The sequence below is a fragment of the Leptodactylus fuscus genome, chromosome 1, assembly GCF_031893055.1.
Source record: "Leptodactylus fuscus isolate aLepFus1 chromosome 1, aLepFus1.hap2, whole genome shotgun sequence".
NCBI classification, from domain to species: Eukaryota; Metazoa; Chordata; class Amphibia; order Anura; family Leptodactylidae; genus Leptodactylus; species Leptodactylus fuscus.
In genome coordinates this window covers 16,633,855-16,922,212 of record NC_134265.1, presented here as the reverse complement: position 1 = coordinate 16,922,212, position 288,358 = coordinate 16,633,855, and the positions used below count along the sequence as shown (strand labels likewise).

General features: G+C 46.2%; 4 protein-coding genes and 2 non-coding genes across 6 annotated transcripts; 1 reads left to right on the top strand and 5 right to left on the bottom strand.

The window, feature by feature from the left end:
* Nucleotides 1-85,957: 85,957 nt before the first annotated feature.
* Nucleotides 85,958-99,489, top strand: PTGER4 (prostaglandin E receptor 4). The gene is made up of 3 exons (XM_075267442.1): nt 85,958-86,802; nt 96,759-99,158; nt 99,384-99,489. Exons 1-2 carry the CDS (start codon nt 86,008-86,010, stop codon nt 97,353-97,355), a joined length of 1,392 nt encoding a protein of 463 aa, XP_075123543.1. The 5' UTR covers nt 85,958-86,007; the 3' UTR covers nt 97,356-99,158; nt 99,384-99,489.
* A 12,611-nt stretch (nt 99,490-112,100) lies between these two features.
* On the bottom strand, nt 112,101-238,021 carry TTC33 (tetratricopeptide repeat domain 33). The gene is made up of 5 exons (XM_075267477.1): nt 237,883-238,021; nt 235,748-235,970; nt 167,972-168,053; nt 134,916-135,047; nt 112,101-114,239 (listed from the first exon to the last, which is right to left on the bottom strand). The coding sequence occupies exons 2-5, from the start codon at nt 235,966-235,968 to the stop codon at nt 113,883-113,885; spliced, it is 792 nt and encodes a 263-aa protein (XP_075123578.1). The 5' UTR covers nt 235,969-235,970; nt 237,883-238,021; the 3' UTR covers nt 112,101-113,882.
* A 1,790-nt stretch (nt 238,022-239,811) lies between these two features.
* On the bottom strand, nt 239,812-255,275 carry PRKAA1 (protein kinase AMP-activated catalytic subunit alpha 1). The gene is made up of 9 exons (XM_075267454.1): nt 255,163-255,275; nt 250,473-250,614; nt 249,715-249,808; nt 249,403-249,547; nt 247,996-248,083; nt 247,543-247,767; nt 245,926-246,415; nt 244,943-245,069; nt 239,812-242,765 (listed from the first exon to the last, which is right to left on the bottom strand). Exons 1-9 carry the CDS (start codon nt 255,260-255,262, stop codon nt 242,518-242,520), a joined length of 1,659 nt encoding a protein of 552 aa, XP_075123555.1. The 5' UTR covers nt 255,263-255,275; the 3' UTR covers nt 239,812-242,517.
* An 11,121-nt stretch (nt 255,276-266,396) lies between these two features.
* Nucleotides 266,397-271,344, bottom strand: RPL37 (ribosomal protein L37). The gene is made up of 4 exons (XM_075262355.1): nt 271,299-271,344; nt 270,275-270,410; nt 269,804-269,888; nt 266,397-266,561 (listed from the first exon to the last, which is right to left on the bottom strand). The coding sequence occupies exons 1-4, from the start codon at nt 271,299-271,301 to the stop codon at nt 266,492-266,494; spliced, it is 294 nt and encodes a 97-aa protein (XP_075118456.1). The 5' UTR covers nt 271,302-271,344; the 3' UTR covers nt 266,397-266,491.
* LOC142190998 (small nucleolar RNA SNORD72) lies at nt 266,637-266,715 on the bottom strand. The gene has a single exon (XR_012714618.1). It is a non-coding gene; the product is annotated as a small nucleolar RNA SNORD72 (small nucleolar RNA).
* LOC142190999 (small nucleolar RNA SNORD72) lies at nt 270,489-270,565 on the bottom strand. Its single transcript, XR_012714619.1, has one exon. It is a non-coding gene; the product is annotated as a small nucleolar RNA SNORD72 (small nucleolar RNA).
* Nucleotides 271,345-288,358: the final 17,014 nt, after the last annotated feature.

The window sequence follows — 288,358 nt, the reverse complement described above, 5'->3', positions numbered from 1 at the left end:
GCAGTGCAGCAACAAAAGGAAACAATACAAAAATAATTCCCTGCCCGGCTAGACTCTAACTAAACATAGAATAGGTTACCTCACCTAGAATAACAGAAATCAAAAGCCAGTAGAATCATTCAGGACACAGCTCCAAAAATATGACCTCTCTGTCAGCTCTCCAGCCAAGCTCTGCCAAAGTGTTGCTGCTGGAGCTGACTTCTTAAGCCTCCTTGACAAGGAGACTCTCTGCAGCTGAGTCGCTGCTGGAACATCCCCAAAGTGTGGACTGGAGGGGGGTGGAATGACAGGTCCCACTACCAACCTACCTGCCATTCCTAAAAATCCAGCCCAAACATTCCTGGAGTTTTCTCATCTCACCCACCTGAGTAGTCTGTGTGATATGTACACCCCCTCCATTACCTGACCAGCCATCGGCTTACACAATAAAGTTCCAAGATTGCTAGATCCTGTGTGTTATCTGCCTCTATACTGTATTTCAGCACCATGCACAAGGATCCCTCAGCCCAGCTTGGTCATCACTACTAAACTGACACTACTGCCACAGATAGTAACCTGGTGGATCCCTGCAGTGAAGACCAGATTCCTGCTTAGATTACCATATAGACTCGGTGCCAGCTGACCTAACCTGTTCTGCATTACTCTGTTGACTCGATGCCACTTGCCCTGACCTCTGCTTGGTTTACTGTATTGACATCGTGCCACTGGCCCTGACCTATGCTGGATTACTGCATTAACACTGTGCCACCTGTCCTAACCTCTTCCTGGATTATCACATTGACTTTGTGCCGTCTGCCATGACCACTTCTTGGATTACGGTATTGACTCTGTGCCGCCTGCCCTGACCTCTGCTTGAATTATTGCATTGACTCTGTGTCACCTGCCCTGACCTCTGCTTGAATTATTGCATTGACTCTGTGTCACCTGCCCTGACCTCTGCTTGGATTATTGCATTGACTCTGTTCTTCCTACCCTGACCTCTACTTGAGTTACTGCATTGACTCTGTTCTGCCTACGCTGACTTCTGCTTGGATTATCACATTAACTCTGTTCTGCCTACCCTAACCTCTACTTGGGTTACTGCATTGACTCTGCCGCCTGCCCTGACCTCTGCTTGGATTATCACATTAACTCTGTTCTGCCTACCCTAACCTCTACTTGGGTTACTGCATTGACTCTGCCGCCTGCCCTGACCTCTGCTTGGATTATCACATTAACTCTGTTCTGCCTACCCTAACCTCTACTTGGGTTACTGCATTGACTCTGCCGCCTGCCCTGACCTCTGCTTGGGTTATCACATTGACTCTGCCGCCTGCCCTGACCTCTGCTTGGGTTATCACATTGACTCTGTTCTGCCTACGCTGACCTCTGCTTGGATTATCGCATTCACTCTGTTCTGCCTGCCCTGACCTCTGCTTGGCTTACTGCATTCACTCTGTTCTGCCAACTCTGACCTCTGCTTGGGTTATCGCATTGACTCTGTTCTTCCTACCCTGACCTCTGCTTGGGTTATCACATTGACTCTGCCGCCTGCCCTGACCTTATTCTTATTCTTATGGTAGAGTTGGAAGGGACCTCAAGGGCCATCGGGTCCAACCCCCTGCGAGTGCAGGTTTTCCTAAATCATCCCAGCTATATGTTTATCCAGATTCCGCTTGAAGATTTCCATTGATGGAGCGCCCACCACCTCCCGTGGCAGCCTATTCCACTCTCTCACTCCCCTCACTGTCAGAAAGTTTTTCCTAATGTCTAATCTGTATCTCTTTCCCTTTAGTTTCATCCCATTGCTTCTTGTACTTCCTTGTGCTAATGAGAATAGGGGAGATCCCTCTGCACTGTGACTACCTTTCAGATATTTGTAGACTGCTATTAAATCTCCCCTCAGCCTTCTCTTCTGCAAACTAAACAATCCCAGTTCTTTTAGCCGCTCCTCATAGGACTTGGTTTGCAGACCTTCCACCATTTTGGTTGCTCTTCTCTGGACTTGCTCCAATATATCGATGTCTTTCTTGAATTGAGGCGCCCAGAACTGTACACAGTATTCCAGGTGTGGTCTGACCAGGGAAGAGTACAGCGGAATAATGACCTCTCTTCATCTAGATTCAATGCTTGTCTTAATACATCCCAGAATTTTATTAGCCTTTTTTGCAGCAGCACTGCACTGTCGGCTCATGTTGAATTTGTGATCTACTATTATGCCCAAGTCCTTTTCCCCTATGCTATCACTTATGCTATCACAATGCTATAACCTCTGCTTGGGTTATAGCATTGACTCTGTTCTGCCTACCCTGAGCTCTGCTTGGATTATCACATTGACTCTGTTCTGCCTTCCCTGACCTCTGCTTGGGTTACTGCATTCACTCTGTTCTTTCTACCCTGACCTCTGCTTGGGTTATCACATTGACTCTGTTGTGCTTACCCTGACCTCTGCTTGGGTTACTGCATTCACTCTGCTGCCTACCCTGACCTCTGCTTGGGCTTAATGCATTGACTCTGTTCTGCCTTCCCTGACCTCTGCTTGGGTTACTGCATTCACTCTGTTCTTTCTACCCTGACCTCTGCTTGGGTTATCACATTGACTCTGTTGTGCTTACCCTGACCTCTGCTTGGGTTACTGCATTCACTCTGCTGCCTACCCAGACCTCTGCTTGGGCTTAATGCATTGACTCTGTTCTTCCTACCCTGACCTCTGCTTGGGTTATCACAATGACTCTGCCGCCTGCCCTGACCTCAGCTTGGGTTATCACATTGACTCTGCCGCCTGCCCTGACCTCAGCTTGGGTTATCACATTGACTCTGCCGCCTGCCCTGACCTCTGCTTGGGCTTAATGCATTGACTCTGTTCTGCCTTCCCTGACCTCTGCTTGGGTTACTGCATTCACTCTGTTCTTTCTACCCTGACCTCTGCTTGGGTTATCACATTGACTCTGTTGTGCTTACCCTGACCTCTGCTTGGGTTACTGCATTCACTCTGCTGCCTACCCAGACCTCTGCTTGGGCTTAATGCATTGACTCTGTTCTTCCTACCCTGACCTCTGCTTGGGTTATCACAATGACTCTGCCGCCTGCCCTGACCTCAGCTTGGGTTATCACATTGACTCTGCCGCCTGCCCTGACCTCTGCTTGGGTTATCGCATTGACTCTGCCGCCTGCCCTGACCTCTGCTTGGGTTATCGCATTGACTCTGTGCCATCTGATCCCTTTGATGCTACACAAGCAGAACAGCTCCTACAAATAGCAATAGAAAGATAAAATATCTGTACAAGCGTTAAAAGGTGAAAACCAGGAGACCACTTAGACAACGCCATGGTCACCGTTATATATTATGGAGGTGGCGATGACACTTATTTATTCCTTTGGGGTCTCTCGACATCTGGGTCACTTATTCCACCTTCCCCCGATTCCTCCCCCGCATTTTGCAGCAGACTGTCTCACTTATCTGACAATTATGTTCTCAGGTTTATGAGCGTCCGGAACTTCTGCTGTCAGGTCTTCGCTTATCAGCGACTTATCAAAAAATGGAATTTTAGATTAAAAGTCGAGTATCAGTAAGTCTATGGTTTCCGGAAAGTGTCACCAGGATTGTCTGCGTCCCCGGGGAGGAAGCCGAATCCTCCGAGCTAAGATGGATTATGAGGCTATGTACTGTAGTAGAAGTCATTGAATGAATGGACATATAGCGCTCGTGTTTATTCACCACCATTTCATCACCCACCATACCCGGAAACTGGCACAACGAGTTCTGCGCCATCAGTATATGGGCAATCGAGTGGATACGATGGACAGAAGAGTGAATGTGACCGCACCGGACCCCGCGAACCCTAAGGAAAAAAGGAATTAGTTAATAAGTCACGATTTGTGTATTTTTAGCGCTGACCCGTAGAGGGAGCCGCCATTTATTGCTCATCAGCGAGGCGCTGTATTTATAGGCTCAGGAATGTTATGGATTTCCATATGTCTATGTTAGAAGGGACACGTGGATCGGATTGGAATTTATATGGATTTCCCATTGTCTCTATAGATATACATTTTATATAAGCTTTGCCGATATGGGGCAGTCGGAGAGCGGTTTCCAGGGGTCTGCCAAAAATAACATGGCTGTCCTGTCCAATTCCAAAAATTCTTAGATCCGCGGTGTGACCGCTTTATGGTTCTGTCTAGTACTATACAACATGGCGCCCAAAGAAAACTGCCTGCATCGGTATACAGCTATAAATAACAACGCTATATAGCAGAGGTGTCAATTGAAGCCCTTGTAATAGGACCCCTACCTACCTTGTGCCACTTAAAATAACTACACCGCCATACTCTGCAAAAATAATATACTGTAGTGTGCCTAAGAAGATGCACAATACTAAATTAAATACACCATACAGTGCTCAGACAAACATAGAGTAATCTAATAATGGCGCTATACAATGCCGAAATAATAGCACAATACACTGCTCAGATAACACAAACATACCACAAACTAATAATAGTGCTATACAATGCTTCAATAGTACCGCCATACAGTGATCAACTAACACAAACATACAGTAATATAACCATAGTGTTATACAATGCTTGAATAGTACCGCCATACAGAGATCAACTAACACAAACATACAGTAATATAACCATAGTGTTATACAATGTCTAAGTAATACCGCCATACAGTGATCCAATGACAGTTCTATACAAAGTTGAAATTACACCATAAAGACATACTGATAGGGCAATTAGATGGTGTACCATACTTAGGACAATGTTGATAATATCTCGCTGCAGAATATATTTGATATATAAGTAAGCAAAATAAATTAAAAAAAAATACCGCCATACAGTTAAAATTAAAGATGCTCTCCTTCTATACAGTTTTTTAACCTTCACTTTGCACTTATTTTACCTATAAACTTTTTTTTTCTTTCTATACCTAATTTTCATGTTTTTATAGAGTTATCTGTTTGGTTACAATGGTAGTCCCGATTCCTCCTCATTCCTAAAGATCATATAGAGAGAACTGTGCAACTATAACTGTGTGGCTGAACAGTTCTATCTTTGATCGGTGCAGGGAGTGTAGAGACAGAACTCTGCAGCATTAACTGTTTGTCTGCATAGTTCTCTATATAATCAGTGCAGGGAGTGTTTATAGAGAACTGTGCATTTGCAGCTGTATGGCTGCATAGTTCTCTGTATGATCAGTGCAGGGAGTGCATAGAGAGAAATATGGGGCTATACCTACTTTTCTGCATAGTTCTCTATATTATCTGTACAGGGAGTATATAGAGAGAACTTTGCAGCTATAACTGTATGGATGAACTGATCTACCTATGTTCAGTGCAGTGAGTGTATAGAAAGAACTCTGAAGTAATAACTGTTTGGCTGCAGGGAGTTTATAGAGAGAACTGTGCAGCTGAAACTGTATTGCTGAACAGTTCTATCTATGATCAGTGCAGCAGTGTTTAGAGAGCGAACTCTGCAGCATTAACTGCTTGGCTGCATAGTTCTCTATATAATCAATGCAGGGAGTGTATAGAGGGAACTGTGCAGCTGTAACTGTATGGCTACATAGTTCGCTGTATGATCAGTGCAGGGAGTGTTTAGAGAGAATTGTGCAGCTTTAACTGTATGGCTACATAGTTCTCTGTATGATCAGTGCAGGGAGTGTTTATAGAGAACTGTGCAGCTGTAACTGTATGGCTGCATAGTTCTCTGTATGATCAGTGCAAGGAGTGTTTATAGAGAACTGTGCAGCTGTAACTGTATGGCTATATAGTTCTCTGTATGATCAGTGCAGGGAGTGTTTATAGAAAACTGTGCAGCTGTAACTGTATGGCTGCATAGTTCTCTGTATGATCAGTGCAGGGAGTGTTTATAGAGAACTGTGCAGCTGTAACTATGGCTGCATAGTTCTCTGTATGATCACTGCAGGGAGTGTTTAGAAAGAACTGTGCAGCTGTAACTGTATGGCTACATAGTTCTCTGTTTGATCATTGAAGGGAGTGTTTAGAGAGAACTGTGCAGCTGTAACTGTATGGCTACATAGTTCTCTGTATGATCAGTGCAGGGAGTGTTTAGAGAGAACTATGTATCTGTATCTGTATGGCTACATAGTTCTCTGTATGATCATTGAAGGGAGTGTTTAGAGAGAACTGTGCAGCTGTAACTGTATGGCCGAACAGTTGTATCTATGATCAGTACAGAAGTGTATAGAGAGAACCATGTAGTTATAATTATATGGATGAACAGTTCTCTGTATGATTGGAGGTTCACGAAAATGGAGAAACCACAATGCTGAAAACAAGGAACAGATGATCATATGCCGCAAATGTCAGGTCATCCTTTGTGCCCCCTTTATCAGGGACTGCAGAGGTAATACCCCCTTCTATTACATGATACATATGTAACAGTCATCGTTTAACCAAAAAGTTCTTCACCCCCTACAGAAGAAACAACATGTATTGTCACTTTTACATGTTATTTAGAGAGCAGATGCCTGAGATACAGAAGATGTCCTGACTGATAGCTGAGAGCAAGGTGTTCGCTACTTGTCTTATCTGATGGTGCAGGGTTACCAGGAGGATTGTCATCTGCGTGTTTACTGATAATAGATGATCAGGCGGAAAGATACAGTAACATGAGTCAGAGAGTCTCAGGCCGTCCATGTGGAGAACATTATGTGCAGCATTAGATATCTATCCTTAGCTTCTATATACCTTATATACCTTATATATACTATGCAGATCTGTTACAGTGTCCTGATTAAAGGGTCTCGGTCAATGGCGGACACAGAACACTCCTCGCGTCTCTAGTCGGGGTATACAGCGTCTTCTGTTACTACGGGATAAGCTTTTATATTCATGAAGTATTGATCCGAGGCTTCATCTATACGGCGACTTATTATTACGCCTTTACGGTTCTGTATTACTTATTTTATAGAAAGGACCCCATGCTGAGAAAGAATAATGAAAATGTAAGAAGCAAAAAAAAAATCTAAATATATTTTATTCTAAATAAATTAACAAGAAAAAACGAGAACTGGAAAGAAATCAATTTAGTAATAAAAACTGATCCTGGAGCTCAAAGACCTCAAAAGCTAAGAAGACAAAGAAGATGCGATAATAGAAATCAATCTATAGGTGAAAGTTCAGATCAATAATCCCTAATGAATAGTAAAGGATATCCCGTAGACAGCTGTTTACTCGGAGATAAGGATCCTGACTGGTCAAGCCCAATTCACACTACACATAATATCTGACTAAATGGGTATCGCAGATAGAAGGAGGACAAAGGAGGCTGTAATGTATACGGCAGATACAATGTCTGTACAATGGAATACAGTCTATACAGTCTCTGTCTATATAATGTAACAAGCTCATTACAATGTAACAGTCTCTTTCTATATAATGTCATAAATTCATTACAATGTAACAGTCTCTGTCTATATAATGTAACAGGCTCAATACAATGTAACAGTCTTTGTCTATATAATGTAACAAGCTCATTACAATGTAACAGTCTCTGTCTATATAATGTAACAGGCTCATTACAATGTAACAGTCTCTGTCTATATAATGTAACAAGCTCATTACACTATAACAGTCTCTGTCTATATAATGTAACAAGCTCATTACAATGTAACAGTCCTCTGTCTATATAATGTAACAAGCTCAATACTATGTAACAGTCTCTGTCTATATAATGTAACAAGCTCATTACAATGAAACAGTCTCTGTCTATATAATGTAAGAAGCTCAATACAATGTAACAGTCTCTGTCTATATAATGTAACAAGCTCATTACACTATAACAGTCTCTGTCTATATAATGTAACAAGCTCAATACTATGTAACAGTCTCTGTCTATATAATGTAACAAGCTCATTACAATGAAACAGTCTCTGTCTATATAATGTAAGAAGCTCAATACAATGTAACAGTCTCTGTCTATATAATGTAACAAGCTCATTACAATGTAACAGTCTCTGTCTATATAATGTGACAAGCTCATTACAATGTAACAGTCTCTGTCTATATAATGTGACAAGCTCAATACAATGTAACAGTCTCTGTCTATATAATGTAACAAGTTCATTACAATGTAACAGTCTCTGCCTATATAATGTAACAAGCTCATTACAATGTAACAGTCTCTGTCTATATAATGTAACAGGCTCATTACAATGTAACAGTCTCTGTCTATATAATGTAACAAGCTCATTACAATGTAACAGTCTCTGTCTATATAATGTAACAAGCTCATTACAATGTAACAGTCTCTGTCTATATAATGTAACAAGCTCATTACACTGTAACAGTCTCTGTCTATATAATGTAACAGGCTCATTACAATGTAACAGTCTCTGTCTATATAATGTAACAAGCTCATTACACTGTAACAGTCTCTGTCTATATAATGTAACAAGCTCATTACACTGTAACAGTCTCTGTCTATATAACTTAACAAGTTCATTACAATGTAACAGTCTCTGTCTATATAATGTAACAAGCTCATTACAATGTAACAGTCTCTGTCTATATAATGTAACAAGCTCATTACACTGTAACAGTCTCTGTCTATATTATGTAACAAGCTAATTACAATGTAACAGTCTCTGTCTATATAATGTAACAGTCTCTGTTATATAATGTCACAAGTTCATTACAATGTAACAGTCTCTCTATACAGTGTATATAATGTAACAAGCTCATTACAACGTAACAGTCTCTTTCTATATAATGTAACAAGTTCATTACAATGTAACAACCTCTGGCCTGGTTGAGAAAATGTCAATCTACCCAATACCAAGAAAACAGAGCCCAAGGCTAGAGATGGGCGAAGTAACTCGCCAGGCTCGCCCCAAATATTCCAAATAGTTGGGTTATTTATGAAACTGAACAAATGTAGATTTGCTCCTTGTGAGAGAACGAGAGGGAGACTCCCCTTGCACAGGCCCGGCGTCTGAAGGCCGGGGACCTAGTTTTAATGTGCTGAGTTTTCTTCCTTTTTCTCAAACTGTCCAACTATATTAAGAACTTCAGTAAAATCCCTTAAATCAGTGGCCCGGTTGTCCTTCTTGTGTCTGAGCCCGCACGTGTTACACCGGTATAGTTTGTTGTCTGCATTATTGGAGGCCTTGGGCAGTGAAGAGGTTAATATCAGCATCCCTGGAGGTCTATAGCAGGAAAGTGTCAGCAATCCTGGTGGTCTAGGTCAGTGAGGGGGTAACATGAGTATCTGTCATACCTGGGCCACATCCGAGGACATCAGTACTATAAAGGGCCCTGGTATGGCTTTTGTATTGGGGGCCAGAGCTTCAGCTTAACCTTCTGACATCAGGACATGTACAGCGATGTAACTACCGCCATAGCAGCCAAAGGAGCACCTAGGGTGCCCGGGACCTTACAGGGCCCCTTGGGTCCCTACTGTATTTTTATTTTTATAATAGGCCTGTACCTGCTGGAGTAACCCTAGTGGGTAACGGGCCCAATTTACTTACCAATCCAGGTTCTTGCTCATGGCCTCCTCTGCTTCTGCCCTCTAGGGGGCCCTGTGAGTCCCATATCATGTCACTGAAATGAGATGCATGGGGCCCCCTGGAGGGCTGAAAGGGAAGTGGAGATGGTTGTGAGCAGGACCGGGGAGAGATAAATAAATGAGGCCCATTACCTGCAGCCCCAAGGTAAGGTTATTTATTGGGCAATCCCTGCGAGGTTTGTCTGGCAGTTCCGTTCAGACCAAATACATCCAAACTGAAGGGAGCGTTATGCTGTGGGGGGTGGGGAGACCCAAGTCAAAAGTTTGTTATGGGGCCCAGTCTTTGCTAGTACATGTTGTATATCCTTACAAGACACTTTTGCCACCTCATGCCCACTTGTCCGTTTCTGCTGACCTCGCTCGCACTTTGCACGACTTTCTCCAATTTCACAACTATAACTCATCGCCGCCCTAAATATCAGTAATACCAGACAGGGACAAAAGGGAAACGAGATTTTCTATTCCTCTTTAAGTCACGCACGTAAAGAGGGGCATGAAGCAATTGTACAGATGTAGCAGAGACGAGTGTGCTGATGTAGTACACTTGAGTTTGGCATATGTTACAATGGGACACCTTGATATTTGGTTTACAGCACAGTCATGGCCTTAGGGACCAATAGTCTGGGCCGACTCATTGAGGTCTATGGGAGAGTTTTCTAGACATGCTCTGTGCAGGGAGGGGGAGGAGCTAAACTGTGACATCATCTATTGTCAGTAGTGATGTAATGAGGGCTCAGTGGTGTTATCTATAGAAGTGTTATCTTCTATTGTAATACTGAATTTGATGTAAATGAGGTGACTGCTGCAAACAAATTATAGAATATATCAGGGCTTGTTCCTTGTGAGATGAGCTGTAGTGACAGCAGCAGTTGCACAAATCTCTCAGCTAGTTTGCTACAATGTATCCGTCCAGGCTGTTGAGCTCACAGAGCATTGCCTAGACTGGATACAATGTATCAGGCTGTTGAGCTCACAGAGCGTTGCCTAGACTGGATACAATGTATCAGTGTACAGTTCAGGCTCCTAAGCTCACAGAGCATTGTCTACACCAGATACACATCACTGCTAGCCTGTTACCATTTAGTTGAATTTTTTGGCCTGTTGTTGAGAATTTTTGGCCTGCTCAGTCTCCTGTTCCATCTGATGTGTATACTATGTGGGAAAGTAGATGAAGATAAGATCTGTATAGTAAGACTGTTTAGATCTTGCCAAATACCAATATCTTCACACCCTGCCCAACTGATGGCAAATAGACTCTATGACCTTGCGAAACTCAACACGCCCAAGCCACAAGTTAAAAATAAAACTTTATACACATTTAGACGGGTTTGTATACTATACATTGTACCTTTATATACAGGAGACCCATCTACAGATCAGACCTAGATTAAGGCCAAGATGGCGGCCGCCACCCCTAAAACTACAAAGCAGAATACGGAGTTAGTCAGGAGTGTTCCCATCTCCACAGCGTATGCCGTACATGTCACATAGATGACCCCACCTTTGGGCTCGGCCCCTCCATTGCCAGTTTTGCAGTTCCTGTGGCCGCACATCCGCCATTCCCGTCTATGGGAGAGAGGAATAACCCTTTAAGTAAATGCAAAGGTGCAAATCTCCCAAGACTGGAGAACATAAGCAAATAAATACAAAAATACAGCGCCAAGATACCTTCAAATATTGACTATGTGATTAGCACCCTTACACATTAGCACATTGTCAGGAGGTGCCGAGAAACGTCTTCATATAATAACATGGATGGAGAGTCTAATACGAAGAGTCATTTTTATTCATCTAAAGGCTCCTGTATCAGACACGGCTCCTATCTGGGCCCCTGAATCAGACACAACTCCTATCTGGGCCCCTATATCAGACACGGCTCCTATCTGGGCCCCTACATCAGACACGGTTCCTACCTGGGCCCCTATATCAGACACATCTCCTATCTGGGCCCCTATATCAGACACAGCTCCTATATCAGACACATCTCCTATCTGGGCCCCTATATCAGACACAGCTCCTATATCAGACACATCTCCTATCTGGGCCCCTATATCAGATACAGCTCCTATCTGGGCCCCTGTATCAGACACATCTCCTATCTGGGCCCCTATATCAGACACGGCTCCTATCTGGGCTCCTATATCAGACACGGCTCCTATCTGGGCCCCTGTATCAGACACATCTCCTATCTGGTCCCCTATATCAGACACAGCTCCTATATCAGACACATCTCCTATCTGGGCCCCTATATCAGACACAGCTCCTATATCAGATACAGCTCCTATCTGGGCCCCTGTATCAGACACATCTCCTATCTGGGCCCCTATATCAGACACGGCTCCTATCTGGGCTCCTATATCAGACACGGCTCCTATCTGGGCCCCTATATCAGACACGGCTCCTATCTGGGTCCCTATATCAGACACGGCTCCTATCTGGGCCCCTATATCAGACACGGCTCCTATCTGGGCCCCTGTATCATACACATCTCCTATCTGGGCTCCTGTATCATACACATATCTCCTATCTAGGCCCCTGTATCAGACACAGCTCCTATCTAGGCCCCTATATCATACACATCTCCTATCTGGGCCCCTGTATCAGACACAACTCCTATCTGGTCCCTGTATCATACACATCTCCTATCTGGGCCCCTATATCAGACACATATCCTATCTGGGCCCCTATATCAGACACATCTCCTATCTGGTCCCTGTATCAGACACGGCTCCTATCTGGGCCCCTGTATCAGACACATCTCCTATCTGGTCCCTGTATCATACATAGCTCCTATCTGGGCCCCTATATCAGACATGGCTCCTATCTGGGCCCCTATATCAGACACAGCTCCTATCTGGGCCCCTGTATCAGACACAACTCCTATCTGGGCCCCTATATCAGACACATCTCCTATCTGGGCCCCTATATCAGACACATCTCCTATCTGGTCCCTGTATCATACACAGCTCCTATCTGGGCCCCCATATCAGACACATCTCCTATCTGGGCCCCTATATCAGACACATCTCCTATCTGGGCCCCTGTATCAGACACAACTCCTATCTGGGCCCCTATATCAGACACATCTCCTATCTGGGCCCCTATATCAGACACAGCTCCTATCTGGGCCCCTATATCAGACACAGCTCCTATCTGGGCCCCTATATCATACACATCTCCTATCTGGGCCCCTATATCAGACACAGCTCCTATCTGGGCCCCTATATCAGACACATCTCCTGTCTGGGCCCCTATATCAGACACAACTCCTATCTGGGCTCCTATATCATACACATCTCCTATCTGGACCCCTATATCATACACATCTCCTATCTGGGCCCCTATATCATACACATCTCCTATCTGGGCCCCTATATCATACACATCTCCTATCTGGGCCCCTATATCAGACACAGCTCCTATCTGGTCCCCTATATCATACACATCTCCTATCTGGGCCCCTATATCAGACACAGCTCCTATCTGGTCCCCTATATCATACACATCTCCTATCTGGGTCCCTATATCAGACACGGCTCCTATCTGGGCCCCTATATCAGATACATCTCCTATCTGGGCCCCTATATCATACACATCTCCTATCTGGTCTCCTATATCAGACACATCTCCTATCTGGGCCCCTATATCATACACATCTCCTATCTGGTCTCCTATATCAGACACATCTCCTATCTGGACCCCTATATCATACACATCTCCTATCTGGGCCCCTATATCATACACATCTCCTATCTGGGCCCCTATATCATACACATCTCCTATCTGGGCCCCTATATCAGACACGGCTCCTATCTGGGCCCCTATATCATACACATCTCCTATCTGGGCCCCCATATCAGACACGTCTCCTATCTCGTCCCCTATATCAGACACGGCTCCTATCTGGTCCCTGTATCAGACACATCTCCTATCTGGGTCCCTATATCAGACACATCTCCTATCTGGGCCCCTGTATCAGACACAACTCCTATCTGGGCCCCTATATCAGACACATCTCCTATCTGGGCCCCTATATCAGACACAGCTCCTATCTGGTCCCCTATATCATACACATCTCCTATCTGGGTCCCTATATCAGACACGGCTCCTATCTGGGCCCCTATATCAGACACATCTCCTATCTGGGCCCCTATATCATACACATCTCCTATCTGGTCTCCTATATCAGACACATCTCCTATCTGGGCCCCTATATCATACACATCTCCTATCTGGTCTCCTATATCAGACACATCTCCTATCTGGACCCCTATATCATACACATCTCCTATCTGGGCCCCTATATCATACACATCTCCTATCTGGGCCCCTATATCATACACATCTCCTATCTGGGTCCCTATATCAGACACGGCTCCTATCTGGTCCCCTATATCATACACATCTCCTATCTGGGTCCCTATATCAGACACGGCTCCTATCTGGGCCCCTATATCATACACATCTCCTATCTGGTCTCCTATATCAGACACATCTCCTATCTGGGCCCCTATATCATACACATCTCCTATCTGGGTCCCTATATCAGACACGGCTCCTATCTGGGCCCCTATATCATACACATCTCCTATCTGGGTCCCTATATCAGACACGGCTCCTATCTGGGCCCCTATATCATACACATCTCCTATCTGGTCTCCTATATCAGACACATCTCCTATCTGGGCCCCTATATCATACACATCTCCTATCTGGTCTCCTATATCAGACACATCTCCTATCTGGACCCCTATATCATACACATCTCCTATCTGGGCCCCTATATCATACACATCTCCTATCTGGGCCCCTATATCAGACACAGCTCCTATCTGGTCCCCTATATCATACACATCTCCTATTTGGGTCCCTATATCAGACACGGCTCCTATCTGGGCCCCTATATCATACACATCTCCTATCTGGGCCCCCATATCAGACACGTCTCCTATCTGGTCCCCTATATCAGACACGGCTCCTATCTGGTCCCTGTATCAGACACATCTCCTATCTGGGTCCCTTGGTTTGCAGTGTGCCCCCCAATACCAGTATATTCGGCCCCCTTATACCCGCCGTGCTGATCCAGTCCTTACATATAATATTTGCTGCTTATCTGTAGAATTTCTAATTATTAACCTCATATTTGCTGGGACTATCAGTCATTGCTGTACAAATAGTAAATCCGTCTCGTTCCTTAAAGTGAAACATCTCGGTGACATTTCCTTGTACAATCTTCTATTCCAGGACTTGATAGACGGGAGAGTTACTTTGGCTGTTTACAGAAGTGTCTTGTTCGACTGACCCCGTAACCTTTGTCTGTTTATTGGCAGGTCAGGGCATTTCACGTGGACACCCCCGGCTACTAAACATCTCATTCACCTGAATGGCGCCGTGCTGTAGTTCTCTAAGTGGTAGGCTGCCAGTGTGCAAGGGTTAAGTTGGAAAACTGGTCTGACCCCCCCCCATACACACACTCATGACAATTACCATATTGTCCTATATCCTAGTGATAGGACTGTATAACATGACTGATTTCTTCCATGGTCAGCGCTACCCTCGCCCATATGGAATACCACACATGGCCTGTGGACTAGAGAGGCGCTATTACTGGAAGAAAGCAGTCAGGATTTTTGTAGTCTTATAGAACCCCCTTTAGCGTGGGATAAAGGCAGCTGTCAGGAGGTATATATATCTATATACCTGCCCTTCTACTTCTCCACCCAGCCTAGTCGTCATTCTCTTCTGATGCATTTTCAACATGACTGTTGCTTTAAGATTTCTATGCCTACCAGTCAGACTTTGGCTGGGTCTGCTCAGACAATCATACGTTCTAGATACAAGACCAATCAGGGCTGTACTTCAGCGTCCAATCACAGGCTGAAGAGAGGTATTGTCACCTGACACTTCCCTTGCTCCAGTGCCTGTGATTACATTAGTTTTCAGGCTCTATGTTCTCAGTTTACTTATTTTAGCTTAGTACCCTTGCACATGATCTAGATCCACCCATAGAAAATGGTCCATGTGTTGGCCATAGTACTGTAGCCATCAGGCCATTCTGAGCTCACAGGCCAGTTCAGTTCAGGTCCTACTGCTCACACATGGACTGTTTCCCATGGACAGGACTCGGTCATTTGCAAGGGCCCTTACTCTCTTGGTTTTCCCTTCTCTTGCTAATTCAGCTTCACCCGTGACCCCCTGGACTTGTCCTTGGCCTCAAGTTCTGATCTTCCTCTGCTTTCATTTCGGCACTTACCATACTCTCCTGGTTTTTGACCCTGGCTTATGTTCACCCTAGTGTTCATCTTCTGATGGGGTCCATTGGGTGTCTGTCGTATTAAAACTAAAACTATTGCAGGATTAGATCTCGAAGTCCTCATACACATCAATAATTCCCACATGCAACATCTATAGATCCTATACATTATAATGCAGAAGTCCTGGGAGGTGAACGATCCAAGTGCATGTTCCACCCCGGGGCCCTAAACTATAAGCTGCAGCTCAGCATTTGTCATAGTAACACAATGTTGTGAGGCAATAAAGAGAAAGAGTGAAATATCTAAACATTCCCCAGCAGATCATCAGAAATGCAGCGTCATCATGGCGGCCGTGCCTGGAGCCTGGAGATAGTGAGGCGCTATAGTGCACCGAGCCACACCGAGCTATACATAGTATATACCTCACAGTGCGATAGACCAGGCACTATCTGTAGTACGCAGGCCTGGGGTAATAATAGCCTGCGCATATCTATAGAAGGGGGGTTAATGTACAAGTCTACACACAGAAGTCTGTGCAACCCCCCCCCCCCCCCCCAGTATACATGTAAGACATACCCCAAATATTCATAGTACATATGGCCACTAGGACAAATATACAGACCCCTAAACTAATACAGACCCCAGACCAGACCTCTAATCTAATACAGACCCCAGACCAGACCTCTAAACTAATACAGACCCCAGACCAGACCCCTAAACTAATACAGATCCCAGACCAGACCCCTAAACTAATACAGACCCCAGACCAGACCCCTAAACTAATACAGACCCCAGACCAGACCTCTAATCTAATACAGACCCCAGACCAGACCTCTAAACTAATACAGACCCCAGACCAGACCCCTAAACTAATACAGACCCCAGACCAGACCCCTAAACTAATACAGACCCCAGACCACACCCCTAAACTAATACAGACCCCAGACCAGACCTCTAAACTAATACAGACCCCAGACCAGACCCCTAAACTAATACAGACCCCAGACCAGACCTCTAAACTAATACAGACCCCAGACCAGACCCCTAAACTAATACAGACCCCAGACCAGACCTCTAAACTAATACAGACCCCAGACCCCTAAACTAATACAGATCCCCAGACCAGACCCCTAAACTAATACAGATCCCCAGACCAGACCCCTAAACTAATACAGACCCCAGACCAGACCCCTAAACTAATACAGACCCCAGACCAGACCCCTAAACTAATACAGACCCAAGACCAGACCCCTAAACTAACACAGACCTCAGACCAGAGCCCTAAACTAATACAGACCCCAGACCAGACCCCTAAACTAATACAGACCCAAGACCAGACCCCTAAACTAATACAGACCTCAGACCAGACCCCTAAACTAATACAGACCCCAGACCAGACCTCTAAACTAATACAGACCCCAGACCAGACCTCTAAACTAATACAGACCCCAGACCAGACCCCTAAACTAATACAGACCCCAGACCAGACCTCTAAACTAATACAGACCCCAGACCCCTAAACTAATACAGATCCCCAGACCAGACCCCTAAACTAATACAGACCCCAGACCAGACCCCTAAACTAATACAGACCCCAGACCAGACCCCTAAACTAATACAAACCCCAGACCAGACCCCTAAACTAATACAGACCCAAGACCAGACCCCTAAACTAATACAGACCTCAGACCAGACCCCTAAACTAATACAGACCCCAGACCAGACCTCTAAACTAATACAGACCCCAGATCAGACCCCTAAACTAATACAGACCTCAGACCAGACCCCTAAACTAATACAGACCCCAGACCAGACCCCTAAACTAATACAGACCTCAGACCAGACCCCTAAACTAATACAGACCTCAGACCAGACCCCTAAACTAATACAGACCCCAGACCAGACCTCTAAACTAATACAGACCTCAGACCAGACCCCTAAACTAATACAGACCTCAGACCAGACCCCTAAACTAATACAGACCTCAGACCAGACCCCTAAACTAATACAGACCCCAGACCAGACCCCTCAACTAATACAGACCCCAGACCAGACCCCTAAACTAATACAGACCCCAGACCAGACTCCTAAACTAATACAGACCCCAGACCAGACCCCTAAACTAATACAGACCCCACACCAGACCCCTAAACTAATACAGACCCCAGACCAGACCCCTCAACTAATACAGACCCCACACCAGACCTCTAAACTAATACAGACCCCAGACCAGACCCCTAAACTAATACAGACCCCAGACCAGACCCCTAAACTAATACAGACCCCAGACCAGACCCCTAAACTAATACAGACCCCAGACCAGACCTCTAAACTAATACAGACCCCAGACCAGACCTCTAAACTAATACAGACCCCAGACCAGACCCCTAAACTAATACAGACCCCAGACCAGACCCCTAAACTAATACAGACCCCAGACCAGACCCCTAAACTAATACAGACCCCAGACCAGACCCCTAAACTAATACAGACCCCAGACCAGACCCCTAAACTAATACAGACCTCAGACCAGACCCCTAAACTAATACAGACCTCAGACCAGACCCCTAAACTAATACAGACCCCAGACCAGACCCCTCAACTAATACAGACCCCAGACCAGACCCCTAAACTAATACAGACCCCAGACCAGACTCCTAAACTAATACAGACCCCAGACCAGACCCCTAAACTAATACAGACCCCAGACCAGACCCCTAAACTAATACAGACCCCAGACCAGACCCCTCAACTAATACAGACCCCACACCAGACCTCTAAACTAATACAGACCCCAGACCAGACCCCTAAACTAATACAGACCCCAGACCAGACCTCTAAACTAATACAGACCCCAGACCAGACCTCTAAACTAATACAGACCCCAGACCAGACCCCTAAACTAATACAGACCCCAGCTCAGGCTTCAGTTCAGGAACATCTGGTACTTGTATCTCCTGGACCATCCATTTGATGGCCACCTTAACCCCTAAACTTCCCCTTTACAAACCTTAGACCAGACCAACAGATAAACCTGTGACATGACTGATGAAACAATGTATCAGTAAGATATCGATAACATATTAGTAATGTATCAGTATGTAACACGTACAGACACGGCCACCTCTCCACTGACATAAAGGCTGGCAGCGGAGGGTCCCGGTGGTGGGATAAGCCCCTGTCAGGTACTCAGGCGGATATGGCGATATTTATCCACTTTATTCTCTTCCATTTGGTTACACCTTAATCAACTTAGGGGTATAACGTCTTCTTGGGCTATTTAGACAACTCCTAGGTAGTGAAAGGGTTACCCTCATATATATATATATATATATATATATATATATATATATATATATATATCCGATTATGTGACACGAGGTCGCACTCTCCATAGACCCCTCCAAATTAAATTGTCCATTGATACTTCAGCATACGCACAGGAATTACCGAGCAATGGGTAGAGGGTCGTAAATCATCCGGACTAATAAACCTGCCAGTGGCTGAGATTGGGCGCTGGCATGACGGACCCTGCACATGTCACATGAGTCACGTGTGACGCCAGCCATGAGATGGGTCATTAGGCAGCTGGCTATAGATCTCCAATATTCAGGAACCTCATTGTAATGTCATGTCATGAAGCAAATTTCTTATGGGAGCTTAATCTTATTACTGGGAGAGTCATCAGTGAGCGAGCGATGCTGCGGAGCGCGCCCGATACTGCGATCAATCCCTCCATGCTACATTACAGCCATGTGATATTTGTGATACATGACATAGACACAAATCTATCCATTACCCGAGCAGGGCGCCCATGAGAGGGATCCTACATTTCCTATTTCAGATCCACATTTTCACCCATAGGGAGCAGTACTATGACATTTAGTGCTGATTGCCCAAAGGTCTTCAGATTAGTTTGTTAGTACGATATGGCAATGGGCCTGACAACTAACATCTTCTCTGACACAGATATGGGTACCGAGTAGTTGTCGAGCCCCTTCCCCCATTGCTTGCGTCTTGCATCTCGACTCTCTGTGTCCTCTGACCTCAGCCCCGATACCTTACCATACAGGATAGTAGGCATGGAATATCCCTTTAAGACATTAAAAACTCATGATGTCACTGATGTTTGCCTATGTCACCCCATGATGTTGGACTTGGGACTTTGCACTAGATAGATGAGGGGTGTAGAAGACTTCAGCTGTGGAAGCAGGAAATGCAAATCTTTATAACTTCTTATCAGAGATTATAAATCCTAAGTGATCGATCCCGAAGTGTAAGGAGATATTATATTACATGAACCTCAGACATACGGTATCGCTACTGCTTATAGCGCCGCCATCTCCTCACTGACTGCTAATATGTAACCTAAGAAGGTTTATCTCCTGTATATTCCTCTCCTGCAGCCACTTGTCTATGCCCCAGGGCCGAGATATTAATATCCTAAGAAGCTCATGTGAGGAAACCTCTCCGAGTACTGCGAGCGGCGATTATTATATCCGAGGAGATTATACCAGGAATAGCGAAAGCTGCACTGAGATACATGAGATACACTGATACACTATATATATATATCACAGTGATGTCACAGTACAGGATAATACACACAGTGATGTCACAGTACAGGATAATACACACAGTGATGTCACAGTACAGGGATAATACACACAGTGATGTCACAGTACAGGGATAATACACACAGTGATGTCACAGTACAGGATAATACACACAGTGATGTCACAGTACAGGATAATACACACAGTGATGTCACAGTACAGGGATAATACACACAGTGATGTCACAGTACAGAGATAATACACACAGTGATGTCACAGTACAGAGATAATACACACAGTGATGTCACAGTACAGAGATAATACACACAGTGATGTCACAGTACAGGATAATACACACAGTGATGTCACAGTACAGAGATAATACACACAGTGATGTCACAGTACAGGATAATACACACAGTGATGTCACAGTACAGGATAATACACACAGTGATGTCACAGTACAGGATAATACACACAGTGATGTCACAGTACAGGATAATACACACAGTGATGTCACAGTACAGGGATAATACACACAGTGATGTCACAGTACAGAGATAATACACACAGTGATGTCACAGTACAGGATAATACACACAGTGATGTCACAGTACAGGATAATACACACAGTGATGTCACAGTACAGAGATAATACACACAGTGATGTCACAGTACAGAGATAATACACACAGTGATGTCACAGTACAGGGATAATACACACAGTGATGTCACAGTACAGGATAATACACACAGTGATGTCACAGTACAGAGATAATACACACAGTGATGTCACAGTACAGGATAATACACACAGTGATGTCACAGTACAGGGATAATACACACAGTGATGTCACAGTACAGGATAATACACACAGTGATGTCACAGTACAGGGATAATACACACAGTGATGTCACAGTACAGGATAATACACACAGTGATGTCACAGTACAGGATAATACACACAGTGATGTCACAGTACAGGGATAATACACACAGTGATGTCACAGTACAGGATAATACACACAGTGATGTCACAGTACAGGGATAATACACACAGTGATGTCACAGTACAAGGATAATACACACAGTGATGTCACAGTACAGGATAATACACACAGTGATGTCACAGTACAGAGATAATACACACAGTGATGTCACAGTACAGGGATAATACACACAGTGATGTCACAGTACAGAGATAATACACACAGTGATGTCACAGTACAGGATAATACACACAGTGATGTCACAGTACAGAGATAATACACACAGTGATGTCACAGTACAGAGATAATACACACAGTGATCTCACAGTACAGGATAATACACACAGTGATGTCACAGTACAGAGATAATACACACAGTGATGTCACAGTACAGGATAATACACACAGTGATGTCACAGTACAGGGATAATACACACAGTGATGTCACAGTACAGAGATAATACACACAGTGATGTCACAGTACAGGATAATACACACAGTGATGTCACAGTACAGGGATAATACACACAGTGATGTCACAGTACAGAGATAATACACACAGTGATGTCACAGTACAGGGATAATACACACAGTGATGTCACAGTACAGAGATAATACACACAGTGATGTCACAGTACAGGATAACACACACAGTGATGTCACAGTACAGGGATAATACACACAGTGATGTCACAGTACAGAGATAATACACACAGTGATGTCACAGTACAGGATAATACACACAGTGATGTCACAGTACAGGGGTAATACACACAGTGATGTCACAGTACAGGGGTAATACACACAGTGATGTCACAGTACAGGATAATACACACAGTGATGTCACAGTACAGAGATAATACACACAGTGATGTCACAGTACAGAGATAATACACACAGTGATGTCACAGTACAGAGATAATACACACAGTGATGTCACAGTACAGAGATAATACACACAGTGATCTCACAGTACAGGATAATACACACAGTGATGTCACAGTACAGAGATAATACACACAGTGATGTCACAGTACAGGATAATACACACAGTGATGTCACAGTACAGGGATAATACACACAGTGATGTCACAGTACAGAGATAATACACACAGTGATGTCACAGTACAGAGATAATACACACAGTGATGTCACAGTACAGGGATAATACACACAGTGATGTCACAGTACAGAGATAATACACACAGTGATGTCACAGTACAGGGATAATACACACAGTGATGTCACAGTACAGAGATAATACACACAGTGATGTCACAGTACAGGATAACACACACAGTGATGTCACAGTACAGGGATAATACACACAGTGATGTCACAGTACAGAGATAATACACACAGTGATGTCACAGTACAGGATAATACACACAGTGATGTCACAGTACAGGGGTAATACACACAGTGATGTCACAGTACAGGATAATACACACAGTGATGTCACAGTACAGAGATAATACACACAGTGATGTCACAGTACAGAGATAATACACACAGTGATGTCACAGTACAGGGATAATACACACAGTGATGTCACAGTACAGGGATAATACACACAGTGATGTCACAGTACAGGATAATACACACAGTGATGTCACAGTACAGGGATAATACACAGTGATGTCACAGTACAGGGATAATACACAGTGATGTCACAGTAGAGATAATACACACAGTGATGTCACAGTACAGAGATAATACACACAGTGATGTCACAGTACAGGATAATACACACAGTGATGTCACAGTACAGGATAATACACACAGTGATGTCACAGTACAGGAATAATACACACAGTGATGTCACAGTACAGGGATAATACACACAGTGATGTCACAGTACAGAGATAATACACACAGTGATGTCACAGTACAGGAATAATACACACAGTGATGTCACAGTACAGGGATAATACACACAGTGATGTCACAGTACAGAGATAATACACACAGTGATGTCACAGTACAGAGATAATACACACAGTGATGTCACAGTACAGGGATAATACACACAGTGATGTCACAGTATAGAGATAATACACACAGTGATGTCACAGTACAGGGATAATACACACAGTGATGTCACAGTACAGGATAATACACACAGTGATGTCACAGTACAGGGATAATACACACAGTGATGTCACAGTACAGAGATAATATACACAGTGATGTCACAGTACAGAGATAATACACACAGTGATGTCACAGTACAGAGATAATACACACAGTGATGTCACAGTACAGGATAATACACACAGTGATGTCACAGTACAGGGATAATACACACAGTGATGTCACAGTACAGGGATAATACACACAGTGATGTCACAGTACAGAGATAATACACACAGTGATGTCACAGTACAGAGATAATACACACAGTGATGTCACAGTACAGGATAATACACACAGTGATGTCACAGTACAGGATAATACACACAGTGATGCCACAGTACAGGGATAATACACACAGTGATGTCACAGTACAGGATAATATACACAGTGATGTCACAGTACAGGATAATACATACAGTGATGTCACAGTACAGGATAATACACACAGTGATGTCACAGTATAGAGATAATACACACAGTGATGTCACAGTACAGGATAATACATACAGTGATGTCACAGTACAGGATAATACACACAGTGATGTCACAGTACAGAGATAATACACACAGTGATGTCACAGTACAGGATAATACACACAGTGATGTCACAGTACAGGATAATACACACAGTGATGTCACAGTACAGAGATAATACACACAGTGATGTCACAGTACAGGATAATACACACAGTGATGTCACAGTACAGGATAATACACACAGTGATGTCACAGTACAGGATAATACACACAGTGATGTCACAGTACAGAGATAATACACACAGTGATGTCACAGTACAGGATAATACACACAGTGATGTCACAGTACAGGATAATACACACAGTGATGTCACAGTACAGGGATAATACACACAGTGATGTCACAGTACAGAGATAATACACACAGTGATGTCACAGTACAGGGATAATACACACAGTGATGTCACAGTACAGAGATAATACACACAGTGATGTCACAGTACAGAGATAATACACACAGTGATGTCACAGTACAGGATAATACACACAGTGATGTCACAGTACAGAGATAATACACACAGTGATGTCACAGTACAGAGATAATACACACAGTGATGTCACAGTACAGAGATAATACACACAGTGATGTCACAGTACAGGATAATACACACAGTGATGTCACAGTACAGAGATAATACACACAGTGATGTCACAGTACAGGATAATACACACAGTGATGTCACAGTACAGGATAATACACACAGTGATGTCACAGTACAGGATAATACACACAGTGATGTCACAGTACAGGATAATACACACAGTGATGTCACAGTACAGGGATAATACACACAGTGATGTCACAGTACAGAGATAATACACACAGTGATGTCACAGTACAGGATAATACACACAGTGATGTCACAGTACAGGATAATACACACAGTGATGTCACAGTACAGAGATAATACACACAGTGATGTCACAGTACAGAGATAATACACACAGTGATGTCACAGTACAGGGATAATACACACAGTGATGTCACAGTACAGGATAATACACACAGTGATGTCACAGTACAGAGATAATACACACAGTGATGTCACAGTACAGGATAATACACACAGTGATGTCACAGTACAGGGATAATACACACAGTGATGTCACAGTACAGGATAATACACACAGTGATGTCACAGTACAGGGATAATACACACAGTGATGTCACAGTACAGGATAATACACACAGTGATGTCACAGTACAGGATAATACACACAGTGATGTCACAGTACAGGGATAATACACACAGTGATGTCACAGTACAGGATAATACACACAGTGATGTCACAGTACAGGGATAATACACACAGTGATGTCACAGTACAAGGATAATACACACAGTGATGTCACAGTACAGGATAATACACACAGTGATGTCACAGTACAGAGATAATACACACAGTGATGTCACAGTACAGGGATAATACACACAGTGATGTCACAGTACAGAGATAATACACACAGTGATGTCACAGTACAGGATAATACACACAGTGATGTCACAGTACAGAGATAATACACACAGTGATGTCACAGTACAGAGATAATACACACAGTGATCTCACAGTACAGGATAATACACACAGTGATGTCACAGTACAGAGATAATACACACAGTGATGTCACAGTACAGGATAATACACACAGTGATGTCACAGTACAGGGATAATACACACAGTGATGTCACAGTACAGAGATAATACACACAGTGATGTCACAGTACAGGATAATACACACAGTGATGTCACAGTACAGGGATAATACACACAGTGATGTCACAGTACAGAGATAATACACACAGTGATGTCACAGTACAGGGATAATACACACAGTGATGTCACAGTACAGAGATAATACACACAGTGATGTCACAGTACAGGATAACACACACAGTGATGTCACAGTACAGGGATAATACACACAGTGATGTCACAGTACAGAGATAATACACACAGTGATGTCACAGTACAGGATAATACACACAGTGATGTCACAGTACAGGGGTAATACACACAGTGATGTCACAGTACAGGGGTAATACACACAGTGATGTCACAGTACAGGATAATACACACAGTGATGTCACAGTACAGAGATAATACACACAGTGATGTCACAGTACAGAGATAATACACACAGTGATGTCACAGTACAGAGATAATACACACAGTGATGTCACAGTACAGAGATAATACACACAGTGATCTCACAGTACAGGATAATACACACAGTGATGTCACAGTACAGAGATAATACACACAGTGATGTCACAGTACAGGATAATACACACAGTGATGTCACAGTACAGGGATAATACACACAGTGATGTCACAGTACAGAGATAATACACACAGTGATGTCACAGTACAGAGATAATACACACAGTGATGTCACAGTACAGGGATAATACACACAGTGATGTCACAGTACAGAGATAATACACACAGTGATGTCACAGTACAGGGATAATACACACAGTGATGTCACAGTACAGAGATAATACACACAGTGATGTCACAGTACAGGATAACACACACAGTGATGTCACAGTACAGGGATAATACACACAGTGATGTCACAGTACAGAGATAATACACACAGTGATGTCACAGTACAGGATAATACACACAGTGATGTCACAGTACAGGGGTAATACACACAGTGATGTCACAGTACAGGATAATACACACAGTGATGTCACAGTACAGAGATAATACACACAGTGATGTCACAGTACAGAGATAATACACACAGTGATGTCACAGTACAGGGATAATACACACAGTGATGTCACAGTACAGGGATAATACACACAGTGATGTCACAGTACAGGATAATACACACAGTGATGTCACAGTACAGGGATAATACACAGTGATGTCACAGTACAGGGATAATACACAGTGATGTCACAGTAGAGATAATACACACAGTGATGTCACAGTACAGAGATAATACACACAGTGATGTCACAGTACAGGATAATACACACAGTGATGTCACAGTACAGGATAATACACACAGTGATGTCACAGTACAGGAATAATACACACAGTGATGTCACAGTACAGGGATAATACACACAGTGATGTCACAGTACAGAGATAATACACACAGTGATGTCACAGTACAGGAATAATACACACAGTGATGTCACAGTACAGGGATAATACACACAGTGATGTCACAGTACAGAGATAATACACACAGTGATGTCACAGTACAGAGATAATACACACAGTGATGTCACAGTACAGGGATAATACACACAGTGATGTCACAGTATAGAGATAATACACACAGTGATGTCACAGTACAGAGATAATACACACAGTGATGTCACAGTACAGGATAATACACACAGTGATGTCACAGTACAGGGATAATACACACAGTGATGTCACAGTACAGAGATAATATACACAGTGATGTCACAGTACAGAGATAATACACACAGTGATGTCACAGTACAGAGATAATACACACAGTGATGTCACAGTACAGGATAATACACACAGTGATGTCACAGTACAGGGATAATACACACAGTGATGTCACAGTACAGGGATAATACACACAGTGATGTCACAGTACAGAGATAATACACACAGTGATGTCACAGTACAGAGATAATACACACAGTGATGTCACAGTACAGGATAATACACACAGTGATGTCACAGTACAGGATAATACACACAGTGATGCCACAGTACAGGGATAATACACACAGTGATGTCACAGTACAGGATAATATACACAGTGATGTCACAGTACAGGATAATACATACAGTGATGTCACAGTACAGGATAATACACACAGTGATGTCACAGTATAGAGATAATACACACAGTGATGTCACAGTACAGGATAATACATACAGTGATGTCACAGTACAGGATAATACACACAGTGATGTCACAGTACAGAGATAATACACACAGTGATGTCACAGTACAGGATAATACACACAGTGATGTCACAGTACAGGATAATACACACAGTGATGTCACAGTACAGAGATAATACACACAGTGATGTCACAGTACAGGATAATACACACAGTGATGTCACAGTACAGGATAATACACACAGTGATGTCACAGTACAGGATAATACACACAGTGATGTCACAGTACAGAGATAATACACACAGTGATGTCACAGTACAGGATAATACACACAGTGATGTCACAGTACAGGATAATACACACAGTGATGTCACAGTACAGGGATAATACACACAGTGATGTCACAGTACAGAGATAATACACACAGTGATGTCACAGTACAGGGATAATACACACAGTGATGTCACAGTACAGAGATAATACACACAGTGATGTCACAGTACAGAGATAATACACACAGTGATGTCACAGTACAGGATAATACACACAGTGATGTCACAGTACAGAGATAATACACACAGTGATGTCACAGTACAGAGATAATACACACAGTGATGTCACAGTACAGAGATAATACACACAGTGATGTCACAGTACAGGATAATACACACAGTGATGTCACAGTACAGAGATAATACACACAGTGATGTCACAGTACTGGGATAATACACACAGTGATGTCACAGTACAGGGATAATACACACAGTGATGTCACAGTACAGAGATAATACACACAGTGATGTCACAGTACAGAGATAATACACACAGTGATGTCACAGTACAGAGATAATACACACAGTGATGTCACAGTACAGAGATAATACACACAGTGATGTCACAGTACAGGATAATACACACAGTGATGTCACAGTACAGGATAATACACACAGTGATGTCACAGTACTGGGATAATACACACAGTGATGTCACAGTACAGGGATAATACACACAGTGATGTCACAGTACAGGGATAATACACACAGTGATGTCACAGTACAGGATAATAGACACAGTGATGTCACAGTACAGGGATAATACACACAGTGATGTCACAGTACAGGGATAATACACACAGTGATGTCACAGTACAGGATAATACATACAGTGATGTCACAGTACAGGATAATACACACAGTGATGTCACAGTACAGGATAATACACACAGTGATGTCACAGTACAGAGATAATACACACAGTGATGTCACAGTACAGGATAATACATACAGTGATGTCACAGTACAGGATAATACACACAGTGATGTCACAGTACAGAGATAATACACACAGTGATGTCACAGTACAGGGATAATACACACAGTGATGTCACAGTACAGGATAATAGACACAGTGATGTCACAGTACAGGGATAATACACACAGTGATGTCACAGTACAGAGATAATACACACAGTGATGTCACAGTACAGGATAATACACACAGTGATGTCACAGTACAGAGATAATACACACAGTGATGTCACAGTACAGAGATAATACACACAGTGATGTCACAGTACAGAGATAATACACACAGTGATGTCACAGTACAGAGATAATACACACAGTGATGTCACAGTACAGGATAATACATACAGTGATGTCACAGTACAGGATAATACACACAGTGATGTCACAGTACAGAGATAATACACACAGTGATGTCACAGTACAGGGATAATACACACAGTGATGTCACAGTACAGGATAATAGACACAGTGATGTCACAGTACAGGGATAATACACACAGTGATGTCACAGTACAGGGGTAAGGTTGTGCTTGTTCTGGTTTGGGTATCTGATCTTCTTTGCTTCCTTCCCTACATGTTCCTGTTGCCTCCTCCTTCTGCTCCATCTTCAGGTATTGGAGTCTTCTTCAGTCTTTGGTACATGTACACACAGGATACTCTTAGGACAGGACTGCTTGTTCTTATTGCTGCTTCTAAGAACTTCCTGCTTTCTAGCAGCAGCCTCAGGAGGACGTGTGAAGTCTTGTACAGGGATCAGTCTGCTTAAGCGTCTCTACTGTATAGAGCGACACTGGATCTCCTGCCAAGAAAATCAGGCCCGAGGAGAAAGTGCAAACCCTCCAATTAATCTGCAGATTGTCTTCTTCTCCTTGAGCGGTTGCAGGGTGTGTTATCTCACAATCTTACAGACGTTTCCACATCTACTGACACATTGTGTTTTCTTTTCTTTCATGGCTTCAGTATTTATTTTACGGATTTTCGTTCTGGTTACACCATAAAAGTCACGCACAGCAAATGTCAGATATGTAGCAGAGTCCATTGTGTCTGTATTGTCTGCAGTTGTGTAATAACATATTATGGACTGTACGTACCGTCAGAAGAAAAACAACGTCCACCCTCTCTGAATTCCGAGGTTTTATGTATCAGGACATAATAAAAAAAAAACATCTGGTTCTTTGAAAGTCTTAAAAGTGGATAAATAAAACCTCAGATGAGGAACAACACATGAGAAATAACCCTCAAACATAAGCACGAAGCACGTGCGTGGGAAAAACTAAGTGCACCCTTACAGATTCCATAAGAATAAGGAAGATAAGTAGTGGCTAAGATGAACTGACCGTGGACAATTGTGACTATTTCTATAAAAGCAGAAGTTTGGGCAGTTTTCTGGTCTGGATCATTAATGTATGTGTTAACACAATGCTGAGGAGGAAAGATATCAGCAATGATCTAAGAGAAGCGATTGTTGTGTAGAAGGGTTGTCAGGAGAAAGTGTCTTCTTTCTAACAAGAACATGGCACAAGGTTTGTCTGCAAAGCGGCATCACATGACATCACAAAGAACCCTTAAACATAAACCGGGCCAAAGCGCACAAAGCACGTGAGTATGAAAACTAAGTGCACCCTTACAGCTTCCATAAGAATTAAGAGGGTAAGTAGTGGCTAAGATGAACTGACCAGGGACAATTGTGACTACTTCTATAAAAGCAGAAGTTTTGGCAGTTTGCTTGTCTGGAGTATTCAGGTTTGTATTAACACAATGCCGAGGAGAAAAGATATCGGCAATGATCTAAGAGAAGCGATTGTTGTGTGGAAGGGTTGTCAGGAGAAAGTGTCTTCTTTCTAACAAGAACATGGCACAAAGTTTGTCTGCAAAGCGGCATCACATGACAAATAACCCTTAAACATAAACCAGGCCAAATCGCACGAAGCGCGTGAGTGTGAAAAACTAAGTGCACCCTTACAGCTTCCATAAGAATTAAGAGAGTAAGTAGTGGCTAAGATGAACTGACCATGGACAATTGTGACTACTTCTATAAAAGCAGAAGTTTTGGCAGTTTGCTTGTCTGGAGCATTCAGGTTTGTATTAACACAAGGCCGAGGAGGAAAGGTATCAGTAATGATCTAAAAGAAGCAATTGTTGTGTGGAAGGGTTGTCAAGAGGAAAGGCTGAAAAAGTATTGCTTGTGTGGAAGGGTTGTCAGGAGAAAGTGTCTTCTTTCTAACAAGAACATGGCATAAGGTTTGTCTGCAAAGCAGCATCACATGACAAATAACCCTTAAACATAAACCGGGCCAAAGCGCATGAAGCACATGAGTGTGAAAAACTAAGTGCACCCTTACAGCTTCCATAAGAATTAAGAGGGTAAGTAGTGGCTAAGATGAACTGACCAGGGACAATTGTGACTACTTCTATAAAAGCAGAAGTTTTGGCCGTTTGCTTGTCTGGAGTATTCAGGTTTGTATTAACACAATGCCGAGGAGAAAAGATATCGGCAATGATCTAAGAGAAGCGATTGTTGTGTGGAAGGGTTGTCAGGAGAAAGTGTCTTCTTTCTAACAAGAACATGGCACAAGGTTTGTCTGGAAAGGAGCCTCACATGACAAATAACCCTTAAACATAAACCGGGCCAAAGCACACGAAGCACGTGAGTGTGAAAAACTAAGTGAACCCTTACAGCTTCAATAAGAATTAAGAGGGTAAGTAGTGGCCAGGTGGTGCCCAAGATGAACTGAGCATGGACAATTGTGACTACTTCTGTAAAAGCAGAAGTTTTGGCAGTTTGCTTGTCTGGAGCATTCAGGTTTGTATTAACACAATGCTGAGGAGGAAAAATATCAGCAATGATCTAAGAGAAGCAATTGTTGTGAGGAAGGGTTGTCAAGAGAGAGGCTGAAAAAGTATCGCTTGTGTGGAAGGGTTGTCAGGAGAAAGTGTCTTCTTTCTAACAAGAACATGGCACAAGGTTTGTCTGCAAGACTCTTGGAACAATGTCCTTTGGACACAGAACACCAAAGTGGAGATAGGTGCAGTTTGTCCTTTCCAAATATATCAATGCCGATACTGTCAAGTGGGTGGTCCTCCAGAGCCCCGTGATGCTACTAAGATGTGGAAGCCGCCCACTTGACACTACACTTATATTGGTAACCAAAGGTCATGGCTCTGATATCTTTAGAACCCTCTTAGCTATCCAAAAACTAACAACAGTAGATTCAGAACAAGTCTAGGGGTCTATAATACTCAACATGGTGTACAAGATTTACTGCCAGACCAGTTGTTGAGGCCGCATGAATCGGAAGAATGAGGCAAGAAGGGGTCCTCTACTGTAAACAATCCCTAATTTTGAAAAGAGTCCCTTGACAATAAGCTGATCACAAAGTATCCTGCTGCCAGGACTGCCAATGATCAGCTGTGAGCTGTGGGAAAACCTGCTAGCAAGTATTCCATTTCCCTGCAGCACCCCCGCAGGGCAAATGAAGTATTACACATTGTATGGAAACGGGTTACATAATCTACACACCCTAGAAGCTCCTCATTAGAGTCACACTGACAAATTTTGACAGCCCCTGGTGACCTTTGTGGGATGTTTCTGCTCAAGGCCGCCAGACATAATATATCAGGGCCATAAATCTATATATAGACCAGCGTCAGTCGGTTTGTTTGAGAGTCAATTAAAAAGGTTGTGGTTGACGTGGTCAAGGATCTTCTTATTTGTCTCGCTTGTCATTCATAGTATTCTGTCTCTGTAGTGGATATTGGAAATGGCTACAGCATTTGGAAGTAGCCCCTATCCCCAGGCAAAAGGTTGAATTTCGACAACTAGTAGAAGGTTCCCCATTTAGGACCCTCAGAGACAGATCAACCACTTAGAGAGTCTCTCTCTTTCTGGAGGACCAAACAAGTCTGTGCATTACATGGACAATACATTAATTTTAATTAGTAGCATGTAATACTTCATTCCTCCTGCGGGGGTGCTATAGAAAAATTGAACAGGTTCTTCTCAGACATTAGAGGGCGACAAAGTCAAACGGTGGTGAGAATTGGGTCTAATTTCTTACAGCCAAAATAATTTTTCTATTTTCGAGTGAGAAAGTTGCAAATTTGTGCGCAAATTTTTTCAATTTTAGATGTGACATTGTAGTCTTTATAGGACAATTTGTTCCGCTATTTGCGGGTCACCATTGTATCATGGAAATTTTTCCCTAGCAACTACTTTGTTGTATTATAGAGCATGTTCTATATCCCGCCTTACGTATATACAGCACATAAAACCTCAGCATTTAGGTGAAAGTTCCAGATGACGCTCGGGCAGGTGACGGGCTGTGACTCAGAACTATTGGAAATGTCCTAAGAATAGTAACGTGTAAGAAATTCTTAGAGAATGTGAACGACCTGCTGATCTAGAAAAAGAACAGGAACAGGAAGCCAGGCGTGTCGGGTGAACCTGATCGTAATGAGCTAGGTTCATTAAGAATTGCCCAAAAATTGTGGGAGAACCTGAAATTATTGGGTGTCACCTCGCACGAATCAAGCAAAATGGTGGCCATCATAGTTGTGTGTCGGTGTCATCCTACTTTAACCCTACAGCATACGGTATATAGTCAATGCATGATGACATCAACGCCCACCGCCATGACCACTGAGGACCAATCACAGGCCACAGCACAAACCAGGGGGCTAAAGAAGATGGCGGATGGCTTGGTAAGAAAACTGGAAGTTCAGGTTGTACTGAACCCAAAATTTTTGGAGCTCATCTTGAATGAATAAGGCAAATTGGTGGTCATTCAAGTCAACACACTTTGACCCATAACATCCACACCCATTCATCACGGGTCAAAGCTTGATGACATTCACGACCCTGACCTACCCACATACTTGACCACCGAGGCCCAATCACAAAGTCAAATAAAATGGCAGACAGTCCGGTAAGGAGATTAGAATTTCAGGTTCTATTGAACCTAAAATTTTTAGGGTTTGCCTCGCACGAATCCAGCAAAATGGCATCCATCTGGTGGACATTGGTGCAACGCCTTGGCATCAAATATCAAATTGTGATGACATCGATGCCCCCCACGTGACTTCTGAGGCCCAATCACAGATCCCAGCATAAACCAGGGGGTCAAAGGAGATGGTGGAAATCTTGGTAAGACAAATGGAAGTTCAGATTCTAATGAACCCAAAACTTTTGTAGCTCATCTCCCATGAATCCAGCAAATTGGTGGCCATCTGGTCATCGAAGTCATCACACTTTGACCAATCACGTATACTATAGTGTCAAAGCTTAATGACATTGATGACCCCCCTGGGGACAAATAAAATGGCAGACAGCCTCGGATAAGGAGATTGGAATTTCAGGTTCTATTGATCCTAAAATTTTTAGGGCTTGCCTTGCACGAATCCAGCAAAATGGCATCCATCTGGTGGACATTGGTGCAAAGCCTTGGCATCAAATATCAAATTGCCATTGATGCCCCCCACATGACTTCTGAGGCCCAATCACAGATCCCAGCACAAACCAGGGGAGCAAAGGAGATGGTGGACATCTTGGTAAGAAAAATGGAAGTTCAGATTCTAATGAACCCAAACCTTTTGGAGCTCATCTCACATGAATCCAGCAAATTGGTGGCCATCTGGTCATCGAAGTCATCACACTTTGACCAATCACGTATACTATAGTGTCAAAGCTTAATGACATTGACGACCCTCCCACATACTTGACCACGGAGGCCCACTCACAAGCCCCAATGCTAACCTTGGGGTCAAACAAAATGGCAGACAGCCTGGTAAGGAGATTGGAATTTCAGGTTCTATTGAACCTAAAATTTTTAGGGCTTGCCTCGCACGAATCCAGCAAAATGACATCCATCTGATGGACATTGGTGCAACGCCTTGGCATCAAATTGTCATCAATGCCCCCACGTGACTTCTGAGGCCCAATCACAGATTCCAGCACTAACCAGGGGGCCAAAGGAGATGGTGGACATCTTGGTAAGAAAAATGGCTCATCTCACATGAATCCAGGAAATTGGTGGCCATCTGGTCAATGAAGTCATCACACGTGGACCCTACAGTATCTTTACGTACTCTGTAATGTCAAAACTTGATGACATTGTTGACCCACCACACACTTGACCACTGAGGCCCAATCACAAGCCCCAGCGGTAACGTTGGGGGTCAAATAAAATGGTAGACGATTGGAATGTCAGATTCTATTGAACCTAAAATTTGTAGGGTTTGCCTTGCATGAATCCAGCAAAGTGGCATCCATCTGAAGGATGTTGTGGCAACGCCTTGGCATCCCATATCAAAGTCTATTGTTAGGGGGCGGATAGAGAGACAGAAATCCATGGAGCTACAATTCACTGGGGTCCATGACTTAAAGGGACAATCCCATGTCCATGTGCCCGTGCCGTGGCTTTATAAGCCATAGCTAAAAAAAATAATCATGGACCAATCCTATAATAGATGGCAAGTCTGTCATGTAGGACCTCTATCAATGGAGAGCAGCCATAAAGAGCGTCTCTCTCTCTGGAGGACCCGGCACCTCCAAACATTACATGGACATCCCATTCATTACAGTGGACGCCATGCTATACTTAACTTCTCCTGAGGTGGCGCTGCAGTAGAACCAAAGACTTCCTGCCAAGTCACCGATCCAAGGATCCCAGTGATCGCAGCCTCATTATAAGACTACATTCTTGTCGTAGTCACAATAACTCCAGAAACTTGTGCCGGGCCCAATTACCTCCGTGATTCACCTCATTTATCACCTTATTATTCTCGGTATTCTATAGATACGGAAAGATTCCTCACAGAAGGTTCGTTACATAACAGGAATAAGAAGGTAATTGGCCTGGAGTCTTGTAGGGCGCCATATCTATAGTAACCACCTGAGTAGGACATAGTTGTCATTCTTCACCCTGACGTGATGAGGTCATATTTCTGAGTAGCTCCCGATGATGTCATCAGACACACGTATCCTCAGCCATACAATGATGTTCAAGGGCTACAGGTCAGGTCCTTCCATATAATGCGAGTGGCCGTGATGTCATCACTGGTGTATTCTAGACTACCTGTATACAGCTGTATAACACCGCACACTACCTGTATACAGCTGTATAACACCGCACACTACCTGTATACAGCTGTATAACACCGCACACTACCTGTATACAGCTGTATAACACCGCACACTACCTGTATACAGCTGTATAACACCGCACACTACCTGTATACAGCTGTATAACACCGCACGCTACATGTATACAGCTGTATAACACCGCACACTACCTGTATACAGCTGTATAACACCGCACACTACCTGTATACAGCTGTATAACACCGCAAACTACCTGTATACAGCTGTATAACACCGCACACTACCTGTATACAGCTGTATAACACCGCACACTACCTGTATACAGCTGTATAATACCGCACACTACCTGTATACAGCTGTATAACACCGCACACTACCTGTATACAGCTGTATAACACCGCACACTACCTGTATACAGCTGTATAACCCCGCACACTACCTGTACACAGCTGTATAACACCGCACACTACCTGTACGCAGCTGTATAACACCGCACACTACCTGTATACAGCTGTATAACACCGCACACTACCTGTATACAGCTGTATAACCCCGCACACTACCTGTACACAGCTGTATAACACCGCACACTACCTGTACACAGCTGTATAACACCGCACACTACCTGTATACAGCTGTATAACACCGCACACAACCTGTATACAGCTGTATAACACCGCACACTACCTGTACGCAGCTGTATAACACCGCACACTACCTGTACGCAGCTGTATAACACCGCACACTACCTGTACGCAGCTGTATAACACCGCACACTACCTGTATACAGCTGTATAACACCGCACACTACCTGTACGCAGCTGTATAACACCGCACACTACCTGTATACAGCTGTATAACACCGCACACTACCTGTATACAGCTGTATAACACCGCACACTACCTGTATACAGCTGTATAACACCGCACACTACCTGTATACAGCTGTATAATACCGCACACTACCTGTATACAGCTGTATAACACCGCACACTACCTGTATACAGCTGTATAACACCGCACACTACCTGTATACAGCTGTATAACACCACACACTACCTGTATACAGCGGTATAACACCGCACACTACCTGTATACAGCTGTATAACACCGCACACTACCTGTATACAGCTGTATAATACCGCACACTACCTGTATACAGCTGTATAACACCGCACGCTACCTGTATACAGCTGTATAACACCGCACACTACCTGTATACAGCTGTATAACACCGCAAACTACCTGTATACAGCTGTATAACACCGCACACTACCTGTGTACAGCTGTATAACACCGCACACTACCTGTATACAGCTGTATAACACCACACACTACCTGTATACAAATGTATAACACCGCACACTACCTGTATACAGATCTATAACACCGCACACAAGTAGTATACAGCTGTATAACACTGCACACTACCTGTATACGGCTGTATAACACCGCACACAAACTGTATACAGCTGTATAACACCGCACACTACCTGTATACAGCTGTATAACACCGCACACTACCTGTACACAGCTGTATAACACCGCACACTACCTGTATACAGCTGTATAACACCGCACACAACCTGTATACAGCTGTATAACACCACACACTACCTGTATACAGCTGTATAATACCGCACACTACCTGTATACAGCTGTATAACATCGCACACTACCTGTACACAGCTGTATAACACCGCACACTACCTGTATACGGCTGTATAACACCGCACACTACCTGTATACGGCTGTATAACACCGCACACAACCTGTATACAGCTGTATAACACCACACACTACCTGTATACAGCTGTATAATACCGCACACTACCTGTATACAGCTGTATAACACCGCACACTACCTGTATACAGCTGTATAACACTGCACACTACCTGTATACAGCTGTATAACACTGCACACTACCTGTATACGGCTGTATAACACCGCACACAACCTGTATACAGCTGTATAACACCGCACACTACCTGTATACAGCTGTATAACACCGCACACTACCTGTATACAGCTGTATAACACCGCACGCTACCTGTATACAGCTGTATAACACCGCACACTACCTGTATACAGCTGTATAACACCGCACGCTACCTGTATACAGCTGTATAACACCGCACACTACCTGTATACAGCTGTATAACACCGCACACTACCTGTATACAGCTGTATAACACCGCAAACTACCTGTATACAGCTGTATAACACCGCACACAACCTGTATACAGCTGTATAACACCGCACACTACCAGTATACAGCTGTATAATACCGCACACTACCTGTATACAGCTGTATAACACCGCACACTACCTGTATATAGCTGTATAACACCGCACACTACCTGTATACAGCTGTATAACCCCGCACACTACCTGTACACAGCTGTATAACACCGCACACTACCTGTATGCAGCTGTATAACACCACACACTACCTGTACACAGCTGTATAACACCACACACTACCTGTATACAGCTGTATAACACCGCACACTACCTGTACGCAGCTGTATAACACCGCACACTACCTGTATACAGCTGTATAACACCGCACACTACCTGTATACAGCTGTATAATACCGCACACTACCTGTATACAGCTGTATAACACCGCACACTACCTGTATACAGCTGTATAACACCGCACACTACCTGTGTACAGCTGTATAACACCGCACACTACCTGTATACAGCTGTCTCATTCATTCCTCTCCTTCCTGGCGTATAGCTAAGTCACCCGCTCTCCTGTCTGACAACACTGCGTATATTGTTATCAGCAACACGTCAGGACAATTGGCCAAAAGATACAAATCAAAGATCTTGATCTTCTTGGAAGGAACATACACCTTGTCCATTACCTAAGAGAATCCTGCATAATAACACAGATTATTGTATAACATATCATGGCCGTAGTTATCTCACCAACATCTATGCCTAAGGGCTCGTTCACACGGTGTAACGAGCCGCGAGATTTGGCACGTGTACGCCGCGTGACCCTTTGCGTGCCGTACACGCTCCCATTCATTTCAATGGGAACGGGGATCGTATGCGCCGCGCTAGTTTGCGGCCGTGAATAAATGCACGGCCGCAAACTAGCGCGGCGCATACGATCCCCGCTCCATTGAACTCAATAGGAGCGTGTACGGCACACAAAGGGTCACGCGGCGTACACGTGCCAAATCTCGCGGCATGTTACACCGTGTGAACGAGCCCTAAGAGCCCAAGAGGATTCAATTCTGAGGCCCTCAACCATGAAGGACATGGGACTTCCACCTACATGTGGTTAATGTTGTACATGTTGGACATATGGTCAATAAGATCTAATAAGTTATGACTGACTCATCCCATAAGAAGTAGAACCTAATGGGTAACCAAATGTACCATCACTTTAGGCCATTGCTAAAAATTGCAATGCGATGGAGTGCTGGAGACCTTCATACATGTCCTAGATAAGAGGAGACCCTCCATGTCCTAGATAAGAGAAGACCCTCCATGTCCTCAATAAGAGAAGACCCTCCATGTCCTCGATAAGAGGAGACCCTCCATGTCCTCAATAAGAGGAGACCCTCCATGTCCTCGATAAGAGGAGACCCTCCATGTCCTCGATAAGAGGAGACCCTCCATGTCCTCGATAAGAGGAGACCCTCCATGTCCTCGATAAGAGGAGACCCTCCATGTCCTCAATAAGAGGATACCCTCCATGTCCTCAATAAGAGGATACCCTCCATGTCCTTGATAAGAGAAGACCCTCCATGTCCTTGATAAGAGGAGACCCTCCATGTCCTCGATAAGAGGAGACCCTCCATGTCCTCAATAAGAGGAGACCCTCCATGTCCTCGATAAGAGGAGACCCTCCATGTCCTTGATAAGAGGAGACCCTCCAAGTCCTCGATAAGATAAGACAAGACAAGACAATCCATGTCCTTGATAAGAGGATACCCTCCATGTCCTCGATAAGAGGAGACCCTCCATGTCCTCAATAAGAGGAGACCTTCTATGTCCTCAATAAGAGGAGACCTTCCATGTCCTCGATAAGAGGAGACCCTCCATGTCCTCGATAAGAGGAGACCCTCCATGTCCTCGATAAGAAGAGACCCTCCATGTCCTCAATAAGAGGAGACCTTCCATGTCCTCGATAAGAGGAGACTTTCCATGTCCTCAATAAGAGGAGACCCTCCATGTTCTCGATAAGAGGAGACCCTCCATGTCCTCGATAAGAGGAGACCCTCCATGTCCTCAATAAGAGGATACCCTCCATGTCCTTGATAAGAGAAGACCCTCCATGTCCTCGATAAGAGGAGACCCTCCATGTCCTCGATAAGAGGAGACCCTCCATGTCCTCAATAAGAGGAGACCCTCCATGTCCTCGATAAGAGGAGACCCTCCATGTCCTCGATAAGAGGAGACCCTCCAAGTCCTCGATAAGATAAGACAAGACAATCCATGTCCTTGATAAGAGGATACCCTCCATGTCCTCGATAAGAGGAGACCCTCCATGTCCTCGATAAGAGGAGACCCTCCATGTCCTCAATAAGAGGAGACCTTCTATGTCCTCAATAAGAGGAGACCTTCCATGTCCTCGATAAGAGGAGACCCTCTATGTCCTCGATAAGAGGAGACCCTCCATGTCCTCGATAAGAAGAGACCCTCCATGTCCTCAATAAGAGGAGACCTTCCATGTCCTCGATAAGAGGAGACTTTCCATGTCCTCAATAAGAGGAGACCCTCCATGTTCTCGATAAGAGGAGACCCTCCATGTCCTCGATAAGAGGAGACCCTCCATGTCCTCGATAAGAGAAGACCCTCCATGTCCTCGATAAGAGGAGACCCTCCATGTCCTCGATAAGAGGAGACCCTCCATGTCCTCGATAAGAGGAGACCCTCCATGTTATCGATAAGAGAAGACCCTCCATGTCCTCGATAAGAGGAGACCCTCCATGTCCTCAATAAGAGAAAACCCTCCATGTCCTCAATAAGAGGATACCCTCCATGTCCTCGATAAGAGGAGACCTTCCATGTCCTCAATAAGAGAAAACCCTCCATGTCCTCAATAAGAGGAGACCCTCCATGTCCTCAATAAGAGGAGACCCTCCATGTCCTCAATAAGAGGATACCCTCCATGTCCTCAATAAGAGGAGACCTTCCATATCCTCAATAAGAGAAAACCCTCCATGTCCTCGATAAGAGGAGACCCTCCATGTCCTCGATAAGAGGAGACCCTCCATGTCCTCGATAAGAGGAGACCATCCATGTCCTCGATAAGAGAAGACCCTCCATGTCCTCGATAAGAGGATACCCTCCATGTCCTCGATGAGGATACCCTCCATGTCCTCGATAAGAGGAGACCCTCCATGTCCTCGATAAGAGGAGACCCTCCATGTCCTCAATAAGAGGAGACCTTCCATGTCCTCGATAAGAGGAGACCATCCATGTCCTCAATAAGAGGAGACCCTCCATGTCCTTGATAAGAGCATACCCTCCATGTCCTCGATAAGAGAAGACCCTCCATGTCCTCGATAAGAGGAGACCCTCCATGTCCTCGATAAGAGAAGACCCTCCATGTCCTCGATAAGAGGAGACCCTCCATGTCCTCGATAAGAGAAGACCCTCCATGTCCTCGATAAGAGGAGACCCTCCATGTCCTCGATAAGAGGAGACCATCCATGTCCTCGATAAGAGAAGACCCTCCATGTCCTCGATAAGAGGATACCCTCCATGTCCTCGATGAGGATACCCTCCATGTCCTCGATAAGAGGAGACCCTCCATGTCCTCAATAAGAGGAGACCCTCCATGTCCTCAATAAGAGGAGACCTTCCATGTCCTCGATAAGAGGAGACCATCCATGTCCTCAATAAGAGGAGACCCTCCATGTCCTTGATAAGAGCATACCCTCCATGTCCTCGATAAGAGAAGACCCTCCATGTCCTCGATAAGAGGAGACCCTCCATGTCCTCGATAAGAGAAGACCCTCCATGTCCTCGATAAGAGGAGACCATCCATGTCCTTAATAAGAGGAGACCCTCCATTGCCCTCCAAGGTCCTCATACTCTTATATCATTCTGGTTCCACTCATTGTCTGACTACCGCTCCCATATAAGTCTTCTACTCCTTATTTCTATATGGCATCTTTGCCGTTCTCCTCTTTGGTTACACACCAGGTAAACCCCTGACTACGACTACAGTGTTTCCGTTCTGTGTAATGAAGACTAAAGCCAAGTACATTAGGACATTGTTGGCTAAACCCAAACTGTCAGGAAGTGAATTATCTGAGAAGTCACAATGTTCTTGTCCTCCTTGGAGTTCAGCTCTTCTCTGGATTGTATATGTCCATGTCTCCATAGCACCGCACAGATAAGTTATATGAGGAGCTGTAGTCCTTACTCTTCTTATCTTTCGTTGACAGCGTCCTTATGGCAGATAAGACTCATTCAGGACATGGAACTATGAGATTCGGGTTCCAGGAACTGTCCGTTGGGTGTGAACCTGAAGAGCGGAGCAGTTTATAGCTTGTAACTTGTGAAACACCATGAAAACATGATCTGCTTTACATAACCACACTGACATTGTGCGGCCGACGCCATGACGCTTCCATTCCAGCTTTGCACATTGACTTCCTTGTTGTGTTTGCAGGTCATGGATCAGTTGGTTGCTTATTTTCCTCCTGAGATCAGATATTGGATGATGCTCCAGATTTTATGATCTCACACGGGGTCATAGTGAAAGGCTCAGTTTACCCAGGTCTAGTCCGGTTTGGGTGGCCTTTGACCCCTGGCCTTTGGTCACATAGGCCAGGTTACTGGTCCAGTGATCTTCTGCACAGCATGGCTAACCTGTCTAGATGTTTCTTGGACCTCATGAAGATGGTAAATTGGAACTGAAGGAACTTCAAGAAGAAATTCTTGGCTTGCAACACAACTGGAATACAATACAAGTCCAAATAAAAAAATTCATAACAGAAACTGGAGACAACCATTGGTGAAAATAAACGGGTCAAGCTCCAGTAGAACGTGCATGACAATACCCATGAACATGTCCATGAATGGAGAAGACATGATGGAGCACAGACACATCCTACTTCCATCTTAAACAACAACAAAGAAAAAAAACGTAATGTCATTGGGTTCCACCATGTAACACATCGGCTCTCCTCCAGAGAACTACAGATGGGGTGACCGGTGACTGTACCATACAGATAGATGGTACTCGCTGGTAGTCAGGACCGATTCAGCACAGATCCCACCATTGTCCCACGCATTTCTTGGTTGGTAGCTTTGTTCTTACCTTCTTATCAGGACAGATCAAGATGGTGTATACACCATCTTGAACTGGTCTGATAGGAAGTTAAGAATAAAGCTTCTGACCAAGAAACGCGTGAGATAAGAACAGAGCTACTGACCAAGAAACGCGTGAGCGCCAGCAGTGCCAAGGTGGTGTTCTACTCAGCCGATTAGTCAACAGTAGCCTTGTGGGTGTCCTAAGTGACCAAGGAGACTTTAAGTATAATCACGAGCTGAAGGTTAAGTGCACATAACCCCATCATTACCGCATGGTGTGCCAAGTATTCAGGTAATGTTATAAAGCCAAAGACTGTGTAATATATGGCAAACCATTATAAAGAACACCAATAAATAAATCAATACATTGCACCATTCAGAGACATTCTGAGATGCCAAGGTTGCCCCAGGATCTGTGTGCGGGAGGAGAAGGAGACTCCATCCCCACGGGTGGGCTGCCAAATATGGGGTGAAATTACATAGTTGCTGTTATGCTCAGGTCCCACAGTAAGACGTCATACACAAGGAAGATGCCATCTTGTCCTGGTCTTGGAGGAAAGTTAGAAGGCAGCTACTGGTCGGGGAACCAGGGTGACCAGGATGGTGCACTACTCAGCAGCGGCAGGTAAAGGTTTCCTTGTTATTGTCCAAGTGCAGAGACTTAAGTATGACAGTTGCGAGTTACACAGTAATATTGCTGAATTGTGTGCTATGTTGTCATATATTATTGTTGTGAAACCAAAGACTGTAAAATTTAGTCCAAGGACTTCTGTAGCATACCAATGAGAGATAAAATATGACACGTTGTACCTTTCAGAGACATTCTGCCATATATGCTATCTACCATGAGATGACAAGGTCGCCCCTGACCATGAAGTGCTTCGGTGATGTTGTAAATGCCCAGGTTCTATAGTAAAGCCTTATACATGTAGGAGCGGCCATATTACCCCAGGCTGGAGGGAACAGTTTGAAGGCATCTAACACTATATCATATATATACTATCTGCACCGAGCTGCCAAGGTTCCCCCAGGAGATCCTGAGCAGACTTATACAGTTGCCAAGTCGCCCCATGGAACTATGTGCATAAGGAGTGGGAGACTCCCTCCCCGTAGGCCTCCCCTTATAGACGGGGGCTTCAGAGACGTTCACAACTGTGTGTTCTGTGTTCCTTCAAATAAAGTTTATTTGTCCTCCGACAAATAAAGTTTGGTTCTCTTCCCCGTTAGAGCGCTCGATGGCGACATCTTATTTATATTACTAGAGAGAGCGAGACTGCCGCTACGTGGTCACGGTCGGTCTGCGGCCGCCATCGTGTAGCCTGACCCGTCTTGTCCATCTGTCACTTATTATGAATGACTTTCCAAGTATTGCCAGCGACTGAATCCGACAGCGAGCGAAAACCCTCCAGTGCGGCAGATCAGCGTCCTCTCTGTCACCGGCGTCTGCCATGGTCGGGCGCGTCTCATAAAATTGCTGGCAGTCTGCAAAAAAATAGTGTGAAAGTCTATGACCCTTGTATATGGCGTATAGCTACTGCCGGGGCCCAGGACAAACCGCAGGGGTGGGAAATACTCCGACGCCACCGGATTAACCCCTCAGATGCCGTGATCAATAGGATTCAGGGTATCGGAGTAGTCAGGGGTCTGAGGCCCTGCTCACATATACTGTAGCGAGGTGAGACTGTCACGCACTGACAGCTGCGATATGTCCGGGCAGGTGAGTGACTGTCAGCACATTCCTATGGCAGTCACATGTGAGCGCTGACTCAGACCGCGATATGTGATATCAGATCATTCATCTGCACCACAACCGAGAAAATGGCGTAAATCCATCAAATAAGGAACTAAAGGGCTCAGGAAAAGTGACTTTCAGTATCGGGAAAAGTTCACACCTCAGCTGCTGCAGAACATCATAATACACACCTGAGCTGCTGCAGAACCTCATCATACACACCTCAGCTGCTGCAGAACATCATAATACACACCACAGCTGCTGCAGAACATCATAATACACACCTGAGCTGCTGCAGAACCTCATAATACACACCTCAGCTGCTGCAGAACCTCATAATACACACCTCAGCTGCTGCAGAACCTCATAATACACACCTCAGCTGCTGCAGAACATCATAATACACACCTCAGCTGCTGCAGAACATCATTATACACACCTCAGCTGCTGCAGAACATCATAATACACCCCTCAGCTGCTGCAGAACATCATAATACACCTCAGCTGCTGCAGAACCTCATAATACACACCTCAGCTGCTGCAGAACATCATAATACACACCTCAGCTGCTGCAGAACATCATAATACACACCTCAGCTGCTGCAGCACATCATAATACACACCTCAGCTGCTGCAGAACCTCATATTACACATCTCAGCTGCTGCAGAACCTCATAATACACACCTCAGCTGCTGCAGAACCTCATAATACACACCTTAGCTGCTGCAGAACATCATAATACACACCTCAGCTGCTGCAGAACCTCATAATACACATCTCAGCTGCTGCAGAACCTCATAATACACACCTCAGCTGCTGCAGAACCTCATAATACACATCTCAGCTGCTGCAGAACCTCATATTACACATCTCAGCTGCTGCAGAACCTCATAATACAAACCTCAGCTGCTGCAGAACCTCATAATACACACCTCAGCTGCTGCAGAACCTCATAATACACACCTTAGCTGCTGCAGAACATCATAATACACACCTCAGCTGCTGCAGAACCTCATAATACACATCTCAGCTGCTGCAGAACCTCATAATACACACCTCAGCTGCTGCAGAACCTCATAATACACACCTCAGCTGCTGCAGAACCTCATAATACACACCTCAGCTGCTGCAGAACATCATAATACACACCACAGCTGCTGCAGAACCTCATAATACACACCTCAGCTGCTGCAGAACCTCATAATACACACCTCAGCTGCTGCAGAACCTCATAATACACACCACAGCTGCTGCAGAACCTCATAATACACACCACAGCTGCTGCAGAACCTCATAATACATACCTCAGCTGCTGCAGAACCTCATAATACACACCTCAGCTGCTGCAGAACATCATAATACCTCAGCTGCTGCAGAACCTCATAATACACACCACAGCTGCTGCAGAACCTCATAATACACACCTCAGCTGCTGCAGAACCTCATAATACACACCACAGCTGCTGCAGAACCTCATAATACACACCTCAGCTGCTGCAGAACCTCATAATACACACCTCAGCTGCTGCAGAACCTCATAATACACACCTCAGCTGCTGCAGAACCTCATAATACACACCTCAGCTGCTGCAGAACATCATAATACACACCACAGCTGCTGCAGAACCTCATAATACACACCTCAGCTGCTGCAGAACATCATAATACCTCAGCTGCTGCAGAACCTCATAATACACACCACAGCTGCTGCAGAACCTCATAATACACACCTCAGCTGCTGCAGAACATCATAATACACACCTCAGCTGCTGCAGAACCTCATAATACACACCTCAGCTGCTGCAGAACCTCATAATACACACCACAGCTGCTGCAGAACCTCATAATACACACCACAGCTGCTGCAGAACCTCATAATACATACCTCAGCTGCTGCAGAACCTCATAATACACACCTCAGCTGCTGCAGAACATCATAATACCTCAGCTGCTGCAGAACCTCATAATACACACCACAGCTGCTGCAGAACCTCATAATACACACCTCAGCTGCTGCAGAACCTCATAATACACACCACAGCTGCTGCAGAACCTCATAATACACACCTCAGCTGCTGCAGAACCTCATAATACACACCTCAGCTGCTGCAGAACCTCATAATACACACCACAGCTGCTGCAGAACCTCATAATACATACCTCAGCTGCTGCAGAACCTCATAATACACACCTCAGCTGCTGCAGAACATCATAATACACACCTCAGCTGCTGCAGAACCTCATAATACACACCTCAGCTGCTGCAGAACCTCATAATACACACCTCAGCTGCTGCAGAACCTCATAATCAGAAACATCCCTATTATTCTTCAGAAAGAGGTTCTGCAGCAGCTGAGCTGTGTCTTCCTACTATAGACTATGAGGTATATCAGGGATCATGTCCTTGCTATTATCTTATTACTAATATTCCCACTATTTCGAGGGGGGGTCTTGTCTTTCTATGTATCTCCCTCCTATGGCTCCTCGGCACCCGCAGAATTTCGCACCCCTCTATATTACAGACTCTTGACTTCTACTTCATGAAGAACAAAGGAGCAGGCGACGGCTCCAGCCCTCCAGCTGTGAGACATCCTTAAGTCCTCCAGCCCTGGCCGGCGTTCACACAGTGTATTGCCAACAATGCTCTTAACTCCTGCAGTCACCGAGCGCCATACATCACAGGGCGAGAGGAACCACGAAATTCTCCTCCACGTCATCAATGTATAATAAATCTCCAGGGCTGGGAGGATGAATGGGGACACGGCTCTAATAGAGACTGATGGGATATCTCTAGGATATGTGATTGTGCATACCCACTACCTGGGAGGACTAAAGGCCGACTTCAGCTATTCCTGGACACAGCGCCCCCTAGAGTTCTTTATAGTGTTTATGGTCCATGATTATGGGGGCGGCCATCTTGTCTGAGCTTCTCCTCTGCTCTGTTAACAGCATTTAGTGATCTGCTTTACGGCACAATAGAAATAAATTTCCTGCACTCAAATTAATGCTTCCAAAATATTGTGAACTTTTATTAACATCCGACAAAAACGTTTCGGTCTTATATAGACCTTCTTCAGTTTGTCTTAAAAATACAAAAGGAAATAACAAAATATAAGTGATTCCATCTCATAAATATAGTACAAATAATATACAAATAACATACAGACAATAGTACACAACAAGGTAATCAATGGTGTTAGATATATAGCCCAAAAGGTATAGGGTTTATAAGACATGTGCATATCTGGGTAACACCATAAAATGAGCAGACAATAGTAGAGCATGCATAAACAGGTGAAGTAGGTGTATTCAACAAGATGATATACTGCCAAACCGAATAGGATATGTCGCCGTGCTTCTACTGAGGAATGGTGCCCAGCTTACTAGACAAAATGTTATGTCCTATGAATACATTGGTATCACAAATCCTGTACAATCTTACTGGTGGGGTATAGTGGAAAGTGGAAGCTTCTGAAAGGGTCCAGGTCAGAGGGTGCAGTAGAGGTATGAGAGTGTGGGGTTAAAAGGGATTTTTGGCGCCAAGAGCCATCAGACCGGGAGCCCCGCCCCTAAAGGGGGCGTGGCCCCAAGCCAAAGGACCCTCGGCGCCCCCCCACAATGTCTAATCAGCTAAGGGGGAGAAGGAGGAGAAGGAGGATGGCGTTGGTAGTATAGAGGGCAGACACAGGTTTCCCTGTGTCCGCAGCGTTATTAGCCGCCCCGTGGAGTGTGGAAGTCGGGCACTTCCGGTTCGCGTGTGCCGCGACCGGAAGTTATGCGTTCCACTGTGGAACGCACAAGGAAGACGGGCACTTCCGGCTCGCATGTGCCGCGGCTGGAAGTTATGCGTTCCACAGTGGAACGCATTGGGGAAGTATGTTGTGCGGCTAAGATAGCCGATAATAGGAGAGTGCAGGCAAGTCTACATAGGAAGAACTAATGGAGTAAATCACAGGAAAGAAGAAAGGAAGGAGAAAATATAATAAAAATGGAAAATAAAGAATAAAAAATAAAAAACAAGGACAGGTGTATAATGGAATAACCATGCGTTCCAGGCTGGAACACATGGAGGAATTAAAGGGACATGTGTATATAAAAGGAAAAAGGAAAAAAAGGGGGAAAAAAGGGAAAAAAAAGGGGGAAAAAAATCTAAATAAGAAAAAAGGAGAAAAATGAGAAAAAAAGGAAGAAAAAAGTGAAGAAATAATGGGGAAAAAAAGGGGGAAAAATCAGAAGAGAGGGGGGGGGGGGAAAGGGGGGTACTAGGGGGAGGGGGGGGGAGAAGGAAAAAAGAAAAAAGAGGTGAGGGAGGGGAAAGGGGGAACGAAAGGAAAAAAGAAAAAAAGAAAAAAAGTGGGTAAGGGGCAGCGAACTACCCCTTGTAAGAAGACACCGGTAAGTATTGCCCGGGCACCATAATTTTCCTCCTAGGTCATAATCGATTCTGCAGAGAAAGAAAAATAGATTTTAGTAATCAAATAAAGAGTCTAAGCAAAGACTTAACAAAAACTCCTGATGTCATAATCGCGGTTCAGTCCGCGAGGTTCTAGTGTTTGGAATTTGTGAATCCAAAAAGCCTCTCTGAGTTTTAATGTTTTAATTCTGTCACCCCCTCGTCTGGCCTTGGGTATATGTTCTATGACCTGGAATTTTAACTGAGAAATGGTGTGTTTGGCTTGGTGGAAGTGGTAGGGTATTGGTAATAACTAGAGATGAGCGAACACTAAAATGTTCGAGGTTCGAAATTCGATTCGAACAGCCGCTCACTGTTCGAGTGTTCGAATGGGTTTCGAACCCCATTATAGTCTATGGGGAACATAAACTCGTTAAGGGGGAAACCCAAATTCGTGTCTGGAGGGTCACCAAGTCCACTATGACACCCCAGGAAATGATACCAACACCCTGGAATGACACTGGGACAGCAGGGGAAGCATGTCTGGGGGCATAAAAGTCACTTTATTTCATGGAAATCCCTGTCAGTTTGCGATTTTCGCAAGCTAACTTTTCCCCATAGAAATGCATTGGCCAGTGCTGATTGGCCAGAGTACGGAACTCGACCAATCAGCGCTGGCTCTGCTGGAGGAGGCGGAGTCTAAGATCGCTCCACACCAGTCTCCATTCAGATCCGACCTTAGACTCCGCCTCCTCCAGCAGAGCCAGCGCTGATTGGCCGAATTCCGTACTCTGGCCAATCAGCACTGGCTAATGCATTGTATTGGCGTGATGAAGCAGTGCTGAATGTGTGTGCTTAGCACACACATTCAGCTCTACTTCATCGGGCTAATAGAATGCATTGGCCAATCAGCGCTGGCCAATGCATTCTATTAGCGTGAACTGAGTTTGCACAGGGGTTCTAGTGCACCCTCGGCTCTGCTACATCAGATTGCTACATCTGATGTAGCAGTGCCGAGTGTGCATCAGATGTGTAGTTGAGCAAAACTGACTCAGCACTGCTAAGTCTCTGCATTCGCATAGGAATGCATTGGCCAGCCTTCGGCCAATCAGCGCTGGCTCTGCCGGAGGAGGCGGAGTCTAAGGTCGGACCTGAATGGAGACTGGTGTGGAGCGATCTTAGACTCCGCCTCCTCCAGCAGAGCCAGCGCTGATTGGTCGAGTTCCGTACTCTGGCCAATCAGCGCTGGCCAATGCATTCTATTAGCCCGATGAAGTAGAGCTGAATGTGTGTGCTTAGCACACACATTCAGCTCTACTTCATCAGGCTAATAGAATACATTGGCCAATCAGCGCTGGCCAATGCATTCTATTAGCTTGATGAAGCAGAGTGAGGGTTCAAGTGCACCCTCGGCTCTCCTACATCAGAGCCGAGGGTGCGCTTGAACCCTTGTGCAGCCTCGGCTCTGCTACATCAGAGCCGAGGGTGCGCTTGAACCCTTGTGCACACTCTGCTTCATCAAGCTAATAGAATGCATTGGCCAGCACTGATTGGCCAGAGTACGGAATTCGGCCAATCAGCGCTGGCCAATGCATCCCTATGGGAAAAAGTTTATCTCACAAAAATCACAATTACACACCCGATAGAGCCCCAAAAAGTTATTTTTAATAACATTCCCCCCTAAATAAAGGTTATCCCTAGCTATCCCTGCCTGTACAGCTATCCCTGTCTCATAGTCACAAAGTTCACATTCTCATATGACCCGGATTTGAAATCCACTATTCGTCTAAAATGGAGGTCACCTGATTTCGGCAGCCAATGACTTTTTCCAATTTTTTTCAATGCCCCCGGTGTCGTAGTTCCTGTCCCACCTCCCCTGCGCTGTTATTGGTGCAAAAAAGGCGCCAGGGAAGGTGGGAGGGGAATCGAATTTTGGCGCACTTTACCACGCGGTGTTCGATTCGATTCGAACATGGCGAACACCCTGATATCCGATCGAACATGTGTTCGATAGAACACTGTTCGCTCATCTCTAGTAATAACAAATTTTTAGTTCGTATGGTACTCTTATGTTGAGAGATACGGTCACGAATGGTCTGTGTCGTTTCTCCAATATACGCTAAACCACATGGGCATTTAATCATGTAGACTACAAAATTAGTGTCGCAACTAAAGTAGATTTTAATGGGGAACTTCCTACCTGTGTGTGGATGTGTAAGATGGTCACCTTTCTGAATGTTATTGCATTGTGGGCAATGTAAACAAGGAAATGTACCATTTTTGCGGGTATTGAGAAATGTTTGTCGTGGTTGTCTAGTACTTGAGCCTAAGTCTGCTTTGACTAATTTGTTGCGTAAATTGGCGGCTCTCCTGAAACATGGAAGGAAAGGTTGCGTGAAAGATGGAATATCAGGATAACCTTTTTGTAATAACGGCCAATGGGTACGGATAATTCTGTGGACCTTGTAAGTAAACGGATGAAATGTATGGATAAAGGGGATACGCTTTGAGTTGTCATAGTGTGTTCTGGGGGTATGATTTCTGTTCAAAGTAGTGATTTTTGATGGGTATCCTCTCTCGGTGAATTTAGATTGTGTTTCTAGTAACCTTTGTTCCCTGAGTGAGCTGTCAGACACAATGCGCGAGACCCTTTGGTATTGGGACCATGGAAGAGATCTTTTCGTTGCTGGGGGGTGGTAACTAGAATAGTGTAATAAACTATTACGGTCTGTAGCTTTAGTGAATAAGTCAGTTTGAAGAGAGCCATCAAATTGTTTAATCACTGTGGTGTCTAAGAAATCAATTTGCTGTGTATTATGGTGTATGGTGAACTGTAGTTCATCCCATACTGAGTTCAAAAAAGAGTGAAAGTGGAGGAGGGTGTCCAATGGGCCCTCCCATATGCAGAAAACGTCATTGATGAACCTTTTCCAACATAAACAATGTTGTTGAAACAAAATGTTGTTGTAAATGTATTTCTCTTCGAAGAATGACATATACGCGTTTGCATATGGGGGGGCCACATTGGACCCCATAGCGGTACCCTGTACCTGTAGGAAGAAATCATCACGGAACATAAAGAAATTGTTAGTCAAAACCAGTTCTAAAGCAGTCATGCAGAATTCTATTGTGGCTGGAGATTTATTGGAATTTTCTAGTAATGTACGAGTGGCCTCAATACCTTTCTGATGTATTATTGAAGTATATAGGCTGTTGACGTCGAACGTCACCAGCCAACAATCCTGTCCTAGTTTGGGTAGGGTCTTAATATGGTTTAGGAAGTCTCCTGTGTCTAATAAAAAAGATTTAGTTTTTTGACTAATGGAGTGAGTATTCTCTCCAATACAATGGCCAGGGGTGACAGGACCGAATCCGTTGAAGCTACGATTGGCCTCCCCGGGGGGTTTTCCAATCGTTTATGTATTTTGGGAAGTACATAAAAGACAGGAATGATGGGATATTTTTTAAGGAGAAATTCATGTGTCTTGGAATCAATGATCTTTCTTTCCAAAAACATGTCCATAATAGTCTTGATCTTATTCATAATGGATAGGGTAGGGTTACCTGGTAATGTCTGGTAGATTTTGGTATCAGTGAGCTGAGATTCAATCTCCTGAATATAAGCTCTTTTATCCCATATCACTATTGCCCCACCCTTATCTGCGGGTTTAATTATTACGTCCTTATCCTCCATAAGGGTTTTGAGGGATGTTTGTTCTTCTGGGGTCAGGTTGGGAGGATTGAACCAGGTACCTCTCTCTATATTAGTGCAAAGGGCCCTAATATCTTTCTTAACCAGGTCCACAAATGCTTCTAACGCATGTGAGCCTCTTGGGGGAATATAAGTACTCTTATTCCTCAATCCGAGGGTAGTGACGCTCACAGGAGTAGTATCCTGTGAGGTATCTGGAATAGAGGCTACTTCGTCCTTGTGAAAATGGGCTTTCAAGCGTATATTCCTAAAGAAACGCTCAAGATCCATTTCAAGTTGGAAGGAATTAAACTTGTAAGCAGGACAGAAGGACAAGCCTTTCTGAAGTAATTTAAGTTGGGAGGGTGATAAGTTCTTGGAGGAAATGTTCACTACAAGTGGTGTTGTATTACCTGTGAGCGGGTTGTCATCCGTGTTTGATCGTCCTCTCCTGCATTGGCCACCCCTCCTTGTCTTCTTCCTCTGGGTGGTCTTGAATTCCGTCCTAAAAAAGTGGACGGTCCGGAACGATTTCCAGATAGGTCGCTCTCCGAACCTGAGCCATGGAAACGGGGACCTCTTCTGTGGAATCTTGAGGAGTTGAGTGTATCCTGCCATTTGTAGACCCGGTTGGTGGTATAATCCTCGGCGTCCCGTAGAAATTTATTCCTTTTTTTCTTCTCCTGTTCCTGTCTGTAGGTAGATAGGGTAGAATCTACTTTATTTTTAAGTGTGGAGAAATCCGTTTCAGAGAGGGTGGATCTCAGTTGTGACTCAATACTTTTAATTTTTTCTTGTTGTTGAGTAATGGATTTTTGAAGGTAGTCAACTGTTAAGGTCATCAAGTCCAAAGAGCATTTGTTCAGAATTTGCTCAAACAATGAGCAATACTCCGTATTGTCGCTGAAAATGGTGGGTCGAAGATGTGACCGTAGGCCCCTAGGGATTCTCTGTGTCTTGAGGTATTCTATGAGGGTCACACAGTGTAACTCGTGATTTAAGAGGGCTTTAGAGGCCTTTTCATAATCCCTGGAGCGTAATTCAGTGGGAGCAATATGTAAAAATCCCCCTGATGTGGTTGTTCTGGATATGATATTTGCTGTGTCTTCAGGATTATAGGAAAATGTATTGATGGACATTATACCGGTGCTCGGTCAAGGAGAAATAATCCTTTAAAATCTGTGCTTTACGGCACAGTCATGGCCATAGTCAGCAATAGTCTGGAGCCGACTCTTTGAGGTCTATGGGAGAGATGGTTACTAGGGCAGCCAAGGACCTCGGACAGCTCCTCAAGCGTGTCATGTGATGAAGGTTCTCAATCTGACACAAATATAGAAAGCCCAAAAATAATCCAAAATTTAGGTAAAATATTGGACGTGTCACACGTTGTCAGTTCCTTTCTGGAGATCTACAGCTGGGAGTTAGGAGGACTCCATCTGTGATCCCAGGACTTGAAGGGTTGGAGTAAACCAGTAATAGCCATACAGCAGAATGGGATCCTCAGGAAGACCTCCGGGCAGGAACCCATAAATCTGGGCGTTACGAGAACACTAGAGCTTGTTTTAGCTTTGGGCTTCGAACAGCCCAAAAATACAAGGAGGAACCGCAAGGCTAAGGAGCAAGTGCAATAACCAATGGCCAAAGAGTTCCAACAAGATCGCCCCTGGGGCAGGTGACCTCCTTCCACACCCAAGATGTCGCCATCACCTTCTCTGTACTCTGCAAATTAGGTCAGTTTAGGTTTCTGCTGTAGTTTGTTACTCGATTTTGGGTTCACAACTAAATGTCTGGATTTTCCTCATCCCCCCAACATGAACATGAACATAGTTCATGAGTTATTTACCGCCATCCGTCACCAAAAATAGTGAAAACCTTGGCTCACCCATATAGATTGCGGCAGTACACTCAAAGCTTTCGGGCAGCTTACAGGCACTGAGGATACTAAGTACAGGCTGGTTACATTGACATGATAGGGTTAATATGACCGCCTGGAGTTATATGAGGACACAGGTTATTATATAATACCGCCTATAGTGAGGTACAGTATGCTGCGTCATGATGAACGGCAGGCGAAGGGTTATGTGATGTGATGTGATGTGACAGCAGGAATCTCTCCGAGACATCTGTCCACTGACTGTCCTCTCAGGCTAATAATAGACGGCGCGATGTGAAGGAAATCCTGCGGAATACAATGAGTAACAGCGACCTACTGAGAGACCAAACATGGGTAATACACACAGTGATGTCACAGTACAGAGATAATACACACAGTGATGTCACAGTACAGAGATAATACACACAGTGATGTCACAGTACAGAGATAATACACACAGTGATGTCACAGTACAGGATAATACACACAGTGATGTCACAGTACAGAGATAATACACACAGTGATGTCACAGTACAGAGATAATACACACAGTGATGTCACAGTACAGGATAATACACACAGTGATGTCACAGTAAAGAGATAATACACACAGTGATGTCACAGTACAGGATAATACACACAGTGATGTCACAGTACAGGATAATATACACAGTGATGTCACAGTACAGGGATAATACACACAGTGATGTCACAGTACAGGATAATATACACAGTGATGTCACAGTACAGGGATAATACACACAGTGATGTCACAGTACAGGATAATATACACAGTGATGTCACAGTACAGGGATAATACACACAGTGATGTCACAGTACAGAGATAATACACACAGTGATGTCACAGTACAGGATAATACACACAGTGATGTCACAGTACAGGATAATACACACAGTGATGTCACAGTACAGAGATAATACACACAGTGATGTCACAGTACAGAGATAATACACACAGTGATGTCACAGTACAGCGATAATACACACAGTGATGTCACAGTACAGGATAATACACACAGTGATGTCACAGTACAGAGATAATACACACAGTGATGTCACAGTACAGGATAATACACACAGTGATGTCACAGTACAGGATAATACACACAGTGATGTCAGCTCCTTGCTTCGCCGCTGAACGCCGCCTACTGGCTTGTAGACGCGATGTGATGATGTCACATCGCGTCTACAACTGTGCGCCAGTGAGAGAGAGAGGCACGCAGAGAGTAGCAGGGGAATGAAAGAGAAGGTAAGTGTAATGTGGAAGTGGAACGTGAAACTGATGGCAGATTAAGGAGAAGACGGCATGACACTGGGGGCAGAGATGGGGGACATGAATCTGGGGGGAGAGATGGGGGGACATGAATCTGGGGGCAGGGATGGAGGGGACATGAATCTGGGGGCAGAGATGGAGGGGACATGAATCTGGGGGCAGAGATGGGGGGACATGAATCTGGGGCAGAGATGGAGGGGGCATGAATCTGGGGCAGAGATGGGGGGGACATGAATCTGGGGGCAGAGATGGGGGGACATGAGTCTGGGAGCAGAGATGGAGGGCACATGAATCTGGGGACAGAGATGGAGGGGACATGAATCTGGGGCAGAGATGGGGGACATGAATCTGGGGCAGAGATGGGGGGACATGAATCTGGGGGCAGGGATGGAGGGGACATGAATCTGGGGGTAGAGATGGGGGGACATGAATCTGGGGCAGAGATGGAGGGACATGAATCTGGGGGCAGAGATGGAGGGGACATGAATCTGGGGGCAGAGATGGAGGACATGAATCTGGGGGCAGAGATGGGGGACATGAATCTGGGGCAGAGAAGGAGGGGGCATGAATCTGGGGGCAGAGATGGGCGGACATGAATCTGGGGGCAGAGATGGAGGGGGCATAAATCTGGGGGCAGAGATGGGGGGACATGAGTCTGGGAGCAGAGATGGAGGGCACATGAATCTGGGGACAGAGATGGAGGGGACATGAATCTGGGGCAGAGATGGGGGACATGAATCTGGGAGCAGAGATGGAGGGGACATGAATCTGGGGGCAGAGATGGAGGGGACATGAATCTGGGGGCAGAGATGGGGGGACATGAATCTGGGGGCAGAGATGGAGGGGGCATAAATCTGGGGGCAGAGATGGGGGGACATGAGTCTGGGAGCAGAGATGGAGGGCACATGAATCTGGGGACAGAGATGGAGGGGACATGAATCTGGGGCAGAGATGGGGGACATGAATCTGGGGGCAGAGATGGAGGGGACATGAATCTGGGGGCAGAGATGGGGGGACATGAATCTGGGGGCAGAGATGGGGGGACATGAATCTGGGGGCAGAGATGGGCGGACATGAATCTGGGGGCAGAGATGGAGGGGGCATAAATCTGGGGGCAGAGATGGGGGGACATGAGTCTGGGAGCAGAGATGGAGGGCGCATGAATCTGGGGACAGAGATGGAGGGGACATGAATCCGGGGCAGAGATGGGGGACATGAATCTGGGAGCAGAGATGGAGGGGACATGAATCTGGGGGCAGAGATGGAGGGGACATGAATCTGGGGGCAGAGATGGGGGGACATGAATCTGGGGGCAGAGATGGAGGGGGCATAAATCTGGGGGCAGAGATGGGGGGACATGAGTCTGGGAGCAGAGATGGAGGGCACATGAATCTGGGGACAGAGATGGAGGGGACATGAATCTGGGGCAGAGATGGGGGACATGAATCTGGGAGCAGAGATGGAGGGGACATGAATCTGGGGGCAGAGATGGAGGGGACATGAATCTGGGGGCAGAGATGGGGGGACATGAATCTGGGGGCAGAGATGGGGGGACATGAATCTGGGGGCAGAGATGGAGGGGGCATAAATCTGGGGGCAGAGATGGGGGGACATGAGTCTGGGAGCAGAGATGGGGGGACATGAATCTGGGAGCAGAGATGGAGGGGACATGAATCTGGGGGCAGAGATGGGGGAGAGATAGAGGGGGAACGTATAATTTACAGGTGACTGTAGGAGGATTATACTGTGTGTGGGCACATGAAAAATTAATGAGAATGGGCGGAGTCAACACAAAAGTGGGCGGGGCTAAATTTGCTACGCGCGCCGCACATTTTGTCCCTCTTTCGGTTCTTCAAAAGTTGGGAGGTATGCACAGTGATGTCACAGTACAGGATAATATATGGCGCCTCCACTCACTGTGGATAGTTATTACAGCCCCTTTGGTTTTTGGTCCCTGTCACTTGTTGCCCCCCACTGTTTGGCCGGGTGCAGTTCTCCTGCCCTGTACTAATAGCCTGTTTTGCACACGAGGACCCGCAGGCTGTTCTTTCAGTATAGGACCTATTGTATATTTTGCGGCCCGCTCAGGTGACTGTGTCATTCACAATCCTATGTATTGGGCCATAGATAGAATGGGTCAGTGACTATACAGATAGCGCCCTGAACACGGCCATGGTCTTCTGCAACCTAAGGGTCTGTTTGCACTGAATTTTTTGTAGGGGAATTTTGACACGGAATCCACCTCAAAATCCGCTTGCAAAATCCGCCCCCATTGACTTCAATGGGAGACACTCACTTTATTTTCCCACTATTTACTAGCAAAAAAAAAGAAGCGAGACACCCTATCCCTATCTCTCCACCGATTCCGGCGTCCGCGGCTCTAGACCCGCTCCAATGTAGACCCATTCATTCCGTGATGTCATGCTGATGCTTCCCGTTGCGGCTAGCGTGGAACATTCACATGGTGCAAAAAGGCTTCCATCTCCTTATAGGTACAACCGCTCCCCTGCTATTCACGCCGTGTTTCGGACGCAGTAACCGCCGTGCACTATCACCTGTATCATATAAATTCCTCAGGACGCTCCTACGTGTTTTCTACCTGTCGGATATTGCTCAACGGGGAAAACAAGAAAAATAAACAAGAAATAACTTGTAACTTCTTATAGGATGAACCTACAACACTCCAGACGTCTCCCAATATGGCGCTGCCTGGGGTCTCTGGTGCAGAGCGCGGACCCTCGCCCCGGTTATTACATGTACCATAGCAGACAACGTGCTGCAGCTTTATAGGGCGCCATAACATTGTAGGATACACAAGGGTCACAATGTGCTGGGATAGAAGGGTGTGATCGCTGCGAGGGCGTTCCGTCATGTGTACAGTGAGGACAGGACTGCCAGTGCTCTGTGCATTGTGTGCACTCACGTATAGTCAGACCTCATACAAGTCCCTGCACAGTCACTGCCTGTCGTCTGCTGCCTCACAATGTACCGTGTCATGGAACCAGCAGAGACGCAACGCTGTAGGGCTCATTCACTGAGCTTCGACCAGAAAGGGATTTTGTTTGTTTGAATAAAGTTTAGTTCTGCAACTTTTTGTGTCTCAGGTTCTCATTGTTATTGTTTAAGATTTGTGACAGCGAAAGGGAAAGTGTTGTTTTGAAAGAGGGAGTTTATCTAAAGTGTATCTAACCTAGATAATGCTCTGTGAGCTCAATCACTACATGGATTATTAGAGTTTGCTACAATGTATCAGTCTGGAGTCCAGGCTGTTGAGCTCACAGAGCATTGTCTAGACTGGATACATCAGCAGCAGCATCTCTCTGCTAGTTTGCTACAATGTATCAGAGTCCAGGCCGTTGAGCTCACAGAGCATTGTCTAGTCTGGATACATCAGCAGCAGCATCTCTCTGCTAGTTTGATACAATGTATCAGAGTCCAGGCCGTTGAGCTCACAGAGCATTGTCTAGTCTGCAGTCCAGGCTGTTGTATATCACCCCGATCAGATTTGCATTGTGTCGATCCTTTGCTCCCATCTTCTCCTGATCCCTCCAGTCCTGCTGTTTATTCCCTACATAATATAAGCAGTAGGACAAGTATGACATGTGTGACATTGCGATGACATCATAGCCGGGCAGAGGAGGACTATTAATATATAGGTCACTGCCATTCAATGTTTATGGGTCATCAATCTATCATAGTTGTCATTCCGCTGTCTGAACAGGTTCCTATCACAATAAGTTGCCTGTACAACTAACCCAACATCATACTCACCTGTACAAAACATCTTTCACAACACAGGGTCCCTACCTGTATATGGCGTCATACACATGGCCAAAAATAAACTACTGTTATAGAACTTGTCCAGGATTGGAAAGATGGGGCTGCTTTCTTGCAGAAACAGCGCCACGCCTGTCAATAGGTTGCACGCGGTATTACAGCTGAGCCCCATCCACTTCAATGAAGCTGAGCTGCAATGCAAGGGCCAACCTGCGGCTGCTGTGAATCAAATCTCTGCCCCAGGGCAAGATGGCCGCCCCCTAACAATGCTTCGTGCTTAGTCTTAAAAGTTTCTGAATTTCTCACGACTATAATATGGGAAAATCTGTTTTTCGGCGGAGTGATCCCTATAAGGCCAACGCTCGAAGGTGACTCTACCGTCATATAATACTGCAATAATAATAATAATAATACATTTTATTTATATAGCGCCAACATATTCCGCAGCGCTGTACAATTTATAGGGTTCAGATACAGACATACATAACAAAGAACGTCATTTCACACAATGGGACTGAGGGCCCTGCTCAAAAGAGCTTACAATCTATGAGGTAGAGAGGGTGACACAAGAGGTAGCAGGGACGGCATTGCTTATACAGTGTTCAGACAATTTTGTGCATTAGGAATTGTGATAGGCTTGTCTGAAAAGATGCGTCTTTAGTTTGCGTTTGAAACTGTAGAAATTGGGAGATAATCTGATTGTCCGGGGTAGAGCATTCCAGAGAAGTGGTGCAGCTCGGGAGAAGTCTTGTATACGAGCATGGGAGGTTCTGATAATAGAGGATGTAAGTGTTAGGTCATTGAGTGAGCGGAGAGCACGGGTTGGGCGGTAGACAGAGATGAGGGAAGAAATGTAGGGAGGTGCGGCATTATGGAGAGCCTTGTGGATGAGAGTGATAACTTTATATTTTATTCTATAATGAATAGGCAGCCAATGTAGTGACTGGCACAGACCGGAGGCATCGCTGTAGTGTCTAGCCTGATAGATGAGCCTGGCCGCTGCATTCAGAATAGATTGTAGAGGAGAGAGTTTAGTGAGGGGAAGACCGATTAGTAAGGAATTACAGTAGTCAAGGCGAGAATGAATCAGAGAGACAATAAGTGTCTTTAGTGTATCTCTGGTAAGGAAAGGGCGTATTCTGGAGATGTTTTTGAGGTGGAGGTGACATGAACGTGCGAGTGATTCAATATGAGGGGTGAAGGAAAGGTCTGCGTCAAATATGACCCCAAGGCAGCGGGCATGCTGCCTAGGAGTTATAGTAAGGCCTGAGACTGCAATGGATATATCAGAGACAGATCTGTTAGATGGTGGAAACAGTAGTAGTTCAGTCTTAGAGAGATTTAGTTTCAGATAGAGCGAGGACATGATATTAGAGACAGCAGAGAGACAGTCACTGGTGTTCTGAATGAGTGCAGGGGTGATGTCACGGGAAGATGTGTATAATTGGGTGTCATCAGCATAAAGATGGTACCTGAAGCCAAATCTGGCGATGGTTTGTCCAATGGGGGCTGTGTAGAGAGAAAAGAGCAGGGGGCCGAGGACCGAGCCCTGAGGAACCCCAACAGCAAGGGAAAGAGGGGAGGAAACAGATCCCGCAAATGATACACTGAAAGTGCGGCCTGAGAGATAAGAGGAGAACCAGGAGAGCGCAGTGTCATTGAGGCCAACTGAGCGGAGCATAGTGAGGAGAAGTTGATGGTCAACAGTGTCAAAAGCTGCAGAGAGGTCCAGAAGAATAAGAAGAGAGAAGTCACCATTGGATTTAGCCTTTAGTAGATCATTAGAGACTTTTGTGAGAGCTGTTTCAGTAGAGTGCAGAGCGCGGAAACCAGATTGTAAGGGGTCAAGCAGAGAGTTAGCAGAGAGATAACGGATTAACCGAGAATAAACCAGGCGTTCCAAAAGTTTAGAGATGAAGGGGAGGTTAGAGACGGGTCGATAGTTAGCAGCACAGGATGGGTCCAGGGAGGGTTTTTTCAGTAGCGGGATTATAACAGCATGCTTGAAGGAGGATGGGAAGATTCCAGAAGAGAGAGAGAGGTTAAATATTTTAGTAAGGTAAGTAGTGACAGCAGGGGACAGAGATTGGAGAAGGTGTGAGGAATCGGATGTGACTTTCCATGTGATGTAATATGATTTAGGGCTGCGGTAATATTATACCGCCATTACAGGGCAGGAGATTGTAATATATATGAATTATTGGGATTCTAATGGAATCTGCAACACGTAAGAGACGGTTTTGGCTGTGCCGCCATATGGTGTTACATGCCACCTGACATCTGCCATATTATCGCCAGGTATCGCCAATATCCACTGCGACCCACATCCAATCTGACATAAGTACGGCAGTGACGATCCCGGATCGCTACACAGATTACACCGCCATATTTAGTGCAAATAATTCTAAGAAAACAAGAAACATAAGGAGAAGTCGTTATCAGAATGATTCTATTCCCGCGGCAGCCGAGACTTTACAGAAGCCGAAGATAATCGGATATTATCCGGGGTAATAATGGTCATTGCAGGAGATTTGTGGATCTGATCGGCCCCAGCGGGCACCGCCATTATAATACACTTATAGTAATCCCCTCTGCTAATGAGCAATTACTGGTGGCCACAATATAGCCAGATAGTAGCCCAGACTATAGCTATACTGGTGGCCACTATATAACCAGATAGTAGCCCTGCCTGTCTATAATGGTGGCCATAATATAGCCAGATAGTAGCCCAGACTATGTCTATACTGGTGGCCACAATATAACCAGATAGTAGCCCTGCCTATCTATACTGGTGGCCACTATATAACCAGATAGTAGCCCACACTATGTCTATACTGGTGGCCACAATATAACCAGATAGTAGCCCTGCCTGTCTATACTGGTGGCCACTATATAACCAGATAGTAGCCCAGACTATGTCTATACTGGTGGCCACTATATAACCAGATAGTAGCCCAGACTATGTCTATACTGGTGGCCACAATATAACCAGATAGTAGCCCTGCCTGTCTATACTGGTGGCCACTATATAACCAGTCTGTCGCCCAGTCTGTCTATACTGGTGGCCTCTATATAACCAGATAGTAGCCCACACTATGTCTATACTGGTGGCCACTATATAACCAGATAGAAGCCCAGACTATGCCTATACTGGTGGCCACTATATAACCACATAGTAGCCCAGACTATGTCTATACTGGTGGCCACTATATAACCAGATAGTAGCCCAGACTATGTCTACACTGGTGGCCTCTATATAACCAGATAGTAGCCCTGCCTGTCTATACTGGTGGCCTCTATATAACCAGATAGTAGCCCAGACTATGTCTACACTGGTGGCCACATGAGATGGTGGAGCTTCTATAGAGGCTGGGGTCAATGCTGTGGGGGAGGGGCAGGACGTCTATCTGTTACTGCTGTATACCGGTTGCGTATACGTCTTGTACATCCAGCATGATGATGGCGCTCTTCATGTCGTTCTCCTTCTGTATCAGATATTGGTTTACAATCCACAATTATACGATTAATCCGCTGCCAGCTGTCACCCTGTGAATATTCCAGTCAATGGACGTCAGATCGGACCTTTATAGCCTTATAAATCACCCGCTTATATTGTATCATTAATGTGTAACTGACCGTGTTAAAGGGACGGTACCGTGAGATAGTGTGAGTGTCCTGGTAGATCACACCCTATAGTGTACGTGTCCTAGTAGATCACACAGTATAGTGTAAGTGTCCTGGTAGATCCCACAGCAGTATAGTGTAAGTGTCCTAGTAGATCCCACAGTATAGTGTAAGTGTCTTAGTAGATCACACAGTATAGTGTAAGTGTCCTGGTAGATGACACAGTATAGTGTAAGTGTCCTAGTAGATCACACAGTATAGTGTAAGTGTCCTGGTAGATGACACAGTATAGTGTAACAGTCCTAGTAGATCACATCCTATAGTGTAAGTGTCCTAGTAGATAACACCCTATAGTGTGTGTCCTGGTAGATCACACAGTATAGTGTAAGTGTCCTGGTAGATCCTACAGTATAATGTAAGTGTCCTAGTAGATCACACAGTATAGTGTAAGTGTCCTGGTAGATCACACCCTATAGTGTAAGTGTACTGGTAGATCACACAGTACAGTGTAAGTGTACTAGTAGATCACACAGTATAGTGTAAGTGTCCTAGTAGATCCCACAGTATAGTGTAAGTGTCCTGGTAGATCACACAGTATAGTGTAAGTGTCCTCGTAGATGAAACAGTATAGTGTAAGTGTCCTAGTAGATCCCACAGTATAGTGTAAGTGTCCTGGTAGATGAAACAGTATAGTGTAAGTGTCCTAGTAGATCACACCCTATAGTGTAACAGTCCTAGTAGATCACACCCTATAGTGTAAGTGTCCTAGTAGATAACACCCTATAGTGTAAGTGTCCTAGTAGATCACACTCTATAGTGTAAGTGTTTTAGTAGATCACACCCTATAGTGTAAGTGTCCTAGTAGATCACACAGTATAGTGTAATTGTCCTAGTAGATCACACTCTATAGTGTAAGTGTCCTAGTAGATCACACAGTATAGTGTAAGTGTCCTAGTAGATCACACAGTATAGTGTAAGTGTCCTAGTAGATCACACTCTATAGTGTAACTGTCCTAGTAGATCACACCCTATAGTGTAAGTGTCCTAGTAGATCACACCCTATAGTGTAATTGTACTAGTAGATCACACTCTATAGAGTAAGTGTCCTAGTAGATCACACCCTATAGTGTAACTGTCCTAGTAGATCACACAGTATAGTGTAAGTGTCCTGGTAGATGACACAGTATAGTGTAAGTGTCCTAGTAGATCACACCCTATAGTGTAAGTATCCTAGTAGATCACACACTATAGTGTAACTGTCCTCGTAGATCACACTCTATAGTGTAAGTGTCCTAGTAGATCACACCCTATAGTGTAAGTGTCCTAGTAGATCACACCCTGTAGTGTAAGTATCCTAGTAGATCACACCCTATAGTGTAAGTGTCCTAGTAGATAACACCCTATAGTGTAAGTGTCCTCGTAGATCACACTCTATAGTGTAAGTGTTCTAGTAGGTCACACAGTATAGTGTAAGTGTCCTAGTAGATCACACCCTATAGTGTAAGTATCCTAGTAGATCACACAGTATAGTGTAAGTGTCCTAGTAGATCACACAGTATAGTGTAATTGTCCTAGTAGATCACACTCTATAGTGTAAGTGTCCTAGTAGATCACACAGTATAGTGTAAGTGTCCTAGTAGATCACACAGTATAGTGTAAGTGTCCTAGTAGATCACACTCTATAGTGTAACTGTCCTAGTAGATCACACCCTATAGTGTAAGTGTCCTAGTAGATCACACCCTATAGTGTAATTGTACTAGTAGATCACACTCTATAGTGTAAGTGTCCTAGTAGATCACACCCTATAGTGTAACTGTCCTAGTAGATCACACAGTATAGTGTAAGTGTCCTGGTAGATGACACAGTATAGTGTAAGTGTCCTAGTAGATCACACCCTATAGTGTAAGTATCCTAGTAGATCACACACTATAGTGTAAGTGTCCTAGTAGATCACACCCTATAGTGTAAGTGTCCTAGTAGATCACACAGTATAGTGTAAGTGTCCTAGTAGATCACACCCTATAGTGTAAGTGTCCTGGTAGATCACACCCTGTAGTGTAAGTATCCTAGTAGATCACACACTATAGTGTAAGTGTTCTAGTAGATCACACCCTATAGTGTAATTGTCCTAGTAGATCACACCCTATAGTGTAAGTGTCCTAGTAGATCACACAGTATAGTGTAAGTGTCCTGGTAGATCCCACAGTATAGTGTAAGTGTCCTGGTAGATCCCACACTATAGTGTAAGTGTCCTAGTAGATCACACAGTATAGTGTAAGTGTCCTGGTAGATCCCACAGTATAGTGTAAGTGTCCTGGTAGATCCCACACTATAGTGTATGTGTCCTAGTAGATCACACAGTATAGTGTAAGTGTCCTAGTAGATCACAGAGTATAGTGTAAGTGTCCTGGTAGATCCCACACTATAGTGTAAGTGTCCTAGTAGATCACACAGTATAGTGTAAGTGTCCTAGTAGATCACACCCTATAGTGTAAGTGTCCTGGTAGATCACACCCTATAGTGTAAGTGTCCTAGTAGATAACACCCTATAGTGTAAGTATCCTAGTAGATCACACTCTATAGTGTAAGTGTCCTAGTAGATCACACAGTATAGTGTAAGTGTCCTGGTAGATGACACAGTATAGTGTAAGTGTCCTAGTAGATCACACAGTATAGTGTAAGTGTCCTGGTAGATGACACAGTATAGTGTAAGTGTCCTAGTAGATCACACCCTATAGTGTAAGTGTCCTGGTAGATCACACAGTACAGTGTAAGTGTACTAGTAGATCACACAGTATAGTGTAAGTGTCCTAGTAGATCCCACAGTATAGTGTAAGTGTCCTGGTAGATCACACAGTATAGTGTAAGTGTCCTGGTAGATGAAACAGTATAGTGTAAGTGTCCTAGTAGATTCCACAGTATACTGTAAGTGTCCTGGTAGATGAAACAGTATAGTGTAAGTGTCCTAGTAGATCACACCCTATAGTGTAACAGTCCTAGTAGATCACACCCTATAGTGTAAGTGTCCTAGTAGATAACACCCTATAGTGTAAGTGTCCTAGTAGATCACACTCTATAGTGTAACTGTCCTAGTAGGTCACACAGTATAGTGTAAGTGTCCTAGTAGATCACACCCTATAGTGTAAGTGTTTTAGTAGATCACACCCTATAGTGTAAGTGTCCTAGTAGATCACACAGTATAGTGTAATTGTCCTAGTAGATCACACTCTATAGTGTAACTGTCCTAGTAGATCACACCCTATAGTGTAACAGTCCTAGTAGATCACACCCTATAGTGTAAGTGTCCTAGTAGATCACACTCTATAGTGTAACTGTCCTAGTAGGTCACACAGTATAGTGTAAGTGTCCTAGTAGATCACACCCTATAGTGTAAGTGTTTTAGTAGATCACACCCTATAGTGTAAGTGTCCTAGTAGGTCACACAGTATAGTGTAAGTGTCCTAGTAGATCACACTCTATAGTGTAACTGTCCTAGTAGATCACACCCTATAGTGTAAGTGTCCTAGTAGATCACACCCTATAGTGTAATTGTACTAGTAGATCACACTCTATAGTGTAAGTGTCCTAGTAGATCACACCCTATAGTGTAACTGTCCTAGTAGATCACACAGTATAGTGTAAGTGTCCTGGTAGATGACACAGTATAGTGTAAGTGTCCTAGTAGATCACACCCTATAGTGTAAGTATCCTAGTAGATCACACACTATAGTGTAAGTGTCCTAGTAGATCACACCCTATAGTGTAAGTGTCCTAGTAGATCACACAGTATAGTGTAAGTGTCCTAGTAGATCACACCCTATAGTGTAAGTGTCCTAGTAGATCACACCCTGTAGTGTAAGTATCCTAGTAGATCACACACTATAGTGTAAGTGTTCTAGTAGATCACACCCTATAGTGTAATTGTCCTAGTAGATCACACCCTATAGTGTAAGTGTCCTAGTAGATCACACAGTATAGTGTACGTGTCCTGGTAGATCCCACAGTATAGTGTAAGTGTCCTAGTAGATCACACCCTATAGTGTAAGTGTCCTAGTAGATCACACCCTGTAGTGTAAGTATCCTAGTAGATCACACACTATAGTGTAAGTGTCCTAGTAGATAACACCCTATAGTGTAAGTGTCCTCGTAGATCACACTCTATAGTGTAAGTGTCCTAGTAGATCACACCCTATAGTGTAAGTGTCCTAGTAGATCACACCCTGTAGTGTAAGTATCCTAGTAGATCACACCCTATAGTGTAAGTGTCCTAGTAGATAACACCCTATAGTGTAAGTGTCCTCGTAGATCACACTCTATAGTGTAAGTGTCCTAATAGGTCACACAGTATAGTGTAAGTGTCCTAGTAGATCACACCCTATAGTGTAAGTGTCCTAGTAGATCACACAGTATAGTGTAAGTGTCCTGGTAGATCCCACAGTATAGTGTAAGTGTCCTAGTAGATCACACCCTATAGTGTAAGTGTCCTAGTAGATCACACAGTATAGTGTAAGTGTCCTAGTAGATCACATCCTATAGTGTAAGTGTCCTAGTAGATCACACCCTGTAGTGTAAGTATCCTAGTAGATCACACACTATAGTGTAAGTGTCCTAGTAGATCACACCCTATAGTGTAAGTGTCCTAGTAGATCACACCCTATAGTGTAAGTGTCCTAGTAGATCACACCCTATAGTGTAAGTGTCCTAGTAGATCACACCCTGTAGTGTAAGTATCCTAGTAGATCACACACTATAGTGTAAGTGTCCTAGTAGATCACACCCTATAGTGTAAGTGTCCTCGTAGATCACACTCTATAGTGTAACTGTCTTAGTAGGTCACACAGTATAGTTGTAACATCTCTGCCTGTTCGGGCCTCTGTGCCACCCTCTGCTCGCATGCTGCGGCGCTGGAGGCGTGTGCAGTTTGACAATTTGCTTAAGGTTTTTAGTTGCACTGTGTGAACACGGCTCTAGTCCTTAATTGGATTTGCACCACACCCGTCTTCTGCCAAGGTTGCCTCTGTTCATTAAGTGTATGATTTTGTCTTGCCTGTGATTGACAGCCTTTCTTCCTGTCAGGTTCTGGGCGGGTTCTTCCTTCCCTATTTAGTCTTGGCTCACAGTCACACTGGTGCCGGTTATTGCCTCTAGCTTTCTGGTTTTTCTTGCTGTTATTTACTTGTATGCTTATCCTTGACCTCTGGCTTTCCTACTGACTATTCTCTTGACTCCGATTTGGCACTGCATCGCTCTCCTGTTACCGAACCCTGGCTACCTGACCTCCCTTTGTTGTTGTACGTCTTGTCTGCGTTTTGTGTTTCACATATTCAGGGAGGGATTGTCCTCGTGGTTGTCGCCTATCACCTAGGATAGGGTCTGGCAATAGGAAGGGAAAGCGGGGGGCTTCAGTTTAGGGCTCACTGTCCCTTGTGCCCCTCCCTCCAGGGTTCACCAGCAGCTTCTGGGGAATTATCATCTGGCTATTCCCTAACAATAGTGTAAGTGTCCTAGTAGATCCCACAGTATAGTGTAAGTGTCCTAGTAGATCACATAGTATAGTGTAAGTGTCCTAGTAGATCCCACAGTATAGTGTAAGTGTCCTAGTAGATCACACCCTATAGTGTAAGTGTCCTGGTAGATCACACCCTATAGTGTAAGTGTCCTGGTAGATCACACAGTATAGTGTAAATGTCCTGGTAGATCCCACAGTATAATGTAAGTGTCCTAGTAGATCACACAGTATAGTGTAAGTGTCCTAGTAGATCACACCCTATAGTGTAAGTGTCCTGGTAGATCACACAGTATAGTGTAAGTGTCCTGGTAGATCCCACAGTATAGTGTAAGTGTCCTAGTAGATCACACAGTATAGTGTAAGTGTCCTGGTAGATCACACCCTATAGTGTAAGTGTCCTAGTAGATCACACCCTATAGTGTAAGTGTCCTGGTAGATCACACAGTATAGTGTAAATGTCCTGGTAGATCCCACAGTATAATGTAAGTGTCCTAGTAGATCACACCCTATAGTGTAAGTGTCCTGGTAGATCACACAGTACAGTGTAAGTGTACTAGTAGATCACACAGTATAGTGTAAGTGTCCTAGTAGATCCCACAGTATAGTGTAAGTGTCCTGGTAGATCACACCCTATAGTGTAAGTGTCCTGGTAGATCACACAGTATAGTGTAAGTGTCCTGGTAGATCACACCCTATAGTGTAAGTGTCCTGGTAGATCACACAGTATAATAAATGCACGGCCGCAAACTAGCGCGGCGCATACGATCCCCGCTCCCATTGAAATGAATGGGAGCGTGTACGGCACGCAAAGGGTCACGCGGCGTACACGTGCCAAATCTCGCGGGATGTAACTCCGTGTGAATGAGCCCTAAGTGTCCTAGTAGATCACACAGTATAGTGTAAGTGTCCTAGTAGATCCCACAGTATAGTGTGAGTGTCCTGGTAAATCCCACAGTATAGTGTAAGTGTCCTGGTAGATCACACAGTATAGTGTAAGTGTCCTGGTAGATCACACCCTATAGTGTAACTGTCCTGGTAGATCATACAGTATAGTGTAAGTGTCCTAGTAGATAACACCCTATAGTGTAAGTGTCCTAGTAGATCACACTCTATAGTGTAAGTGTCCTAGTAGATCACACCCTATAGTGTAAGTGTCCTAGTAGATCACACCCTATAGTGTAAGTGTCCTGGTAGATCACACAGTATAGTGTAAGTGTACTAGTAGATCACACAGTATAGTGTAAGTGTACTAGTAGATCACACAGTATAGTGTAAGTGTCCTGGTAGATCACACCCTATAGTGTAACTGTCCTAGTAGATCACACCGTATAGTGTAAGTGTCCTAGTAGATCACACCGTATAGTGTAAGTGTCCTAGTAGATCACACAGTATAGTGTAAGTGTCCTAGTAGATTCCACAGTATAGTGTAAGTGTCCTAGTAGATCCACCAGTATAGTGTAAGTGTCCTGGTAGATCACAAAGTATAGTGTAAATGTCCTGGTAGATCACACAGTATAGTGTAAGTGTCCTGGTAGATCACACCCTATAGTGTAAGTGTCCTAGTAGATCACACTCTATAGTGTAAGTGTCCTAGTAGATCACACAGTATAGTTTAAGTGTTCTAGTAGATCACACCCTATAGTGTAAGTGTCCTGGTAGATCGCACCCTATAGTGTAAGTGTTCTAGTAGATCACACCCTATAGTGTAAGTGTCCTGGTAGATCATACCCTATAGTGTAAGTGTCCTAGTAGATCACACTCTATAGTGTAACTGTCCTAGTAGATCACACCCTATAGTGTAAGTGTCCTAGTAGATCACACCCTATAGTGTAAGTGTCCTAGTAGATCACATAGTATAGTGTAAGTGTCCTAGTAGGTCACACAGTATAGTGTAAGTGTCCTAGTAGATCACACCCTATAGTGTAAGTGTTCTAGTAGATCACACCCTATAGTGTAAGTGTCCTGGTAGATCACACCCTATAGTATAACAGTCCTAGTAGATCACACCCTATAGTGTAAGTGTCCTAGTAGATCACACCCTATAGTGTAAGTATCCTAGTAGATCACACCCTATAGTGTAAGTGTCCTAGTAGATCACACCCTATAGTGTAAATGTCCTAGTAGATCACACAGTATAGTGTAAGTGTCCTAGTAGATCACACCCTGTAGTGTAAGTATCCTAGTAGATCACACACTATAGTGTAAGTGTTCTAATAGATCACACCCTATAGTGTAATTGTCCTAGTAGATCACACCCTATAGTGTAAGTGTCCTAGTAGATCACACAGTATAGTGTAAGTGTTCTAGTAGATCACACAGTATAGTGTAAGTGTCCTGGTAGATCCCACAGTATAGTGTAAGTGTCCTGGTAGATCCCACACTATAGTGTATGTGTCCTAGTAGATCACACAGTATAGTGTAAGTGTCCTGGTAGATCCCACACTATAGTGTGTGTCCTAGTAGATCACACAGTATAGTGTAAGTGTCCTAGTAGATCACACCCTATAGTGTAAGTGTCCTAGTAGATCACACAGTATAGTGTAAGTGTCCTAGTAGATCACACAGTATAGTGTAAGTGTCCTGGTAGATCACACCCTATAGTGTAAGTGTCCTAGTAAATCACACAGTATAGTGTAAGTGTCCTAGTAGATCACACCCTATAGTGTAAGTGTCCTAGTAGATCACACAGTATAGTGTAAGTGTCCTGGTAGATCACACCCTATAGTGTAAGTATCCTAGTAGATCACACAGTATAGTGTAAGTGTCCTAGTAGATCACACCCTATAGTGTAAGTGTCCTAGTAGATCACACCCTATATTTGCACGGCTGGACTGATCACTCACTAGACAGATGTGACATCTAGAATCTGGGTGACAGCCGCTGTGGGGGTTACAATGGCGGCCATGTTAGTCTCCTCCATGCAGACAATCCCATGATGCTCTGGGTGTGAGCTCCAGCCTGTTCCATAGACATGTTCGCATCTTGTCACACGGAAATAATAATTTTTTTATGTTTTATAAAATGTGTAGCCAATAAATTTCGCGCTCACGTTGCCGACAGACACGTAAGACGAGGGATAATTGAGCGGCAGGTCTGAGCAGGTGGCGGCTCCAGATGTTATATAAAGAGACGCCAAACTCCAAGGGGAACGGGAACATTGGCTGAGAGGCCTGGCACCAAATACTAGAAGTGAGCACCAATATACAGAGACAATGCAAAGTGGATTTATAGCCTATAAATAGAAGGAACACGGCCGCAGGGCCCCCCGCAGGGCTCCCCATGCATCAGGTTACCAGACAGGATGTACAGGGCTCACCACGGCCCCAGATGAGGGATCGGGGATTAACACCTCAAGGCCAAATTGTCCTCATAGCTGTAATATTTCTCTCTCTCGGGATTAGGGAATGATTTGTGTTTGCTTTTTGGCTTTTATTATTATGTAATTAAAACATTTCCAAAATGAGGCCGTAAAAATCAAGGCGGCGATTTTACTGGCGGTATAAAATATCAGGAACGGGGTGACACGGGGATTAAGGACAAGGAGATGGAGATAAGGCTGTAGGACACACTCGTAGTGTTAAGCGTCCATGTATGTAGACGTGTATCTGATGAACCTACCATCTTTGATGGATTCGGTAAACCCAATTCTCCGGGGACAGTAGGATCGGATCGTTGAGGTGTCCTCAGTCTGCTCCCCCGTAGAGGACACATACAGTCTCGCCCTGACTAACGTGGGGACAGGAGGAATACCTATTGGCCAAATGGACATGTACTCCATAGCTAATGAAGTGTATGAAAGGTGGGACCTACTGGGCTGGATCATGAACTCCAGATTCGGCATGACTCAACTTAGCTCCCCAAAAGTTTAAGGCTCCACTTTAAATTCCCTATCAGAATGTATTTGAAGTGTGGGAGGAAACTGGAGGACACCCATAAATCCATGGGGAGAACATACAAACTCCACGCAGATGTTGTCCTTGCTCAGATTTGAACCCAGACCCCCAGCACTGCGAGGCAAAAGTGCGACCATTGTGCGACCGAGGGCCTGAACACTTCTAGGAGGCTTAAAGGAATCACCAGACTGAATTATTTTCCAAAATTGGCCAATTCTGGTCACAAGTTGTCTTCAATGTCTAAGCCTAAGGTTTGGATTCTGCTCACATCTACAGGATGGATTCCTTTCGTAACACAAGCCAAGCCTTGGGAGATCCATTGTATGACAAACCCTACTGGTGCCCATCAGGCTTACAAGGTAGTTCTCCTTCATAGTGATACCATGTGGCACTCTTCTTTTTGTATAGGGAGATCTGCCAATGTAGATTCCACCAAACCAATTTTAAGCCAACAGTAAAAATGAGAAAATTTCTCAAAATTGGTTTCAGGTCTGACTCTACCGTCACTCAGAAGTGAAAGTGCCCTGATCGCCCTGAAAAGTTTTGCATGACATCTGAGGTCTTCTAGAACTATTCAGGGTCCTCTATGGTCACACAATGGTCACACAATGGTCACACAATGGTCACACAATGGTCACACAATGGTCACACAATGGTCACACAATGGTCACACAATGGTTAGTGGTGTTGCCTCGCAACGCTGGGGCCCTGGATTCGAATCTGAGCAAGGACAACAGAGGCATGGAGCTTGTATGTTCTCTCCATGTTTTTGTGGGTGTCCTCCAGTTTATTCCTATACTCCAAAGACATTCTGATATGGAATTTATATTTGAGCCCTAAACTTTTGGGAAATTTGTAGCTAATTTGAGTCACGCCAATGGGTTAGTCGCTATGGGAATCCATGAGACAAAAAAATTCCAACTTCTACGATCCTAACAGTGATATGAACTTCATCCACGTCATTCTACCACCCACAATGAGCACCTCCATCTAGAGATAACCAAAATGGTGACAGAATGAAACAATGGGTCGACCAAGCTTTTTGCTATGGCCCTTCTCAGGGCGGTTCCTCTGGTTCCTCCTTTGGTTTCCAGAAGATCTCATGACACTGGATTATCAGTGAAGATACAACCGATTCTAGTAGAGCCTCCAGTCGTAGAAGGTTCTCCTCATCATACTGGTCGAGTTGTGAACAGTTGGCCCCGGGACCTTGTTCATTCCTGCAACCAAATGATACAATTCTGGTTACCGAAAGTTTTTGTTCACTTTTCAACTCAAAGATGAATTTCTAAGTGAACATTTTTCTGTAGAGAACTCGGCGCCCACAACACAATCTGGTCATGACCTAATATGTGATGCTCTGAAAACGTAAAAATTGAACCCCCTTTAAGAAAATAACATTCTTATGAACGTGATCTGTACGGGAATGTCACTCATCACTCTGTAGGATCGCAGTTTATTCCAGCATTGTGTGGTTTCCGCACCAGTGGAGTCCGGGCTATGACTATGAAGGTCTTGTCTTCTCTCCCCTCTCTCAGTGGGAAATCCCAGCATGACCTCAATAACATCCAGACCATCAGCAGCTTGAAGCCAAATTCCTAACTCTCTTTCTGCGAAGCTGAAAAAAATTCCTTATTGAAAATCCTTGTCATCTTATTAAGATACATTCGACTGCCAAGAAACGCATCTCAGACAATCACATGCAAGGCAGAAATCTGGGCAAACATCCCTTACACGTCATGCAATAGACAGCAGCAGGGCTGTGGAGTAGGAGTCGGCTTTAGTTGAAGTGGGAGTTTGGTCTGACCATAGCTGGCCATGAAGGAGTCGGAGTCAGAGCAGTAGTCAGAGGAGTCAGACAGAGACTACGGTAAAGTAAAGGAGTCAATGATTGTGCTGTTTATCTTTTCATGACAATGGCTCCAAAAACATAAAAGACACTTATTGTCTCTCTGATTCATTCTCGCCTTGACTACTGTAACTCCTTACTAATCGGTCTTCCCCTCACTAAACTCTCCCCTCTACAATCTATTCTGAATGCAGCGGCCAGGCTCATCTATCAGGCTAGACGCTACAGCGATGCCTCTGGTCTGTGCCAGTCACTACATTGGCTGCCTATTCATTATAGAATAAAATATAAAGTTATCCCCCTCCCCCACAAGGCTCTCCATAATGCCGCACCTCCCTACATTTCCTCCCTCATCTCTGTCTACCGCCCAACCCGTGTTCTCCGCTCACTCAATGATCTAACACTTACATCCTCTATTATCAGAACCTCCAACGCTCGTATACAAGACTTCTCCTGAGCTGCACCACTTCTCTGGAATGCTCTACCCCGGACAATCAGATTAACTCCCAATTTCTACAGCTTCAAGCGCAAACTAAAGACACATCTTATCAGACAGGCCGATCACAATGTCTAACGTAAACCCTTAACCCTCCTCTGTCCCCGCTCCCACATTACCCCACATGATATGATGTCATCTCAGGATAACTTTATAGGTCCAAGCTCCATCCACATGTTACAGGACACGACTGGTGACGGCTCATAAAGTCTTATGTTTATGTAATGACAGTCACCTCTATTACACAATTGTCTGACCTCTGTATAAGCAATGCCGCCTCTGCTACCTCTTGTGTCACCCCCTCTACCTCATAGATTGTAAGCTCTGGCGAGCAGGGCCCTCAGTCCCATTGTGTGAAATGACTTTCTTTGTAATGTATCTTTCTGCCTGTACTGAACCCTATAAATTGTACAGCGCTGCGGAATATGTTGGCGCTATAGAAATACAATGTATTATTATTATATTGTAGGGTTAGTGAGCAGCTTCTCTGGATACATGAGTCTCCTCTATGACCTTATATAATGGCCCATGTCCTGCACAATGTTACACTTAATGGACGTGACAGATATAATAGATGCCTGGTAGGACATGAGGAGTAGACGTAATCACCGCCAGGTTGAATGCATCACTCCACTCACTCGATTCCTATGGGAGGTTACCCCGGGCCCCTCAGACCAGTGCAGACAGCCAGGACTAATGACCCCCACCCCCATGTGACCATCAATGAGGGCAGTTTTGGTTCAGTGTAAGAGTACACATAAGGTGAGCGTCTATTTATTCTGTACTATATCAATAAAATCAATGGCCGCCGGCTTCTGACTTGTCTGACATTCTGTTACAGCTGCAAGTCCAGAGCGATCCTGTCCGTGCACAGCAGACTACATGTCAGGGGGCGTTCAGTGTCCGATGCTAATGTCCGCGGAAGATTTTATCATTAGACACTAGCTGCGTCCGTTCACAATTTGCATTGTTTTAAATGGCACACCACGTAGTGTCCTTTAGTGTCCTGCATGTAGGATTTTGCTGTCCGCTAGAAAAATCGGACATCTTTGCAAACGGACACTAGAGGACACTACATGATGTCCCATTTAAAATCATGCAAATTGCAAACGGACACAGCAATTTGCACTTCGGTGTTTATTCGGACAGGGCAATCCAACCTTGTGCACCTGAACACGGCCCCCATAGACATTTACAGATTTAGTCACATGACCATTGCTTTCACGGATCCCTCAATTAGACTCATGTATATGAAGGATCCGCGAAAATGGATCACGCTCGGGTATACACTGGAAAGGTAGAGGACTGTCTTAAGGCCGATTTGCAAGGAGCATTTATTGGGTAACGGTATTGTAGGTAATATAATCGCTCCCGGATTGCCTGCAGCACATCGCATCTACCTGACCAGGGACAAGCGAGCAGCGGCCAGGAATGAGAAGACGTGAAAGGGGGTCTTAGGTAAATGTGAGCAGATAATAGAGAGTCTGGAGTGGAGAGGGGAGAACCGAAACAAACCAGAAGGAGAAGAGACATCTAAGGAGAGCCGGAAAAATCAGGATCAAGTGACCTGATGACCCCTGTAGGAGACCCCTGTACAGAGCGAGTCCTGCCCTCAGCTCATACCTTATGGACAACAACAAGTCTAGACAACGCTCTGTGAGCTCAACAGCCTGGACTGCACATTACAGATGGGAGAACCGCTTTGTCATGAACCAGATTTGCATACTGGCGAAAACCGGGATTTCTACGGAACGGCAACGCAGAGAAGACATCTAAAGGTAGGAGAAGAATAGGCTTTCTTAAAGCTATTCCTAAAAATGGTAGAATCCCTTTAACATAAGGGAGAAGTAACATACTGGATGTAGAGGAGGACACGGCGCTGAAACCAGAAGCTCCTGTGTCTCCAGAAGATTTCACAAGTGTCCACGACTTTCATAGAAAACACAGAGGAAGCGCCGTCAGATGTCGCCCACCGCAGTCATCGCACCGCTATGTCAGGTCCTCGCATCCCCCAACCCATAAACCAACACAACTTACCAGCAGGGCCTATAATGTGAGCCGTAATTGTGTCAGGTGTGTAAGAAGTGTCACCTCCTTACTATATAACGGTGGGATCCTTCCTCTCCTGTAGGGGGCGGCCTACAGTCTGTGAGGGTATTGGGTCTGGGGTCCGGAGTGGCCGCATCTCTGAAACAAGTCATGAAATGAGTCACAGAGGAGAGACATGACATCATGTAGGAAAGTACCCAGAGACAACGAAAATAGCCCCCCTAGAGACCCCCACCCCCACCCCGCTAACTGATGCATGACCTAAGGACACTCATCCACCTAAATGACAACAAACCCCATTACCCTAAGGAGATGAGTAAGGTCACATACATGACAATGCTGCCAGACTCCATACACATGCATGCTCGGCTTAGTGCCACTAAATAGGGGGAGGGGAGTATTCTGCTGATAGACCCCCCTGGAGAATGGAGGCAGCGGGTATGTGGAAAGCTAAGAAGCCTGATCGTACAGACCCCAGACCCTAGACCAGACCCCTAATCTAATACAGACCCCAGATCAGACCCCTATACTAATACAGACCCCAGACCAGACCCCTAAACTAATACAGACCCCAGACCAGACCTCTAAACTAATACAGACCCCAGACCAGACCCCTAAACTAATACAGACCCCAGACCAGACCCCTAAACTAATACAGACCCCAGACCAGACCCCTAAACTAATACAGACCCCAGACCAGACCCCTAAACTAATACAGACCCCAGACCAGACCCCTAAACTAATACAGACCCCAGACCAGACCCCTAAACTAATACAGACCCCAGACCAGACCCCTAAACTAATACAGACCCCAGACCAGACCCCTAAACTAATACAGACCCCAGACCAGACCCCTAAACTAATACAGACCCCAGACCCCTAAACTAATACAGATCCCAGACCAGACCTCTAAACTAATACAGACCCCAGACCAGACCCCTAAACTAATACAGACCCCAGACCCCTAAACTAATACAGACCCCAGATCAGACCCCTAAACTAATACAGACCCCAGACCAGACCTCTAAACTAATACAGACCCCAGACCAGACCCCTAAACTAATACAGACCCCAGACCAGACCTCTAAACTAATACAGACCCCAGACCAGACCCCCTAAACTAATACAGACCCCAGACCGGACCTCTAAACTAATACAGACCCCAGACCAGACCCCCTAAACTAATACAGACCCCAGACCAGACCCCTAATCTAATACAGACCACAGACCAGACCCCTAAACTAATACAGACCCCAGACCAGACCTCTAAACTAATACAGACCCCAGACCAGACCCCTAAACTAATACAGACCCCAGACCTGACCCCTAAACTAATACAGACCCCAGACCCCTAAACTAATACAGACCCCAGACCAGACCTCTAAACTAATACAGACCCCAGACCAGACCCCTAAACTAATACAGACCCCAGACCAGATCCCTAAACTAATACAGACCCCAGACCACACCCCTAAACTAATACAGACCCCAGACCAGACCCCTAAACTAATACAGACCCCAGACCAGACCCCTAAACTAATACAGACCCCAGACCACACCCCTAAACTAATACAGACCCCAGACCACACCCCTAAACTAATACAGACCCCAGACCAGACCCCTAAACTAATACAGACCCCAGACCAGACCCCTAAACTAATACAGACCCCAGACCAGACCTCTAATCTAATACAGACCCCAGACCAGACCCCTAAACTAATACAGACCCCAGACCAGACCCCTAAACTAATACAGACCCCAGACCAGACCTCTAATCTAATACAGACCCCAGACCAGACCCCTAAACTAATACAGACCCCAGACCAGACCTCTAATCTAATACAGACCCCAGACCAGACCTCTAATCTAATACAGACCCCAGACCAGACCCCTAAACTAATACAGACCCCAGACCAGACCTCTAATCTAATACAGACCCCAGACCAGACCCCTAAACTAATACAGACCCCAGACCAGACCTCTAATCTAATACAGACCCCAGACCAGACCCCTAAACTAATACAGACCCCAGACCAGACCCCTAAACTAATACAGACCCCAGACCAGACCCCTAAACTAATACAGACCCCAGACCAGACCCCTAAACTAATACAGACCCCAGACCGGACCCCTAAACTAATACAGACCTCAGACCAGACCCCTAAACTAATACAGATCCCAGACCAGACCCCTAAACTAATACAGACCCCAGACCAGACCCCTAAACTAATACAGACCCCAGACCAGACCCCTAAACTAATACAGACCCCAGACCAGACCCCTAAACTAATACAGACCCCAGACCTCTAAACTAATACAGACCCCAGACCAGACCCCTAAACTAATACAGACCCCAGACCAGACCCCTAAACTAATACAGACCCCAGACCAGACCCCTAAACTAATACAGACCCCAGACCAGACCCCTAAACTAATACAGACCCCAGACCAGACCCCTAAACTAATACAGACCCCAGATCAGACCCCTAAACTAATACAGACCCCAGACCAGACCTCTAAACTAATACAGACCCCAGACCAGACCCCTAAACTAATACAGACCCCAGACCAGACCTCTAAACTAATACAGACCCCAGACCAGACCCCCTAAACTAATACAGACCCCAGACCGGACCTCTAAACTAATACAGACCCCAGACCAGACCCCCTAAACTAATACAGACCCCAGACCAGACCCCTAATCTAATACAGACCACAGACCAGACCCCTAAACTAATACAGACCCCAGACCAGACCTCTAAACTAATACAGACCCCAGACCAGACCCCTAAACTAATACAGACCCCAGACCTGACCCCTAAACTAATACAGACCCCAGACCACACCCCTAAACTAATACAGACCCCAGACCAGACCCCTAAACTAATACAGACCCCAGACCAGACCCCTAAACTAATACAGACCCCAGACCCCTAAACTAATACAGACCCCAGACCAGACCTCTAAACTAATACAGACCCCAGACCAGACCCCTAAACTAATACAGACCCCAGACCAGACCCCTAAACTAATACAGACCCCAGACCAGACCCCTAAACTAATACAGACCCCAGACCAGACCCCTAAACTAATACAGACCCCAGACCAGACCTCTAATCTAATACAGACCCCAGACCAGACCCCTAAACTAATACAGACCCCAGACCAGACCCCTAAACTAATACAGACCCCAGACCAGACCTCTAATCTAATACAGACCCCAGACCAGACCTCTAATCTAATACAGACCCCAGACCAGACCCCTAAACTAATACAGACCCCAGACCAGACCTCTAATCTAATACAGACCCCAGACCAGACCCCTAAACTAATACAGACCCCAGACCAGACCTCTAATCTAATACAGACCCCAGACCAGACCCCTAAACTAATACAGACCCCAGACCAGACCCCTAAACTAATACAGACCCCAGACCAGACCCCTAAACTAATACAGACCCCAGACCAGACCCCTAAACTAATACAGACCCCAGACCGGACCCCTAAACTAATACAGACCTCAGACCAGACCCCTAAACTAATACAGACCCCAGACCAGACCCCTAAACTAATACAGACCCCAGACCAGACCCCTAAACTAATACAGACCCCAGACCAGACCCCTAAACTAATACAGACCCCAGACCAGACCCCTAAACTAATACAGACCCCAGACCCCTAAACTAATACAGATCCCAGACCAGACCTCTAAACTAATACAGACCCCAGACCAGACCCCTAAACTAATACAGACCCCAGACCCCTAAACTAATACAGACCCCAGATCAGACCCCTAAACTAATACAGACCCCAGACCAGACCTCTAAACTAATACAGACCCCAGACCAGACCCCTAAACTAATACAGACCCCAGACCAGACCCCCTAAACTAATACAGACCCCAGACCGGACCTCTAAACTAATACAGACCCCAGACCGGACCTCAGGTTCTGACATGGCGCCCTCTTCCTCGATGACTGTATATGTCGGGATCTTTTGCTGCGGTCGTGGTGTATTATGAGGTCAGATAAGATCACATCAGATTATAACTGTTATTATTACTGAGGTCATAGGAAACCTAGAAGAGCACGGCCCTAAGATGGAGCCACAAAAGCTGGGTGACTTGAGACGTACTCTAAGTATTAGAGAAGAAGAGAAGGATGTAGGGACTGCGGGTCTGGATGGAAAAGGGGACTCAGTGTGCACCTCCAGCTAGTACCATAGAGCGGCATGTAGTGGGGAGAAGAGAGCAGGGGCTATGAATCTGGATGAAGCCCGGGGTGACTGGGTGACAACATTACATCTCTATAGAGTCCTATATTGGCTGCTGTGACAAGTCCCGAATCCAGCAGGAATATAAATGTGATCTCCAGAACTCGACGCTGATCCGTTTTTCTGCTACAGACCTCCAAATGCCCTGCGTAGTCGGTTCATGATAAAATCTTGCTACTTTGCTTGATGAAGGCACCACTAGGGGGAGCTCCAGAGCTGACTGCATACTGTACATACATTGAACTCTATAATAACACTGTATACAGTAAGCTCCTGAGCTCCTTCTAGTGGTGGCTGCAGGAAGAAAAGTAACAGGATTTTATCATGAACCGCTTGTGTCCAGAAAATGGAGAACAAACGGCTATAAGAAATGACGGGGGTAGAATGTCGGATCCGAAAATGTTATAACAGACTTTCTATTTATATTACCGCTCAGTTTGGTGTGCCAAGTGTAGATGGCACCCACCGCCCCTCTGCCCAAGGCCTGGCATAGATCACACTTCATGTGCACAAATCTAGATTCATAAAGGAAGGAAATCGTGTTTCATGTTGCACATCTGCCCCTGCCCCCATACACAACGGCCATGACCAGACTTTCCGAATTATTACAGTATCAGTCGCAGCTGTCATTTACATATTTTACCTGGAATCTGCCCGGGGACTCGCTACGGGACAGCACCGAAAGTTCCTGGAAACTACCTGAAAACTAACTGTACTGGACCGACTACTAGAGAGGATCCTAAACCGCAGCTTCTGTGCCGCTCAGTGGTCTGGAAAGCTGGGTGGTAACCCCTGTGGGTGCAGAAATAGACTAACTACTATCATCATCATCAATCCCTCCATTTCATGCTGCAAAAAGGTCAATTCTCCGTAACAGCGCCACTTATATCCATGGCTGGGTCTGGTATTGCAGTTCTCCTCAATTAAGTGAATTCTGCTAAACTGCAATACCGTACACAGCCTGTGGTCTAGGGTGGCAGAATATCCCGTAATGCAACCTACAAAAATCTATAGCATAGTCAGGTTTAGATGTGTCCTGGGAAAGCTGAGTGACAACCAATACATGACCGGTAGAATAGTTGTCAGCCAGGAATACCAGACATATCCTTCAGTGCTGAGGCTTCTGTGCCACTCAGGTATCTGGAAAGCTGGGTGGCAATGGTATTAGTGCCATGGTGGTCATATTGGTGACGATCCAGCTTTGCCAGAGACGGCTATAGTAAGAAATGAGGATTTTTTAGAGGAGACAATGTGAGATATTCTGAGATATGAGCGAGCGTCACCCTATAAATCGTGGCCATGTCCCGCAGCCTCATTAAGCTGTCACCCTCTAATCCCACATGCCCTCTGTAGTTACGGCTGGCAGTCGTGTACGTTTCTTCCAGCCCCTGGTACAGAGCCATGACACACACACTGGCGTCACGCCGCGCTCACCCATGTCACCCGAGGCCAAGCACAGACTATTCTACTTGTTTTGGAAGCCATTAAACCCCAGTTATGCCACCTGGAGGTGTCCTTGTCACACAACGCCTTTAACCCTCCCCCTGCCGGCTATGATAAATTAACTCCTGCACCGCCAGACATTGAGGCTTCTTGCAGAGTTGAGTTTGTCTGGTGATTTCTTAAAGGGATCCTTTCATCATCTCCACCAACTCCGCTGATTTTGGTACAGTTGCCATTTGTTTCTCTAGCCCCCACCATTCCTGAGCAATCTCTCCGTAGTCTCAGGTGGGCGGTCCTTGGCTGCAGCAGGTAGTCTGGGACCGGCCCCCCTGATAGTCATTAGCCTAATTAGCATATTGCTCGGGAATGGTGGGGGCTAGAGAAAAAATTCCAACTGTTCCTGAACCAGGGGGAGGATGCAAAGAAGTGCAGTTGGTGGAGGTGACCAAAGGTCCTCTTTAAAGGGGTGATATCATGGCAGACAACCCCTTTAAGGCAGCAATCCTTGTAATACCTGGTCCATATACTAGTAAGCTTTGCTATGGCGACATCATGCGCCCCTGGCGGTGCCACCATATTGGTTGCCACTTTACCCTGGGGCGCACTGAGATAAGGTCGGGGCCCCTGGCGAGCAGGGACTGTGCAAACCCTCTGCAGAATATGGGGCTGAAAGGGTTAAGGGGAGAGCTAGTCCTTGCACTACAATCCCCATCATGCCCTGACAGGAGGAGTTGTAGGAAGGACCTGCTGGAATGATAGAGATGTAGCAGAGCTGGATGTGTGACCTCCCCCAATAACACCTGCTGATATCACTATCCATAGGCGGAGGACAAACCCAGCTCTGCTGCACCTCCAGTTACACAATCCGTCTCCTTCTCCTTCTGCTTTGTTACTTCCTTGCACTTTCTTGTGACTCCCCCTCCCCCCATACTGGACACAATTCACACAATCCTTTCCCCTCCACTAAACAGCAGAGACAGAAATTCTCACCGTCATTCATCTACTGGCGGATCCAATTCTGGAAAAGCTGGGTGGAAGCCAGTGCCGCTCCTACAGAGGTTGTCACCCAGCTTTCCTAGAGGCCTAGCCTACTGATACATGACAGTGAAATGGGAAAGCATCAGCTTGTAATTAGACAGCCACTCAGGAGCTTGGGAAAGCTGGGTGATCACCTGTGTGCAGTCAGTACCCAGCTATAACAATAGGGGACTGTACAAATCATCACATTTTATCAAGGAAGCTCTTCAGAATCCAGGGAAAGCTGAGTGATCATCACCTGTGTGCAACTATAAGAATGGTGAAATACATCACACCTTAACTAGACAGCCACTCAGGAGCCTGGGAAAGCTGGGTGACAAGCTTTGTGTATACTAGGAACTGCCACTGTAATGAGGCTGGAGGAGCTACTCAGGAGCCTGGGAAAGCTGGGTGACCATGAGTGTAGGACCTGTCACTCTGAGGAGGAGGCTGGGAGAGCTGGGTGACAGGCTTTGTGTATACTGGGACCTGCCATTGTAATGAGGAGCACCGCTCAGGAGACTGGGACAGCTGTGTGACCAGCTCTGTGTACACTAGGACCTGTCACTGTAATGAGAAGCCACTCAGGAGCCTGAGAGAGATGTGTGACCGGCTCTGTGCATAGGACCTGTCACTGTAATGAGGCTGGAGGAGCTTCTCAGTATCCCGGCACAGCTGTGTATAGCCCCTGTCCTTAGTAGCCGCTCAGGATCCTGGTACAGCTGAGTATAGTCCCTGCAGTTATTGCCGCTCAGGATCCCATCACAGCTGAGTATAGGTCCCTGTCCTTAGTAGCCGCTCAGGATCCCGGCACAGCTGAGTACAGTCCCTGTCCTTAGTAGCTGCTCAGGATCCCGGTACAGCTGAGTATAGTCCCCGTCCCTGTAGTTATTGCCGCTCAGGATCCCGGTACAGCTGAGTATAGTCCCTGTCCCTGTAGTTATTGCCGCTCAGGATCCCGGTACAGCTGTGTATAGTCCCTGTCCCTGTAGTTATTGCCGCTCAGGATCCCGGTACAGCTGTGTATAGTTCCTGTCCCTGTAGTTATTGCTGCTCAGGATCCCGGTACAGCTGAGTATAGGTCCTTGTCCCTGTAGTTATTGCCGCTCAGGATCCCGGTACAGCTGTGTATAGCCCCTGTCCCTGCAGTGAGTAGCCGCTCAGGATCCTGGCACAGCTGAGTATAGTCCCTGTCCCTGTAGTGAGTGCCGCTCAGGATCCCGGTACAGCTGAGTATAGGTCCCTGTCCCTGTATTGCCGCTCAGGATCCCGGCACAGCTGTGTATAGTCCCTGTCCCCGTAGTTAGTAGCCGCTCAGGATCCCGGCACAGCTGAGTACCCCGCGCCGCTCGGGAGGAGGTGACCGCCGCTGTCGGCTCCCGCACTGACGTCACGGCCACCAATCAGATCGGCAGGGAGGATCGCTCAGGCCTCTCCCTCTCAGTAACTTGGGGCTGACAAGTTGTGTCGGGCTCAGTATTGTGAGCCGGGCAGAGAGTATGAGAGCCTGAGTGCCTGCCATGCCAGCCTGTGCCCGCCTGTGCCATGTACACCGAGGAGAACACGACCACCCCCAGTGTCCCCCTGCAGGGCAGACCCCCCACCATCCCCGCCGTCATGTTCATCTTTGGGGTGGTGGGCAACCTGATCGCCATCATAGTCCTGTGTAAGTCCCGCAAGGAGCAGAAGGAGACGACCTTCTACACGCTGGTGTGTGGCCTGGCACTGACCGATCTGCTCGGCACCTGCCTGGTCAGCCCCGTCACTATCGCCACCTACATCCAGAACCGCTGGCCGGGCGGAGACGCGCTGTGTGAATACAGCTCCTTCATCCTGCTGTTCTTCGGGCTGTCGGGTCTGAGCATCATCTGTGCGATGTCCATCGAGCGATACCTGGCCATTAACCATGCCTATTTCTACAACCACTATGTGGACAAGAAGCTGGCGGGGCTGACCCTGTGCGCCATCTATGTGTCCAATGTGCTGTTCTGCGCCCTGCCGAGTATGGGACTGGGCAAGTCCACCCTGCAGTACCCGCGGACCTGGTGCTTCATAGACTGGCGGAGCAATGTCAGCAGCCAGGCCGCCTACTCGTACATGTACGCCGGCTTCAGCTCCTTCCTCATCCTGGTCACCGTGCTGTGTAACGTGCTGGTCTGCGCCGCGCTCATCTCCATGCACCGGCAGTTTGTGCGCCGGACCTCGCTGGGCACCGACAACCGCATGGCCGAGCTGAGGAGGCGGCGGAGCTTCAGGAGGATGGCGGGGGCCGAGATCCAGATGGTGATCGTACTGATCGGCACGTCTGTGGTCGTCCTGATCTGCTCCACCCCGCTGGTGGTAAGTACCTGTGCACACGGGAGCTGCGGTTAGCCGGTCACCTGTTTATCGTTCTCTTCTGTCACTTTGTATCTTTCTCTTCTTCTTCTCACCTTGTGTCTCTTCTCCTCTCTGACTTCTTCCTCTTCTATCTGTCACTTTGTATCTCTCTTCTTCTCTTCCTTCTGTTCTTCTTCTGTCACTTTGTATCTTTCTGGGTTTCCTTCCTCTTTCTATTACATTGTATCTCTCTCCATTACTATTACAGCAGGTTATTCCTTTACTTTGTATCTTTCTCTTCTTCTCCCCTCACCTTTGTGTCTTTCCTCTTCTCTTAGATCTTCTCTCTTCCTTCTGTTTTTCTTCTGTTACTTTGTATCTTTCTGTTTCCTTCATGTTTCTATCTCTTACATTGTATCTCTGCTCTTCTTCCTTCACTTGTGTCTTTCCTCTTCTCCTCTCTGACTTCTTTCCTTCTCTTCTTCTGTTACTTTGTAACTTTCTCTTCTATTAATTTTTATCTTTCTATTCTTCTCCTCTCACCTTGTGTCTTTCCTCTCCTCTCCTCTCTCACTGCTTCCCTTCCTTCTCTTCTTCTCTCACATTCTGTCTTTCTTGTCTTCTTCTCTTGTTACTTTGTATCTTTCTCTTCTCCCCTCACCTTGTGTCTTTCCTCTTCTCCTCTCTGACTTCTTTCTCTTCTTCTGTTTCTCTGTATCTTTCTGTTCTTCCTTCACCTTGCGTCTTTTCTCTTCTTTCTCCTCTCTTCCTTCTCTTCTTCTCTTACATTGTAGTTCTGTTCTTCTCCCCTCACTTTGTGTCTTTTCTCTTCTTTGTCCTCTCTTTCTTCTCTCACATTCTATCTTTCTGTTACTTTGTAACTTTCTCTTCTGTTACTTTGTATCTTCCTCTTCTCCCCTCACCTTGTGTCTTTCCTCTTCTCCTCCCTGACTTCTTTCTCTTCTTCTGTTTCTCTGTATCTTCCTCTTCTCCCCTCACTTTGTCTTTTTTCTTCTCTTCTTTCTCCTCTCTTCCTTCTCTTCTTCTCTCACATTCTATCTTTCTGTTACTTTCTATCTTTCTCTTCTCCCCTCACCTTGTGTCTTTCCTCTTCTCCTCTCTGACTTCTTCCTCTTCTTCTGTTACTTTCTATCTTTCTCTTCTCCCCTCACCTTGTGTCTTTCCTTTTGTTCTCCCTGACTTCTTCCTCTTCTTCTCTTACTTTCTATCTTTCTCTTCTCCCCTCACCTTGTGTCTTTCCTCTTCTCCTCCCTGACTTCTTCCTCTTCTTCTGTTACTTTCTATCTTTCTCTTCTCCCCTCACCTTTCCTCCTCGCTGTCCCTCCTGTATTACAGCAGCTCTTGGTCTCAGTTCACACAGTGTTAGTCACGCAGGTTCTCTCTGTAGTACCAGTATGGATTCTATACTGCTCCGGCTTCTCGGCACTTTCTTTGCGGTTTTTCTTTCCTTCCACCACAAGAAGGTCCGCACTGATCTGTAATGGGAGTCGCTGTCAGATGTGTCAGACATGGCTTGGCCACTGTACACACCACATCTGGACCATCTGACAGGGGGGCACACGGGGCGTACACCCAGCCCTGGACCCTCCGCTGCCTGGAGACCTGCACAGGCTCAGGTATATGGCGGTGACTCTTATACATCACTATATCCCGACTGCAGCCTCAGAATATAGAGAACTACAAGTCCCAGCAGGCACTGACAGACCAAACTCTATAGAACTCTCCGAGCACTCCCATCATTTATAGACCACACCCCCCAGTATATAGATACAAGCATCTATATACCCTGCAGAACTACAAGTCCCAGCATCTCTGCATAGCCAAGTACCCAAACACTAGCCCTCATCTGTCCTGTATCTGGGAAAGCTGGATGATAAATATATCCCAGCAGGGAGATTCCATCCAGCTTTCCTACACTCCTGAATGTCAGATATTTTATTCCCATATAAACAAGTATAAGGTAAATTTGCCGCTCTGTAATCCAGGAAAGCTGGGTGTTAGCTCGTTGATCTTTCCCTTCCATCCGTACACTGAGCTGCAGAGAAAATCCATAAATCTTCACCTAGGCTACAGTTCACACTAAATCCCTACAAACGTCACAGGAACTGTCATCACCCCGGAGAGCTGGCACTGAAGGCTGCTCCACCTGCCACGACCCTGCCACAAGGGGTTAAGAAGGTCAGGGGGTGGGATTGTTTCCCAGAAATAGCGCCCTCCCTTGTGTATAGGTGGTGTCTGGTATTGTAGCTTGGCCCCATTGATGTGACATGTGTATGACAAACTCGGCTCTGCTACATCTGTACGGCGCTGCGCTGGCTCAATGTTGTGTAGATGGAACTTGCCGTCCATCGTGGACCTGCAGCCCTTTGGCGCTGTCAGTGCGCAGCGAGTCCTTGAGCACAAGGCATGCAAAAGTTGCAAATTTTGCACAAAAAAATTGCAACTTTTTCCTCTTTTACGCCACTTTCCTGAAAAGACGCCAGTCTTGATCTATCTGCCCGGGTGCCCGCTGCTATACCCCACGGTGGGGCTACGGGGGTAAAGTGCAACTTTTTAAAAGTTAGGGATACATTTTTGAAATTTTTTGTTCACTTTTTACGTTGAAAATTAAAGAGCAAAGTGACCGAAATACCAGAAAATTGGTGCAAATTGTCGCCTGTAGGGTAGAAAGATTGAAAGTCTTGACTCATGTGCCCACTAATATACGCCATGGCAGGACTACGGGGGTGAATGCAACTTTTTGAAATATTTGCATCTGAATGCGTGAAAAATTTGCAAAGTTTTTGTCCACTTTTCACTTGTTACTGGAGGTGACAGAGTTTATCATAAAATTGGCACGAAATTGGTGCAATCGCCCCCTGTGCCCGCTAATAGACCATCTGGGGTAAAGGCTCATTGGCTTGCACCCACCCTGACAATACATGCCCCAATTGCCCCTGCAGGCTACTATACCCCAAGACGGGGCTACAGGCATCAATGCAAAAGTTGTTTCTGAACAAGGTCCAAATTTTTGGCCACTTTTCATGCGGCATTGTGGGCGGCATTTTGGAAATTTTTTAACCCAATGGTGCAAATTTTTCGTCACCAAGATTGTGAGAACATCTAGAGGTGAAGATGTTCCAGCTAAGGGGTCGTAGTCAATGTGGACAGGTGTGTAGTCCGGGGCTGGGGGGGGAGGGGGTTATCCCAGGGGAAAGGTCAAACTGGCTTCTCCTGTTGGGTCGGTGAAGGGCAATAATCCGCTGTGTTTTCCTGGTCCTGCCGGTTCGCCGGCGTCAGCTGGTTCTACCTCCGATCACAGGAGGGGGCAGGGAATTGGGGAAGCAGCCAAAAAGAAGAAAATCAGGAAGTTAATAACACTTAAAGGGTCCCTGAATGAAAGGCCAATCACTAAGTGTCCCCAGTAAGGACCCCAAATGATCGGCTGTAACCCACAGCACCCCTGCAGGAGAAATGAAGTATTGCACCATGTCCATTCACATCAGTGGTTTGCCTGGGTAATGCAGGACATTGCATCATTGATCAGTATACAGTAAGCTCCATGGCGCTCCCTAGTGGTGGCTATAGCCTGTCTGTTGTCAGCAACTTTTGGCCCTATGAAACTACAACTCCCAGCATGCTCCGGTGACTTCTTTTGGAAGAACAGCCGAGCACGTGCTGGGAGTTGTAGTTTGCAGCGCTGAGCTCTGCTATACCGTTACCTCGTATACCCCGGGATCCCTCTGTTTACCACGACTCGTGCCAGGTCTTTCGCCACGCAGCGTGCAGGGGTTTTACTCCGATGACATCATCATGGCAGGGCGTGGGGCAGTCTGGTTGACAAAACAGAAAGGTCAATGAAATTGGCATCGGGAAGTGATTGCAGCGATTCATTAAGGTCTGCGCTGACTTTGGGCAGGACCCCGGGGGGGGGGGGGTTGAGTCACCGCAGCATTTTTTGCCGTTGAGTCTCCGATTGAGAAAATAAACCACAAAAATATTTAAGAGCCATGACAACAATAAATGCAAAAATGTCAGAGCCCTGATGGTCGTGCACCGCACCCCGGCAGCTCTGCAGCGTACAGGACTGCTCCGGCCCTTTAAGTGGCTGTATATAATACCGTAACATCTCACTATAAGTACAACTCACATCCCTCATATCTGACAACCGCTTCTACTGACTCCTGGCGCTTACGATCCATCTGATCTGATACGATGAGGTGTGACCACGTCCTGACCAGTCAATCAGGCTGGATTAGCAAACGTGAGAAATATCCGACCGGCCGCAAAAGGGCAAAACATTTGTGTACAGATCAGGCCGTGGGGTCATCTGTCACTCCGCAGCCCCAGGGCACAGTGTCTTAGCACGCTACATTTTGTTGCATTTTTGTTGTAGTTTTAGTCTTTTGCCTTATTGTATGTCCAAACACTGGTGGTTTGTTATGAATCAATTGTATTTATAAATAATACCGTCATATAGTGCTGTAAATCAAAATAAGATACTTGCATAATACCGTCATACAGTGCTGAAATAGTACCATAATATGGGGCTTAAATATTACATATCACACTACGCACCGTAAGTATAAACCCCATACAATTCTTACATAATGCCGCCATACATGGCTGAATAAGGGGCTTAAATATTACGTGCCACACTATAGCTAAGTGTATACCCCTATACAATACTTGCATAATACTGTCGTGCACTGTTGAAATAATACCATAATGTGGGGCTTAAATATTACGTACCACACTACACACTATAAGTGTATACTTACATAATACCGCCATGCAGTGCTGAATACTAATGCCATAATATGGGCCTTAAATGTTGCCATGCATATAGTAATATAATAATTTATGCTACACTGTAGCTAAGTGCACACCCCAATACAATACTTACATAATACCGCCATACCGTGCTGAAATAATACCATAATATGGGGTTTAAATATTACGTACCGCACTATAGCTAAGTGTATACCCCCCTACTTACATAGTACCGCCATATAGTGCTGCAATACCACTATCATTCAGTGCTCATATACTATCTCCGTATAGTTCTAACATAATACCCCCATACATACAGTAATACACAAGTATATAAATATAGCACCATACAGTACTTACATAATACCGCAATACAGTACTGATAGATCACCGCTACATGGGCCCCATATAACTACACTTACTCCATGACTACCCTGTGACAGCTATGGGCTGTGAGTATATTACCGCCCTGTATGCCCCCTATATTTTTGCACGTTTTTGTACGTTCCGCTGTGAGGAGTCTTACATTCAGCACAATTCATCCAGCAGATCTTGTTTGCATCAACGATTTCACCAGTGCAGGCAAATATTAACCTTGCCCGGAGATAAGCGCCATGTTGCGGTGTGATTAACACAGAGTTGCAGTATTATGTTTACTATTGTACATGTTGTCATAGTCGTGTTTGCCCTGGAGTGAGGGCCCGGGCAGCTGTGTCAATTTGTTTTTGGCCAAAATTACTGTCATGTGATGCAACCCTTCGGGCCCTGGGGGACAGTCAGTGACCACAGCGCCCAGTAAAAGATGGCACTTAAAGGGACACTCCAGGAAAAACCGATGCACTGAGTGGTGCAAGGGGATGTTTGCAAAATCCTTGCTTTTCTTTCCTCCCATCGCCATTGCTTACTTGGCAGGGCGAGTTCATTTTCCAATTTCCCGGGATCCTCTCCACTTCCTGTCTGGGTGACCACCATCTCCCTACATGTGGCTGTGAGTCCTGAAGTGGTCACCGGAAGCTTTACATGCAGTAGAATAGATTAGGGGTGCAACTTTGGGGGGTGCAGAGGCTATACCTTCCCTCTGACCCTCACCCATAATATAAGGTCCAGATTTTGCAGTGGGGCCCCTGAGCTTGCAGTTACTGTAGCTGAGCCTTGACATTTAGCAGTATATGAGGCTACACATGTAGCGACTCGTCCCGGGACTGCAGGGGTGTTATTAGCAGCAGTTCCCAATGTTTGGGCCCTGGGGCCACACTGCTAGGCTACCGCTGCGACCTGCAGATTAGCACTGAGTACATGGAGATTATCGCTCGTTGGGGGGCCGAAATTTATGTAATTGGGGATTAAGTAGAAGAGGAGTGAAGGGTTGTAGAAAATCCCATATATAGTCCCGGGTGTCACAGATGTAGCAGAGCCGACTGTGTGTTTGTGCAGGATAATGCAGTCAGTGCACCTGCAGTCCTAGGTAAAGTCACATTGCAATAGTGCCAAAGGACAACCTCAGCTCTGCTACATCTGGTAAACCTGCCAGACACGTATTAAGACAGAAAGCAAACCAGATTGGAATTCTGCGCTTCCTGAGCTCCTGGAAATGAGGCCCTGGCATCTGGGAGCGTAACTCGATTAGTGCGAGATGTGTCTGCCCTGGTAACGTCTTTATCTCGTATTTTATACGTATCAGTAGAAGATTCTTCGTAGTGGAGGTTCAGTGTCTGGTGTCGGGCGGTTCATGGCGACACGGGGCGTGTAGCTTTAATTATCTGGATTGCTCATGGGTTTAATATATGTAGCAGAGCCGAATCGGTCGCTTTGTTCTTTGGGGGGTTGCGTTGTGTGTACATTGTGTTTACCTGCAGTCATTCTAAGTAATATCGCTATAAGTTGCGCCTTATGACAAACTCAGCTCTACTAGATCTGACATTTTGACTTATGCCTTCATTTTTCATTAGGGGGGGGTCTACAGGCCCAGGTTGTGCCAGGTTCTGAGCAGGAAATAAACATGTTTCTGGCCGGGGTCAGCAGGGGTCGTAGGGCAGCCCCTTGATGTCAAGTTGCAAACTCTTGAACTGTGATCTTTTGGTTTTTGGAGGAATCTCAAGGATGTGAGGGGGCCCCGACCTTTTACACCTAAAGGAGTCTACGTACCGTATACAGGGAGTATACAGGACTATGTAATCCATTACATAGGTCAGGGGACCTCTGTTCTTCAAAGAAGCTGGGGTCACACATTTGGGGTCTTTAAAGAAAATATCCCTTTAAATAAGATACTTTCGCCACCTCCATCCTCTACAACTCTTGTCTCTGTCAATAGGCGACGTTTCGCTGATTTCAGCGCAGTTGGAATTCTTTCTCTAGCCCTCACCATTCCCGAGCAATGAGTGATCTTAATTCAGCACCCAATAGGCTAATCAGGCTCCCTACTGTGAAGTGGGCGTGTCCTAGACTATCTTTTCCATCTCAGGACTGCCCACCAGACAGTAGGGAGCAAAATTAGCACATTGGATGCTGAAAATAAGAGCATCGATTGCTCGGGAATGGAGGGGGCTAGAGGAAAAATTCCAAATATGACAGAATCAGTGGAGGGGCGGCTATTAATGGGGGTAAAGAGATGGATTCGGTGGAGGTGGTGAAAGGTCCCCTTTAAGGTGAATATGATCCAGAGACACAGACATAATGGATCTCTATTTCCCAATAAATTATATTTCTAAGCATTGAATGGAATTACAGATGTAGCAGAGCTGAGGTTGTCACTTACTATAACTGATAGAATCACTGAATCTCTGAATAAAGTGGCATTATAGATGTAGCAGAGCTGAATTTGCAAGACCATAGGTTGTGCCAGATAACAAACTCAGCACCGCTACATGAGAATAACTTGCAGCTTTGTACCACCATATAGTGGATGATATTACATAACACCCCGCCATATATACTGCATGTGATATCAGTTACTGTAATGAATTGGGCGGAGGACGATAAGAGATTTCTGTTTGCTGAAGGCCGTGTGCACACACATCAGGATTCGCGGTTCAGATACTACACCCCCTGTAATACAAAGCCGCAAGTACAATTCACTGCCTCAGATATCACTGCACGTGCCAAAAAGAAGCAAAGATTTGCAGAAACTGCCACCTATTGGACACTGATATGCATTGCAGCTGTCACCCTGCTGGATTGTGCAAAACGATAGATGTCGAAGTAATGTGGATACTGGGAGTTGTAGGGGACAACTAGTCTCAGAAAGCAGTGACACAATATACCCATGGGATATGCCCTGGTGTATCCACCGCCAGGACTCTATGGGGGAATAGATTATGGCTGGCATTCTGTACTCCAGTCCTGATCCTAAACTATTAAGAGCCTTTGGCCCCCATAAAAAGTGGCGAGTGGGTCGTGGAAGGGACAATATGATGCGTAGATGGGTTATAAATGACCCTAAATCTTGTTTTTTGGAGATGCGGAATACTCTGAAAGACCTGCACATCCATACATTACAAGGACAGTCCTTGAAAGCTATGTTATGTTTCATTTTGCCAGTGGTGGTGCTAGAGGGAAATTGAAGTTGGGGTCTTCTGATCAACTCATGATCAAGGGACCATCCCCCATGAAATCTGGAATAAGATGGAGTAATATATCATATTGTCTTGCTTGCTCTGGAGTAGCTCAGTTATCGACCCCAGACTTCAATTTTGGAGAGTCAGTCCTACACAATGACCTGGTTGTCAGCAGGTCTAGTGACATCATATTATATATACACCCATCGAAAATTGGAGAAGCTCCATCTCAGGAGGTGTCAGGAGAAGAGGCTCAGCCAGATATATTGATTGTTTCTATTGTAGTGGTCCACTTAGCGCTTATCTTCTCTTACAAGGCTCTTCAAGATCCAGGATCAATAAGGTTGAGGCAATTAGGAAAGTGAGATCATGAGGAATCACTGCTGATCAACATCTTCTCATAAAAACATCCTCGGTGGACAAAGGAACCTAATCTCATGGGTAGGATGAGCCTAAAAACATGCGTTCCATCAGGTTCATCCAGAGATCCCTAGCCCGCCCATTGTTGACTTTAGATAAGATAATTCTGTCAGAGCAGATGTTCCCATTAGTTCTTCCTAAAAAGATGAAACAATCAGTAGGTCTCAAGGAATGTAGAGATAATAAACATGTGGTCAATGGTAAATGAGGAACCAGCACCTTCTAAGTCAACATGAACCTGAACGAAGTTCTTAAGGCTTCCAAGTTGACTTCAGAAGAACCAGCCAACTATCTCATGTGTATGGAGACTCATGACTCACCCCTGACTTGGCTGGTCCTTCCCAAGTCAACATGAAGACAAAAGACTTGTTGAATTTCCCAAACCTGTTCTCAGGGAAGATAAGCCACAACCAGATGTGTCTAGTTGCAACAGACTCCCGTGACAAGGCAAGCTCACTTGGCCAAAATTGGAAAGCATGTGTCTACTAAGGGTTTGAGAGATTGCTGTTGACCAAACAGTATGGACACCTTTTTGGTTGACAGATATTGGTCACCTTTAGATAATCATTGATGTCCATGGGCTTGATCTAGCATTCATTTCAACGGAGATAAGCTGCAATTCTAGGCACAACCAATGGTTACGAGGGGAGCTGTTTTTGGAAAAAAAAAAATCAGACCCAGGTTTCCATTTTCAGACAACCCTTTCGGGTTCTTGAGTTTTCTTCACGTGAGATATACATTGTTCTACTTGACTTCGAGACTCCACCACAAATGTAATTTATGGCTTGATTGTCTGGTATTCCTTAGCCCGCGGCCCATTCCATTCATCTATATTTAGATTTCAGACATAATTTCCACTTGGTTAAGAAGGTGATATTGTTCCAGCGCAGAAGAATCAATGCTATGTTTTGTCTATGGCAAATAAGCTCAGCCAAGCAGATGGTCATGCATCGTGCCAGTCAATATTCGGGAAGCATCCATGTAACGTCGTCAGGATGTAGACATGTCGTATGTTCTTTGCAATCTTACGTATGTCACGGTATAGCGTTGCTGATGTGACGATAAAGTGGTTTCATACCTAGCGGGCAAATATAAAAGCTCAGATCATCTTACGTGTTTCTTCCATTTCTGTTCCTTTTCTTCTGATCTCAGTAATCCAGAGCTGGAAATTTTCTACTTCAGTTTAGTTCCAGAAAGAACTAATTTTTGTTCTTCTTCTTTCTCATGCAGGTTCGGATTTTCATCAACCAGCTCTATCAACCACCGGTGGAGAAGGACATATCAAGCAACCTGGATCTGAAGGCCATCAGAATTGCATCGATCAACCCCATCTTGGATCCATGGATTTATATCCTCCTGAGGAAGACTGTGCTTAGTAAAGTCATTGAAAAGATTAAGTGTCTCTTCTGCAGGATCGGCAGCGGCAGGAGGCCCCACTCTGCAGGAAGCTTCAATTGCACCGACGGCCGAAGAGCTTCCTCGGTTTTCTCAAGCCATTCTCCGTCCTTTGTTTCTAGAGAGCTCCGAGAAGTTAGCTCGACGTCCCAGACTTTACTCTACCCTCTCGAGCTGAGCGATGGTAGCTTCAGGAGCCACACAGTTTTACCAGGGGCTACTATGGCCATAAACCTCCCAGGAGCTCCAGACAGGACGTTACGAGGTTCTGACCAGTCAGTTTCTTCTCAGGGTCCAGATTCTGAGCAAGTTCTGCTAGTAAATGAGACTCAGCTGAGACTTGTGACTCAGAATAGCACCTCACCCAAGGAAAACCCACTTCACGTCACTTTTCCTGATGAACCATTGAATGTATCGGAGAAATGTATATAGGAACTTCAGGTTGTCCACATTGCACTTTTAGATCTTGGTAGCTATGGAGAGACCTCAAGACGAGATTCCAGATCTTGTTGTAGGAACTTCTTCTCTCCATGATGTGGTACATGTCTATCAGAAATAGGATGGTTCTCGACAACCTGAAGATGGTGCGAAGGTGGTGGTCTTCACCATCATTCTGTGTTGACTTTTCCATTGGCACTTTGGATGATCAGTTCCACCATCGGTGGCTGCTCTCGAGGAGATAAGACGATCAATTCTAAGACTCCTGACACTTTCAACGACAAATCAAATTTGTCTCCTAGATGATGAATGTCTTTGTGTCCCGCTAAGCTTTAACAAATGTGAATTTTTATGGATGACTCTTATATGTATATCGGATTTTTAATGTATTTATTGTCTTCTCCGTGAGAAGGTTTTTAGATTTAAATGTCTAGATAAAAAGAAATATAAAAGGCAATATCTTCATTTTTTCAAGAATATTGCCGGAGAGATTTTATTCATGTCCTAAAAAAAGAAAGTTTTGCACTAAATCGTGACACTTTTTGGCATCCTTGATAGCTAAGGCCAGTGCTGGGGTTGGTGCACATCAACACTGTAAGACAATGTGGATGTCTCTTCCCACCAGAACGGGTGGGAATTTACGTAGGATTATTCGAAGGTAATCCAGTCTATAAAATTCATCCCCCAATTTAATCATTGTAGAATATTCCATGGGCTAGTAGTTGTGGTCCTTCCTGGTGGACCCAAGTAGTAGTAGACTCAATCACCAAATATTCGGAAGCGAGGAATCATTTCTAGGTTTACTTGGATTTTAACCTTATCGAGGAACCCAGTTGGGTTTTGCCCCAAATCAGGACCATCCCAAGCCCATGGTGACCCAAAACCCATAGGTAGCAAAGGAATTCACGGATTGTGCCATGTGATACTTCCCAGTAGTGGTCCCCTGTAGTTGAGGAATACAGTTGAGATGATATAATTCAAGGATGAGGATAATCCCATATAAAAAGTCATATATAGATTTAGCAGGGCTGAATTTGTCACACCAGTCTTTGAGGTTGCACTGGTATGTAGACCACATTGCGATCAGCGCTCTACTTTATAGTATACGTTACCAAAGTCCGATCCAGTCTTTTCATTTTTGCTGTTGATGACCGTTGTGCCTGTGTACCCAAAATGCCTCTATGTGATGTCAATGGGAATCTTGCTTACAATTGTGTTATGCACTGGCTCAGTCAGGAAATGTCCTGAGCCGCATTAGTCACCAACAGACGGACCATGGTGGCGTGTTAACATTCAACCAGCTTACTAAAGTGTACAGAAGTGGCCATACTAAGTACTGTCCGCTATACAAGGGACTCCCTCGCCATGAATGCACAGACTTGTTTAGGTCCCTCTTACTCAGGCAACAGAAAGCACAAAAATCAGGGGGGAACGTGCAAAAAAAGAAGAGTAGAGGACAAGACCGATTGACATCGTTGGAGCTTGTACCCAATATACCACCATTAGCGAAGTCAACTCTATGCACACCCCTTTGGCCAAGATCCTTCCATACATTCCCTGGCCATGTGCCATCCACGAAACAGATTTAGACCTCACATCCATTTCGAGTTCCCAGGACCCCAATGTATTCCTATAACCATGCCCAATGCCAAGTCTGGCCCAACGTTTATAGGCTGCTCAGCCGAATTAAGCACTTACCGAATTGACGCGTTTGATTAATCCTTTCCAGAAGATTCTGAAGGAAAGTCATCATGGAGCATGTTCTGTTGCTTTCCGTGGCCTTGTGAATCGCTTATTGTAATTGCATTCTGAGGGTGCATGCACACTGAGTAACGCCGGGCGTGTATGAGAGCTGTACACGCCGGCATTACAGCAGACTGCCGAACACTTCCCATTCACTTCAATGGGAGCGCTCGTAACAGCGGCGTTTACGAGCGCTCCCATTGAAGTGAATGGGAAGTGTTCGGCAGTCTGCTGTAACGCCGGCGTGTACGGCTCTCATACACGCCCGGCGTTACGTAGTGTGCATGCACCCTGAATCTGTATTCGTCAAACTGTTTTATCGACCAATAGTTTGTTTTATTGGGGGGGAGAGGGGATCACAATAAAATTACGTTGTTGAAGTCATCACTTTTTGTGCAATGGCTCTTTTTTTTTTCTGTTGGTGGAAGATAGAATGACCATCCGTGAGATGAGACAAGATCTTCTCCTTTCTTGGTTCCTCTTGCCTTGTTTAGTTTAGAGGGTATATTGGGGTAGATGATACAACCGACTGATTACCAATGGCTCTGACAATGTGACTGTATCGTGATGGCCTCAAAAAGTTGCAGACTACAACAGTGAGACAAAGTTAGTAAAAAAAAAACTTTTGAAAGTCGGTGGCTCTTGTTCACATGTGGTTCTGTCACCATATAGATGTAGAGTCCCCATCCAAATGTTAGTGTCTATGTTCTGGCCACCATACCTGGACCCTCCGTAACTCATGACTAAAAGGTTCTACAGAAGGGCCAAGTCTTGACTCTATGACGTGAATCTGAAACCAGAAGTAAGATTATTTACATAAAGTTTCTCATTTTCAATCCAAAAACTGGAAGTAAAAAGTGGAACATGGTTGTTTTCACAGCCTTAGAGCATGTGATGTAATGACCACGATCGTGAAGATCGATGAGAAGTAACAAACATTTCAGGGCGTAGCTAAAGGGGATGAAGCAGAAGTTGATCCCCAAGCCTGATGGGTCCAAAGACTTCTGTGCTCCATACCAAGCCACCAGTATTGGATTTCAGATGAAATACCCGCCATAGGGTAACCAGGAACTAACAGGTCAATTTATGGTATAGCATTAAAGGGGTTGCCCTCTGTAAAATATAGGAACCTCATAAGGACTCCACTAATATCAAATTGGTCCCCCAAGACTGAAAGACCAAGTGTTGCTTTCCATGGACATTGGGCCTCTCTCCAGCCCTCCGGTGGCCTAGTAATACATCTCCTCTAGCAAGGGAGGTCCTGCACAAGGTTTTGCTACTTTGGGGATAGGACTGTCCAAGACGGAGATCTTTCTCTCCCAGAGGTAGGATTGTGTAGGGGATAAAGGGTGCGAGTATGTGGGGTGAAATGTGAATGAAGCAGTACTAAGTGTGTAGAGTGAAATGTGGATGTAACAGAGCTGAGTGTGTGAGGTCGAAATATGGATGTGGTAGTGCTGAATGTGTGGGGGGAAATGTGGCTGTAGCCAACCTGAGTGTGTGTGGGTGGGAGATAGATAGATGTAGTGCTGAATGTGTGGGGGGAAATGTGGCTGTAGCCAACCTGAGTGTGTGTGGGTGGGAGATACATAGATGTAGTACTGAATGTGTAGGGTTGAAATGTGCAGGTATCAAAGCTAAGTGTATGGAGGGAAATGTAGAAGCACCAGAGCTGTGTGGGGAACATGAAAGCAGCATAATTGAGTGTTTGCAGGGAGGAAACGTGAAAGTAGCAGGGCTGTGGGTGTAAGGGGGAAGCCCGGTGGTAGCAGAGCTGTGTGTGCAGGAAGGAAAACATGGACAGCAGTGTTTGTGTATGCATAACAGAGGAAACCATGGAGGAAGGACAGCTAGTTGTAGGTGTGCAGAACATGGATGTAGCAGAGTTGTGTATATAGGGAAATTGGAAGTAGCAGAGGTGTGTGAGACATGGAAGTAGTAGAGCTGTGTGTGTGCAACAGGCATGCCTAACTAAACAATAAGCAGAACAGAGGTAGTCTACAGCTGAAAAGCAGAATAAAGGCCGAATATAGGGTTGGGTTTTTTTTCCAAATGGAAAGGGGTCCTGCTTTCAGAAAGTTTAGAAATCACAGCTCTAGAATATGAACACCTTTGGATGAGACGGCCAATGATTGATTGTAAGGGACACCATATAATGGTTGATGACATGATCAGGAGCTGAGCAGACCACCTTGCCTGGACCACCTGCTTACCTATACAGATATGGCACCCTGATTTGTGTACTGGATCTAAACGATGACCAAGAGACCCCAATGACTTAATATTGGGGTGCCGGAGGTCCACCAATATGAGCACCACATGTAGGGGGATATTCTCCTATAGAAGTGACACTCCCTATGTCTCCAGACACATGGCATCTGATGAGAAATGAGTAAGATTTGTAGACAATATGGCCGGAGAAACCTCTATATTCCTCCATATATTAGACCCATACAACGCTACCGTAGAAGCCCCATGCACCTGTATGGTGCCCCTAATACACACAGAGCCAGAGTACAACCACATGAGCCCTTTAGTTACATTCTTAAATTAAAATCGTGGTGGAAATATTCAAAAGAAAGTAAATTTCCTCCCTCTCAGGACCATCAGACCCTGCACATGGTTTTCAATAGAGAGGAAATGTTCTTTGCAAGAAAAAAATTGAAGGAAATGTGAAGTTCCACCATCATATCGGAAGTCACCTTGGGGGGTGGGAGTGTGACCGTGCCACCACTGAAGATATCATGACATCTGCATTCAAGGAGGTACATGGCACGAAGACAGACCATGGGGCCGTTGCAGACAGAGGGACTGGCCATGTTAAGGCCCACCACATTTTTCTACAGGGTCCATGGCTGGAACCAATGCAAGGCTCCCCTTTCCAGAAGAAGCGCAATACTGGAAAACAAGAGGGCTGACACTTGTCCCAAGGGTCAAGGAAAGGAAGTGGAGAGGAAAACAAGAACTAAGCCCTTCTGTCCCTGGTCCAAGATCCAACACCTTAATAAGGGGCCCATTTTATGTTTCGTCATGGCCCCACTGTCTTATGTAAACCAATGACTCTACCAGTAAGTCCTTTGAGAGATTTTCCACCTATGTTTTACGACAAACTTCTGCCCAAATACTTCTGCCTAAAAGGGGTTTGAGTTATGTAAATGCCTCAAGTCTGATCTAGAACGTCTTATTAGAGTTTATGTTTTTTTCCTTGCTTGCTGGACAATCACATGATCACAAATTGTTCCCCTGCCAGGAAGTGACCATCTTTCCTACAGCACCACCGCAGGAGAAATGAAGTATTACGCAATGTCCATTCACATCAATCCAAAAAGTGAGAGACTCTCGTAGAGTAATTGAGCTTACTCAACCACTCTTGTTGGGCAGGCCTCGTGATACCTGTACATAAATGGTATGGTCCAATGTCTTTGCTTTACATATGGAACCACCTGTTTATAGCAGAGGCGGAAAACGTATCTTGTTGCGGAGAATGTGTGATGATTCCTCCACGTCTATCAATGGTCTGTCCATAGGAGATAAAAGAAACGTTCCGTGTACAGAGATACACAAGCTCCATGACAACAGAAGACGAGCCGTCTCGTACAATAGTCTTTCTCCTCCACTTTCCCTCATTAATGCTATTTTTTTCTCTTCCAGCTCTTTACCATTATAAATTGGATTGACATATAAAAGACTTGTTCAAATACCCGGCCGGCCGCCATGAACGGGCCATCTGCTGGTCCCTGACAGATTTTCAATGCGTTCTGGTCATTGATCTGACACACAACGCGTTTCATTTCATTTGTATGGGACAGAAGACACCGCAGTGCAGGCAGTGGAGTCAATATCTCCATCGTATAAGGGACTGTCCACCTGGGGGATGTTTACTGATGTTATTATTACTATGTACTTAAGAATTTTCACACCATTCATGCCAAGGATTATTGGCAACGCCAACCTGCAATCCGCGCTGACGCGGTAACAGTCGCCATAAATATACAACGTTGTAAAGATAAAGCGGGCAGGTGCGGTCACCCCATTGTTCATTACACTACACTATTATAGGAAGAAATAGAGAAGTTGCGACATAGTTAAAAATATCAGTGATGGATATGTCTCTCCGTGGTCTACAATGAGGTCATTATTAACCCCTTCCTGCCACAGCTCCTGCCACAGACCTCCTAGGGGTTTTGAGCCCCAGGGAATCTGATCACTAGTACAATACATTGCATTGCTTATGCATTGCAATGTATTGTAAGTTCTATGGAATTCCGTATTAGATCTCTACTATTGAGAAGCTTGGGCGATTTCAGTAGGCGCTAGGCTCTCATAGTAGCAGACCACAGCCCTTGTTCTGGGGATGGGTGGGTGAGCCCATCTCAAACATGATCGCCAAGGTCACCACAAACATGGAAGAGCACATGGACCACTGGTAAGTAGATGCATCAGTCATATTTGTCCGAAGCATCAAAAGGATCATTGCCCATGATCAGAGACCCAGCACCCATTCAGTTCCTTAATAAAACACCCAACATCCACCATGAAAGTGCAACCGATGTTGGGAAAGGGTTAGTTATAAATTAAAGGGGTTGTGGGCTGTTCGTGGACATGAATGACGCAGTTTCTGGAACAAATCTGTTGGCTTTGTCTAGTTTCTAGCTATTTTCTCAGCCTGTAAGAGGGTCAGTAACTTGTCTGCTTGTTTCTAACTTCATACAAGTTGTAATGTACCATCACCGGGTTACTCAAACTTCCCCAATCTTGATGAAATAGACGGGGGGCTTCCTTAAAAACCACCATCATTATGTTACCCTGCAGTAGCTTTAATGGTGGACATATGGCTGGATATCATTCCTTAAGCCTAAGCTAGTTTATCAATGTTTTGATCTTGACTCTGAGCCTTGACCTTAGCCTTGTATCTGGAGTTACATTGTGTCCTTCCCAAATCCCATCAAATTTGATACCTGTTATTTGTAGTTTGTAGCCTCCTGGTTTTTCACCTCTGGCCCATCTTCTGGTTATGTTTCTTGTCTATTCCTATTGTTTATTGAATCTTGACTGATCCCCGAAGATGACCCCTAGCTTCATTTCACAGTGTGAATCCAAACCAGGCACTGATCTTGACTCTGACCCCCGACCTTAGCCTTATATCTGGGTTGATATTTAGTCTTTCCCAAATCCCTTCAGATTTGATGCCTGTTATTTGTAGTTTGTAGTCTTCTGGTCTTCATCACTGGCCCATCTTCTAGTTACGTCTTTGTCTCTTGCTCTGGTTTGTTGCATCTTGACTGATTCCTGATAATGACCTTTGGCTTCGCCTCCCACATTATGACCTTAGTGACTACTTTTGAGAACTGTTTCAGGTTCCCTGCTAGGACTCTGAATGAAGTAGAATACAGAAGCTGCCAGTCCTGTAACAGGACTTCACTTTATGGTGGAATGGCGGAGGTAAGTGGAATGAAAAAGAATTAGGGAAGAAAGAGGAAGCAAAGAATACTCAATGCAAGATACAAGGGTAGAGCATGGCGCCATATGGCTGGAGAAGAGCTGTGGGAACAATCAAATAATCTGAACTTCAAAACTCCAGCCAGCCAGTGGACAACAGTTTTCTAATCCTAGCCATCCCCAAAAATCAGCTATTTGCTGGTGTACTCGGGAGTAGTCTCTATCAGGAATCTAAATATACATTCTTCTTCGACATATTCTTCTGTACAGCATTGCTGTTAGGCATCTGCATTTGCCTTGTGGCTGTTGCTTTAAGGTTGCAATGCCTACCAGTCAAACTTTGGCTGGGCCTGTTTAGCCAGTCAGGGGTTTGAGATGCAGAACCAATCCCGGCTGTACTTCAGCATCCAATTATGGGTTGAGGTGGGGTATTGTAATGAGTTGAGGTATTGTTACCTGACACTTTCTTTACCCTGGTGCCTGTGATTACATTAGTTTTCTGGCTCTGTGTTCTCAGTATTTACTCCCAGGACCTCTTCCTGCTGATCTGTTTGTTTTCTGATTTTGCCTTACTCGTCTGGTTTTTCCCTCTCTTGCTGAATCGGCGTTGTCTGTGACCTCCTGGACTTGACCATGGCTTGAACTTCTTATAATTCATTATGGATATTCTCATACTCTCCTGGATTTTGATTCTGATTTGTGTATTACTCACTCTATCATAGTGTTTCTGGATTGGTCCTTAGCCTGAAAGTGCACCTATTTCTTGGCATCTTGTTCTGGGTCTTGAGCTGCGGCAGGCCCAGGTGAGCACTTTGGAGTGGTCTTAGACCCTGAGAACCAGAGCAGTGTAGGATTATAAGTATCTTGGTTGCTCGCTGTGGGCTGGTCCTGAGTTACTTGCTGTATATTAGAAAATTGCTTACAGTTCCCACATTAGGTTCCTCCTTATGGTGAGATCCCTTTAAATGGATTAACAAAAATTCCAGCACCCATATCTATTGGCACGGTCACTTCTTCAATATTTATAGCTGCATCGATCTTAAGAGGGACAGGAGGAAACGCTGAGTAAATCACTTATGCAATTCTCTGTCTTGAACAAACATAATTTGCCATTAATAAAGAAGATGGCGCTCTGCCTGTTTACCGGATCAATCTGGTGTGTATGAGAAAGTGAACTTAGAATATCTATGTAAACATTTACCTTATAGAATTTCCGTGTGTCAGCGAGATTTCTATGGAGTCATCTCCGCAGTGTATACATAAGAAGAGTGTTTGGTTTAGAATGCAATTCTGTATATGTTACAGATGTAGCAGAGCTAAACTTGTTATTTACGTGCGGGGCAGCATTGTTCCTGGATTAGTAGGAGTTGTGCCAATGACAAATTCCTCTTTGCTACATCCGTATAACTCATTTTCTATAGGGGGGGGGGCAATTTCAGAGAACTGAGGACAGAACCCACAGCCGTTCCAGTAGTCAGGTGGCGCGTTCATCAGCTATTGCGCCACCTGACAACAGAGAGAACTATCAAGCTGGTAAATCAAAGCTGTGCCCTGTGTAACCAGGGTGAGTACATCAGTCTGCGGGAGGGGTCAGCACTGAAACTCTAGATAATGACTTTCCAATTAACTCCTGAACTTCCCTGGACCTCAGGAAAATTACACTCACTGGCCACTTTATTAGGTACACCTGTCCAACTGCTCGTTAACACTTAATTTCTAATCAGCCAATCACATGGCGGCAACTCAGTGCATTTCGGCATGTAGACATGGTCAAGACAATCTCCTGCAGTTCAAACCAAGCATCAGTATAGGGAAGAAAGGTGATTTGAGTGCCTTTGAACGTGGCATGGTTGTTGGTGCCAGAAGGGCTGGTCTGAGTATTTCAGAAACTGCTGATCTACTGGGATTTTCACGCACAACCATCTCTAGGGTTTACAGAGAATGGTCCGAAAAAGAAAAAACATCCAGTGAGCGGCAGTTCTGTGGGCGGAAATGCGTTGTTGATGCCAGAGGTCAGAGGAGAATGGCCAGACTGGTTCGAGCTGATAGAAAGGCAACAGTGACTCAAATAGCCACCCGTTACAACCAAGGTAGCCAGAAGAGCATCTCTGAACGCCGCACAGTACGTCGAACTTTGAGGCTACAGATGGGCTACAGCAGCAGAAGACCACACCGGGTGCCACTCCTTTCAGCTAAGAACAGGAAACTGAGGCTACAATTTGCACAAGCTCATCAAAATTGGACAATTGAAGATTGGAAAAACGTTGCCTGGTCTGATGAGTCTCGATTTCTGCTGCGACATTCGGATGGTAGGGTCAGAATTTGGGGTCAACAACATGAAAGCATGGATCCATCCTGCCTTGTATCGGTAACGGTTCAGGCTGGTGGTGGTGGTGTCATGGTGTGGGGAATATTTTCTTGGCACTCTTTGGGCCCCTTGGTACCAATTGAGCATCGTTGCAACGCCAAAGCCTACCTGAGTATTGTTGCTGACCATGTCCATCCCTTTATGACCACAATGTACCCAACATCTGATGGCTACTTTCAGCAGGATAATGCAATGCCATGTCATAAAGCTGGAATCATCTCAGACTGGTTTCTTGAACATGACAATGAGTTCACTGTACTCCAATGGCCTCCACAGTCACCAGATCTCAATCCAATAGAGGAGCATCTTTGGGATGTGGTGGAACGGGAGATTCGCATCATGGATGTGCAGCCGACAAATCTGCGGCAACTGTGTGATGCCATCATGTCAATATGGACCAAAATCTCTGAGGAATGCTTCCAGCACCTTGTTGAATCTATGCCACGAAGAATTGAGGCAGTTCTGAAGGCAAAAGGGGGTCCAACCCGTTACTAGCATGGTGTACCTAATAAAGTGGCTGGTGAGTGTATATGACCCTTTACTGCCCTAGGCAACCAGGGATTGTAACCCCTTCACTGTCCTAGAACAAGGGATTTTATTATTATAACCCCTACACTGACCTAGATCATCAGTGATTTTAATATTATAACCTCCACACTGCCCTAGACCACCAGACATTTTAATAATATCTATTAATAATCTCTACGCTACCCCAGACCCAGGGTTTTTATTATTATTATAACCCCTATACTGCCCCAGACCACCAGAGATTTTACTATTATAACCCCTACATGGCCCCAAACTACCACGGATCTTAAAATCTGCACAGTGCCCTAGACCAAGGGGTTTATTATTACAACTCCTACTCTGCCCCAGGGATTTTATTATTATAACCCCTACATTGCCTCAGAGCACCAGGAAATTTATTATTAGAATCTCTATACTGGCCTGGATCACCAGGGATATTAATATTATGACCTCTACATTATCCTAGAGCAAGGGATTTTATTATTATAACCCCTACACTACCCTAGACCATCAGGGATTTTACTATTATAACCTCTACACTGCCCTAGACCAATGGTACGGTGTGTATGAGTTTCCAATTATACCAATGGTGCACTGCATAATGACCAAAAAATCCAACATGTCACATCCAATCTTCCATAATGTTCCTTTGGTCATGTCAGGAAAAGTTCAAAAAGTTGTCAGCCAATGGACTAGACGAGTATTCTCAGTCTCACTAACATTTGGGCAGCTGGACAAACTTAAAATTTCAACCAAAAACATGAAAAGTTGTCCTATATGAATGTCATTTTTGAAATATCTAGTTGTCTAGGAGCCAAGATGATCCACCTTTTACGTTGTTAATATAAAATGTAACATCAAAAGAGCAACATGGATTGTTCCAGCAAATATCCAAATGGTGGGGGCAGCAGCACTTTGATGAGGTTCAGTTCTGTCACTGGAAATATCCAACTATAGATGGAGCAGTCGCACGTCGATGACCTACAATTGTGACAAGAAATATTCAACAACAGGGAAACCTCGATAACGTTCAATTTGGTCCCTAGAAATGTCCGATGAACAATGAAGCAATGGCATACCAATGATCTTTGGTTCTGTCACTAGAAAATCCAACGGTAGCTGGAGTAATGACACATCGATGATGTTATGTTGCTAGAAATATCCAACGGTGGATGGAGTATAGGCTGCTAAGTTCTGTCACTAAAAATATCCTACAGAGAAACAACACATCAAAGACCTTCATCTGTCACTAGTAATATCTAATGATAGATCGAGCAGTGGTACGTCGATGACATTCAGTTCTGTCCCTAGAAATATCCAATGCTTAATGGAGCACCGGCACATCGATGACGTTCTGTCTTGTCGATAGAAATATCCAATGAGAGGCGGAGAACAACACATCGATGACGTTCAGGTCTGTCCTTAGAAATATCCATTGATAGATGCATCAATAGCACATTGATGACGTTCAGTCCTGTCCCTAGAAATATCCAATGATTAATGGAGCACAGTCTTGTCGCTAGAAATATCCAATGAGAGGCGGAGAACAACACATCGATGGCGTTCAGGTCTGTCCTTAGAAATACCCATTGATAGATGGAGCAAAGGCACATCGATGACGTTCAGTCTTGTCACTAGAAATATCCTATGAGAGGCGGAGAACAACACATCGATGACGTTCAGGTCTGTCCTTAGAAATATCCATTGATAGATGCATCAATAGCACATTGATGACGTTCAGTCCTGTCCCTAGAAATATCCAATGATTAATGGAGCACAGTCTTGTCGCTAGAAATATCCAATGAGAGGCGGAGAACAACACATCGAAGACATTCAGGTCTGTCCTTAGAAATATCCATTGCAAAGGCAGATCGATGACGTTCAGGTTTGTCCCTAGAAATATCCAATGATTAATGGAGCACAGTCTTGTCGCTAGAAATATCCAATGAGAGGCGGAGAACAACACATCGATGACGTTCAGGTCTGTCCTTAGAAATATCCATTGATAGATGGAACAAAGGCACATCGATGACGTTCAGTCTTGTCACTGGAAATATCCAATGAGAGGCAGAGAACAACACATTGATGAAGTTCAGGTTTGTCCCTAGAAATACCCATTGATAGATGGAGCAAAGGCATATCGATGACGTTCAGTCTTGTCGCTAGAAATATCCAATGAGAGGCGGAGAACAACACATCGAAGACATTCAGGTCTGTCCTTAGAAATATCCATTGCAAAGGCAGATCGATGACGTTCAGGTTTGTCCCTAGAAATATCCATTGATAAATGCATCAATAGCACATTGATGATGTTCAGTCCTGTCCCTAGAAATATCCAATGATTAATGGAGCACAGTCTTGTCGCTAGAAATATCCAATGAGAGGCGGAGAACAACACATCGATGACGTTCAGGTCTGTCCTTAGAAATATCCATTGATAGATGGAACAAAGGCACATCGATGACGTTCAGTCTTGTCACTGGAAATATCCAATGAGGGGCAGAGAACAACACATTGATGAAGTTCAGGTTTGTCCCTAGAAATACCCATTGATAGATGGAGCAAAGGCATATCGATGACGTTCAGTCTTGTCGCTAGAAATATCCAATGAGAGGAGGAGAACAACACATCGAAGACATTCAGGTCTGTCCTTAGAAATATCCATTGCAAAGGCAGATCGATGACGTTCAGGTTTGTCCCTAGAAATATCCAATGATTAATGGAGCACAGTCTTGTCGCTAGAAATATCCAATGAGAGGCGGAGAACAACACATCGATGACGTTCAGGTCTGTCCTTAGAAATATCCATTGATAGATGGAACAAAGGCACATCGATGACGTTCAGTCTTGTCACTGGAAATATCCAATGAGAGGCGGAGAACAACACATTGATGAAGTTCAGGTTTGTCCCTAGAAATATCCAATGATAGATGGAGCAATGGCCCATTGATGATGTTCAGTCCTGTTACTAGAGATATCCAATAGTAGAAATTACATAAAAGTTCATGATTGAGAACCAACTTTGTGACCGTTAAGGAAATTTCCAAGCAGCAGATCCTATGGAGTAATGGTGAAGGACTCTGTAGCATCTTCTGACTATGACAAGACACAACAACAATCACACGGATATTACAGGGTGAGTCTATAGAATCTGTAGTAATATAAGTCACAGAGGATGATGCATGGAAGGACTATACTTACCATGACGGGCAAGACAACAAATACCAGAGTCAGAGTAACAAGTGGTTTAATTAAACAAAAGGAAACACACGAGGGTCTTGAAGATGGTGGAGATGCTCATCATTCTTGGTCAGTAATTCCAACTGTATACAAAGGATACAGAGCAACACGGGTAGTCTATTAGGATAATCATCCATGGCATTTACTTCTACCTCATACCTTTAGCCTGTTGCATGATATGTAAATCTCTAGTTCCTGCTGACATCAAAGAGTGCGTCAGTGTAATTCCATACATACTATGTATCTCTAGGAGGGCACATTGTATCAATCACACGTGGACATCTTCAATACACTCAAGGCTTGGTAAAATGCATTATATGCTGCCATGGTGTGACTACAGAGGGGGTAGAGGTAGCGGTCAACCCGGGGGCTGAAGAGCAAAACTGCTCAGAACCTTAAAGCTAAGACCTTGCACATCATCTCCAGAACATTCACCCCAATACCTCCTCAGATGACGCGACTCTTCCGAACATGATATCCAAAATCAGAAGCTGTTCTATTCCCGAGGGCATGAAAATGTGCAAAAAAAATATCTATGTACAGTGTAGGTTGTCAGAAATACATGGGCGGATATTTAGTAATAAGAAAAGTCTGGCTTATATATTCATCGTTGCTACGGGTTCTAGGCCCCCCGGCACAAATATACAGATTTCCCATGGTGATATTTTCAGTGTCTATTATACATAAGCGCCGCTGTTCAGAACAGGCTGACGGTGGCTCAGTTTGTAGTATTTATTCTACTTGACTTCCTCTCTAGTACACTCCGGGGCAGTACAGACAGCGAATATATAATGACAGATGAAATGTTATCAGGGTCAGAGGAATGGCTGCTCTTAAACATTAATTTAGATTTTTCATGGTGGTATTTCCAATGCCTATCACACAATGTCCAAGAGGTGTAAAAGTATGACTTATTCTGCTTGGCTTTTTCTCTAGTACACTCCTGAGCATTGCAGAGAGGGGAATAGATAAAAACAGTCTAAATGTTTTTAGGGTCGGAGGAATGGCATCTCTTTGGCAGAGAGACACTAAATTCTCAGATTTTCTAAGGTGGCCTCTTCATTGTGTATCACGCAGTGTCCAAGAGATGTAAAAGTATCCCTTAATCTGCTTGGCTTCTTCTCTAGTACACTCCTGGGCAACACAGTTAGGGAAATTGATGAAAACAGCTGAAATGTTTTTGGGGTCGGAGGAATGGCATCTCTTTGGCCAGAGAGACACTAACTTCTCAAATTTTCTATGGTGGTTTCTTCCGCGTGTATCACACAGTGTCCAAGAGATGTAAAAGTATGACTTATTCTGCTTGGCTTCTTCTCTAGTACACTCCTGGGCAGTGCAGACAGGAAAATCGATAAAACAGCTGAAATGTTTTTGGGGTCGGAGGAAAGGCTACTTTTCTTGTTTTCTTTAGACCCTAATTTGTCTCTAAAGGAATATAAACATTTATCATCAATTACATTTCTTGAGAAGACCCAATTCTTGTGAAATTTAAAAGAAAAGATATAGACAAATCCACCGAGACCTTCAGCAGTTTATTGGATGACAAAGCAATTTATTTACTGTTTATTTTCTGCTGTCATAGCCACTTTTTATTGGCCCCGCCAATCCCTGGCAGCTGGCAGGCTACGGGAGTGTTTTTTTTTTATTATTGCAGGGGGACTCTTCAATGTTCATCCGCCAGTTATTGTGAAATCCTCCCAGCTGTAGAGTCTAGTGGTCTGTAACAGGCGGCTCCTCAGCAACGACAATCTCTGCCTGCCAAAAGAGCTGTAGCTACAGGTGGGAGACCACGGACATAGACCAGAACACATGAGCCGAAGCACTTTGTAGTCTGATATATATGGCGCCTGTCTATTAGGTTTAACTGGGAATATAAGGAGGTACCAAGGACTCCAAGTTACACCCAACTACATCTCCTGGATGTAGTTGGGTGTAACTGACAGATGGAGGATTGGCTTAGTGAGGGCAACGAGTAGGCCACCCTATATGCATTGCTTGTAAAGGGATGGAGGGGTCCTATGGATAGTGTAACATATACATTTTTATATAATGTTATTGGCTGCAGCAGTCACATAGGTGTACAGCACATGGCTATAGCAGGCACCGCTATAGTGGATTTATCAGAGGACTAATGGGTCTTGGTCTATTTCACGGCCAAAATTTTCACCAATCTTGGGAATCAATGAATATTAGCAAGACCAAAAGTCATTCACCTTTGGAGTCTTCGGAAAATAAACACGCAAGCCCATGGGCAATATCCCAACCCCAGTGCATATAATGATCGAGGAGGCTTTCATTTTATTGAGATGTTTGTCTTGGTCTTTATAGTAAAATTCCTTGCCAGGGCTGAGCTGGATATGATATCACTTTTATAGGAACCTTTGTCTTACAGTATATCTTAGACACCCAAAGGAAAACACGTAGTTGGGAGAAGAACACCCACTAGGACTAGTTGGTGAAATCCCGAACACTTAACCTATGCATGGACCACATGGCTATACCATAGGGTGGTCTTCCGATTGAGCTTATATATCATACAGATTACCTTCACAGGCATTTCCACTTTAGGTCTCATACACAATATCATGTAGTGGCTGCATGTAACGTCTTATAGCGCGGATGTTTATATGAATTCAACCGAACAGAACTTTTGGTATCAGAAGCCATGTCATGGAGGTGACTCTACTTAGGACTAATATTGGTGTGAATATCTCAGTAAGGCTTGGTGTATTTGTGTACAGCTCCAAATTGTCAAAGAAGTCTAAGTATAAGGAACACATGGGTGGGAATCTTGGAACTGGGACCTCACCCAACTTGCCTATCTACTCAAAATACGTTCAATGGGAGTCAAGAAAACCTCTAAAGTGAGAACCCACATGGCCATCTTTCCACGAAACGACTGCTGGAGCAGATTTTTGAGGACATCAAAGTTCAGTTTTACCATACAGGATCCCACCAAAGTGATCTTCTGAAATGGATGACTGGTTAGAAAATACTAAACATGAAAAGCTAGGAAGATCATCTGTGCAAGTGCCCCCGCAAGCGGCAAAGCCAAAAGGCAAAACTCACAATTGCATATCAATCCTTAGCCCAAACAGTGATATCTCTCTGTGCACAAATACATTTTTACAGTCCCTTTTCCTTCTAAAGCCTGAAGGACGCTTCAGTGTCACAGATGAAAAACCATGCGTCCAATGATCCAGTTATCGAGCCTTGATAAACAATTCCTGGTCACCAGAGGTCGAGGCATTGTCTTTCTTTGGCTCCTCATTTGTCACCGTTCCTGATGAAGAAACTACAATTTTTTTACCCCCGGCCGTAACAGCCTTCTGTATCCGTGATATCGCATCACAGGCCGCCACCACCTCATCACTCTCAAAGTCATAGTCTGGGATTAACGCCTGTTCTATACTGAAACCCGTCTGGTTCCTCTCGCGAGCTTCTGCAGCTTCTACTTCTTTCTTCTGTTGGAGAAGCTGTCGAGCCCACTTCAGATCTTCGTCCCATAACTCCATGTTAGAAGGGCACATGTGGATCCCAATCTGGAAGCTCCGAATGGCCTGTGAATGACATCAAACACGCTTTTAATAACGTAGCCCAAGTGCTAATTTTTTTAAATTTTTGAGTAAACCCCTTCCCAACATTTTTGCAAATCCCAGGCAGCTTCTTTAAAGGCAAGGTGCACTTATTTATTTCAGTACCTCTTCTGCACGGTCAGACTACGCATAAGGTTTGTTGTAGTCTGTTACCATAGAGAGAGACACAAAAAATATTTAATACAAGTCTAGAATTTTCAAAAGTTCTTTATTCTCATAGCTTAAAGGGATCCTATCATTCAGAAGGAGTTTTTTGTCCCTAACACGTCAGAATATCCTTAAGAAATGCTATTCATCTCCTACCTTTAGATGTCTTCTCCGCGCTGCTGTTCCGTAGAAATCCCAGATTTCGCCGATATACAAACGAGTTCTCTCGCAGCACTGGGGGCGGGCTCCATTGCTCAAACAGCACTGGGGGCGTCCCCAATGCTGCCAGAGAACTCTCCAGTGCCGCCTCTATCTTCTTCAGGAACCTCCTTTTCCTGTGTCTTCTTCTAGCGCAGACTTTGAAACTTGTAGGCTTCGGGCAGAGCCGACTGCACATGTCCACAGGCAACAAGAAAATGGCCGCTTACTTACTGTGTAAGTGGCCATTTTTTCTTGTGGCTGCTTACACAGAAGATGGAGGCGGAGCTGGAGAGTTCTCTCGTAGCATTGGGGACGCCCCCAGTGCTGATTAAGCGCTGAAGACCGCCCCCAGTGATGCGAGAGAACTCATTTGCATACCGGTGAAAACTGGGATTTCTACGGAACGGCGGTGCAGAGAAGACATCTAAAGGTAAGAAACGAATAGCCTTTCCTAAGGCTATTCCAACGTGTTAGGGACAACAAACTCCTTCTGAATGATAGGATCCCTTTAAAAAAGACACAGAGCTGTAAGTCCTTGGTTGGTCAGAGATCATTTGGACCCTTACCAATCCGGAAGTGAACACGGGAGGAATAACAGAAGATAAATGGTGCCCCCGCCTTGCGGATATGTAAGCTCATTTCTCTAGCAATTTAGGTAAAAACCCGTCTGTAAATCAATCATGTCTGTAACCTTAACAAACAGTGTCCTGCAGCAACGCTGAGCCTCTACAAGCAGATAATGAAAGCGGACCTGCAAACACCCTCATGATATTCTCAGCGAGATGACATTTACAGAACAATGCTCGCCGCCAGCGCTTTATTATCACCACCGCTTGCACAAGTAGAGAGCATGCCTATCTGACAAGTCGCAAAATTACTATGCAAACACCTAATAAACCAGTGTTTACCCTCCACTTAGCTTGTGAACATGGGTCAATCCGAATAATGGAGATGAGGAAACATCAAAGCTGGGAATAGTTGTAGAAAAACAGAACAGAGCTGCGTCCTGCGGGAGATGTATGTTCCCTATCTCAGCCGCACAAGTACAAGGGGTAATTCCAATGCCTGGGATCGGGAAGAGTCGGCAGATATCCTGGGGCATGAGGCCTGTCACAACTGCTGGTACATAATTCCTTACAAGCAGTGCTCCTATATACACTGTACAGAAGCCCCTGTGCCCCAGTGCATGTTACTCATATGCAAATGATATACTCCATATACTCAAAACATCTCAATTTATTCAGTATAGAGTATGAGGTCATACCACGTCTTGGTATGCTATCAATGAGGTTATTATTGGTGGTCTATAGAACGTTATGCCGTGTTGAATGCACTTCATCAGGATTGGCCGCTGGTAGATCTTTTTGCAATTGCCGACCAGTGACATATCAGATATGATCCACTGGAAACAAGTCCGGAGATATTGCAGACCACGCTGATACCATTTAGGCCACGCAGACTGCACACAGTAGTACAAGCTACATGTTGCTTGGAGTTGCTCTAATGAAAAACAACTCCTGGGACACCTGAAAAATTGGCCATACCAATGGTTCTACAAGCAAATCAATGTAACGCTGAGCTGTTAGTGTACCCAAAATGAAGACTAGAGGGGTCCAGTTATTGTAAATTATACCACCCCACACCATAATACTGAGAGTAGGACCAGAGTGACATTCCCTTGTGAAGCCGTCTTAATAGAGTTCCCCACATGAAATATGACAAATCTCCAGCTATCATTGCGTCTGAGACAAAAGCAAGTCTCATTACTATAGAAGATAGACCTCCATTCCGGGACTCATCTGATAGGATGGGCTGGGGCCTCCGCTGTGCTGCGCAGAGGCGCCCAACCCAACCCTTGTCCAGCGCCGGAATCACTGCTGGTTTTGGTGCAGGGGTAGGCTGGAGGACTCTGCTTGAGAGTGCGGAGATTCCAGGTTCCCCCTAGTGCCAGGACCAGCACTTCTAGGGTCAGGGGGGTCAGCGGCTGGCCTGAGGCTATTTAGGCCTCATTTTGATTCTGGCCCGCTACTGGTTATTCGTTTACCAACGGCATCAGCTCCCATAGCGACGAGTCCTCCTGTTTTCCTTCCTAGCTCCCTTTCACCTGTCTCCTGTCTCCTTCCTCCTGTCCCTGAACTTGAATTCCTGGAGGTGTATGACCCAGCTTGCTTTTCAGACCTCTCCTCCATGATCCTGATTTGGCATCTTCCTGACCTCCTGTGTATGACCTTTGGCTTCCACCTGACCTCCCTTTTGGATCCTGTTTTGGCTACTCCATTTACCTCCAGTTTATGACCCGGCTTTCCTGACTACACTTCTGCCTCTGCCTTCTGCTACCACATGACCTACAGTTATCGACTTGGCTTGTTTGACCACGTATTTGCTTCTTGGGTAACTGAATGACTCCCCTGGATTACCCTCCTGCTCATCTGCACTCCAGTCCATCCCCCTCTCTTGGACTTCACTCTCAGGTTAGTGTCTGGGTTCCTCTTGGTCCTCCTACTTAAGGTTCACTGGGTGTGTGTCGCTCTCTGGCCAGTTGCGGATCTGGGCTTCGGACTTTTACCAAGTCCAACTCCACCATCAGGAGCTCTTGTGAAGAACTCCAGGGCCTGGTTCCTCTCCGGTTGGGAAAGCGTAGCACACCCAGGACTGTTTTCGCCTCAGCACTTGGGGATTCTGGTTGCCCAGGACTTACTGAATTATTTGTTGCATCAGATTTCTAACATCATCACAATAGAGGATAGACCTCCATTCCAGGACTCCTCACTATAGAGGTCAATGGAACATCTGCAGCTGGATGTTTGACTCGTAGACCAATGTTGTGTAAACCCTTTCTAAGGATTCTGTTCCTCTCCGTGTGCACAATCATCTCACAAAACCGATTTTTGAGATTTCATATGGCTCTCGAGTAGAGTTAGTTTCTTCAGTTTCTCCATAGTCCCTTCCCCTCTGCTACAATTAACCATTTTCTCCACACACCCCTTTCTATGCAATACAATCAGGTCCATCAGCTTATCAAGACCCCTTTTCCCCTCTGGTAGCATCAGTTCCATTAATTTCTCCACACCACCTTCCTCTCTGGCAAAAGTAGCTCCATCATCTTCTCCACACCCGATTCCTCTCCAGTAGGATCTGTTCCATAATCTTCTCCACACCCCCTTCCTCTCCAGTAGGATCTGTTCCATAATCTTCTCCACACCTCCTTCCTCTCCAGTAGGATCAGCTCCATCATCTTCTCCACACCCCATTCCCTTCCTGTAGAAGTAGTTCCATCATCTTCTCCACACCCCCTTCCTCTCCAGTAGGATAAGTTCCATAATCTTCTCCACACCTCCTTCCTCTCCACTAAAAGTAATTCCATCATCTTCTCCACACCCCTTTCCTCTTCAGTAGGATAAGTTCCATCATCATCTTCACACGCCCTTCCTCTCCAGTAGTAGTAGTTCCATAATCTTCTCCACACCACCTTCCTCTCCTGTAGAAGTAGTTCCATCAACTTCTCCACACCCCCGTCCTCTCCTGTAGAAGCAGTTCCATCATCTTCTCTGCACCCCCTTCCTCTCCTGTAGAAGCAGTTCCATCAACTTCACCACACCCCCTTCCTCTTCAGTAGAACCATTCCATCATCTTCTCCACACCCCCTTCCTCTCCTGTAGGATCCGTTCCATCATCTTCTCCACACCCCTTTCTTCTCCAGTAGGAACCGTTCCATCATCTTCTCCACACCCCCTTCCTCTCCTGTAGGATCCGTTCCATCATCTTCTCCACACCCCTTTCTTCTCCAGTAGGAACCGTTCCATCATCTTCTCCACACCTACTTCCTCTCCTGTAGAACCAGGTGCATCGGAAGAAGGAAGGAACATGAGACCATGTAACGGGGTGAGGGCACAGCGTAAAATCACAAAAGCAAAAATGTCTTTGAATAATACTCTTGGTGCCGAGCCAGGATCTCCACGTTGATGTAACCTATGTAACCTTGACACGTACAACTGATCAGAACAGTAAACAGCTGGGAAAACACTTGTTCCTAAAATGAAGGTTAGTCAAACAGAGATACTTCCCATTGTAGGCTATGATACGGTGTGTAAATAATCCCAGAAAGGAAAATACAGGGGGCTGGTAGCGCTAGGCAACTGAAAGCCACAAATGAGGATTCATGAAGTCCTGAGCAGATGATTCACGGTCAGGCTGTCATCAGAAAACTATCCACAGATCATCACCATCAATGAATGTATGCCGGACCACCGCTCTTACCCCAGGGAAGGCGGGTCCGATGCTCCCATGTTTGATTAAGTCCTACAAATATTCCTGTAATAATCTCTCCGTAGGAGGCGCCGCTGGACCTGAGAGATAATTTCATGTTTTCTTGGCATTGGAAGGATTACACATCTGCTCTTTGTGTGCACAGAATATCCTACGCTTATATCTGGGAAATGTCAGTGCATTATTTTACCGAAAATCAAAGGATTATGGCCAAAATGTTAGGATCTGATGAGCTCATGCGGCATGGAGACCCTAACCCTATGTACCATCCCCATCTGGATTACCATTTACTACACATATAACATTCCTCACTTTCCATATGAGAGTGCATTTCAGGTTGAAGAAGTTAAAGAGAATTCTCAAGAAGTGCTTAAATCTTTATAGCAGATGAAGATCCATTTTACTGACACATTGGTCCAAATCTCCTGTATAGACATACATGATAAGGCTCTGTCTGCCTGCAGCCACCACTAGGGGGAGCTCAGGTTCTTACTGTATACTGCTATACATTGAGGTTATCTCACTCTTAACACTTGTTCACTATACAAAGGAGAAGGCATAAGTGCCTGAGATCAGAAGAACTGTATTCAGAATTATGCCAGCAGTTATATCAAATATTACACATACATTACTTATCCTGTGCTGATCCTGAGTTATATCCTGTATTATACTCCAGAGCTGCACTCGCTATTCTGCTAGTACAGTCACTGTGTACATACATTACATTACTTATCCTGTATTATACTCCAGAGCTGCGCTCACTATTCTGCTGGTACAGTCACTGTGTACATACATTACATTACTTATCCTGTATTATACTCCAGGGCTGCGCTCACTATTCTGCTGGTGCAGTCACTGTGTACATACATTACATTACTTATCCTGTATTATACTCCAGGGCTGCGCTCACTATTCTGCTGGTGCAGTCACTGTGTACATACATTACATTACTTACCCTGTATTATACTCCAGAGCTGCGCTCACTATTCTGCAGGTACAGTCACTGTGTACATACATTACATTACTTATCCTGTATTATACTCCAGAGCTGCACTCACTATTCTGCAGGTACAGTCACTGTGTACACACATTACATTACTTATCCTGTATTATACTCCAGAGCTGCACTCACTATTCTGCAGGTACAGTCACTGTGTACATACATTACATTACTTATCCTGTATTATACTCCAGAGCTGTGCTCGCTATTCTGCTGGTGCAGTCACTGTGTACATACATTACATTACTTATCCTGTATTATACTCCAGAGCTGCGCTCACTATTCTGCTAGCACAGTCACTGTGTACATACATTACATTACTTATCCTGTATTATACTCCAGAGCTGCGCTCACTATTCTGCTAGCACAGTCACTGTGTACATACATTACATTACTTATCCTGTATTATACTCCAGAGCTGCGCTCACTATTCTGCTCATGCAGTCACTGTGTACATACATTACATTACTTATCCTGTATTATACTCCAGAGCTGCGCTCACTATTCTGCTGGTACAGTCACTGTGTACATACATTACATTACTTATCCTGCATTATACTCCAGAGCTGCACTCACTATTCTGCTGGTGCAGTCACTGTGTACATGCATTACATTACTTATCCTGCATTATACTCCAGAGCTGCGCTCACTATTCTGCTGGTGCAGTCACTGTGTATATATATTGCATTACTTATCCTGTATTATACTCCAGAGCTGCGCTCACTATTCTGCTGGTACAGTCACTGTGTACATACATTACATTACTTATCCTGTATTATACTCCAGAGCTGCGCTCACTATTCTGCTGGTACTGTCACTGTGTACATACATTACATTACTTATCCTGTATTATACTCCAGAGCTGCGCTCACTATTCTGCTGGTACAGTTACTGTGTACATACATTACATTACTTATCCTGCATTATACTCCAGAGCTGCACTCACTATTCTGCTGGTACAGTCACTGTGTACATACATTACATTACTTATCCTGTATTATACTCCAGAGCTGCGCTCACTATTCTGCTGGTACTGTCACTGTGTACATACATTACATTACTTATCCTGTATTATACTCCAGAGCTGCGCTCACTATTCTGCTGGTGCAGTCACTGTGTACATACATTACATTACTTATCATGCATTATACTCCAGAGCTGCACTCACTATTCTGCTGGTGCAGTCACTGTGTACATACATTACATTACTTATCCTGTATTATACTACAGAGCTGCGCTCACTATTCTGCTGGTTATATAACGTGTTAGTAAGCTTTCAGGATTTTCACTGTTACATTCTCGCCCTCTCTCTTTTCTCGGATCACTTACACCTGCCTGTAAGATAGAGTTCCTTGTAAGAAACCTCAAAAGCTTCTAGGAAGATAAAAGCCTGGAGATGGGGCCGCACCATCCTGCTGCGGAGCTGTAAGACCACAATGTCTTCACTAAGTGTTCCCATCGGGAAGACCGCCAACAGGCATTAACAGGTCAGATAATACCGTTAGTAAATGTAGCAGGACTTGGCGTCTACGGCTTCTACTTTTGTTTCCGAAACAAAGCAAAATGTTCCCATATTAAATATAGATGAGGCGATAAAAGAGCGAGTTAACCCCTTACACATCGGATCATCATGCAGATCGTGCACTGTTCACACTGGTTTGGCAGGCGACGTGTTTACACAATGAGCCCTAGAGGCCGATGCAACAATACGAGGGTTAAAGGGATTGGACAAGGAATTACTCCAATATCTGACGTTGTATATTACATGTATGGCACAAAGTGCTTAGTCAGTGCAGGAAGGGGTCAAGGGGTCATATACTACTAAAGCCCCGGCCGGGGTGAAGGTTCCCCTCTGTGTCCGCTGTAATGAAGGAAATAGCCATTTATCAATATAGAAAGCGAGAAAGTATCCCCAGGGCGAGGCGCACGGACATGGATCCTGCTAATAGCCGGTGGTGGAAGCGCTAATTAATGTGAGATGAATAGACGCGCGTTCCGCTCTCCGCCACTTATGGCAGGAACATTTCCTAGAGAGCTCATGTGTTAGGAGCTTAGTCATGTAATAGTAATATAGTATACGGTATCCTATAGGACTAGAACCTTATACCCTCCATATGTAAGGAATAGGGGTGGATATATGGAAAGAAATTCAGGGGTTGTAAGTCAAATCCTGTGAAAGGGTTAACCAAGAATGTTGTATTATATATATACACCAATGTGGCCGGAGAAAAGTAAAATGTACCAATGTGGCCGGAGAAAAGTAGAATGTACCAATGTGGCTGGAGAAAAGCGGAATATACCAATGTGACCGGAGAAAAGTAGACTGCACCAATGTGGCCAGAGAAAAGTGGAATGTAACAATGTGGCTGGAGAAAAATAGAATGTGCCAATGTGACCGGAGAAAAGTACAATGTACCTATGTAACTGGAGAAAAGTAGAATGTACCAATGTGGCTGGAGAAAAGTAGAATGTACCAATGTGGCTGGAGAAAAGTAGAATATACCAATGTGGCTGGAGAAAAGTGGACTGCAACAATGTGGCTGGAGAAAAGGGGACTGCAACAATGTGGCTGGAGAAAAGGGGAATGTACCAATGTGGCCAGAGAAAAGTTGAATGCATCAATGTGGCAGAGAAAAGTGGACTGCACCAATGTGGCAAGAGAAAAGTAGAATGTAACAATGTGGCTGGAGAAAAGTAGACTGCACCGATGTGGCTGGAGAAAAGTGGAATATAACAATGTGGCTGGAGAAAAGTGGACTGCAACAATGTGGCTGGAGAAAAGGGGAATATAACAATGTGGCTGGAGAAAAGTGGACTGCAACAATGTGGCTGGAGAAAAGTAGAATATAACAACGTGGCCGGAGAAAAGTAGAATGTACCAATGTGGCTGGAGAAAAGTAGAATGTGCCAATGTGGCCGGAGAAAAGTAGAATGTGCCAATGTGGCCGGAGAAAAGTAGAATGTGCCAATGTGGCCGGAGAAAAGTGGAATGTACCAATGTGGCCGGAGAAAAGTGGAATGTAACAATGAGGCTGGAGAAAAGAGGACTGAACCAATGTGGCTGGAGAAAAGTGGAATGTAACAATGTGGCCGGAGAAAAGTTGAATGTAACAATGTGGCTGGAGAAAAGCGGACTGCACCAATGTGGCAGAGAAAAGTGGACTGCACCAATATGGCAGAGTAAAGTGGACTGCACCAATGTGGCCGGAGAAAAGTGGCTGCAATTGGTAGATGGTGCATCATGTCGTCTCTCCTGGCTTAGAAGAGGAGCTAGGAAGTGTGAAGTTAGGCAGCTAAAGCCCATCAACCACAATTCAGCCAAGTAACCACTAAGTGGCTGTTCACATGATGGAATACGGAGATGAATCTGCATCCGTCTTCACCTTCAGATTCATCTACAAATTCCGGCAGAGCTTTGGCTTTACGCCTTGTTGAACTGCAGTAAAGAAGCGTTAGTTACTTGTACCTTTACCTACTGTCCTACAATCACATAGTCCTCCATCTGACCATCAAGGGCACCACAACCATCATTACCACAGAGAGACGTTACCACCAACCAAGACACCAACCTGGCCACCAGGAGATAAACCATGACAGACTACTACTCCCAACCTCATGGAAACACCCTACCCTTCAGAGGTCGGAGACCTGTCCTCATGTCTTGTTAGAGTCTATCATAACCTCTTAGAACATGCCCTGCTCATGTGATGTACAAAGCCTCAACTTTTTGGGACGGGAGCATTTTCGTGTGACCAGCTACTTTGGACACAAACCTTCACATTAGACAAGACAATGGGACAAATACCCATAGGGACCAGATGGATGATTTCTTACATTTTCCAGAATGTTTTTTGCAGCCATCTGCACTTGTATGGTGCTTTGTGGTTTTGTCTGCAGTCTTTCGTAGATGGACCCGGTGATACTTGGTTCAGTTATGATGGAAATCAAGGACTCGGTGATGCAACATCCGCACATTTGCGAGATGGTTCAGACCACCAATAACATCATAAAGCCTTTATCTCCAGCTATAACAAGGCATTGAACATCCAAAAACTTCAAAAAAATTGGCTGCAGAGAATAAAACAAAGGGAACGAGCCCAAAGCAGCAAATGTGTTTTCTGTTTCTTGTGGTTTTTGTCCAGATATATAAATATTGGCATCGCCGTAGAATTGTGAAATCTCTCATCATTATATTTTATTTGGAGATTTTTTTGTAATTTGATTCGTGTAGAAATCTGTACTGAAAACTGTCCATGGACACTCAAGGGCCAAGTAGACACAGGAGCTATAGAGGTTGCCCCTAATCTGGTTGTCCCATGGTCCTCCAAGGCACCATGTCAATCCATGGCTATCATCGTCTTGAAATACTCTCACAAGTGGGGTATCCTTCCAACGGGCTTGTCTACCATTGGGTCCTGGAGTATAGGAATACGAGGATGGGGTCACCTTGTCTTGATTGGGAGGACGTATGAGCCAAGTCGATGAAATGCTGAATCGGAGACCTGAACGGACCTAAAGGACAATCCAAAAGAAAAACGGCCATGGGCAAAGGACAAGCCGACTATGACTACTGCATACAAGTTACCTAGTCCAACGTCAAAGATGAATAATGGAAGAGATTACAGAAGAGAATTTCTTGGTGGTGTCGACTGATGTTTCTGCCACTGGTGACAACATATGTAGTGCTGGCACAATGTGGTACCCTTCCACCTGCCGCGGATCGTACTCTATTACAAATCCTACTCTGTTCTGTGGGCATATGGTGCAACCTTGACATGCCTGTAACAAGTTCCGATACAAGGATTGGGTCAACATGGGCCATAATTGGTAAGAATTCGATGTTGTAGAAGTTGGTGGTGCCCGTTGCACCAAGGCCAATCTATAGTCTCCAAGACCCAAGTGATTTTCTACGGCTGCCAATTGGTGGGTCATCCGGTTTGCTGCCTTTTTGGCTGCCAATATAGCGCAGACTACAAGATCAGTTCTATACAACTTTCCAATAAAAATTCTTCAAAAAGTATAGAGAAAATCCCCAGGCTCAGCATCTACTGCAAGATATGGCTGTAATTCCCGCTCGCTGCAGAGCCGGGGACAGGATGCCATACATCACATCGGAGGACGCAGCCCTTTTATCAGGGTGATACACTGCAGAGGATCCATGCACACACATGCACATAAATCGCGCCAGCGGACCTGGACTTGATCGAAGTAACGGGGCTTCAGCGTCAATGGTATCTCGCGGGAATGTGTTACCAGGCTACCGAGCGTAAACAGAGCAACAATGACATTAAAGGTGCGTTCCGATTACTTATGGTGGCGCAATGAAATGATCTATATTCTCCCGGGAGTGAATTCATGGCTGTACATAGATGCTGTTATTCTGGTAACCATGGTCATGTACAAGTTACGAGAGCAAAAGGACATTAAACTGGTCTCCAGCACTTGGACAACACAAGGGGGCGATGATGAGGATTAGCAAATCCAAGCGGTGTGCCAATGATGCCAGCTGGAGGTTGGTGGCAGGTCGTAGGAGGTCAGTGGTATTCGCACTTCTACTTAGAGATGGACGATGAACAAGCCAAGTTTGTTGAGTTGTACAAAAATGTCGGGTTTGGCCAATCTTGAGACTTTTTGGGGTTCTCCATCCACAAATTACTGTAATACTTTGGGGTATTAAGAGCGTAAGGTCCATGGGAGGTGAAGGAAAATAATAAACAGCCATGCCCACCTTCTCTCACCTCTCCTGGTCCATCGTGGTTGTCTTCCTGGCCTTGGAGGTCCATCAGAACCTGTGAGATCTACAAGACTACCAAAGGAGAACAATGGAGAGCCAAGATGGTACAAGAGAGGCCAGAAGACGTGAGGGAACGTCATGAAAATTATAATAATGGGCGAACATCATGAATATTGGCAAGACAAATCTCGCAAAGGTTCAACCATCTCTACTTGTACTCCACCTGCAGTAAAGTAAACAAGAACTCTAGTTGTCCTCACTGCTCATCGGTCTGCAGAAGTTCCTGCACGATCCTGAAAAAAACTTGTAGAAATTCTGCAAAGAAAACAAGGGCTAATCTCCTGCTGATCTGCTTCAGTTTGGTTGGACACCAACAGGGCATGGGAGGAGAAAGGGCAGAAGATGGAGAAGCAGGGAGGGGAGGCTCCTGCTGCAGCCAGTTGTTTTACAGCTAGACACAGTACAAGGTGGAATGAGGACATGACTGATCTCCTGGGATCTAGAAAAGATTTCTTTTGCTCATTTTCAACATAAGAAAACACAAGGGCAATGATATGAAGATGAAGGCAATAAGCGTCCCTTTACAGGTCCCTAGTCATTGAGGTTCGATATTTCAAAGCCCGCGCTCAGTTTTAATTGACTGGAGTTATCGATCTGAACAGTCTCATGTTCTTACAGATGTTCTTGATGTAAGACAATCCGTTCCTGCTCTCGGCTTGAGAAGGAGAAGCCTGTACCCACAACAATGTGACCTAAATGTCAAAAACATAAACCTGGAATCTGGTCACACCATGATAATAACCAGGACCTTCTCTCTATAATCATGGTGGGGGAAGAGGGGACAGAATGTGACAGGCTTATAGATCAGATCAGTGCTTGTAGCTTCGGAGCTGTGTCCTTGCCGGTGTACCTTCCATGGAGACCTACCTACCTGGCTATCTGTGGCTCACCTACCGACCTCCTTCTACCGATCCCTGTCTTCCTCTGTGTATAGGTGCCAACTTCTCCACCACACCTGGCCTCGCGCTCTGTATCTTGCTGGTTGCATGCTACACAATGCTCTATTCTGTTTGCTTCACTTGGTTCTGTTTCTGTTGGACGCTCGCTCTCTTTTTGTCTCTATGTCTACACAATGTTCTAGTTTGTCTGCATTTTTATGTCATGGCTTTTTGTTTGGACTCAAATCTTTCTGTCTATTTGGCTGGAGCAGTGTTATTCTACTGTGGGTATGTCCGTGCTTGTCTGTATGTGCGTCTTCCTGAATGGACACGTATGTCCTTCTGCCATGTATGTACCTCTACTACTGTGTTAACATATATGTCCTTCTGCTATGTATTCCCATGTGAGCACATATGTCCTTCTGCTATGTATTCCCATGTGAGCACATATGTCCTAATGCTATGTATTCCCATGTGGACACATGTCCTTCTGCTACGTATTCCCATGTGGACATGTCCTTCTGCTATGTATTCCCATGTATAACATGTCCTTCTGCTACGTATTCCCATGTGGACACATGTCCTGATGCTATGTATTCCCATGTGGACACATATGTCCTGATGCTATGTATTCCCATGTGGACACATATGTCCTTCTGCTACGTATTCCCATGTGGACACGTCCTTCTGCTACGTATTCCCATGTGGACACATGTCCTTCTGCTACGTATTCCCATGTGGACACATGTCCTTCTGCTACGTATTCCCATGTGGACACATGTCCTTCTGCTATGTATTCCCATGTGGACACATGTCCTTCTGCTATGTATTCCCATGTGGACACATGTCCTTCTGCTACATATTCCCATGTGGACACATGTCCTTCTGCTATGTATTCCCATGTGGACACATGTCCTTCTGCTTTGTACTCCCATGTGGACACATTATGTCTTCCTGTAACGTATGTAGATGCAGAATCCCTTGTGTTAACTCCAGATTCCCCTACGCGGTTATAGACTGAATAGGGAGTTGCTTATACAAGGCTCTAGGAGGGGACCAGTCAAACCAGTCTGGGGACACACTGCATCCATTACCCTCTGCCCATTACTTTGCTCACCATTCAGCACCAAAAGACATCTTCTGTTGGATGACTTTGGGATGTTGCCCATAAATCCCAAGACACCAGGTTCGTTCAGCTAGCTCTTCTCCAGGATGCTAAGACTTCCAAACTATTACTTATTATTCTTTAGCTTCAGAAATTACAAAAAAGAAAAAAATCACTTGGATTCCACCAAAATTGGAGATGTTTATTTCCTGCTGTTTTTGGATCATCCTGTTGACCATCTCAAGTCTACAGGGAAAGTCCAATGGACGTATGTACGGTGGAGTCGGAAAGACTTGGCCGACAGATGTCCTATGCTTTGCATGACTTTTTTGTCCCATAAAAAAGTTGAGCTAAGAGCCAAGATAAATAGCAAATATGGTATCTTATTTCAGAATTTATTCCCTTCCTTGAAAGTTTTATGACTCGTCGAGCGATTATTCCACACGTACAAATAGAGGAAAGTGCTCATCTCCGAGAGACCGGCCTACAGCATGGGGCGTCATACATGGCAGGGATCATTACACCCTATAGACATGGGACATTGGGTACTCTATGGGCGGAGGGACGCTGTATGGGATGAGTTTTATCTATCATTTACATCCATGCTGATATTCCAAAGAAAAAGTCTCCAGATCTGCGTAAGGCCTGAGCTAGTCAGGGATGGAGGCCACTGAGTCGTATCTAGCACCGCTCCATGAGCTGAGACATCGTCATATGTATTCATATTCACCCACGCAGATTGGAGATGGGTCAGTGCAGAATTGGTACCATCATAATAAACTTCAGTCCATATTGAGCAAAGACAACTTTCTACCAACCCAAAGCGAGTACGAACACTGAATCCTGGATGGACCAAGGTACGACCACTGATAGGGACATCTGTGTATAATGGAGCGGCCGCCATCAGACAGCGTATATATAATGTAGATATAGTTAGTGTAGTTATCTCTAAGGCGAGCACTTGGTGCTAGGGCACTGCACAGCGTGAATGGTACAGGACACCATGTTATACTAGACGTAGCAGATGTCACAGCATATAAGATTCCTACTCTAGAGTCCTCTATTCTCCTCCAGACCCACTGGATCCAAGAATCAAAGAAGCTTTATTGGCATGTCCGAATAGATATTTGGCATTGCCAAAGCAAGAAAAATGGGGAGAAGGGGGGGAGTTGGGGTTGTAGGGGAGAATGGTGGGTATGGGTAGGTAATTTGGGGTATAATAGTCTTTGGGGTCTCATCTGCCCCTTAGTTGGTGGCAGGTGGACACATATTGGGCAGCATTGTCCCTTTCCACACCGCAGATCCCTCTATTTACTCCTCTGTCCCCCTTCAGACCAGTCTACTCAACACACCAATGTCCCCTTCATACTCCTCCTTCCCCCTACACAACCCTCTGTCCTCCTCCAAACTCCTTTGTCCTCTCCACATCGCTCTATCCATTCTAGGTCCTTCTGTTCTCCTCTAGACTTCTCAGTTTCCCTCCAGACCTCTTTCCCCATGCTCACCCCTCTTTCCCCTCCAGACCCCTCTCTTTGGTGGCTATACACCTTGGATAGCTGTCGACTAACTTGCTGTTCATTCCGCTATACACACGCCTGCTGAGCCAAGAAAACTCCTAGCAGACCCTTGTCTAATGTCCGACACCTTCTTCGGCTCCTTATTAGGGTTGAGCGATCGGGAAAGATCGGATCCCAATCAGTGATTGAGCAAATTTCACAATCGCCGATCGGCTGGAAAATGATCGGAAATCAGATTTTAAAATCGATCCTGAAATTTCAAGATCAGCTCAACCCTACTGTATATATAATATACAATTAAGGTTGAGCAATCGGGATCGGGAAAGATCAGATCCCAATCAGCGATCGAGCAAATTTCGCGATCGCGATGGGCTGGAAAATTATCCGAAATTGGATTTTAAAATCGATCCTAAAATCTCAAGAACGGCTCAACCCTACGCCTTATCTACTATGAGAACAAAGAACCATGCATGTTGGAACCCACCCTGTTGGTCTGCCATTCCCCTGAAATCCCTCAGCCTAATATCTAGGCACCCCAACCCTTTAAATAGTTTGCTAGTCCCACCGACACTGCAGGAATCGGACAATGTTCCTCTAGTGTGTATGGTCACCTTCAGACCCAAAAGCTATAGTGGTAGCATTCTGTACAGAGCCTATGTGGGTCCAAATGCCCCTTTGACAGATCCGAGGACACCAGGGTTCTATAGGTCACATGTTAGATGGGATCCTGGAATGAATTTCGTGTTATGACTTGACACATCTGGCAATACACAAAGTGGTTCCCGACTTGGGCGGTTATTATTAGTCCCTACACACTGAGCAGAGCAGACATGTTATCACATACAGGGTATTTCCAAATTGCCCGGGGATCTCCATAGCTCTCAGTCAACAAATACACTAACAAGGTGACGCGGCTGAGCCGCTCTGCACATGGCCTGCACATATTTGCACATAGGATATGAGAGGCCTGGCTCGATATTCCCAGTGCATGACCCCTATGTAGAGTTAATGAGTAACCGGATTCTATAGACGCCGCGGAGCAGCTGTCGGGGTCGGAGGGCGCTCTATAACACGGTCTGCTATAAATACAGGTGGAGCCTTGTCTATCAAAGGGCAGCAAGAAAAGCAAACATAACCCGAGGTTAATGGGCTCGCTCATACAGTAGTCTGCTACCATAATGGGCCAAAAATAGAAGAGGCGTTCACCGTGAACGAAGAGAGTCAACAGGAGGAAAAGCATAGTCCATAGAGAGAAATGTGTATGCGGTATACGGTATATAGTAATAATACAATTTATTTATAGAGCGCCAACATATTCCGAAGCACTTCACAAATTGTAGGATTTGAGTACAGACAAAAAGAGACATTACAGAGAAAGAGTCAATTCACATAGGGCTGAGGGCCTTGCTCACAAGAGCTTACAATCTATGGTATATACTCATTGTGTAGAGGCTTGTGCTCTGTTACAGTATGGTATGATAAAATATGGCGGCTACACTTTGCTAAAGTTGATGGACCCCACTGACTATGTGGTGTTGTTTATTCCAATGGGAAGAATATTGAGGAATAGTGTGACATAGTCTGAAATGCAAATGTGTAATAAGCCTTAAAGGGAGTGTATCGCCAGACCTGGCATATCACCCCGGCCCCACAGATAGATAGGTTAGGGTCTCCGGAATCAAACAGTGTTTATCCCTTGTAAATCGGGACCTCTGTTGGCAAGATATGGCCAAGCGAATGAGCTGATAAGGGCGCAGCCATTGCTTAAAAGAGCTCATTTGTATATCAATAAAACAGCAATATCTCAGCAACGGAGGCAGCGAATCACACGGGGAAGACGCCACCTGATTCAGGTGACCCTAACCTATCTATATGCAAAATTGGGTGATAGGCTGGGTTGCGCTGACAGACTCCCTTTAAAAGTGGAATTCTCATCACAGATCCCTTTAAGTGCAATACTTCTGGGGACCTGTCTAATATATCATCTGCTCCACCATGGACAGGCTTCTGTATTCTGCTGACAGACCTGCAGGAAGAAGACACAACATCCTCCTGCATGGCTCTGTTCACTTTCAGCCATAGTATATAAGTATATGACATGTTGTATATAAAATTCCCTGATACAAGAGTCTTCATCCTGCTTTTTGTGATTTATTGGGACCGTCGCCGGCCATCTTTCCATATATTACTACACCCATCATCCAATACTGACTGTCAGTTGACTAAAAACCATACCTTGTATTTGAGACTCTGCTGGTGGGGAAATACCCGACTCTGCTTCCTCTATACAAACCACCCTGATATCTGAAGACGAGACAAGAGGAAGCCGAAGAAGGAAACTTCACATTTAGAGCAACCACATGTGTGATATGTGCATGTAGCGGGATGGAAAGTGGCGGTATGAGTAACCGGGACGTAGTCTTAGGCTTTGGTTTGTCTTTGGTGCATTCGATGAACGAGGTCAACACAAATTTCACATACACAACGTGTACAGGATGAAATGCACAAAGTTGGCGTAGGGTTAGGTTATGTAACTGGTGCAGCATGCCAAAAAACTCAGTGTGCCCCACCAACAAGAAGAGAGCACGGCAAGCATGGGATCCATGTTTAGGTCCTGAGAGCTGACCACAGCGGAGAGGTCACCACCGCCTGTCTGACTTGTGACCCGTGTCCTTACCAACGTCTGTAAATTTTTGAAAATAATCCACATCCTATTAAAAAGTCCGTCCTCATCCCAAAGATCTCAAAATAGGAGAAACGCACATGATCAGTCCAGACCCCGAATCTCTGTGCAGACCCCAGATCCTGATATAAACCCTGTTCAGATCCCAACCACCCTACAAACCCTTTTTACACACCCGACCCCTCACACAAACACTGCTTAGATTCCAACCCTCCTACAAACCCTCCTCAGACCCCAACTGTCCTACAAACCCTCTTCAGACCCCAACTGTCCTACAAACCATGTTCAGACCCCAACTGTCCTACAAACCATGTTCAGACCCCAACTGTCCTACAAACCCTCTTCAGACCCCAACTGTCCTACAAACCCTCTTCAGACCCCAACTGTCCTACAAACCCTCTTCAGACCCCAACTGTCCTACAAACCATGTTCAGACCCCAACTGTCCTACAAACCCTCTTCAGACCCCAACTGTCCTACAAACCCTCTTCAGACCCCAACTGTCCTACAAACCCTCTTCAGACCCCAACTGTCCTACAAACCCTCTTCAGACCCCAACTGTCCTACAAACCCTCTTCAGACCCCAACTGTCCTACAAACCCTCTTCAGACCCCAACTGTCCTACAAACCATGTTCAGACCCCAACTGTCCTACAAACCCTCTTCAGACCCCAACTGTCCTACAAACCCTCTTCAGACCCCAACTGTCCTACAAACCCTCTTCAGACCCCAACTGTCCTACAAACCCTCTTCAGACCCCAACTGTCCTACAAACCCTCTTCAGACCCCAACTGTCCTACAAACCCTCTTCAGACCCCAACTGTCCTACAAACCCTCTTCAGACCCCAACTGTCCTACAAACCCTCTTCAGACCCCAACTGTCCTACAAACCATGTTCAGACTCCAACTGTCCTACAAACCATGTTCAGACCCCAGACCTCTTACAAACCTTAAGATTATAGATCTCCCCTACAGACCCCTACAATCCTAATGCAGACACCACTACAAACCCTCTTTACACTCCCGACCCCCGATACAAACCATGTTCAGACCCCAGACTCCCTCACAAATCTTCTTCAGATTATAGATCTCCCTAAAAAAAAGACTATAGACCCCCCGCAAATCCAGTTTAGATGCCAAGACCCCTTAAATAAACTCTTCAGTCCCCCGACCCCACTATAAACCATGTTCAGACCCCCTTAAAAACATTCTTCAGACTATAGATCTCCCTACAAACCCTTTTCAACCCCAGACCCCATTACAAACCCCATTTAGACCCCAGACTCACATACTGAAAGGATCCTGAGAACAGATTGGGTCTCTCTTTAGTACGTGAGATCTGTATCTGTGTTCTCGTGTGTCATCCCGACTCCGGGGTGGAGTACATGTGATCTGATGATGACGTCATCACGTGACATGTTGCAGAGGGTCTGGTACAGCTACATTTGCCCCTTGAACATCGCAACCCTGAGAACCCACATGAGCCATCTAACTGAAGGGGTTAGGACGCCCTTTCATCTCTCAGCCAGCGGAGTTGTGTTTTTTTCCATATAAACCTTCTATAAATTGCTAAATATACAAAGATCGTGAAGGCAATTACTGCGCTCGGGGAGAGTCAATGTGAGATATTCGGCTTGGCAGAAGAGGCGGCGGGCATGGAGTATACATTAAGTTCTGACAGGCCGCTCTACGAGCCATGAAAGGGACGGAAACACAGCCAGCCATTATAACACAATTCACACTGCGCAAAACGGATCATTTATCATTTAACAAAGTCTTGGACAATGAAGGTGACTACGGACATCGCACCTGTCGTATACTAGTACTAGGAGATACAACCAGGGCCGTGAAGGCTCGAGGGGAAACAAAATCATCTCTACGCTGGTACAATGACCCTTGATAACAGCAGTCCCTGCACTGATATAAGCAGTCAGTCCTTTGATTACAGCAGTCTCTGCACTGATTTAAGCAGTCAGTCCTTTGATTACAGCAGTCTCTGCACTGATATAAGCAGTCAGGCCTTTGATTACAGCAGTCTCTGCACTAACTTAAGCAGCAGTCCTTTGATTACAGCAGTCTCTGCACTGATTTAAGCAGCAGTCCTTTGATTACAGCAGTCTCTGCACTGATTTAAGCAGCAGTCCTTTGATTACAGCAGTCTCTGCACTAATATAAGCAGTCCTTTGATTACAGCAGTCTCTGCACTGATTTAAGCAGCAGTCCTTTGATTACAGCAGTCTCTGCACTAATATAAGCAGTCAGTCCTTTGATTACAGCAGTCTCTGCACTAATATAAGCAGTCCTTTGATTACAGCAGTCTCTGCACTGATTTAAGCAGCAGTCCTTTGATTACAGCAGTCTCTGCACTAATATAAGCAGTCAGTCCTTTGATTACAGCAGTCTCTGCACTAACTTAAGCAGTCAATCCCTTGGTTACAGCAGTCTCTGCACAGATTTGTGCAGCAGTCCTTTGATTACAGCAGTCTCTGCACTGATTTAAGCAGTCAGTCCTTTGATTACAGCAGTCTCTGCACTGATTTAAGCAGCAGTCCTTTGATTACAGCAGTCTCTGCATTGATTTAAGCAGCAGTCCTTTGATTACAGCAGTCTCTGCACTGATTTAAGCAGTCACTCCTTTGATTACAGCAGTCTCTGCACTGATTTAAGCAGTCAGTCCTTTGATTACAGCAGTCTCTGCACTGATATAAGCAGTCAGTCCTTTGATTACAGCAGTCTCTGCACTGATATAAGCAGCAGTCCTTTGATCACAGCAGCCTCTGCACTGATTTAAGCAGCAGTCCTTTGATTACAGCAGTCTCTGCACTGATTTAAGCAGTCAGTCCTTTGATTACAGCAGTCTCTGCACTGATTTAAGCAGTCAGTCCTTTGATTACAGCAGTCTCTGCACTGATTTAAGCAGCAGTCCTTTGATTACAGCAGTCTCTGCACTAACTTAAGAAGTCAATCCCTTGGTTACAGCAGTCTCTGCACTTATTTAAAGCAGCAACCTCTCCCTTTGCTGTGTTAGAGGGTTGTGACTCACGGACTCACCATTCCTATTTCTCCCAGTCCCAGCTGTGCCCGTCCCAAGGTCTGCCAGGCCTCAACAAACTGCGGGTTTCTGCTGACTGCAGTTTCGGCGGCTTGTACTGCTGGGAAGATTTCTTGAAGAGAAAGAAGAGACTGAAAAAAAAGAAGGAATAATAAAAATTTTATATTTCTTAGTACATTTTGCGGTTCCATACGTTTATGCAGCACATAGTTGCCACTAGGGGGAGAAAACAGAGACAGAGTTTTAGGGAGTTGCACTTGGCTGTATTCATACTGCTCCCCCTAGTGGCCAGTCTTATGGCAGAATTTCCTGCATTGTAGTCTGTTCATATAAATGGAATAATCTAAGACATTCATCTATGTAGAAAAAAACGTGACTGTGGTGATATTAACTTTCCAGAGCAGAGACGTCTGTGGCTTGATGTGCCCATATTTAACTATTTCAGTACTGATACAGATGAGTAACTGATAATATAATAAGGTGACACTTTATAGACGGCGCACAAGTTACATTATTGATCTTCTGGGAATTTCCAAGAACAGAAGACAAGAAGAGTCGCAAGCGCCGGCACATCCTCCGCCTGCCGTAAACCTCCTGTTTATGACACAGAAGATTTTATGAAGTTTATAAGCAAGAGGTTTAATGCTGGGAAGTGAGAAGTGACAGAAAACCATAAAGACTTTTATAGAGGATTGTGCTGGGGCATAGTCTGATAATACCACCGGTACCTGACAGAGAGAAAGCCCAATTTCAGATCCTGATGTGGCAGTAATCCTGTATATAGCGAGTTCGGCTCTCAGCTGATATATTGTATCCAGTCTAGACAATGCTCTGTAAGCTCAACAGCTTGGACACCACACTGATACATTGTATCCAGTGTAGACAATACTCTGTGAGCTCAACAGCCTGGACTCCACACTGATACATTGTATCCAGTGTAGACAATACTCTGTGAGCTCAACAGCCTGGACTGCAGACTGATACATTGTAACAAACTAGCAGGGAGATTTGTGCAGCTGCTTCTGATGTGTCCAGTGTAGACAATGCTCTGTGAGCTAAGTCACAGAGCTCCTCCTTGTCCTTTTCAGCTGTCTAAAGCCCCACAGGTTATGGTTTTGGGAGCTCTATGATGGGAGCAGTTTCCCCCCTTTTTATGGATGCACTCATGTAACAGATACATCCCCATCATTTCCCCAGAATGGGCCCATTATGTATGTGAATTGCCTGTATCATCCATCACTTGTGCTCGGAGGATTCTCATATTATTTCTTACTGCTCGAGTAGAAAAGATGAACAAAGTCAGTGTAGCATAAAGAAGTCATGAATAACACATATAACATGTATAACACATACAACACGTGACATAGCAAATGGCAGGCACTGAGAGAAGACAACAAGCTAGGAAACCAGAAGTAACATCCTCCAGAAAACAGGAGAAACTGCATATACATAAGGATATAAGCCTGTATAATATGTAATCTATACAATATATCATGTATGCTATGTAATGTGAGGTATGTGATATGTAATGTGAGGTATGTGATATGTAATGTGAGGTATGTGATATGTAATGTGAGGTGTGTTATATATAATGTAAGGTATGAGATATATAATGTAAGTTATGTGATATGTAATGTGAGGTGTGTGATCTGTAATGTGAGGTGTGTGATATGTAATGTGAGAAGTGTGATATATAATGTAAGGTATGTGATATGTAATATAAGGTATGTGATATGTAATGTGAGGTATGTGATATTTAATATAAGGTATGTGATATGTAATGTGAGGTGTGTGATCTGTAATATGAGGTGTGTGATCTGTAATATGAGGTGTGTGATATGCAATGTGAGGTATGTGATATGTAATATGTAATGTAAGGTATGTGATATGTAATGTAAGGTATGTGATATGTAATGTGAGGTATGTGATATGTAATGTGAGGTATGTGATATGTAATATGAGGTATGTGATATGTAATGTAAGGTATGTGATATGTAATGTGAGGTATGTGATATGTAATGTGAGGTATGTGATATGTAATGTGAGGTATGTGATATGTAATATGTAATGTAAGGTATGTAATATGTAATGTAAGGTATGTGATATGTAATGTGAGGTATGTGATATGTAATGTGAGGTATGTGATATGTAATATGAGGTATGTGATATGTAATGTGAGGTATGTGATATGTAATATGTAATGTAAGGTATGTGATATGTAATGTGAGGTATGTGATATGTAATGTGAGGTATGTGATATGTAATATGAGGTATGTGATATGTAATGTAAGGTATGTGATATGTAATGTGAGGTGTGTGATCTGTAATATGAGGTGTGTGATATGCAATGTGAGGTATGTGATATGTAATAAGTAATGTAAGGTATGTGATATGTAATGTAAGGTATGTGATATGTAATGTGAGGTATGTGATATGTAATGTGAGGTATGTGATATGTAATGTGAGGTGTGTGATATGTAATGTGAGGTATGTGATATGTAATGTGAGGTATGTGATATGTAATGTGAGGTATGTGATATGTAATGTGAGGCGTGTGATATGTAATGTGAGGTATGTGATATGTAATGTGAGGTGTGTGATATGTAATGTAAGGTATGTGATATGTAATGTGAGGTATGTGATATGTAATGTGAGGTATGTGATATGTAATGTGAGGTATGTGATATGTAATGTAAGGTATGTGATATGTAATGTGAGGTATGTGATATGTAATGTGAGGTATGTGATATGTAATGTGAGGTGTGTGATATGTAATGTGAGGTATGTGATATATAATGTAAGGCAACAGCCAGTAGAATCATTCAGGACACAGCTCCAAATATATGACCTCTCTGTCAGCTCTCCAGCCAAACTCTGCCAAAGTGTTGCTGCTGGAGCTGGCTTCTTAAGCCTCCTGGACGAGGAGACTCTCTGCAGCTGAGTCACTGCTGGAACATCCCCAAAGTCTGGACTGGAGGGGGGTGGAATGACAGGTCCCACTACCAATCCTACCTGCCATTCCTAAAAATCCAGCCCAGTACTGAGCATTTACCAAAATGCATATGACATAAATGCTCAGCAGACGAAAGTTGTCTGCTGAGAACAAACATTCCTGGAGGTTTCTCATCTCACTCACCTTAGTAGTCTGGGTGACATGTACACCCCCTCCATTACCTGACCAGTCATCGGCTTACAAGACATATATGTTTTTATAGGAGATGAGATGAGATTTTTACTCAAGTCCGTTCTAATTCCTGTATTATTTGATATACCGTATTTTTGGGGAAAAGAAGGGTGCATCTTATAGTCTGAAGGTGGCGCCTGGCATCCGCTGTAATAGAGAGGCGGAAGCCGGCAAGTGATAGACGCCATTACAGGTGCCGGGGCCTGAGACATCGCTGCGCTCCTCTGCCCTGCAGGGCAGGGCTTCATGCAGGGCAGAGGATCGTAGCGATGTCTCAGGCCCCGGTGTCTATCCCTCCCCGGCATCCGCCTCTCTAGTACAGCGGATGCCGGGTCAGTATCCGTGACCCTTCTCCCCCGGGGCCGGTCCCCACCGGCCCCGTACCTGTAGAGTTGCAGGCCGGCTCCTGCGCGGCGATATCGCAGGAGCCGACCTGTTCGGGTGACAGCCGGGAGCCTAATGAGGCTCCCCGGCCTGTCACGGCTATATTAGTATTGCGGCTGGGTCTATGACCAGCCGTAATACTAATAGACAGAATGTCCCATAGACGGCAATACAGTTGTATTGCCGTCTATGGGACTTGCGATCAAGTGACCGCAGGTTCAAGCCCCGGGGGGGGGGGGGGGGGGGGGGATAAAATAGTAAAAAAAAAAAAAAAAAAAAAAAAGCTTTAAAAATATGAAATAAATAAAAGTTCTAAATCACCTCCTGTTTTTTTTTCAATACAAGGTGATCTAAGCAATAGATATCCCCCAAAATGGTATAACTAAAAATTACAGCTGGCCCCGCAAAAAAAACGCTCTATGCATCCCCGTACAGCTGCAGGGTCACCTGTCAATGTGGCCTTGCAGCTGTTGCAAAACTACAACTCCTATATATTAAATATTTTACCAGTTTTTGCTTCAAAATTTTTTTGCCCTATTTTCCTCCTCTAAAACCTCCGAAAAATACGGTACATTGCAGCATCCAGGTCAAGTAATATCCTCACATCCGGAGCACAGGCAGATATTGTGTTCATGTCCACCATTTTGTATCTTTAGCAGAAACACCACATTGGCTCCCTACTAAGAATTTGACAACTTCATTAGAATCCAAATTTAGTTTAGTTGATGAACTTTTACTGTTGTGAGTCTCAATAGTTCAACATTCCCAAACTTGCTAGAAATCAGATAAAACCCACACAAGCCCCGGCCATATGGAAATGATCTGTTTTAGGGTTTTCCTCCCACTCTTTGCGCCTGGGGCTCACGTCTGACTGATTGAGTCCTCTCCGCACCCCTCACATCTCACGCATCCAGAGGTCTCCACATTCCTCTCAGATTGATTTTTTTGAAATTATGTTGCAATTAATTAAAAACATAAAAGAGAAATAAGAAAACTTCAAAACTTTACCAAGAACTACAAGAAAATGCGTCTGAAATAACACAAAGTGCTGAAAAGTCTTATTATTGACCTGACCGTGTGGTGGAAATAATCCATCCTAGGGAACTCACTGCAGGGGTGCCAGAGATATGGAAAATACTAACGAAAAAAGGATGTACAAAAAAATGGCATATAATTTTATTGTATTATTAGATTATATTGAATGCCAGCTTTTACACAATAGGTTGACATTTCCTTTTTGGGCAACTCCCTTGTCAGCTTTTTTGTATAGATTAGGACATGTTTAGCAGAGTCATCTCATTATCAGTAATATGGTAGGGACATCATGGCAAATAGATAAGGCAGGGTAGTTAATATACACACAATTAAGGCTCTGGATGCAGCTCCAATATCAGCTTTGCTGTATAGACTGGGGCATATGAGCAGAGTCATTTCACTTTCATTATAGGGGGGGGGGTTTACAGATAGATCTTTTGTACTGCAGGAGCCCCTAGATAAGGCAGAATAGTAATACTATACACACAGTTAAGGCTCTGGATGCAGCTCAAATGTCAGCTTTGCTGTATAGACTGGGGCATATGAGCAGAGTCATGTAATTTTCATTATGGGGGGTTATTGATAGATCTTTTGTACTGCAAGACCTATTACTATCCTGTATAAGGCAGGATAGTAATACTATACAGACAGTTAAGGCTCTGAATGCAGCTCCAATATCAGCTTTGTTGCATAGACTGGGACATATGAGCAGAGTCCTATCATTATAGGGGGGATTACTGGCAGCGCTACTGAAATTGGTGGAGGCCTAGATTAGGCAGGAGGGTATATACAGTATACTTACAGATGATGCTCTGTATGCAGCCCATTTGTCAGCTCTACTGTACAACCTGTGACATTGAGCAGAATCATCTCATCATCATTATAAGTGGAGTTACTGACAGCTCTATAGATAAGGCAGGATATTGATGCTATATATACAGCCCCTCTGTCACTCAAAGGTCTTTGGGAGACTCTTCTCTGTCCACTGACTCCCATTCATTGCAACAGTCATAAAGCACACACATCCTGCTGCACTGTCTACTACTATCCTCTACCACTTTTCAGATCACAGACATCCAGAAAAATTCTGGCTAGAACTAGATGGAGCTACAAATATAAATCCATTATCAGTAGGATCCTGAGCTACCCCTAGTGGTGGAGGCAGTCAGGATGTTATCTTGCAACTATGTCTATGCAGATAGACTGCTATAACGAGATGACAATTACAAGCCTATAATGATCAATTTATCTAGAAAAAAATAAAACCGCACAATGGCGTTCAGTGGACTTTCACATTTGCCCCCATCCAATATGGCAAAATAATGACCACGTGTGATAAACGATACAACACAACGCAGCCGAGGAGATGTCAGCCTCCAGATTTTCAGACAAATAATAATTGAATTAAAGAAAAGTGAATTGGGACAAGAAGGTGATAAAGTCAGCGAAGCAATAACAAGCCAGGGAAAATCTCATCGCTGGATTATGAGATCTGTAAATTTTGGTCGTCTTTGGCAATAACACAATAAATAGTATTTGCTAATGGCCCAAGAATAACAACATAATAAATCTCATCACCTTTATTTTCAGTAGGTCTATCGGTGTTAGCTTAGCCGCACAATGACCCGCGCAGCCTCGGCATCGTTACCGGTGGCATAATAAAAAAAAACACTAAAAAAGTAAAAACATAATAAAGCAGATGGCCTTGTACGGGCGATTGAGAGAAGTCTGCAGATAGACGCAAAGCTTATAACGCTAGGACATGGATATGGGAGACGTGCCGCACAGTTATATATCTTACAGAGAAGTATCTGCCTTAACTTCTAAGTTGGTTGGTGACCAGAAGACTTGGCTCTGCACCGCTTTACTGATTTTGGATCAGTGTCCTGTACCTAACTCTGTGCCACCTGTCCTGACCCATGCCTGTATACCAACTCTGAACCCATGCCACTTCCCTGACTCGCTGCCTGACTACTGTGCTGAATGTACTCTGCCTTCCCTGACCTGATGCCTGACCACGCTCTGTCTGCCCTAACCACTGTGCCATACTGAACACAATCTGCTCTCCCTGACATCGTGCCTGACTACTGTGCTGATTGTACTCTGCCTTCCCTGACCTGGTGCCTGACCACCATGCTTAACACGCTCTGTCTGCCCTAACCACTGTGCCATACTGAATACAATCTGCTCTCCCTGACATCGTGCCTGACTACTGTGCTGATTGTACTCTGCCTTCCCTGACCTGGTGCCTGACCACCATGCTTAACACGCTCTGTCTGCCCTAACCACTGTGCCATACTGAATACAATCTGCTCTCCCCGACATCGTGCCTGACTACTGTGCTGATTGTACTCTGCCTTCCCTGACCTGGTGCCTGACCACCATGCTTAACACGCTCTGTCTGCCCTAACCACTGTGCCATACTGAATACAATCTGCTCTCCCTGACATCGTGCCTGACTACTGTGCTGATTGTACTCTTCCTGCCCTGACCTTGTGCCTAACCTGAACACACACTGCCTGCCCCGACCTGGTACCTCATCACCGTGCTGAACACACTCTGCCTGCCCTGACCTCGGCCTGTCCTTTGACCTTGTCTTTTGTCTGTCCCTTTAGTGCCATGCATCGGTGTTTCTCAACCAGCCTAGGTTACCTGTTACTATGTAGAGACTACTCTGAGAGGCAGAAAAAAATATTCTAGGGGCACTCTCAAACAACTCCTACAAAATAGACCATAGTAGATAGTCTTCATGTTCTGTGCAATTTGTTGAACTATTACAACAGAGCAGGGCCCACTGGAGGATCTTCTGGTACTCTGGAGGACCAGTCTGACACTAGCTAGAGGTAGCGTTATGGTGGTTTCTTGCAGTGAAGACAAGATACCTGTATAAGTTTAAAGAGTGAATACCAGAGGATGATAATGTATATAGCCAGTCCAAGACAGTACACGAGCCCAAATAAAACCTGGCTTCCAATCATGGTAACCCATCATCCATAAACTAATCTAGCCTTGTGATGATCCAGAAGAAGAAGAACTCTGAAGGACTGAGTATAAGCAGGATAAAAAAGTGATGGTCGGGGGTTTGGAAATTCCATAATCCTATGGAAGGATTGGGACAAGAATTTGGGTTTCTGTAAAGGGGATGTCTTGTATTAAAATATTATATGTATTGTCAACAAGGGACGGCAAATAAAATACATATACACTTATACTTACATGTATCCTACTGTATACTGCAGTGTTTGCCTGCACCAGTCCTGTGGACAAGAGTCAACTCTGCTACATCAGATGGGCAGTGACGTTTTTTCCTTCCATAGATTCATGACCAGTGTCTCATCCAGTCAATAGGGATATAAATATAAAATAGACGCCATCCTAAAAACAAGTGCAGTGTGGGGGAGGTTTCTGATTAATTGCGAGGCGGAGGATTCATTGCCAAGGTCTTGGAGCTTATCAGTAACCCGGAGCGCACAGTCAGAGGTGCAGGTGAAAGACAAACTCCTTGCTGAAAATTTCCTAGGAATAAGATGTGCAGAGAATTACAGAAACTCCATTGTCTCAAAATCCATTAGAAAATTCCAATGTAATGGGGTTGTCCATCGTGTTCTTGTTTATAGCCTATCCTCCGGACAGGCCAAAACTATCTGATCATGGGGAAGGAGGGGGGAGGGTTGAGTCGACAGCCAGACCTTGCATTGATCAGCTCTTTAGGGGTGCATTCTTTGTACTATACAGTGCACAGAGCCGGAAGAAGATAGCTCCATGCCCTATATGGTCGCTTGGCGCCATTACTGCAGTTGTGCTCCCATTGACTTCAGGTACAGCACCAGCACCCAGCTGCTATATAGGAGGGCTCAGAACTTGCTACTGGCAAAATCCACTATACAGTACACAGATCAGAGACACCCAAGCAGCTGACCCATAGGATAAAGATAAAGAAATCATGGACAACTCCTTTAAATCAGGGGGTCTTACATTTAGAATCCTCATCTATTAACCAGAGTAAGCCCTAAATTCTCTCTCTTTTTGCAGGTGTCAGTAGTGGCAACTGATAAGACAGAGGTGATTCCTCAGGGGTGGGGTTAGTGACCTCACTCTGTATCTTTGCCCAAAGTGTGAATGATTCAACTCAATTGCTCCATGAAGCTACCTGCCCCCTTTTAGGGCCCCGCTCCTTTCCTTGTTTTCCTGGAAATTGGCTTGACTCAAGTGAATGGGAGCTGAGCTACAATAGTATGGCCCGGCCATTGCACAGTGTAATAAGTACCTTGGAGTTACAACAGGTGTGGGACGATGGAGGTAAAAGGTTATCGAGATAAGCAAGTCACTTGTTAGCTTTGCTGTGTATACTGGGGCAGAATGAGCAGAGTCATCTCATTATCATTAGAGGATGAGGGCATAAAAAGGATTGTCAAGTTCAGCAGGTCACCTGTCAGCTTTGCTATGTAAACTGGGGCAGAATGGGCAGAGTGATCTCATTACCATTAGAGGATGAGGGCGTAAAAAGGATTGTCAAGTCCAGCAGGTCACCTGTCAGCTTTGCTATGTAAACTGGGGCAGAATGGGCAGAGTGATCTCATTACCATTAGAGGATGAGGGCGTAAAAAGGATTGTCAAGTCCAGCAGGTCACCTGTCAGCTTTGCTGTGTAAACTGGGGAAGAATGGGCAGAGTCATCTCATTATCATTAGAGGATGAGGGTGTAAAAAGGGTTGTCAAGTCCAGCAGGTCACCTGTCAGCTTTGCTGTGTAAACTGGGGCAGAGTGACCTCATTACAATTAGAGGAGGAGGACGTAAAAAGGGTTGTCAAGTCCAGCAGGTCACCTGTCAGCTTTGCTGTGTAAACTGGGGCAGAAGGGGCAGAGTGACCTCATTACCATTAGATGAAGGACATAAAAAATTTTGTCAGATAAAAATCCCTGCCACTCTTGTACCAATGAGACCAGGGGAGTATTTCGGAAGTGTTAAAACGGAACGAGAGGGAACCAGCAAGGTGATTATTGTTTTTTTCAATTTTCAACCTATTTTGTAAAATTTTATAAACTTTTTTACCCTTCAGAAATCTCTTTAATGAAAGCTCTATTATACTGCTAAAGGCCTAGATAAGGCAGGATAGCAACACCACACACAGACAAGGCTTGTGTTGATCCTGGGTCTCCAGGGGGGCATGGAGGGCTGTATTCCATCACATCTCGGAGACTGTGATAATCTACGACATGTCTCTGTGTATTGACTTCCATTCATTGCAGCTGCCATAAAGCACACGACCTGCTGTACTGTCTATAATGTACAGGAAGGAAGATCGATACGAGTGGGCTCTACGCAGAACAAGACAAGTGGTCCTGATGCCACTAAGTGCAAAAAGATAAAGGTCACCCGGACTCCAAGTTTAGGCAATTATCTCCCAAACAACAACCCCGACGCATTTCATGTTTTGTACATTCTCATCTCAGACAAACAACACTGATATGTTTTTGTGATATATTTTGCCAGTTAGTAGCTTGGAACTGAAATTTTTGTATGAGTCACGGTCTGGAGTTATTAAAATTGGTGCCATCGTCAATTTCTGATGAAAAATAAAATCTCATCATCGCTGGTTTGACAATAACAGGACTAGCTCGGAACAAGCATTGACTGTGCTGCAAAATAACAGAAGAAAAGATTTCAGATGTCTCGAGTACGATCTACAATGTTCATTGACTTCAAGCACTGGGCAAAAAGAGGCCATAAAAGTTTGCAAAATCTTCTGCCCAAATAATGTCAGGAACGGCAAGAAGGAGGATAATGAGATATAGATGCGAGCAGATGCTTCCGCAGTCCCCTGCCGGCCGTTGTTTACAAACTCGGCGACAGCGGTAAGGAACGCCACGCCATCGCTGGCAGCTTGTAAACAAAGACTGGCGGGGGACAGAAGGGTTGGGTGGTGATTTTTGTATTTTTGTTTAGCACTTTATTTGCTTTAGAAAGCATCCACATGGCTTCAAACTGAATATCAGACCCCATTTTGTGCATTACGTTAGGCAAGCTGAGCCTTCGACGAAAACACATTTAGGCTGGGGCCCCACATTGCGGAAACGCAGCTTTTTTTTGTTGCAGTTTTTTGAACCAAAGCCAGAAGTGGATTGAGCAGAAGGGAGAAATATAAGAGCTTCCTATATATATTCCATTCCGTATGTAGCCATTCTTGGCTTTGGCTCAAAAAAACGCAACAAAATCTGCAACAAAAAAAGCTAGGTTTTCGCAATGTGGGGCCCCAGCCTTACTCTCAGAGCACCTTTGCACTTTTTCTGTGTGTATTGCACTCATATCCCTGCAGTTCAACCTCCTGTCTGCTCTGATCAGATACCATCTTACTTTGTAGATTTCTCCTTCGCTGTTCTCAGCATTGTAACAAATGGGCAGCTAGAGGCAGTACCATCTCTACCTGGTGGAAGGCAATATAATTACCGTATATACTCGAGTATAAGCCGACCCGAATATAAGCCGAGGCCCCTAATTTTACCACAAAAAACTGGGAAAACTTATTGACTTGAGTATAAGCCGAGGGGGGGAAATGCAGCAGCTACTGGAAAATTTCAAAAATGAAAATGGTCGGCGTTTTTGGGTGCAGTAATTGCTGGGTGCTGGGGAAGGGGAGGGGGTGTTTTGGTTGTCTGTCTGCCCCTTCCCTGAGCTTGAGGACTGGGTTTTTCCCCCCACTTGGAATTCAGGCTGGCTGAATATAGGGGATCTGCAGTGCTCCTGTTCCGTCGGGAAGGGGTTAATAGATACCCTATATTCAGTAGACACAGGGATACCTAATGTGTTTGTGTTTCACAGTAATTTTCTACTCTTGTATGTATTCTAGGGAAAGGAGGGATTTACAACTTTTATTTTTAAATTTTTTTTTAAAGCTTCATTTTTCCCCCCACTATTTTAAGGGAGATTCTATACATTGATATTGCCGCTGGCCATAGACCACACCCCCCCTCCTTTTTTTGCTGACTCAAGTATAAGCAGAGGGGGGCTTTTTCAGCACAAAAACTGTGCTGAAAAATTTGGCTTATACTCGAGTATATACGGTATTCTTCTCGCTATATTCTCCTAAATAATCTACAAGACCATAAGTAGACCGTCAGGGAGGCTGCACTTGTCATCTCCTTCAGGAACATGTCTAAACATCTGCGGTAACTGTGATAGGATATGGTGTCTGTCCAGTGAGTCCAGTAAGACCTTGCTGAGGGCAAAGGCATGTACTTCTCATCAGGTCACAAAGAGATCACATGACCCCACTGAAGAAAAGGGTCCTACCAATTTTTGGGTACAGATTTATTTACTGGATGAATAGGCATATAAATAAAGAAAAAAAAAATACTAGCGTCACAAAAATCAATGGAAACAAAACCCAAGTGCCCCTCGCTGGCCATCCAAAATGGAGAGACAGACTGATGTATTTGTAGATGGAAATCCTGTGATTACAGCAGCCTCTGCACTGCTTTATAAGATAAAGGGTCAGTGGCTCAGTGATTAGGACTGCAGTGCTGGGGTTCTGGGTTTCAATCTGAGCAAGATCAAAATCTGCAAAGAGTCTGTATGTTCTCTCAAAGTTTGCTTGGGTTTCCTCCAAGTAATCTGGTTTCCCCCAACACTCCAAAGACAAACTGATAGACAATTTAGACAGTAGGTCCCACTTGGAAAATGGAGTTATGACAATGTTAGCACCATAGAAGCAAGAGAAATAAATGGATTGGCAATGTCAGGTATTAGGATTTCAGACATAGTGACTGTGACCGGGCTCTGCAGCACAAATGGCTGAGCTCTGAAGGGAAACGCTCCACTAAGGTTCTGTAGTCCTGTATCTAAGAGCACGGGGGAGCTGGGGGTGTTATATTATTCCTTGAAGTACGCTTTATATCCACAAGCTCAGGGGTGTAACTTGGAAAGACCAGCTCAATAGCAAACGTTTGACTGCACCCCCGCCCAATCCAAGGTATAATGCCCCCCTTACTGACCCCCCTACACACCATATATTACCCCTTTGTTAGCCCCCATAGAGTATACTGTCCCTTTCACAGGCCCCCCATACAGAAAAAGCTCCATTCTCCATTACAGCTGCCAAGCAGTAGGTGCCCCCCCCCCCATACTGAGGTACTTTAGGCCACTACCTACTGGATCACTCCAATAGGTAACCGCCAACTGGCCATGGACAGGAGGGAGGACAAATAATTGAAAAATCGGCCATTATCTGTTGGAGTAATCCAGTAGGTAACGGCCTATAGAAAAATAAAAGCAGCAGTAGGCCGAGATGGGCCCCCTAATGTTGCGGGCCCCACAGCAGCTGCCACTATGGCAGTAGTTCTGCCCTTGCAAAAGCTCCAAAAAACACAGTTAAAAGTAAAATAAAGACCCAGGATTAAAAATCCTACCTGCCAACAAACTAACAAAGCCGACCGATCCCATTATGTACAGCTGCGCTACGTCCTCCGTTTAGTACGCGGAGCAATAAATGTCAGGATCCGCTCTCTAAATCTCACACTTTGGTTTTAATAAGGTCACCCGAGCACGTTCATAAATTTCCTGCCTCGTTGATGAAATATGAACTCTCATTTCTTCGTCCCGTGAGGCTCCTCACAAGTTCACTTGATTTCCAGGTGATAATATTAATTTTTTAAGAGAAAGATGGGATCAGGGGCCGAATTTTTTTTTTGCTTTGGGTCAAGCTGTGCGCAACAAATCAGATGTCCTTTGCATGTAAGGAAAGCCACAAGGCTGTAATTAAAGGAGAAGTGAAATGTGAGCAAATCTCCTGAGCTATGTAAACGGTAATAGGAAGTCGTGACACTGTAAGAAGCTAAATGAGGAAATGATAAGATGCTATTAAAAGATCAGAAGTGTCAGGACAAGGAGGAGCCGAGTCTTACATCAAGTATACAAGCAAAAAACGCTAGAGAATGTATGCTGAAAGTTTAAAAGAGGTTGAAAAAAGTTTAATGAAATCTAGAGCAGATCCTCAGGGGTGGGACCTGACTGTAATCATAGTCAAGCACCGCCCCCTCGGATCACAGCTAGGCATAACTTAGTGTATCGCTTTTTCCTGGAGAGTTTCCTAAATTCTACAGAAATATTTAAGGTATATGATGAATCAAAAGTAAAGTATTCACATAAGAAACATCCACCAAACCTGATCTACGGGGTCCCAAGTGTCGGACTACCTCTGATCACATATCAAAGAGCTAACCTAAGAATAGGTCCTCAATAGTGCCCGCTTTACTAACCAGGGCAGCAAAAAACAGTATGTGTCTGTCTGGAGGACTCAGCATGTCTACACAATGTAATACTTTATTTACCCTATGGAGGCGCTGCAAGTGATTTGAGTACTTTTCTTAGAGTACTAGCAGCAGGACTGTGATCTTCAGGGGACCCCTTAATGTGGCAATACCTTGGTTGGTCCCGCACACTACCTTATGGTACCTCTGTCTCTTTTCTACTTTTTGTGTGCATTTACTGTAGTTTTTGAGTATTATTTTTGAACACAAATCCTCAGACCTAGTATCCAACGATGTGTAGAGTCCGCGCCATTCCAGTCATTCTTCTATCTGTTTATGTATTAAGTGTTATGGTGATGTGTCACAGACAGGACTTATAATGGGAGGCAGGTGTGACCCCGGAGCCCGTGTATATACAGCATTCATACATTAGACTAATCTCATCATCCGTCATCAGTAATAGTTTATCAAGTTAATGGCTTATGTCGCCTCCATCTGACATCAGGCAGCTGGTCGAGATCCAGAAAAGCCAAACCCCTCAGAATATTAGTTGTCAGAGTAATTGTCAGTCCGCTACCGTGTGTCAGAACAGCTTAATGGTGATTGTTCCTTTTTTAAGAAAATATTCTGTCATTTCAGTATTTTGCATTCAAGACAGAGTGAAAGGGCGCAGTCTGCAGAAAGCTAAGGATTGGTGGTGATAGGGGTAAGGGCAAGAGTGGTTTATGATACTGCACTTTAGTGGTGGGGCTAATGACTTCCCTGCCCTGGTGTAACTCTGTCTGATTCAGTTGCCGGACTCCTCGCCCAGGTCGTGGGTGCTTCAGTGCCTGCTGGGTGCGTAAACTACAAACTCTGCTTTATGTTCTGGAGTAAGAGTCAGTAACTTTTTTTTTTTCAATGCCACCCAAAACTGGCTTCAACTCCGACTCCTCAGCACAGGCTCCTAACTTGCTGTTCCTCTAAAGGTGTGATTGACTTCTGTTACAATGATTGCCAGAGTTTTGAACTCCACCTGCCTACCTGACTCTAAGCCTGTTCTGCTTGCCATGACCTCTATTGTCTGATAACCAGGTTGACCCTCTGCCAACTACCCTGACCTCTGCCTGATAACTATGTTGTCTCTCTGCAACTTATCCTGACCTCTGCCTAGTGACAATGTTAACTCTTGTCACCTACCCTGACCTCTGCCTGATACCCATGTTGAATTTCTGCCACCTACCCTGACCTCTGCCTGATACCTATGTTGACTGTCTGCCACTTATCCTGACCTCTTCCTAGTAACAATGTTAACTGTCACCTACCCTGACCTCTGCCTGATAACCATGTGGAATCTCTGCCACCTACCCTGACCTGTTACCTGAATATTGTGACGAAAAAACTCTGCCTGCCCTGACCTTGACTTGTCCACTGACTCCTGACATCTCTTGACCCACCTGGGACAAGAGCCAATGAATTGAGACTAATTCTTGAGACAATCACCTGGTGGTTTCCTTTATTTGAAATCCAGATCCCTATTGGGGTTAAAGGGTTAAAACCAGGGGCTCACCAAAACAAAACCCTTAGGAGAAGCCCTAAGGGAAATCAATGGCAAAAAGTATACACACATTATGTTACTGGTTGCCACTAATAAAGCTTATTCTGCCCCTTTATTAAGGGTTCTCCCCCCTATACAGAAATATGGCTCATAGTCATCCATATCTACAACAGCGATTTACAAATGTTGCGTCCAGTCATATATTAATCACAAGATTTAACTCTAAAACTATTTGGGTACTTTCCTCCTGTGATTTCTTCCTCCTCCTTTCTGCCTTCTTGCTGATCCACCTCTTGGGATTGCTCTAATTTCTTTGCCCCGTCTGGCGTGCTCCTCATGCTGGAGTCTGCTGGTATCTGGCACCTTCTACACGACTACTCAAGGGCCTTCTCAGTCACAGTGTCACCACTTTCCCCTATCAAAGTTTTCATCGCATCTGATGCCTGAGCTGCTGTTGTGACACATGGCACAGAATGTTTCCAGATATCTGTCACCCTTTTCCCAGATCTGCCCTTCTGTTGCAAAACTGCTAGCAAAGCTACAAAATATCAGCACCCGTCGCCAGTGAATATCCTAAATGGAGAATCAAGCGCTGCTAAAAATTCCTGAAAGAAATCTAAAGGGAACTTCCAAAAGCCTTAGAAGTGCTTGGCTCTCTTCGAAGAACGGTGTCGTTTCAGCTTACGATCTCTGGATCTCCAAATTTGGTTGACGGTGCCAACCACAGGAATGAACTGTATGCTACGTAACACGTTACGGTCTTATTAATTTTTACGGAAATTATTAAGTTGTATGGAAGTAGGGACTCTCTAAAAAAGATTTACCTCCTGCACATCCCCTACAATTTCTTTATTCTGTCTATTCTGGTGATTCCTGATGTCCAGGTAGACTTAGGGCCCGTTCACACAGGCACAGTGGGGGGCGGATTATAGCGCGTAATCCATGTTATAATCCACTCCCTCACAATGGTGGTCTATGTAGACCGCTAGGCTACGGAAAAAAGAAGCTGGTTGCCTTTTTTTCAGGCAGTTTCCACGGCTCGTTGAGCCGCGACGTCCGCCTAGTGGCAGCAACCTCCGAAATCGGCCCATTCATTTAGCCGACTCCGGAGAGGGAGCCGCGACTGTCGGGAGCCAAATACAGTCGTGGCAGGCGGGTTTTGACCCGAGAGTGACGCGGGGAGTAAGAAAATCCGCCTGAACGCTCCCCGTGTGAACTTAGTAGATTCTGAAGAGACTCAGGGTCTCAAGGATCCCTGGTTGGGAAAGACTAAGGAACCAACCCTTTATTCTAGCAATGGGTGGGGGTACTAGCTCTCAAACATCATGGATTCAGTTAATGTAAGACATCTTTCGTAATCCTGCACCCAGGCGCCAAGTTTAGACTATTCCGGTCTTTTGGCACCTCTTTTCTGATCTTCATGCCATACCATGACAATTGACCCAACCCAATGCCATCAACTTAAACAGTATTGATATGGACACCCCTCGTAAGGTCTTGCTGAACCTCAGATTAGCGTTCTCTGTGTATTTTATGTCCTACTACTACTAAGACTAGACTCATAGCTTCCCCGTTACGATCCACACTTGGTAGCTTGTATTTCCCGTTATTGACCTTGGCTGACATTTCTTCTTCATCTTACCCATCCCTGCTACTTTTGACCTGTCTTCCCGTCACTGACCCTTGAGTCTCGACTCATCTCCAGCCTACCTAAACCTCTGCTTGGCACCCTTAAGGTGCACCTGCTGCCAAGTGGTGACTACTCTCTGAAGTGAGGCTTAGAATAATATCTGGGAAAGCCAACACCTTCGGAATGGAAAGATTCCTAAAACTGTGCTCCCTGATTAGTCAGCGTAAAAAGTTGTTGTGGCATAGAAGTTTCAGTGTCTCGGTGAGTTGCCCAACACATGTGGTACTGACGATCTCCAAGATAATCTGTCTGTAATCTTAATATCCACACTCCCACTTCTCTGCCGAGCAGTCGTCGTACTCTTCTGTGCAGCACTGTTGCGGGAGATTCTGTACGGCATCTGTATTTTCCGCCTGAATCTTACTTTAAAGGTGTTATGCCAACCTGTCAAACTTTGGCTGGGTCTGTTCAGCCACTCACAGGTTTGAGATGTAGAGCCATTCAGAGCTGTACTTCAGCATCCAGTCAAGGGCTGAGGCTGGGCATTGTAACCTGACGCTTTCCTTACTCCAGTGCCTGTGATTACATTAGTTTTCTGGCTCTATGTTCTGATAACTTACTCCCAGGATTTTTCCCTATTTTCTGCATGTTCCCTGATTTAGGCTTACTTTTCTGTTGAACCTCTTCCTTACTGATTTGGTTTTATTTGTGACCTCCTGGACTTGACCGCTTGCTTTTATTTTGGCTATTCACATACTCTCCTGGTTTTGACCCTGGTTTATGTGTTACTCTCTTTGCCCACCACACAGGTTATGATTTAGTCCTTAGTCTACAGGTGCACCTGGTTCCTGACACCTTGTTCTGGCATTGCAACCTCAGTTCCAAGCAGCCATCCTGACTTGTAGCGGTCTCGGCATAGCCTTAGACTCTGCAAACAAGGACAGTGTAGGATTATAGATAGCTTTTTTTTTACTTGCGGTCTGTTAGTCATCTCTGTTATCTGCTGCATATTAGGAAAATGCTTAAATGGCAATTCCATTACCTCCTGGAAATTGTAGCAATTTCATAACATTGCCTTTGAAAACTCAAGATCTGGAAATAGCACCAATTAATTTGTGGTCTTCTTGGGTCTAGCCTCACTTGTATAAATAGTCATATCCATTTTGAGATGCATAGACCCCCAATAAGTCGTATAAGTGCATCTGAACTGTTGTAACTTACATGGTTGTTATATGTACATTCATGTCCTGAGATGAATGAAAAGGTCGTCACATAATGTTCACATTTGCATTAGTCACGGTTCTGCTACTTTCTCTCTTCCATGCTATTTACTGACCACCTGAAAGGTCACATCCTGTTAGCCGTGCTCCGAGCCCTCTGTGGTCTACCGCATTATTTACATGCGTCCTTATTATCTGCTGATCACTGGTCAGAGTCCGACGTCATAGTCAGCTAACAACAAAACAACAACCTATTTATGTACCGAGCAGATCACTCCAGATACGAGAGTTATCACATACAACAACAAAAGTCAACTTGTGACCGTCTCTCGTTTTTAGGCAGAAAAATTCAAGCCCCCAAAGAGCAAAGCAATCGAAAGGTTATGATAAACCTTAGATAGTTGTCAGACGACCTCCATGCACCCATCAACACACACAGCACAGCTAAGTGGGCCTGTGTTCTTAAAGGGGATGTCTGAGACCCATGGAAAGCGGACGACCTATTCACAGGTCTGTAGAAGTAGTCCTTTAATGTCAGCTGACCTGGATGTGTGTCAGGGGACACCAATGCGTGGTACCGAAGGAATAGGCCAGTAAATAAAAAGAAGTCAGGGAAGGTGGAGTTCGTGCATAACAGTACATAGGCAATGGGTCCAGGCAGCAGGCACAGGGTCAATATGGTAATGAGGTAGAGGTCAGGACAGGTGGATCAGATACAATATGAAAGGAAGAACAGGTTTGGATGTCAAACAGGAAGGGGACAAAACTATGGTGAACACCTTTGCAGGACACTAGGTACCTCATTGCTCAGGCACTCTCCCGTGAGCAAGGGCGCCTAATATGCATGCACGTCAGCCCTTTAAGAAGCAAGGAGGTCCAGGTCCCCTTCTCTCTTATGTATGTCCCTGGAGAGGTACCAATTCCGTTAAAAATAATCTGATTGAAAAGTGTGTGAAGTAAAGCCTTTACGGGATGATAACACAAGATGCTGCTTGGTCTGGCCGTAAGACAATGACTTCAGAAGCCTGACAGTGAACAGACCCGTCATCGTCTCCAAAAACTGCTACTGCTTTCCTGTAACCCCGAGTACAAGATAATCATCAAGTTCATTGCTGTCACTTGCTACCGATGACATCATACGTGATCAAGAGTTCAGCTTCTATTATAAGAAGCTGCAGCCAAAAGTTGTCACCCTCCTTTGTTATAACGCAGTTGTTATTTACAGTGGTATACTGTCTACGTGCATGTCTCTACCACATATACCATGTCCACGTAAGATGTCATGTGTTCTAGTATTTCTTCTACCTGCACGTTTTGCACTGACCAGCGTCAGGGTTACTTCCCTTATGACGTGCACTGAGCTCTTGGTGGTTTACTATACTATGTTGTTTGTGGTTTGTAGTACTTGCACCGTTATCACCTTCTCATCACTTGTCACACTCAGATGCCACTTGTGTAACCTACGCAATACAGTAAAGTCCTGGGACCATTCCCTGGAGACTCTGGTCCATGTTGACATGATGGTATCAAGTGTTGAAGCCACCTGAGATGATGCATCTGCTGGACAATAAAAGATGGGTGGCCAGAAAGGAACAAGTGTGCAAGGCTTAGACAAGAAGGGAGTATGGCTTAATATGCACCAAAGCTTTGCCGTAAAATCTTGGCTCAGAAGTTATCCAACTAATATGTGCCCATTGATGGAAGGATTGGGTTGTGGGTTAAAATTCTCCATGAAGAAGGATGCAAATTTGCAAAGTAAGAATTCTGCCCTAGTCTATACAGTAAAGCTGGCTGCATAAAATGGAGTCAGCCTACAGTGTTCCCTAGTGACCAATATGGGCACTGCAAAGTTTGGGCGTAAAATTCTGGCTCAAAGTCATGGCATGTAAGGGCTAAAAAGCCCCAAAAAAGAGGATGCAAATGTTGTAAGATAAGCATTCTGTTCAAGTCTATACAGCAAAGCTGGCAAGTGAGCTGCAGAAAATGGGAAGAGTCAACCTAGTGACCAAAGTGGACACTGCAAAGTTTAGGCTTAAAATTCAGCCTCAAAGTCAGGGTATGTAAGGGCTAAAAAGCCCCAAAAAAGAGGATGCAAATGTTGTAAGATAAGCATTCTGTTCAAGTCTATACAGCAAAGCTGGCAAGTGAGCTGCAGAAAATGGGAAGAGTCAACCTAGTGACCAAAGTGGACACTGCAAAGTTTAGGCTTAAAATTCAGCCTCAAAGTCAGGGTATGTAAGGGCTAAAAAGCCCAACAAATGAGAATGTAAATGTTGTAACATAAGCATTCTGTTCAAGTCTATACAGCAAAGCTGGCAAGTGAGCTGCAGAAAATGGGAAGAGTCAGCCTACTGTGTTCCCTAGTGACCAAAGTGGACACTGCAAAGTTTAGGCTTAAAATTCAGCCTCAAAGTCAGGGCATGTAAGAGCTAAAAAGCCCAACAAATGAGAATGCAAATGTTGTAAGATAAGCATTCTGTTCAAGTCTATACAGCAAAGATGGCAAGTAGGTTGCAGAAAATAAGAAGGGTCAGCCTATTTTGATTTCTACTGCAGAATTGTGGCTTAAAGTAAGTCATGGACATTCATAGAAGGATTGGTGTGAGGGTTGAAATGCTCAGTAAGCAAGGACGCAAATATTTTAAAGTATTCTGTCCCAGTCTATACTGCAAAGCTGCATCCCAATTGTACCAAAATACTGGCGTAAAATCCTGGCTCAAAGTAAGCCAACAAATATATAAGCATTCATGGATGGATTGGGTTAGGGCTGAAATGCTACATAAAGATGCACATTTTCAAGGTAAGAATCTGTCCCAGTCTATACAGTAAAGCTATCAAGTGACCTATTGACAACAGGAAGTGTCAGCCTAAAGTGTGCTCTAGTGTCCAGTTAGGGAACTGCAATAGGTGAAGAAAAAGATGATATTTCACAAATTGCCAATGCAACTGAAATTCCATCTAGATTATGACTGGGAGGGAAATGGTGACCTGGAAATTGTAGGTAAACTCACAAAACCAGAAGATTTAGATTTAGACTCTGTCTTGATCATGGTTTCTATATGATACGTACATTCACATACACATACAATACATACACGCAACACGTGTACAGATACTAAAGCTCACAAAAAAACAACGGTGAGTAATTAGACAAGTCAGATCGCTGACCTAAGCTGCACCGGTGGGACATGCGGTCTTCTCATGACACCAGCAGAATAGGACTCACAAGCTTTCTCAGTCTTGCCTGAGTGGAAGTGATTTCCAGTAATACAAGTCTGTGATTTACAGAGAGGCAGTCCTGTCTACAGCAGGTATAATGTGAACTGTGACTGCTTCAGTACACAGAGCTAATGTGATCAAACTAGTCACCAAGACAGGAAGGAAAGGGCAGTATTACAATTCCCACACACACCTCTGTCCTCTCCAGTCTACTCTACCCTCTCCAGTCTCCTCTGTCCTCTCCAGACTCCTCTGCCCTCTCCAGACTCCTCTGCCCTCTCCAGTCTCCTCTGTCCTCTCCAGACTCCTCTGCCCTCTCCAGACTCCTCTGCCCTCTCCAGACTCCTCTGCCCTCTCCAGACTCCTCTGCCCTCTCCAGTCTCCCCGACCCTCTGCAGTCTTCTCTGCCCTCTCCAGTCTCCTCTAGCCGCTCCAGTCTCCCCGACCCTCTGCAGTCTTCTCTGCCCTCTTCAGTCACTCCAGGCCTCTTCAGACTTCGCTGTCCATTCCAATCTCCTCTGTTCCAATCCTCTATCCCCTCCAGAGCACTCTGCCTTTTTTCAAACTCATTCATCTCTTCCAATTTCCTCTGTATCCCCTCTCTGTCTCCTCCAAAACTTCCTGTCCTCCTCCAGACTCCTTTGTCCCACCCACAAACACTTCTGCCCTACCTCCATACTTCTCTCCCCCACCTCCGGAGTCTTTTACCCCACCACCATATTCCTCTGCTTCTCCAGACTCTTCTACCCCCCACAAACCACTGTCTCCCTCTAGACCCTTCTGTCTCCCCAAATCTCCTCCGTCATTGACAAAGGTATGGAAAGATTCAGAAGATCCCTTTATGAGGTGCAGAGTCTGCTCTGCCCAAGGCCCGAGGCCTAGAAGTTACAAGCTACCGCCAGAAGAGGCTGACGAAGATGGAGGCGGCGCTGGAGACAGTTCTCTGGCAGCATTGGGCCCGCCCCCAGTGCTGCAAGAGAGCTAATTTGCATACCGAGAAAAAACGGGATTGTAGGCGAACGGCGGCACGGAGAAGACGACGAAAGGTAGGAGAAGAATAACCTTTCTTAAGGCTATTCCGACGTGGTACTTAGAAAAAATTGTGTCTGAGTGATGGGATCCCTTTAAGGAACATTATACAGTAGTATATTATTAACGCTGTATGGCAGTATATATTGTACCAACGCACTGTACAGCACTGCTATTTGAGTACAGTATACAGTAGTATATTTTTAGCACTGCATGGCGGTATATACTGTACCTAGGCATTGTACAGCACTGCTATTTGAGTACAGTATACAGTAGTATATTTTTAGCACTGCATGGCGGTATATACTGTACCTAGGCATTGTACAGCACTGCTATTTAGGTACAGTATACAGTAGTATATCATTAGCACTGCATGGCGGTATATACTGTACCTAGGCATTGTACAGCACTGCTATTTGAGTACAGTATACAGTAGTATATTTTTAGCACTGCATGGCGGTATATACTGTACCTAGGCATTGTACAGCACTGCAATTTAGGTACAGTATACAGTAGTATATTAGCACTTCATGGCAGTATATGCTGTACCTAGGCATTGTTAAACACAACTACTTAGGTATAATATACTGTACTATATTATTTTTGCAGTATACGGCGGCGGTATATAGCATCAATATTTCAACATTTTTAAGCAAGTGTTATGTGTATGCCAGCCAGTGTTTGGCGCTGTTCTCTGGGCACTGTACTGTATGGCGATATTTATAATACAATGTATAATATGGTTATTTGTACATTGTATGGCAGTACACAAGGGGGGTGAAGAATGCTCACAAAAAAAGAAATCTTTAGCAAAAAAAAAAAAAATTTCCAAAAACATCAGATCCTTGTAAGATCCACACACACATAGTGAAAGCAGACGTAAGGTCTCATGAGTTTCTCCAAGACGACGATCACCTCTGTGTGACCCCGCGCCACGATAATAAACCTTAATACGTTCCTCGCAGGGAAGAAGACAGATCGGCGTACGGCTTCGATACGACGGAATACAATTTACGCTACGACTATATTTCACTCTTATGGAAATTCTAGAGCGGCGTCCTACCAAGATTAGATCAAAATCTAGAATTAGGATCCATGTTCCTCCTCCTCAGAATCGCGCCTGTCATGAACGCCTGCCAATACGGCTTACTCATAAGAGTCTCGTGTTCCTTCCCAAACCCCTGAGCCGGCAACGGGGCGGAAGCCAAAAAATTATGATTTTATGACACTTTACCCAACCCGTCGTGACCACAAATTCTTACTGTGCGGTGTTCGGCTCTCCCAAGGGTCGGGGCTGTAATATTTTAAGCGCTGCACGGATTTGCGATGAATAAGTTCCCATCATGTGCCGAGGAGAACACAATGGTAGTTGTGCCGCACCAGGGGGGTCGGGCTACGCACCGCTTACCGGAATTTTGACTCATGTTGTCATTTACTGGACCAGACCTAATATTTGCTTTACAAAAATAATAGTGTTAACCATCTCGAAATGCCCGCCGGACGTCTCTGAGGGGTGGGGGCATGTGGGGGGGGGGATATAATTGGTTCCAAAATGTTATCAAAGGAATGCTTTTAAGCGGCACCTCCGGTGATGTACAGCAGCGCTCTGTATACAAAGCCCCGCGCCGCTCGCACTTGACGTGTAAATGAACTGCCATATATCACCCCAGACAATGAGGTATAACAGCCGCACAGGTCGCCATTGTAACCGCGGGCCGTGTTTACATCAGGAGCACGCACGTGGTGTCACCCATACGAGACATTAACCCCCGACCACAAGTTATCAATATATGGGGAAAAAACCGTGCAAAAAAACCGTGCAAAAATTCTATAAACGCTCCACAGGTAGAAACATACGGAAGGCGAGATCTGACCGCCACGTGTTAACATGGTAGACAGGCGGCGGAGAGAAAGGGGAGGAGTCATCTCTGTCAGCATTAAAGGGGTCTGTATAGTGTGAGGTGACATTATTATAGGGGTCCTGTGAGGTGACATTATTATAGGGGTCCTGTGAGGTGACATTATTATAGGGGTCCTGTGAGGTGACATTATTATAGGGGTCCTGTGAGGTGACATTATTATAGGGAACCTGTGAGGTGACATTATTATAGGGATCCTGTGAGGTGACATTATTAGAGGGGTCCTGTGAGGTGACATTATTATAGGGGCCCTGTGAGGTGACATTATTATAGGGGCCCTGTGAGGTGACATTATTATAGGGGTCCTGTGAGGTGACATTATTATAGGGGTCCTGTGAGGTGACATTATTATAGGGGCCCTGTGAGGTGACATTATTATAGGGGCCCTGTGAGGTGACATTATTATAGGGGCCCTGTGAGGTGACATTATTATAGGGGCCCTGTGAGGTGACATTATTATAGGGGTCCTGTGAGGTGACATTATTATAGGGGTCCTGTGAGGTGACATTATTATAGGGGCCCTGTGACGGGACATTATTATAGGGGCCCTGTGACGTGACATTATTATAGGGGCCCTGTGAGGTGACATTATTATAGGGGCCCTGTGAGGTGACATTATTATAGGGGCCCTGTGAGGTGACATTATTATAGGGGTCCTGTGAGGTGACATTATTATAGGGGCCCTGTGAGGTGACATTATTATAGGGGTCCTGTGAGGTGACATTATTATAGGGGTCCTGTGAGGTGACATTATTATAGGGGTCCTGTGAGGTGACATTATTATAGGGAACCTGTGAGGTGACATTATTATAGGGGTCCTGTGAGGTGACATTATTATAGGGATCCTGTGAGGTGACATTATTATAGGGGTCCTGTGAGGTGACATTATTATAGGGGTCCTGTGAGGTGACATTATTATAGGGGTCCTGTGAGGTGACATTATTATAGGGATCCTGTGAGGTGACATTATTATAGGGGCCCTGTGAGGTGACATTATTATAGGGATCCTGTGAGGTGACATTATTATAGGGGTCCTGTGAGGTGACATTATTATAGGGGTCCTGTGAGGTGACATTATTATAGGGGCCCTGTGAGGTGACATTATTATAGGGGCCCTGTGAGGTGACATTATTATAGGGGCCCTGTGAGGTGACATTATTATAGGGGTCCTGTGAGGTGACATTATTATAGGGGCCCTGTGAGGTGACATTATTATAGGGGCCCTGTGAGGTGACATTATTATAGGGGTCCTGTGAGGTGACATTATTATAGGGGCCCTGTGAGGTGACATTATTATAGGGGCCCTGTGAGGTGACATTATTATAGGGGCCCTGTGACGGGACATTATTATAGGGGCCCTGTGACGGGACATTATTATAGGGGCCCTGTGACGGGACATTATTATAGGGGCCCTGTGACGGGACATTATTATAGGGGCCCTGTGACGGGACATTATTATAGGGGCCCTGTGAGGTGACATTATTATAGGGGCCCTGTGAGGTGACATTATTATAGGGGCCCTGTGAGGTGACATTATTATAGGGGCCCTGTGAGGTGACACTATTATAGGGGTCCTGTGAGGTGACACTATTAGAGGGGTCCTGTGAGGTGACACTATTATAGGGGTCCTGTGAGGTGACACTATTAGAGGGGTCCTGTGAGGTGACACTATTATAGGGGTCCTGTGAGGTGACATTATTATAGGGGTCCTGTGAGGTGACATTATTATAGGGGTCCTGTGAGGTGACACTATTAGAGGGGTCCTGTGAGGTGACATTATTATAGGGGCCCTGTGAGGTGACATTATTATAGGGGCCCTGTGAGGTGACATTATTATAGGGGTCCTGTGAGGTGACATTATTATAGGGGCCCTGTGAGGTGACATTATTATAGGGGCCCTGTGAGGTGACATTATTATAGGGGTCCTGTGAGGTGACATTATTATAGGGGCCCTGTGAGGTGACATTATTATAGGGGTCCTGTGAGGTGACATTATTATAGGGGCCCTGTGAGGTGACATTATTATAGGGGCCCTGTGAGGTGACATTATTATAGGGGCCCTGTGAGGTGACATTATTATAGGGGCCCTGTGAGGTGACATTATTATAGGGGCCCTGTGAGGTGACATTATTATAGGGGTCCTGTGAGGTGACATTATTATAGGGGTCCTGTGAGGTGACATTATTATAGGGGTCCTGTGACGGGACATTATTATAGGGGTCCTGTGACGGGACATTATTATAGGGGTCCTGTGAGGTGACATTATTATAGGGGTCCTGTGAGGTGACATTATTATAGGGGTCCTGTGAGGTGACATTATTATAGGGGCCCTGTGAGGTGACATTATTATAGGGGCCCTGTGAGGTGACATTATTATAGGGGTCCTGTGAGGTGACACTATTAGAGGGGTCCTGTGAGGTGACACTATTAGAGGGGTTCTGTGAGGTGACACTATTAGAGGAGTCCTGTGAGGTGACATTATTATAGGGGTCCTGTGAGGTGACATTATTATAGGGGTCCTGTGAGGTGACACTATTAGAGGGGTCCTGTGAGGTGACACTATTAGAGGGGTCCTGTGAGGTGACACTATTAGAGGGGTCCTGTGAGGTGACATTATTATAGGGGTCCTGTGAGGTGACATTATTATAGGGGTCCTGTGACGGGACATTATTATAGGGGCCCTGTGAGGTGACATTATTATAGGGGTCCTGTGAGGTGACATTATTATAGGGGTCCTGTGAGGTGACATTATTATAGGGGTCCTGTGAGGTGACATTATTATAGGGGTCCTGTGAGGTGACATTATTATAGGGGTCCTGTGAGGTGACATTATTATAGGGGTCCTGTGACGGGACATTATTATAGGGGTCCTGTGACGGGACATTATTATAGGGGCGCTGTGACATGACACTGACCATGTGACTAGGTTTGGTATCAGACAAGACTCTGTATACTCCCGTATACCCCACAGGACTATGGATATTGTATTCTCACACTGCGGAGTCATCACACCGAAGCATTTCATGTAAATGTTGCTGGCGAGGACTGGGGCGCTGGCAGCGGAGCGCTCCTTCCAGGAAGTTTCGAGACTGGCAGAAATGAAGGATTTATTCTTAATGGGCTGACAATGAATCCGGGATTAGTTCTCATATCCACAATATCAGCGGCAATGTCTCCAGGGCTATAAATAAGTGCCAGACCCCGAGAGATGTACAGGGAGAGGATTAGTGGAGAATCCCACAATCAATAGGATCCTGGGACGTCCGAAACTGGATCTGCCCTAACACCGAGATATGGACAAAATAAAGACGTCAGAGGGAACCTGGATATATAATACAGAGGATGTACAGGCTGCAGGGAGGGAACCTGGATATATAATACAGAGGATGTACAGGCTGCAGGGAGGGAACCTGGATATATAATACAGAGGATGTACAGGCTGCAGGGAGGGAACCTGGATATATAATACAGAGGATGTACAGGCTGCAGGGAGGGAACCTGGATATATAATACAGAGGATGTACAGGCTGCAGGGAGGGAACCTGGATATATAATACAGAGGATGTACAGACTGCAGGGAGGGAACCTGGATATATAATACACAGGATGTACAGGCTGCAGGGAGGGAACCTGGATATATAATACAGAGGATGTACAGGCTGCAGAGAGGGAACCTGGATATATAATACATAGGATATACAGGCTGCAGGGAGGGAACCTGGATATATAATACACAGGATGTACAGGCTGCAGAGAGGGAACCTGGATATATAATACAGAGGATGTACAGGCTGCAGGGAGGGAACCTGGATATATAATACATAGGATATACAGGCTGCAGAGAGGGAACCTGGATATATAATATAGAGGATGTACAGGCTGCAGGGAGGGAACCTGGATATATAATACAGAGGATGTACAGGCTGCAGAGAGGGAACCTGGATATATAATACAGAGGATGTACAGGCTGCAGGGAGGGAACCTGGATATATAATACAGAGGATGTACAGGGTGCAGAGAGGGAACCTGGATATATAATACAGAGGATGTACAGGCTGCAGGGAGGGAACCTGGATATATAATACAGAGGATGTACAGACTGCAGGGAGGGAACCTGGATATATAATACAGAGGATGTACAGGCTGCAGGGAGGGAACCTGGATATATAATACAGAGGATGTACAGGGTGCAGAGAGGGAACCTGGATATATAATACAGAGGATGTACAGGCTGCAGGGAGGGAACCTGGATATATAATACAGAGGATGCACAGGCTGCAGAGAGGGAACCTGGATATATAATACAGAGGATGCACAGGCTGCAGGGAGGGAACCTGGATATATAATACAGAGGATGTACAAGGTGCAGGGAGGGAACCTGGATATATAATACAGAGGATGTACAGACTGCAGAGAGGGAACCTGGATATATAATACAGAGGATGTACAGGCTGCAGGGAGGGAACCTAGATATATAATACAGAGGATGTACAGGCTGCAGGGAGGGAACCTGGATATATAATACAGAGGATGTACAGGCTGCAGGGAGGGAACCTGGATATATAATACAGAGGATGTACAGTCTGCAGGGAGGGAACCTGGATATATAATACAGAGGATGTACAGGCTGCAGGGAGGGAACCTGGATATATAATACAGAGGATGTGCAGGCTGCAGGGAGGGAACCTGGATATATAATACAGAGGATGTACAGGCTGCAGAGAGGGAACCTGGATATATAATACATAGGATGTACAGGCTGCAGAGAGGGAACCTGGGTATATAATACATAGGATGTACAGGCTGCAGAGAGGGAACCTGGATATATAATACAGAGGATGTACAGGCTGCAGGGAGGGAACCTGGATATAGAATACAGAGGATGTACAGGCTGCAGGGAGGGAACCTGGATATATAATACAGAGGATGTACAGGCTGCAGGGAGGGAACCTGGATATATAATATAGAGGATGTACAGGCTGCAGGGAGGGAACCTGGATATATAATACATAGGATGTACAGGCTGCAGGGAGGGAACCTGGATATATAATACATAGGATGTACAGGCTGCAGAGAGGGAACCTGGATATATAATACATAGGATGTACAGGCTGCAGAGAGGGAACCTGGATATATAATACAGAGGATGTACAGACTGCAGAGAGGGAACCTGGATATATAATATAGAGGATGTACAGGCTGCAGGGAGGGAACCTGGATATATAATACAGAGGATGTACAGACTGCAGAGAGGGAACCTGGATATATAATACAGAGGATGTACAGGCTGCAGGGAGGGAACCTGGATATATAATACATAGGATGTACAGGCTGCAGGGAGGGAACCTGGATATATAATACAGAGGATGTACAGACTGCAGAGAGGGAACCTGGATATATAATACAGAAGATGTACAGACTGCAGAGAGGGAACCTGGATATATAATACAGAGGATGTACAGGGTGCAGAGAGGGAACCTGGATATATAATACAGAGGATGTACAGGCTTCAGAGAGGGAACCTGGATATATAATACATAGGATATACAGGCTGCAGAGAGGGAACCTGGATATATAATACAGAGGATGTACAGGCTGCAGAGAGGGAACCTGGATATATAATACAGAGGATGTACAGGCTGCAGAGGGGGAACCTGGATATATAATACAGAGCATGTACAGGGTGCAGAGAGGGAACCTGGATATATAATATAGAGGATGTACAGGCTGCAGGGAGGGAACCTGGATATATAATACAGAGGATGCACAGGCTGCAGAGAGGGAACCTGGATATATAATACAGAGGATGTACAGGGTGCAGAGAGGGAACCTGGATATATAATACAGAGGATGTACAAGGTGCAGGGAGGGAACCTGGATATATAATACAGAGGATGTACAGACTGCAGAGAGGGAACCTGGATATATAATACAGAGGATGTACAGGCTGCAGGGAGGGAACCTAGATATATAATACAGAGGATGTACAGGCTGCAGGGAGGGAACCTGGATATATAATACAGAGGATGTACAGGCTGCAGGGAGGGAACCTGGATATATAATACAGAGGATGTACAGGCTGCAGGGAGGGAACCTGGATATATAATACAGAGGATGTACAGTCTGCAGGGAGGGAACCTGGATATATAATACAGAGGATGTACAGGCTGCAGGGAGGGAACCTGGATATATAATACAGAGGATGTACAGGCTGCAGGGAGGGAACCTGGATATATAATACAGAGGATGTACAGGCTGCAGGGAGGGAACCTGGATATATAATACAGAGGATGTACAGGCTGCAGAGAGGGAACCTGAATATATAATACAGAGGATGTACAGGCTGCAGAGAGGGAACCTGGGTATATAATACATAGGATGTACAGGCTGCAGAGAGGGAACCTGGATATATAATACAGAGGATGTACAGGCTGCAGGGAGGGAACCTGGATATATAATACAGAGGATGTACAGGCTGCAGGGAGGGAACCTGGATATATAATACAGAGGATGTACAGGCTGCAGAGAGGGAACCTGGATATATCATACAGAGGATGTACAGGCTGCAGGGAGGGAACCTGGATATATAATATAGAGGATGTACAGGCTGCAGGGAGGGAACCTGGATATATAATACAGAGGATGTACAGACTGCAGAGAGGGAACCTGGATATATAATACAGAGGATGTACAGGCTGCAGGGAGGGAACCTGGATATATAATATAGAGGATGTACAGGCTGCAGGGAGGGAACCTGGATATATAATACAGAGGATGTACAGGCTGCAGGGAGGGAACCTGGATATATAATACAGAGGATGTACAGTCTGCAGGGAGGGAACCTGGATATATAATACAGAGGATGTACAGGCTGCAGAGAGGGAACCTGGATATATAATACAGAGGATGTACAGGCTGCAGAGAGGGAACCTGGATATATCATACAGAGGATGTACAGGCTGCAGGGAGGGAACCTGGATATATAATATAGAGGATGTACAGGCTGCAGGGAGGGAACCTGGATATATAATACAGAGGATGTACAGACTGCAGAGAGGGAACCTGGATATATAATACAGAGGATGTACAGGCTGCAGGGAGGGAACCTGGATATATAATATAGAGGATGTACAGGCTGCAGGGAGGGAACCTGGATATATAATACAGAGGATGTACAGGCTGCAGGGAGGGAACCTGGATATATAATACAGAGGATGTACAGTCTGCAGGGAGGGAACCTGGATATATAATACAGAGGATGTACAGACTGCAGGGAGGGAACCTGGATATATAATATAGAGGATGTACAGGCTGCAGAGAGGGAACCTGGATATATAATACAGAGGATGTATAGGCTGCAGAGAGGGAACCTGGATATATAATACACAGGATGTACAGGCTGCAGAGAGGGAACCTGGATATATAATACAGAGGATGTACAGGCTGCAGAGAGGGAACCTGGATATATAATACAGAGGATGTACAGGCTGCAGAGAGGGAACCTGGATATATAATACACAGGATGTACAGGCTGCAGAGAGGGAACCTGGATATATAATACAGAGGATGTACAGGCTGCAGGGAGGGAACCTGGATATATAATACAGAGGATGTACAGGCTGCAGGGAGGGAACCTGGATATATAATACAGAGGATGTACAGGCTGCAGGGAGGGAACCTGGATATATAATACAGAGGATGTACAGGCTGCAGAGAGGGAACCTGGATATATAATACAGAGGATGTATAGGCTGCAGAGAGGGAACCTGGATATATAATACAGAGGATGTACAGGCTGCAGGGAGGGAACCTGGATATATAATACAGAGGATGTACAGTCTGCAGGGAGGGAACCTGGATATATAATACATAGGATGTACAGGCTGCAGGGAGGGAACCTGGATATATAATACAGAGGATGTACAGTCTGCAGGGAGGGAACCTGGATATATAATACAGAGGATGTACAGACTGCAGGGAGGGAACCTGGATATATAATACAGAGGATGTACAGGCTGCAGGGAGGGAACCTGGATATATAATACAGAGGATGTACAGGCTGCAGGGAGGGAACCTGGATATATAATACAGAGGATGTACAGGCTGCAGGGAGGGAACCTGGATATATAATACAGAGGATGTACAGGCTGCAGGGAGGGAACCTGGATATATAATACAGAGGATGTACAGGCTGCAGGGAGGGAACCTGGATATATAATACAGAGGATGTACAGGCTGCAGGGAGGGAACCTGGATATATAATACAGAGGATGTACAGGCTGCAGGGAGGGAACCTGGATATATAATACAGAGGATGTACAGGCTGCAGGGAGGGAACCTGGATATATAATACATAGGATGTACAGGCTGCTGGGAGGGAACCTGGATATATAATACATAGGATGTACAGGCTGCAGGGAGCACAGGCTGTAGATGTAGCAGAGCCAAATCTGTCATGTGATCTGCAGCCCTGTGCAAAACTGCAGGTAATGCAGCAAATGCCAGACTCAGCTCTGCTGCATCTGTATCGTGTGCTCATGTCCTGCAGGTCCGGTCACTTCTGGCCATGTCTATACGACTACGAGCCCCATCATGTGATCCCGAGCAGCAGCGCATCCTCCTAATATACTGGTAGTGACCGTACGGAGTGTACCTGAGCCTTCATCTCGTACAGCGCCGCGTCCTCTGGGGTCAGATTGATCCCCTCATCCCATTTCTTTATGGCCTCCCAGTGCCTGGAAACACAAAAGCGGCATTTATATACAGGAGGACACACAGTAAGCCCTATATACAGATACAAAGTAACGTATAGAATGTATATGCCATCATATAATATACATATACTGCACAGCCAATACTATAACGGATAGATCACTCTGACAATATAAAGGATTTCAGGGTCTCCCTACAGACTCAATGCAAAGAGGAAACCGTCAGCATTGCCATACACTGTCCTACTGTCCAGGCGTAGTATATACAGTATCGCTGCTATGGTTAGATACATTACAGAGACACCAAATTCCCGTCACCTCTACCGAATGGCCCCTATAGCTAGAATGTCAGATCCCAGTAATCGCTGCAGAGTCAAGACGCCGGCCCGAAACACCACATCACCAAACAAGACCCTCTGACCACACATCTCTACCCCCCTAGAGTCCTCTGTTCCCCTCCAGACTCCTACGTCTCTGTCTAGATCCCTTGTCCCCTCCAGACCCTTCTCCACCCCACCCCCACCCCCCACTCTGGATTCCTGTTTTCCTCCAGACCCCCCCCCCATCGAGTCCCCCGCCAGACCCCTCTGTCCCCCTCCAGACCCTCCCAAGTCACCCACCAGACCCCTCTGTCCCCCTCCAGACCCCCCCCCCCAGTCACCCACCAGACCCCTCTGTCCCCCTCCAGACCCCCCCCCAGTCACCCACCAGACCCCTCTGTCCCCCTCCAGACCCCCCCCAGTCACCCACCAGACCCCTCTGTCCCCCTCCAGACCCCCCCCCAGTCACCCACCAGACCCCTCTGTCCCCCTCCAGACCCTCCCAAGTCACCCACCAGACCCCTCTGTCCCCCTCCAGACCCCCCCCCCCATGTCACCCACCAGACCCCTCTGTCCCCCTCCAGACCCCCCCAAGTCACTCACCAGACCCCTCTGTCCCCCTCCAGAACCCCCCAAGTCACCCACCAGGCCCCTCTGTCCCCCTCCAGACCCCCCCCCCATGTCACCCACTAGACCCCTCTGTCCCCCTCCAGAACCCCCCAAGTCACCCACCAGGCCCCTCTGTCCCCCTCCAGACCCCCCATGTAACCCACTAGGCCCCTCTGTCCCCCTCCAGACCCCCCCAATTCCCCCACCAGGCCCCTCTGTCCCCCTCCAGACCCCCCCCCAAGTCACCCACCAGGCCCCTCTGTCCCCCTCCAGACCCCCCCCAAGTCACCCACCAGACCCCTCTGTTCCCCTCCGGACCCCCCCATGTCACCCACTAGGCCCCTCTGTCCCCCTCCAGACCCCCCCAATTCCCCCAACAGGCCTCTCTGTCCCCCTCCAGACCACATTTCCTTATTGGCTAGGAGGCAGCTTGCTGCAGCAGAAATCTTCTCCCTTTGCAGGTGTCTTCTAGTTAATCCCATATCTGGGGGCAGATCGTCCGCCGGTACCTGCGTAGACACATAGTGATAGGCCGGTGACCTGGGCCGAATGACCAACTCAGCTCTGCTGCATCTGTAATCCTGGATATGGAGACTCTTTCTGCTGTATTACCTTACTGTACCTCAGCGCAGGAGCGGACATTGCAGTGCGGGGGTCTCGCTCACAGCCTTTGGTAGTGCGCCCCCTACAGTGCAGAACACAGAGGTCGACACCACACACAGGACAGACTTACACTGAGGCCCAGAAAATGCTATTAAAGCTGAGATGCCGGATGGGTCAGTCTGGGCCCGCACCCCTCAGATTCACAGGAGTCTAATATGTCTGAAGATGGCGCCAGCGAGCGCAGAGTATTCCCTGGTGAGCGCAGCGCACATTCCTCATCCATAGTATCATCTGATTCCCAAATATTATCAGAGCTCGCAACAAACCTCAATGGAAAAGCTGAGGAGGTCACATATAGCAGAGCTGAGGAGGTCACATATAGCAGAGCTGAGGAGGTCACATATAGCAGAGCTCATGTTATATTATTAAATTATACGTAGATTTACATATAACATTCTAATAGACTGTATGTTACAATTCTGTTGATACATTGTATCCAGTCTAGACAATGCTCTGTGAGCTCAACAGCCTCTGTATACAGACCGCAAAACAGGACGCCGAAACAGAGAAGAATTCCTTAAAACGTAAAGAATTTCCCAAGGGACAGAATTCCCGCTCTTGTTTTGTCTCGTCAATGGATTTCAGGCGTCCAAAATAAGTTCTCAGTAATGTAAATACAATCACAGGGGTTATGTGAGGGGTGGGCGGGGGTCTCCAGATCAGGACTCTCATCCATAAGCCAGTGAAGATCATGTCTGAGAACCTGCGACATCCATGCCATAGAGAACAGATGATTTCACCAGGAGGTGTAATACTCTATGTATCCTGCGGGGGCGCTGCAGGGAAATAACACACATTTACACCAAGTGAAGAGCTGATCGCTGGAGATGACAAGAGCTGGGTGACTACCTATGAGAGCGCGGTTATTGAGGACATATTGGTTGTCCTTCCTACTGGGTTCCCTTTTAGCTCCTTGGTCCTCCGGTGCTAGACCCCTCCGTGTGCTGGGGGTTGTAGTTCTACAACATCTTCAGAGACTTAGACAAATCACCCGGAAAGAATGACGGTGTCCACAGTTTATGGGACGCTTTCCTGGACCTGTAGGCTTGGTGCTCACCGCCATCCTCCTCCCCATAGTTAAGGTCGGATCCCATGATGTATCGCCATAGACGGTTTCCTATGTCTGCACATTAAATACCGTACTTGAGATGTTTTTTAGGATAGAGGCGCGGTGTAGATTTCAGGGTCATGCTTGACGTCAGTCTGGGGGGCTCAGAGACCCTCTGTCTGCCTCATGAATCACACGGTGAGTCCCCGCCGGGCTGCACAAATGGAGGCTTGTCTAATGCAACTCAGTCCTCTTATCAACCCGGCAGGGTCATGTACGGAACCACTGGGGCGCCACCAAGTGCTCGGACACTGCCCAAAATATTCATGACCGGACCCAAAAGAAGTCTACAGGATAGTATGTAACCCTATAGACAGGTGTATGGTCTCCGGGGAGGGGGGACGGGCAGTGACTGATATATGATGTATGCACTATGGCCACCTACCATGGACAGGCTGAATGATGAGGAAGTTATAGGACTGCAGCCTGGTGCCATCTACAGGAGCCTATCACCTGGCCCTGCAGATAGATAGGTTACTGTCACCTGGCCCTGCAGATAGATAGGTTACTGTCACCAGACCCAGCATATCACCCCAGCCCTGCAGATAGATAGGTTACTGTCACCAGACCCAGCATATCACCCCAGCCCTGCAGATAGATAGGTTAGTGTCACCAGAACCAACATATCACCCCAGCCCTGCAGATAGATAGGTTACTGTCACCAGACCCAGCATATCACCCCAGCCCTGCAGATAGATAGGTTACTGTCACCAGAACCAGCATATCACCCCAGCCCTGCAGATAGATAGGTTAGTGTCACCAGAACCAGCATATCACCCCAGCCCTGCAGATAGATAGGTTACTGTCACCAGACCCAGCATATCACCCCAGCCCTGCAGATAGATAGGTTACTGTCACCAGAACCAGCATATCACCCCAGCCCTGCAGATAGATAGGTTAGTGTCACCAGACCCAGCATATCACCCCAGCCCTGCAGATAGATAGGTTACTGTCACCAGACCCAGCATATCACCCCAGCCCTGCAGATAGATAGGTTAGTGTCACCAGACCCAGCATATCACCCCAGCCCTGCAGATAGATAGGTTACTGTCACCAGACCCAGCATATCACCCCAGTCCTGCAGATAGATAGGTTACTGTCACCAGAACCAGTATATCACCCCAGCCCTGCAGATAGATAGGTTAGTGTCACCAGAACCAACATATCACCCCAGCCCTGCAGATAGATAGGTTACTGTCACCAGAACCAGTATATCACCCCAGCCCTGCAGATAGATAGGTTAGTGTCACCAGAACCAGCATATCACCCCAGCCCTGCAGATAGATAGGTTAGTGTCACCAGTACTAGTATATCACCCCAGCCCTGCAGATAGATAGGTTACTGTCACCAGACCCAGCATATCACCCCAGCCCTGCAGATAGATAGGTTACTGTCACCAGACCACAGCATATCACCCCAGCCCTGCTGCGGTAGCGGCTGTCGCCGGGCCCCTAATGTCCCGGGCCCTGTGGCAGCTGCTTCCCCGGTAGTTACGCCACTGATGATCTGGTCAGTGATGTCACAGGATTAGTATACACCATACCATTATAGCATGTAGATAATATGGTAGATATGGTGGGCGCTGGTATTTTGCACAGATGACAGTATAATGTAGTGATGTCACATTAATAATGAATCAGTCATGAATATTTCATTGTGTTTTACGCTCCCCCTCCCCCAGACATCACATCCACAAGCCCATGTATGTTTCCCTGACTCCTATGGTCGTGTTCCCCGTCACCGGCTTCCACAGCAAATATCCACAGACGTAATGGTAGTGTGCGGCTCGGGGCGTCATTGTCTTCCATTAGACGTCCGGATGACTCTGTGCACATCACACGCTCCGTATGGAAGGATAAATAGAAGGTCTGGTGTGCTGTCAGTGCCCAGCACCGGGCGACGGCCACTCGGCGTAACCAAACATTAGTGAGTGGCTTCCTGTCCTTAATGGAATGTTATCACACGACATGTTGGTTTTCCCTGTGTGGGATGTACATTAGATGGAAGCGGCTGATAAGACGGCGATCATAACACCGCAATATACTGTAAACCTAATAAGAGAGCGCCCCGAGCTGTATACTACCACCAAGTACTGCTCCAACCTGACCCAGGGACCAGACCGCAAGCGTGTATTCACATGGTGCAGTTATTGAGGGCTTTTAGGATCTTGGCAAAATGACAGCACCCTGTGAAGCTACTACAGCAGTCCTCCCATCTCAGCAACTTATCCCCCAATCACAAGAAAGTTCTAGAACATTCTAGTAGACTTTGTGCTTCTATTCTTCTCCATGTACAAGATCTCTGCTTGCTGTCAGTGACTGAGAAGACTCTGGTGTCCATTCAGAGGCAGTGACCCTGTACATAGCTAGTCCTGCTCTCAGCTGATACATTGTATCCAGTCTAGACAATGCTCTGTGAGCTCAACAGCCTGGACTACACACTGATACAATGTATCCAGTCTAGACAATGCTCTGTGAGCTCTACAGCCGGGACTCCACACTGATACATTGTATCCAGTCTAGACAATGCTCTGTGAGCTCAACAGCCTGGACTATACACTGATACATTGTATCCAGTCTAGACAATGCTCTGTGAGCTCAACGGCCTGGACTCCAGTCTAATACATTGTATCCAGTCTAGACAATGCTCTGTGAGCTCAACAACCTGGTCTCCACACTGATACATTGTATCCAGTCTAGACAATGCTCTGAGAGCTCAACAACCTGGTCTCCACACTGATACATTGTATCCAGTCTAGACAATGCTCTGTGAGCTCAACAGCCTGGACTGCACACTGATACATTGTATCCAGTCTAGACAATGCTCTGGGAGCTCAATGGCCTGGACTCCAGTCTAATACATTGTATCCAGTCTAGACAATGCTCTGTGAGCTCAACGGCCTGGACTACACACTGATATATTGTATCCAGCCTAGACAATGCTCTGTGAGCTCAACAGCCTGAACTACACACTGATATATTGTATCCAGTCTAGACAATGCTCTGGGAGCTCAACAGCCTGGACTCCACACCGATACATTGTAGCAAACTAGCAGAGAGATACTTGCTGTTGTATCCAGTCTAGACAATGCTCTGTGAGCTCAACAACCTGGACTCCAGACTTATAGATTGTATCCAGTCTAGACAATGCTCTGTGAGCTCAACAGCCTGGGACTCCAGACTTATACATTGTAGCAAACCAGCAGAGAGATTTGTACAGCTTAAAGAGCATTGTCTAGACTGGATACATCAGCAGCAGTTGCACAAATCTCTCTGCTCGTTTGCTACAAAGTATCAGTCTGTCGTCCAGGCTGTTGAGCTCACAGAGCATTGTCTAGACAGAATATTTCAGCCACAGATGCACAAGTTTCTCTGCTAGTTTGTTACAATGTATCAGTGTGGAGTCCAGGCTGTTGATCTCACAGAGCATTGTCTAGACTGGGTACAACTGACTCCACTTCTTAGCTGAGAGCAGGACTAGCTGAGTGTCCTCAGTGTGGTCACCACCATAGGGGATTAACCCCTCAGTCCCCGGTGGGCGCCGATCATCCATTACATTCTCTTACATTTCCAGCACATGCACTCCCGGCTTCCGATCCCATTCTCAGTGTAGGACACGGCTGTGCACATGGGATGGAGCCGGATTCTCAGACTCTGCCCTTAACTCATCTTCCGATGGGCAGAATATCAAACGCGACTCTTTCCAATAAATATGAGACATCTTAAAGTTCAGAGACGTCACCGCCAGTCCAGGTCGATACTGATAAGAGAGAAGCGGCGTCTGGGGAGGCCATTATTGGGATGACATCACTGGAGGGGATATCTATAGACGGCGATTGGACGTGAGCGTCTCCAAGGACATCAAGCAGATCACAGTACGAAATGTGCCGTGCCGTGAGTGAGCGCCGCGCTGAATCACCGCCATAGGAATAGGATTATACTCCTATTACCGATCCCTCCATGTGACTAACCGGCTGCCATGATGACTGTGCCATGGGAGAAGATGATGATGGACTGCTTAGTACAGCACCGCACATTTGTATAGTGGCTGAGCTTGGTATTGCAGCTCAGCCCTATTGGCTTGAATGGTGCCGAGCTGCGAACAGGTCACCTGACTGAAGACCTGTGAAGAAAAAGGGAGCACCAAAGCTAATCCGTGGGGGGTCCCAGGTGTCGGACCCCCCGCTAACCCTCCCAAGGCTGGGTCATCAATTGACAAAGTCTGCAAAGCCAATGTAATCGGAGCTGTCCGCTTCCAGCTCTATTCTCTGTGTATGTTTCGGCGGCACGAGCTACAGGGAACAGCTATCTAGATCCGAAGACCCATTTACCTATAGACCAGCCTGCAAAAAACAAGGCTGTTGTTGGAAAATGAAAAAAGTTACAGCTCCTGGAATGAGAATCGGACACTAGGGAGGTTAAAGGGTCAAGACTAACGCTATATGGTGTATATCACTAGGTAGACACCACCCCCGAGGTGGCCATGCTTTTGTTGGGGTCTATTGGTTTCTTCCCATATTGCACCAGTTAGAAAGGGAAAGGTCATAGCCTGATGGAGGACCCGGGGGAGACCCATTACTATAGCCCTGGACTACTACGTATTGTCGGGCCATGTATAGGACACCTGATAGCTATATACGGGCGCTCCTATATACTGCTAATGATGATTTATCCTGCAGCTAGGTCTGGACTTGTGGTCACGGCGGCCGCACGATGTATAGATTCTCTCTACATCTTATTCATTTATATCGATCCACTTAATGACATTACGAAGGTAAAGAAAGGTCGCGCTGTAAGTATAATGTATGGGAAAGACGTCCTGCGAGCGCCGGGAAAACCTCGCCAATGTGGGATGGATGATTCTAGATTAGACATGTATCAGCGGCTTATGGTCTGGTTACATTGTCTCCCACGATGCATCATCTCCAAATCCTTCTCTGGACCATGTGCCCTTCTTCAGGATCCTTTCTGGTCATACCGTATATATATACTGTATAGTAGAAAACCTTAATTGGCCTCACAATTACATAGAACAGTCACTTACAAGCACTGCACACCCTATAGGTGTAACATATACTACATGGACAGCCACCAGGCTACCATCACTATATACTGTGTAGTTCTCGCTCCACCGCTAGGCACGTGCACCCATGTTGGCGCTGCGGCTCGGTCTGCGCTCTCTTCCTGCTACCTAATGGGCCATGGCGCACACCAAAAATCTTTCCCATTTCAGCCTGTACGTATATATGTCTGCTTCACCAGCCATACCCAACTAGAGCTCCTGCAAATGCGTATCTGTATACAGTCTGTTTCTCCTGAGTTTGACCTCGGCTTGTTTCCTGACCTTGTCTCAGCCTGTGGCCGCCATTCTACTGGCAACCTGCCGCCAACCTCATCTTTTTGCCTGACTTTGTCCTGCCTATATCTTGATACAAACATCCACTATTTACCATTGAGCCTTTGCTGCCAGCCCTGAGCTCCTGCCTGCACAAACTCTCACTGCCTTGACTATACACCTGTCCTCTGAACTTGCACATATACCTCCAGCCCTGACCTCCTGCCTGCACAAACTCTCACTGCCCTTACTATACAGCTGACCTTGCACATATACCACCAGCCCTGACCTCCTGCCTGCGCAAACTCTCACTGCCCTGACTATACACCTGACCTTGCACATATACCACCAGCCCTGACCTCCTGCCTGCACAAACTCTCACTGCCCTGACTATACACCTGACTTTGCATGTATACCACCAGCCCTGACCTCCTGCCTGCACAAACTCTCACTGCCCTGACTATACACCTGACCTTGCAAGTATACCACCAGCCCTGACCTCCATATACATAATCTGCTACTACACAACCCCTTGTTGCTCTGCACCATAGTCCCTGAGCTGCTGTCCCCAACACCGAGACCAATCCAAGAGGTATTTACATGATGGTCTCCCTGCAGAGAAGTCCTGATCCTCATATGAGGGTTAGACCACTTCACTAGCAGTGAAGACCAGAGGATCACTTAGACAATGCTCTTAGGAGTGACCCAAAGCCAAACTGGTGTGGTGCCACAGTGGGTCCACGATCTCCGATAGTTACAATAGCCTAATGTAATTGTCCTTAACCCCTTCCCGCTCTCCACTCTACTGTACTATTACGTCATGCTCAGTTAACACTCAGCGCTGTAATAGTACGGCCCTGTAATGCTGCAGCCAACAGACCTGCGGCATTACCCAAAGTCAGAAGATACTCTGACCCTGGTGGGTTAACCCCATGGGTGCCGTGATCAATAGCAATCATGCCATCCAGGGGGCCCTGGGATCGGAAACCCTGCGATCTTATCAAAAAGTCATACAAACCAAATATTGGTATCAATAAAAAGTACGACTTGTCCTGCAAAGAGCCCTGACATATATCTGTCAACTAAAAAGTTATAGGTGTCAGAACACGGCGACCCCAGGAAAATCCTTCACTGTCGAAAGGTGACGTTTTAGTTGTAAAAGCGGTAAAATGTAATAAAACTGATATAAATGTGTTATTGGCGTAATCGAAATGTTTGTATGTATGGGATCTTCCCATGAACGCAGACACTTGTGTTCCGTCTTATTACAGTCCGATTTGCCGGTACATTATATACCGCGGTGCAGACATATCGCCTTCCTATTAAGCTGTAATGTCAGAGTATAAGCGTCAGAGAAGAGGACAAGAAATTCCAAGGTCCTCCTTTCATGTGTCTTACTAATGGATTGTGTCTAGTCTTGTAGGGTCCTCCGCCCAGACCACTGACTTGTGATCTGGATCCAAAGAAAACATGGAGAGACGATAAATAGGAAAGGTTAACCTGGGAACATATTCCTCATCTCTAAGGATAAGCAAATCCTTGTGTCACTGATTCTCCCACAGGTCTCTGTATACATCTATAGATCACTAGGAGAACACGCGACATACACAAGACAATTTCCCCATTAGTGTATCCTATAGAATGGAGAACATTACAGTCTCCGATGGCGAGTCCGTCTCAGAAACCGCCAATCAGTGGAGAGAAAAGTCCTGCATGGACGACTTTTTTTCTCCACCACTTTCAGTTTTGAAATTATATTGAAGGGGTCCACCAAGGGACCGTGTGTATCCGATATTATAGCAGTCCGGCTCTCCATCTTTCCCTAGCGGGCCCAAATGATTGATCCACGGCGCTAGTGTGAACCTAGCCTAAGACAAGGTAAGTGACTGTCCATATAATACATGGATAGATCAGGTCCCCCAGAGTAGCACCCAGGCAGTCAGAGATCACTCACAGTAAATAATTAGTAAAAAATGAAGATGAATATTTAAACTAATTATTTGCCTTTTCCCAAATTACAGAAAACGAGATAAACCCGAGGTTAATGATATTATGTAAAGTCTAGAACAGAAGCCGCGATCTAGAGAACAGTCAAATCCATGACCGGCCGCCTGGGAGAAAGGGTGACGGCGGCGACCTATAGAGTACATGGGATTACTTCTGAGAAAGCAGCGGGGGTCAGGAGTCGGCTACATAAAGAGCCGTAGACACACTGAGGAATATTTACTCATGGTCTCTCCGAAGGGCCGAGGAGGAAAAATCGGAGACGTGCGTCATATTCACCACTGGACTTTCCTCCCATAAACGCCGCTCTCATGTATGGATCCACTTTATCTAGATAAAATAGTAACACAACGTCACAAATAGTCGGAATAAGAAATCTACGACCGATTTGTGTCCACGGGTTCTAGGAAAACCTATGTGCCTCCCTCTTCCTGGGAGTGGGGTAGCACATGACTGCGGGATCAGACTACACAGGGTTTGTTTGTAGTCTTTTACCATGGAGATCCAAAGCGAACAGAGAATGACAGATTTTTTATCACAACTTTTTGCAACATTGTTTCAAAATCAGCTATCAATACAAGTAACCATATCTTATTATCACTGTGTTATCAGTAGGGAGGTTATGATGGATGACACGTCCCTGGCTATTGTCCCGGGGTGAATGGGTGCACAGGGAGGGGCTAGTACAATATACAGCTGCCCCAGGGAACACATATCATGTCAGATTCTAGAATGGTATGGCTGAAGAAGAGGAGAAGATCCAGTGAGGGGCAGGTGGAAGGCTGCAGAGGAGGAGGACACTCTGTGAAGGGCAAGGGGTAAGAGTGAAGAAGAGAAGAAGGAAAAGGAAAGCTGTAAAGGAGGACAGGGAGGGAGGAACAAAGAGAAAGCTGTAGAGGAGGCCACCTAGGATGAGATAAGCTGAGGGCTACAAAGGAGAAGGACACCCAAGCAGAAGGTTGTAGAGGAGGAGAAGACCCTGTGAGGTACAAGAGCAAGGCTGCAGAGAAGGAGCATACTCTGTGAAGGACAAGGGGAAAACTTCAGGTGAGAAGAACACCAAAGGATGGACAAGGAGAAGGCTGAAGAGGAGGGATAAAACCAGTGAGGGACAAAAGGGAAGGCTGAAGAGGAGAATTACCGCCAAGGAGGGATAAGAGGAAGGCTGCAGAAGAGAAGAACACCCAAGAAGGGATAAGAGGAAGGCTGCAGAGGAGAATTACCCCAAGGAGGGATAAGAGGAAGGCTGCAAAGGAGAAGAACACCCAAGGAGGGATAAGAGAAAGCTTCAGAGGAGAACAACACCCAAGGAGGGATAAGAGGAAGGCTGCAGAGGATAATTACCCCCAAGGAGGGATATGAGGAGGCTGCAAAGGAGAATTACCACCAAGGAGGGATAAGAGGAAGGCTGCAGAGGATAATTACCCCCAAGGAGGGATATGAGGAGGCTGCAAAGGAAAATTACCCCAAGGAGGGATAAGAGGAAGGCTGCAGAGGAGAATTACCCCCAAGGAGGGATAAGAAGAAGGCTGCAGAGGAGAATTACCCCCAAGGAGGGATAAGAGGAAGGCTTCAGAGGAGAAGAACACCCAAGGAGGGATAAGAGGAAGGCTTCAGAGGAGAAGAACACCCAAGGAGGGATAAGAGGAAGGCTGCAGAGGAGAATTACCCCCAAGGAGGGATAAGAGGAAGGCTTCAGAGGAGAAGAACACCCAAGGAGGGATAAGAGGAAGGCTGCAGAGGAGAATTACCCCCAAGGAGGGATAAGAGAAAGGCTTCAGAGGAGAAGAACACCCAAGGAGGGATAAGAGGAAGGCTGCAGAGGAGAATTACACCCAAGGAGGGATAAAAGGAAGGCTGCAGAGGAGTATTACCCCCAAGGTGGGATAAGAGGAAGGCTGCAGAGGAGAAGAACACCCAAGGAGGGATAAGAGGAAGGCTGCAGAGGAGATCACCCAGAAGGGACAAGGAGAAGGTTGCAGAGGAGTAGCAGACCCAGCAAAGGACAAGGAGAAGGATGCAGAGGTGTACATCCAGGGAAATACAGGAGCATGGTTGCGGAGGAGAACACCCATTTCATACAAGACTGTAGGTGTGTCATACTAGATGGGCAACATCAGATAACCTGTGCCAACAGGATGATGAAATATACTTATTATGGCTGCAAAAAAATACCTAAGATGTAAAAAAAAAAAACCCCTCCTCTTTTAAGAAGTTGGTATTTGCAAACTTATTTTCTCTATCAGTCCTCGGCTCACTTAAGTAGATTTACTTCTGTTCATCTTTTGTTGTTTGAGCTTCTGCCGTCACACAATATAGACATCCTTAATATGTTTAGTTCAACGTCTTCCAATTGGTGTTTACGGCCGAGATGAAGAGTCATCCATAAGGCGTTAAGGAGTCCCAAATCTCCTTGAAGATCCTTCCACCACGATTCCTGTGTAATCTTCTGGCTTCCCGCTGTGGAGAATGATGAAAGAAGCCGATGCTGGACTATATTAGTGTCCATAGCAGTAACTAAGCCAAATCAATCTAGGAAGTCAATGTAACCAACATCTAAGTGTTCAGCCCGATGAATAATGAGGACGCGTCTGACACAAGCACCGGACGGCCACGATACCGCAGGAACAAGACATTATGTGTAATGAGTTTATAATATTTATTGGATCGCTCATCGAGGAGCTCGAGGATCACAACACGTCTCCGGAGAAGGTCAAGATGGTCTCCAGCTAATATTCTAAGGAGATAAATGTGCCAAATTCTTCACCTTAACAATATTCTGTTTCTGGCGGTTTTATAGACCCAAGCGGATCCATAATCCGGCACTACCGTCCCTGCACCTGCCACCGACCTCATATGGAGGTATGGTGTATTCTCTATAGAAGCATTGATCCTAAATCGGGGTCAATATGGACCATTACAGAGGACCTTGTCCCCTCCGCCAACTCCAACTCTTTCATCCTTCAATAGATGCCGCTTTACTACGGTGGGTGCAATTCATCAGGTCTCAATTTACTGCAACTATGATTATTTAGGCCACACCCCTTTGAAACCACACCCCTTTTAGAGTAGGAGTATGAGGTTTGGTTCAGACCAAACACATCCAAACAGGAACTGCTATTCGTATACTCTTGGCCCCAGAGTATAATGATCAGAGGCCCAGGGGAGGTGAGTAAGCAGAATAAACTGTGTTACTCGCCTCTCCTATTCATTACTCAGCCCCACGCTTCACTAACACAGCACAGTTGGAATTTTTTCTGTACCTCCCACTGTTCCTGAGCAATCAGTATTGTTGCCATCACCACCAAATATGCTAATTAGGCTCCCTACTGTCAAGTGGGCAGTCCTGGGCAGAAGCAGAAGACGATTGTCTGGGTTGAAAGGTCCCAAACTCTCTTCTACAGAGAGCTGAGTTGGAGTGCTCATCCCATATGACGTAGCTTCCTTCTGGGAGGTGGCACTAGAGGAACGGTTCTCTGTTTTAGAAAGAAGTATTACTTGGCCTATAAGAATCCTTGTACCTACATGGGGCTCTCCAGTTACTCCTATAGCAAATAATGTAATTTATTGATCAATGGGGGGGAAATGACAGCGGGACCGCTCCGTTCTCACAATGCAGATGGACAACACTCCTGTAAATTGTAAAACTAAAAAGGAATCTTATATTGACTGTCCAGTGCCAGGTACCAGGGGCCATCTTCCCATGTTGAAAGACAGGAAGGGCAGTTCCCGCCCTCCTGGACAATAATCAGAGACCATAGGCTCATAGGAAATTGATACTCTGATACTCCATCATTCTAAATCTGCCAAGTAACTTCTACGCCTACAGAAATCATCCAGTAAAAGGACCTTTCACCACTTCAACCAACTAGAATTGTCCCAATAGCCGCCAATCCGCTGATTCCGGCACAACTGGAATTTTTTCTCTAGCCCTTACCATTCTTGAGCAATCGATGTTGTTAGCTTCAGCATCCAAATTGCTACTTTATTTTCAGGTGGGCGGTCCTGGGCTGGAACAGATAGTCTGGGACCCGCCCACCTAGTAGAGAGTTTAATTGCCCCATAAGGCATTAAAAGTAATATCACATGAATGGTAGGGGCTAGAGAAAAAATTCCAACTGTCCCAGAATCAGTGGAATGGCGGCTATAGAAGGATATGAAGAGTTGGAATTGATGGTGATGATGAATGTTAACCTTTAAAGGACTTGAATGAATAATCACAATAAGAAACTAATTTTTTTTCTCTTTTAATGTCTCCTTTAAGTTATTGTACTTGTTATACGTACAGTCGGAGCCTCTCTATGACTCCCAGTTAATTTCCAGTTAATTTCCCTTTAACAGGCGTCTATAGAGCGTCTTCCCGTAAATGCGTAATGTGGTTACTCCTACATTACCTCCTGCTGATATTACATCCACAATATTAAATATTTAGCACTAAACACATTTGTGTGTAATCTCAGGCAAAGATGATGTGATTTTTACCCAGAAGATGGAAATGGGAGAGAGTGCAGAGGATTACAGAGCCCGTTATGTCAACCGGAGCACAGAACGAACCGCGCCGACACTTAACACTGGACTGAAATAATCGATGCAGGACACTAAACGCCATTATATTCAGCATATACTAAATGCAGTAACCCACAAGTGTATGTATGGCACCTGTACACACCCTGCAATACTGGCAAGTCCTGGAATAGGCAGGATTAATGACCAGAGATGTAGAGATAGGGGGTGCAGAGGTAAGTAGCCCGGTATTATAATGAATATGGTAGGTGGGGGCCAGGTTATGGGCAAGCTGATGCTGGCAGGTGCAAGTCCAAAAAACATCAGGACATTACTGGGGTTGTCTGGGACTATGATACTGCAGCGTCTTCACTACTTACCAAGCACAGCGCCATACATTGCATTGTGGCTATGATTGGTAATGCAGATCAATTGAATGGGGCTGAGCTGCAGCATGGCCCTGAACGTGATGCCACTGGCCTCGGAAGCGGAAGTAGAGCTCATCCAGCTTTGCCAGCTCTCGTCAGAGGTCCTGGATGACTATCTATACCAAGTTAATACTCATGTGGCCTATGCCATAGTGCCATCACTATCATAGTCCTGAAAAATCACTCTAATGTTGATACAGTGGGAGCTTGTTGTAAATGTCCTAAAGAACATGGACTAGTAGGTCTTGAGGACCTTCTGCCTGGAGGATTGCTGGACTGTCACGTGAGGTCCTGTGGATATCTACAATGCATGGGATACATGGCTACATCCAGATGCAAGACCAACAGACATCTTGCTGGCGTTCGCCCAATCCAAGGAAACCTATAGATATGTCCATCGTATATGTCAGCACAATTGTATAACAAATGGGCAACCACGGTCCAACTAGAAGACCCCTTTTTATTGTTCACTGGGTATGGTACATGCGATAGTGGCCAGTCCAGAGCCGTGGAGTCAGAATCAGGAGTATTCTTGGGTGGAACTGGGGAAAAAAGTTACAAATTTCGACTTTGGCTCTGAAAATAAAATGATGATTATACAATTAATCGATATTATCGGATGTCATCTGATGGTCTTTACTGAATTTAGGGACATCAAAGTTTCTTCCTTGATTTTGTTTTCTTTTGGGGCGGGGGGTTGGTCTTTGTTCCTCTCTCGTGGGACTGTACAGCCATGGCCAAAAGTTTTGAGAATGATACAAATATTAATTTTTACAAAGTCTGCTGCTTCAGTTTTCCTAATGACAATTTGCATATACTCCAGAATGTTATAAAGAGTGATCAGCTTAACAGCAATTACTTGCAAAGTCAATATTTGCCTAGAAAATGAACTTTATCCCCCAAAACACATTTCAACATCATTGCAGCCCTGCCTTAAAAGGACCAGCTAACATCGTTTCAGTGATTGCTCCATTAACACAGGTGTGGGTGTTGATGAGGACAGGGCTGGAGATCAATCTGTCATGATTAAGTAAGAATGACACCACTGGACACTTTAAAAGGAGGCTGGTGCTTGGCATCATTGTTTCTCTTCTGTTAACCATGGTTATCTCTAAAGAAACACATGCAGTCATCATTGCACTGCACAAAAATGGCCTAACAGGGAAGAGTATCACAGCTAGAAAGTATCGCATCATCAAGAACTTCAAGGAGAGAGGTTCCATTGTTGGCAAGAAGGCTCCAGGGCGCCCAAGAAAGACCAGCAAGCGCCAGGACCGTCTCTTAAAAGTGTTTCAGCTGCGGGATTGGGCTACCAGCAGTGCAGAGCTTGCTCAGGAATAGCAGCAGGCAGGTGTGAGTGCATCTGCACGCACTGTGAGGCGGAGACTCTTGGAGCAAGGCCTGGTCTCAAGGAGGGCAGCAAAGAAGCCACTTCACTCCAGAAAAAACATCAGGGACAGACTGATATTCTGCAAAAGGTAGAGGGAGTGGACTGCTGAGGACTGGGGTAAAGTCATTTTCTCTGATGAATCCCCTTTTCGATTGTTTGGGACATCTGGAAAACAGCTTATTCGGAGAAGACGAGGTGAGCGCTACCACCAGTCTTATCTCATGCCAACTGTAAAGCATCCTGAAACCATTCATGTGGGGGGTTGCTTCTCAGCCAAGGGAATCGCCTCTCTCACAGTCTTGCCTAAAAACACAGCCATGAATAAAGAATGGTACCAGAATGTCCTCCAAGATCAACTTCTCCCAACCGTCCAAGAGCAGTTTGGCGATCAACAATGCCTTTTCCTGCATGATGGAGCACCTTGCCATAAAGCAAAGGTGATAACTAAATGGATCAGGGAACAAAACAGAGAGATTTTGGGTCCATGGCCTGGAAACTCCCCAGATCTTAATCCCATTGAGAACTTGTGGTCAATCATCAAGAGACGGGTGGACAAACAAAAACCTACAAATTCTGACAAAATGCAAGCATTGATTGTGCAAGAATGGACTGCTATCAGTCAGGATTTGGCCCAGAAGTTGATTGAGAGCATGCCAGGGAGAATTGCAGAGGTCCTGAAGAAGAAGGGTCAACACTGCAAATATTACAACGCTGCATTAACTCATTCTAACTGTCACTATAAGCTTTTGTTACTCATAATATGATTGCAATTCTATTTCTGTATGTGATAAAAACATCTGACAAACACACAGAAAAACCAGAGGCAGCAGATCATGTGACAATAGATTTGTGTCATTCTCAAAACTTTTGGCCATGACTGTAGGTGGAGTTGGAGTCAATGGTTTGGCCTTCTGACACCACATTCGTAGGTCAGTCTGATTCAGACCTGGTAAGCGAGGAACAAGACATGGCTTGCCAATGGGTCTCTTCAGAGAGCCAAATGGAGGTGTTGCCAGGTGCTGGACAGTAATGGTCATCAATATGAAAACCCCAGAACGCCCTCTAATATATCAGCCTCGTTCAGCAATATCATCGAGAAACAAAGAAAGTTACAAGAGAAACCGAACCATAAAACATGAACATCTCAAGTGAACCCCAGGTGACCAAGCCCCACCAGTTCGGTCCTACGGCTCCCATCACCGTGGCTTTATTTTCCCATTCGGAAGGAGTTTATCTGGAGGGATTTACATTGGTCACGAAATAAACAGCAATGACCTAAAACAAATATCCGTCTGGCGCATCTTCTAATGGACTCTTGTTTACATGTCTATTGTGGAAAAGCTACTTATTTCTGTAAACTGACCCCCAATCCCTCCGCGACCAGAAGTTAAGCAACAGATGCGGTCTCTCCTGGGTGACAGCTCATCCTTCTGACTGGAAAACAGTTCGCAACGAGGTCAACACATGGCGACCACCCGGGGGAGAAATCCATTCACAGGGTATAGAAGCGCCCGGGATTCCGATGTCCACACAGATATGGAGTTAGAGGCGTAACGTGTGGCGCAAGGGACTAGTATGGAGAGAATCACACGTGTAAGCCCACGATGACAGCGTCAGGTTTTCACCGCGAGTGCCACAGGGCCAATTTAATAGACAGATTTTAGGAAAAGAAAACTTTATTAAATTCCTCAAATTCTTCCATGTGAATATACCCTAAAGGGGGTCGATATGATGGACCATTACTAGGAACAAGCGTTGAAAGGAAACACCAAGGTAGCATTCATGTTACACCTCTACTAGCAAGTCTAATACAGATAGGTACAGCTCTGTATACAGCGCTATATACCTGGTGACTGTCTATGGAGATTTATCTGCCCTTTAAGTACCATTCATTGAAGCTGCCATAAAGCATAAACCCTACTGCACACTCTATATACAAAAAAGGAAGGAAGTGTGCTTTTCCAATATGGCCGCCCCTATAGAGACAATACAGGAAGGAAGTGTGTGTCTACAATATGGCCGCCCCTATACAGACAATACAGGAAGGAAGTGTGTGTCTACAATATGGCCGCCCTATACAGATGGCACAGGAAGGAAGTGTGTGTCTACAATATGGCCACCCTATACAGACAATACAGGAAGGAAGTGTGTGTCTACAATATGGCCGCCCCTATACAGACAATACAGGAAGGAAGTGTGTGTCTACAATATGGCCGCCCCAATACAGACAATACAGGAAGGAAGTGTGTGTCTACAATATGGCCACCCTATACAGACAATACAGGAAGGAAGTGTGTGTCCACAATATGGCCGCCTCTATACAGACAATACAGGAAGGAAGTGTGTGTCCACAATATGGCCGCCCTATACAGATGGCACAGGAAGGAAGTGCGTTTCTCCAATATGGCCACCCCACCTAGCAATGACATGTTTGATCTGATGGCCACTCTTGTAGATCACTAAATCCTTCTAGAGACAGGAGGAATGACACCAATGCTATCGTGTCAAGATGAGACAACGAAGAGACTGAGTGAAATGAGGGGGGTGGAGACAAATTAGGAAATTTTTGTCTTTCGGCAATAAGTTGTCCAATGATGACCATCTTCTGATGCCACCGCTCTTCTCTGACATTCATGAGACTTGCAGCTTACGTGCACAACAGGGTTCTTCAACTGGATTTATGGAACAGAGTTCGATCAGGTTAGGTTAGCTAAAATTAAACTTCTGAAAAGATTAAGAGGCCATGACCGCCGAGAGCTAATTATCTGATGTAAAGAGATTATCTTCAACGCGCATGGACAGGGACAATTATCTGCGACACGTACCAAGCAATTATAGGATTGGGGATGTTGAGCAAACTTGTTAATGGGCCATTCGGGTGAAGGACTAATCTGACGTAATCCTTTACGAGAGCGTCTTGAGTATAGAGGACGGGGTTAGGAGGTACACAATGGCCTCACACAATTCTGCTTGCCCCTTGGTATAATCAAATGATGGACCAAGGTCTCCAAACCAAGAAAACACCCTGGATACATCCATGAAGATTCTCTAGATCTCGGGGGAAGGAAGGATCGAGCATGCTGGATTTCGTCCAGTTCTATTTTTGCCGTCAAAGTGGCTGAGACCTTGAAGGAACCCATTATAAGTTAAGTGAGACCATTTGGAGATGCGTCTATTCTGGTGGACCTAATGCTTTACTTTCCATGTTCTCAAGGATGTGGAGCTGAAAATGTTTCTTCATGGCCATTCCCTTCCTACAGTAGGATGTACGACTAGTCTGATGTAAACCTTTAGTTGTGTGATCTCTTGGGTATAATGGAGCAAGTTAGGAGACACATAATGGCCCTCACAAAATTCTGACTGGCCCTTGTGAGGATCAAAAGATGGACCAAGGTCTTCAAAACGAGAAAACACCATGGATACATCCATAAATCATCTGGAAGACTCTCTAGAACTTGGTGAAGGATCAGACATGATGGATTTTGTGCAGCTCTATTCTTGCCATCAAAACGGCTCAGACCATCAAGGAACCCATTATAAGTTAAGTGAGACCACAGAGAATCATTTGGAGTTGCGTCTATTCTGGTGGACCTAATGCTTTACTTTCCATGTTCTCAAGGATGTGGAGCTGAAAATGTTTCTTCATGGCCATGCCCTTCCTACAGTAGGATGTACGACTAGTCTGATGAAAACTAGTCTGATGTATAAAGGAGCAAGTTAGGAGACACATCATGGCCCTCACAAAATTCTGACTGGCCCTTGTGAGGATCAAAAGATGGACCAAGGTCTTCAAAACGAGAAAACACCATGGATAGATCCATAAATCATCTGGAAGACTCTCTAGAACTTGGTGAAGGATCAGACATGATGGATTTTATGCAGCTCTAGTCTTGCCATCAAAGCGGCTGAGACCTTCAAGGAACCCATTATAAGTCAACTGGGACCACCTAGAGTCTACTCTCATGTACCTCCTGCGTCCATGCATTACACAGACGTTACATTTCATGTTCCAGTGCCGGTTTCTAAACTATCACCTTGTGGGACAATGTCCGTCCCCTCTAAGGGAAAGTGCTTGGTGCTTTAATTTCCACGTTCTCCAGGATGTGGAGCTGAAGATGTTTCTTCACGGCTGGAATTACAGAGTAATTGAGTGATTACGCTCCGGCAGTTACTGTGAATCATGTGACTCCGCTCAAAATCATCTCCATTAATCTTCTAGGATTTGGAAAGTGAACCCAAGCCCCCTGGGTGAGGCCAGATTAGCTGTAATCATTAATATTACACTCAGACCGAAGCCACAAAAAGCAGAAAATTACTGAAAACCGCTGAACAATCCTCAACTTATTTACTGAGCTGTGTCCAACATAGCGGAGCATCACAGGAATGGACAGATGTAGCAGTATCTAGAATGTAGCAGGGCTAAGTCATTTAGATGTAGCAGGGCTAAGTCATTTAGAGGTAGTGGGTCTAAGAAATAGGAGGACTTAAAGGGAATGTGTCACCAGCACCAAGCATATCTCCCCAGCCCCACGGACAGATGACACACCTCATGTGAATCGCTACCTCAATTCCTGAGATATTGCCATTTTGTCAATATGTAAATGATCTCTTTAGTGTAAAGGAACCATCTTAATTGCTCCAAAGAGTTTATTTGCATATTGAAAAAAAACAAACAGTGATATCTCAGCAATGGAAGCAGCAATTGACAAGGGGGAAACAATGTACAGTAGATGAAGGTGACACTAACCTATCTATCTGCAGGGCTGGGGTGATATGCTGGATCTGGTGACAGTAACCTATCTATCTGCAGGGCTGGGGTGATATGCTGGTTCTAGTGACACTAACCTATCTATCTGCAGGGCTGGGGTGATATGCTGGGTCTGGTGACACTAACCTATCTATCTGCAGGGCTGGGGTGATATGCTGGTTCTGGTGACAGTAACCTATCTATCTGCAGGGCTGGGGTGATATGCTGGTTCTGGTGTCACTAACCTATCTATCTGCAGGGCTGGGGTGATATGCTGGTTCTGGTGACAGTAACCTTTCTGCAGGGCTGGGGTGATATGTAACCTATCTATCTGCAGGGCTGGGGTGATATGCTGGGGTCTGGTGACAGTAACCTATCTATATGCAGGGCTGGGGTGATATGCTGGGTCTGGTGACACTAACCTATCTATCTGCAGGGCTGGGGTGATATGCTGGTTCTGGTGACAGTAACCTATCTATCTGCAGGGCTGGGGTGATATGCTGGTTCTGGTGTCACTAACCTATCTATCTGCAGGGCTGGGGTGATGTGCTGGTTCTGGTGACAGTAACCTATCTATCTGCAGGACTGGGGTGATATGCTGGTTCTGGTGACAGTAACCTATCTATCTGCAGGGCTGGTGTGATATGCTGGTTCTGGTGACACTAACCTATCTATCTGCAGGGCTGGGGTGATATACTGGGTCTGGTGACACTAATCTATCTATCTGCAGGGCTGGGGTGATATGCTGGTTCTGGTGACACTAATCTATCTATCTGCAGGGCTGGGGTGATGTGCTGGTTCTGGTGACAGTAACCTATCTATCTGCAGGACTGGGGTGATATTCTGGTTCTGGTGACAGTAACCTATCTATCTGCAGGGCTGGTGTGATATGCTGGTTCTGGTGACACTAATCTATCTATCTGCAGTGCTGGGGTGATATGCTGGGTCTGGTGACACTAATCTATCTATCTGCAGGGCTGGGGTGATATGCTGGTTCTGGTGACACTAATCTATCTATCTGCAGGGCTGGGGTGATGTGCTGGTTCTGGTGACAGTAACCTATCTATCTGCAGGACTGGGGTGATATGCTGGTTCTGGTGACAGTAACCTATCTATCTGCAGGGCTGGTGTGATATGCTGGTTCTGGTGACACTAATCTATCTATCTGCAGTGCTGGGGTGATATACTAGTACTGGTGACAGTAACCTATCTATCTGCAGGGCTGGGGTGATATGCTGGTTCTGGTGACACTAACCTATCTATCTGCAGGGCTGGGGTGATATGCTGGTTCTGATGACACTAACCTATCTATCTGCAGGGCTGGGGTGATATGCTGGTTCTGGTGACACTAACCTATCTATCTGCAGGGCTGGGGTGATATGCTGGTTCTGGTGACAGTAACCTTTCTGCAGGGCTGGGGTGATATGTAACCTATCTATCTGCATGACTGGGGTGATATACTGGGTCTGGTGATACTACAGGATATCAGACCCGCAGGACAGGTAACAGACAGTCTATTACTGTATTACATGCAGAGTATTATTGTATGTTTAGTATATGGGCCACAAGTTTGCCACGACCAAAGATACCAGGGATGTGTGGAAATCAGGACCTGGGCTGGTGACATAGACGTGGATATAGACTACTGTTGCCAGTATGGCCTACCAATGAACAGAAGGAGGTAAGGTAGGTCCTGTGGCACCAATACATTGATCTCCTCGAAGCTTTGCAGTGTAACAGGTAAGTTCTGTCCCAGGTACTGCCATAAAGTGAGCTGGTGCTGTAAATAATTTACCAATTATCTGCCTGGTGGCTAAAAATTGGGAACCTGGGACCCTGAGGAGCGAGAAAGTCCAGAATGAGATGTCTGTCCTGCACTTACAGACGGGAGAAGAACAACTGAGGACGAGCAGGAACATTACTAGATGGATATGAAGTAACCGGATAGCTCGCCGCGCGACTCCATCAGATGAATTACCGGCAGATCTCAATAAACAGGATAAGACTCACTTCGCTTCCTTTGAGTAGTTTTCGCTTTTTTTCCGCACATTTCCTACTTTGCGATTTCCGTAGAGACTTCAGACCTCGTCCTATTCAGCGCATTAGGACTAGGAGAAGATTTCCGGTGACCACTTTAGAGTCTGTATAGATGGTAGTCAATGATGGTCACCCTGACGGCAAGTGCCCTGGTGCATGGGCAACCTGAGCGGCCACAATTTGGAAATTTACAGTCACGGGATCAAAGCGTAATGGGAAAGGAAACCACATGGAGTTCTGGGTGACACCAAACATCACGTCATATCTCAGCTTCCTCGGCCCCCCGCGAGGACGACACTGGGGTGAAGGGAAGTATTCGGCCCTTGTCCCATCCAGAACGGGTATGTAGGGTTAAATACATGCTCTCGGCCGACATGGAAAATATCCTTGGCCCTATAGGGTTAAACAACACATGGAGCGTCTTTCGCCTACATAGTGCATTCTTATATATGGACCACAGGCATGTAAACAGCCCCCCACCCAACCGGCTGTGGTTTCGGACATCAGATCTTACAAAACCCAAGCAGACTATTGGCCCCTTCTATTAACCCTTTATTATGGCTTCTACCCAGTATCTGTCATACCAGTCACTAATTTCCATCACGGACAGGATTACAATAGAAGATAACACCTCTATAACACCACTGACGATAGAAGATGTTGCAACTTATCTTCTCCCCATTCCAGCACTAGAACACTCTCCCACAGACCTCAAGGAATGGCTCCAGACTACTGCGGCCTATGGCCATAAGACCACTAAGATGCTGAGAGAAGCTCAGGCAACATGGCCGCCCCCATAATCATGGACAGAAAATACAATAAAACGTATAACAAAAAAATTGGTGGTACATTAGCCATCCATATACCCTGTGCAGATCATCCGGACACCACAAAGTCCACCTCACCACTTTTTAGCAAGTGTTTTTGTAATACGGACATAACCGCTACTCTCACGTCAACCCAATGGCCCTATAAAGTCCCTACTAAGGCGTGACCTTTGTTTGGAAGACGCTACATGTATCTGAGCAACTTTCAAGACCATTAACGTAACCCAAGTCCGCATACTTCTGCACACATCCATCTCGTCCCCACTACGGTCATAAAAAGTCGCTTTACACAAATAGCCGGGCATAAATCATGCTGCATTTTAGTGTCATTTGTGGTTCCCTGGGGAGAAGCTGCCAAAAACATAAGCGTTCTGCTTCATATCTGTCACGTTTCCCATAGACGGCATCACTCGTAAGCCAGAAGAAATTGCGGGGCCGCAACAAAAAAATAAAAAAAGTCCATCCCCGAGGATTGAGGAACGAAGAATCAAACTGGTAACGTCCAATGGGTGGAAATGGACATCAATGGAAAATGCCGCGGAATTAGATTGGGAACTCAAGGGTTAAAAATCCACTTCTGACCTTTCCAAAGTAATCACAAGTGGTGAAATATATTGGCCTCATAAAGCATGGGAACCGGCGAGGCCCGGAGACACCACCTGACATTTACCATCAGTTATCCCGTAACATCACCGCCAAAGAGCTTTCCAGGTTTTACAGCTGAGTCATTGCAAGCGCCGAGCCTCCCGAGACCCGACCAGAAGGGGAAGTCCAAGGCGGAATTAAGACACGGTCGTCCTACTGTAACATTTACTCATTTTAGAAGTAAAAGTTCTTAAAAATGTCTGCAAGGAAGTCAAAAAACACTACGACTCCACAAAAACTCTGCAGATGTCCTGTGGTATCTGCACCAAGGTGCTAGCCGCAGATCCTTTGGGTCCCTGGAGGTGCTCGATGCCCCTCTGGGGATTGGATTTGTTAATCCAGCCCATCCTAAAGGTAATCGATTGGATTGAGATCTGAAAAATTTGGAGGTCAAGTGATCACCTTCATCTCTTAGTCAGGTTCCTCAATCCTGGACTGAGGAACATGTCAAAGGCCACTGCCATTAGGGGGAACTGCGACTTGGTCTTTACAATGTTTAAGTAGGTGGTATGTATCACACTAACATCCATATGATGCCAGAAGCCAAGTTTCCCAGCAGAGCATTGCACTTCATTCCATATTGCCTCCTAGTCCCATCTCTTCCCCGGGCAAGTGCCACACAACCAATCCATCCAGATGCCTTCTGCCATTGCTCCATGTTCCAGTTCTCATGCGCCCATTGTAATCACTTTCAACGGAAGCCAGGGGTCAGCAATGGCGACGTCCTATCAGCCACCAAGAACTTTTTCAGCAATTTGTGCTCCCTCTGCGGGATCGGCCCAGGTGGGCTAGTCTTCAATCCCCACATTTATCAATGAGTCTTGATGCCTATGACCCTTGCCAATTCACCAGTTGCTCTTCATTTGACAACTGATCCAGCCATTGCCGTCACAATTTGGCCCTTGTGATAGTCGCTCAGATCGTTGCTCTTCTCCATTTTCCTACATCAAACACATCAACTTCGAGAACCGCCGGTTCACTAGCTGCTCGTGGTATCCCAAGGACTGCTTCCTTACTCATAAGATGTTGGGTAGATGTTGTAGGCATGTCAAAGGGTTTGCATGTGAAGACCTTCCTTCGTCATGACTCAACCATGACCATCATGCAATACTACCACCATTTTTCCTGTAGCAAATGGGCTACTCCCCAAGAACAGGAGCTGCAGTGATGAGTTGATCTCCCACTCCGAATTTGGGAAAGGACACGCTCATTTTCAGAATTAATCCATAGGTCTATATAATCAATCTCTCTTGGCAAATCCTACCGACATGCCATCAATGTGTTTCGTGGATAACCCCTTGAAGAAAATGGTATGGTCCAGACTACACACAGTAGCCAATTTCAGATTTAGACCCGGATTACACAGCAGGTTATGTCCCCATTCATAGATAGAGTTTCCATATAAAATCCATTTTCTGCTGCATTTGCTACGCACGGCACAATCCTCTCCGAGCCCGGGGTTCTGCAGGACTTAACCGTAGACAGATGTGTTCCAGTTGTGTCTGATCTTCACCATTAAGGACCATGTTTAGCTTTGCCTGTGTAAAAGGAGACGATGAATGTCCACCCGATTCCCCCATAAATCTTGGGTAAGACGGCTTCTGTTGTGGCTTACAAGGCTGAGGAGGTAGGAAGAGAGCGGAGATGTCTGGCTTACGTCTACCGAGACAGGTTCAGAGAGTCGTAACTCAAGGTTTAGGTATGAAATAAAATAATGTGCGGTTTATGGAATTAGAGGATAATCCTCAGGGCTGAATCATGAAGTGGCGGCTGCGGACGGACACACAGCAGACATGGCCATCTTCCAACATGAAACTCATGGACTAGAGCTTTGCTGTAGTATGTTCTCTCCGCTTCTAGCTATGGTCAGTACCGCTCCGGTGTGACCACCACAACACCGGCCAGGCATGGATCTCCTGAGGTCTGAATGACAGCAAGCAGAGATCCTGAAAACTATGGGGCAGTCACCCAAAGTATAATGGAGACTTGCTGAACTTTTTGTAAAAATGTTTGGGAAAAAATTTTTTGGCCTTTACCACTGAACTGTGCCAGGAGGGGGGCAGAATGTACAGAATCGGTTCAGGGGTTTCAATACCTACAGCAGGGACATATGGGGCGGAGCTTGATGCTTGACCCTGCACTATGTAGAACTCAATGTATCAGTTTTGTCTGGAGGGCTCCTTTAATAATAATATAATAATACATTTTATTTCTATAGCGCCAACATATTCCGCAGCGCTGTACAATTTGTAGGGTTCAAATACAGACAGATATATAACAAAGAAAGTCATTTCACACAATGGGACTGAGGGCCCTGCTCGCAAGAGCTTACAATCTATGAGGTAGAGGGGGTGACACAAGAGGTAGCAGGGGCGGCATTGCTTATACAGAGGTCAGACAATGTTGTAATAGAGATGACTGTCATTACACAAACATAAGACTTTACGAGCCGTCACTAGTGGTGTCCTGTAACATGTGGATGGAGCTTGGACCTATAAAGTTAGCCTGAAATGGCCTCATATCATGTGGGGAAATGTGGGAGCGGGGACAGAGGAGGGTTAAGGGTTTATGTTAGACATTGTGATCGGCCTGTCTGATAAGATGCGTCTTTAGTTTGCATTTTAAGCTGTAGAAAATTGGGAGTTAATCTGATTGTCCGGGGTAGAGCATTCCAGAGAAGTGGTGCAGCTCGGGAGAAGTCTTGTATACGAGCGTGGGAGGTTCTGATAATAGAGGATGTAAGTGTTAGGTCATTGAGTGAGCGGAGAGCACGGGTTGGGCGGTAGACAGAGATGAGGGAGGAAATGTATGGAGGTGCGGCATTATGGAGAGCCTTGTGGGGGAGGGGGATAACTTTATATTTTATTCTATAATGAATAGGCAGCCAATGTAGTGACTGGCACAGACCAGAGGCATCGCTGTAGCGTCTAGCCTGATAGATGAGCCTGGCCGCTGCATTCAGAATAGATTGTAGAGGGGAGAGTTTAGTGAGGGGAAGACCGATTAGTAAGGAGTTACAGTAGTCAAGGCGAGAATGAATCAGAGAGACAATAAGTGTCTTTAGTGTATCTCTGGTAAGGAAAGGGTGTATTCTGGAGATGTTTTTGAGGTGGAGGTGACATGAACGTGCGAGTGATTCAATATGAGGGTTAAGGAAAGGTCTGCGTCAAACATGACCCCGAGGCAGCGGGCTGCTGCCTAGGAGTTATAGTAAGGCCTGAGACTGCAATGGATATATCAGGGACAGATCTGTTAGATGGTGGAAACAATAGTAGTTCAGTCTTAGAGAGATTTAGTTTCAGATAGAGTGAGGACATGATATTAGAGACAGCAGAGAGACAGTCACTGGTGTTCTGTATGAGTGCAGGGGTGATGTCACGGGAAGATGTGTATAATTGGGTGTCATCAGCATAAAGATGGTACCTGAAGCCAAATCTGGCAATCCTTTAACATTCCACACTTTTAGTGGGATCTTGCATCGCTTTCCCTGTAAATCTCCACCCAGACGCCGTACGGTTTTACTTTCCCAGAACCACAAGGATTGTTTAAAAGAAGAGGATTTACACGGTCCTGAAAGATGTAATAAGATTAAGAAGGTGCGAACTGAAGATAAGACATCATAACCAAAGACCTAAAATATGAAGACAAAAACACCCAGAGAATGACCCGGACACCGTACGGGAAGAAGACGTGGACTTGTCTGTCCGGATAATCACCCAGCACCCACCAGGACCTGTAAAAGGACCCGCACTGCATTCTCATGGGAGGTGAGTACACGTACAACCATAATGCCATGTACTTATGGATCATGTACTCATGGATCATGGCACCATTATGGTTTTACATGTACTCACCTCCCATGGGGATGCAGTGCGGGTCCTTTTACAGGTCCTGGTGGGTGCTGGATGATCATCCAGACAGACAAGTCTACGTCTTCTTCCCGTACGGCGTCCAGCTTTTGTCTCCATATTTTAGGTCTTTGTTTATGATGTCTTACACACCCACATCTTAGATCTGGTAACATGTAATATTGGTCTCAGTGGGTCCATGAATACATTGGCCTCATTAGGAGTCATCCTATATTAGAAAAACATGGCTGTTTTCTTCCCAAAATAGCGCCACACATGTCTATAGGTTGTATGCGGTACTGCAGAAAAACTCCATTCACTTCAATGCTTAGTGGCAATACCAGATACAACCTACGGTCGGGGGTGGTGCCGTTTTTCGAATTAAAAGAGTATTCTCGGACTCGGATATTGATAGCTCATTCATATGAGAATGGTCGGGATCTGATAAGGGCACCACTACCGATCAGCCCATGGACGGGCTGAAGTATTTGGACAAGTGTTGCGGTCTCTGAGAGGGTCCAGCAGATCCCCATTGTTACTGTGCGGCATGAACCCGTGCAGGGCTCCCCTCTCTTGCCTTTTAGGGTACCTCGACTGGCCAAAGTGTCCAAAATGGGGCATTGATGGGGACTAGATATTGTTGAGCTCACTTACCCCCTCCACCTTCTATCCCACCCTCAGAAAGGTCTGCTTTAAGGGGGTTCTCTTAAAGGGAATTGCTTTAGGAGAAACATCTATGAAATACGGTCTCCGTGTTACAGATGGTTGCGGTGTACGCAGTGACGGGTGTATACAGCACAGCTGTCGCCCCAGTGCTTTTAGCAGGTGCCTCAGTGTCCTCCACGACACAATGGTGTCTCAGAAGATTATACATAAAGTGTCTTTCAAGACTCCGGCAAGTCTTATCAGCAGGCGACACTTAAAGGGATTCTGCGGAAACATCTGTAAGACACATCAATCAGATCCTCATAACCTGCAATCATCATCTGCGACGCTGGGATCTGCCATTACACAGATATTCAGGCGCTGTCAAGGTTTTTTCAGTGGAAACCGGGTGATTAATGTTTTTCTATAAAGCCTGTCTGCCGGATATAATACCCACTATAATACACCGTATAACTAGAGCTGTGATCGCATGCTGCGAGTTCAGCATGCCCCTCATTCATACAAAGTCACAGTATGTCATCCCAGTGAAGACCCTTATCCACAGAATAGGGGATAAATGTATGACTGATGGAGGTCCGACATCAAAAGGGACCTGCAAGTTCCAAAAACTGCCATTAAAATGGAGCAGTGGTGGGCATGCTCAGAAAGCAGGTTACAGTCCCATAGAAGTGAACGGAGCATCAGTTGAGCACGCACACGAAGACTCACATGGGACACGTCAGGGAAGTTGCGGGACCCCATTGTCCTTAATGCCAGGGGTCTCAATGGTTCTATTCTGTGAACCGGGAAGGTAGAGGGATTTCATTTGCCAAAATAGTGCCACGACCCCTTTCATCGTGCGAATGTGGGGTGAAGCAGGGCAGGCCTAGAATGCCCTGGAATGGCATAGGGTGACTTTGCAAGGGCGAGTTTGGGTACTACCCTTGTCAGGGCAGAATAAGCATACGGGGTTAAACTAGGGAGAGTATACAGCAAACGTCGACTTGGTGACTCCCAATATGGTTGACTACCCCAATGTTCCCAATTGGACCCCACCTCCTGGTAAGACCTTTTGCTTCTTAACCCCTAACCGTATCCAGTATCACGAGGAATGGGGGACTGTAAGTGTCCCCGAGTGTCTCAGGTGAACCAACCATTCCTATGAACCCCCTTCTGATCCCCCTATAATGGGGACACCCCCAAGCACTGCTTAATATGGCACCCCATGGAACAGTAAAAACATGACAAGCCGTACACAATACGTAAGAGTGTAAAAGTGTACTTTGGCGTTGTCAGACATTCGATGACATGAGCGGGGTCCGGAGAGACTTCTCTAGCGAATCAATTACTGAGCGTATGGAACCATTGCTGTGTCAAGCAAATATCTCATCACTCCGTAATCCTCAACCCGGGCCTGGCGCGCCGACGGTGGCGACTTGTAAAAGCCGTGTGAGCAGGAAAGATCTGCAGCCGGCGTAACGTCCCTGACACGGCGACTTTACGGGATTATATTTTGCTTTTACTACTCTTGACTCTGCACCCCGGGAGCGTGCGGAGCTTGCAGAGATCATTCTCGCGCTAATGACTTTCTCTGCGGGAGACGAAGAATTCAGCAGGTGTCAGGGAGCGAAACAATCCCGACACAATGAGATCTGTCAGCTGATGAAGTCGCTCACAATCCCGCCTCAGCCACTGCTCCATTTTTCATCCATATTTGTCTTTTTTATACAATGAAATTTCTCTTCATTGTTATAAAATCAGTCAGCCCCGTCATTGCCGCGCGTCTAATTAACAACGGACGTCACCGAGAGGTTTTAGGTTTCCAGGCGCGATTGCTGCTCCTTCTACAGCATTGTGTGAGCCAGAAGAGAAAGCCAGAACAAATTATAGGCCCGAAATTGTGTAATGAGGAGATGACAAGAAGATATAATGACCGGCGAGGAGAGAAAATGGGATAGTTAGGAGGAGATCCAGGACAGGAGAGGATAGAGATACGGGAGCGGAGAACACAAGAGTGAGCGTGTAACGTGATATATAGTGAGTGTGTAACGTGATATATAGTGAGTGTGTAACGTGATATATAGTGAGGGCGTAACGTGATATATAGTGTGTAACGTGATATATAGTGAGTGTGTAACGTGATATATAGTGAGTGTGTAACGTGATATATAGTGAGTGTGTAACGTGATATATAGTGAGTGCGTAACGTGATATATAGTGAGTGCGTAACGTGATATATAGTGAGTGCGTAACGTGATATATAGTGAGTGCGTAACGTGATATATAGTGAGTGCGTAACGTGATATATAGTGAGGGCGTAACGTGATATATAGTGAGGGCGTAACGTGATATATAGTGAGGGCGTAACGTGATATATAGTGTGTAACGTGATATATAGTGAGTGTGTAACGTGATATATAGTGAGTGTGTAACGTGATATATAGTGAGTGTGTAACGTGATATATAGTGAGTGCGTAACGTGATATATAGTGAGTAATGTGATATATAGTGAGTGTGTAACGTGATATATAGTGAGCGTGTAACGTGATATATAGTGAGCGTGTAACGTGATATATAGTGAGCGTGTAACGTGATATACAGTGAGTGTGTAACGTGATATATAGTGAGTAACGTGATATATAGTGAGTGCGTAACGTGATATACAGTGAGTGTGTAACGTGATATACAGTGAGTGTGTAACGTGATATATAGTGAGTGTGTAACGTGATATATAGTGAGTGTGTAACGTGATATATAGTGAGTGTGTAACGTGATATATAGTGAGGGCGTAACGTGATATATAGTGTGTAACGTGATATATAGTGAGTGTGTAACGTGATATATAGTGAGGGCGTAACGTGATATATAGTGAGGGCGTAACGTGATATATAGTGAGGGCGTAACGTGATATATAGTGAGGGCGTAACGTGATATATAGTGAGGGCGTAACGTGATATATAGTGTGTAACGTGATATATAGTGAGTGCGTAACGTGATATATAGTGAGGGCGTAACGTGATATATAGTGAGGGCGTAACGTGATATATAGTGTGTAACGTGATATATAGTGAGTGTGTAACGTGATATATAGTGAGTGTGTAACGTGATATATAGTGAGTGTGTAACGTGATATATAGTGAGTGTGTAACGTGATATATAGTGAGTGTGTAACGTGATATATAGTGAGTGTGTAATGTGATATATAGTGTGTAACGTGATATATAGTAAGTGTGTAACGTGATATATAGTGAGTGTGTAACGTGATATATAGTGAGTGTGTAACGTGATATATAGTGTGTAACGTGATATATAGTGAGTGTGTAACGTGATATATAGTGAGGGCGTAACGTGATATATAGTGAGTGTGTAACGTGATATATAGTCAGTGTGTAACGTGATATATAGTGAGTGTGTAACGTGATATATAGTGAGTGTGTAACGTGATATATAGTGAGTGTGTAATGTGATATATAGTGAGTGCGTAACGTGATAGTGTGTAACGTGATATATAGTGAGTGCGTAACGTGATATATAGTGAGTGTGTAACGTGATATATAGTGAGTGTGTAACGTGATATATAGTGAGGGTGTAACGTGATATATAGTGAGTGTGTAACGTGATATATAGTGTGTAACGTGATATATAGTGAGTGTGTAACGTGATATATAGTGAGTGTGTAACGTGATATATAGTGTGTAACGTGATATATAGTGAGTGTGTAACGTGATATATAGTGAGGGCGTAACGTGATATATAGTGAGTGTGTAACGTGATATATAGTCAGTGTGTAACGTGATATATAGTGAGGGTGTAACGTGATATATAGTGAGTGTGTAACGTGATATATAGTGAGTAATGTGATATATAGTGAGTGTGTAACGTGATATATAGTGTGTAACGTGATATATAGTGAGTGTGTAACGTGATATATAGTCAGTGTGTAACGTGATATATAGTGAGTGTGTAACGTGATATATAGTGTGTAACGTGATATATAGTGAGTGTGTAACGTGATATATAGTCAGTGTGTAACGTGATATATAGTGAGTGTGTAACGTGATATATAGTGTGTAACGTGATATATAGTGAGTGTGTAACGTGATATATAGTGAGTGTGTAACGTGATATATAGTGTGTAACGTGATATATAGTGAGTGCGTAACGTGATATATAGTGTGTAACGTGATATATAGTGAGTGCGTAACGTGATATATAGTGAGTGTGTAACGTGATATATAGTCAGTGTGTAACGTGATATATAGTGAGTGTGTAACGTGATATATAGTGAGTGTGTAACGTGATATATAGTGAGTGCGTAACGTGATATATAGTGAGTGTGTAACGTGATATATAGTGAGGGTGTAACGTGATATATAGTGAGGGTGTAACGTGATATATAGTGAGTGTGTAACGTGATATATAGTGTGTAACGTGATATATAGTGAGTGTGTAACGTGATATATAGTGAGTGTGTAACGTGATATATAGTGTGTAACGTGATATATAGTGAGTGTGTAACGTGATATATAGTGAGTGTGTAACGTGATATATAGTGTGTAACGTGATATATAGTGAGTGTGTAACGTGATATATAGTGAGGGCGTAACGTGATATATAGTGAGTGTGTAACGTGATATATAGTCAGTGTGTAACGTGATATATAGTGAGTGTGTAACGTGATATATAGTGAGTGTGTAACGTGATATATAGTGAGTAATGTGATATATAGTGAGTGTGTAACGTGATATATAGTGAGCGTGTAACGTGATATACAGTGAGTGTGTAACGTGATATATAGTGAGTAACGTGATATATAGTGAGTGCGTAACGTGATATACAGTGAGTGTGTAACGTGAATATAGAATTGAATAAAGAGTGTAAACTGAGTATAGAATAGGAAGAATAGTGCAAAGGGAACGTAGAATAGAATGCAGAATGTTACATGAACCTATAACAGGATGAATAGTATAAGGGCTAGTTCACACGGGGACATGGACGCTGATTTTGACAGCAGATTTTGCGGCCAAATCAGCGTCCATACAATGTCCACACTATGTGAACTGCTCCCGCCGTGACCATCGCGGTCGCGGCTTTCACCTCCGATGTCGGCTCAAATGAATGAGCCCACATGGAGGGCGCTGCGGCTGGGCGGAAGCCGCGGCTCAGCGCGAGCGGCTTCCGCCCAAAAGATAGGTCATGTCGCTTCTTTTTCTGCTAGCGAGCTAGCAGGAAAAAAAAAGCGAGCATTGGACGCTGATTTGGCCGTGAAATCCGCTGTCAAAATCAGCGTCCATGTCCCCGTGTGAACTAGCCCTAAAGAGAATGCAGAATAGAAAATATGTGTAAGGTGAACATAGAATAGAATACAGAGTGATAGATGAATATAGAATAGAATACAGAGTGATACGTGAATATAGAATAGAATACAGAGTGATAGGTGAATATAGAATAGAATACAGAGTGATACGTGAACATAGAATAGAATACAGAGTGATACGTGAATATAGAATAGAATACAGAGTGAAACGTGAACATAGAATAGAACACAGAGTGATACGTGAATCTAGAATAGAATACAGTGTGATACGTGAATATAGAATAGAACACAGTGATACGTGAATATAGAATAGAACACAGTGATACGTGAATATAGAATAGAACACAGTGATACGTGAATATAGAATAGAATACAGAGTGATACGTGAATATAGAATAGAATACAGAGTGATACGTGAACATAGAATAGAACACAGAGTGATACGTGAATCTAGAATAGAATACAGTGTGATACGTGAATATAGAATAGAACACAGTGATACGTGAACATAGAATAGAATACAGAGTGATACGTGAACATAGAATAGAACACAGAGTGATACGTGAATCTAGAATAGAATACAGTGTGATACGTGAATATAGAATAGAACACAGTGATACGTGAATATAGAATAGAACACAGTGATACGTGAATATAGAATAGTATACAGAGTGATACGTGAATATAGAATAGAATACAGAGTGATACGTGAATATAGAATAGAATACAGAGTGATACGTGAATCTAGAATAGAATACAGTGTGATACGTGAATATAGAATAGAACACAGTGATACGTGAACATAGAATAGAATACAGAGTGATACGTGAACATAGAATAGAATACAGAGTGATACGTGAATATAGAATAGAATACAGAGTGATACGTGAATATAGAATAGAATACAGAGTGATACGTGAACATAGAATAGAATACAGAGTGATACGTGAACATAGAATAGAATACAGAGTGATACGTGAATATAGAATAGAATACAGAGTGATACGTGAACATAGAATAGAATACAGAGTGATACGTGAATATAGAATAGAATACAGTGATACGTGAATATAGAATAGAACACAGTGATACGTGAATATAGAATAGAATACAGAGTGATACGTGAATATAGAATAGAATACAGAGTGATACGTGAATATAGAATAGAACACAGTGATACGTGAATATAGAATAGAACACAGTGATACGTGAATATAGAATAGAATACAGTGTGATACGTGAATATAGAATAGAATACAGTGTGATACGTGAACATAGAATAGAATGAATAGTGTAACGTGAATCCTGGAGATGGCTAGGACAATGTTACACTATGTGAAGGTCATTTTCTTACTGAATTTCCCCATGGTGGGACTATTAAATGATTATCTTATCTTATCTTAGGATTTCCGTCCATTATCTTCCTTCTGAATTTCACACTGATACCTTAATAAAAAAATTATCCGGGGTGGATAATAAAGGGCAAGAAGTCCCATCCAGGCGGGGTTGTGCGTGCAGCGTGCATTAGGACACAGCGTTATATTCAGACAGCACAGAGGATAGAACTGCGCCCAGATCTGCGTCATATTATTACGTGACATGTGGAGAACAGAATACGTGAAGAGCGCAGGCGACAGCCCCAGGGGCAATAAATGGCTAATACACAGAGAACAAACAATGGTTACCGTGTCCGGGCAATAAAGAGGAGATCCAGGACATCCAGATACGTGTGTTACTGATAATGGGAACGACGAGCAAACGCAACGATTACACAACCATAAGAAGCCGACGTGACGTCTATAACAGGAGCAAAGAAGATCCCGAGAATACAAGGCTAAAAAAATAAACTGGAGGGTAACGTGGCCGAATGTCCAGAAAATGAAGGGGCTGGGCATGACATTGTATGGGACATGTACAAGCTGGTAAGGGTCACAAGGGTCGCCCCCTCTGACTACTAGCCCCAGCAGTCTTGCAATTTTCACTATGGCCACAAAGCCAAAAAAATAGGCTGACAATTGTCAAGTTTGTAGGGATATCTGTCCTACCAGTCACCACATTGCCAGCACACACAGGATTACAATAGAAGATAACACCTCTATAGATAACACCACTGCCCCATTATTACGTCACTACTGACAATGGATGATGTCACAACTTTTCTCCTCCCCCTCCACTATATTGCTGCCTGTGGTTATGACTTTGCTGTAAAGCAGGTCACTAAATGCTGTTAACAGAGCAGAGGAGAAGCTGAGACAAGATGGCCGCCCTCATAATAACATAGAATTAAAAAAAAAAAAGATGTAAGGCTGGGTTCACACCGGTGTTGGCTCTCCGTACGGGGATTCTGTTCCCCTCTCCACCTTAAAGATGTGGAAGGCTGCACTTTTCTCTCCACACTTCTTGCTCTTTTTGGGTGGAAACTGAATGGAAATCCAGGCGGACCCCATTATAGTCCATTTTTTTAAAGGGATCCTATCATTAAAGCACAATTTTTGGTGACTAACACGTAGGAATAGCCTTAAGAAAGGCTATTCTTCTCCTACCTTTAGATGTCTTCTCCGCGCCGCCGTTCGGTAGAAATCCCAGTTATGCGAATGAGTTCTCTCGCAGCACTGGGGGTGGTCCTCAGCGCTCAACAGCACTGGGGGCGTCCCCAATGTTGCGAGAGAACTCTCAAGTGCTGCCTCCATCTTCTTCAGGATCAGCCTCATCACACGTCTTCTTCCGTCGCTGGGGGACAAACTTCTAGGCCTCAGGCATAGCAGACTGCGCATGCCCAAAGACCACAAGAAAATGGCTGCTTACTTACCGTGTAAGTGGCCATTTTTCTTGTGGCTGTGGGCATGCACAGTCGGCTCTGTCCGAGTCCTACAAGTTTGACCACGCGCTGGAAGAAGACGCGTGATGAGGCCGTTCCAGATGAAGATGTAGGCGGCACTAGAGAGATCTCTCGCAGCAATGGGGACGCCCCCAGTGCTGTTTGAGCGCTGAGGACCGCCCCCAGTGCTACGAGAGAACTCATTTGAATACCGACGAAAACTGGGATTTCTACCGAACGGCGGGGCAGAGAAGACATCTAAAGGTAGGAGAAGAATAGCCTTTCTTAAGGCTATTCCTACGTGGTAGGCTGGAAAAAATTGAGTTTTAATGATAGAATCCCTTTAAGCATATTAGGTTTCCATTCAGGGGGTCCCCAAGCATACCCCCTGAACAGAAACCCGAACACCAATGTGAACCAGGCCAAGACCAAGATGTAAAATGTATCAGAAAATAACAACAGATTACAAAAAAATGTAAGATTAATAAATATTTTTAAATGAATAAATATTAATTTAAAAAATTGGAATTTTAAAAAATGTCGATAAACTCCCTTTAAGGGGCGCCAGTCAAAGATGGGTCACGACAGGGCTCTTCCAGTGGTCTCAGCACTTAGGACCCCCCTATGACCACTACTTATATATCTGACATTGCTTCCATGTAGTCAGGTATTCCAGTTCCGCTCTGACCCTACTGACTTGTACGGTACAATTAGGATTATCCGCACTGACAGCAGGCGGAGGGGTCAGCGCGGCCCAGACTGGTCCAGCCCAATTATCACCCCCGGCCAGAAGCTAATTCGATTTACCCTGCAGCAATGTGCGCCCTGTCAGCCGGGCTATGTTTGCTGTCAGTGACTCATGGATTCTGTTCTCTTATTATAAGAACAATTACAGGTGAATTCATTATATCCTGGGCACAGGGCGGCATGACACGGACTGATGTGCCCGCTGTGGCGGTTAACAACTTATTTACATCCATTACACTAAGACATTGTAATTCTGATACAAGGTGTGGATGAAGAAATAACCTTCCAAATTCCCTCCGACCACATGGGTCCCATCCGAAATTATGGGATGGATACAAGCGACATGGAGAGAGGGGAGACGACCACAAAAGTGTTGGGGTACGATACATTCCGATCCATAGCTGTACAGTCAGTGTTGCAAGAGCCGATCTTCGATCATTTTCCTTCCGATCGCGATCATCAAATTTGCTCGATCATCGATCAGGATCTAATCTTACCCAATCCTGATCGCTCAGCCCTAATTGTATATTATATACAGTGGGGTTGAGTCGATCTTGAGATTTCAAAATTCGATTTTCGATCATTTTCCAGCCGATCCTGGTCGGCAAATTTGCTCGATCACCGAGAGATCTCTCCAGTGCCGCCTCCATTTCATCTGGAACGGCCTCATCACGCGTCTTCTTCCAGCGCTGGTGGTCAAACTTTTAGGCCTCGGACAGAACCGACTGCGCATTCCTGTGGCCACAAGAAAAATGGCCACTTACACAGTAAGTAAGCAGCCATTTTCTTGTGGTCTTTGGGCATGCGCAGTCTGCTATGCCCGAGGCCTAGAAGTTTGACCCCCAGCGACGGAAGAAGACGCGTGATGAGGCCATTCCTGAAGAAGATGGAGGCGGCGCTGGAGAGTTCTCTCGCAGCATTGGAGACGCCCCCAGTGCTGTTGAGCGCTGGGGACCGCCCCCAGTGCTGCAAAAGAACTCATTTGCATACCGACGAAAACTGGGATTTATACCGAACGGCAGTGCGGAGAAGACATCTAAAGGTAGGAGAAGAATAGCCTTTCTTAAGGCTATTCCTACGTGTTAGTCACCAAAAATTGTGCTTTAACATTATATATACAATAGGGTTGAGCCGATCTTGAAATTTCAGGATCGATTTTAAAATCCGATTTTCGATCTTTTTCCAGCCGATTCTGATCGTCAAATTTGCTCGATCACCGATCAGGATCCGATCTTACCCGATTCCGATCGCTCAATCCTAATTGTATATTATATATACAGTAAGGTTGAGCCGATCTTGAGATTTCAAAATCCGATTTTTGATCATTTTCCAGCCGATCCTGAATGTGAAATTTGCTCCAACGCCGATCGGGATCCGATCTTTTCCAATCCCGATTGCTCAACCCTAGTCACGGGTTCTTCACGCAGATTTGGTAAGACTGGCATTTCGTATGTTTCGTAGATCCAGCGCCAGAATGAAGATCTGACCCAGATAGGAAATAGCATAGATTTTCCATAAAAATTGACGTAAGTTATCCTAAATATATCAGGCCGAGGATAGCCAATATTCGCCAAACAGGGATTATGGCACACATGTGGCACCAAATATCACCCCCAGGTCAGAAAACTGGTGTCGAGGGATTGATAAAGTCTCCATATTGTCCCTTCAAGAGGGATTCCGAAAAGCCCAGTGACATCTAATATCTGGTCGCCGACGTTTGACAAAGGGCTGGAGCGATATCGAGGTTAACCGCAACGACAACTGACTGCAAGAACCAGGTCAACTTTAGGGTTGGGCATCTTCCCTTCAGGCAAGGGTGACAGTAACAGCATGGACGGCATAAAAATTATACGTAAAAACTGCTTAAGACTCTGTTCACACTATCGGCATACTTGGTAAACACCATGGCGGAATTTGGTGGGAATGGTTATAAGTCAATGGGGTACACTGGTGGTGCCGGATTCTAGTATGCGGTCTATGTGACCACAAGGGGTGCAGATGTCAGACCCTCAGTGGTCAGGCGTAAGGGACATCCCCTTTAAGAGACCGAAGTAACTTTGCCCTACATGATCTTCTCCAGTTCACGAAGAGTCGAAAGCGATTACGGGAGAACTTTTCCTCTATGACCTCACTCATGTCTCGAGTAGAACCAGATGCAGGCTGCTCAGGAGTTTTTTTTATTATTTCCCCAAATATTCTTCTGATGAAGAAAAAAAAATTATATTTTGGAAAAAAATACAATTGGAGAATTGGATCTCAAATAAGTAAGTGAATGAACATCTGGATTTATGGTAAGCGGTGGGCAGGGGGCCAGGCGGACCACAACTGAACAATCGCTTTACACACCGGGTAATTGCACTTTCCAGTAATACAGAAGGTCAGAGGAACGGAGGTAGCAACAGAGTCACAGAGCACAGTAGCAGAGGAGGCGCTAGGTTATATCCTCTGTATTTAAAGGGATCGGCCAACGTATCCCGAGTGGAAGGAGATATCCCAGGATAACTGGCAGCGACAACCTGCTGCGCGGAGCTCCCGTTTGATTTAAAGTGGAGCTTAAAGGGAGTGTGTCACCAGAGACAACATATCACCCGAGCTCACAGATAGATAGGTTAGGATCACCTGAAGCAAACGGTGTTTTCCCCTTGTGAATCGGCGCTTCTGTTACCGAGATATCGCTCTTGAATGAGCTCTTTGTAATGGCGGCGCCCTTGTTTACCGAGAAAAATGGCCATATCTCGGCAACGGAGGCAATGATTCACAAGGGGATAACACCACCAGGTTCAGGGGACCCGAACCTACTGATCTGCGTGGTTGGGGTGATACATTGGGTTCTGATGACACACCACTTTTAAAGGCGTATTCCAGTAACTACAAGTTATCTCCCACCCCAAAGTATAGTGGGTGTGGCTCAGATTACCACATGATAAGAGAGGTGTAGGTCAGATTGGTGGAATCTTCCCCCGTTACAAGAATGGGGGTCCTATACAGCAGTCCCAAGAACTGAATGGATCGTCCGTAAGTATACGAGAACTGTCGCGTCATTCATATAGGGGACATAGATGGCGGCACATTTTATCTATAGAAAGGACAACCGTATTACACAATCTCACCGATTCTGCTTTTGATAATACTCTCCTATATTTAATAGAGCCATAGATGGGGACAACCGCTGATCAGCCCATAGAAGCTGCCTGTTCCTTCAGGCCAATGATGTCATGTTCATCAGTCACAGGGCCTGTTCGCAGTTCTGTCCTATTCAAGTGAATGGGGCTGCCCCGCAATACCAAGCACAGCCACTATACAATGTACGGCACTGTACTTGATATTCACTTCAACCTGCTGATCGGCAGGGGTCCCAGGTGATGACCTATACTAAGGATAGTATCAATATATAAGTCTCAGAAAACCCTTTAAGAAGCAGAAGGAGTGACAGTGACAAATACCTGCCATCAGCTGTATAGTGCACGCCTCTGCCGAATCCTGTGACACGTAGCTTATAGCATAGCATAGTGTACCCCAACCAGTGGCCCCAGAGACCCTCACGTGTCCTGCTGTGGCTCCCCAGTTGGCTGGTCCCATGGAGGCTGAAACGCCCTGACCTGAAGGTACACGACATGGCGCCATGCCATAACTTGTCTGACTGCAGCGTGGGAACGGCGATGCCATATAATTGGCACCGCTATCATGCCAACTCCCTGGGAAATCTATTACTGTCGTCTGCTGGGAAATATGTAAGTTATATTTCATGTGACGTTATATATAATATCCCATTATATTGTCATTTATGAGTAGGGCCAGCGCCGGATAATACCTATCCCTAGTGCGCGGCCCCATGTCTTCACTGCCAGGATACCCCCCTCCTGATACCAACAATCCCGAGCGCCTCTGAGACAACGTCCCAGCCTGGTTACTATAAAATCCCCATTTAATCCTGAATTAATGGGGACACAGGTCACCTTTAAGAGTCAGGGCTGCTCAATGCCAAGAAGACTCCGCTAAAGTCATTAAGAGGAAATCTATCCTCAGAAACGAACAGTAAATCATTTTACGGGACTGGGCAAAAATTTGCAAACTGAGAAGTGATGATAAAGGGGTCCCCGCCAGTCGCGTGCCCGATATAAGGGGAGTCAAGTCTCCCTCTTCGTCACTTGGTGGTTTGTCAAGGTCCCGCTTAAATTACTCTCCCATCCCATCCTCCGTTGTACAGTCACTAGGGATCAAGACGACTGTCAAAGTTAGTTTAGTTTAGACTAGAGATGAGCGAGTACTGTTCGGATCAGCCGATCCGAACAGCACGCTCCATAGAAATGAATGGATGCACCTGGTACTTCCGCTTTGACGGCGGCCGGCCGCTTAACCCCCCACGTGCCGGCTACATCCATTCCATTTCTATGCGAGCGTGCTGTTCGGATCGGCTGATCCGAACAGTACTCGCTCATCTCTAGTTTAGACCTCTCTTAAGTGCCCCATGGATTGCTCCAATTCCTGGGCATCCCTTTAGATGATATATTTCCAAAAAAAGAAGTAAACCATAGTTTTGCAACGTTTTAAATGCCATCTGCAACATAAATTGTCACAACTGCTGTTCTTCCACCACCCACAGCACTTTCTCAAACAGGGGTGGTGCTCAATGCAAACCCATAAGTATATTATGGTTTTCATTGCGGGCGTGGCAACTACACAACTCTGACCCCATAGCGCTTGTACCAAGTTTAAAAATGTCACACCTATCCAAACAAGAGGACAGAACCCGTGTCCCCCGTATGAACTGTGCGGTGGTCAAACAAGTGCACCATCTCTAAGGAACCGCCAAAAATAGCTGAATGCTGTATTCAGATGAATGGAGCGGCAGCACAAGCAACCATCACCCCCGACAAAGATAGCTGAACGCTGTATTCAGATGAATGGAGGAGCAGCATGAGCAACCATCACCCGATCAAAGATAGCTGAACGCTGTATTCAGATGAATGGAGCGGCAGCACAAACAACCATCATCCCCGACAAAGATAGCCGACTGCTGTATTCAGATGAATGGAGCGGCAGCACAAGCAACCATCATCCCCGACAAAGATAGCTGAACGCTGTATTCAGATGAATGGAGTGGCAGCATGAGCAACCATCACCCGATCAAAGATAACTGACTGCTGTATTCAGATGAATGGAGTGGCAGCACAAGCAACCATCATCCCCGATAAGGATAGCCGACTGCTGCATTCAGATGAATGGAGTGGCAGCATGAGCAACCATCACCCGATCAAAGATAGCTGAACGCTGTATTCAGATGAATAGAGCGGCAGCACGAGCAACCATCACCCGATCAAAGATAGCTGAACACTGTGTGGTGGTCAAACAAGTGCACCATCTCTAAGGAACCGCCAAAAATAGCTGAATGCTGTATTCAGATGAATGGAGCGGCAGCACAAGCAAGCATCACCCCCCGACAAAGATAGCTGGACGCTGTATACAGATGAATGGAGCAGCAGCACAAACAACCATCATCACCGACAAAGATAGCTGACTGATGTATTCAGATGAATGGAGTGGCAGCACAAGCAACCAATACCCTTACCAAAGATAGCTGAATGCTGTATTCAGATGAATGGAGTGGCAGCATGAGCAACCATCACCCCACCCATATGGGATCCCAATTCTCATGACAAGTAGGGGTCCTCGCGCCACCACCAATCAGACACTCTCCACCTATCCTATGGATGGATATATTAAAACTTGGTTTACTCCCAATTCATTTTTCTTCTCCGTCGTAAACTGTGAATAAAGATATTTTCGTTGACGAAGTGGGAGGAGCCCCTCGGAGTAGCCGCGACTCTGCCTGTCTGTCTGGGAATGTATTTTTGGGACAAAGGAAAATCATTTACTAATAAAAATTCCTTTATGAGCATTTCAATTATTTTGTGTTCTTCCATCTGGTCGACTCTTGGCGGTGAACGTCGATAAACAACATATGGCGAAGTGCGCCGTCTCCAAATACACTGCGACTTCCTGTTGTCTACTTATTCGGAATTGTGCAAAGTAGTGCAAACGGTGATGGCCAGTCAACAGGGTCAGAGCATCTCCAAAGCAGTAGGTCATGTAAGCTGTGACTACAGGATCAGACGACACAGGGTTTGTAGTCTGTAGCAGGTGCAGCCAATTTTTGAGGATGATTTGCAAAATTGTTTCCAATTCTTTTTATTTCAGATGCTCCGAACCAACATAAAAATGTTAGGAAGATCCGAGATCCTGAAATGTTCTTCCCAACGTCTCAAGTAAGCGATACCGAAGGATGAAATAGATGCCGAGAACATTTCTGATGACATAATGCCGCGCTGATGAGATTTAAAGCGTCCAGATGGATGAGCTCAGGTAATAGATGAAATCTGAGAGTAGTTACAAGAAGCAAATTATGGGAAAATGAAGCAGCGGAACGGAGGATCCTCCGGAGAATAGAACATACTTCTGCCGCAAGACACTCAGGAAAGGAAAAACTCCAGCGCTGAAGTGCCACGAGTCAGGTAGTGCTCAGAGGACAGGGACGGCCACTTTATATCCAGGATCACAGGCCGCCTGCACGCCTCCTATGCTATGGTGTGACCTGACCTTACCGCAATCGTGACACAAGGCTACGGACACCTGTACATGCGGTTTTTATAGTGCATTTTATGTAGAAAGGGATATAAAACATTTTTGCAATTGGATTTGATTAACAATTTTTAACCGTTTATATTCTGCCGTTTGCATGCATTACAATACTCTGCAAGCTGCTCGATTCCCATCAGTCAGTCCCACAAGCTGTGATCCTGAACTCTCATCCAAAATGAAATGTAATCAAAAAATGAAATCGCCCAAATCGGATCAGATCTGAGGTCAGATTCCCATCTAGGAAGACAGGAGAGACAGGAGCCGGACCCAATGAGGGACCCGATCATGGGGACTGTGCAGCTTGCAATGCATTTGTAAAGGGATTCTATCATTAGAATCCCATGTTTTCTCCTTAACACGTAGGAATAGCCTCAAGAAAGTCTATTCTCCTACCTTTAGATGTCTTCTCTGCACCGCCGTTCGGTAGAAATCCTGGTTTTCGTCTGTATGCAAATGAGTTCTCTCGCAGCACTGGGGGCGGTCCTCAGCGCTCAAACAGCACTGGGGGCGTCCCCAATGTTGTTAGAGAACTTTCCAGCGACGCCTACATCTTCTTCAGGAACGGCCTCTCTGCGCATCTTCTTCCGGTGCTGGGTTCAAACTTCTAGGCCTCGGACAGAGCCGACTGCGCATACCCACAGGCCACAAGAAAATGGCCACTTACTTACTGTGTAAGCAGCCATTTTTCTGGTGGCCGCGGGCATGCACAGTCGGCTCTACCCGAGGCCTAGAAGTTTGAAGTCAAGGCCGGAAGAAGACGCGTGAAGAGGCCAGTCCTCAAGAAGATGGAGGTGGTGCTGGAGAGTTCTCTAGCAGCATTGGGGACGCCCCCAGTGCTGTCTGAGCGCTGAGGACCGCCCCCAGTGCTGCGAGATTACTCATTAGCATACAGACGAAAACCTGGGAGTTCTACTGAACGGCGGCGCGGAGTAGACCTCTATAGGTAGGAAAAGAATAACTTTTCTTAAGGCTATTCCTACGTGTTATCAACAAAAAATGTAATTTTAATGGTAGAATCCCTTTAAAGCAGCAGGAACCTCCTGCCTGGCCCATAAATATGAAGACATCTTGGAGGATTCCTGCTGGATTTTCCTTCACTTGACCCAGTTTGACAGACAGATATCTCCTGATTTGTGTATACAGAGTGTAGATTATATATACAACTTACTAAAACAACAAGCAAATGTGCACATATACAATTTCCCTAATGTACCGCATGTATATTAATAGCTCATGTGGCTCCATTTACCAACTCCTTCTAAAATTCTGATTCTTGAGCCCCGGAGCAGGGAACATGGAGTCGTCTTGTTTTTGTACATGGCTGGAGACGGGTGATTGCTGCTCGGTGCCTTCTGCAGCATTGTTTACTTTAGAAGTGGCTGCCCCGGGCGCACTCTGTGCCCAATGTTAGTGGCAGCCTGATGCTGTATAATCCCTCAGTGAGACAAGATTAGATCCTAAACAAAGCAAAATCAGCGCTGACGGTGTAATGAGAAGCAGCAAAGTAACCAAACCAAGGAGACGAAGTAATGCCAGCCCCGGGAAGATGCAAGAAATAGCTAAGACACTGCTACATGGTACAGGGTAAGTAGTGTATGTACACAGTGACTGCACCAGCAGAATAGTGATCACAGCTCTGGAGTATAATACAGGATAAGTAATGTAATGTATGTACACAGTGACTGTAGCAGCAGAATAGTGAGTGCAGCTCTGGAGTATAATGCAGGATAAGTAATGTAATGTATGTACACAGTGACTGCACCAGCAGAATAGTGATCACAGCTCTGGAGTATAATACAGGATAAGTAATGTAATGTATGTATACAGTGACTGTACAGCAGAATAGTGAGCGCAGCTCTGGAGTATAATACAGGATAAGTAATGTAATGTATGTACACAGTGACTGTACCAGCAGAATAGTGAGCGCAGCTCTGGAGTATAATACAGGATAAGTAATGTAATGTATGTACACAGTGACTGTACCAGCAGAATAGTGAGCGCAGCTCTGGAGTATAATACAGGATGTAACTCAGGATCAGTACAGGATAAGTAATGTAATGTATGTACACAGTGACTGTACCAGCAGAATAGTGAGCGCAGCTCTGGAGTATAATACAGGATAAGTAATGTAATGTATGTACACAGTGACTGTACCAGCAGAATAGTGAGCGCAGCTCTGGAGTATAATACAGGATAAGTAATGTAATGTATGTACAGTGACTGCACCAGCAGAATAGTGAGCGCAGCTCTGGAGTATAATACAGGATGTAACTCAGGATCAGTACAGGATAAGTAATGTAATGTATGTACACAGTGACTGTACCAGCAGAATAGTGAGCGCAGCTCTGGAGTATAATACAGGATAAGTAATGTAATGTATGTACACAGTGACTGTACCAGCAGAATAGTGAGCGCAGCTCTGGAGTATAATACAGGATAAGTAATGTAATGTATGTACACAGTGACTGCACCAGCAGTATAGTGAGCGCAGCTCTGGGGTATAATACAGGATAAGTAATGTAATGTATGTACACAGTGACTGCACCAGCAGAATAGTGAGTGCAGCTCTGGAGTATAATACAGGATAAGTAATGTAATGTATGTACACAGTGACTGTACCAGCAGAATAGTGAGCGCAGCTCTGGAGTATAATACAGGATAAGTAATGTAATGTATGTACACAGTGACTGCACCAGCAGTATAGTGAGCGCAGCTCTGGGGTATAATACAGGATAAGTAATGTAATGTATGTACACAGTGACTGTATGAACAGAATAGTGAGCGCAGCTCTGGAGTATAAAACAGGATAAGTAATGTAATGTATGTACACAGTGACTGTACCAGCAGAATAGCGAGCACAGCTCTGGAGTATAATACAGGATAAGTAATGTAATGTATGTACAGAGTGACTGTACCAGCAGAATAGTGAGCGCAGCTCTGGAGTATAATACAGGATGTAACTCAGGATCAGTACAGGATAAGTAATGTAATGTATGTACACAGTGACTGTACCAGCAGAATAGTGAGTGCAGCTCTGGAGTATAATACAGGATAAGTAATGTAATGTATGTACACAGTGACTGCACCAGCAGAATAGTGAGTGCAGCTCTGGAGTATAATACAGGATAAGTAATGTAATGTATGTACACAGTGACTGCACCAGCAGTATAGTGAGCGCAGCTCTGGGGTATAATACAGGATAAGTAATGTAATGTATGTACACAGTGACTGTACCAGCAGAATAGCGAGCGCAGCTCTGGAGTATAATACAGGATAAGTAAAGTAATGTATGTACAGAGTGACTGTATGAGCAGAATAGTGAGCGCAGCTCTGGAGTATAATACAGGATAAGTAATGTAATGTATGTACACAGTGACTGTTCCAGCAGAATAGCGAGCGCAGCTCTGGAGTATAATACAGGATAAGTAATGTAATGTATGTACAGAGTGACTGTATGAACAGAATAGTGAGCGCAGCTCTGGAGTATAAAACAGGATAAGTAATGTAATGTATGTACACAGTGACTGCACCAGCAGAATAGCGAGCTCAGCTCTGGAGTATAATACAGGATGTAACTCAGGATCAGTACAGGATAAGTAATGTAATGTATGTACACAGTGACTGTACCAGCAGAATAGTGAGTGCAGCTCTGGAGTATCATACAGAACCGTTATTATGGCAGAGTTTCCCCTTTAAGTAACGTGTCATCTCCTCGCAGCGTGATGATGGGTAAAGTATTGTTTATGAAGAAACCAATTTCCAAGGCCACTTCTTAACTCTGTATGAGAGAAGTAAATGTGAGTTGAAGTGTTTCAGGCCACGTTACTAATTTCTACAATATCCCTCCAGAGGAGCCGTTTCCATTTTTTCTTAATCTCATTTCATAAACAGAGACTTAAAATGGAATCAAAGAATGGAAAATCGGAGGCCGAAGTAAACAGGAACATGAGCGGGTGCGCGGTATCCCGGACGATCAGATCTCTCAGTGGCGCAATAATACACATAACACAACGACGATATTTTGAAAAAATAACTCAAAAAATTATGGGAGAGTCGGTTGTCAAGTGATCCCATCATAAGCAAACAGTGGCGCTGTGGGAGGTAAACCAACCTTGGAACACAGTCCCTGAGAACTACTGATTTCGGCCTCACCCCCGCCAGTTTTTGGTACGGATCTGGCAAGATTAGGCAATGTACAGCTGAAAAAAAACATCCGACACCTCCACTCATCACTATGAGAGGTAGACACAAGGTCATCCTGCTCTCTGGCCAAGAAGAGACATCTGGAGCCGCTCATACTCAATGTTGGGGCTGTATAGGCGACTAGTCCGTGCCCTCTGACCAGTGCTACCCACTATCCTGTTAGCTGGCAACCATCTTGTGCCCAATAAGAGTGAATAGGCTCCTTCCGCAGAGAAGAAATCCTTAAAACAGCTGAAACCCTTTCGATCAGCGGTTCTTGTTGGCAGGATGGATCACAGGTGGCTGGACAACTTTCCTACAGTGGCCACTACAGGCGAAATCTGGTATTGCAGGGCTCTCCATTCAAATGAATGGGCAATATTGTAATATGTGGTCAAAGTTTATTGATCCATAAAAGTCTCTTCCCCTGACATGACTCCCAGAGTGTGAATACAGAACAAAGTAAGCAGCAACCTGTACTCTGCTGAAGGAATCGACACGATCCTGCTCTGGTCCAGACAATAGGAGATGTGTGGCTCCCTATAACAATAGGATCCTGTGGCTTTCATGGTGCTCATATATCATTCATCCTCCGCCTTCCCATCATCCTCTGCTATGTAAATATGGATAATTAATAGGTGTGAACTGACTAAACATCCACAGAAATCCATATCTATGTATAGCATGCAGGAAGAATCGGGAGAAGCCTGGACTTGTCTGATGTAGGAGAACAGGAGCAGAATTTACATATGAGATCTATCCATTATCATATCTGTACACATCGTACTGAAGTGTTATGATGTAGGCGAGGCGATGATGTCACAGGGTGAAGGAAACGGGAAACTACCAAGGCCAGCAATGTGTGTAACAATACTAAGGTGCAATAAGGATATACAGTGCCGGGCATCACAACACTGAGCCGTACCTGTACCATAGATATCAATGGAGAGTGGAGGAACTCAGATATATATGTATGCAGTGACTGCACCAGGAGTATAGTGAGCGCAGCTCTGGAGAATAGTACAGGATATGTAATGTATGTACACAGTGACTGCACCAGCAGAATAGTGAGCACAGCTCTGGAGTATAATACAGGATAAGTAATGTAATGTATGTACACAGTGACTGCACCAGCAGAATAGTGAGCACAGCTCTGGAGTATAATACAGGATAAGTAATGTAATGTATATACACAGTGACTGTACCAGCAGAATAGTGAGTGCAGCTCTGGAGTATAATACAGGATAAGTAATGTAATGTATATACACAGTGACTGCACCAGCAGAATAGTGAGCGCAGCTCTGGAATATAATAAAGGCTATGTAATGTAATGTATGTACACAGTGACTGCACCAGCAGAATAGTGAGCGCAGCTCTGGAGTATAATACAGGCTATGTAATGTAATGTATGTGCAGTGTCTGCACCAGCAGAATAGTGAGCGCAGCTCTGGAGTATAATACAGGCTATGTAATGTAATGTATGTACACAGTGACTGTACCAGCAGAATAGTGAGCGCAGCTCTGGAGTATAATACAGGATAAGTAATGTAATGTATGTACACAGTGACTGCACCAGCAGAATAGTGAGTGCAGCTCTGGAGTATAATACAGGATAAGTAATGTAATGTATGTACACAGTGACTGTACCAGCAGAATAGTGAGTGCAGCTCTGGAGTATAATACAGGATAAGTAATGTAATGTATGTACACAGTGACTGCACCAGCAGAATAGTGAGCGCAGCTCTGGAGTATAATACAGGATATAACTCAGGATATGTTATAGAATGAATTAATATGATGGATGAATTTTATAGAGATTCATTCTTTATATAAACAGTGAATTTGTGTCTATAAAACAATAGTTCGGCCTGGGCAGATCACATGGACATTGTTATGGTACTATTAGGCTTCCTCCTTCTCTTACCCGCTGACTCTCTGTTCCTCCCTGTGGCTCTTGCATTGTGTATTCCAACTGAACATTATGAACACAGCGATCTCCGAGCCCTGGAGGCCGACAGGTTTTATGTTTGGCTACTAGACTGTTGGATATAATGGACACAGTAGGCCAGACTGTAATAAGAGATCTTCATTATGTACAAGGACGCGGTGACAGACAGACAACCTTAATGTATATTATTATAGACCGGGCTCATGTAATATAGGTCTGTCCTGATCCGGCCATGGATTTTAGAAGGCAGCGGCCATGTTTTTCAGTCTCCTACAACCCCATGAAGCTTGTTATCTGCTAATTCCCGTATCCTTGTGCGCAGCGGCCGCCTGTAATAAGTCATGGCTAGTAATATCTCACATAGACAGTGGTGGCCGGGCCAGGAAATTAAAGTCTAATATGATCGCGGCCGTCGTGTAAAGAGCGAGAACGGCTCCAACTAAAACAATTATCCTAGGTGAATTAAAGGGACGGTGATATTACACGTAGTCGTAGACCGGACATCATACTGGAGGGCATCAGGAGATGACTAGAAGACGAGTCAATCATGGAAAACAAAACGGTTTATAATATCTTTGCTTGACACATTTCCAGCAGGTTACGGACACTACCATGCCTGGTCCCTGTTACCCGTCACGCAGGTACGGCTCTGCTCGGATCGGCACTGGTCCATGTTACCCGTCACATAGGTACGGCTCTGCTCGGATCTGCACTGGTCCCTGTTACCTGTCACATAGGTACGGCTCTGCTCGGATCTGCACTGGTCCCTGTTACCCGTCACATAGGTACGGCTCTGCTCGGATCTGCACTGGTCCCTGTTACCTGTCACATAGGTACGGCTCTACTCGGATCTGCACTGGTCCCTGTTACCTGTCACATAGGTACGGCTCTACTCGGATCTGCACTGGTCCCTGTTACCCGTCACATAGGTACGGCTCTGCTCGGATCTGCACTGGTCCCTGTTACCTGTCACATAGGTACGGCTCTGCTCGGATCTGCACTGGTCTCTGTTACCTGTCACATAGGTAGGGCTATGCTCGGATCTGCACTGGTGCCTGTTACCTGTCACATAGTTAGGGCTCTGCTCGGATCTGCACTGGTCCCTGTTACCTGTCACATAGGTACGACTCTGCTCAAATCTGCACTGGTACCTGTTACCTGTCACATAGTTAGGGCTCTGCTCGGATCTGCACTGGTCCCTGTTACCTGTCACATAGGTACGGCTCTGCTCGGATCTGCACTGGTCCCTGTTACCTGTCACATAGGTATGACTCTGCTCGGATCTGCACTGGTCCCTGTTACCTGTCACAGAGGTAGGGCTCTGCTCAGATCTGCACTGGTACCTGTTACCTGTCACATAGGTAGGGCTCTGCTCGGATCTGCACTGGTCCCTGTTACCTGTCACATAGGTACGGCTCTGCTCAAGTCTGCATTGGTCCCTGTTACCTGTCACATAGGTAGAGCTCTGCTCAGATCTGCACTGGTCTCTGTTACCTGTCACATAGGTAGAGCTCTGCTCGGATCTGCACTGGTCCCTGTTACCTGTCACATAGGTACGGCTCTGCTCTGATCTGCACTGGTCCCTGTTACCTGTCACATAGGTACGGCTCTGCTCGGATCTGCACTGGTCCCTGTTACCTGTCACATAGGTACGGCTCTGCTCGGATCTGCACTGGTCCCTGTTACCTGTCACAGAGGTAGGGCTCTGCTCGGATCTGCACTGGACCCTGTTACCTGTCACATAGGTAGGGCTCTGCTCAGATCTGCACTGGTACCTGTTACCTGTCACATAGGTACGGCTCTGCTCGGATCTGCACTGGTCCCTGTTACCTGTCACATAGGTACGGCTCTGCTCAAGTCTGCACTGGTCCCTGTTACCCGTCACATAGGTAGAGCTCTGCTCGGATCTGCACTGGTCTCTGTTACCTGTCACATAGATAGAGCTCTGCTCAGATCTGCACTGGTCCCTGTTACCTGTCACATAGGTAGAGCTCTGCTCGGATCTGCACTGGTCCCTGTTACCTGTCACATAGGTAGAGCTCTGCTCGGATCTGCACTGGTACCTGTTACCTGTCACATAGGTACGGCTCTGCTCAGATCTGCACTGGTACCTGTTACCCGTCACATAGGTACGGCTCTGCTGGGATCTGCACTTGTCCCTGTTACCCGTCACATAGGTACGGCTCTGCTGGGATCTGCACTTGTCCCTGTTACCTGTCACATAGGTACGGCTCTGCTCTGATCTGCACTGGTCCCTGTTACCTGTCACATAGGTACGGCTCTGCTCTGATCTGCACTGGTCCCTGTTACCTGTCACATAGGTACGACTCTGCTCGGATCTGCACTGGTCCCTGTTACCTGTCACATAGGTACGACTCTGCTCGGATCTGCACTGGTCCCTGTTACCTGTCACATAGGTAGAGCTCTGCTCAGATCTGCACTGGTCCCTGTTACCTGTCACATAGGTAGAGCTCTGCTCGGATCTGCACTGGTCCCTGTTACCTGTCACATAGGTAGAGCTCTGCTCGGATCTGCACTGGTACCTGTTACCCGTCACATAGGTAGAGCTCTGCTCGGATCTGCACTGGTCCCTGTTACCTGTCACATAGGTACGGCTCTGCTGGGATCTGCACTGGTCCCTGTTACCTGTCACATAGGTACGGCTCTGCTCGGATCTGCACTGGTCCCTGTTACCTGTCACAGAGGTACGGCTCTGCTCAGATCTGCACTGGTACCTGTTACCCGTCACATAGGTACGGCTCTGCTCAGATCTGCACTGGTACCTGTTACCCGTCACATAGGTACGGCTCTGCTCGGATCTGCACTTGTCCCTGTTACCTGTCACATAGGTACGGCTCTGCTCGGATCTGCACTGGTCCCTGTTACCTGTCACATAGGTACGGCTCTGCTCAAATCTGCACTGGTCCCTGTTACCTGTCACATAGGTAGAGCTCTGCTCAGATCTGCACTGGTACCTGTTACCTGTCACATAGGTAGAGCTCTGCTCAGATCTGCATTGGTCCCTGTTACCTGTCACATAGGTACGGCTCTGCTCAGATCTGCACTGGTACCTGTTACCCGTCACATAGGTACGGCTCTGCTGGGATCTGCACTTGTCCCTGTTACCTGTCACATAGGTACGGCTCTGCTCTGATCTGCACTGGTCCCTGTTACCTGTCACATAGGTACGGCTCTGCTCTGATCTGCACTGGTCCCTGTTACCTGTCACATAGGTACGGCTCTGCTCTGATCTGCACTGGTCCCTGTTACCTGTCACATAGGTAAGACTCTGCTCGGATCTGCACTGGTCCCTGTTACCTGTCACATAGGTACGACTCTGCTCGGATCTGCACTGGTCCCTGTTACCTGTCACATAGGTACGGCTCTGCTCGGATCTGCACTGGTCCCTGTTACCTGTCACAGAGGTAGGGCTCTGCTCTGATCTGCACTGGTCCCTGTTACCCGTCACACAGGTACGGCTCTGCTCGGATCTGCACTGGTCCCTGTTACCCGTCACATAGGTACGGCTCTGCTCGGATCTGCACTGGTCCCTGTTACCTGTCACATAGGTACGGCTCTGCTCGGATCTGCACTGGTACCTGTTACCTGTCACACAGGTACGGCTCTGCTCGGATCTGCACTGGTCCCTGTTACCTGTCACATAGGTACGGCTCTGCTCGGATCTGCACTGGTCCCTGTTACCTGTCACATAGGTGCGGCTCTATTCGGATCTGCAGTGGTCCCTGTTACCCGTCACATAGGTACGACTCTGTTCGGATCTGCACTGATCCCTGTTACCTGTCACATAGGTACGGTTCTGCTCGGATCTGCACTGGTCCCTGTTACCTGTCACACAGGTACGGCTCTGCTCGGATCTGCAGTGGTCCCTGTTACCCGTCACATAGGTACGGCTCTGTTCGGATCTGCACTGATCCCTGTTACCTGTCACATAGGTACGGTTCTGCTCTGATCTGCACTGGTCCCTGTTACCTGTCACATAGGTACGACTCTGCTCGGATCTGCACTGGTCCCTGTTACCCGTCACATAGGTACGGCTCTGCTCGGATCTGCACTGGTCCCTGTTACCCATCACACAGGTACGGCTCTGCTCGGATCTGCACTGGACCCTGTTACCTGTCACATAGGTACGGCTCTGTTCGGATCTGCATTGGTCCCTGTTACCTGTCACATAGGTACGGCTCTGCTCGGATCTGCACTGGTCCCTGTTACCCGTCACATAGGTACGGCTCTGCTCGGATCTGCACTGGTCCCTGTTACCCATCACACAGGTACGGCTCTGCTCGGATCTGCACTGGACCCTGTTACCTGTCACATAGGTACGGCTCTGTTCGGATCTGCATTGGTACCTGTTACCTGTCACATAGGTACGGCTCTGTTCGGATCTGCACTGGTCCCTGATACCTGTCACATAGGTACGGCTCTGCTCGGATCTGCATTGGTACCTGTTACCCGTCACACAGGTACGGCTCTGCTCGGATCTGCACTGGTCCCTGTTACCAGTCACATAGGTACGGCTCTGCTCGGATCTGCACTGGTCCCTGTTACCTGTCACATAGGTACGGCTCTGCTCGGATCTGCACTGGTCCCTGTTACCCGTCACACAGGTACGGCTCTGCTCTGATCTGCACTGGTCCCTGTTACCTGTCACATAGGTACGGCTCTGCTCGGATCTGCAGTGGTCCCTGTTACCTGTCACATAGGTACGGCTCTGTTCGGATCTGCACTGATCCCTGTTACCTGTCACATAGGTACGACTCTGCTCTGATCTGCACTGGTCCCTGTTACCTGTCACATAGGTACGACTCTGCTCTGATCTGCACTGGTCCCTGTTACCCGTCACATAGGTACGACTCTGTTCGGATCTGCACTGATCCCTGTTACCTGTCACATAGGTACGGCTCTGTTCGGATCTGCACTGATCCCTGTTACCTGTCACATAGGTACGGTTCTGCTCTGATCTGCACTGGTCCCTGTTACCTGTCACATAGGTACGACTCTGCTCAGATCTGCACTGGTCCCTGTTACCCGTCACATAGGTACGGCTCTGCTCGGATCTGCACTGGTCCCTGTTACCCATCACACAGGTACGGCTCTGCCCGGATCTGCACTGGACCCTGTTACCTGTCACATAGGTACGGCTCTGTTCGGATCTGCACTGGTCCCTGTTACCTGTCACATAGGTACGGCTCTGTTCGGATCTGCACTGATCCCTGTTACCTGTCACATAGGTACGGTTCTGCTCTGATCTGCACTGGTCCCTGTTACCTGTCACATAGGTACGACTCTGCTCGGATCTGCACTGGTCCCTGTTACCCGTCACATAGGTACGGCTCTGTTCGGATCTGCATTGGTACCTGTTACCTGTCACATAGGTACGGCTCTGCTCGGATCTGCAGTGGTCCCTGTTACCTGTCACATAGGTACGGCTCTGTTCGGATCTGCACTGATCCCTGTTACCTGTCACATAGGTACGGTTCTGCTCTGATCTGCACTGGTCCCTGTTACCTGTCACATAGGTACGACTCTGCTCTGATCTGCACTGGTCCCTGTTACCCGTCACATAGGTACGACTCTGTTCGGATCTGCACTGATCCCTGTTACCTGTCACATAGGTACGGCTCTGTTCGGATCTGCACTGATCCCTGTTACCTGTCACATAGGTACGGTTCTGCTCTGATCTGCACTGGTCCCTGTTACCTGTCACATAGGTACGACTCTGCTCAGATCTGCACTGGTCCCTGTTACCCGTCACATAGGTACGGCTCTGCTCGGATCTGCACTGGTCCCTGTTACCCATCACACAGGTACGGCTCTGCTCGGATCTGCACTGGACCCTGTTACCTGTCACATAGGTACGGCTCTGTTCGGATCTGCATTGGTACCTGTTACCTGTCACATAGGTACGGCTCTGTTCGGATCTGCACTGGTCCCTGTTACCAGTCACATAGGTAGAGCTCTGCTCAGATCTGCACTGGTACCTGTTACCCGTCACATAGGTACGGCTCTGCTGGGATCTGCACTTGTCCCTGTTACCTGTCACATAGGTACGGCTCTGCTCTGATCTGCACTGGTCCCTGTTACCTGTCACATAGGTACGGCTCTGCTCTGATCTGCACTGGTCCCTGTTACCTGTCACATAGGTACGACTCTGCTCGGATCTGCACTGGTCCCTGTTACCTGTCACATAGGTACGACTCTGCTCGGATCTGCACTGGTCCCTGTTACCTGTCACATAGGTAGAGCTCTGCTCAGATCTGCACTGGTCCCTGTTACCTGTCACATAGGTAGAGCTCTGCTCGGATCTGCACTGGTCCCTGTTACCTGTCACATAGGTAGAGCTCTGCTCGGATCTGCACTGGTACCTGTTACCCGTCACATAGGTAGAGCTCTGCTCGGATCTGCACTGGTCCCTGTTACCTGTCACATAGGTACGGCTCTGCTGGGATCTGCACTGGTCCCTGTTACCTGTCACATAGGTACGGCTCTGCTCGGATCTGCACTGGTCCCTGTTACCTGTCACAGAGGTACGGCTCTGCTCAGATCTGCACTGGTACCTGTTACCCGTCACATAGGTACGGCTCTGCTCAGATCTGCACTGGTACCTGTTACCCGTCACATAGGTACGGCTCTGCTCGGATCTGCACTTGTCCCTGTTACCTGTCACATAGGTACGGCTCTGCTCGGATCTGCACTGGTCCCTGTTACCTGTCACATAGGTACGGCTCTGCTCAAATCTGCACTGGTCCCTGTTACCTGTCACATAGGTAGAGCTCTGCTCAGATCTGCACTGGTACCTGTTACCTGTCACATAGGTAGAGCTCTGCTCAGATCTGCATTGGTCCCTGTTACCTGTCACATAGGTACGGCTCTGCTCAGATCTGCACTGGTACCTGTTACCCGTCACATAGGTACGGCTCTGCTGGGATCTGCACTTGTCCCTGTTACCTGTCACATAGGTACGGCTCTGCTCTGATCTGCACTGGTCCCTGTTACCTGTCACATAGGTACGGCTCTGCTCTGATCTGCACTGGTCCCTGTTACCTGTCACATAGGTACGGCTCTGCTCTGATCTGCACTGGTCCCTGTTACCTGTCACATAGGTAAGACTCTGCTCGGATCTGCACTGGTCCCTGTTACCTGTCACATAGGTACGACTCTGCTCGGATCTGCACTGGTCCCTGTTACCTGTCACATAGGTACGGCTCTGCTCGGATCTGCACTGGTCCCTGTTGCCTGTCACAGAGGTAGGGCTCTGCTCTGATCTGCACTGGTCCCTGTTACCCGTCACACAGGTACGGCTCTGCTCGGATCTGCACTGGTCCCTGTTACCCGTCACATAGGTACGGCTCTGCTCGGATCTGCACTGGTCCCTGTTACCTGTCACATAGGTACGGCTCTGCTCGGATCTGCACTGGTACCTGTTACCTGTCACATAGGTACGGCTCTGCTCGGATCTGCACTGGTACCTGTTACCTGTCACATAGGTACGGCTCTGCTCGGATCTGCACTGGTACCTGTTACCTGTCACACAGGTACGGCTCTGCTCTGATCTGCACTGGTCCCTGTTACCTGTCACATAGGTACGACTCTGCTCGGATCTGCACTGGTCCCTGTTACCCGTCACATAGGTACGGCTCTGCTCGGATCTGCACTGGTCCCTGTTACCCATCACACAGGTACGGCTCTGCTCGGATCTGCACTGGACCCTGTTACCTGTCACATAGGTACGGCTCTGTTCGGATCTGCATTGGTCCCTGTTACCTGTCACATAGGTACGGCTCTGCTCGGATCTGCACTGGTCCCTGTTACCCGTCACATAGGTACGGCTCTGCTCGGATCTGCACTGGTCCCTGTTACCCATCACACAGGTACGGCTCTGCTCGGATCTGCACTGGACCCTGTTACCTGTCACATAGGTACGGCTCTGTTCGGATCTGCATTGGTACCTGTTACCTGTCACATAGGTACGGCTCTGTTCGGATCTGCACTGGTCCCTGATACCTGTCACATAGGTACGGCTCTGCTCGGATCTGCATTGGTACCTGTTACCCGTCACACAGGTACGGCTCTGCTCGGATCTGCACTGGTCCCTGTTACCAGTCACATAGGTACGGCTCTGCTCGGATCTGCACTGGTCCCTGTTACCTGTCACATAGGTACGGCTCTGCTCGGATCTGCACTGGTCCCTGTTACCCGTCACACAGGTACGGCTCTGCTCTGATCTGCACTGGTCCCTGTTACCTGTCACATAGGTACGGCTCTGCTCGGATCTGCAGTGGTCCCTGTTACCTGTCACATAGGTACGGCTCTGTTCGGATCTGCACTGATCCCTGTTACCTGTCACATAGGTACGGTTCTGCTCTGATCTGCACTGGTCCCTGTTACCTGTCACATAGGTACGACTCTGCTCTGATCTGCACTGGTCCCTGTTACCCGTCACATAGGTACGACTCTGTTCGGATCTGCACTGATCCCTGTTACCTGTCACATAGGTACGGCTCTGCTCGGATCTGCAGTGGTCCCTGTTACCCGTCACATAGGTACGGCTCTGTTCGGATCTGCACTGATCCCTGTTACCTGTCACATAGGTACGGTTCTGCTCTGATCTGCACTGGTCCCTGTTACCTGTCACATAGGTACGACTCTGCTCAGATCTGCACTGGTCCCTGTTACCCGTCACATAGGTACGGCTCTGCTCGGATCTGCACTGGACCCTGTTACCTGTCACATAGGTACGACTCTGCTCTGATCTGCACTGGTCCCTGTTACCTGTCACATAGGTACGGCTCTGTTCGGATCTGCATTGGTACCTGTTACCTGTCACATAGGTACGGCTCTGTTCGGATCTGCACTGGTCCCTGTTACCTGTCACATAGGTACGGCTCTGCTCGGATCTGCATTGGTACCTGTTACCCGTCACACAGGTACGGCTCTGCTCGGATCTGCACTGGTCCCTGTTACCAGTCACATAGGTACGGCTCTGCTCGGATCTGCACTGGTCCCTGTTACCTGTCACATAGGTACGGCTCTGCTCGGATCTGCACTGGTCCCTGTTACCCATCACACAGGTACGGCTCTGCTCTGATCTGCATTGGTACCTGTTACCCGTCACACAGGTACGGCTCTGCTCGGATCTGCACTGGTCCCTGTTACCAGTCACACAGGTACGGCTCTGCTCGGATCTGCACTGGTCCCTGTTACCTGTCACACAGGTACGGCTCTGCTCGGATCTGCACTGGTCCCTGTTACCTGTCACACAGGTACGGCTCTGCTCGGATCTGCACTGGTCCCTGTTACCTGTCACATAGGTACGGCTCTGCTCGGATCTGCACTGGTCCCTGTTACCTGTCACACAGGTACGGCTCTGCTCGGATCTGCACTGGTCCCTGTTACCTGTCACACAGGTACGGCTCTGCTCGGATCTGCACTGGTCCCTGTTACCTGTCACACAGGTACGGCTCTGCTCGGATCTGCACTGGTCCCTGTTACCTGTCACATAGGTACGGCTCTGCTCGGATCTGCACTGGTCCCTGTTACCTGTCACACAGGTACGGCTCTACTCGGTGACTTTTCTTTGCTTTGTATTTTCCGTAGCCACTCAGCTCCGTGATCCCTTGCTAGTGATCCTGTATTACAGATGTAGCCTCGCACATCTACAGTCCATGATGTTTCCCTCTGAGACGTGACATGGACAATGTGGGGCAGCTGATTTAGAGGATCGGGCATACTGGGCCCACGAGCGAGGATACTGCTCGTCACAGTGTCGTGAGACTGCCCCCATCACCACCACATCTGGGCAATGACTCACCCGGGAGAGGCGCAGCTCAGGGCTCCGCGGGGAATGAAAGAGTTAAAATGTAGCAGAGCCAAAGAGACATCCCAAATAAAGACGATGATCTCTGTTATTTTTTCCTGACCCCGGTCATGAGCGATCCAAAACCCGCGCCAAGGGATTAGGAGCGAAATGTCAAAACACGTTACCCAACATATAAAATCGTCCAAGGGGTGGAACTACAACTCCCAGAATGTCACTACCTGGATGTTGAGGGCATGCTGGGATTTGTAGTCTCAGAGCGGGTGGAAAGCTAACCAATGTGGCTGCCAGGCACATAATAGGTGGACATATTCCTCTGTAATTCCTCCTGCAAATTGGAAAATAAATGGACAATTGTCTTGCCCCTTGTCATTGGGACTTGTCCTTGCATTCTCAAATCACAGCCGACAAGGAGAATGGTAATACTCAGCTTCCAGGAAGAACAACAGAGGGATGGGACAATGATAGTTCCTCTTTAAAGAAGATTTAAACCCAATTATTGTGCTGTTCCTCTGTTATTCCTCCTGGAACCTTGGGAATAAAGTAACATGTAGTACGTACCATAGAATGGAAAGCTGACCAATCTGGCTGCTGGCTATAACGTTACATTACGGGTGGAAAGATTCCTCTGTTACTCCTCCTGAGAATGTAACATTAAATTATCAACTCATAATCCTCCTGCTAAATGAACATGTCCCTGAATAATCTGTCACAAGTCAATCAGAGCTGACAGTGACAGAGCGTATATAATGAAGAAGAATAATAATAGTTTCCAGGAGGAACAACAGAGGAATGGCACAATCACAGTGTGTAAGACACGCCTATGGACGGGGATAATGGAAACATTTTCCAGGAGCAATAACAATGGAATGGGGCAATGATTTAACCCCCAACTGGTATAATGTTCCTCTGTTATTCTTCCTGGAACCTCAGAAATAGATTAACATCTGGATCTTACCCTTACCCTTGTCAAAATGATGTGTTCCCCCATAATCCAGCATTATCCCCATCAACGGGGAGAATAGTACCACTCAACTGTCAACTCAAATTCCTAAATTTCCAGGAGGTCTAACAGAGGAAAGCGATCCAGAAGTGTAATTTAATAGGGAATAAGGTCTATACTATACAGATATCTCAGGACAGAGGAGTCGTACCTGTCAAAATACAACTCTCAGCATGCCCTGACAGCCTCCATCTGCAGCTGCACAGATGGCAGACCACTGCCCCCTACAGGCTGCCGAAGAATTATCCACTTCCCATAGAGTTTGTATGGAGCGACAGCACAGTGAGCCCCACCTGTGCGCCTAAAGGGGGCGCCTAACCTACGAGACCTACACTGAATCCAGAACGAGGGTGAAGCAATGCAGTGAGACGTCCACCGGACTCTATTGAGTGGTGGGTCCGTCAACCATTAGGGGATCTAGGAATCTGGGAGAGCTGGGTGACAACCGGTAAGAGGTTAATGGTGGACAGATTGGTCGTCACCCGCCCCAAATGACAAGACTGAAATAAAATATTCTGTAGGATACAATTCCCTGTATACCTAGAGATTAACACATATACAGGTACAACAGTGACACCTTCAGGTCTGGACTAGTATTGCACCTGCAGAGATGATGGTGCCCTAACCCTCAGTGTGCTCCAGTCCATACCTATCAGTATCTGGTGCCCAAAAGGGTCCACAGGCCCCCCTGCCATATAAGATGCCCCGGTATTACGAAGGCACATGGTAGGCGGGAGCCCCGTTTATATATCTGTGCTTGGCTGGATGTAAATCACTACAGATATAACACCCCCATCACGCCGCAGCCGTATACACCTCACTGTGACACCCATAACACCCGGCTGCACCTTCTAAACTCTCCTAATGCAGATCACGTTAAAAAAAGAAGCAACTTTGCAACCGGAACCGATTAAAAATTTCCTACCGTGTCGAGTCTACAGCTCCTATGCGACTATAAGGGGATCATTCACACGGAGGGATTTGGAACGGATTTTGAGACCCCAATATCGGCTCCAAATTCCGGACGGAAACTGATTCCCATTCTTTCCAGTGGGGGGCGCTTCTTTTTTTCAAGACGCTAAAAAGAAGGGAAATGATTAATGCAAGGGAATCTGTTGCCTAAATTTAGAAAACTAAACCCGCAACAGGTCCTTATGGGCATTATAGGGGCCTCATAGGTGACCCCTGACACGAGTCACCTCACAGCGCCCCCCTCTGCAAGACGAGAGTAAAACAGCTGAACAGTCGTGAGAATGTACCAAAGCTGAAGGCCTTGGAAATGCTCGGTCAGGGTTTTAACATCTCAAAAAATCTTTGCCAAAAAATAATAAAAATCGGCCCTAGACGGCGGAGGCGGAGAGATTTATGAGCTGAGGATCCAGCACTTACACGGCTGACTCAAGTGTTCCTGCGCTTCTGCTGCGCTCGTGAGATCCTTTTGCAACGCGGATGTTCCCATTGATCATCTCCATGTGAGGACTTACCGAGGACTTTGTGATCGGGGCCAAGAAACAAAAAAATCCTTAATCACTTGTGCAATACGGAAACATCTTGAAAACATGGGACAGTGGGAAAAACCAAGAGCGAGGAGCGGGATAGCGTGCGCCCTGTAATTATCCGTTCTGTAGTAAAACCGCCGTGTGCTGCGCGCTCCCACACCAAGATCCAAAAACAGCAAAAATATTGGGTCAAGTCTCACCCGTGACAACGTCTTCACAAGGCATTTCATAGGACGATCATCGATATAAAGAAATATAGGATTGGTAGAAGTTATGTGGCTCGTAAGGGTCAAAATGGGGCCACAAGGACACTGATCCCGCACCCTCCGAAAACAGCAAAAACATTCTAGCAAAGTGTACATGTAAGAAAATCTTTATAAAAAAAATTCAAAAGATGATCATTGAGATCGAGGAATGTAGGGATGTTTGAGGTAAGGCAGGTGGCCCACAAAAGTCAAAATGTGGCCATTAGGAAGCAAACACCCCCCACCCCCATTTTAAAAACAATCCTATTCACTATACAGTATGGAATCTAACAATTAAACGCTGTAATTGTTAGAATCCAGGCTGTGTAGTGATTTTTTTTTAATCCTCTGGCTAATTAGTCCCCCCTGGTGTCCACTTACCTGCAGAGATGGCTGGTCCGGAGCCCAGTGTTCTCATTCTTCTTCGCCTCGCTGCCCCCTGCCTCCCAGGTTAGGAGAGTGTGGGCAGGTCTCCCCGCCCTGTACCCGCCCACACTCTCCTAAGCCACAAGCCCCGCCTTCTTCCTAGCTCTTTAACACTAACCTGGGAGGCGGGGGCAGTGAGGCGAAGAAGAACGAGAACACCGGGCACCGGACCAGCCATCTCTGCAGGTAAGTAGCTACTAGAGATGTTAGCTAGTCTCCCATTAGAATGAATGGATGCAGCCAGTGCGCAGGGGGTTAATGCTGGTGCCGGCTGCTTCCATTCATTCCTATGGAACCGTAGCTGAGCCTTCACACTGAGCATACACTCCGCTCAGAATGAGCAGAGCGAATACTCAGTGTGAAGGCTAACATTGTTAGCTTTTCCCACAATGCTTGGCCAGTGGCAAAGCATTGTGGGAAATAATCACCGATCTCGATCCCACCTAAAAAGATTGTGTTCGGAATTCCGATTGCTCAACCCTATCCCTAAGTCAACAGGATTGTATCATTCAGGGGGCGTGACTGGGAGCTCCAATCACATGTGGATATTGTTGCAGTTCTAAGTCACGCCCCCTTCCCTGCTCCTGTCTTACACCATCCACTTGACATTAAGGAGTTTAGATAACACATCAGTCTCCAAAACTAACCGCGATGATTGATTGAGAAGGGAACGGGCTAGAGAAAAAATTCCAACTGCGCCGAAATCAGTGGAGCGCCACCTATTGAAGGATGTAAAGAAGTGAAGGACCTCTTTAAGGGCAGAGAAGGGGAAAGGTATGGTACAGTATGAGCGGTATTACAGAACCCTATTCATGTGCGTATACAGATCAGAGGTGAATATAGTGGACAAATTTCCCTGCAGATTTAACCCATTGTAATCCCACAACACATGTTCATGTAAACACGACGTAGGAGAATCATGATTTTTTCGTCAAACACATGATCAGGTCCCATCACAGCACAGAATCTAATGCCCCTCCACTGGCACACAGTATACCGCCATTATACAGACTGTCCACACAACCGTGAGAATAAAGCAATAGAAATGGAGATTTTTTTTTCTATTTTTTCTATTAAGTCGACGTTTGATAGCGGAGGATTATGTGGTTCGCACAGTGACTAAGCAAATCTGCTTCAAGAAGAGAAAAACTCTTTTATATCGAAGGAGCCAGAACAAAAACAGCGAGTTTTGCCAGACAAAACCACAGAATTGGAGTCGGAATTGCCCGGACAATGGGGAGGGGGGCGCCGAGTTTTCGCTTTATATTATTACTACATAGAATGAGAGACTAAAGATACAAAAGTATCGCTGCGGCCGGCCAAAAACATTCGTCTCTGGTCAGGCCTCTGATTGCCGAAGACAGATCTCCTGCCCCTGATGATGTCATCAGACATGGATCATGTGACCCCAGGATGGTTATGAATTGCGCATTACTGGAAACAAGGGGGGGGGAGTTTGGTTCGACCTTGGACTAAGGCTTTGTGTCGGCCTCCTCTGTCAAATTGTTAAAAATTACTTTTGGGAAAATATTGGGTGATGTCCAATATGGCCGCCAATACAGCCATTATGGACGCTGATAAGAATGAAAAATCTCTGAGGTTAAGGGGTTTGGTTTTTTTTGAGACTTTAACCCTTAAAGGAACCTGAGAACGCAGCGATTTTTGCATCACTGCATTGCAGGAGCCATAACTTTTGCAAGCTTATTTTTTGCAGCAAGAGTCATATTTTTTAATGTCGTCATTTTTTTTCCATTCCCTGTGGCCTTCTGTATTGCGGTGCGTTACGTCTGTCCGGCAGGGCCATATTTTGCCTCCTTTAGAGTCTTTTTAGTCCCCCAGCAGCCATAGATACCCATTAGCACCCCAGAATCTTGAGGCAAAGCTGCTGAAGGGTTGACAGTAGGAGCCCCTCCTTGCTAACCCCTTAGTCGTCGTAGTCTGCAGCATTTGAGGGGTTAAACAGCTGAGCTCTGACTTATCACCTGTAATATACACCTAGGACGCTTTACACCAAAGGGTCCAGACCCTTAGGAGGACAATCCCGAGAACTTGCAGGGGGCATGTAACATCTGTAACCCTAAATCGCCCTCGGTCCCACCGGGAACAGGATCACGGCTGAGAAAGTGAAGACATTTGAAGTTTTAGAAACTTTCTAACAAACATCCCTGAAGCGAATTCCTGCAGAAAACCAGAACGGCGTCCAAAGATCCTGAACGGAAGGCTTCTACTGCCCCCATGTGGTCATGCATGAATATAACACATCGCCCTGCTCCATGGCCTATATCAAACACCTACTAATACTACTAATATTATATGTTTGCTCCTCAATCACGCTGCAACGGGCGCACGGATTTCCCTGAAATTTTGCACATACCTAGAGTGGCACCAGGAATAGTACATAGGCGCCTCACCATCCACGTGTAGTTCTCGGTTGGGCCACCGCGACCACCGAATTCCCAGTCGGTGTTGGCTGAAGGACCTGCGCTGACGTCACAACGTCAGGCGCGGCGCTCCTATTGGACCAGGCAACAGAGGGGGCGGAGCTACACAGCCATGAGCCGGCCGCACAGTCCCAGGAAAAAATGGCGTTGTGCGTGCCGGCAGCCGAGACCTGACCACGGCGCACGAACCTCCGGAGCATCCCGACGAAGTCGCCGGGGTGTGGAGCCGCGAGGAGTTCATCGTCTGTCAGCGGTGTGCGCAGGCTGGGACACTGAACGCTGACACTTAACCATGGGCCGTGGGAGGGGGGGGGGGGGGGTTGGGGTGGGCAAGGGGCGCAGGTTGCGGAAGCGAACGCAAGTGGACTTATTGGAGGGGGTCGGGGAGTGCCAGACAGGGTGGATGGGGCGGGGGGCCCCGGGGGGAAAGAGAGGCTGGTGGGTGCCTTGAGAGGGGGGGGCGGGAAGGGAGGGCCAGGGGCCTGCGGGAGGGGAGGAGGGTGCGGAGGCCACGAGAGGGGAGGTTGGGGGTTGGCACGCGGGCAGGGGGGGCCACGAGATGCTGGTGGGGGCCGCTGAGGGAAATGGCGCCTGTGAAGGAGGGGACCTGGGATGGGAAGTTGGGGGCCGAAGGCACGTGACAAAGAAGTGGAACCGGGGCCGCCAACGGAAGCAGGGCCATAGGCGCGGGGACGGGAGGGGCGGGTGCACGGGTGACAGGAGGGAAGGCAGGAGCAGGCGGTAAGTGGAAACGCTGCGCGGTCCGGCGAGGGCCAAGGGAGGTGGGGGCGCACAGTGGATCGTAACCAACACGACTTGACTACATAGAAGCGGCTCAGCGCCAACGCACAGACGAAGTCGCGGGCAGATGCTAGTATTGTATATTAGTATAACAGTATTATGTTATAGCCGTACTACATCAGTAAGGTCACCGACCATCACAACGAATCACATAAACACTGTCACAACTAACGCCAAAGAGCCACCAGAATCAACACAGAGAGAAACCACTTAAAGGGATACGAAACCTCCTGTCTCCCTTATCTACATTAAAGGGGCTGTCCAACTGGTGGTTTATCCTTAGGATAAGTCACCAATATTATATGAACTACTAACACCCCAACAGATCATCAGCTGCCCTGAGCTGCAGTACCCCGCTATGACCACTACAGTGTAGGGCGCTACAGATCTGATGCTAAGTATACACCATCAATATCAAGTCTCTGACAACCCCTTTAACTGTGCAGTACTCTATAGCTCCCTGTTATCAGCCATTTCAGGGAGTCCCTGAGTATAGTCCTCACGGGGATCAGTGACCTCATCATATCTGCAAGGCGCCTGGCTGATGCAGGAGCCCTCCGCCACTGCTCTAACCACACCCCTTAGCTAAGCTCCACCCCTTTGGAATGAATGGGAGGCGGGATTGTCGCAGCGGATTCTGCCATGAAAATTCCACCAGATCATTCTACAATACGACGGTCGGGGACAAGGGATCGGCGGTGGCTCGTACCTTCCGCTTTGGGCCAGTAAGGCTCCCTCTTCCTTCAGCCGTTGGCTCTTTGACATGTTGTCCTCTAGGAGGAGCTCTTTCTTGCGCTTTATGGCGTGCAGCCAGTCCACCTCATCGCTCTCAACGCCGGCGGCCTCATCCGCGGACTCTTTCTCGAAGTTCTGAGACGTCACCTTCGATACTCTCTCTCCAATCTTCCTCTTCCATCCAAAGGAAGCCATGACTATAAAAACAGCAGACAAGGCGGATTAGGCTTCATTCACACAGGACAGTTAGGGTCTATGTAGCTGCATGCTGTTCTGCGTGCACCAAACTGCACTGTGTGAATGCAGCCATGGAGCACTAGGATGACATCCTCACCTCCATCATGGTCTTTGTTCTAAGACATGCAGACCCTGCTGAGGCGTGGCCAATCAGTGATCTGGTGCCAATACAGGAATCACCCCGGAGGCCAGTGATTGGCTGGATAAGTCACATGCACATGTACGACACATCATCACCCCAGGAAAGTAAACAGCCACTGGTGGGAATCACTAGAACCTTCCATCTGAAGCTAGGAAATATCTATGTAGTGCCCTACCAGGACCTTCCAACTCAATTTAGGAAGTATTTATGAAGTGCCCTGCCAGGACCTTCCATCTCAATCTAGGAAATGTCTATGTAGTGCCCTACCAGGACCTTCCGTCTCCATTTAGGAAATATCTAAGTAGTGCCCTACCAGGACCTTCCATCTCCATTTAGGAAATATCTATGTAGTGCCCTACCAGGTCTTCCTTCTCCATTTAGGAAATACCTATGTAGTGCCCTACCAGGACCTTCCATCTCAATTTAGGAAATGTCTATGTAGTGCCCTACCAGGACCTTCCATCTCAATTTAGGAAATATCTATGCTGTGCCCTACCAGGACCTTCCTTCTCCATTTAGGAAATACCTATGTAGTGCCCTACCAGGACCTTCCTTCTCCATTTAGGAAATATCTATGTAGTACCCTACCAGGACCTTCCATCTCAATTTAGGAAATGTCTATGTAGTGCCCTACCAGGACCTCCCTTCTCCATGTAGGAAATGTCTATGTAGTGCCCTACCAGGACCTCCCTTCTCCATGTAGGAAATGTCTATGTAGTGCCCTACCAGGACCTCCCTTCTCCATGTAGGAAATGTCTATGTAGTGCCCTACCAGGACCTCCCTTCTCCATGTAGGAAATGTCTATGTAGTGCCCTACCAGGACCTCCCTTCTCCATGTAGGAAATGTCTATGTAGTGCCCTACCAGGACCTCCCTTCTCCATGTAGGAAATGTCTATGTAGTGCCCTACCAGGGCCTTCCTCCTCAACTAAAAATATCTATGTAGTACCCTACCAGGACCTTCCATCTCAATTTGGGAAATATCTATGTAGTGCCCTACTAGGACCTTCCATCTCCATTTAGAAAATATATACATAGTGCCCTGCCAGGACCTTCCCCCTCATTGCCTCTATCATAGACCCACAATGGCTGCTCTCCTCGGTGCTCGCTCTCTCTGCACCCATACTTAGCAGAAAGGGAAGGATTTGGGGCAGACGGGAGCCGCACCCGGAGAACCCCCTGTACTATTCACATAGGCTTGTTACCAGAGAAGGACAAACCTGCTACATGTTATATGGTTCACCTTAAAGGGGTCTTCTGTTACCAAATTACAGTGGACATGAGCTCGGCCTGTGGCCTAACACAAATGTTTCTAGACTTTGTATCTGCACACGGCACTTCAGCCCTAAACCTCTGATAGAAATACATTGCACCTTATTAAAGGGGAAAAAAAAATGCAGAAAATGGTGCAAAATAAACCTTCATTTATCTGGACTAGAAGAGCATTCACATCTGCACTGACAGGGAGAAGTTATAACGATCCCCTGAAGGGGTTAATCAGGTAAGGCCTAGCAGGTGTGTATACCGTATATACATCAAGCTCAGGCGATGATGAATTACATGGAGAAGCCCTTTAAACCAGGGGGAAGGTCTGTGACTACCCTGCTGTGTAGCTTTATTGACACACACAGTGGACAATCCCCCATGACACGGCAGTCTCGCGCCTGCGTGCCCCTGTAGTCACAGACTGCTGCCGGCCGCTCTCCTGCGCTCTGCGCCGCCGTGTTTACCTCACGAGCTGACTACAGTCTCTTCTTCCTCCGTGCACCGCAGCGCTGAGGTATCTGCAGCGTACGGACAAACATAAAGCACCGGTGGAAACCTCAACTAATAGAAGATGATCTCAGGCCTCGGGTATTTTCCGTGGGTTAAGTCATTTTCGGCCTCATCTGTCTATCTCCAGCCAATCATCAGTCCTGTTTTGGGGGAAGCCGTAGATGCTGGCTGGTGTGACGTCAGAGTCACGTGCTTAAAGGGCGGGCACGTGACCGCAGGCGGTCCAATCGTAGTCTCAGCCCCGCGTGCTGCGGTTGCCCTGGGCAAGCAATCAGATGACTGCTTTCGTTTTACCTTGCCTGTGATTGGTTGCTATGGGCAGAAACAGCCTGAAGAAAAGGGGCGGGTCCTCAGGATTGCTGTCAGAGCGCCCTCTACAGGAGAGCGTCAGTAACTGCAACTATGGAAGTGTCTGAGTCTGATAGACCGCGGTGCATTGTGGGGGTGACACTGCCGTCCAGTCATAGTCTAGGCCACATGAATAATGTATACACTTCTCTGCAGACTAATGTGTCTCTATGGCCACAGACTACAAGTGTGCCTTGTGTAGTCAGACCCTGCAGTCATGTATTAAAGGGATTCTACCATTAAAGCCTCTTTTTTTTGTGGATAAGACGTCGGAGTAGCCTTTAGAAAGTCTATTCGTCTCTTACCTGTAGATGTGATCTCCGCCGCGCCGTTCCTTAGAAATACCGGTATGCAAATTAGTTCTCTGGCAGCAATGGGGGCGGGGCCTAGTGCTGTAAATGCAATGGGCGTGTCCACTGCTGCTCGAGAACACAATCCTGCGACGCCTCTATCTTCGGCTGGATCTTCCCCTTCTCTGTCGTCTTCCTCCGACGCCTGCGCAGTTGGCTCTGCCAGTGAGACACCAGCAGAGCTGAGTGCGAATGCCAGCCGGCGGCCATTTTTGGGAAGCCGCTCCTGCATTGAACTACAAGAGCAAGAGCGGCCTCCCAAAAATGGCCGCCGGCCGCCATGCGTAGTCGACTCTACTAGTGTCTCACTGGCAGAGCCAACTGTGCAGGCGTCGGTTGAAGACGACAGAGAAGGGGAGGATCCAGCCGAAGATAGAGGCGTCGCAGGATCGTGTTCTCGAGCAGCAGTGGACACGCCCCCATTGCTGTTTGAGCACTGGGCCCCGCCCCCATTGCTGCCAGAGAACTAATTTGCATACGGTAAAAAACGGTATTTCTAAGGAACGGCGCGGCGGAGATCACATCTAAAGGTAAGAGACGAATAGCCTTTCTAAAGACTATTCCGACGTCTTATCCACAAAAAAGAGGTTTTAATGGGAGAATCCCTTTAAGGACAATGGTCAGGTGACCAGTGAATGCTTAGCATTATTGCTGCCCTTGTCCAGATCTTACCCCCGCCCGTCCATACTGCCCCCTCCCTGCTTTATTGGCCATTGTCAGCGGTAAATCCCCCGATGTAAACAGGACTGTGACAAATCTGATCCAAGCCACGATGAACCCCATTGACGTGTAATACCCCATATAAAAGGGGGGGGGGGTCACCTCCTGGACAAGCAGCAACATCACCTGTGCTATGGGGGGACTCACTGCACATGGACATGTCACATTCCAATACAGTGAGCGCCCCCTAGTGAACTGTAAATCTATACACAGTTAGTGTCCACACACGTAGTCACTGACAGTCTACCCTGAGCTTAAAGGGATTGTCCATCACTAGGATACTGAGTGATGCGGCCTCTTCAATACTTACCAAGCACAGCGACATACGTCGTGTGGTGGCCGTGTTTGGTATTGCAGCTCAGCCCCTGGGACTGCCAGAGAAGATGTGACACTAGGACAACCCCTTTAACCAAAATATCCCCCACAAACCAGGCAAGAGACGGCGGTGATGACAATCTCCAGATTTTATTAAAGTTCATACAGAAACATGTGAAAGAAAAAAAATGTAAAAAAAAAAAAAAAAATCTATGGTTCCATCAAGTAGGTCGGCCGCAACCCCCGCCTAACCAGCATAGCGCCCCCTTAGTCATGGACATTGGTGGGGGTCAACTCTGCAGGACTGACCGGTCTTATTAAAGGGGATGTCCACAGATCGGCGGTGCTCTCTGAACGCTCTTTTTACGCTTTGCAGGCCATGTGAGGTCACATTCATCAGTCACATGGCCTGTTCACAGATCAGTCCCATTCCAGTGAATACGGCCGAGCTGCAATACCAAGCACCGCCACTATACGATATACAGGGCATAACAGTCCAAGGGTCCGACCCCCACCAGTCTTTAAAGATAGGTCACCAATGATTTAGGGGTTACCCCAGGACTATGATATCGGGCTCCACTTCTCCCCTCAGGCCGGTGACATCACATCCATCGGTCTCGCCGCAGCTCAGTCTCATTTAAAGAAATGGAGCTGAGCTGCAATACCGATCACAGCCATTATACAAGGGAGGGTGCTATGCTCGATGAGGCCACAGTAATCAATATCATAGTGTGACAACCCCTTTAAATCCTAGATGAAGAGCCCCTAGCTCTCCACCACCCCCCCCTTCCTCCTGATGGTCCGGTCCATCTACTAAACTCCACCTCCTCACCCAAAGATGGAGCCGATCAGCAGATTAACCCATTGATTCAGCTCGTGGGGGTGGGATTCTCTCCAGTTACTGCTGTGGGCCGATTTCTAGGTGTACTGTCCCTTTAAGGTTATGGCTTTTTAAAGTCCTGCCCCCTTTTATACGGAGGGCGGGGCTCAGGGATTGAGAATCTTCTCTCATTCAATGGGTTGACTACAATATGAATATCTGCAGCCGCTCCACCACTGACCAAGCACAGCGCCGTACACTGTGTAGTGGCTGTGCCCGGTACTGCCCCTCAGTCCCAATCACCTGAATGGGACTGAGCTGCAGCATAGTCATGACATCACCGGCCTGGGACGAGGAAGTGAATGTCCCAGACAATCCCTTTAACACAGAAGAAAGCCCATGGCAAAACTCCACCCGCAGACTCAAGCTCAGAGGGGACAAACAGCGCCCCCTAGTCCACAGACTGTGTATGAATGAGGCAATTCTAGACAAAGACAACAGGGCTGTTGGTCCTATGAAGGGGGCGCCGTTACCCCAAATCGCTGCAGATTTACATCAATGGGGTCGAGTAGCAGAAGAATAAAAGTCATAAAATACTAAAAAAACGTAAAGAACTAAAAAGACACCTTGTGAGGGCTGAGGAGCGTCCTGTAAGGAATGTAGTAGGGAGCGCAGATGGAGCAGAGCCCACACACCAGGGACACACTACCCCCATCAACCCCCAAATAAAATGGATTACAGGACTCCACCCCCCCGCGCCCTGTGTATTCTCCAATCACAGCTAAAGCTGCACAATCGGTACAGATTCTGTAGGAACTCTCCCACCCTTAGCCTATTAGTCATTAGATGAGGGCGCGCCCATCCCGTATACACCCCCGGATCACATTAGAGATCCCGTATACCCATCTGCACCGCTATAGTGGAGCGGCAGAACGTCTCCTCCAGATGGCGCTGCACTTGGTCACAATTTTTATTCTACCCAGACAACCCCTTTAAAGAGCGTCACATGCGCAGGCACCAGCGGGGGCGCAATAGGCAACCAGTCATTTGCAGTCTGAATGCTTTGACTAGCCTGTAGGCACCGATGCAAGTGCACTAGGGGCGGGGCTTAACCACCTTTGCATTGCTCCTATGAATAAAGTCTCCACAGGGTATTTTTAGTCTGGGAGGTAATGTGAACACTCCCTTTAAGGCAGAGATTGTGCTGCAGTTTCTTTTTCTGAGCTAGGGTCAGGATTTGGCAGAAGTAGAAGAAGCAAAACGTGCAACGCAAAAACGCCCAACATGGCCGCACAAACACTTCATAGACCGGCACAGTCCAACGTGTGGTGGAGACAGACCTGGGGGCCGTGGAGAGGGATCACCGGCCCGACCAAAGACCGCCATGACACCCACCGGCCCAAGGCCGACTCCATCACCTGTGCACTGACCGGACTGTACCAAACCGATAACCTGCAGGGGGAGGGAAGAAACCACATCCGGACCACCCGGCCATGACACCATTTTCAGATTTTTTTTCTCTTTTTAATGAAGACTTCAGGTGAACAAACAAGTGACGTAAAACCCGGCCCCGGAGGAATGTCTGATCTGTGGCCAACAGTGTGCACGTCTCCGCTCACACCACAATCTGCACCAAGCCGACAAAACCCCGCAGCTTTATTATAAAAAAAAAAAATTGTTTTATACAATTCCCTTCACTCAACCATTAACCCCCGATGTGCCCCGATATGTCATAACCAGGATTAATGCAAAATTAAAAAATAAAACTAGCGAGAAAGCCCAGTGTTCAGTAAAATGTGCAAGTAAGAGGTCCTGAAGGAACATTATATACAATCCGATAAGATTCTGGCGAGCGGGGCGCTCGCGGTTAATACGAGGAAAATCACACATTAAGCTTAAACGTCTCCTATGTGCAAATAGCATTGGTGATGTCGCCCCCTCCGCGCTCGGGATATAGGACTGGATTAAAACTGGAAGCATTTGGCTACAAGTTACTGCATGTTTATTGCTGGATATGAAATCGTTACGTGCCCCGCCTACCGCGCCAGGATCTTTATTAAGTTTGCGCACATTTCGAAAAACTCTATGGTATGGCTTCCTGGTCGGGGGACCAAGTCATTGCTGGAGGAGTCTACGGAGGAGGTGAGGGAGGAGGGCACGGAGCCGTCAGACGACTTGGCGGGGGCTTCGGCGTCAGAATCGGATTTCTGGCCTGGGCGGAAGCTGCCGACGGATCCTGAGCGTCTTCGGGGGGCGCTGTCAGGCTTGGGCTCTGTGACGTCGTCTGTTTGGGGGAAATAAAGAGCGTGTTAAAACGGGAAGACTCCAGGACAAGTAATAGAGTAGACCCCGGGGCGGTGACCCTAAATATACAGTGCAGCTCAGGCTATGGGCACACGTGTAGGCCTTATATACAGGCCCGTACACCGTAATGACTGAGCCCAAGAATAGGAGCCGCCCCAAAAGCATATTCCATATAACCTAGCAGTAGGTGATCAGCCTCCTTAAAGGGATCTTATCATTAAAATCACATTTTTTTCCCCCTCGATAACACGTAGGAATAACCTTAAGAAAAGCTATACGTCTCCTATCTTTACGTCTTCTCCGCACCGCTGTTCCGGTATATAATCCAGTTTTCGCTGGTATGCAAATGAGTTCTCTCGCAGCACTGGGGGCGGTCCAATGCTGCGAAAGAATTCTCCAGCGCCGCCTCCATCTTCTTCTGCAGCGCCCTCTCCCTGCGTTTCAATCTTCTAGGCCTCACGCAGAGCCCACTACGCATGTTCGGGCCACAAGAGTAAGCTGTGTGAGCGGCCAATTTCTTGTGGTCTGTGGGCCCGAGGCCTGATGGCAGAGCTGACTGCACATGTGTAGGAGTTTGATGTCGAGCTCCGGAAAAGATGTGTGAAGAGGCCGTTCCTGAAGAAGATGGAGGCGGCGCTGGAGAGTTCTCTTGCAGCATTGGGCCCGCCCCCAGTGCTGCGAGAGAACTCATTTGCATACCAACAAATAAAACGGGATTTCTACCGAAAGGCGGCGCGGAGAAGAATACCTAAAGGTAGGAGAAGAATAGTCTTTCTTAACCACCCATAGACTATTTACTTCTGGATAGTAGTTGCCTTGTTCTGACAGGACGTACCGGTACGTCCAATCAGAATACAGCAGGTGCACAAGATCGTGCAGCTGCTTTCACTGGGAGTCGGCCGTAACTTCAGCCGGAGCTCCCAGAGAGAAGACAGGGAAGGTTTATTCCCTTCCCTGCCTTCTCGATCGCTGTGTATACGGTGCTCAATGAGCGCTGTATACACGGCTATGGGCGCCGCCATGATGCGGCCACCGTCTGACTCGGCGGTCACACGATCCGCCGGGAGCAGTGTCTTGCAAGAGGTGCTGGGTCCTACAGGACCCAGATCAGCCCTGTATACCGTGTATAGCTGCGTGCAGGAGGCTGGATTCCTCCTGCAACTGGGGTTAAATGTACCATCCCCAGTTATAGGAGAAATCAGCCTCCAGTACAAAAAAAAAAAGTGATCAGATGTCCCCAAAGGTCTCTTATCACCTTATGGGGACACCATCTGAAAAAAAGATATTTAAAAAAAATTTAAAAAAAAAATGTTAAAAAAAAAAAAAAATTAAAAAAAATAAGTAAAATAATACGCCAATAAAATGTTAAAGGTTATAGCCCCACCCCCGACGACACCATATAAAATAAAAGTTACCGTAACGGAGAGGAAAAACTATATTATAGAGTTTTTCAGTGGCACTTTGTGTTATGAAATAAATTTTTTTTAAAAAAGTGAAAACCAGACAATTTCCCTCCTATCTTGTTTATATTTTCCAGGATATAAAAAAAAAAAATTAAAAAAAAATTAACACACATTCGAAAATAAAAACATAAAAATAAAGCCCTATGTGTCCCCGAAAAAAGACGCAAAAATTAGTTGAATGAGACGTACGAGAAAAATGTTACAGCCCTCAAAACCGCACATACAAAATAAACCGAAAATGTGCCTGGTCCTGGACCACAAATTGGCCCGATACTGAAGTGGTTAAGGCTATTCCAACACGTTATCGAGAAAAAGATAATGTGATTTTAATGACTGGATCCCTTTAAAGCTCACACCCACCTCCATTTCAGCAGCACCTCACCATGTGTCAGGCAGAGATGGAGGAGGACAAAGCAAATGTCAGGAGAGTCTTCCTGCCAAACACAGTCTGGAGTAGGAGGATGGGTGTGAGGCTGATCCTGGATACTCCCCTATCAGGGGTTAATGGTGTGTGTGGGGGGGGGGGGTCCTCGATTCATGACCTCTTGGCCAGAGGTTACAGGAGTGGTTCTGCATTCCAGATATCCCACTGGTGTGAACAGACATGTACTACACATCCACAGTTGCTCAGGATGATCCGGAATCCCATGATGGGACTACAGGATCATCTCCTCCCCCCTCCCCCATTACTTACCGTCAATACTACGGAAGTCGAGCAGGTACGTCCTGCTGTCCACCTGGTAGAGCTGCAGGCTCATTTTGGTATACATACTAGTCACCGGATTTTTTCTCCTGACACGTAGATAATACGGATTCACCACCTGCAGGATCAGAGGACAGGAGACAAGTCACATACAGCAGCGTTATCAGTACTGTGCTTAGATCAGGACGGGGTCCAACACCCAGCCCCGCAACAGATCAGCCATTTGAAGAGACCGCACCCCGTTCCGGCTGGCCGTGCTTGGTATTGCAGCTCAAGCTAATTATCTGAATGGGACTGAATCAGGTCATGTGACCGATGGACATGACATCACCACTGCCTGTGAAGTAGGAGACCTGCGACGTCCTCAAACAGCTGATCAGCAGGGGCCCCGATGTTAGGGCTAAGTAATGGAGAACCTCCTTATGAGTGGTAGGACATCCCTTTAATCACAGGGACAAAATGTTTAATTTACATTAAAGTCTGATCCAGCAGAGACTCGTTACAGCGCCACCTGGTGTTCATGTATCGTAATGTGCACAGCTACCAAATGAGGGGTGCTTTGTGGACACACATGCTCACCCCCTATAGCCAGAGGTCTGTATAGTGATCCCCCGAGGGGCAGAGCAGGTTAGAACTGATAGGACAAGCGCTTAGACTTTACTGCACCATATATAGCTGCCAGATGAGGAAGGAGACCCCATAAACACTTACCGGGGACTAGATTACATCTGCTGGGGGCAGTGGTTTCATATAGAAGGTAATGGCCTGATCTTTGGCATTACTCCTTTGAGTACCTAAATTCAGTCATCTTGCAGCCACCACTAGGGGGAGCGTCAGAGCTTATGACATACTTAAGCCTCAGTCTTCAGTCAGCTCCCTCTAGTGGTGGCTGAAGAGGGATCATCACATATGTCTTCAGGTGTGTAAAGGGAGCACAATGGATTTGGGGGTCTGTAGCCCTCACCCTCACTCACCTTCCATTCATAGCCCAGCTGTTTCATTGCTCGGCAGACCTCGGCCATGATATCGTTCGGCCGGCTCTGACTTCTAATGCCAAGGTGCCACTTGGCTCTTCTCACCCCAACCTGATGTTTTGATTTCTGGGGGTTCAGCTCGTCCAGGGTATGTCTCTGCCGAGGGGACTCCGCCACCAAAAAGGGGACTCTCTCCGGATGGGGGCGGGGGGTGTGCGTTTCCTCAACAAAAGAATCTGGGGGGCTGGTAGCCAAATAAAAATCTTTGGCCTCATTCATTATGCGTCGGTTGTCTATGATGAGGTGATACGCCACCGCCAGGGGGTCCTGGTGATTGCGGCTGTACAGACAGCTGAGCACCTCCTCCTCCGTGCACTCGCACTTCTCGCACACTTCCTTTAAGGCTTCGTCGTCGATCATGTTGGAGCTGTAGGTGGGGTCCTCGGGGAAGAGGTACTTGGGGAGGTCCTGCTTAAACCAATCGTGCTCTCTATGGGAAAACGAGGGAACCGATTAATCGCAGGTTACAGTGTAAAGACAAGCTGTGCTGGTTAGAAAGGGTTAAAATGAAGCCTAGATTACTTAAGGGGGTATACAAGACAGACCTAGTCACAAGACAGATAATGGATTAGACCCCTACCATCCAATGGAATCTCCCCCTACTCCCAGAAAAAGGGTCCCAAACTCCCCAGTGTTAATGGGATCCTATCATTAAAACACAATGTTTTCTCAAACACATCGGAATAACCTTAAGAAAGGCTATTCTTCTCCTACCTTTAGATTTCTTCTCCGCGCCGCTTTTCGGTAGAAATCCCAGTTGCTGTCAGTATGCAAATGAGTTCTCGCAGCACTGGGGGTGGACCTTAGCGCTCATACAGCACTGGGGGTGGTCCCCAAAGCTGCGAGAGAACTCTCCAGCGCCACCTCCATCTTCTTCACGCGTCTTCTTCCGATGTAGGCGGTCAAACGTCTAGGCCTCAGGATGCGCAGTCGGCTCTGACTGAGGCCTAGAAGTTTGACTGCCAGCACTGGAAGAAGACGTGTGAAGAGGCAGTTTCTGAAGAAGATGGAGGTGGCGCTGGAGAATTCTCTCGCAGTATTGAGGACCTCCCCCAGTGCAGTTTGAGCGCTAAGGACCGCCCCCAGTGCTGCGAGAGAACTCATTTGCATACCGACGAAAACCGGGATTTCTACCGAACGGCGGCACGGAGAAGACATCCGACGGTAGGAGAGAATAGCCTTTCTTAAGGCTATTCCTACATGTTAGTGAGAGAAAAAAAAAAAAAAAAAAAAGTGTTTTAATGATAGGATCCCTTTAAGTGACTGGCCACAGAGGTCACTTCTGATCCAGCCAGTGTCAGTCACCAGATGAAATGGTGCATATGATGATGTCAGAGAGGCCCCTCTGAATTTCCAGTCATCCCAGTAAACCCCTTTAATTCATGAGGTGCTGTGCCATTTCTGGCTGGCTCGACAAGAGGACAGAGTAAAGGGTGCCAAAAAGTAAACCGGGCGTAGCACACTGGCAGAGAAGCCACTATTGTAAATCTGCCACATCTTTGCCGTTGTGCTTTGGCCTCAGCCCCCATAACACTAGGAGAAGGTGTAGGGTATTACCGGATGTCCTTGACCGTCGCCCTCTTCATGGGATCCACCTGTAACATGTGCTTCAGGAGGGCGATGACCGTCGGGTTCAGGTACTGCGGCGTGTAGAAGATCCCATCGCAGATCTTCTTGAAGAGCGTTGGCACGTGGTCATCGTCGAACGGTAAAGTGCCGCACAGCAGTGCATAGAGAATGACCCCGCTGCTCCATATATCTACCTCAGGGCCAGCGTATAGTCTGAGGTGAAAGAGAGGTAAAGATCAGTGATCTGTCCTAAACCTTCAACCCTTCTATCACTATATGGACCAGGAACGGTGAGCAAGTTGTTCATAGCCATAGCACTGCAGTTATTATAGTATAATACACTATCCACGCACCAGGCAAGTAGTCAGGCGAACCTCAAATGTAATCCCATCACTACGTACCTCTTTCCTATACCCTAGGACCCCATTACTATACCCTCACCTTCCTGATATTACTTCCGGCGCAGCGTAGTTGGGAGAGCCGCAGCTCGTCCTCAGAAATTCACCGTCGGCCATCATATTGGAGAGACCTGTAGAAAAGAGACAATATAAGGATGGAGCCCTAGATCCAGACCATTCACAACCATAAAAGAGGAACCAGACATCGCTCCCTGTTACTAGCCAAGGTCTGTCCATAGAGACATTAGATAAGCAAGACAGAATTACAGCGAGTGGAGGGGGGAGGATCTGTTCTCATCACAGAAAATGGAGAAGGGGATGGGCTGATTCTCAAACATCTACACAGGGTTGCTCTGTGCAAAGGAATGAAATTCTGCAAATCTCACATTTTACAATATAAGAAGTCTTCTACGTACCTGTATCTACCTCTGGCTGCTTGTGTGATTAGAGATGAAATATTCGACAGATCTGTCCTCAGATTACTTTTACTTTTTTTTTTTAATGTAGATTGTGAGCCCCATATAGGGATCACAATGTACAATTTATTATTTATTTTTCCCTATCAGTATGTCTTTGTAGAATGGGAGGAAATCCACACAAAAATGGGGAGAACATACAAACTCCTTGCAGATGTTGTTCCTGGTGAGATTCGAACCCAGGACTCAACTGTTGCAGTGCTAACCACTGAGACACCGTGTTGCCCCTAGATTACTTTTTTTGTCTGTGTTTTAGCTGCTTGCCTGCATGTATTTGCCCTGAATTTACAGTGCAGTGTTCCTAAATCTCCTACATTATAGTCACTTGGTCTTCTCTCAGTCATAGGTTTGCTACTTTACAGTTACTCCTGGCAAAATGGCAGAACATTACATTATCTGTAAGGATAGAGGGGAAGACTGACGTAGTTACACACCCACAGCCTCAGAGAAGTGTAATAGGAGCTGCAGCCGAAATGTGACTAACAGGAAAAAAAAAGGATAGGACGCCATGTATGAAAGTTATACAGTCAAAGCAGCTCAACTTCTCATGAAAATTCAGGTACCCTTTAAAGGGGTTGTCCAGTACTATGACAGATTGCTGCAGCCTCTTCATCACTTACCAAGCACAGCGGTGGACAGCTCAAGGAGCCGTGGAATCCGCCTGAAGAAAGGGCAGCCCGCTTCTTTTTCCCGCTAGCGGCAACATACCTCTGGCAGAAAAGCGAAGGCTAGTGGTCTCCATAGACCACCATTGTATGGAGGCGGACTTTGAGGTGAAATCTGCTATCAAAATCCGCCTCCTGCCCCCCGTGTGAACTAGCCCTAAGAGGACAAGACCAGCCTGGACCACCCCCCTTAATTCAGATCTCTTCTCCACTTGGAGTATGGATTCTGGCAGAAAGGCCACATGGCAGTAGGACACAGGTGGAGTTTGGAGAGAGGGAAGAGAAGGGTCAGAGGAGCACATGGCTTACCAAAGTCAGCGATCTTGGCATTCATGTGCGCGTCCAGAAGAACGTTTTCTGGTTTCAAGTCTCGGTGCACCACCATGTGTCGGTGGCAGTAGTCAACGCCAGAAAGGATTTGTTGGAATAAACGTCTGGACTCCTTCTCATCCAACTACGAGAAAAGGATAGAATGAAGGTAGGAACAAACATAGGAGTCCTAGTGTCCAGTCCACAGGGGTATAGCAGTCATTTACCAAAAATTATTCTGTCTACACCGCGGCACACCACAGGATCAGTACGCAGACTATAATGTAATATATTGTACACTTAACCACTTACCTTTCCATTCTTACATATGTAATCAAAGAGCTCCCCGCCAGCGACATACTCCATCACCATAAAGATGTCGGTCGGCGTACTTATCACTTGGTACCTGAGAACAGAAGACACACAGTTACACGTAGTGCACCAATCGTACATATCAGGTCAGTAAACTATCCATATTGCTGGGGACAGGACCGCTGGGATGACGGTCAGTCAGTGTTCTGAATTAGCGGAGTGTGGCGGTAACACCCACTGACCGTCTATGGGACCCATTCAGTTTTGGTTCCACCATATGAAGCAGAACGGTGCGTGACTACCGCTCCAGAACAGGGGCGAGGGAGGACCACACAAGTGATGGTGGAGATCATTTATTTAGCCTATGTATATGGGGTTTTCCAGGATTTAACATATATATGACCTATCCTTAGGACATGCAACACCCCCGCTGATCAGCTGATCTCTATAGACAGCAGTGGCAGGAAGCAGACCATGTTACCCTGTATACTGGCTGCTACCCAGCTTTACTAGAAAGGGATAAAGCTTTTCTTGGTCAAGGACAGCAGAGTATAAACACATTTGTGAGATTCTGTATCTGCAGCTGCTTTCCTAACCCCGAGGATGGTGAAACCTCCCACAGTAAACATTGCAGCAAGCGATGGAGCAACTAACAGACATGAGTCACGCCCAGAAGATTTCCAGGTTCATCCGGATTTACGCGTAGGGGGCGACCGTCCATAAACAATGGGTCTAACCAGAACCGCGGCCATACTCACAGCTTAATGATATGAGGATGTCTGAACAGCTTCAGGTTCTGGATTTCCCGGCGAATCTTCCCGACCACATCGAGACTTCGGATCTTCTGCCTGTTCAGGATCTTCACGGCGACCTTGTGTCCGGTTAGCTCGTGCTTCCCCACTGCCGAAGAAGAGAAATGGAAGATAAGAGACTGAAAACAAGAAATCACCAAGAACCAGAACCCGACTCCTAGGTCTCCATTCTTGGCAAAAAAAAAAAAAAAAAAAAGACAGTCTCTGGGTAACCCCTTTAGCAATGGCAGCTACAGCTCTGCTCATGTAGAAGAGGTGACCTAGTCTGTAGGCTGCCTCTACTAGAGCAGACCCTGCGGCCCCTGCACCAGCCCCTCATACTATGGGGGTCAGGATCCTGGCTCACGATATGACCCTACAAGGTAACGGGATAAAGCCCAGGTTCAGTTCAGTGCGTGGATCTATAATGGCCATCACATTGTCTGGCATCTGATGGCGGCTGTAGGTCTGCAGGAGCGTGGCGATATTCTGTAGGTACAGTCTCGGGAATGCGATGGCCTCAGTGCTGATCCCTGCTCATGACATATACCCGAGGCCTGTATCGCCAACTATGGGGGGGGAGGGGGGCACTGCAGTCACCGGGATCACTGACCAGGGGATGGGAACTGATCAGGGCAGGACACCATTATAACCACTAGGGGCAGACATAGTGAGATTACTGAGAGTAACAGTCCAGACTTACTATACTCTCCTCCATGTACTGTATACAGGCTCCATTATACATGGACTAGACCATTACATCTATCCAGGAGGACTGGAGGAAGGTGCCCATTGTTTACACTGCCTGCAGCATTCACAGCAGGAGGCGGAGCTTTATTTGCAATCTTGGCTCCTCCTCCTGAACCACTAACTTGTGAATGCTACATATACTTTGTACACGTTCTCTCCAGCAGGTAGCGCTGTGCGAGTCCTCAAGGACAGCGACTATCTCACACTGTTGCCGCCACGTTTCCTGAGTCTGCAGCCGATGTGACATGAGAGCCGCCCCGCCAACCTCTGAGCCAAGAAGTCGATTCCAGGGCCGCGCCAGTCATAGTCCAACATGAGATCAGAGGTTGCTTCATCGCTGTATACATAGTGTATACATAGTGTGATAACACCTTCAGGACACAATGTATATACAGCTAGAGATAAGACCTCTAGGACGCAGTGTATGTACAGGCAGAGAACACCTCTAGGACACACACATATATATATATATATACATACATATACACACACTCACACATACACACAGCTACAGGACACAGTGTATATACAGCTAGAAATAAGACCTCCAAGACATCATGTATATCCAGGTAGAGATATCACCTCCAGGACACAATGTACAGTATATACAGCTAGAGATAAGACCTCTAGGACGCAGTGTATATACAGGCAGAGAACACCTCCAGGACACATACACACACACATATATACACAGCTACAGGACACAGTGTATATACAGCTAGATATAAGACCTCCAGGACACAATGTACAGTATATACAGCTAGAGATAAGACCTCCAGGACATTATGTATATCCAGGCAGAGATAAGACCTCCAGGACACAGTGTATATACAGCTAGAGATAAGACCTCTAGGACGCAGTATATATACACTAGAGATAAGACCTCCAGGACACAGTGTATATACAGCTAGAGATAAGACCTCTAGGACGCAGTATATATACACTAGAGATAAGACCTCCAGGACACAGTGTATATACAGCTAGAGATAAGACCTCCAGGACACAGTGTATATACAGCTAGAGATAAGACCTCCAGGACACAATGTACAGTATATACAGCTAGAGATAAGACCTCCAGGACACAATGTACAGTATATACAGCTAGAGATAAGACCTCCAGGACACAATGTCACAACAGTCTTGTGAGTACAGAGAAAGATAAGACAGAAGAGATTTCTACAACAGTCACACGAATTTTAGGTTTCAGTTCTCCACAACTTTTTAAGACCTCTGCTTGCTGTCCGTGAATACGACTATATGAACCCCCCCCCCCCCCAGAGCCACCACCTTTCTTATCCTAGGAGGGGTCTTCGCGTGAATGTGAAGCATAATCTTCTATTCCAGCCGTCTTTTTGCTTTGCCCATGTTTGGAGGCCTCCAGCTGTGACAGCGGCCGAGCGTCATTACACGGCTCTGATCATTATCTTACAATCCGGGGACATCACAAGCTGGACAAGAACAACAACATGACTACAAACAAGTATCACAGCCCAGAGGCCCCACCGGCCGCCCCAGGCCTAAGTGTACTCACCGGCCATCATACAAGACTCCTACAGACTATCCGGGGACTTGGGGGGGGGGGGGGGGGGGCTCTGAAGATTTATCAGCGAGACGCCATAAAGCAAACCGCAGTCAGCAAAGACCATCTCCGCCAGAAGCGGCGACAATCTGATACCTAAAGCCGGTCACAGTATTAGACTAAGAGGATGGCGTTTGTGCCCCATTGCTGGAGCGCAGTACTGCTGCCTGGCCACTATACAGGGTATGGCGCTAACCCTCTGCAGGGTATTGTACAGGGATCACAAGTGGCCCCAGGTGATCTGTTCAGGAGCCACCAGTCACCCCCTAAGGCTCGCCCATAAATCAAAGGCGATGTCAGCCGGAATGTGTCCCGTCTATTGTCACAACAGGGTTAATATTTCAGGAACGTGACTATACCATCTACCTATCTCCAAGGGGAATCAGCTGAAGGGAGCGGGTGCCTGAAAATCTGCCCTGCGAGGGAGCGGGACGGCTGATAGGACGCCATAAAAATTTATTACGCTGCATAACAATCGCCGGTGCCTTAAATGGTTGCCGGAAGAATCCCAGCAATGCTGGAGCATGTAAAGCCCTGGAGGGCCGGCACGTACAGGAAGGGGCCACAAACTGCAGCGGGGGGGCTGTAGTATTCATGGGAGACTATGGGATACACACCAGGACCACCGGCAAACTATCTGCCCCCCTCACAACATGGAAGAGACTACAGTCATACCCAGAGGGGTAACCTCAAGCTTTGGGGCCCTAATGCACCCCCTCCTCCGCCATCTATAATACTGAGGCCCCCCACAACTGCGACATCTGCACCCCCTGTAGCTTCACTCCTGGACTGTGACCTTACAGTCTACAGGTTACTGAGCAAGATCGGCAACAAGAGTATCCTACAGGTAGGGCGCCCCCGGTGGTGAATAGCATGCACATATCCTCACTGCACACCTAACACAGAAATCAATAGCAACTGAGCCGGAGCAAAACACTGCAGAGAACAAGTGAGTGGCAGCGGCGGCGACATCCTACGACAAGGGCGACCCAACGGCGACAACATGAGAAGTGTCAGCTAGAACTGCCCCCCCTCGATCAGCCATTAAAGGGGAACCGGCGGGGGGAATGTAATAGTTTGGGATCATTTGCACCAAGAGTCATGTGATCAGAACCGGTACCGGCCCCAGTAGCTCCGCCTCCTCCCTCTCCGGTGTTACGGGTCGGGGTTTTCTATTATAGTCTAGTCTGCCGGCCGAGTGACTGGCGCTGATCTGCGTCGGATCCAGATACTGATGGGAATCAAATATAGAAACACCCCCCCCCCCCCCCCCCCCGGAGAACCCCTGTAGATTGCTTGTACTGGATTAGAGAAGCAAGGCTGCCTTCTTCCAGAAACGGCGCCACACCTGACCGCTGGTTGTGTCTGGTATTACAGCTCCAGACCACTGAATGAATGAATCTTTCCACCTTCTGCCTCAATTCGGAGTTCATCTTCTACTCTGTCACCCCAATACAGATGCCCCTGACCTCGTCACTCTCTGCCGTAGTCAGGTATGTGAGCACTGCATGACGTTTCCCCACCATGGCATGCGGCCCCCAATTCCAGTGATTGGCTTCAGCGGCCATTGAACCGCAACTGGAAAAATCACTTCTCTTAAACCTTTCCCAGACGGCGCCGTTATTGCTGACGGTTTCCACCGCAGTCTTCCCATAGAGACACAATGAAGCGCACCGCAATGTGTCAGGTACGAGATCTAAGGCATCGGTCCTATGTCTGCCCATTCATCGATACCTGTGGGATCACGAGGTCACATGCTGCGTCTGACGGACCATACGTGTGTGTATATAGCCTTAGTCAAGGGCTATGCTCATACAGGAGGACAGTGAGCGCCCCCTACAGGCAGGGTGTATATACCAGGGCAGAATAATCCTATTTACCAGGTCACTTGTGATTTACAAACGTGCGGCAACTCCGATTATATATAAATGTATATGAAGACCCCTTAAAGGGGAAGTCCACCACAACATTACATACGCCCCATTGGATGACGCGGTCATGTGACACGGCAACTGCGAGGTGAGAGATGGCGGCGGTTTGGGGTGGGGGGGGGGGGGTCTGTGACCAAAACATACTTAGTGCACCCCAAACCCAAACTGATAATAGTCGCCCCCTATAGCTCACCATTGGTTTCTACAGCCCAGACATAAGGCCACCTGCCTAACCTGCCAGGACAGGAGCGGCCACCATTATAATGTACAACCCCCCCATGACAACAACTTGCCCCCCCCACCACCACTCCCACTGTCACTTCCCACCCCCCACCACTACAATATCCCCCCTCCAGGCTCCATAACCACCCCTCCCCCCACCACAGCCCTCACTCACCCTTAACTTTGCCAAAAGTGCCGACCCCCAGTGTGTCCCCCAGGATGTAGTGTCCGATCTTCACCCGGCCGTCATGATGCTTCTGTTTATCGGCCGCCATCTTCCGCAGGGAACTGAGCCTGCGCAATGCGCGCTCCCTGGCGCCGAGGTATGAGAGGAAGCGGCGGCGCGCACGGGGGGGCGTGGCCAGGAAACAACGTCCTGGGCGGGGTTATGATGACGTTAAGTCATTTATCAGCCGTAGGGAGGTGCTGATTGGCTGAGTCAGGGCCGGGGCGGGGCTGAGCGGTGTCTCTTGGTAAACAAGCGGCGGCGCTGTCAGTGTGAGGTGCGGGTCACACAGGGCGGGAACTGCCTGATGGAAACCCGCCAGATCTAGTCAGAGCCGCCCAGGTGCCGCATGGCTGCAGGTCCTACCTGCGCGCGGGGCTCCTCACGGCTACACGGGGGCCATTTTGTAGCATCTAGTTCACACGTAAAGAACGTGGCGCTTATTTTGGCAACGGAAAAAAAGCTTTTTTTTTTTTTTTTTTTTTTTTTTTTTTTTTTGTGTAAAAACAGCTTCAAAAAAAGCCAGGCTGTTTCCCCCTCCTGTAAAGCGAATGGGCTGAAAAAACTGCGTCACGTTTTTTTTTCCGTGCGTTTAAAAAAAAACAAAAAAGTCGCTTATTTTTGGGAAAAAAAACGCGCGGTTTTCGCCTCCTATTCACTTATTTGGGTGAGTTCACACGTAAATAGCGTGTGGCTTATTTTGGCACCGGAAAAAAAAGCTTCCTGATTAGGAAGCTTTTTTTTCTTTTTTTTTTTACCTTGCCAAGATTTTTTGGGAGTTTTGTTTTTTTTTTTGTTTTCCCCTCCTGTAAAGTGAATGGGCTGAAAAAACAGGTGGCGGTTTTTTCGGAAAAAAAAAAAAAAGCGTTTATTTATGCAAAAAAAACATGCGGAAAAAAATACGGTTTTCGCCTCCCATTCACTTCTAAGGGCTCGTTCACACGGGGGCGGATTTTGACACAGCCGCATCACTCTCGGGTCAAAACCCACCTGCCACAACCATCGTGGTCGCGGCTTTCCCCACCGTAGCAGGCTCAAATGAATGAGCCGACATCAGAGGGTGCTGCCGCTAGGCGGAAGTCGCGGCTCAGTGCGCTGCAGCTTCTGCTTGAAGAAAGGTCATGTCGCTTTTTTTCTGCTAGCAGAAAACAAACAAAATGCAGTCTACATAGACCACTATTGTGAAGGGGCGGATTTTGAAGCGAAATCCGCTGTCAAAATCCGCCCCTATGTTCACGTGTGAACTAGCGCGTTCTTCAGGCATAAAACGCCTGAAGAAAGGTCATGTCGCTTCTTTTTCTCTGCTAGCAGAAAAAAAAGCTAGCAGTCTACAGCTTGTTCACACGTGAAAAAAGCCTAGCTGATTTTGTCACTGATCAGCGTCGCTTTTTTTTGGACACTGTTTTTTGCATTGGACGCTGTTTTTGACGCTTTTTCAGTCGCTGTTTTTTTGAAGCTTTTTTTTTTTTTTTTTTGCATTACAAAAAAAGTACATGATTAAAAAACCGCTAGCGGTTTCAGTCGCTGTTTTTGCCAAAACAGCTGCAAAAATAAGTGACCAAAAACCGCTAGCGCCCGATAGACTCCAATTCATTTTTTTCAGGCGTTAAACGCCTGAAGAAAGGTCATGTCGCTTCTTTTTCTGCTAGCAAAAAAAGCTAGCAATAAAAAACGCTAGCAGTAAAAGAAGCGACATGACCTATCTTTCGGGCGGAAGCCGCTCGCGATGAGCCGCGGCTTCCGCCCAGCCACAGCGCCCTCCATGTCGGCTCATTCATTTGAGCCGACAGCGGAGGTGAAAGCCGTGACCGCGATGGTCGCGGCGGGAGCAGTTCACATAGTGTAGATATTGTATGGACGCTGATTTGGCCGCGAAATCCGCTGTCAAAATCGGCGTCCATGTCCCCGTGTGAACTAGCCCTTAGGGCTAGTTCACATGGGGCTAAAGGGGCGGATTTTGACAGCGGAATCCACGTCATAATCCGCCCCTTTCAATGGTGGTCTATGGAGACCACTAGCTTTCTTTTTTCCGCTATCGGCAGCTGCCCTTTCTTCAGGCGGAAGCCGGCTGCGGAGGGGAAAGCCGCGATGGTCGTGGCAGGCAGGTTTTGACCCGAGAGCGACGCGGCTCTCTCAGTGTCAAAACCCGCCCCACGTGTGAACGAGCCCTAACATTGTATGGAGGAGGATTATGACGTGGATTCCGCTGTCAAAATCCTCCTCCATGTCCTCGTGTGAACTAGCCCTAAAGGTGAATTCACACGAAGCAGATTTGTTGCAGTAAATTGTCCAACTGAAAATCCTTCTTGCAGGCGCAGAAATTACTGCGAGAAATCTGCCGTGTGTGAACATACCCCTTAGCTTCGTCACGGAACAAAAAATGTCCGTATGACGACGTACGGAGACGTGACCGATGCAGAAAATACACGCGGAGAGGATTTTGGTTGTAAAAATTTTTTTGCTGGACGTCCCACATGTCCCAGATTTTGAAGTTAAAGCCGTGTTCAGCCTATGACAAAAAGTCGCTGAAAAAAATAGAAATGAATGAGAGGCAAAATATAAGAAATCTGCGCCAAACGTCCTAGGTGTGAACTCCCTCTAAGGACCTGTTCAGACTTCACTATCCTGCCGCTGGTTAGGCGCACGGTGAGGAATCTCGAACTGCGGCCGAAGTTTCTCCGGGATTTTTTTTTGCTCCAATCTCTACCGAGGAGACGCAATCCGCTATGTGAACAGGCCCTCAGACTACAGCAGATTAATCAATTAAAAATCTGTTTGGCACATTTATTGCCTCACAGTTTTGCATATTAGGCTCCACCCCCTTCCCAGCAAGCTCCTCCTGGCCTGTTAGACGAGGCGCAAAAACGGGCATCACTCAGATCCGCAAATCTGTGTATGAGGAGGCGGGGCCTTGTCCTCCGCCGGCCATGGGGGTGACGCCACGCCTTATACATCTCCCCCATTGTCCTGTATACAGTCATGTGACATGTTAACCCCTTCCCGTCACAGCCATTTTACATTTTTCAGGGGGGGGGGTTTTCTCTGCACGTTCGGAAAAACAGAACTTTTTTATTTTTCTGTCACTTGATGGATTCATTTTTTTTCAGGACAAGCACATTCTTTTCACATACTTTATTTTATACTTTTTTTTGTTTTTAACCCCTTCCCGCCAAAGGAATTTTTTGATTATTATTTTTGACTTCCCCCGCCATCCTTCCAAGCCCCGTAACTGTTTTATTTTACCGCTCTCAGAGCCGTATGAGGGCTTAAAAGGGGTTTTCCGGGCAAAAATAATTTTTTTTAAGAAAGGTCTGCTAGTGTTATGAATGGGTTAATAAGTGCACCCCTATAACTTTAGCAGTATTTGGAGTGATTTCTGGCTTTCTCTGGGAGTACTTGGCATCTTCTGCATTGGTTTACCTGGTGTATATGTAGCTTCCTGCTGCAATGCATTCTGGTAGTTGTAGTCTCTCACGCTATCTCTCACACCCCCTCCCTGTCTCCCTAGCTATTCCTCCCACTGCTAGCCTTTCCTAACTTATCTCACCCCCACCCCTCACTCTATTATACTTTACCTGTCTTCTGCTGGGAATGCGCGGCGCTGTGCCCGTAGCCTTCAATATGTCTCTATTGCACATGCTCCCAGCTTGTATTGTTGGCTTCAGTGATACCAACGCGCGCTCTGATGTCATCGGAGGAGGAGGAGCTATCCCCCAGACAGGAAGAAGCTGGGTAAGTATGATGGTGTGGATGGGAGGAGGAATAGTACTGACCATCCGTTTCCGGAAATGGGGAAACAGATCGTCACCGGATAGTCAAAAAAATGTCCCTGGGGCCGTCACATGACCACCCCAGGGATATGGGTAAATAGGCAGTTTTGACTAATAATGTAATTTAGAAAGTAGGAGGGGGCGGGTGTTCAGATTAGTGAAGGGTTATCCCAGACAACCCCTTTAATGTTTGCGGACAAATCGCATGGCACCGCCGTTTGTTATTCTGTACAATGTCCTGGGAAGCTGGAAACAATATCAGAATGGGGTGAAATTGGAGAAAAACTGTGTGTGTGCGATTTTCTTATGGGCTTTAGAGTGTTCACTCTGCAGCCAAAATGACGTCATCTGTATTCTATGTTTCAGTACAATTCCGGGGATACAACATTTATATAGTTTTATTTACATTTTAACCCTGTGAAGGATCTCACCTTACCAAGCGGCTTGGCACATCCATGATCACCCGTCTTACCTCCCACTCACGCCCCGTGAGTGTCTGAGTTCATAGGATAATATGAAATGAGCTTTATAAATGTTATATGTTTGTTAACCCGAGTGGCTGGGTACTAGCCACTAACACAGCGGTTCTCAAACTGTGGGTTGCGACCCCGGCAGAGGTCGAACGACCAAAACACAGGGGTCACCTAAAGCCATCGGAGAATACATATTTGCAATGGCTTTAGCCACTGAGAAGCCGCGCTACAGTAAAGGCTAAATACTAGACGCCGTAAGGACCTTCTGACGTCATAAGGTCACATGACCGGATAGGCGTGTCTTTACTTGTAAGAAGGTCCTTCCACTGTATCTTGTGGAGTAACATGGAGAGATGTGAGGTGCAGGGTGTAGTGAGGGGGAAGATATGTGGACTGTAGGGTGGGAGAGATGTGAGGTGCAGGGTGTAGTGAGGGGGAAGATATGTGGACTGTAGGGTGGGAGAGATGTGAGGTGCAGGGTGTACTGTGGGGTGTTGAGTGGAGAGGTTTGGGGAGAGATGTGGGGTTTGGGGGGAAGAGATGTGAGGTGTGGGCTTTGGGGGGAGAGGTGTGGGTTGTAGTGTGAGATGCAGGGTGTAGTATGGGGTGGGGGGTATTAGCAAAATTACAGTTATGAAGTAGCTACCAAAATTACTTTTTGGTTTGGGGTCACCGCATCATGAGGAACTGTATTGCGGGATCACGGCATTAGAAAGGTTGAGAACCACTGAACTAATGTACAGAAATATATATCAATGGATGGTCAAGCAAATACAAGTAAAAGTACAATACAGAAAATAAAATGGGAATAAAAGAGTACAGAAGGATAATACCAAACAAAGTTTTGGTCTGGTTTGTTGCGGCCTCTCTCCTAGGCCTCAGAGGAATTTCCTAGGACAGTCCAAAAAGAGTGTGTGTCCTCTACCTGCTGTCCCAGAGTCAGAACTGTTCTTGCTGCCTCTTTGCTGAGTGACTAAGAATCTGGGTCTGCCTTGCAGTAAAAGGCTGGTGTCTAACCAAACCTCCCTTCCAGTTGCCCTACTCTGATACCCTTATGTTTTTTTTATACTTCTGTGTATGGGGATTTATAGGGCGTCTTTTTTTGCGGGGCCAGGTGTACTTTTTGGTTATGCCAGTTTGGGGAATTGCTATTACTTTGATCACTTTTTATTAAAATTTTAATCAGAAGAGAAACAGTGAAAAAGCAGCGGTTTGGCACTTTTGACTTTTTTTCCACTATAGCGTTTACCATGACGGAAGGTTCCGATCCAAAAACTGGGTAGCCGCAACTGGAAGCTGGTGTACTGCACCAGCATCCAGCCGCGCACTCTGCTCTGGGTTAGGCCTAATGAATGGTCCTAGTCGGGGGGAGGGAGTGTCTTCAGACCGAATCACGAGGCGACTCGGCCTGAAGAATGAGCACCTCGCTTCTTTTTTACAGGAGCCAGAAGAAACGGCTCCTGGAAAAAAGACCTGAGCGACTCCCGTTGATTTCCATTGGAGCTGTCTTTTTGGTCAGGGTTTTGAGGCAAATACGGCCTCAAAACCCTGACCAAAAAACTCCTTGTGAACTTACCCTTACAATGTTAATGCATTGCAAAAAAAAAAAAAAAAAAAGGCTCCTCTATTGCAGGCTACATAGTGTAGCCTGTAATAGAAACTAATGTAAGACAGGCCTGTAAGCCCTCATGAGGCTCCTGGCTGTCATAGTAATGGGACACCGGCCGCGCACCGCCGGTAAAACAGCGCCTCAGTCAGCTTTGAAGGGTTAACGCCTGTGATCAGTATGGGCACTGATCACGGGCATTAGCGCCAGGTCTCTGCTGTAAATAACAGCAGAGACCCGGCGGCTGCTCGGCTCCCAAGTGGCCACCATATTTAAACACCCGACATCTGCCATACTATTTCGGTGGTTGTAGGGAGGGGGTTATTACTTTTTACTGTCCCACAAGGGAACTTGAACCTGCGAGCTCAGATCCCCAGTACAGTGTACTACAATACATCGTATTGCAGCACATGAAAGGTTCCCTAGGTGTAGTGAATAGGCAGTGAGGAGGTGTTTTTCATTTTACTGGCTGCCAAGGTGACCCCTCAGTCTCATCCGGGGGATGTCTTACCCCATGAGCACTATTGATCACAGCATCCATGGGTTTAATCCGCTGGAGTCAGAGTATCTTCCACTACTACAATACAATATACTGTAATGCTAACGAACTGCAGTTTATTGTAAAATCCATAGAGTTCTATTATAAGCCAACTAGTCTGAGACAAGCCTGAGATCCCGCGATCGGCCGCCATGTTTAAAGACCCGACATCGGCCATAATAATTGATTGGACAGATTCCAGCCGTCCTTATGCTACATGGATGACGCGTGCCAAGTTAGGGTGCATGCACACTACGTAACGCCGGGCGTGTATGAGAGCCGTACACGCCGGCATTACGGCAGACTGCCGAACACTTCCCATTCACTTCAATGGGAGCGCTCGTAACAGCGGCGTTTACGAGCGCTCCCATTGAAGTGAATGGGAAGTGTTCGGCAGCCCTGCTGTAACGCCGGCGTGTACGGCTCTCATACACGCCCGGAGTTACGTAGTGTGCATGCATCCTTATAGTCATGCAGAAAAAAAATATCTGGCTCCAGCAGTGCCCAGGAGAATGAATGGCGCAGCACATGCCTATGGTGTTTACTTGCTGCCTAATATTTCCCGCCCCTGACAGGCGTCATTGTCACCACATAGTCAATGTTTTAGTCTCAGCTGTGTGATCCTGAGCAGCAGAGAACCTAGCAGACAGCTCAGTGTGTATAGGTGAGTACGACCTGCCCCCTAGTGGCAGCAAGGTTAAGCACAATCATTCCTGAAATCCGCACATTGTCTGTAGACACACTGACCTACACTATGTGATCAAAAGTATCCAGACACCCCCAAAAACATACATTTTTCATATAAGGTGCATTGTGCTGCCCCCTACTGCCAGGTACTCCATATCAGCGACCTCAGTAGACATAAGACAGAATGGGGCGCTCCGCGGAACTCACGGACTTCGAACATGGTCAGGTGATTGGGTGCCACACATCACACAGGTCAATGCCAAACGACGCCTCGCTTGGTGTAAGGAGCGTAAACATTGGACGATTGAACAGTGGAAAAATGTTGTGTGGAGTGACGAATCACGGTACACAATGTGGCGATCCGATGGCAGGGGGTGGGTAAGGCGAATGCCCGGTGAATGTCATCTGCCAGCGTGTGTAGTGCCAACAGTAAAATCGGAGGCGGTGGTGTTATGGTGTGGTCATGTTTTTCATGGAGGGGGCTTGCACCCCTTGTTGTTTTGCGTGGCACTATGACAGCACAGGCCTACATTGATGTGTTAAACACCTTCTTGCTTCCCACTGTTGAAGAGCAATTCGGGGATGGCGATTACATCTTACAACACGATGGAGCCCCTGTACATACTGCACGGCCTGTGGCGGAGTGGTTACACCACAATAACATCTCTGGAATGGACTGGCCTGCACACAGTCCTGACCTGAATCCTATAGAACACCTTTGGGATGTTTTGGAACACCGACTTGGTGCCAGGCCTCACCCACCTACATCGATACCTCTCCTCAGTGAAGAATGGGCCGCCATTCCCCAAGAAACCTTCCAGCACCTGATTGAACGTCTGCCTGTGAGAGTGGAAGCCGTCATCAAGGCTAAGGGTGGGCCGACACCATATTGTATCCAGCATTACCGATGGAGGGCGCCACCAACTTGTAAGTCATTTTCAGCCGGGTGTCTGGATACTTTTGATCACATAGTGTATTTCTCATTTAAAGGGCTTCTCTATGAGGTCTATTATTATTTGCAAACCCAGGGGTTCCCCTCCTGTGTCATGTGACTACTCAGCCTCCCATTTGTTCCCCCCCTCCTCTCCTGTGTGTACTGCCAGTTCCCTGCCTTAGGCTAGATTTACAAGGATCTCCGTTCAGAGACAACCCCCTGAATGGAAGCCTAATCCGCATAAAAAAAAGTGGCTACCTTAGGAAACCCACGGATTCCATAGACTATAATGGGGTCAGTGTGGTTTCCACACAAAGAGGGAGAACAGATTCCCCAAACGTAGAATAAGTGCTAGTGTGAACCCAACGTAAGGCCTGGTTCACATCTGCGCGCTGTTTTTTGTTCGAGGAGGTCTGCTTGAGGACCCCCCAAATGGAAACCTAATCCGCTTAAAAAAGAGGTTACCTTCAGAAACTTGCGGACCCCATAAAATATAATGGGGTCTGCCTGTTTCTGACTGATTTCCACCCGAAAAGGGCAGAGGAAAGTCTCTCCACATTTTTCAAGTGGTATAGGGAACAGAATCTCCAGACAGAGACCAAGAGCAAATGTGAACCGCACCTTATGGAGACCATCCGCAACCTCATCAGGAGCTGCCCAGGCGATGTAGGGAGGTCATACAGGCACGTGGAGGCCACACACACTACTGAGCCTTTACATCAAAGTTGGATCGGCCTGTAGTGTGTTTTTCCACTTTGATTTTGGGGGTGACTCCGAATCCAGGCCTCCATTGGTTAATACATGTGATTTCCATTGATGATTTGTGTGATTTTGTTGTTATCACATTCAACTTTGTACAGAACAAACAATGAGAAGATTTCATTCATTCAGATCTAGGAGGTGTTTGTGTGTTCCCATTATTTTTTGGAGCAGTGTATGTTGGGGCAAGTTATATGGACAGACCAGCCCAGGGCATCCTGATCACATTGCCCAGAGTTAGGGCTTAGGCCTCTTACAGACGACCATGGCCATGATCAGTGTATAGCACACTGACCCATTCATTTCTATAGTCCCGTGTGCGGGCCGACAATATGGAACAAATCCTATTCCTGTACTAATTTCCAGCCCTGCTCCCATCGCTCCTATTCATTTAATGAAAGGGGCGGCGCACAGGAGACATCCACGTGTCCCCCATGCGCCATGATTGTCTGCAGACCTAGACAAGTTGAGGGCTCAGTGGTTGTAGCCGATAGGGTCGCGGAGGGTGGTGGGGTTGGGGTCGCAGAGAGGGTGGCCACAGGAAGCCAAGGTCGCGTTTGGAGGTGGGAAATTGGAGGCCAGGGTGGGCCTGGAGTCACACATGGTGGGAAGGGGAGGCTGCAAGTCAATGGAGGGCCGCGCTCCAGGTGTGTCGAGCATGGCGGGAAACGGGCCGCGGACACAGTCACGGGTATTGCTAGTAACACATAAGAACACATTATACATGGCACCTGCTAGGCGACAAAACAATGTGTGTGCACGAGGGCTGAGGCCCCACGTTGCGGAAACACACCCAGCTTCTTTTTTTTTTTTGCAGATCGTGTTGCGTTTTTTTGAGCTACAAATGGAATTGGAAACATATAGAAAGCTCTTACACTTCTGCTCAATCTAGTCCTGGCTTTGGCACAAAAAAAAAAAACAGGGGTTTCCTCAACATGAGGCCTTAGTCTTAAAGGGATATGCTGTCACACTGTCCGAGGTCAGGCACCAGTTGTGACTGTCCCCTCTGCTTACCCTTATAGCGCCGCCACATACTACAGTCCAGCAGTATCAGACTCATATATATATATATATATATATATATATATCTCCTTGTGTCATGCCAAAGCACTGACTTGTATCTTGTAATGTCCTAGGATGAGGGACGTGCGATCACTCATAGTATGTACATATACACTCGTAGCGTCGCCATATTATGTAGCACCCACAGCCCGATCTCCTGTGATCCTATGGTGAGGTGTTTCGGTGACGTCCCAGTGCAGTAGACTGGGGACAGCGCTGACATGTCCCCCAGACCACCAGGACCAAAACATTGTCCATTTACCTGAGGTTTTTCTTTGCTGCACCTTTCCGTTGTATATAGTGGGAGGATTCCCTGGTATATTGTACAATACGCTGAGCAGAGCTCTACTACAGAAAAGCCTGATACAGAAGGTCAATGTGAATATGCGTGTGTGCATGTACGACACCTTAAAGGGATATTTTCAAAAGAGTTGTGAATCCTGTCCCAATAACAGTGCTGGCGAGGAGGTTCAGAAACTGCACGGCTCACATCCATGGCTATGACTCTTGGCCTGGTGATCGGGATATTGAGCCTGTATCTCCTTCCCAGGCACAACCAGAGGATTCTTAAGATGTTCTGTACATGGAGGAACCCAGTCCAGAAAATCCAGTCTGTACATTGGCCCAAACCCATACTCACTAATAATCATAGTCACCTCCCTGCTGTCCTACGTTCTGAATACTGGACAGAAGACCCACAATAGTTTAGGAAGTCCCCCTAATAAGACGTTAGAGACTAGATCAGTCCAGGCCTACTGAGGTCAGGTTGGGCAATGGGGTGGACACACAGGGGGCTTCTCAGACCAAGCTCAGCCACCGGAGTGGGCCATTTTTTTGTAGATTATGAGTCCCATATAGGGATCACAATGTACATTTTCTTCCCCATCAGTATGTCTTTGTAGAATGGGAGGAAATCCACGCAAACATGAGAACAAAATCTCTGCAGATGTTCCTGGCGGGATCCGAACCCAGGACTCCAGCATTGCAAGGCTGCAGTGCTAACCACTGAGCCACCATGTTGCCCCACCTGAGTGGGTCTTTAACCCAAGCAGCACATCAAAGTTACATGGCCGCCCACGAATCTCAATGAGATCTTTGTAATACTTTACTTCCCCTGTGGTGGCGCTGTATGTGAATTACAACTTGCCATCTCATTACTGGGGATCCCAGAAGGACGGCCATTTATCTCTCAGACAATCCTTTTAACAAAAAGACACTGTCCGGAGCAGAGAACCCCCAGCCCGAGTGAATGGGGAGCGCTGCAGTAACCAGATGTGGCCACAACAGACTAGAACGCTGTGCTCCTGGACACCACACATACAAAGCGAAGGAAACAGAAGAAGCAGAAAGCGACCAAAGTATCGTAAAACCTGTAATACACAAACCAAGGCAATGTACAAGGGGGCAGATACTTTTTTTGACCACATTTATTTTAACAAATTTCTGTCCTTAAGATGAGCTGGAAGCGGCGACGGCGGCCCTCTTGGGTTTGGGGGTTGTGCCTTCACGGAATCCATTTCTGTAAGGGAGGGGAACAGAGAAGAGTTAGAGGAAAGTCACAGACAGATGAGCAGCGGCGGCGGCAATGTGTCACCGCTTATCTCAGGTAAGAGATCGAAATCATTGGATTGTCATATGTTCAGACATTTATTGTGTGACATCATAGATAAGCAGAAGCGGTCAGTGCAGACTGGGCCCTTGTAGGAGGGAGTGCCCAAAGGGGGCGGCTCCTGAAAACAATCACTGTACACGTGTCCTAAAGGCCTCGCGACCCCCTCTCTAGGAGCCAGACTGGACATCTGACGGGCATTGCCGCCCTGTAATACCACAGCACCCACTGCCTGCAACATCACGAATTACAGTCCAGGGCTCAGGGAGGACGGGAATCTTTCTGTGTTATTTTTATTAAGCCCCTTTTTAATAAGACCTTGGACAACCAATTTCATCGTGTCAGCCCCAAGCTCGGATACACTGCGCACATGTAATAACCTGATATAAAGCCATCAGTGCTTTGGTCAGTGATTGAGAGCCAAAATCAGGAGCAGATACAGAAGAGGTGCTATATACACCTTGTACAGACACAGAATAGGTGCTACATAGGACTTGTATATATTCTCCCCATTACTGCTGTGTGACTGAGGCCTAGACCAGTCACCGGTGCCAGCCTCTGGATGTAGTTACAGTATGGAGCATATAGCCTGTATATGGACACTGCCCTGTACTATGTTCATGACGGGGCGCTAGTCTTGGGATTAGGCAGTGACTTCTAGCATCACAAATACCCAGCGCCATGAGTCCGGGTCTCCAGCCACACAGCCAATCGCCTCCATCATCTGGGCTGTATCTGCAATGTGCAGACTATTAGGGCTCGTGCACATGGGGCGGATTTTGGCACTGAATCCACGTCATAATCTGCCCCCTCACAATAGAGGTCTATGTAGAACGCTGGCGGCATGTCACCTCTCATGGAAAAAAGCAGCGAGCTGCCCTTTCTTCAAACGGATTCTGCAGCTTATTCAGCCCCGGCGTCCCTTCAGTCTAGGACTATTCATTTGGGCCTACTCTGGAGCGGGAAGGTACAACAGGCACATTTTGGTCCTGCGTCACAATCAGGACCAAAATACGCCATACCGCGCCCCATGTGAACGGGGCATTAGGGCATTGCTGACCATGCACACAGGAATCTACCAGAGAACAAGGACATGACAGGAACTGCAGAGGACAAGGTCTTATTCAGTTTGTCTGACATTAGATCAAGACGAGGCCGGAAGTCTAAAGATGTCTCCAGGTATGACGCAGAGTAGTAAGACTCACTCCTTCATTCATATAAGACAGCAGATGGCGCCGCAGTCTATAGCAATCTCCCATAATCCATAGCCAGAGTAGTTACCGCTACCCGTGAACTGTGGGGTCAGCCAGTGAGGGGCACAGGACAGGGGGGTCCACAGATGTCCTACAGTGTCCAGAGAATATCAGTATCAGCTCAGTGGGGTCTGACACCCAAGAGCCGTGACATTAAAGGGATTCTACCATTAAAACTTTTTTTTTTTTTTTTTTTTTTTTTGTGGCTAAGACATCGGAATAGTCTTTAGAAAGGCTATTCGTCTCTTACCTTTAGACGTGGTCTCCGCTGCGCCGTTCCTCAGAAATACAGTTTTTTTTTTTACCAGTATGCAAATGAGCTCTCTCGCAGCGATGGGGGCGGCCCCAGCGCTCAAACAACGACGAGGGCGTCCCCACCGCTGCCAGAGAAGTGTCTCCAAGTGCCGCCTCCTTCGTCCGCAGCGTCATCTTCAATGTCTTCTTCCGGCGCAGGCTCGTAACCTGGCAGAGCAGACTGCGCAGGCGCATTGGCCACAGGAAAATGGCCGCTAACAATACTACGTAAGCGGCCATTTTCCCATGGCCTGTGTGCCTGCTCTGAGAGGTTACGGGCCTGCGCCAGAAGACATTGAAGATAACGCGGTGGACAAAGAAGGAGGCGGCGCTTGGAGACACTTCTCTGGCAGCGGTGGGGACGCCCCCATCGCTGCGGGAGAACTCATTTGCATACCGGTAAAAAACGGCATTCTAAGGAACGGCGCGGCGGAGACCACATCTAATGGCAAGAGACGAATAGCCTTTCTAAAGGCTTTTCCGACCGATTATTCACTTAAAAAAAAAAATGTTTTAATGGTAGAATCCCTTTAAACAGCTGATCAGCAGGGGTGCTTGATGTCAGTCCCCCCCCAATCTGATGATCCATCAGTATCCCAGACCGAGAGACTCCATTAACCCTTACTGGAGAAAACCTCTTAGGCAACACTCATGAATGAGCGCTTGTCCTGGCTGGCCCACTGACCCATTATATCCTCCATGTATAGGACAAAACCCCAGACTGGTCCTATAGCTATAGACTCTGCAGCCTGGGCTCACTGGAGGAGATTAGTGGGTCTGCAGAGGTACAGGCGGCACACAGACATTATTAATGTGTCGCCTGCACCATTCCACCTCTACATGGCACACGCATGTGCACTTACAGTGTATGCATACAATACATGTGACGCTAGGTTCACACTAGCGCTCGGGTCTTCATTCTCAGCTTTCCATCTTCTGCAGCTGTCAAAGCGGGTCCGGCCGCGAGCGTTTTTTTAAAATTGGACAGAGTACTGCATGTCCGACTGTGTCCGATTTAAAAAAAACGGTTTCACGGCGGCGATCATAAAACGGTCACGGCCGGACATCGTTCAAACCCATTCAAATGACTGGGTGAGAAAGAGTCCTGCAGGTTTCCGTCTCCTGCCTCTGTTTTGTGCAGGAAACGGAAACCTGCAGAACGGAGACCAGGCGCAGATGTGAACGAGGCCTAACACGTCAGCTCTCTGTAACTCTCAAACGCAATTCTGAAATTATAGAAGAGATTCCCACGGAGCAACCTAAGGCCCCGCGTCACATCTGCGCTCACTCAGGCACTTTCGTTCCCCTCTCCTCATGAAACATGTAGAGAGAAAAGTCCTATAAGCAGCATTTTCTGTACAGAAAGCACACGGACCCCATTATAGTCTGTGGGATTCCTTAGCTAACCGCTTCTTTATACGTATAGGCTTCCATTCAGGGGGGTCCCGGACGCAGATGTGATTCGGACCTTAGCTGCAATTTTGCACCAATTACAAGGGGCACAAAAGCCTCAAGTTATGGGAACCCCAGACCATAACCATAGGAGCCATAGACACCCCCCCCCCCTCCCATCCAGCATGCCCGCTCTCCATTTCTCCCACTTACTTGAATCTGCGGTACACAACTTTCAGATGTCTCATGCGGCCGGTGCCGGTGGTGTTGCGTCTCTTGGCCTTAGCACTCCAGTTGTCTAAAAATGAAAGGCAGATCAATAAATTTTCAAAGGTTACATCCCCGTTACCAGTAAGGGAATATGAGCAAAGGGGACACGGCCATGGTTAGAGGACCAGGACCCCCCCCCCCCGCACATCAGGGTCCTCTAAGATGTGGCCTGCATCATATTACTGAGCCAGTGCAATCCCAGACTCTGCCAAGGACATGTGGGCACAATACAGTTCGGATTTCCAGCACTGACCATGAGGATTTGTCAAAGGGGGACACAGACAGGACCAAGGTTGCAACTACAAACATCAGCACCCTCATATCACCCAACATGGAGGTAAAAGGGTCAAGTACAGCAGTGAGAAACCGCCGCACAGCACAACAGTGACACAAAGCAACCAGCCGGGTACTCACACTTTCTCTTGCGCTTGGCTGGGTAGCCGCACTTCCCGCAGGTGGACTTCTGGAGGTGGTAGGCCTTAGATCCACATCGACGGCACAGGGTGTGCGTCTTATTGCGGCGCTTTCCGAATGACGATGTTCCCTTCGTCTAAAAGCAAAACGGAAACGTTTTAAGGATGGCGGACAAAAGAGCGCAGACCAGACCGCAGCGGGGAGGGGGGCGACGCATTTATCTCAGCCAGAAAGTGAAATCAGCGAATGTCATTTGTTCAGACATTTATAACAAGACATCATTGATAAATGCAAAAGGATGAGGACGGGCGACAGCTGCGGGGGCGTTACAATGGACCAACACATATCTAGTGGGTATTATAGTCATCATAGACAGATCTAGGCCTCGCCAACTTTACATCCAACAGCAGATGGTTTGTTACAATGATAACCAGTCTAGACAATGCTCCGCGAGCTCTGGACTCCAGACTGATACATTGTAGCAAACTAGCAGCGAGATTTGTGCGGCTTCTGCTGATGCATCCAGTCTAGACAATGCTCTGTGAGCTCAACAGCCTGGGCTGATACATTGTAGCAGATATTTGTGGAGCTCACAGAGCATTGTCTGGCTTCCCTTACAGCAGTTACCTCCCCCCTGACCCCATGTCCGGGCTCACCCCAGTGGCCACTAGTTAACCCTTTGCAATATATAGGGAGGCCATGACAGCACCATACACAGAGATATAGCCACTAACCAGCCATGTAATCACCTCCACCGCCTATAGAGGACGCCCCACCACCGGTAACCCTGTACAGTGCCGGGTCTACATGCTAAAAGGCCCAAGAGAGGTCACCACACAGCGGCTCCGGGGCCGCGGCACAGGCCGGGACTAAATCCTCCATCTAACCCCCAAACCTCCCCAATAACCGGTCCCCCGGCACAGCCCCGTCTATCCCTCCCCACAGGAGGGGTGAGAGCCGCCCGCCATAGCAGGATGGAGGGAGATGCCGGCGGATTCCGCGGCACAGACACCAGGACACTCACCATCTTGCCCAGCGGCCGATACGATAGAGACCGGAAAAAGGGAAAGACTTCCGCTATATCGGCGGCAAGTACTTCCGGGACGGCGCTGTGGGTCTGACATCACGCGAGAGGTTGCGGACGCCATCTTGGAACTGGGCAAAACGCCCATGCCTAACCAAAAAGGAGTGATGGGTGCAGAGAGGCTGAAGTCTGGGGTAGAGAAAATGTCCTCTAATCTCCTCTCTGAGGTTCTAGAGCATTTACCACAACAAAATAGTCTAATATCACACTTCCTTATACATAGTATAGGGGATCTGTCTGATTTCGGGGTGTTCATGGGAATGGGGGTCCTTAAGTTACCTCGTGAATGGAGTACGGACAGGCAGGGCCCCAATGCAAAATGTGTTACATTTAGGGTTGAGCCGATCTTGTTTTTAAAATCCGATTTTCGATCATTTTCCAGCCGATCGCGATCGTGAAATTTGCTCGATCGTCGATCGGATCCGATCTTTCCCGATCCCCTAGTTACAGGGCTCCCACTTTTCATATGGCTTCTATAATACTGGTGCCTTCTTATGTTATGAGAGACTTGTGGGCCCCCCGAGGCTCAGGGCCCCATAGTGATTGCCAGCTCTGTGTCCCCTATAGCTATGTCCGTGCTGTAGTCTGTACTTGACTCCAACAAAATGGGGGGCGACCTGCCAGGATCCTTGGAGAAGGGGCAAATCTCCAAGGCACAGCAAATTGCTGTCATTCACAGTACATGTGATAAGGACAGGGCTTGTGCCGCTCACAAAAAATACAAATCTAGGAGAAAAAGACTAAATGCCCTTTTCATGTTAAAAAAAAGGTTATACATATCAATGGAGGACATCAATTTTGGATGAATGGGGTCTGACTGTCGGGACCCCCGCAGTGATGGCGTGAGCTGCAGTGCTTACTTGTCGTACTTTTAGCAGGTGCCATTGTGAGTACTACAGCCTGGGTCCCATCTTACAAGTCTCCAGTGAGCTCCTGATGGCTAAATCCAATGGTGACTTCTCTCTTCTTATTCTTCTGGACCTCTCTGCAGCTTTTGACACTGTTAACCATCTTCTCCTCCTCACTATACTCCGCTCTGTCGGCCTCAACGACACCTCGCTCTCCTGGTTCTCCTCTTATCTCTCAGACCGCACATTCAGTGTATCATTTGCAGGCTCTGTTTCTTCCCCCCTTTCCCTTGCTGTTGGGGTTCCTCAGGGCTTGGACCTAGTCCTCTCATTGGACAAAAACGCTACAGCGATACCTCCGGTCTGTGCCAGTCACTACAGCGATACCTCCGGTCTGTGCCAGTCACTACAGCGATACCTCTGTTCTGTGCCAGTCACTACAGCGATACCTCCGGTCTGTACCAGTCACTACCGCGATACCTCTGGTCTGTGCCAGTCACTACAGTGATACCTCCGGTCTGTACCAGTCACTACAGCGATACCTCTGGTCTGTGCCAGTCACTACAGCGATACCTCTGGTCTGTGCCAGTCACTACAGCGATACCTCCAGTCTGTGCCAGTCACTACAGTGATACCTCCGGTCTGTACCAGTCACTACAGCGATACCTCTGGTCTGTGCCAGTCACTACAGCGATACCTCTGGTCTGTGCCAGTCACTACAGCGATACCTCCGGTCTGTGCCAGTCACTACAGTGATACCTCCGGTCTGTACCAGTCACTACAGCGATACCTCTGGTCTGTGCCAGTCACTACAGCGATACCTCTGGTCTGTGCCAGTCACTACAGCGATACCTCCAGTCTGTGCCAGTCACTACAGCGATACCTCCGGTCTGTACCAGTCACTACAGTGATACCTCCAGTCTGTGCCAGTCACTACAGCGATACCTCCGGTCTGTACCAGTCACTACAGCGATACCTCCAGTCTGTGCCTGTCACTACAGCGATGCCTCTGGTCTGTGACAGTCACTACACAGATACCTCCGGTCTGTACCAGTCACTACAGTGATACCTCCGGTCTGTACCAGTCACTACAGCGATACCTCCGGTCTGTACCAGTCACTACAGCGATACCTCTGGTCTGTGCCAGTCACTACAGCGATACCTCCGGTCTGTGACAGTCACTACACAGATACCTCCGGTCTGTACCAGTCACTACAGCGATACCTCCAGTCTGTGCCAGTCACTACAGCGATACCTCTGGTCTGTACCAGTCACTACAGTGATACCTCCAGTCTGTGCCAGTCACTACAGCGATACCTCCGGTCTGTACCAGTCACTACAGCGATACCTCCAGTCTGTGCCTGTCACTACAGCGATGCCTCTGGTCTGTGACAGTCACTACACAGATACCTCCGGTCTGTACCAGTCACTACAGCGATACCTCCGGTCTGTACCAGTCACTACAGCGATACCTCCAGTCTGTGCCTGTCACTACAGCGATGCCTCTGGTCTGTGACAGTCACTACACAGATACCTCCGGTCTGTACCAGTCACTACAGTGATACCTCCGGTCTGTACCAGTCACTACAGCGATACCTCCGGTCTGTGACAGTCACTACAGCGATACCTCCAGTCTGTGCCTGTCACTACAGCGATGCCTCTGGTCTGTGACAGTCACTACACAGATACCTCCGGTCTGTACCATTCACTACAGCGATACCTCCAGTCTGTGCCAGTCACTACAGCGATACCTCCAGTCTGTACCAGTCACTACAGCGACACCTCCGGTCTGTGCCAGTCACTACAGCGTTACCTCTGGTCTGTGCCAGTCACTACAGCGATACCTCTGGTCTGTGCCAGTCACTACAGCGATACCTCCAGTCTGTGCCAGTCACTACAGCGATACCTCCGGTCTGTGCCAGTCACTACAGCGATACCTCCGGTCTGTACCAGTCACTACAGTGATACCTCCGGTCTGTACCAGTCACTACAGCGATACCTCTGGTCTGTGCCAGTCACTACAGCGATACCTCTGGTCTGTGCCAGTCACTACAGCGATACCTCCAGTCTGTGCCAGTCACTACAGTGATACCTCCGGTCTGTACCAGTCACTACAGCGATACCTCTGGTCTGTGCCAGTCACTACAGCGATACCTCTGGTCTGTGCCAGTCACTACAGCGATACCTCCGGTCTGTGCCAGTCACTACAGTGATACCTCCGGTCTGTACCAGTCACTACAGCGATACCTCTGGTCTGTGCCAGTCACTACAGCGATACCTCTGGTCTGTGCCAGTCACTACAGTGATACCTCCAGTCTGTGCCAGTCACTACAGCGATACCTCCGGTCTGTACCAGTCACTACAGTGATACCTCCAGTCTGTGCCAGTCACTACAGCGATACCTCCGGTCTGTACCAGTCACTACAGCGATACCTCCAGTCTGTGCCTGTCACTACAGCGATGCCTCTGGTCTGTGACAGTCACTACACAGATACCTCCGGTCTGTACCAGTCACTACAGTGATACCTCCGGTCTGTACCAGTCACTACAGCGATACCTCCGGTCTGTACCAGTCACTACAGCGATACCTCTGGTCTGTGCCAGTCACTACAGCGATACCTCCGGTCTGTGACAGTCACTACACAGATACCTCCGGTCTGTACCAGTCACTACAGCGATACCTCCAGTCTGTGCCAGTCACTACAGCGATACCTCTGGTCTGTACCAGTCACTACAGTGATACCTCCAGTCTGTGCCAGTCACTACAGCGATACCTCCGGTCTGTACCAGTCACTACAGCGATACCTCCAGTCTGTGCCTGTCACTACAGCGATGCCTCTGGTCTGTGACAGTCACTACACAGATACCTCCGGTCTGTACCAGTCACTACAGCGATACCTCCGGTCTGTACCAGTCACTACAGCGATACCTCCAGTCTGTGCCTGTCACTACAGCGATGCCTCTGGTCTGTGACAGTCACTACACAGATACCTCCGGTCTGTACCAGTCACTACAGTGATACCTCCGGTCTGTACCAGTCACTACAGCGATACCTCCGGTCTGTGACAGTCACTACAGCGATACCTCCAGTCTGTGCCTGTCACTACAGCGATGCCTCTGGTCTGTGACAGTCACTACACAGATACCTCCGGTCTGTACCATTCACTACAGCGATACCTCCAGTCTGTGCCAGTCACTACAGCGATACCTCCAGTCTGTACCAGTCACTACAGCGACACCTCCGGTCTGTGCCAGTCACTACAGCGTTACCTCTGGTCTGTGCCAGTCACTACAGCGATACCTCTGGTCTGTGCCAGTCACTACAGCGATACCTCCAGTCTGTGCCAGTCACTACAGCGATACCTCCGGTCTGTGCCAGTCACTACAGCGATACCTCCGGTCTGTACCAGTCACTACAGTGATACCTCCAGTCTGTGCCAGTCACTACAGCGATACCTCCAGTCTGTGCCTGTCACTACAGCGATGCCTCTGGTCTGTGACAGTCACTACACAGATACCTCCGGTCTGTACCAGTCACTACAGCGATACCTCCAGTCTGTGCCAGTCACTACAGCGATACCTCTGGTCTGTACCAGTCACTACAGTGATACCTCCAGTCTGTGCCAGTCACTACAGCGATACCTCCGGTCTGTACCAGTCACTACAGCGATACCTCCAGTCTGTGCCTGTCACTACAGCGATGCCTCTGGTCTGTGACAGTCACTACACAGATACCTCCGGTCTGTACCAGTCACTACAGTGATACCTCCGGTCTGTACCAGTCACTACAGCGATACCTCCAGTCTGTGCCTGTCACTACAGCGATGCCTCTGGTCTGTGACAGTCACTACACAGATACCTCCGGTCTGTACCAGTCACTACAGCGATACCTCCGGTCTGTACCAGTCACTACAGCGATACCTCCAGTCTGTGCCTGTCACTACAGCGATGCCTCTGGTCTGTGACAGTCACTACACAGATACCTCCGGTCTGTACCAGTCACTACAGTGATACCTCCGGTCTGTACCAGTCACTACAGCGATACCTCCGGTCTGTACCAGTCACTACAGCGATACCTCCAGTCTGTGCCTGTCACTACAGCGATGCCTCTGGTCTGTGACAGTCACTACACAGATACCTCCGGTCTGTACCATTCACTACAGCGATACCTCCAGTCTGTGCCAGTCACTACAGCGATACCTCCAGTCTGTACCAGTCACTACAGCGACACCTCCGGTCTGTGCCAGTCACTACAGCGTTACCTCTGGTCTGTGCCAGTCACTACAGCGATACCTCCAGTCTGTGCCAGTCACTACAGCGATACCTCCGGTCTGTACCAGTCACTACAGTGATACCTCCGGTCTGTGCCAGTCACTACAGCGATACCTCCGGTCTGTGCCAGTCACTACAGCGATACCTCCAGTCTGTGCCAGTCACTACACAGATACCTCCGGTCTGTACCAGTCACTACACAGATACCTCCGGTCTGTACCAGTCACTACAGCGATGCCTCTGGTCTGTGACAGTCACTACACAGATACCTCCGGTCTGTACCAGTCACTACAGCGATACCTCCGGTCTGTGACAGTCACTACAGCGATACCTCCAGTCTGTGACAGTCACTACAGCGATACCTCCGGTCTGTACCAGTCACTACAGCGATACCTCCGGTCTGTACCAGTCACTACAGCGTTACCTCTGGTCTGTGTCAGGCACTACAGCGATACCTCCGGTCTGTGCCTGTCACTACAGCGATGCCTCTGGTCTGTGACAGTCACTACACAGATACCTCCAGTCTGTGCCTGTCACTACAGCGATACCTCCAGTCTGTTCCAGTCACTACAGCGATACCTCTGGTCTGTGCCAGTCACTACAGCGATACCTCCAGTCTGTTCCAGTCACTACAGCGATACCTCCGGTCTGTGCCAGTCACTACAGCGATACCTCCGGTCTGTTCCAGTCACTACAGCGATACCTCCAGTCTGTGCCAGTCACTACAGTGATATCTCTGGTCTGTGCCAGTCACTACAGCGATACCTCCGGTCTGTACCAGTCACTACAGCGATACCTCCAGTCTGTGCCAGTCACTACAGTGATGCCTCCAGTCTGTACCAGTCACTACAGCGATACCTCCAGTCTGTGCCAGTCACTACAGCGATACCTCCGGTCTGTGCCAGTCACTACAGCGATACCTCCAGTCTGTGCCAGTCACTACAGCGATGCCTCCAGTCTGTACCAGTCACTACAGCGATACCTCCGGTCTGTGCCAGTCACTACAGCGTTACCTCTGGTCTGTGCCAGTCACTACAGCGATGTCTCTGGTCTGTGCCAGGCAGTACAGCGATACCTCTGGTCTGTACCAGTCACTACAGCGATACCCCCAGTCTGTACCAGTCACTACAGCGATACCTCCGGTCTGTACCAGTCACTACAACGATGCCTCTGCTCTGTGACAGTCACTTATTGACTTACTTATTTCTTTCATTTATTATTCTGATCATCTATATTGTTAAGCTTTTGGGGGGGGGGTTTATTCCAGGTATCAGGAAATTACATAAAACAGGGGTATATGGAAAAAAGTGGAAGAAACCACAGCACAAAGTGGAGGAGACCACGTAGCGTTACATAGCTGGGCTGACACTGAATGCTGAAGAGCAGAGTGCAGAAAAGTCACCAATACCCTGCTGACTCCATAACTGCAAACCTCATCCCTTATGAACATCAGTAAAAAAAAACTGTGCCTGCTGGGGAATACATGACATGGGTATCTATGGCCGAGCAGCTGCATGACAGCCTTACATCACCAAATACAATGCCAAGTGTCAGATGGAGGGGTGTAATGTACAATGCCGAGTGTCAGATGGAGGGGTGTAATGTACAATGCCAAGTGTCAGATGGAGGGGTGTAATGTACAATGCCAAGCGTCAGATGGAGGGATGTAATGTACAATGTCACGTGTCAGATGGAGGGGTGTAATGTACAATGTCACGTGTCAGATGGAGGGGTGTAATGTACAATGCCGAGTGTCAGATGGAGGGGTGTAATGTACAATGCCAAGCGTCAGATGGAGGGGTGTAATGTACAATGTCACGTGTCAGATGGAGGGGTGTAATGTACAATGCCAAGTGTCAGATGGAGGGGTGTAATGTACAATGCCGAGTGTCAGATGGAGGGGTGTAATGTACAATGCCAAGCGTCAGATGGAGGGGTGTAATGTACAATACCTAATGTCAGATGGAGGGGTGTAATGTACAATGCCGAGTGTCAGATGGAGGGGTGTAATGTACAATGCCAAGTGTCAGATGGAGGGGTGTAATGTACAATGCCAAGTGTCAGATGGAAGGGTGTAATGTACAATGCCAAGTGTCAGATGGAGGGGTGTAATGTACAATGCCGAGTGTCAGATGGAGGGGTGTAATGTACAATGCCGAGTGTCAGATGGAGGGGTGTAATGTACAATGCCGAGTGTCAGATGGAGGGGTGTAATGTACAATGCCAAGTGTCAGATGGAGGGGTGTAATGTACAATGCCAAGCGTCAGATGGAGGGGTGTAATGCACAGTGTCAGATGGAGGGGTGTAATGTACAATGCCAAGCGTCAGATGGAGGGGTGTAATGTACAATGCCGAGTGTCAGATGGAGGGGTGTAATGTACAATGCCGAGTGTCAGATGGAGGGGTGTAATGTACAATGCCGAGTGTCAGATGGAGGGGTGTAATGTACAATGTCAGATGGAGGGGTGTAATGTACAATGCCGAGCGTCAGATGGAGGGGTGTAATGTACAATGCCAAGCGTCAGATGGAAGGGTGTAATGTACAATGCCGAGTGTCAGATGGAGGGGTGTAATGTACAATGCCGAGTGTCAGATGGAGGGGTGTAATGTACAATGCCAAGTGTCAGATGGAGGGGTGTAACGTACAATGCCAAGTGTCAGATGGAGGGGTGTAATGTACAATGCCGAGTGTCAGATGGAGGGGTGTAATGTACAATGCCGAGTGTCAGATGGAGGGGTGTAATGTACAATGCCGAGTGTCAGATGGAGGGGTGTAATGTACAATGTCAGATGGAGGGGTGTAATGTACAATGCCAAGTGTCCACTGTATAGCAGTAATACTGGCACTGCACCTCTGCCTATTATACAGTCACTTCAAGCCCCTCCAGTGCAGTAACTTCTTGGGGTAACAGATCAGCTGATCTTGCAGAGTCGGGGTATCGGACCCTCACTTATACTATGCTATGGATAGATCATCAGTATAAAATACCACCAGGGGGCAGTAAATCAGGGATGTAGAATTGAGATATGATAGTAGTGAAGTGAGCGCACACTCACAGGGGACGTGTCTTGTATATAATACTGGGACATCTGCATATCATCTCTACTATCCTACACCAGTAGTCTCCAGCCTGTGACTCTCAGGGTGTGCTGGGAGTTGTACTTTCCCAACGTGAATAGAGTGACCAGTTCAGACCACTGTTTGCTATACCATGTACATCTAATGATACAGACAGACAACAGATTTCACCAACAGAGGGCAGTATAGCCGAGTGAACAGATGTGCTCAGTTATGGTTACAGTTATACAGCCGTCTATACTACCTGGTAGGTGTACAGTCCTATGAAAAAGTTTGGGCACCCCTATTAATCTTAATCATTTTTAGTTCTAAATATTTTGGTGTTTATAACAGCCATTTCAGTTTGATATATCTAATAACTGACGGACACAGTAATATTTCAGGATTGAAATGAGGTTTATTGTACTAACAGAAAATGGGCAATATGCATTAAACCAAAATTTGACCGGTGCAAAAGTATGGGCACCTCAACAGAAAAGTGACATTAATATTTAGTAGATCCTCCTTTTGCAAAGATAACAGCCTCTAGTCGCTTCCTGTAGCTTTTAATCAGTTCCTGGATCCTGGATGAAGGTATTTTGGACAAACAATTCAAGTTCAGTTAAGTTAGATGGTCGCCGAGCATGGACAGCCCGCTTCAAATCATCCCACAGATGTTCAATGATATTCAGGTCTGGGGACTGGGATGGCCATTCCAGAACATTGTAATTGTTCCTCTGCATGAATGCCTGAGGATTTGGAGCGGTGTTTTGGATCATTGTCTTGCTGAAATATCCATCCCCGGCGTAACTTCAACTTCGTCACTGATTCTTGAACATTATTCTCAAGAATCTGCTGATACTGAGTGGAATCCATGCGACCCTCAACTTTAACAAGATTCCCGATGCCGGCATTGGCCACACAGCCCCAAAGCATGATGGAACCTCCACCAAATTTTACAGTGGGTAGCATGTGTTTTTCTTGGAAAGCTGTTTCTTTTTGGACGCCATGCATAACGCCTTTTTTTTATAACCAGAGGACCAATCCGGATAAATCCGGCAAAAAAGGAACTGCGCTCTTCTTATTGGCAAATACAGATTTATTGGCATCAAACTCACACACAACGCGTTTCGGGCGTATACCACGCCCTTCTTCAGGTGTAATAGTTTATACAATCAAATAAATAGATATAATGTAACATCAACAAACAAAGGAAAAGAAGTATACCCAGCATTTATATGCATATTTGCGCCACAGAACACATTTAAACGTTCAAACAGTCATGATATACACACGATAGTGTTAGGAGATGACAATCTCTATCTTTTAAGTAGATGTCCCAAATACACTGGCCTCCAAAAGATTCTTTTTATATATATACTAACCAGTCCCTTTTACTTGTTCTATTAACATATGCCTGACATAATACTCCCCAATGCACATACAAGGGGAATATGGAGGCTTCAAAAAACAATGAACAGGTATGACCCATAGTTCGGTACTGGACCGTGCCCAATTCAGTCCAGCACCAACTCAACACAAAAGCTCCAGGATATAGAAGTCAATAATATATATATAAGAGTATCCTACCTTCACCGCTGGGAGAGAGGGTTCACAGCCCAGCGGAAGGCACAGTGATTTAAATCGTTGGTGGGAGTGGATAGAGGAAGCTGTTGCTTCCCGCGCGGGCGCACGCGCTCTAAGGTGCACGTGTGCCCGTATCAATCTGTGGCAGCGCGTCTCAAAAAACAGAGCGCGCATGCGTCCACTCGGTCGGCCCGCGCATGCGCAGATTTGTATGCCGGTCCGGGACGCTCCGAGCTGTAACAGACGCTGCAAACTGTCAGCGTCTGTTAGAAGCGATCTGGAGCAGCTGGTTAGGTTCAGGCGAATGAGAACCCAACTCACATAGAGGCAGGGGTTCTAACCCCTCACATGGTCCTCAGAATTGTAACCTCCAAGTATGTGGGCATAATAAGATAGAAATGGTCACAGATGCAATTGAATAAAATAGCAAATACAAATAAAAACAAAACAAAACCAACACTAAAAGACTTTTAAAAACTGGATCGTTGATTATATCAATATCAATCCCATATAACCACCCATGAAGGGAGAATATAGTTTGTAAAGTGGTAAAAAGGTGGTAAGATTTGTATAGTTTAGAAGGTAATGGCACTGATAACAACTTAAAAAGACCATATTGACAAAGGTACAAAATAAATATATAAGAGTTCCATAAATATACATAAAATCATCAGCTCAGTATAACTGTTAAAATGCACAAATAAATTAAATTAAATTAACCCATGTGTGCAATGAAACATGGATGGACAAAAGAATAATTTTTTTTTTTTTTTTTTTTTTTATTATAATAACTGCTACATAAATGTGAAAATTATAAAAACTAAATGTGATGTTTGCCCTGGGATTCCAAAATGATTGCGGAAAAAACTCAACCCGTTATATCCTCCAAAGCCTCATTTAATCCTGTGGGGACCAACGAGTTGAGGCGGTAGATCCAGAACATTTCGCGGCGTCGGAGAAGCTGAAATCTATTATGGTATGTTTCTGGTATATGGTCTACTGGGACCACCGTGAAATCCCCAAAGTCGCCGTCATGATAGCGGGCTGCATGTCTGGACACACTGTGTTTTTCAAATTTATTCAGAACATTAGAGCGGTGCTTGTTTAACCTTTCTCTAAGTGTTCGGATAGTACGACCCACGTGCTGCAGGCCACAAGGGCACTGCAAGACGTAGATAACATATTTAGAATCACATGATAGGTGATGTTTAATCTTAAAAATTTCCCCAGTATTGGTACTACAAATATCTTTAGCCCCATGTAAAATGGTATTGCAGCATTTGCATTTTTTGCCCCGACACTTCCAACTGCCAAGGGGTGCTGGGTTCGGGCAGAGACTGGTACCGACCAGTCTCGTCTTTTTTAATCTGCTGGGTGCTAACATGGATTTCAGTGTGCGTGCCCGCCTAAAAGTTAAACTAGGGTTGGGTGGCAATACCTTTTTCAAATAAGGATCGGCACGTAAAACTGGCCAATACTTGTGTAGGATTCTTCTTAGAATCCCATGGTATACGCCCGAAACGCGTTGTGTGTGAGTTTGATGCCAATAAATCTGTATTTGCCAATAAGAAGAGCGCAGTTCCTTTTTTGCCGGATTTATCCGGATTGGTCCTCTGTGTATACGCTTATACACCCATGTGGTGTTAGGAACATGCTGCCTCAACCCGAAGATTTACCCTTCGGTCTCCTTGTACTGCGATTTCAGAGTTGTGACTTGGGCTCACAACCCTACAAGGTGAGCGTCATTCCTCTGTTTAACGCTCTAAACGTTTTTAAAAAATACTACACTACGGTCTGCTCGGTGTCTATATTCCCTTTTGTTTTTGAGATTTTTTTATAACCAAACAACTCAATTTTTGTTTCCAAAATGAAGCTGCCTTGTCCAAATGTGCTTTTTCATACCTCAGGCAACTCTATTTGTGGCGTACGTGCAGAAACGGCTTCTTTCTCATCACTCTCCCATACAGCTTCTCCTTGTGCAAAGTGCGCTGTATAGTTGACCGATGCACAGTGACACCATCTGCAGCAAGATGATGCTGCAGCTCTTTGGAGGTGGTCTGTGGATTGTCCTTGACTGTTCTCACCATTCTTCTTCTCTGCCTTTCTGATATTTTTCTTGGCTTGCCACTTCTGGGCTTAACAAGAACTGTCCCTGTGCTCTTCCATTTCCTTACTATGTTCCTCACAGTGGAAACTGACAGGTTAAATCTCTGAGACAGCTTTTTGTATCCTTCCGCTGAACAACTATGTTGAACAATCTTTGTTTTCAGATCATTTGAGAGTTGTTTTGAGTAGCCCATGATGCCACTCTTCAGAGGAGATTCAAATAGTAGATCAACTTGCAATTGGCCACCTTAAATACCTTTTCTCATGATTGGATACACCTGGCTATGAAGTTCAAAGCTCACTGAGGTTACAAAACCAATTTTGTGCTTCAGTAAGTCAGTAAAAAGTAGTTAGGAGTATTCAAATCAATAAAATGATAAGGGTGCCCATACTTTTGCACCGGTCAAATTTTGGTTTAATGCATATTGCGCATTTTCTGTTAGTACAATAAACCTCATTTCAATCCTGAAATATTACTGTGTCCATCAGTTATTAGATATATCAAACTGAAATGGCTGTTGCAAACAGCAAAATATTTAGAACTAAAAATGATTAAGATTAATAGGGGTGCCCAAACTTTTTCATAGGACTGTATACCTGATCTGTATATACTGTATACAGTGGGTACGGAAACTATTCGGACCACTTTACATTTTTCACTCTTTGTTGCATTGCAGCCTTCTGCTCAGTATTGAGTATTTGCCCCTGTTGAGGAGGCTTCTTGGGAATAATGCAACAAGTTTTTCCCATCTGGATTTGGGGATCCTCTGCCATTCTTCCTTGCAGATCCTCTCCAGTTCCGTCAGGTTGGATGGTGAACGTTGGTGGACGCCATTTTCAGGTCTCTCCAGAGATGCTCCATTGGGTTGAGGTCAGGGCTCTGGCTGGGCTGGTCAGGAATGGTCACAGAGATGTTCCTCAGCCGCTCCTTTATTATTTTAGCTGCGTGTTTAGGGCCATTGTCTTGTTGGAAGGTGAAGCTTCGGCCCAGTCTGAGGTCCAGAGCACTCTGAAGAGGTTTTCTTCCAGGATATCTCTGGACTTGGCCGCATTCATCTTTCCTTCCATTACAACCAGTCATCCCGCTCTTCTCTCAGGATTGCTCAGTTTGGCTGTACGGCCAGGTCTAGGCAGAGTTCTGGTCGTCCCAATCTTCTTCCATGTAAGGATTATGGAGGCTACTGTGCTCTTAGGAACCTGCAGAAATTCTTCTGTAACCTTGGCCAGATCTGTGCCTTGCCACAATCCTGTCTCTGAGCTCCCTGGACAGTTCCTTTGACCTCCTGATTCTCATTTGCTCCGACATGAGCTGTGAGGTCTTATATAGACAGGTCTGCGCCTTTCCTAATCAAGTCCAATTCCACATTAAAATCCTAATTATTTTGCCCCCTGTGTGAACTAGCCCAAACAAAGACTGAAAAATTTGAAGGGGTCTGAATACTTTCCTTACCCACTTTATATATATAATATACTAGCTTTTACCCGCGACTTCGTCTGCGGTGATTTGAGTATTGGGCGGACACAGACGTGTGAAACTGTAAAAGTGCTTTAAAAAGTTTGGTGGGCTAGCAAATGTGATTTGATGTGTTATATTGTGTATGTTGTGATACAGACAATGTGATGTGTTATACAGCCTGTGTACAGGAGTATATATGTATCAGGCTCTGTATATAGCAGTGATAGGAGATACATGTAATTATATAGTATATACAGCCTGTGTACAGGAGTATATATGTATCAGGCTCTGTATATAGCAGTGATAGGAGATACATGTAATTATATAGTATATACAGCCTGTGTACAGGAGTATATATGTATCAGGCTCTGTATATAGCAGTGATAGGAGATACATGTAATTATATAGTATATACAGCCTGTGTACAGGAGTATATATGTATCAGGCTCTGTATATAGCAGTGATAGGAGATACATGTAATATATAGTATATACAGCCTGTGTACATGAGTATATATGTATCAGGCACTGTATATAGCAGTGATAGGAGATACATGTAATTATATAGTATATACAGCCTGTGTACAGGGGTATATATGTATCAGGCACTGTATATAGCAGTGATAGGAGATACATGTAATTATATAGTATATGCAGCCTGTGTACAGGAGTATATATGTATCAGGTACTGTATATAGCAGTGATAGGAGATACATGTAATTATATAGTATATACAGCCTGTGTACAGGAGTATATATGTATCAGGTACTGTATATAGCAGTGATAGGAGATACATGTAATTATATAGTATATACAGCCTGTGTACAGGAGTATATATGTATCAGGTACTGTATATAGCAGTGATAGGAGATACATGTAATTATATAGTATATACAGCCTGTGTACAGGAGTATATATGTATCAGGTACTGTATATAGCAGTGATAGGAGATACATGTAATTATATAGTATATACAGTCTGTGTACAGGAGTATATATGTATCAGGCGCTGTATATAGCAGTGATAGGAGATACATGTAATTATATAGTATATAAAGCCTGTGTACAGGAGTATATATGTATCAGGCACTGTATATAGCAGTGATAGGTAATACATGTAATTATATAGTATATACAGCCTGTGTACAGGAGTATATATGTATCAGGTACTGTATATAGCAGTGATAGGTAATACATGTAATTATATAGTATATACAGCCTGTGTACAGGAGTATATATGTATCAGGTACTGTATATAGCAGTGATAGGTAATACATGTAATTATATAGTATATACAGCCTGTGTACAGGAGTATATATGTATCAGGTACTGTATATAGCAGTGATAGGCAGGGCCGCCATCAGGAATTTTGGGGCCCCATACAGCCTAAGTGTCTGCCCCCCCCCCCCCGCCATTTTAAAACTACCTTATTTTGCGTCACACCAATTCTGTATTACATTTCCCTTTATTTAGCAGCATTACAAGGCTTAATCAGTTACTATTTGCAGGTAAGATCTGCTCCGTGTGACAGCACCTATAGAGAGCCAACACCATCTATAAGAGCCCTCCTAATAAATCCTCAGGGCTTATTCACATTGCGTTTTTGGCCTCCCTTGCCGGGATACGTTGGTAACCAGTCAGAATCAGCTGTCAACTTATCCCTGCACGAAGAACTGGCCATTAAAAAAAAGGGGGGGGCCTGCAGTTCTCCGTGCAGGGATAAGTGGGGAGCTGATTGTGACTGGTTACCAACGTATCCCGGCAAGGGAGGCCAAAAACGCAACGTGAATACTCCTTTAAAGTGAAATTCCCACCCCCAAACAGGCTGCTATGCTAGTAGCATAGCGGCCTACATCATTATTAATACAAAGCACATATAGCTTTGGAGATATTGTGTGCTTTGTAGTTCTCCAGCTAAAAACTTATATATTATATATTATTGCCCCAGTTCCCTCTCCGCAGTGCAGCACACCCGATGCCCCAACAATCCCCTCCCCCCCCTTCTAACATCTTTCCATTGCCCCCTGTACCCATACCTCCCAACTTTTGAAGAACCAAAAGAGGGACAAATTGCGCGCCGCGGCAAATTTAGCCCCACCCACTTTTATGTTGACTCCGCCCGTTCTCATTAATTTTTCATGTGCCCGCACACAGTATAATCCTCCTACAGTCACCCGTAAATTATATGTCCCCCTCTATCTCTCCCCCAGCTTCATATACACCCTTCATCTGCCCCCAGTTTCATGTCTCCCCCTCCATCTCTGCCCCAGTTTCATGTCCCCCATCTCTGCCCCCAGTTTCATGTCCCCCCATCTCTGCCCACAGTTTCATGTCCCCCCATCTCTGCCCCAAGATTCATGTCCCCTCCATCTCTGCCCCCATATTCATGTCCTCTCCATCTCTGCCCCCATATTCATGTCCCCTCCATCTCTGCCCCCATATTCATGTCCCCTTCATCTCTGCCCCCCAGATTCATGTCCTCTCCATCTCTGCCCCCAGTTTCATGTCCCCTCCATTTCTGCCCACAGATTCATGTCCTCACATCTCTGGCCCCAGATTCATGTCCTCACATCTCTGCCCCCATATTCATGTTCCCTCCATCTCTGCCCCCATATTCATGTCCCCTCCATCTCTGCCCCCATATTCATGTCCCCTTCATCTCTGCCCCCAGATTCATGTCCCCTCCATCTCTGCCCCCAGTGTCATGCCGTCCTCTCCATCTCTGCCCCCAGATTCATGTCTCCACACCTCTGTCCCCAGATTCATGTCCCCCCATCTCTGCCCCCAGTGTCATGCCGTCCTCTCCTTCATCTGCCCCCAGTTTCACGTTCCACCTCAGCCTACACAACATTACTCTTACCTTCTCCTTCGTTCCCTCGCAGCTCTCTGCGTGCCTCTCTCTCACTGGCGCACAGTTGTAGACGGGATGTGACGTCATCATATCGCGTCTACAAGCCAGAAGCAGCGGCGGCAGCGAAGTGAGGAGCTGACATAAGTCAGCTCCTCGCTTCAGCCGCATATGTGTCAGTGAGAGAGGCGGCAGCGGCGAAGCTAGGAGCTGACACAGGTTAGCTCCTCGCTTCAGCCGCGTATGTCTTCAACTCAGATCTGCGTCCTCTGGATGCAGATCTGAGTTGAAATAGGACGTACAATGACTGCTACGGGCGCCGGCACACGGTGGCGGGCCAAAACCCCCCCATTTTTCATTTTGGCCGGGCCCCTGACGCCAGTAGCGGTAGTACTGGCCTATCGGCGGCCCTGGTGATAGGAGATACATGTAATTACAATGTGATGTGTTGTATTGTGTATGTATAGTGGAAAGCTATATGTAAATGTGAGTGAGTAGAGTGAGGGCGACTCCTGAGGTGACAGTAAGGAGTGTGCAGGCAGGTTGAGGCAGGAAATGCGAGGCAGTGTGTGTGAGTCTATAGCTGGGGCTAGGAGTCCTGCTTTTGTGAGTCTCCTGCTAGGAAGCCATGTTGTTTAGTGGCACCAAAAGTAGCCTGTGACTCAATCCTGAGGGAAAACTATGTTTGTGGAAAATTGCACGCAAATCCGTCCAGGCGTTTTAGCGTGATTGAGGAACAAACATCCAAACTCACAAACATCCAAACACACAAACTTTCACACTTATAATATTAGTAGGACTAGAGGGAGGACGCAGCTTCGCACGG

Coding starts and splice junctions, on each gene's coding strand:
- PTGER4 (XM_075267442.1), top strand. CDS start 86,008: ATGTACACCGAGGAGAACACGACCACCCCCAGTGTCCCCCTGCAGGGC. Junction 86,803..96,758: donor TCTGCTCCACCCCGCTGGTG/GTAAGTACCTGT, acceptor TTTCTCATGCAG/GTTCGGATTTTCATCAACCA.
- TTC33 (XM_075267477.1), bottom strand. CDS start 235,968: ATGGCTTCCTTTGGATGGAAGAGGAAGATTGGAGAGAGAGTATCGAAG. Junction 135,048..167,971: donor TGTACGAGATGAAGGCTCAG/GTACACTCCGTA, acceptor CTTTTTTTTCAG/TCTCTTCTTTCTCTTCAAGA. Junction 114,240..134,915: donor GACTGGGAGAAATAGGAATG/GTGAGTCCGTGA, acceptor TGTCATTCACAG/GCCATTCGGAGCTTCCAGAT.
- PRKAA1 (XM_075267454.1), bottom strand. CDS start 255,262: ATGGCGGCCGATAAACAGAAGCATCATGACGGCCGGGTGAAGATCGGA. Junction 249,548..249,714: donor ACATATGTAAGAATGGAAAG/GTAAGTGGTTAA, acceptor CTTTTCTCGTAG/TTGGATGAGAAGGAGTCCAG. Junction 242,766..244,942: donor CGACTTCCGTAGTATTGACG/GTAAGTAATGGG, acceptor TCCCCCAAACAG/ACGACGTCACAGAGCCCAAG.
- RPL37 (XM_075262355.1), bottom strand. Junction 269,889..270,274: donor AGCCAAGCGCAAGAGAAAGT/GTGAGTACCCGG, acceptor TTTCATTTTTAG/ACAACTGGAGTGCTAAGGCC. Junction 266,562..269,803: donor GTTGTGTACCGCAGATTCAA/GTAAGTGGGAGA, acceptor CCTCCCTTACAG/AAATGGATTCCGTGAAGGCA.